The 281,973-nt window shown below is 42.4% G+C and overlaps 5 protein-coding genes and 1 long non-coding RNA gene across 23 annotated transcripts; 4 read left to right on the forward strand and 2 right to left on the reverse strand.

The window, feature by feature from the left end:
- Positions 1-77,374: 77,374 nt before the first annotated feature.
- On the reverse strand, positions 77,375-80,463 carry LOC112650798 (uncharacterized). Its single transcript, XR_003130451.3, has 2 exons — positions 79,213-80,463; positions 77,375-77,646 (listed from the first exon to the last, which is right to left on the reverse strand). It is a non-coding gene; the product is annotated as an uncharacterized LOC112650798 (long non-coding RNA).
- A 1,731-nt stretch (positions 80,464-82,194) lies between these two features.
- On the forward strand, positions 82,195-110,317 carry CIBAR1 (CBY1 interacting BAR domain containing 1). Its single transcript, XM_049103966.1, has 9 exons — positions 82,195-82,351; positions 82,822-83,056; positions 85,386-85,454; positions 86,356-86,457; positions 88,575-88,580; positions 90,512-90,616; positions 101,647-101,760; positions 107,460-107,579; positions 109,217-110,317. The coding sequence occupies exons 1-9, from the start codon at positions 82,326-82,328 to the stop codon at positions 109,301-109,303; spliced, it is 864 nt and encodes a 287-aa protein (XP_048959923.1). The 5' UTR covers positions 82,195-82,325; the 3' UTR covers positions 109,304-110,317.
- RBM12B (RNA binding motif protein 12B) lies at positions 96,658-121,145 on the reverse strand. Of its 5 annotated transcripts, none has more exons than XR_007407173.1 (4): positions 120,641-120,742; positions 117,549-117,596; positions 100,183-116,898; positions 96,658-99,563 (listed from the first exon to the last, which is right to left on the reverse strand). XR_007407173.1 is itself a non-coding variant. In XM_025433630.3 (4 exons), the coding sequence occupies exon 4, from the start codon at positions 116,868-116,870 to the stop codon at positions 113,886-113,888; it is 2,985 nt and encodes a 994-aa protein (XP_025289415.1). In that variant the 5' UTR covers positions 116,871-116,898; positions 117,549-117,596; positions 120,641-120,734; positions 121,007-121,053; the 3' UTR covers positions 96,658-113,885. The 5 variants fall into 5 exon arrangements, 4 of the variants coding, with proteins under 4 accessions (XP_025289415.1, XP_025289414.1, XP_025289413.1 ...); XM_025433630.3 differs by adding an exon at positions 121,007-121,053 and having other exon boundaries at positions 96,658-116,898; positions 120,641-120,734; XM_025433629.3 differs by lacking the exon at positions 120,641-120,742 and adding an exon at positions 121,007-121,145 and having other exon boundaries at positions 96,658-116,898.
- LOC118352789 (translation initiation factor IF-2-like) lies at positions 120,339-123,164 on the forward strand. Its single transcript, XM_049103965.1, has 2 exons — positions 120,339-121,574; positions 121,694-123,164. The coding sequence occupies exon 1, from the start codon at positions 120,536-120,538 to the stop codon at positions 121,298-121,300; it is 765 nt and encodes a 254-aa protein (XP_048959922.1). The 5' UTR covers positions 120,339-120,535; the 3' UTR covers positions 121,301-121,574; positions 121,694-123,164.
- An 11,454-nt stretch (positions 123,165-134,618) lies between these two features.
- TMEM67 (transmembrane protein 67) lies at positions 134,619-209,644 on the forward strand. 11 transcript variants are annotated; one of them, XR_007407062.1, is made up of 30 exons: positions 134,619-134,854; positions 136,639-136,727; positions 139,069-139,162; positions 145,978-146,077; positions 147,983-148,052; positions 148,146-148,220; positions 154,208-154,270; positions 155,618-155,772; positions 155,868-155,976; positions 156,723-156,809; positions 157,712-157,777; positions 159,463-159,619; positions 160,185-160,308; positions 161,807-161,912; positions 170,768-170,824; positions 171,881-171,979; positions 173,162-173,260; positions 173,524-173,610; positions 174,300-174,399; positions 174,489-174,628; positions 176,391-176,531; positions 180,405-180,485; positions 180,958-181,074; positions 183,941-184,057; positions 184,164-184,268; positions 184,819-184,921; positions 188,728-188,870; positions 191,127-191,225; positions 206,700-207,312; positions 207,852-209,644. XR_007407062.1 is itself a non-coding variant. In XM_049103862.1 (28 exons), exons 1-28 carry the CDS (start codon positions 134,644-134,646, stop codon positions 191,130-191,132), a joined length of 2,901 nt encoding a protein of 966 aa, XP_048959819.1. In that variant the 5' UTR covers positions 134,619-134,643; the 3' UTR covers positions 191,133-192,296. The 11 variants fall into 11 exon arrangements, 5 of the variants coding, with proteins under 5 accessions (XP_048959819.1, XP_025289354.3, XP_048959818.1 ...); XR_007407061.1 differs by lacking the exons at positions 206,700-207,312; positions 207,852-209,644 and adding exons at positions 192,851-193,087; positions 194,375-195,301; XR_007407064.1 differs by lacking the exons at positions 206,700-207,312; positions 207,852-209,644 and adding an exon at positions 194,375-195,301.
- A 52,507-nt stretch (positions 209,645-262,151) lies between these two features.
- PDP1 (pyruvate dehydrogenase phosphatase catalytic subunit 1) lies at positions 262,152-272,054 on the forward strand. Of its 4 annotated transcripts, XM_025433573.3 has the most exons (3): positions 262,193-262,315; positions 263,864-263,898; positions 267,959-272,054. In XM_025433573.3, the coding sequence occupies exons 2-3, from the start codon at positions 263,868-263,870 to the stop codon at positions 269,614-269,616; spliced, it is 1,689 nt and encodes a 562-aa protein (XP_025289358.1). In that variant the 5' UTR covers positions 262,193-262,315; positions 263,864-263,867; the 3' UTR covers positions 269,617-272,054. The 4 variants fall into 4 exon arrangements, with proteins under 4 accessions (XP_025289359.1, XP_025289358.1, XP_035564309.1 ...); XM_025433574.3 differs by lacking the exon at positions 263,864-263,898 and having other exon boundaries at positions 262,152-262,315; XM_035708416.2 differs by lacking the exons at positions 262,193-262,315; positions 263,864-263,898 and adding an exon at positions 262,555-262,593.
- Positions 272,055-281,973: the final 9,919 nt, after the last annotated feature.

The raw sequence follows: 281,973 nt of genomic DNA on the forward strand, positions 1-281,973 counted from the left end.
AAAAATGCATGCCTATCAGCCGGTTGGAACGCAAAGACTTAGGATGGGATAATAGCGATGCTCTCTGCAATTTATCAGGGTCTGGAGTGGGGTCTGGGATCCTGCATGTGCATCACTCCTGGGTTGCTGATGCCGCTGGTCTGAGGCCACACTGAGTAGAAAGGCGTTAAGCCACACCTGAAATACATGCCGGTGACTGTCAGAGGATTTAAGGAAGCACGTCTAAACGTATCTCGGCAAATCTGTCGCCCATGCTGAGGTCGCCCCCATGTTTGCCCCTTCTTGTGCCTGGTGGTCTATCTCCACTGTCCAGTCCACCACCGACATGAAAACTCTGTCTCTCATTGTCTTCCTCTCATTCCCAAGCCGGACGTGAGCTCTTTAAGAGCAGAAACCCATCATTTATTCTAAAAACTGATCACAAGGTCTGAATGAAGATTTATGTTCAAAAATGTTGATTTCAGAACTCTCTGGAACATCAGAAAGTAGGGAAATCCTGTTTTATATAAAATATTTGATAATGTGGGAGATGTTCATGATACGGCATCAAGTTAAAGAGCAGGCTACACAACTATGTGCGGCGTCATCTAAATTTAAATGTAGGGAGAGAGAAAGAAAGGAACAGGTGTAATTAATAAATTGTCTTCTTGTCTTTTTTTTTTTTTCCTACTGAGTAATCATTAGCAAGAGGATGGCAATGTGATTTCCCCATCCCCTCTCACTGAAGAATAGCAAGGCCTGTGAGGTTGGACACTCTTTTGTTCCAAAAAGGAGTTAACATCCTAGCTACTTCAGTCGCATAGCAAGAGTGAGCAAGGTGGACCTTTGTGGGAAGGGATGACTACCGGGTGCTAGAGACCCAGGGGAAGAGTTAGATGTTTTAATACTGGGACCGGGGAAGTCAAGCCCTGGGTTGCTGCTCCCTGGCTCTCTTCAATGTGCCCTACAGGAGGGCACGGGTCCTGGAGATCTGGGGTCTCCACAGTTCCCTGGGGGCTCTGACACCAGGAGGCCTCCACCACTGAATGGTCTATGCAGGCTGGGACCACAGGGGACTGAAGACCAGAAGCCTTCCCAATTTTCCCAGACTGTGCAAGCCCTTGGGGTCTTTTATAACCTCAAGGGAACTGATCAGGCAAGTTGGAGGCTAAGACTTTTTAATGGGATGAGGAAAAAAACTTTTAATATCATTTTTTAAAGATTTAATTTATTTATTCATGAGAGACACACAGAGAGACGCAGAGACACAGGCAGAGGGAGAAGCAGGCTCCTAGTGGGGAGCCGGATGCTGGACTCGATCCCAGGACCCTGGGATCATGACCTGAGCCACAGGCTCAACCACTGACCCACCCAGGTGCCCTTTAATGTGATTTTTAACGTGATTTTTTCTTGCATTAAAATATTATAGGAAAGTGCATATTAACATATATATGTACATGTACCTATGCATCTAAGCGAAACACTGGAAGGAAATACTCTAAAATGTTCATGATAGTTAACATTTGACTGGTTTATGGGAGATTTTTTTTCTTCCTTACACATTTCTATATTTTTCAAAAATTATGAAAAACACCTAAGTTTCTTTTAGAATTAGGAAAAGAAAATACCAGAAAAAAATGTCATTTTTAAAAATCGAGGCCCATAGGGACGCCTGAGTGGCTCAGCAGTCGGGAGTCTGCCTTTGGCTCAGGGCGTGATCCCAGTTTGGGGATCGAGTCCCACATCAGGCTCCCTGCATGGAACCTGCTTTTCCCTCTGCCTGTGTCTCTGCCTCTCTCTGTCTCGTCTCTCATGAATAAATAAATAAGATCTTTTAAAAAATCAAGGCATATATTTTATTCACCTTTTTTATATGCAGCACCTAGCACAGTTCTGGTATACACCCAGGCACTCAAATAAATGATAACTAAATTAAATTAAATAAACGATTCAAAGCCCATGCCATAATGGTAAGTAGATAATCACCTTGGTGTATAAGAAACAGTCCATGCACATAGAAAGAAAGTACTCCAAGATAGCTATCCTGAGAACATCATTTTATAAAAGACTATTAAAAATCATCACGAGAAAAGGATCATGTAGGCATTAAACAAATGCAATCTGGACTCAGGGACAAGCGTCCTTGATTTGGAGATAGAGGCTTTGTTTATGTCCCCGTGTTACCCACTAAGTACATCCCTGTGGTAAGTCTGACCTCTCCAAACCTCCAATACTTCATCAGTCAGTATAAGTTCCCCCAACTTAAACACGGCATTAAGATCAAATGAAGGGTAGGATGTGAAAGCAATTTTTAAATTGTGACGTACTATACCAGACTATTTTTATTACTGAAATATGTATTTGACAGAATGAAGGACTAAGAATATAGTTAATTCTTTTACATCATTTAGCAAGTAAAAAAAAAAAAAAAAACAAAAAATAAAACAAAACACTAGACATCTGTATCAAGCTCCTGCCTCTGTCCAGTCAGTGATCTAAATCATTCTTAACATGATCACAAACTAATGTGATAAAAACAAATTTAGACAAAGGGTTGCTGGAGGGGAGGTGGGGGGGTGTCAGGGTAACTGGGTGATGGGCACTGAGGAGGGCACTTGATGGGATGAGCACTGGGCATTATACTATATGTTGGCAAATTGAATTTAAATTTAAAGATGTAAAATAAAATAAAATAAACAAATTTAGACAGAGGAAATGAAGGTTGGTTAGTGACTTTCTATACTTTACCATGTGTTTCATACACATATTCATTCTTTGAACAATATTTTTGTGTCAGACACTCTTCTAGGGGCTGCAAACCCAAAAGTGAGCCAGGTAAGTGTCCCTGCCTTAGTACAACTTTGATTCTAGTGGGGAAGAGATGACAAGTAACAGTAAACAGAAGAGAATCCAAGATTGGGATAAGTGCTATGAAGAAAATAAGCAGGATTGTGGTCACCAGCTTCCAAGATGGCCCTCAGTGATGCCTCCTCTTGAGATTTACATCCTGCGTAGTCGCCTCTCACAGAGTTAGTCTCACTGACCAACAGAATATCACTAGCAACGATCTATCACTTTCACGATTGGGTTACAATAGATAGTGTGGCTTCTGTTTGGTCACCTTCTCATGCTCTCACTGGGGGAGAAGCCAACTGCCGTATACTGCGGACACTCAGAAAGCCCACGGCAAGTTCCATGTGGCCAACAGCCGGCAAGGAACTGAGACCTGCCAACAACAGTGTGAATAGTCTTAGAAGTGGATCTTCCAGCTCTTCCGATGACTGCGGCCCTAGTCAACAATTTGGCTGCAACTTCTTGAAAGACCCTGAACCAGACCGCCAGCTCCCAGATTCTTGACACACAGAAAATGTAAGACAGACAAAAAGCCTTATTGTTTTAAGCTGTTGAATTTGGGGAAAATTTGTTACACGGCAATAGATAAGAATACAGGGATGTTGAAATAAACTGGGAAGTGGTTTGCAAAGACCTACTTGAGGAGGTTACATTTCCTCTGAGACTTAAAGAACAAGAATGAGCTCTGCAAAAACAATCAAAGAAAACCCAGCTAAGTCTAAGGACCACCCAGCAGAAACGGGAAAGGGCTTGGAACATTTAAGAAGCAAACAAACTTTTCTCCTCAGTCTCAGTCTGTGCATTGACTAGACAAGTCTCCACTGGACCCCTCTGTGTCCCCGACGGCCAACAATTCCCACTTCCCATTGTCTTATCCACCACATTTATGCTTTTTCCCTCTAACATTTCATAATGGAACTCTCAGCATGGCGGCAACTTTCCATAGCGCAGGACTATCCACATATTGCAAAATGTTTTGCAACACAGGCCCTTCCACTAAATTCTCAGAGAATCTCCAGTGACTATATCACATGACAACCCTAAACTCTCCCCCTCCTCACTTTTCAAAATAGCCTCCAGGAGGCCAGTATTGTCCCCAGATTAAAACTATACAGTCTAACCTCAGGAAACACAGAGTGCAGTGACTGAGAACATTCTTAGTCATTAAAGGTTCTTAGATATGAAACTTAGCTCCATCACTTATCAGAAACAAACTTCATCTCTCTAAACATCATTTGTTTAAATAAGCTGTCCAAAGATCAAATGAAGTAACATTTGTAAAATGCACGAGCCTGGCACATGGTAGCTAATATTAAATTCTTTCTCCTCTTTGCCCAGCCAAATCCCTCCCACTCTTTCAAATCAAACCAAAGCCAGATCTCGTCCAAGAAGTTCTGGTGGCTCCACTTACCCTCTTCTTTGAATTTATATGGGATGGGTTACCTTTCTTTGGGGGTAGATGGCACCCGAGGGCGAATGCTTTCTGTGGAAACCATGGGATATCCAGGACAAAGTCTTAAGCCAAATGGCGGTCTTCCTTTTCTTCACTGCAGACCACAGTGATGGGAGGTCTGCTTACCTTTCTGCTCTTCTATACCAACCTTTTGAGGTTTTATTTCCCCCATCAGTGTTGATTGTAGAACTGGACAGTCTCTACAGTACCCACTCCTTCCTCATTGCCACAAAATAAAACACAGGGGCCTTTACAACCCAAATGTAAGCTACCTAGACATCCCCATAAAACCTTCTGGCACTGATGGTGCAAAGCAAAGATGGTGCAGCAGTCTTAGCATCAATTTAAAAAATGCTCAAGCCTGAATTACCATCACCTCAGGATCTCAGGACTCTGGAAAGAAATTCTATTTCCCGAGTCTCCCTTTGCTTGGATCTCCTGCTTGCGGTGATGTCTCTCTCTCGACCTCTGTTGTCCTGCCTCTTCCAGTTACTCTCTTCTCTCCCACCCATTTCCATACCAATGTGGATGCGGCTCCCCCTTCTTCTTCTCTCCCTCACGAATAAGGCATAAGGCAGAGTTCTGAGAGTGACAGGGGAACTTTGGTACAACCAGCACAGCAAGCAGCTGAATGCCTACTATCACAATTCCTGTTATGAACAGTCCACCAGCTCCAATCTCCTAAAATCTGTTTTCCTCACCCAAACACACTAATAATCACCATGGAGGAGGTAAAAAAAAAAAAAAAGGCTTAAAAAAATGGAAAATTTATATGGTAAGAAATGTTCTAAATTTCTTAGTACAGACCTTGTACCTATCATTCAGATTCTCTCAAAGAGCATCCAAAGTGTGAATCCAAGATTCACCTTCTTTTTCTTGCTACTGTTGTTGTTTTTCTCAAGGATTGCCTCTTTCCATAATCACCTTGCTTACGTTGGATTGAGCCCTTAATTTTTTTAAAGAACTCTCCCCTCCTTAAGGTGAAGATGTAAATCCTGGGTGTGAACTATTGTCGTTGTGCATGCCTACCTTCTTCCAGCATATGGTTGACATTTCCAAGCACCTCCACTCCAGGAGGTCCCACCTCCCAGGGTTCCCAAATTCTCAGCCACCCTAACCGACTCCTACGGCATAGCCTTCCTTTACCTGCTAGCTGAGAAATCCTTCAGGGCACATGCTCAGGGTTTTTACTTTTTTGTCCTTGTGCCCCCAATGCCTGGTTGGAGTCATACAAGGTCTTGATGTCTTTATTGACTGATTAATTCTTGAAACCACACCCACTTATCAATCAGCTTTTGCTTTCTTCATAATTGACCTCATCCACATGTACTCATGGCAAAGGCACCATATGTTAGTTCTTATGTTGGACTGAATAAAGAAAAGAAATTTGGAAAGAGCTTCACACATCATCTGGGTAATTATCCTGTATTTATAATAGAGCAGCTTAATGTCCCTGCATTAATAAATGACTCAAATGCTGCTACAAGGGCTGAGCATGATTATCTGAGCTTATTACTTAACCCACTCAATCAAAAAAAAAAGAATCTTGTGATCTGATGCGATAGTATAGAACCTAAATGTTCTTTCACTCCAGCAAGGAACAAAGCTATTTACTGATATGGGGGTGGGACATGGTCAGCTGGTGGATTCTAGATTCTACAGGCCTAAGAGACCTACAGAGAAGGTGGTTTTGTGGTCTGCTTAGCTCCCTGCCTGGCTTCCTCCCTAACATTTAAACTAAATCCACTTAAACCTTTACTTTAAAATCTGTCCCTACTCCAGCCTTGGGCACCAAACTTGTCCACTTGCCCTAACCTGAGGAAAGACAAGAAGCCTTAAGCTACTAGCCTGGACAGTTGATAGGACTTTATTCTGGTTTCCAAGTTCACTCTGGCATTGGCACCCTAGTTCCCAGATAAATAAGTTTCTGCTTTGTAAGTGGCAGTAATTTGGCCCCAAGCCCATGGGCAGAAGTAGAATTTACACCTTCAAACCCCAGGGTTCTTGGAACCTGACAGCGGGATCCTCCTACAGGATCTATTGCATTACACAACTCTGCATTGGCCATTCCGTATGAGCAACTCCATGGCAAATAATTTGCCTTTTTGAAATCCTAGAGTTCACTTATCCTTCCCTGATTTAGGTTTCATAAATCTTAAATTCAGTTTGAGCTTTTTAAGGATACTTTCCTTATCACTTCCTACCTCTGCAATCATCCCCAGTGTGGACCTAAAGTTCTCAATCCTTCAATCAGTGCTTCCCCACCAATTACACATCGTGGCACACATAGACTATAAGACTTGCTCCTTTTTTTTTTTTTGAGGTACAATTGACATTTAACAGTGTCAGATGTACAACATAATGAATCAATGTTTATATATATAGTGAAATGATCACCACAATAAGTCTAATTACCACTCATCAGTACATATAGTTAACAATTTTTTTCCTTATGATGAGAAACTTCAAGATCTACTTACTCTCTTAGAAACATTCAAATATACAATACAGTGATATTAGCTACAGTCACCATGCTGTACATACAGGATTTATTCGTATGTTGTACAGACGTTCGCAGAGGCCACTGGACCAGAGAAGGGCCTCTGGCCACCTCAGACCCCCTTTAGGTACATTCCAGCTGAAAGTACCACTATTTGGGTGCACTGGTGGTAACCCATTGCATGGCCTGCTTGCATGGCCTTTAGCCTCGGTCCACTATTTTAAGAGTTTGTTTTTTGGGTCAGCCTGGATTTTTCAGGTCTTCTTATCTTCAACCCTGATTGTCTCTGCAAAGCATTAATGTTTCCATATTTTTAAAAAGATTTTATTTTATTCATGAGAGACACAGAGAGAGAGAGGCAGAGACACAGGCAGAGGGAGAAGCAGGCTCCATGCAGTGAGCCCGATGTGGGACTCAATCCCGAGACCCCAGGATCACGCCCTGGGCCGAAGGCAGACGCTCAACCACTGAGCCACCCAGGGGTCCCCAATGTTTCCATATTTTATACCAACTCGAAGATATGAGAGACACAAGTATAGAAAACCTGAATTTCTTCAAAGTCAAGCTGCCCAGTCACAAAGCCTCCCAATTCAAAAGAATGAGAACCTCAGAGCTAAGACAAAAGACACGAAAAACAAGCCTTCTCTCTTTTCCTACCTCCGATGACCCGTTTGCCACAACGTTTAGTGTTATGCATTATACGCCTTAAATCGTGGCTCCCAGACGATGGGCTAAGCTCTCTCCAGGCATCATCACATTGATTTCTCATGTCATCTTCAAGGCAGAAATTGTTGATTCTAATTCAAAGGTGAGCAAACTGAGGCTGAGGGCCAAGTGACCTCCCCACGAAGGACTAACCAGAGTTTGAACTCAGATCTTTCTGACTCCAAAAGCCACGCTCTTGAGATACATCACCTAAGGCATTAGCATTGTGCTTAGTAGTACAAGTAGTACAACAGGCATAAAACGTATTCCACACACTAATTTTAAGAAATGTCATATTCCTTATTTTCTTTTAACCAAACAAATTTGGTTTCAAGGCTTCATGACAAAGCAGAAATTTAATCTCAGTCATTATGGAATGTCCTTTTTTTTTGGAGACAATTCTCCGTGGATCTTTGATGCTCCTGCACATCTGGTGAGCAGAGGTCCTGACCTGACTGACCTTCGTTCTAGATCATCTTTTCAAAGTCATCTTCTGTAGCAAACAACGTTGGAAGATAGAGACAGTGTCTCTCTCCAGAGTGAAGGGCTCGCATGCTTCCTGCCCGTTATACAAGACTGGCATTCCCTAAGCTCAGAGTTCCTCTTCCCATACTGCAAGCAACTGCATGTGCAGGTGTCATCTGGCTCCCCTCTCACCACCTGTGAGCGCTGCGGCCCAGAGAGACAATACAAAAATGCTGGTGCTCTGGCAACACGAAGAAAATGCTGCGTCCTCTCTGACCCAGAAGTGCATCTTCTGCTGGCATCCACGAAACAGCCAGAAGTCATCGCCTCGCAAGTAGGATACGCTCTCAGACTTTTCACTGCTCTTGACATCCACCCCTCTCTAGAATCTCACAGAAACCTGAGAGGCTCCCACGTACCCAGAAAACAAAGTCAGACCTCCCATCTCCCATCCATACGGTCACAGCTACAGCTTTCCGGCCCAGGTTCACTTTGTCCAGAGACAATGACCCCAAAGGTTCTGGGTGGAAGCAGACATGGAATCCTTGGCTTGATTAGCAAGCCCTGTGCCTAGGGCCCAGTCTTCCATACTGTCTCATTCCGCCCCAGGCCACTGTGAGAGAACAGGGTACAGGTATCTACTCTGCCAAGATCCTGGCAGTCCTAAAGGATCTCTTCCCTCTCCTGCTCTTCCTTCTTTCACCTCTCTACTGTCCCCCGATCTCCGGGACACTGTAGTATAATCAGCTTCACAAGTTTAGGCTTTCCCAAGTGAAGTCCCCTCCTGGGCCAAACTTCCCCTGAGGCAAGTGACCCAAGGAGTGGCCACCTCCTCGTCAGGCACAGGAAAGGCAAAACACAGGCCACATCTCAATAAATGATCCTGCCACAACAGCAAGCACTCAGCACGGTAAAAATCTGGCTCTGTTTCCTTCTTCTGGCTGCGGCATCTATTTACCCCTTTCTTGTATCTTTGGCTTTAGGTATAGGTAGAAAATATCTCTCTTGGTTTCCCTCTCTCAGTTATATCAAACTACTGAAAAAGAAACTATGTTAGCTTTCTTTCTTCTGGTCCATCAAGTTAAGAAAAACATTATCTGAAGTACCACCACCACCACCACCACCACCACACACATAAAATAATCATGATGACAATGATGACAACAATAGCACCCTCTTTCTATCCTACATATATTTCTTCTTCCTGCGTGGCTGGCCCCAACAAAGAGGTCTGGGGAAAAGGAGCTGAAACAAAGTACAACCAATTCAGCTTTAAAAGGATTCTTGGCAGTCTCTGGGTTTTGCCTTATTTGCAACCAATTAGGTCAACATTGATATCCTTTTAACCACTGATTATACTGAAATATTTATGATATTAACACAACGGCACTGGCAAGATTTCCTACAGGTGCCAACTCTTCTGTTCTCCCAATTTTAAATAAATCCTCAATTCTCTTAGTCCCCAAACAGCCCTGGGTATGTGGTAGCAATTGGCTTTAATGACACAGTCTACATCTACCACTCTTGCAAGGCACGGACAGTGCATACACCCTGGGGGTTATAAGCTTGTCTAGTTATGAAGAAATGTGGCCCTAGTTATATTTTCAGAGATCCCACATAAATAATTCTTGCTGCAAAAGAAGCAATTGAATCCTCCCTCACATGGTTTATCCCCCCTTGCAATTTTAGGGTTGTAAACTCCCTCTTGCACGAGGACTGGGTCTTTGCCTGTCTTGTTCGTGCTGTGTCTCCTAAGCCTAGAAGAGTGCTTTGCCTATAAAGAGTTTAATAAATATTTCTTGATTAAATGAATGATCATGTGAACAGATGAATAGATTTTGTTAAGAGCTAGAAGATTAAAATATCCTTAGATCCATATCCAAAAGTTAAAATGCTGCTGTTTTTAGGTTTCTGTGGAATCAGCTCTTAAATAAAATGGCTCCCTGTAAGTTTGGCACGTCAAGAGGGTCCACAGAAAATATTTCCTCTCCTTACCAATAAAATAGAATTATTCACTACTTGGCCTCTGTAAATATTGGGGGTAAGGGGGCTTCCAAGCTTTTAGTTAGTGTTGTATGTAGTGTTTCTTAACTGGGGGGGCTACCTGTGTTTTTTATGGGATTGTTCTGTGCATTGCAGGAAGCACACTATCATTTCTGGCTCCCATCAAGCGTCAGAAGGAAGGCTAGTGCAGGATGAGTAGGTGCCAGCTGGGCAAGGAAAGCCAACAAGAGTGTCCCAGGTAGAGGCAATAGGTGGAGAGGTAAAGAGTGACAGGCTCTGTTCATTCTCTCTTACAGCTTTGTTAATGGGGTCAGAGGCAAGTTCGAAGTCTAGCTGCCTAGCCCAGAATGCAGGGATCACCGGTTCCAATCTGCATGGCTTGGGGCGAGTCACAAGTCTGCCTCGGTTCTCACCTCTGTAACCTGGGGATAAAGATCTTATTCCATGATAGATTTGTTATTAGGACAGAATAGGATAATCTACTTCAAGTGCCTAGCACAAAGTCTGGCGCATAGGGAGTGCCCCGCAAATACTGCCTCCTACCATTTATTATCAGCATTATTATTTATTATTCAAGAAACATTTGTGGGCCTGCCCACCATGTGTGAGGGACACACAATCGCAGGATACAGAGGAGCAAGATGCAGTGCTGGCAGTGGAAGGGCAGGAGACGCATGAGCCAATGAGAGCATTGCACACAAAGGAACCACTCAATACAAAGATGGCATGGGCTGCTGTCGTTGTTGTTAGAAGTAATAGTTATCTACAAGTGCAATCGAGGATCCCTGGCACTGTGCTGGAACCTGGAAACTCATCCACTGCGCACCTTCCCTCTTGCTTCCATCCTCCACCCGTGATACCTTCCTTCTCCTCCAAGCCATGTCCAATGCTGTCAGCAGCAAAGACCTCATTGCGGACCCCTCCCTCCATAAGCCTCCCTCCTATGCCAAGCCTCATTTTCCTCCCTCTTGCTGCTCTGATTTACTACAGAACGAGAGGGTCTTGTCTCCTTCACTGCTTTTCCACAATTGGGACTAGAAAAATAGGTAGGCATGTAAGGGGTGTGTTCTATAGTCTTAAAATAAAGAAAACTATGGGCCTGTGAGCCCATTCCAGGTAATCCAAGATATACGTTTGTCATGAAAAAATCATATATCAAAGTTGACCTACAAATCATGCAGCATCTTGGAGTCATTTTATCACGGTTAACTGTCCAGGCTACTTGGGGTTTTTTTGTTTGTTTGTTTGTTTGTTTTTGTTTTGTTGTTGTTGTTTCCAGGCTACTTGTTAAAACAGCTTTCTCCACCCCACTCCCAGCCATGCCAGTTAGGTCAGAACGCCCACAAGTGAAACATGGGAATCTGTTTTTAACTTGCCTCCCCAAGTGGCCATCATTAAGGGTACTTTTGGGCAATACTGGCTTGCCCCAGTCCCTGCTGCTGTGAACCAAACACCCCCCAAAACTAAGCCGTGTGCAATAATTTTATCATTCCCAGGGATTCCCTGGACCAGGGACTGGGAGAAGGAAAAGGGAGCACGGCTTGTCCCTGCTCCTCAGGCCTGGCAGGACCCCAAGGTGCAGCCACCTGTAGGCCCAACTGCCTGTCGCCCTGGGCACCCGGAAGGGGCCTCCCGGGCGTGGAAGTCTCCGAGTGGTGGGGTTTCTTCACGGTGTGGCTGGCTTTTTCCAGAGGGAGCATTCCAAAGGGAACTGGGTGCATCCTGCTTGGCCTCTCCCCACCAAGCTTTGGAATCACTTGGCATTTCTTTTGCTGCATTCTGTGGGTCCATGCAGCCCGGGACCTGCCTAAGTCCAAAGGGAACAGACGTGACTAGCAAATTTCAAAGTGCCCCATGTCTTGTGCCAGTCTTTAATGCACACCCACAAATGTTTCCTTTTCTCCAGACATCCTTCCCTTGTGTAAGGTTTGGGCAAACCCCAGAGCTAGGCTGTGGGTTACCGGTTCCTTGGAACTCCTCAACCGTCCCAGATGATGCTCAAATCTGCTTATGAGAATACTCTGCTTTGTAAAGTGGGTTCTTAATACCTTCAATTCGGAAGGAACCCTTGTTAATCCTGTCTTTAAATTCACTGCCACTGACCCATATTCTCTTCAGACCTCTTCAGAGAGGTTTAGAAACAATAAAATGTTTTACTCATCTTTTTTTTGGCACATATAAGACTAAGGATTAAAATCCTTGTGATACATATGTTATAAATTATGCCCTCCTCTTTGCAAATACTTCCTCTAAAGTATTCAGTCTTATATAAAATACTGTGATCCAAAGTCTAGAAGAGATTAAAGGATGAATTTTCATCCTACTCATCATGCACACATACAATTCCTTTGGCTGGTGTCTGCGTTGTTTATACATTTGACCATGTTTTATTCATGTTCCTGTATATAATTGTCCACGCTTGTGTCACACAACCCATTCAAATGCCTGAACATTACAAACACACATACAATTTTATTCTACTTGGGGTTACACAGAAATTAGATGTGTCAGGTTTTTGTATATTTTGATGACACTAAAGTAGTTGAGTCCATAAGTTCAAAATTTAAAGCATATTAACCACTTTGTTACAGTAAAATGCACAGATATAGTAGGATAACAGCAGCCTGTGTATTGCTCTAGCAAGTTCTATTAGAAATGTGTGTATTTTTCCTCCCACAGCCATCTTCTTTTTTTTTTTTCTTCCACGTAAAATTGGTTTTGGGGAGGAAGAAAAAAGACTTCAAATCCACATTAGCATTTTTGAAGGAATAACACTATCTAACATGAGATATTTTATCACATAAGTAATCCTATTTGGAGACAAAGATTTTTTGGACATGTGAAATTTTCAATTCATCTCAATGGCTGTAGGACTAAATCAGTGCAGTGTCACTAATATAACCACACAGGCCCAATCACACAGTAATAAGCCTTCCATACAGCTCCTATAATTTGATATTGCTGCCTGTTCTAAATTACCACGGAGTTTTAAAGAATACTGTCTATTTGTTTTTGAATACGCAGTGTATTTTCTTCTAATTGCATTCTGATCACATTTCACAGAGAAAAATACATCTGGCCTATCAGTGGCATAAAATGGGTATTTCCTCAGGGGTGTGTAAAGTGTATATAAATCTCAGCTCCAGCCTGAGATTTGCAGAGATGCTAATACACAGGTCACTCGTGCGCTGATTTTTCTTTGTGATTGGGGAGCAATGCTTGCAAGCTCTCTGTGGTGTAATGAGATCATGGGCAGTTTGGCTTTACATGCATAAAGATTTAACTCTTTTGCAAGTAGTCCCTCTGCCCCAGTACATTAGGTTCCTACATTGCCTTAATGTACCAGCCTCCCATCTACATTTATTTGGGAAAAAAATAAAAGCAGTATTTCCTTTAGTTTGCTCAGACTAAAAAATAATAATAATAATTAATATATATATGCATGCAAGTTGTGTGCTACATAGATGATATTAAATAAATACATTATAGCGGCTTTCATTTTTAATGGCTTGATTTTTTTTTCCTGTGATTGCCTTTGCCAATAAAAGTGTAGTCTGTAGAAAAGCACCCTTCTGGATAATCCATTGTCTCATTTTAACTCATTTTTATCAAGGAATTCCCCCTGCAGCAATCTCCACTGCCAGCCATTAGCTGTGCACATCTGCCCACAGTAATGACCGCTCCTGTGTACATACATACCTGACTGCCATCTAATTTAGACCTCACCCACAGGACACTAATGCAACGTCTCCAGGGTCAGCTAAATTCTAGACTATTGATGTGTTACAGTTATCACTTCATTTGGTCTTTGGTGGTGAATCAGAAGTGCCTGAAGTCGAAAATAGGTCAAATGCTTCTGCTAGGGGCCCTCATCTTACCTGGGTCCAGTCTCATGTATGTTCTAACAGAATGCGTGTCACATCACAGCCCTCAGAACTTTATTGGAGCTGTGGCCAAAATAAAAGATGTTTCAATCCAGCCCCTTCCTCTGCACAAGTACAAAACATGGGTATGTTATTGTGATCGCAAAAAAAACATGTTTATCAGTAAATAGGCCATATATCAAAATTTGTTCTACCTGGATTTTATTTCTCTTTGATCTGTTTTCTTCTGTGAACATGTCCTCATTTAAAGGGATCATTTAGTTAAAGCAACCGAAATTAAGAAATAATTTTAAAGTTCTTATAAAACACACCCACATCCTTGTCTCCTCTACTGAATGTTTGGTCTTCTCTACTACATTGTAAGGGACCAGAGGGGAGCGGCTTTAGGAGGACACTGCAACCTGTACCAGGTGGATGGGCCACTAGAAGACGTTAGTAAGGACAGTCCCAAGATGAGACTTGAAGGGTCTACGAAATGCGTGCATTACTGGTGATACAGAGAATGGTCAGGACACTAGTGCAATGACCCAGACAAGAAATCATGAGGTCTTGACTAAAGCTGAGAATATTTCAAAAGATATTTTGGAAATAGAAGTAAGAGGTCTAGGATGTAAATGAGAGACTTGGAGTGAGGCAGACTTTGATCTCAGCTCTCACATGTAAAGACCTTGGAAATCATCGTTCCCATCCTTATAAGAAGAAAAAACTGGAAGTGAAAATCAATTAATTTTGCTTGGACCTATCATATAATTGAGGTAGTAGAACAAATTGCCCCCCTGAAATCTGGAGAGACAGGTACATCCCAAGAAATACAACAACTGAGATCTGTTTACCTGGAGCAGCCATAAACTGGCAGGAACTAGTAATTTTGACAAATTGCTGGAGACTCAGTGTAGACTAGAGTAAGCGTGAGAAATTCCTGGGGTCCACAGTCTTGAGACAAGGGGACTTACCTGAGCTTTCCCTCCAGGAAAACCACCAGGCTGACATATAAAGATCCCCTTCTAGCCAAGTGACAATTGTGAAACCCATCCAGAGCCATCGCCATAACAAAGCTTTATTCTCTAGGGAAAGTGACTTCATATGTGCACAATTTCGAAATCTTATCTTACGTGACAGAAAGGAATGCCTCCCTACTCCAGTACCTTATGGCCTTCCCATAGGAAAGTTACAGTGGGAGGGCGGGGGGGGGGGCGGCCTGGAGATCCATCAAGGTGCTGGACTTCAAGGAAATAATTTGGGAAAACTGTAGCCTCAGTATGAAGTAAAGGGCAAGGGAGAAAGAGCTATACCACTGAAAGAGGAACAAAAATCCTCATGAAGGTTATAGTCCAACATATAGGCTCCCTGTAAGCCTAGGACTGAGACTTAATCAAAAGATCATAGAACATTTCCACACACAAGCCCCCCCCCACCAACCTCCCCACCAAGAGACTCCAATGTAATAACAGTGAATTACAGCTAAAGAAAGTGTAAGATGTGGACTCTCTCCAAGAAGTAACACATAAGGAAGCCTCAAAGCCAAGAGAGAGAAAAACAAGGATGAGAAAAAACCTAAAGCCTATCTAGCCCCTACAGCTAAAATAAACATTAAACACAGCCCAATTCCTAGCCAAATTAATATAAACCCCCCCAACGACATATTTCCTTCAGTTCTTACTCTGCACTATAACATGCCCAGCTTTCAACAAAAAATATGTGCAAGGTAGGACAAAAGGCAAGAAAAAAATACAGTAGGAAGAGGAAAAACCATCATCAGAATCAGACTCAGATAATGACACAGAAGTTGCAATTATCATATGGGGAGTTGAAAATAACTATGATTAATATATAAAGGATCCTAATGGGAACAGTAGGTGGATAGGCAAAGTCAGTGCAAGGCAAGAGCACACAGGTAATGTAAGAAAAGAGATGGAAACTCTAAGAAAGAGTCTAAAGAAAATGCTGGAAATCATAAATGCAATAATAAAAACCTTTGCTTCATCGGTGGAGGGAGCTGAGACCCACTCTCAGGTAATAGAGCCGATGGTGCTGCCATTCAACAAGACAGGGAAATACAGGTGGGCACGAGTTTAGAGCAAAGACGATGACCTGAGAGAGGTGATTTCTAAGGTAGGTGTTCATAAGTGTTAACCATAGAGGTAGGCTGGAAGAAGACATTCGAAAAAGAAGAAATGGTTAAAATGCCAAAAAAAAGGTCGACTAAGGTGAGCAGTAGAAGTGCACCCTGGGGGGGGGCGGTAGGCGATTATAGGTGCTCATGGCCGGAGCCCAGGCAGCTTTCATGGGAGGCGGAGAAGGAGAGAAGTCCAAGGAGGGGAGACCGTGTATACAGGGAGAACGGGCAAAAACTTGCAAAAAGTTGGCAGGAATGAGGAGAAAGGACCACAGGTTTGGGCTGGAGAGTTGCGGAGTTTTTCTTCAGATGAAAGGGCTGTGAAACTATTCACAAGTTGAGCAGGAAGAAAGGTTAATTATGTGAGTAAGGGAGGAGAGAACAGATTTACGGAGTAAAGAGTCAAAATTAACCCACTGGACTGAGACCTTGGATGCAGGAAGAAGAACTACACGGGCAGAAAGATGCAAAGAAGGCCCTCCTTTCCACCGAAAGATACCTTTTCCGTGGCAAAAGGAGTAAAGTGGGGGGGGGGGATATGAGGCTAGGGACACAGATAAGTGTGCAGATGAACTGGGGCAGGAAATTAAAAGAATTCACACGGACTGCTTGATCGAGCTATATTATTCCATATGCTGTTCATTTCCAAACGTTTTGTATTTCGTCCCTGACTTGAGGACACCCCCACATGCATGTGTGTGAGTGTACACAGGGCACAAATCCCCCTGTCAATCTTTCTTTCACTAAAAATCGATTTCTTTCTGTCTTTTGATAAAAAGGCATCGTACACTTTGTGGATCACATGCCCTGACACCATCATGCTTCCTTCCTCCAGTGGGCTTTCTCCATTCTGAATGTTCCAATCTGCCGCGTAATTTTTCAATACCTATGTAAAAGCAAGTCGGCCATGAAAAACCTAAACTCCCCTCATTTAGTTTCAGAATGAGCCTAACTGCCCACGTGGACCTCGGCGCACCGCCCTCTGTCAACGCTCTTGCCAACCTACCTTGGAAACTACCTCTTGGTCCTTCAGCACCTGGCTTAAGCCAAGCAACATTTGCCCGGTTTCCTATTCCAGCTTCCTCCTCAAGCAAAGCTCTTTGACTTGGCAAACTTATGAACAACTTTGAGAGATTCACATCCCCTTAGTTGAAGCTTTTCCCGCCAACGTCTCCTTCCTGGGTGTCACTCCTGAAGGCAATCCCCACTGTGTCCGTCTTGGACTTGCAGACCAAACCCAACAATTCCAAGCTAGTCTAAGCAGTCCCGCATTGCTGGTTAAGTTTCCCTGTCACCTCCCTGGCTGTCAGCTGTCATTTCTCTCTTCCATTAGTATGACTTTGACCTGAAACCTCCTCTGCCCTCGTCCAGTCTGCTGCTCCTCAACTGCTCTGGGCTGGGGAGAAAGACAATGGAAAACGTTGAGACTAGAATACTAAACAGAAGTCGGGAACAGAAAGCGTTCAGGGGCCTGGCTTTCATGCAGGGACGTGAGTCTTCTGCTTCATAGTCCTTTTCCACTTAATTTTCCAGATCAAAGTTGCATTCCAGACTGACCTCTACATCCATGTGATATGCCACCGTATATATCTTTAGTTTTCTTAAAGTAAAATAAACACCAGGCTTCCCTAAGGCACTAGCCTCATAAGCAACCTACAGGAATATAAAGATCCCATCGTCCCCCAAGAACAGCATAGAGGGAAACTGGCCTAATGTAACGTATTTTTCATCCTGTTTAAGCATTCCTAAATATTATTCCTAAATAATATTCCTAAAATTAGTGTACTCACAACTACACTAAAATTATTAAAATTCCTAAAATTAGTGTAGTCACAACTTAGACACTTATGTCCTCCTTTAAGTTTTTATGTTGGGGGATGGCCCGAATTCTTTCATCTGCTTTCACGCTGCACAATATGAACCATCTACAGAATTGATCACCACCCTCGGGGCAACCCTGACTTGGTGAAACCCAGAGAAGAGTTGAGGAACAAACACCCATTCCGCTGATTCCCCAGGAGTGCTCCAGCTACAAGACAGAGAGAAGCGTCTAAGAACTGCTCCCCCCGCAGCAGCTATCCTCATTTCCATTATAAGCTGCAAATGACAAAATCAATGGGTAGAGATGAAACTGGAAATAGAAAGAGGCCTAATACTGCTACAAATTGCGGCTTTACCTGGCAGGCCTGCACAGAAACTCCTTGGAGAGGGTCCCTGAGAACGGCTCTGCTGTTCAGCCAAAGTAGTGAGCCTCTCCTTAAGGACCCTTACTCCCAAGTGGATAAATAGGCTCTTGGCACCTCCCAAACCATCCAGGGAGGGAATAACATCCTCCAAGCTTCCGTAAGCCCACTCCCAGAGAGACCCCAAACACAGAAGCCGAGAGAAAAGCACAGCTGCTCTGCTTGGTAATGGCCAATCAGGCGCTCTTCTCTAGGCCTCCAACCAGCAGGATGGGGCCCCACGGGCAGGCAACAGGTGTATAAAACAGAGTGGGGGGAGGACTACCTCCACGCAGGCTCATATAGTCCCTGAGTAGGTACATTCCCTTTTGCTGTCAAGGGGAGGGAATCACCCCTAGATAGATTGCCTTCTACCTCCTTTGCAGCTCTCAGAAGAAATCTTTTGGAAATATCCAATTCCTTCTTCTACTATATTCATTTTTGATTCCTCAGTAACTCACTCACCCATTTTTCCAAATATTTAATAAACTCATAATATGTGCCAATTATTTTTCCAGGTGTTGAATCCCTATATGTCCTAGACAGAGAACGGAAGAGTAAATGTGTAGTTTAAAAAAAAAAAAAGTCAGATGCTACGAAGGAAAATAAACAGGGTTAGGGGAGAGAGAGCAATGAACACTGAAATAGCCTTTCTGAGGAAATAACGTTGAACAGAGACATGAGGAATAAGAAGCAGCAGCCAAGGGCAGTTCTGGGGAAGAGTCTTCCAGAAGGGAACAGCAGGTGAGCATGGAGTGCCCAAGGTGGGAGGCCAATTGGAGTGCTCCTGGGGCAGAAGGAAGGAGGCCAGTGGGCTGAGAGGCTGAGAGCTGCAAGCAGGGGAAAGAGATGATGGAAACGAAGACAAAGGGACAGTTAGGGGCAAGGTCACGAGGGACCTCACGGGCCGTGGTTAGATACTGGATTGTGTTCTGAATGTCAGAAGGTCAGCAGAGGTGAGCACAGAGGAGGAGCGGCCTACGGAGAGTATGCTGAGGGCGCGGGAGGGGAAGCAAGGCCCAAGGAGGTTCCTGCGGTCATCCCAGCAAGAGGGGAGAGCGCCTGGGATTAGTCTGGTAGTGGAGGAAGAGGAGACAAAGTGATTAGGGTCGGAAGAGTTCTCGAAGGCCAAGCTAACAGGATCCAGTGAGGGATGGGAGCAGAGAGGAGTCAAGGGCAAGCCAGGGTGTTGGCCTGAAGACGGGTACACCGAGGGCCTCCCAACGCAGTGCCTGGATGCACAGGGATGCTCCCAAAACAAGCGAGGGAAAGAGAATGCAAGGGTGAACAGCGGTGCCCCCAACAGGGTGGGGAAGACTCAGGGAAGCACAGACGTGACGGACGGGAGTACAAGTCATGCAGGCCTTTTGATTAAGTTTCCTCGATTTCCCCCAAGGGAATCGTGGCTATGGGAACTGTGGAGGAACCCTTTCAGTACACTCATAATGTCCTGTTACTACCACTGGGAGCTAACCACTGAGCGAGGAGCAGAGAAGCACGGATTCCAGCCCCGGCCTCCTTGTTCAAGGGCGCAAAGAGGACCACAAAGACGCCGTGTGGCCAAAGCTGTGCTGCGGGTCCTCTCTCCTGTGTTGTGACGTCTACTGGGCTCCCGAGCCCCTCGGAATGGGGTGCAGGCCGGTTCAACAAAGACTTGTGAAGCACCTGTTATAGTCTGTGCCCAAGACATCAGGCTTTATGCCCCTTGCTTCACTTAATCCTCGCAAGAGCCTTATCCGGTGGGTACTGTCCGTTGACGTTGATGAGATGAGCAAACCATGGTTCGGGAAGTTCAGTCTCCCCAAGGCCAGAAAGCTCTTAGTGCCAAGACCACCCCCCTCCCACCTGTGAGGCAACGCTGGTGGCCCCACTCTTGGCTCTCCTATTCTGGTCCCATACTCAAAGTCCTTGCAGAGGGGAGGCGGCCCTGGTGATTCCTGGTGAGTTAGAGATTTAAGAACTGCTTATGCTTGAAGGAGTCAGAAGAGTCGTCCTAAGCCTGCTTCGCCACCTCATATCATGAAGAAGCAGCAGAGCACAGTGCGGAAGGGCCGAGACGCTCCGTTTGGATCCCAGCCGGGACACTAGAAGCTCTGTGTCTCGGGGCAGGTTATGCAACCTCTCTGTGCTTTGCTTCACCTCCTTGCAGTAAGGGTGTGATACCAGTACCCAACCAATACGGTTATTGCGAGCATTAAATGAGTTTTTTAAATGGACGCTGTAAATGATGTAACTAATGAAGTTTCCTTTTCTGACTTTCTGTGAGAACGCATAGAGCCAAATTTGTGGTCCACTCAGAGTAAATGAGTAGGATTGTATAAGCATTTTTACTCAAGCTTAATTTCTGATTCTTTTGTTAGTTATTTCTTGGTGTATGTTATGGATCCTTTTAAGCTACTTTAAATGCTTTTTAGATCAAGGGTGTGTATAAATAGATAAATAAACTTTAAATATGTTGATTTAAAAAAAAAAAAGTACGGAAGGCACTTAGGATGACGTCAGGAGCACAGTAGGCACTCCATACACGTAGCTACATCATTCTGACAGTTGTGTTGGATGCCGCTAGAAACAGGCCACTGTACTGCCAGCCCCCTCGCGATCCTGTGGTCTAATGAAAGCAGTCACTTATAGGGAAGAGTTATTTCTTTCTTAAATAAGAGATGTATCGCTGTGATCTATGCTGTTAATGCTTCTTTTTAACCTCAATGCTTTTATTTTACCATTTTATGTCTACCCATTCATTCCGAGAGATCTTATCCTGTATCTGGTGCAAAGTACCAGATTAGAGGTTTGGAAAGATTTTTTTTTAAAGATTTATTTATTTATTTATTTATTTATTTATTTATTTATGATAGAGAGAGAGAGAGAGAGGCAGAGACGCAGGAGGAGGGAGAAGCAGGCTCCATGCAGGGAGCCTGACGTGGGATTCGATCCTGGGACTCCAGGGTTGTGCCCTGGGCCAAAGGCAGGCACTAAACTGCTGAGCCACCCAGGGATCCCTGGAAAGATTTTTTTTAATGAATCAGAAAAATACCGGCTCTGGGGCGCCCAGGTGGCTCAGTCGGTTAAGCATCTGTCTTCAGCTCAGGCCATGTTCCTGGGGTCCTGGGATAGAGCCCCACGTCGGGCTCCCCGCTCAACAGGTAGCCTGCTTCGAACTCTCCTCCCCACTTGTGTGCTCTCTTGCTATCTCTGTCTCTCTGTCAAAGAAATAAATAAAATCAGAAAGAAAGAAAGAAAGAAAGAAAGAAAGAAAGAAAGAAAGAAAGAAAGAAAGAAAGAGAAAGAAAGAAAGAAAAGAAAGAAAGAAGAAAGAAAGAAAGAAAGAAAGAAAGAAGAGAGAGAAAGAAAGAAAGAAAGAAAGAAAGAAAGAAAGAAAGAAAGAAAGAAAGAAAGAAAGAAAGAAAGAAAGAACCTGCTCAGAGCGGCTCACTGTATTAAACCAATTCGGTCAAACATAACGACCAGTTAGTCCAAACGACCGTCCATCTCAGTAAAACCTGTGGTGTTTTTTGTTTTGGGTTTTTTCTTCGGTCTAAGGTTCTCTCTTCCTCTCTCAATCAGAACAAAGACGTGGTTCGGAGAGGATCTGGGCGTCAGTGCAGCTGTCCATGCTGTCACAGAAAGCTCGAGGAGCGTCCCGGATGCCTAACCCAGGTTCCGTGAAGAAATGTAAGCCAGAGGTTAAGTGGAGCAGCCAAAGCCACTGGCTGATGCTCTTCATAGGTGAAAATAAAATTGGCAGCTCTAACTCCAAATACGTGGGCTTTCCACGGGCGCAGGCGGCCTCCACCTTCTGCCGTCCACTGGGTTACGGGTCAGCAGGACAGGCAACCTATCAGGCAATCTTTTGGATCCTGCTCCCCTGTCAGTAAGAAACAACCGAGCAGTCAACACCTACGTGAGCCCCCAATACTCTCTGCCATTCCTACACAGTAACTAGAGTCCAACGCCTTTGCACCACCCCAAGTTTAAAAGCTGCGCTTCCTGTCTTGAGCGGATCTGATGAACGTCCCACCCTCGGAGACCACAGTGCTGGGGGCTGACCTGGGCAACCAGTGGCCACAGCAGGGGCCTGGGAATCCCCCGAGTCACCACTCAACCACTCTCCTGGCTGTGTTTGTAGTCTATGGCTACCGCCATAGATGGCCATAGACATAATTTGGCAGATTACCCCAAAGCTGGCAGCATAAAACAAACGAATTTCTGACCTGCTGACTCCCCTGGGTCGGGAGTCCAGGCATAGCAGCGCTCGGCGCATCCTTTGCTGAGGGTTGCACGTGGCAGGGTCAAGGTGTCACAGGGCCGCATTCCTTGCTGGAGGTGCGAGGCGAGAACACATTTCCAGGCTCGCTGGGCCATCAGCAGAACTTGGGTCTGTGGGGTGATGGGACTCAGGTCCCCGTTTCCCTGCCAGCTGTTTGCCACAGCTGTTCTCAGCTTCTCAAGGCTGCGACCGCCTTCATCTCTGAAGCCAGCGACGGTGGGCCGAGTCCTTCTCACCCTTCGGGCCCTACAGCTCCCCTTCTCATCTCTCCAGTCTCCTCTCGTGCTCAACTTTTTAACAGCAAAATGGGAAGACTGTAGCATCCACCTCAGATGGTTTGAAGATTAAATGGGGTAAAGGATATGAAATTACTCTGAACGTTGTAAAGCAGCAGATGAGGGGAGAGGTGGGGGATGGGGGACGTTAAAACGGGAACAGGAAATACCGGGAGGATTCTCTTCGCATTTAAAATGATCAGTGTCTCTTTCCTACTAAGCGGAATAGGGCGAGTGTCCACAGAACACAATGAAATTAAGGGAGAAATCATTTGTAAAAGCATTTTTTAAATGCTCCAGCGGTATGTAAAGGTTGGGAATTTTCATAAAATTTCACATACTACATGAAACATAAATTAACCTCAGAGCTTACTGAGATACAGCCTACACTCTCCAAATGATCATAGTTTAAAATATATATAAGGAGAAGCTGAACAGAAGCCCACACAATATCACAGAGGCTATCGATAGGCAAGTACCATTTGTCGTAATAAGTATAGCCCGGGCTCTACAGAGACTCATGGGGCCAATTACTTAGCTTCATTCCTCATCTGTAAAATGGGAATAATAATAATAATAATAATAATAATAATAATAATAGCATAATAATAGATGTATGGTGTTGGGTTGCTATAGGAATTAAAGAATGCATGTACAATACACAGCGTGATGCCAGGCTATAAATATTAGCTGTCATTTTATCATTGAATTCAAAAGAATGAGCCCATAAACAATGGGTCATAAAAACAAGACTACAGAACCCATAATCTATTACTTCCTCACAGCCCTTATGGAGACGATAAAAAGACTCACATATCCTTCAAAATAATAATAATAATAATGTGCCAAAGATTTAAAATATCTTCTAGGTTCCAAGATATACACTAACCTGATCTTTCTTTTTTCTTTTTTGAATCTTGCAGGACTTGGAGCAGTAATTTAGCTAAAAGCAAAGGGTCATGTGAACTTGCAGTTTCAGCAACTAACACTTCTGGAAAATGCTTCCAGCACATGCACGTCCATCCTGAGAAAATTCAGTCAGGGCATGGGCACCGGCATCGTTGACGCCGCTGGTGGTTTTTATAGCAGGTGCTCAAGTAGGAGTCATGGCCTAAGAGGGGACCGAGTTTAGGCAGATGCCCTACGCTCTGGGCGTGGGCAAACCCGGCGTTCCCCCGCTGCACTTCACACATTCAAGTATTGCACACTACGCGACGACCGTGCCATGTTACTGGAAGATTTTCAAGACACCCTGACCTTGTATCCCCCCACGAGAGAACTGTCGAGGAACCAGAGAAAGTCACAAGAGCGATTTAAAATATCAAATGCCTTTCTACCTGATGTGTTATTGTTTAACAGATGTAATTTAAAATGAAAATCTGGGGGGAGGAGCAAGATGGCGGAAGAGTAGGGTCTCCAAATCACCTGTCTCCACCAAACCACCTAGAAAACCTTCAAATTATCCTGAAAATCTATGAATTCGGCCTGAGATTTAAAGAGAGACCAGCTGGAATGCAACAGTGAGAAGAGTTCGCGCTTCTATCAAGGTAGGAAGACGGGGAAAAAGAAATAAAGGAACAAAGGCCTCCAAGGGGGAGGGGCCCCGCGAGGAGCCGGGCTGAGGCCGGGGCGAGTGTCCCCAGGACAGGAGAGCCCCGTCCCGGAGGAGCAGGAGCTGCACCGACCTTCCCGGGGGAAAGGGGCTCGCGGGGAGTGGGAGCAGGAACCAGGAGGGCGGGGATGCCCTCGGGCTCCCCGGGACAGTAACAGAGCAGGAGAGTGCGCCGAGCTCCCTAAGGGCTGCAGCGCGCACCGCGGGACCCGGAGCAGCTGGAGGGGCTCGGGCGGCGGCTCCGCGGAGGGGGCTGCGCGGCCCCAGGAGCAGCTCGGAGGGGCTCGGGCAGAGGAAGAGGCTCCGTGCGGAGGGGGCTGCGCGGTTCCAGGAGCAGCTGGAGGGGCTCGGGGGCGGCTCCGCGGAGGGGGTTGCACGGCCCGGGAGCGCGAATCCAACAGCGCAGGCCCCGGAGCACAGGGCGCCGGGACACAGCCCAGGATCCCGCCTCCCCCGGGACAGGCAGAGGCCGGGAGGGCCCAGGACAGCGAGGACGCTCCTGCCCCAGCTGAGCAGATCAGCGGCCCCGCCCGGAGCCTCCAGGCCCTGCAGACGGAGTTCCTGCCGGAGCTGAATCCAGGTTTCCAGAGCTGCCCCGCCACTGGGGCTGTTCCTCCTGCGGCCTCACGGGGTAAACAACCCCCACCGAGCCCTGCACCAGGCAGGGGCACAGCAGCTCCCCCAACTGCTAACACCTGAAAATCAGCACAGCAGGCCCCTCCCCCAGAACACCAGCTAGACGGACAACTTCCAGGAGAAGCCAAGGGACTTAAAGAACACAGAATCAGAAGATACTCCCCTGTGGTTCTTTTTTTTTTTTTTTTTTTTTTGTTTTGTTTTGTTTTGTTTTGCTTTTTGATTTGTTTCCTTCCCCCACCCCCTTTTTTTCTCCTTTCTTTTTCGTTCTCTTTTTCTTCTTTTTTTTTTCTTTTTTCTCGTTTTTTTTTCTTTTCTTCCCTTTTTTTTTTCTCTTTCTCTTTTCTTTCCTTCTTTCTCTCCTCTCTTTTTCTCTTTTTCCCAATACAACTTGCTTTTGGCCACTCTGCACTGAGCAAAATGACTAGAAGGAAAACCTCACCTCAAAAGAAAGAATCAGAAACAGTCCTCTCTCCCACAGAGTTACAAAATCTGGATTACAATTCAATGTCAGAAAGCCAATTCAGAAGCACTATTATACAGCTACTGGTGGCTCTAGAAAAAAGTATAAAGGACTCAAGAGACTTCATGACTACAGAATTTAGAGCTAATCAGGCAGAAATTAAAAATCAATTGAATGAGATGCAATCCAAACTAGAAGTCCTAACGACGAGGGTTAACGAGGTGGAAGAACGAGTGAGTGACATAGAAGACAAGTTGATAGCAAAGAGGGAAACTGAGGAAAAAAGAGACAAACAATTAAAAGACCATGAAGATAGATTAAGGGAAATAAACGACAGCCTGAGGAAGAAAAACCTACGTTTAATCGGGGTTCCCAAGGGCGCCGAAAGGGACAGAGGGCCAGAATATGTATTTGAACAAATTCTAGCTGAAAACTTTCCTAATCTGGGAAGGGAAACAGGCATTCAGATCCAGGAAATAGAGAGATCCCCCCCTAAAATCAATAAAAACCGTTCAACACCTTGACATTTAATTGTGAAGCTTGCAAATTCCAAAGATAAGGAGAAGATCCTTAAAGCAGCAAGAGACAAGAAATCCCTGACTTTTATGGGGAGGAGTATTAGGGTAACAGCAGATCTCTCCACAGAGACCTGGCAGGCCAGAAAGGGCTGGCAGGATATATTCAGGGTCCTAAATGAGAAGAACATGCAACCAAGAATACTTTATCCAGCAAGGCTCTCATTCAAAATGGAAGGAGAGATAAAGAGCTTCCAAGACAGGCAGCAACTAAAAGAATATGTGACCTCCAAACCAGCTCTGCAAGAAATTTTAAGGGGGACTCTTAAAATTCCCCTTTAAGAAGAAGTTCAGTGGAACAGTCCACAAAAACAAAGACTGAATAGATATCATGATGACACTAAACTCATATCTCTCAATAGTAACTCTGAATGTGAACGGGCTTAATGACCCCATCAAAAGGCGCAGGGTTTCAGACTGGATAAAAAAGCAGGACCCATCTATTTGCTGTCTACAAGAGACTCATTTTAGACAGAAGGACACCTACAGCCTGAAAATAAAAGGTTGGAGAACCATTTACCACTCGAATGGTCCTCAAAAGAAAGCAGGGGTAGCCATCCTTATATCAGATAAACTAAAATTTACCCCAAAGACTGTAGTGAGAGATGAAGAGGGACACTATATCATACTTAAAGGATCTATTCAACAAGAGGACTTAACAATCCTGAATATATATGCCCCTAATGTGGGAGCTGCCAAATATATAAATCAATTATTAACCAAAGTGAAGAAATACTTAGATAATAATACACTTATACTTGGTGACTTCAATCTAGCTCTTTCTATACTCGATAGGTCTTCTAAGCACAACATCTCCAAAGAAACGAGAGCTTTAAATGATACACTGGACCAGATGGATTTCACAGATATCTACAGAACTTTACATCCAAACTCAACTGAATACACATTCTTCTCAAGCGCACATGGAACTTTCTCCAGAATAGACCACATATTGGGACACAAATCGGGTCTGAACCGATACCAAAAGATTGGGATTGTCCCCTGCATATTCTCGGACCATAATGCCTTGAAATTAGAACTAAATCACAACAAGAAGTTTGGAAGGACCTCAAACACGTGGAGGTTAAGGACTATCCTGCTAAAAGATAAAAGGGTCAACCAGGAAATTAAGGAAGAATTAAAAAGATTCATGGAAACTAATGAGAATGAAGATACAACCGTTCAAAATCTTTGGGATGCAGCAAAAGCAGTCCTAAGGGGGAAATACATCGCAATACAAGCATCCATTCAAAAACTGGAAAGAACTCAAATACAAAAGCTAACCTTACACATAAAGGAGCTAGAGAAAAAACAGCAAATAGATCCTACACCCAAGAGAAGAAGGGAGTTAATAAAGATTCGAGCAGAACTCAACGAAATCGAGACCAGAAGAACTGTGGAACAGATCAACAGAACCAGGAGTTGGTTCTTTGAAAGAATTAATAAGATAGATAAACCATTAGCCAGCCTTATTAAAAAGAAGAGAGAGAAGACTCAAATTAATAAAATCATGAATGAGAAAGGAGAGATCACTACCAACACCAAGGAAATACAAACGATTTTAAAAACATATTATGAACAGCTATACGCCAATAAATTAGGCAATCTAGAAGAAATGGACGCATTCCTGGAAAGCCACAAACTACCAAAACTGGAACAGGAAGAAATAGAAAACCTGAACAGGCCAATAACCAGGGAGGAAATTGAAGCAGTCATCAAAAACCTCCCAAGACACAAGAGTCCAGGGCCAGATGGCTTCCCAGGGGAATTTTATCAAACGTTTAAAGAAGAAATCATACCTATTCTCCTAAAGCTGTTTGGAAAGATAGAAAGAGATGGAGTACTTCCAAATTCGTTCTATGAAGCCAGCATCACCTTAATTCCAAAGCCAGACAAAGACCCCACCAAAAAGGAGAATTACAGACCAATATCCCTGATGAACATGGATGCAAAAATTCTCAACAAGATACTGGCCAATAGGATCCAACAGTACATTAAGAAAATTATTCACCATGACCAAGTAGGATTTATCCCTGGGACACAAGGCTGGTTCAACACCCGTAAAACAATCAATGTGATTCATCATATCAGCAAGAGAAAAACCAAGAACCATATGATCCTCTCATTAGATGCAGAGAAAGCATTTGACAAAATACAGCATCCATTCCTGATCAAAACTCTTCAGAGTGTAGGGATAGAGGGAACATTCCTCGACATCTTAAAAGCCATCTATGAAAAGCCCACAGCAAATATCATTCTCAATGGGGAAGCACTGGGAGCCTTTCCCCTAAGATCAGGAACAAGACAGGGATGTCCACTCTCACCACTGCTATTCAACATAGTACTGGAAGTCCTAGCCTCAGCAATCAGACAACAAAAAGACATTAAAGGCATTCAAATTGGCAAAGAAGAAGTCAAACTCTCTCTCTTCGCCGATGACATGATACTCTACATAGAAAACCCAAAAGTCTCCACCCCAAGATTGCTAGAACTCATACAGCAATTCGGTAGCGTGGCAGGATACAAAATCAATGCCCAGAAGTCAGTGGCATTTCTATACACTAACAATGAGACTGAAGAAAGAGAAATTAAGGAGTCAATCCCATTTACAATTGCACCCAAAAGCATAAGATACCTAGGAATAAACCTCACCAAAGATGTAAAGGATCTATACCCTCAAAACTATAGAACACTTCTGAAAGAAATTGAGGAAGACACAAAGAGATGGAAAAATATTCCATGCTCATGGATTGGCAGAATTAATATTGTGAAAATGTCAATGTTACCCAGGGCAATATACACGTTTAATGCAATCCCTATCAAAATACCATGGACTTTCTTCAGAGAGTTAGAACAAATTATTTTAAGATTTGTGTGGAATCAGAAAAGACCCCGAATAGCCAGGGGAATTTTAAAAAAGAAAACCATATCTGGGGGCATCACAATGCCAGATTTCAGGTTGTACTACAAAGCTGTGGTCATCAAGACAGTGTGGTACTGGCACAAAAACAGACACATAGATCAGTGGAACAGAATAGAGAATCCAGAAGTGGACCCTGAACTTTATGGGCAACTAATATTCGATAAAGGAGGAAAGACTATCCATTGGAAGAAAGACAGTCTCTTCAATAAATGGTGCTGGGAAAATGGACATCCACATGCAGAAGAATGAAACTAGACCACTCTCTTTCACCATACACAAAGATAAACTCAAAATGGATGAAAGATCTAAATGTGAGACAAGATTCCATCAAAATCCTAGAGAAGAACACAGGCAACACCCTTTTTGAACTCGGCCATAGTAACTTCTTGCAAGATACATCCACAAAGGCAAAAGAAACAAAAGCAAAAATGAACTATTGGGACTTCATCAAGATAAGAAGCTTTTGCACAGCAAAGGATACAGTCAACAAAACTCAAAGACAACCTACAGAATGGGAGAAGATATTTGCAAATGACATATCAGATAAAGGGCTAGTTTCCAAGATCTATAAAGAACTTATTAAACTCAACACCAAAGAAACAAACAATCCAATCATGAAATGGGCAAAAGACATGAACAGAAATCTCACAGAGGAAGACATAGACATGGCCAACATGCATATGAGAAAATGTTCTGCATCACTTGCCATCAGGGAAATACAAATCAAAACTACAATGAGATACCACCTCACACCAGTGAGAATGGGGAAAATTAACAAGGCAGGAAACAACAAATGTTGGAGAGGATGCGGAGAAAAGGGAACCCTCTTACACTGTTGGTGGGACTGTGAACTGGTGCAGCCACTCTGGAAAACTGTGTGGAGGTTCCTCAAACAGTTAAAAATATACCTGCCCTACGACCCAGCAATTGCACTGTTGGGGATTTACCCCAAAGATACAAATGCAATGAAACGCCGGGACACCTGCACCCCGATGTTTATAGCAGCAATGGCCACGATAGCCAAACTGTGGAAGGAGCCTCAGTGTCCAACGAAAGATGAATGGATAAAGAAGATGTGGTTTATGTATACAATGGAATATTACTCAGCTATTAGAAATGACAAATACCCACCATTTGCTTCAACGTGGATGGAACTGGAGGGTATTATGCTGAGTGAAGTAAGTCAGTCGGAGAAGGACAAACATTATATGTTCTCATTCATTTGGGGAATATAAATAATAGTGAAAGGGAATATAAGGGAATGGAGAAGAAATGTGTGGGAAATATCAGAAAGGCAGACAGAACGTAAAGACTGCTAACTCTGGGAAACGAACTAGGGGTGGTAGAAGGGGAGGAGGGCGGGGGGTGGGAGTGAATGGGTGACGGGCACTGGGTGTTATTCTGTATGTTAGTAAATTGAACACCAATAAAAAATAAATTAAAAAAAAAAAAAAGAAAATCTAAGGGCTTTTCCCTTCAAAGTGACAGGCTCTAGGGAGACTCTCAAAATAGAAAACAAAGCAAATCCAAATAGAGATTCTATAAGGAAAAAAAATAATAAAGAAAATATGTAAGGGAAAGTCAGTGAGAGAAAAAAAAATTAAAAGAACAGGATTTTATCTCCTTTTCTGATGTTTCCCACTCATTTTTTCTCCTTTCCCCTTTATTCCCTTTCACTATTTTTTATATTCCCCAAATGAATGAGACCATATAATGTTTGTCTTTCTCCGGAGACAGAACATGAGAGACTCCTAACTCTGGGAAACGAACTAGGGGTGGTAGATGGGGAGGTGGGCGGGGGTGGGGGTGAATGGGTGATGGGCACTGAGGGGGACACTTGACAGGATGAGCACCGGGTGTTATTCTGTATGTTGGCAAATTGAACACCAATAAAAAAATAAATTAAAAAAAAAGAACAGGATTTTAGAATGGCTGTAAATTAGGAGAAGGACCATTTGAAAAACTTTGCATCCTCATACAGCATTAACAAAGCACCTACTGTGTGTGGGACACCTACCCTAGGAGGCCTCGCGGGGCCTAGTGGAGGCAGATACAGTAAGCGGGCAGTTGCAAAACAGAGAGGACAATCTCGTGGCGGGGTAGGCAAACACAGGAGACCTGAGAAGGAGCAGAGGGGCCCCCAGCATATGGTCAGGGGGGCAGGAAGCTTAGCCCAAGAAGATAAACAAGAGGATAGAGAAGACGGATAGAGCTGTGCCCCTCCAGACGGAGAGCAGCCCCTTGCTGGCTGTTGGGCACCTGGACAAGTCGCTCCTCTTCATATCTCACTTCATTCGTCTACAAAAGAAAGTGGGAGCCCCGTGATCAGCCCAGGAATCCTATAAATACCATAAGCAGGGGGTCGTCCTTAACTCCTCTCGTTCTTCATGTGCCACCTTCAATCCCTGCAGACGCCTGTTGAGGCTGCCGTCAAACTATGTACCCCGGGTCTGCCCCCCCCCTTCATCCACCCGCCCCCAGTACTCTGGCCGCAGTCAGCGTCACCTCCTGTGGGGATCCATGCCACAGCCTCTGCTTCCAGCACCTCCTTCCCAAGAGCAATGGGGGGGAGCTTGCTCTTGGGAGCAAGGCACGCCTCTGTTCAGAAGGCTGCAGTGGCTCCCTGCCACAGACAGCGCCCCTCATGCACCCCCACCTCGTTCTGGAACATGCCCCCACACTCTCCCGCCAGGCCACAGTGGCCACCTGCATCCTCCCCACGCTCCCGCCACAGCCTGCGGTCTCTGCTCCAGCAGTTCCCTCTGCCCGGGACGCTGCTGCTCTGGCTTTGCTCCCCCAAGGCTCTCGTCCCCTTCCAGGCTTTGCTCGAATCTCCCCTCCTTGGTGAGCCCTGCTCTGACCACCCAAGGGACCCCCCCCCACCTGCTCCTCTACCCGCGGCCCTCCTGATCATCTCTGAGCTTTTATTTATTTTGTGTATCTTTTGCTCTCCCCCCACACCCTCACCCCGGGGACGGAAGCTCGGAGAGAGCAGGGATCTCTGCTTTGCTAACCAGTAGCCACGTGTCTCAGAAGAGCCCCAGTACCCAGGGGCACCTGGCATGAGCAAATACGCCATAAAGACGGACACAAAAGCCAACAAGTCACAGGAGCTACTGGTGGGACGCTGGGTCACCCCACTGTCACCCAACTGGCTGTGCAGTTTGATAAAAGACCAGAAGGGAAAAGACTGGGCCCTCACAAAGCCAGGACACCAGAGAGCACAGTAAAAAGGAAAAGTACAGCCAGGACGTCGGGCATGGTGGTCTGGTCTGGATTTTGCCACTAGTGTGTGAGCTGGGCCTCAAAGTTCATGAAAGGGGGGCTTAGGTTAGAACAGGGGGAGCAGACCTCTGCCCACACGCCAAAGACAGCCCACTTCTTGGTTTTGTAAATAAAGTTTTATTAGAACACGGCCGTGCCCGCTCATTCACATACCCTCCGTCCCTGCTTCGGGGCTACTAGGGCGAGGTTAGGCCCTGACGACGGAGACTGTCGGGCCCTTCACAGAAACGCCTGCCAAGCCAACCCTAGGCTAGAACAACAGACTGGAAGAGCCAGAAAGGCAGACTTCGTTATGTGGCCCACCATCTCCCCAGCTCTTGGACCCGTGCCTGGCACGTGGGAGGTACACAGTGAGCACCTGAATAACCCGGGCTGTTCCAGCTGCCTCCCTGAGCGGGTTGTAGGTTCAATCACACGAGGGCCAGCTGATAGGAGGTATCGCGTCCAGACTGTTCTAAGCGCTTCACCCATAGCCACTCACTTCTTTAATTCTCACAGCAACCCCAGGAGGCAGCTTTTATTCTTCTCACCCCCATTTCATAGCTGGAGAAACTGAGGTACTAGGAGGCTAAGTAACTTGCCCATATCAGTAAGTGGGAAAACCTGGCACCTGAATCCAAGCCGTCTGCCCCCACCGTTCCTGCTTTGACCACTGCACCTCGGGAGGTGGAAGCTGACAGATAAAACAGGTACGAGAGTAGCTTCCACGCATTCTCCTCTTTAAAAAAGAGATCCATGGGGCAGCCCGGGGGGGGCCCAGCGGTTCAGCGCCTGCCTTCAGCCCAGGGCCTGACCCTGGAGACCCGGGATCGAATCCCACATCGGGCTCCCTGCATGGAGCCTGCTTCTCCCTCTGCCTGTGTCCCTGCCTCTCTCTGTGTCTCTCAGAAATAAATAAATAAAATCTTAAAAAAAGAGAGAGAGAGAGAGAGAGAGAGATCCATGGATTTTTAAAAGCTTGAAAACCACTGATGACCTCAGTCTAAGTCACCTTAATACCCTAAAATCTAGTTTCAGCAAGAGCTGCTCTAAACAAAAAAATGAATAAAATTGCAATTTGCTTTTCTGTCTTTCCCTCTGCTCTGCACACGTGGAACCCCAAAAGGCAGGCTTGCGTGGGTTCCCCTGCAGGACTCCCTCCCAACTACAGGAAATGGAGAAGACTCACTGCTTCTCAAAGAAAGAACAATCCAAAAAAAAAAAAAAATCAATTGTAACTTCTCATGTCCATTGCCCTCTCCAAAAAATACACGAAAGTAATTGATTCAGAGGGACTCAGAATCTAATTTAACTTTTAATTGCTTCACTTATTGCAAAAGCTTAGAGGCTGAGCTGGAAAGGTGCACAATACATGCAGATTCCCGGACACTGAATCTGCAAGTGGCATGAAATTTCAGTCCAAACTCCAAGGCCACTGCTCTTGGCCCTGATCCGCTCTTATTTTTCAGCGTGGAAGCACATGTTTTCCAACACACAGACATCAATAAGTCAGGCCAAGGATAATCTCTAGGTCATTAATTAAACCCTGTGTACAGGCATGCACACGATATCATCACACATAGCATACGGAGCCATAAACACTACGTGGAACCAGCAACTATAAATTACGAGCATATAATTCCCTTGAGCTTCATAAACCATAAAAATGAAGCTCAAGTGGTTTGTGTAGTCATTTGAATCCCAGAAGGAAATACAGCATCGCGATTCAAAAGTTGCTTATTGTTTATTTTTATATAATGGATGGATCCTACTTCTCAATTCACGCGTGCCCTCCTCCCACTGGGGCCATCCATCCTCACGCTGACTCTCCCTGTCAGCCATCCCCTCCCAGTCTGGCTCCCCCCAAGCTCTCCCCTATTCACAGAAAAGGCCCCGCCGTGGCAGGAGCAGAAAGAGCAGTCTGATGGGAGTTTGGGGCTGCTTCTCATCTCATTAGCAAATTTTAATAATTCACGAGAGTAGTGTAACTCTTGTGAATAATCAATGTTTTCCCCCCCATGGGATCCAGCATGTGTAACACTGCATTCCATATTATGACATACTTATAGATTACAGAAATACAAAAGAAAAACAATGGTTATTGAGCACTAATTTCTTTGTGAAACTATTGTTTTAAATGATTTCTTCCCATTCCCTTGTCCTCAAATTCCTCAAGTCTCAACTCAAAACTGTTGTGTCCTTTCCTTGAATCTTATACGTTTATCCGCTTATTAGCCTAACACTGAGAAAGTAAATATGTAGCCATCACTGACTATGTACTTGGAAAAGAATCAGAGGGATGTTTTTGTCTCTCATGAATGTGCAATCTGATTAAAAATAAAATGATGGGACAGGATAGGATAGAATAGAATAGAATAGAATAGAATAGAATAGAATAGAATAGAAAAATAAAATACACTGCAGTGGAAAGAGCATGGGAGTTGGAGTCCAGTAAACAAGGTGTTTGAACTCTGTAGCTTCATAACTGTATGCTATTAGGAATGCCATGTTATTGCTCAGGATAATGATTGTCTCATCTGGATAAATGAAAATGACAAAATCTGCCGCTCTGAGTTGCTGTGAGGGTCACTACTACACACCTCTTATCTGCTATATGTCAATAAGTATACATAACTGCTCAGTGCCTCCATTTCCTCCTCTGCCAAATAGGGATAGGAAGTGTTCTCATGCACTTATTCTGAGGATCAAACGGGTTACTGGATGTAAAGCCCCCAGAAGACTGCTTGGCACAAAGTAAGCACTCAATAGTGTTAGTGGCTATGATTGTTGCCATACATGAAGCACCTATTCCATACCATTTAGTAGGTGCTCAAAAGTATGATACAATAATATCACTGATAAAGGAGACAATAAATGATGCTAGGCCAAACCACGTGACATAGACTAAAAGAACCTTTTAAAAGCAGAGGAACACCGGGGTGCCTGGGTGGCTCAGTTGGTTAAGCATCGGAGTCTTGATTTCAGCTCTGGTCATGGTCTCAGGGTCATGAGATGGAGCCCCAGGTCACCCTCCGCACTGGGTGTGGAGCCTGCTTGAGATTCTCTCTCTCTCTGCCCCTCCAGCTTCCCTCTCTAAAATAAATAAATAAATAAATGTAGAGGAACACCCCCAAGGAAGTGAACTCAGAGGCTCAAACGGATTATCTGCACACTCACATTCACAGCAGTATTATTCACGATAGTCAAAAGGTGGGGAAACACCGGTGTCCGCCAACAGATGAATGGATAAATGAAAGGTGGCATATACGTACAATGGGATATTATCTTGCCTTAAAAAGTTAAGAAATCCTGATACAGTTTGCATCATGAATGAAACTTGAAGGTATTATGCTAAGTGAAAGAAGCCAGTCATGAAAGGGCAAATACCCATGATTCCAGTTCCTCAAGTAATCAAAGTCACAGACAGAAGGTAGAATGGTGGTTGCCAGGGCTGGGGTAAATGGGTATAAAGGCGAGCTGGTTTTTAAGGGCACAGAGTTTCAGTTTGGGAAGATGAATAAGTTCTGGAGATGGACGGTGGTGATGGTGCACGATAACGTGAAGGCACTTAATGCCACAGCGCTGTACACTTAGAAATGGCTAAAATGGGGCACCTGGGTGGCTCAGTCGGTTAAGGGTCTGCCTTAGGCTTAGGTCATAATCCCAGGGTCCTGGGACTGAGCCCAGTGTTGTGGGGGGGGGGGGGTCCCTGCTCAGCAGGGAGTCTGCTTCTCCTTCTCCGTCTGCTGTTCCCCGCTGCTTGTGCTCTCCCACTTGCTCTCTTCTCTGCGTCAAATAAATAAATAAAATCTAAAAGAAAGAAAAAAAGAAAGAGAAAGAGAGAGAGAGAAGAAAGAGAGAGAAAAGAAAGAAAGAAAAAGGAAAGAAGAAAGAAAGAAAGAAAGAAGAAGAAGAAGAAGAAGAAGAAGAAGAAGAAGAAGAAGAAGAAGAAGAAAGAAAGAAAGAAAGAAAGAAAGAAAGAAAGAAAGAAAGAAAGAAAGAAAGAAAGAAAGAAAGAAAGAAAGGGCTAAAATGGTAAATTTTATATTCTGTAAATTCTACTGCAACAAAAAAAAAAGTTTAGAAACAGAAGGCATTGCACAGAAGGCCCAAGAAGTCTCCGAAGTCTCTTTAGAGCAAGTGGCATGAGAACTGTGCCTTAAAAGATAGGAAGATCCGGGGAAATGGCACATCCCGGGGGAGAGAAGAAGGTGAGTGAGGGGCCCACGGTGGCACAGGGCAGGGGTGGTCGGTGCTGGGGCTCTGTGCTGGGAAGAGTGGGAACCATCGTGAGGGGCCTGGCTCCAGCCACCGCTTCTCCCCTACCTGTCACGCCGCCCTGCAGCCACCCCAAGTCACCCTGAGCTAACTTCTGAATTGATGCCACCTCTCTCAAGTCAGTGCCCTTTCCTGCCTCTCGACACGATTCCTTCTCCTTGGAAACCCCTTTTGTCCAACAAAGTCCACTACCTCGGGATGGGGTTCACCTCCTTTGCAAAGCCTTCCCAGACTCCAGAACGTCCCCCTGACACTATGCATCTCACTCCTGCACAAGAATCCGTGTTAATCAAAGGTGGGGCTTATATCTTTTTCTTACATCCAGGCCCTATCTCCTCCATGCTGGATGCATTGTTGGTGCTCAGCAAATACCTGTGGAGCAGAGGAATCATGGAGAAGCTCAAAGAGCAGAGTTGAGACTTGCGCCGCGACTGGTCAAGACCGGGAGGACGACGCTATGAATGGCGCCGAGGAAAGGTAAGGCCAAAATCAAGAACACGGAACAGAGTGGCGGGCTAAGAGACGGAGTCCAGGAAGCAGCTGAACAAACTCACTCACACGTCATCTTCTAGGCTGCTGCCTTTTCAATGTATCATGGGCCTCTTTCCATTGTTTTCCCATCTTTAAAGAGCCCTGTCCTCACCAAAAGAAGAATAAAATAGACAGTAAATTCAATTACGACATTCAGTGGGAGCGGAGTACAAGAAAATTTTCACTTGATGAACTTAACATCCCTCATTGAGGGAAAGAGTAACCTGGTATAGACATCAGAGGGATGCCTTTTAAGGTTCTTGTGTGACTTGAAACAAGGGGAGACATGTTTTCCCTCGCCCCCTCCCACCATCGTGCGCCTTTAGGCCAAGACTAACTTTGGCCTCCTGCCTGCCAAATAGCCTGAGCAGACAAAGGCCAAAGCTTAGAGGACACGCACGTGCTAACAGAAATCATCCCAGGTGGGGACCCCGGGTGGCTCGGTCGGTTAAGTGTCTGCCTTCGCACAGGTCATGATCTTGGGGTCCAGGGATCAAGCCCCGCATCGGGCTTTCTGGTCAGCAGCGAGTCTGCTTCTCCCTCTCCCTCTGTGATCTCTCTCCCTCTTGGTCTCTCTCAAATAAATAAATAAAATCTTAAAAAGAAAAGGAAGAATCCGAGGTGCTTTCTAGCTTCTTCTTAAGGGACGTTGATTATTATGCCACTCTACATACTACAACTTTACAACAAGAAATCATGACTTCTGCTAACAGGAAGCTCCCGTTCTCGATCAACATGGGTCATGTATGATTAGAGAATCCTAATAGGGCAGAAGGTTGCTCTTGTCTCTGCCTCCAGGAGATGGCTGTCTGGTTGCTATCACCCCCGCCCCCGACACAAAGGGGAGGCTGAGTCCTCTGAAAGCCTTCCCACTCAAGTGTAGCCTGATTCACATAGATGGTGCTACCACAATGCTAGGGACCCCCCCACCCAACACCAAAAGGCTACATGTGGCCAAAAAAAACAATGGAAAAATAGGCAGACTTGTTTAACAATTAAATCAGTGCTATGTCAATGCTGGACTTCCTTGGGGAGAAATTATTTCTCAGGCACTCAACAAATAACTTTAGATGGGTGGGCTACCCGCCGACTGATAATGGGAGATTTTCACAAAATTCAAGTCATAAAGCTCCAGGAAATGAAATTAAAAAAGCAAGGTAAATCACCATCAGTTTATTTATGTTATTCATACCCTTCTAATTGTAAAACTGGATCTGAAGATGATAATCCCAGCAGGGTTGCAAAGGTTCCATCTCAGTGCCCCCCACTGCTTCCAAAGGCACATGCGCTCATGCACGCGTTCCCTCCGCACACACACAGCAGCTCGCCTGGTGTCCCAAGAAGGCAACAAGCAAGGAGCTGTTCTTCCCCTCCAGTCCCTGCATTATTAGCACCACTAAACATTAGACTCTCGGGATTTCACATAAGCCTAGGAGAACACTCACAGAATAGTTCTCTCTCAGAAAATACACTCACTCGTTTCTAAATGCCAACTGTAGGACCTGTGACCATGCATTTTTACCAACCCAAGAAAAAAACTGGAAAAATAAGGACAATGGGATGAATTTCTCAAAAGATATATTTGTTGAATTTAAAGAACTCTCTCTCTCTCTCTCTCTCTCTCTTTTTTTTTTGGTAATATATGCTTCCCGTATTTTATATGTTCGAACGCCATTTTGTTTATAAAAAGAAGGTAATGCATCATGCTAAATTTTTAACATCCTTACTAAATATGATTTATCAGTTCCCAAACATTGCTTTTTTAAATATTGCTAGCTGACGTGAGTATGTAGATTGGAGCTGCTCACTTGGTCCAAATCTCTCTTTTTTGCTTTAATTTTTTGAGCCATGGGCACAGAGAGTTGTGCTAATAACACCCTCAGTTCATGGTACGCTACTGTGTGAGTTCACACAATGCTCCCTCTCCTGGATTACCTGTCCCCTCACCTGTGCTCCACCTTCCTATTCCACCACTCCCAGTAAGGAGTCCCTTCATAATGATGAGTGAGAAAGATAAGCAGTGGTCTAGACACATTAAAAACAGGGCAGCCCGGGTGGCTCAGTGGTTTAGCAGCACCTTCAGCCCAGGGCGTGATCCTAGAGTCCTGGGATCGAGTCCCACGTCAGGCTCCCTGCATGGAGCCTGCTTCTCCCTCTGCCTGTGTCTCTGCCTCTCTCTCTCTCTCTCTCTCTCTCTGTGTGTGTCTCTCATGAATAAATGAATAAAATCTTTAAAAAAAAACATGTTTACACACAAGTAACATCAGTTATTTTACAAATATCCATACAAACCCAAGGACCTACACCAGTTCTCCCATTTTATGATTGAAATAACTGAGGATGGGAGAAGCAAAGTGACTTTCGCATGGCCACAAGATCTGAGTCAGAGCTAAGCTAAAACCCAAGCCCCCAAGCCGTCATGGGCTCTCTCTGTTTTTCAACAAGGTCTTTGGTCATTTCCACAAATGAAAACACACAGATACACACTGAAGGAAAAAAAAAAAAAAAAAAAAAAACCACTGTAAAACGCCTGCCTGGGGGGTTTGGTCGCTTAAGCATCTGACTCTTGACCTCAACTAGGGTCTTGATCGCAGGGTCATGAGTTAAGCCCTGCATTGGGCTCCACGCTGGGCATGGAGCCTACTTAAAAAAAAAAAAAAAACCTATGAAAAAAATGAAATTAATCATACATATTCATAAAAATATTAATTAAATCTCAAAAAAAATTCCCTATGAATCCAGCTATTTCTTTAAGGTCATACTGATCACTTAAAACATTTTGTGGACTTGACCCATCTACGGTATTACAAGTTGGGAGATAATTTATCAGGCATATTTTTCCAGATGTAATAGACACATAACACTGTCTTACTTTTAGGTGTACAACATAATGATTTCATATATGTACATATAGCACAATATCATTACCACAATAAATTTGATTATCCGTCACTACACAGAGCTACATTTTGTTCCTTATGATGAGAACGTTTAAGATCTACCCTTTAGCAACTTTCAAATACTCAGTACGGTATTGCTAACTATAGTCACCACACTGTATATTAGGCATATTTTTTTAAAATCCCATGTGATCTACATAAATTCCCTTAGGGATCTTCAGAAGTGTTTTTGTAAGACAGTGGGAAGCATACTAATCACCACAATCTAGACACTTATCTAGGATGCCTCCAAACTCACCCCCTCCCTTCCAAGCCTCAGGTCCTATCCTTCCCGGCATCTCCTTTCCAGATCCCAATTTCCCCAAGTCCTGCCACCACCTGCAGCCTATGTTGCCCGCAAGGTTGACATTAGAACACATCTCCTTCAGGTATAGCAGTGCCTGTCAGACTTCCCCCATGGTCATGTCCTAGAGAAGCCGTAGGCGGGGGCATGGTACAAATCTTTTTTTTCTTTTCCACACTTGCATTAGAATTCATGAAGTGCCTGATTCTAATATACCTCCTCAAAATATTTAATGTGTTACTTCCAAGTATAAACCATAGGGTAATCTCCTCTGACTGTTTAAAAATAATAATAATAAGTGTAATGTAGCATCCTATGGTCACATGCTCTTCATCCACAAGAAACAACACTTTCAGTGATGTTTGGTGATGGGCTCCCTGCCCCATAGGTTCTGACAAAGAGATAGCTTCACTGAAGACCTGTTTATTTATCATGAACAGCCAAATAAAGTTCCCACTCCTGTCTTGGAGATTCCAAATTTAAACTGATATCCCTCCAAAAGCCAACTAAATCTATTCCATAATGGAGCCCAGCGAGAGATCAGTGTAAGTCTATAAAGCCAAGGACAACCTTGACGCCCATACTCTCTTACTACTCCTTGGTTCAGAAGTGTCCCAAGAATGAGGTTCTCTGATCACCGACCTGAGACTGACCCTGTATGGTGTATTCCAGTAGAAGCAATGACATTTACACAAGGATGGCTTTCTCAGCTCTAGGAAATAAGGCCTCCTTGTTTTAAGCATCCAACACTAATTACAACCATCCTGTTTCTCTCCACTAACCATTCTCTGATCTCAGTGGAACTGTCCATCTATTAGCATGCTTACTCATTGGGATTCCTTCTCTGGCTTTACTTAGACCTCACTCCAATGGAGGATGCTTCCACTGTATTTGCGCAAGATAAATATTCAGGTACACTACTCTGTTTTAAAAGATAAAACGATGTTAAAGTGAACGCTTTTTCACAAATTTATCATAGAATTTGACTAGTTTACTCTAGTCACGTAATCACTAATCTGGTCTTTAGACCAATTAGAAAAGACTGGCCTTTGTGTCTGCCTACTTTGACTATTTCTAGGAATGAAAGAAGGAAGGAAGAAAAGAAGGAAGGAAGGAAGGAAGGAAGGAAGGAAGGAAGGAAGGAAGGAAGGAAGGAAGAAACTTGCTTGAATAAAGCTATTTCCCAAGATGAAAATGCATCACAAAAGAGAGAAATTATACTTAAATAATAGAAAAAAATTAAATCCATTCCCTGATAGAACCAAGATTAAATTAGGAAGGAGGAAAAGGTGCTGGCAGGAGCTTCACAATTATTATCTCATTTAATCCTCATTATCTCATTTAATCCTCACAGCAACACTGAGAGGATGATATGATTATCCACATTTTACATACGCAGACACCGAAAAGCAGAGATCTAATGGAACCTGCCTACAGAGACACTGGAGTTGTGATTCGGGGCTACGGTTGTCACCCCAGCCTACACCTAGGAAGTCAACACCTCGAGCAAATTGCACTAGTGCTTAATTATGAAAATTACAGTTTCCACAAGAGTTCTATTTCCTTTCTAAAAATTTTTACTTGTCTTTTGAAAAGTTAAGCAAGCAATGACCATCATGACTAAAACTATCAAAAGAATACATGGAGTAAATGTTATAAAAGACCATAGAGAAAGATTGATTCCCTTCCCCAGAAAATACTAGACAATTGGGAAATAGTAATGCTTGATGCGCCTTGAGGTACTCTCCCTAGAATCAGCCTGCCTCCACCCGTGGGGGGACCGGACATGAGTGGAGTACTATCACCTGAGCTGCCTGCCACCTTTGCCGACCATGTCATCCACCCCGACACTCAACATCAGGAAACTTGCCAGTGAAGGAAACCAGAGGTCTGATGACCATCCGGCCTTGAAGACAGGATGTGTGTCCCCTAACTGTGTGCCTTGACTTACATTTCCCCTCTGGGTAGGAGACCAGAGTTGTGCACACAAATTGCTGATCTTTCTTCCAATCCAATTTCCCCCCATTCTGAACAATCTTAAACTAGGATGCTCGCAGAACAACAAACAGAGGCACCTGGAAGGCCAGAGAAGTCCACGGTGTCATGACTCTTGCCTGACTTGACCTCTCCATCCACTGCTTTTCCAACAGTCACCAACCATGTGGGTCAAGAGATACATTACCAACCACAGGCAAAGCTGCAGTATTACAGCAGCTGTCTCCCTCTTCCAGGCTGCTGGCAAGCTTAAGAGTCTGCAAGGGGATGGAAGAAATGGAATAAAATGGAATGGAAGAGAAGGGAATGGCATGGAATGGATGGAATAGAATAGAATAGAATAGAATAGAATAGAATAGAATAGAATAGAATAGAATAGAATAGAATAGAATAAGGTCCATCCTTCCATGGGATATAGGCTCCTTTCACTAAGTAGGAATAAAATCTATTAAGACAGTGCCTCATAATACCACCTAGTCTCATTTTTTTCCCTCTGTCATCCACATCACAAACAGCATGGATACACCTTTAGCCTAAAATGACAGGTGGCTCGAGAGTAGGTAAAACGGCTCACAATTCTAAGAAAAGACAAATGACTGTGAAAAATAGATAGGCTTGGATACAGAGGAAATGTAATTTTCATCCTTTTTGAAAAGAGAGAGAAAGAGAGACAGAGAGAAACAAAGAAACATCGCCAGAGTCCTCAGTGACCCACACATATCAAATTATACAGGATGGGGTAATATGATTGCCCATTCTCAAATCAGCCAGCAGATGTGCCGCTGCATTCTGCATGAGCAGCAAGTGACAGAAAAGCCCTGCTGGAAGTCCTACTAAAAGAGAATTACAATAATCAAGCCTGCGCTCCATCAGGACATGTGTTACTGCAGCAAAATTAAATACAGAAGCACAACCTGCCTACAGCCTGAAAAGCAAAACACCATTGTCTTCGTCTCCCAAACACGATTCGTTGAAAGAAGGGTAGATAGTTTTTAAAAATGGAGATCAAGCCCCAAAACGTGACTTAGTTGATTGTGTGTGTGTGTGTGTGTGTGTGTGCCATTAAATCACTGATTCAATTGATCTTGGCTCTTTGTTTCCCCGGATGGGGCTTCTCCCTGGTTTACGCCATCCCCTTGATCTCCCCTTGATCCTGACTTCCAATCACGAGATTTCAATCCAGAAACTGAAAGTCAAGGATTTGGAAATTATTTCCTCCAAAGAACACTTTAAATAAAACATGTGTGGTCAACAGCTTTTGTATACCTCAATAAACATACTTCCACCATCTAAAATTGTCTCATAACCTCCAAATATGACAAACGAGGAACTTAGCTCCAGAAGAACTACAGACCCCACCACCAGGTCATCTGGTCACTTGAGTCAAATAACGGATTCAAATATGGATTCAAATATTCATTAACGGAGTCAGATATGGATTCGTGATTTTCAAACTGTTTCCCAGGGCCGCAGGGCTCCACAGAGGTGGGCATTAGGACGAGCAGAGAATGACTCCCACAGCTGGGCCCGCCCCACACCCGTGTGTCACCTCCGCCGCCGCCACCGCCACCACCGCCGCCACCGCTGCCGTCAGATACCAGGCACAGCCCTTTCACCTAGACCGCTTCAGGAGCCTTTCTCTGGCTCTCCTCCTACATCTGTTCTCCACACAGCAGGCCTGGCATTCTTTTTAAAACCTAAGCTAGTTCATATTTCATCCCTGACTAAGCCCTTTTAAATGACTTCACATTTCATTTCAAAGAAAATCCAAGCTCCTTGCCTGGCCTTAAAAGACCCTGCACAAGCAGGCATGCTCCCCCCCCGCCCTCCTGGTTTGGGCCACCCTCTCCCTTACTCAGAGCTCCAGCTGTGGAAGAAAATCGTCATCTCTCTGTGCCTTGAAATAACCGCGCTCCTTCACACCTCAAGGAGGCCCAACGTCCAGGCCTTCGCACATGCCATTATCCCCTCTGCTTGGAATGTTCTTTCCCCTTCCTTACAGGGCTGGCTCATCTTTACTCTCATGTCCCCTCCTCAAAAGCATTGCTGTCTACCATGATAACCTGTTCATTTCTTTCACAGTAGCCATCACGATGTGCGGCAATCGAGTTATTTGTCCGACTCGGGAATTTACTGAGTCTCTCCCCAACTAGACCAAATTCCAAGAGCAGTGGATGTTGACACCTGTTCAGAGATCTTGCAGGCTGCGTCCCTGCCTTCTCTCACCATCAGCTCCTAGCAAAATGATCATGCGATTAATGTTTAATACCTAAATGAAGGAAGAAATGAAGAGATAAATGAAACAATTGGCCCTTATAGAATAGGACAATATATATAATTGATAGGCCTACCCATGGTAGTCATATTATTATGGCCTGAAATTTAAATTGAAGTGAATTCTTCATAATCTGAACTGCCTCCTTACATGCCCTTTTGTCCCACATCCTAGGGGGAGAGGATGAGGAAGGAGATCATGAGGGTGTTTGGGATCTGGTTCTCCCCACTTCATGTGGTCTTGCCTCCTGTCTGATGGGGGTCAACCAAGCACGCACTGGACAGTCGTGAGCCTCTTCTGACAGCATCTTGATTTATGCAGCATTCTTTCCTTATTGGGCCACGGTCCTCCTTGTGTGTGGTTCAGGCAGCATGTTCCAAAGTTTCTACCCAATTCTGTGAGGTCTCCTGGAGCACATATAACATCTGGCAGCGTCCTGAAATCACACGTCTGGATGCTGCAAAGGTATCTCCATATATTACCTTCCTGCTCTGTAGGGAGAAACGTTATTTTTGGTTGAAATCACTTTTTCATTTATCCCCGGTCAGAGGAAGTTCATTCTCTCCATTGTTCAATTCTCCTCCGAGTCAAATTTTTAGATTTCGTCTCATTTTAAAATAAACTACTTTCAAATGTACTATTTTACATAGATATGTAGCTCAAAGCAAGGGCATGTGATTGAGTCCAATTTACAGGAATGAATACATATATATAGATAGATGAAAATTAAGCCTTATTTTAAATTGTAATTCACTATGCAATGTCTATCAATGGTTCTACGCAACCGTTTAGCCCACAGTTTATCAATACCCTTGCTGTTTTTTTTAACGTCTAAAAAGATTGTTAACTCAAATCTGCCTTTATACTGAGAAGAAGCTCACCTACAAGAAAGTCTTAACTCAGTACCAAAAAGACAGGAGAAATTGATTTACTGTAAAAATTCTAGAGGTAAGTGATGTAACAACTTCCACAAATGATATTCCTTTTATTTTTTTTTTTTTTTTTTTTTTTTTATATTTTATTTATTTATTTAGGATAGTCACAGAGAGAGAGAGAGAGAGGCAGAGACACAGGCAGAGGGAGAAGCAGGCTCCATGCACCGGGAGCCTGATGTGGGATTCGATCCCGGGTCTCCAGGATCGCGCCCTGGGCCAAAGGCAGGCGCCAAACCGCTGCGCCACCCAGGGATCCCTGATATTCCTTTTAAAACAGAACATCCGCACACAGGGTTTACAAACAAAGCGAAATAACATTCTATCACAACTACATGCTAACCAAATCACAAAGCAATGCTCACACCATCTGGGAGAAATTCATGTTTTTCCATCTCTGTTTTAATAATTTGGTCAAATCTTGAGAAATAGAACCTCAAAAAGTCATAAAGTGTAAAAAAAAAAAAAAAAAAAAAAAAAAAAAAAAAAACAAGGACGATGATTGCAGGTCTTTTAATACTAAGCCAAATAGATTTTCTTGAAAAATAATTTGTGGCATATATAATTTTGGCTTTCGAAATATTTTGGAAAGGAAGAATTTCTCTGAAGATTTCATGTTTGTGCATAAAACTGCCTGGTGACCCACCCCAGCTCTGTTATAATTATTTCTCTTCCTTTTCTCTTTATTTCTTGACCAATCTATATATACTCTTTTTTTCCTCCCCTTTTACTGTGATTTCTCTCATTGTTCTCTTTTTCTTTGCTTTCTAAGAAAAAAATAAAGCAAAACTTAAGGGCAGAGAAGGGATTCCCCCATCCATAGCTTCTCCTCACTCATGTGATAAGCAAACAAGCTACCAAAATATTTCCCGTCGGAGCCAGTCACTTGCAAAATTGGGGTTTGGGGACACTGTGTCCTTGGCAGGCTCTCACTTCCTTCCCAGAGTCTTTTACAGCTGGAAGAGGCCTGCCTTTCTCCCACCAGGAACACCCAAACTGTCACCCCAACCTTGGTCGTGACCTATTACTTCACTGCTTACCCCTCCCTGCAAGTAGTCAGACTATTGTCTGCTCTCTACCTCGTTATCACAGTTTACCTACTCCGCGGCTCGTTCCTACAGAAATGAGCTCTTCCTTTCATGAAGGCACTAAGTGAAAAGAATATGGGCTTTGGATTTCCACACCTCAGAGTTTAAATCCTAGCTGTGCAATCTCTAGCTGTGTGACTTTTGGCAAGTTACTTAACCTCTCTGAGATGCAGTCTCCCCTGGATATAAATGGGAATACTAATTTCTTCTGTATTTATTGATAGGAGGTTTAAATATAATAAACGTGAAGGGTTTTTATAGAGGCTGGTATATTGTTAAGTACTCAATAAATGAAGAAATGGTAGTAGCTACGATAATACTTAAGATTTTAATCTAACTCTCAGTTTGGAAAATGTCTGATCAACAAAACAATGGAAACATATAAGGGTTAATATCCACTTGACACTAAAGCTATCGAAGAGCACTTTTGGCCTAGGGTTATCACACTTCAAGAAATACCACACAGATCTTTATCTTCAATTGTTTGTCCTAAGATCAGGCTTGACCTACTCCCCTAGAAATCAGGAAAGGTGTTTTCATACCCACAAAGTTCTAAAAAACACCGGCTATAAATCAGAATGAGGTAAACACGCATTCAGAAAGATGGCACAAAAAAGGCAAAAGTGAGCCATGAACCAAGAAATTTAGTTACTTATTCAACAAAATGCTTCTCCCTCCCCCCACTGCTCACTATCTCACTATCTCGCTCTTTCAAATAAATAGATAAAATCTTTTTTTAAATGAATCCCAATTATCTATGTGAAGAAGGATAGAAGGGCAACCACTGCATGCAGAATGAACTGCTTGAAGAGAAGCATGTGTGCAGAGACGCACTGAGCAGTGAAGTGTTAATAGAACATCAAATGTGCAGGGGAATGGCAGCAAAGGAGGTCTGAGCAGAGCATGAGACACAGGGGTCTTACCAACTGTGCTAAGAAGCCTGCCCTTCGTTCTCTGTGGTGGAAGCACACTGGAGGGAGCTGTCTTTCCTGGATTGGGTCTTAAGGGTCAGGATCACTCTGGCTGCCTTGGGAAGGGATTAGAGGCAAGGGCTGTGAGAGCAAAAGCAGGAACCCAAGTCAGGCTCGAGCTGCAGAAACCCAAGAGTGAGCACAAGGGCTGTGCTGGAAAATGCTGGAAGAGAAGAGATCCAAGAAATATTTAGAAGGTAAAATCAACAGGTTACACATAAAACCACAAAGAAGTAAATGAGCATCAAAATGTCAGCCTTTGACTAATGGTTTCCCAATACTGGAAGGAGTCACAGTGCATAAGGTCCCTACGTTGACTGCAGCTTCTGATTTGTCATCTACGGATCCAGGTCTTTACTCATTAAACCAGGCCCATTTGTTTAATGAAATGTTTTAAATTACTATTGTCAATTTTCAAGAAGTACATGGAGCTTTTCAGTGAGACAAATAGCTAGACCCCAAAGGAATGTTTCCTTGAATTTTTTTCTTGTATCAGGTCCTATTTCTTTGCTCTGTGTTTTAAATTAATTAATGCAGATGCAAGGCTATGTCCACACACTCAAATTAGTTGACAATCTTGAATAAAATGGCAAATGTTCTTGGTCAAACAATCATTTTTAACGGTGTTGTAAATGCTAAATTGACTCATCAATTCAATCAAGATAGCTGAATTAGCTGTCCTGTTGACACAATTTCTTGTTAAAAAACAAAAATAATCTGCCATTGCACAAGAGTCAAATGTTCTTATGCATCAAAAAACAAACAATTTTTAAATGAGAGTGCCTAACCAAATAGCTTTAAGCACTGATGAGTGATGGGAAAACTTTTAATAGATTTAAAAACCCATTAAAATTGGATTTAATAGCTTTCCCTCAACAATAGCCATACTACTGAATGGAGATATTCCAATGCATTCATTATTTTAAAATTTTGGTGTGTTAAATGCCAACAAATAGAGGAATGACAGAAAATGGGTATGAGGTTTCTTTTGGAGGTGATGAAAATAATCTAAAATTAGATTGCAGTGGAGGTTACACAATTCTGTAGATATACTAAAATTCATTGATTTAAACACTTAAAATGGGTGCTCTTTAGAGTGTGTAAATGATATCTCAATAAAGTTTTCTTAAAAAGCCCAAAGAGGAAGCATTTGCAATCACACAGCAATCGTCTCTCGCTGCAGAGGAGAAGGATTTCCAAGTGGACAACAAACATGGTTTCCTGTGTAAAGATTACTTGGAGGAGTAGACAACAGGATCCAGAGGGAGACAACAAATGTCATCACTACCAACCACCAACAAAACATGGTGGGAAATTTGAAAAAGATCACCGATATTCTCAATCTCAAGAGTCTGAAATATTCTTGGAGACATAGCCATGATCACATGAGGCCAGAGAAAGAATACAAAGACGGTCACAGAATGTACGTTATGAGATGCCAGCAAAGAACTTCCAGGGGTGAAAGGCTGTGTGGGTGCCCTTTGGGGAAACAACAGAGCATCTGGGACTTACTCTGGGACTTCAGTGAAAAATATGAGCAAATTGAGGAGGCAAAGCAAAGCTGGGGCAGAGATGGCATGGAACAAAGGCCAAGAAGTGGAATGATCACGAAAAGGGGCGGAAATGATCATGAGAGCTAGGAAAGAGGTATCTGAGACAAGGTGCCATCAATTTGGGGAGGTTAGTAAGGATCACATCAGTTGGATCAGGTTTTTGAAAACTCTACCAGCAAAGCCTCTATTTGCTCTTACCTGCAATAGAGTCTGAACTCTAAGTTCTGGGGAAGACGAAGGCGAAAACGTAGAAAGTAAGGTTGTACCTAAAACTCATTTGAATTTTGACCTGTCAAACCAGATGTGAAAGGAAGAGAATGAAAATTTTTACTTTATGTTCAAAAAGAGGCGGCATTTCAGAGGAGGAATTTAGTGACCACAAGGATTTAAAGAAGGAACAAAAGATTCCAAATGGCCATAGGTTTTTAAACCCAAAGGAAGAGCTAAGAGAATAAAAAAAAAAAAAAAATACTGGAGTTTGGAAGAGAGAAAAGTTGGCTTATGTCTGAGACACTGAACTTGAAGACAGAACCCTTAAGTGAAATTGTTTTATCCAATCATAACCCGTTAAGAGAGACATGAAGGAGAGAATATGCACGCAGTCCCTGCATCCTTTCCCTTCCTCGTCTAATTCTCAGGTATAAAGAACGGGGCCATGTCCCAGAAAATATTCTGAGTCCTCAGAACTTCAGCTTTTAAAGATATTTATTTGGTTTCCTCAAGTACGTTATGAAACAAAGTATGAATTAACAAGAATTCCAATGTCTCGAACATATAATTCCACAATTATACATCATTGCTGGTTAAAGCCATTTCCAAGGCATCTACGTATTCATTCCTCAGGAACATTTGCTTTACGTGTTTTTCTTCTAGAAAATTAATAATTTTGGCAATGTGTCTGTGATGTTCTTTCTAGCATGTGCTGTAGAAGGATATTGTTGCAACTGCTGCTTTGTGTATTCTGGCTCTCAAAGACGGTTTCTCACTTACTAAGTTTGAAATTTAAATCATAGGTTTGGCCATAGCTGTTGCCAGACAGCAATATCACGGAGTCAGGACAAAGTTAAGAAATTTTTGTTGTCATTTTGGATTTCTGACTTTATTCAGAAAAAAAAACTACCTAATCTCAGAATTACAAGCATATGAAGGATAGACTAATATTTTGCTTCCAATGAAGGATTTTTACTAGGTCTGAGAGATCTGCAGGGCATGTGCTATTGAAACAGCTCATTCCCAAACTAAGCAATAAATCTAGAATTGACAGCTACACAAATCCATCATCAAGTCAGGGAGGTACCGTGTTCAGTGTGTAGACATTTGGGTAATTGGAGAACAGGAGGGCAACAGTGAAATGACAGGACCTCACTGTTGAAATCATTTTTACATTTCAATCTGTTCAAAATCACCAGATTTGAGAGTACCAGGGAGATCTTTAAGTGTTTTAAATTCTAATCACAGAGCTCATCAAAAGTGTAACTTATCTCCCTAAAATATACTTAGATTACTGGCTTAAATTCCAGCACCAAGAATTGATTAATGTCTTAACATCAAATAGACATTTTGCAAAAATGTCGGTATGATTTAGGGTTTTGTGGAAAGCTATGAGTTTTTTAAAGACCTTTTTAAGGAAAGTTAAAACCCTCTTTATTTTAGTTTATGTGTTTAGAGTTTGGGTTTTAAGTAGCATTTGGCTATATGACAAGCGGGACAAAAAGAAAGAATTTTTTTTTTTAAGTTTTCTTTTTAAGATTTTATTTATTTATTCATGAAAGACACAGAGGGAGAGGCAGAGACAGGGACAGAGGGAGAAGCAGGGGCCCTGCAGGGAGCCCGATGGGGGACTCGATCCCGGGACTCCTGGATCACGCCCTGGGCTGAAGGCAGACACTCAACCCCTGAGCCCCCCAGGGATCCCGAATTTCTATTTCAAAAAGTACACTCAGTGAAATAAACGAAATTGTACACTGGGAAAATCAATCACTAGAGTTACAAGAATTATAAACTTATTAATGATAAGATACATTTTCTTCAGAGCCTCCATAATTTTGTTTCCCATGAAAATTCTTTTTTTTTTTTTAATATTTTATTTATTTATTCATGAGAGACACAGAGAGAGAGGCAGAGACACAGGCAGAGGGAGAAGCAGGCTCCATGCAGGGAGCCCCATGCGGGACTCGACCCGGGCCTCCAGTGTCACACCCTGGGCCAATGGCAGCTGCTCAATCGCTGGGCCACCCAGGTGTCCCTGTTTCCCATGAAAATTCTTAAGACACCCCCCAAGAAGGCATCTTTGAGGTGTTTAATAAGCAGGCATGTCCTCCTGGGGGCAGTGTATTTTGTTTTTCCGTCATGGTGATGCGTGTGTCTCTGCTCTGTCATGCTCCCCTTGGCTTATTGGCACAGCATTAGGGAGAAAATGGCAAACTCTTTCCAGAAAACGGATTCTCATTGCATCCTTTAAGACACTGTCTTGCAGCTTAACGAAAAAGGGGAATATACAAAGGAATAAAAATCAGGTGGGTTACGCAATCTGAAAAGTTTCTTTAAAGTATGAGAACTAGAACTTCAAAGGTTTAGCTGGAAGATACTGTCAGTGATACAAGTTGGTTTGTTTTAAAAAATCCCCTTTCCAAAGGGCAGCATCTCAACCCCTCATGGAAGATGGCATGATTTAATGAAGACCTCTAAGGTGGGGAGCGCGTCTTCCCCACACGCTGGCATCACAACCAGAAAATAACTCTTGTACAGAGATTTCTAAAATGGGCAAATCTGTGAAACTACTGCCTAGAAGGTACGATTATAAACAAGTCAAAATCCAACATTTCTGACTCTCAGGTGGCTCAACACCGAAGTTGATACAGGGAGCCGGGGACAGGAGGACAACCAGCAGGAAGCCAGTGACATCTACTGCCGGAAGATGGAAATGGTGGCGGGAGCCCTGTCCCTGTCCTCCCCCAGCCAGCTGAGGGGCCTGGGGGGCGGCCTTCCAGGGGAGCCAGTTCTGGAAGCCAGCATGAGCCTGGGATCATGACCTGAGCTGAAGGCAGGCACGTAACCGACGGGGCAGCCACCCGGGCGCCCGAGTGTGGAGTATTCCATGGAGACAGAGGAGGAGGAAGCCAAGAAAACCAGAAGACGGAGCTGCTGTGGCCTACGTGGTAACCAAGATGGGGGGCCTGGATGGGCCTCTGTGGGAGGGAAGGAGGGGCGCAGGGCCCCGAGGAAAGTGTCACCCGCAGGAACTTAGCTCTCCCGGGAGACAACCTCTCTCCTGTGTTGTTCACTTTATACTTCCTTCCTTTTTTCTCCTTTTTCCCCCCGCCCCTTAGCCCAACAGCACCCTCTACAAGCCGTCTAGGGCTGGAAAGCTGTGGGCGACCCAAGGTTTTAAAAATCGCTCCATAAATTAGGGAATTTCTGGCTTTAAGACAAGACACAAACTTCTGGGACCCCTGGGTGGCTCAGTGGTTGAGTGTCTGCCTTCAGCCCAGGGTGTGATCCTCGGGTCCCGGGATCGAGTCCCACATCGGGCTCCCAGCATGGGGCCTGGGTCTCTGCCTCTCCCTGTGTGTGTGAATAAATAAATAAGTAAAATCTTAAAAAAAAAAAAAAAAGACAAGACAAGACATAAACTTCTGAAACTAGGCGGATTCTTATAGACCGTTTTCCTCTGCCTGTAACAGTCAAAGAAACTGGAACTGGGACAATGTGGGTGACCTCGGGGTCACCCCCCGCTGGCGAGTGACAACACAAACTGGACCTGACTTTCCTGGCCCGTGGGGCCCCAGAAGAACACATTTTCCTGCAAGGAGGCCACACCTACACAATGTTCCTCAAAAGTTTCCCCACCTCCAGCCCCTTTTTATTTGTTTTGCGTATGTCTGGAATTTCAGAGGCTTGCTAAAATTATGTATTTTCCTCATGCATATTTTCCTCACTTTCTCTGAGCTATTTTGAGGGAAATCAAGAGTTTAATATAAATACGTGGCTGCAAGAGAAAATAAAACGGGCATTTATCTCTAAGTTGATGTATCCAATACAATGTGTGTCTGAAAAGAATAAACTGATTTAAACCTAGTTTTGTGGGTTTATGGTCCTTTTTAACAAAATAAAACACCTCGCTCTTTATCTTTGATTCCCTCTGTCTTCGTGCAACTTCCTGGCATAACAAAGTCATTCAAGGTAGAATGAAACTTCCTAGGGGGTCGGGCAAGAGTCTAATTCTTTTCATAAAGCAAGTACTTCGGAGTGACCTGGGTGTTTGCCTTTTTGGTAAAGTTGTAAGTGTTAATTTTGATTCATCGGTGTTTTGAAGATTTCTTTTTTTTTTTTTTAAGATTTTATGTATTCACTAGAGACCCAGAGAGAGAGGCAGAGACACAGGCAGAGGGAGAAGCAGGCTCCATAAGGGGAGCCCCATGCGGGACTTGATCCCAGGACCCAGGGTCATGCCCTGAGCTGAAGGCAGATGCTCAACCGCTGAGCCCCCCAGACGTCGCTCAAAAAAGATTTCTTTTCTCCTACAATTCTCTTTTGTAACGATTAAATATGCCATCCTCTGCAAGTCGGCTACGGTGTTAAGCCAGAAAACCACATCCTTTAATACGCACTTTATCTGCAAGAATAAAGCTCCTAACATACCTTTTTGTTTTAATGAGATATTTCATATATTCACCTTTACTTTTTCTAGGAGAAAAAAAATTTTCAAATTTCAAAAATTAGCAACCATCAGACTGTTGTCACTGTAATCCTTTTATAAAGCAGACAGGACAAGGCCAGAGTATTTTTTCCAAATTCATCCTTAGGTGGAGAGGCCAGTGTTGAATTTTCCCGGAGCCCCGTGCTCCCGGATAACAGCACAGGTTAAAGGAACCCTCCCCCCGATTTTGTGCTCTGGACAATGGTTTACTGCAAGGAACCACCCTTCCCATGCGACTCTGATACAATTCACGGGGGCCCCACTTGTTCACCCTATGACAAGGCCAGCCTTTGCCTCAGAAGTGATTAGCTGAGACCCTTGGCCCCATCGATTAACTGAAATAATGCATTTGTTAACCAAACCTTGGTTAGGTTTCTGTCCTTGCTTTGGGGTCCTGAACTTGAGCCCACGCTCAGCGTGAGATGGCATGCAACACCTACGCGTGGGTGCCTCCTGGAAACCGGGCTGGTGTCAGGGAAGGCGCCCTCGGGCCTCTGGGCCTGTAGGCCCTGCTCCCACCCCACTTCTCCACACCCAGCTCTTGCTAGCCCTGTTCCCTCCTCTTGGAAAAGAAGCCCCTTTGCCTAACTCTGGAGCCACTTGCGGGTCACAGGGTCACAGGGCTCTCCCTACTGAGCTCCGCAAGAGCTCCCAGCTCCCCCTGCAGTAACCTTTTCAAATAAAGTCCCTCCTTACCAAGCCCGCATTTGCTTTTTGTTTGACAAAACCAAGGACTCTAAAGCTGAGGGAAGCTGACTAAATACATAGGAACCATAAGTTCCTGCTCTAGAAGCAAAATCACATAATGTTCATAACGATATTCATAATTCTCCTATGTCTTCCTTACCCCAAGATAAAATTTCAGAACTTTTCAAGGGCAGTGTTTCCTGGAAAATACTCGCATTCAAATGAATAGTGAAATGAGTTTTGGTTTTTGTTTGGTTTGGGTGGGTTTTTATGGTTTTGTTTTGGTGGTGGTGGTATGTGTGTGTGTTTTTTTTTTTTTTTTTTTTTTTACAAATTCTACTAAAGTCCCAGTATTTTCCAAGTTTCATCCTGACATATTAAGTTCCCCCAGTATGCCCAGATCCATGCTTACCTCTCAATGAGCTACTTTCTTTTTTATTGGAGTTCAATTTGCCAACACATAGCGTAACACCCCAAAGAGCTACTTATTTGGTATTAGCTCCCCAAATCTTGCAACTCAACTATTTTGCAGTGTGGCAAGCAATCTAAATATCTTTATTTAAAATTCCTGTTACTCAATTTTTTACCAGAATAGAAATCTAATTTTTCCACGACAAAAACCACACATTGCAAGCCCCAGTGCTACCACAAATCCTCAGGACATTTCTATGGTCAGAACTGACCGATACCATATGCCATATTATATAAACAAATATGTACCAATGGGCTCAACTGTATAAACCACAGGAGGAAATGAAAATGATGAGCTGAACAGATGTCTTAGAAGCATAATCGTTTCTCTGACAATCCAGGAAACAAAGACCTGTGTATCCCTTTGGTCTGTGAAAATAGGTTGGAAATATTCAAATGCCCACCCTTTGTCTCAAAAAATATGTATTTGGAAACAGTAATGAGACAATTAGTTGGCTTCTCATAAACTTCACAGACTCAGGTAAATGTGAATTAATTTAGCTAGTGCCTTTCTACGCATGTTGGAAAGAATCATTCATTTCCCTTGACATCAGTTCTAGGCTCAGATCCAATCCCCATATACTCCGATTCGTTTCTACTGTATTTACTTAATGCTTCTATTTATTTATCCCTTTATTTGTTAAATATTTATTGGATACCTACTGTGTCGTAAGCACTAGGGATACAGTTCTGAACAAAATGCATTAAAATCTCTGTCCTCACGGAACTTGTAACTTAGAAAATGAATCAGATAAATGAGTAAAATACGGAAAACGCTAGATGTGAAATGTACTAAGGAGGAAAAAAACTAAAGCAAGAAAGTGAGCTACAAAATGTTAAGGGGCGGGAGGGTTTCAGGCAGTGACAAGGTGATCCTTGAGTGAAGATCTCAAGGAAGTGAAGGACCCAGCCACGCAGGAGAACCCTCCTGAGGAAGGGAAGAGCAGGTGCAAAGGCCCAGGGGTGGGGACCCTGCTAGGCACAGTGCTAAGCACCACAGAGGATATAGAGACCAATAAGCTCAAAGAGCTTAAAATCTAGTAAGGAAGCTTAGGATCCACATGTCCTAAAACTAGTATCAATAGGCTGTCGGAAGAGACACAAACACGATTCCACAGTAATTCAGACCCGGCAGCAAAGCAGGCTTGGGGGAGTTCAGCGGGCAGGGGGAGGCCAGGGCCTGGGCCCAACTAGACTTGGGAGCAAAACAGGGGAAAAGGGGAAATATCAAACCCCCTGGAGACACATAAACATCGCGAAGCTACGTCACCCAAGTCGATAAATTTAAGTATTACTCGGTCTATCATAGGCAAACTCTGCTTGGACACGGACCACAGACTAAATGGATCCTATTCCCACCCCCCACCCCCACCCCCAGAACCTGCCCTGGTCCCGCAAATGTAGACGTGGACCCGGTGGCTTCTTACAGTCATTTCAGGAAAAGAAGTGGACACATTCTTTGTCACACAGAAAGCCTCGGAAATGGAGAGGGCAGGACGGGCAGGACGCAGGGAGGGCATCGGCTGCGGCCAGAGGGTCCGGGTGATGATCAGGGGGAGGCCGGGAGCGGGAAGGGGGGAGGTGGGGGGAGGGACCCCCGCTGAGGGTCCAGACCTGCAGGGGTGGTCAGTCCTCGGCCTACAGCTGGAGGGCAGGGGGCGGGAGGAAAGGGAGCTTCAGATACTGGTATCGCCTCTCCCTCTCCCCCCTTCCTCCCTCCTCCCCTCCCCTTCCCTTTGTCCCTCCCTCCTCTTCCCCTCCCCTTCCTGACTCCCCTCCTCCTTCCCCTCCCCTTGTCTTCCTCCCCCTCCTCCCCTCCCCTTCCCTCCCTCCCCCCTCCTCTTCCCTTCTCTCCCCTTCTCTCCCCTCCCTCCTCCCTCCCCTCTCCTTCCTCCCTCTCCTTCCCCTCCCTCCTCCCTCCCTTCCCTCCTCCCTCCCCTCCCTCCTCCCTCACCTCCCCTCCCTCCCTCCTTCCTCCCCTCCCTCCTCCCTCCCCTCCCCTCCCTCCCTCCCTCCTCCCTCCCCTCTCCTTCCTCCCTCCTCCCCTCCCCTTCTCCCTCCTTCCCTCTCCTCTCCTTCCCTCCCTCCTCCCCTCCCCTTCCCTCCCTCCCCCCTCCTCTTCCCCTTCTCTCCCCTCCCCTTCCTGACTCCCCTCCTCCCTCCTCTCCCCTCCTCTCTCCCCTCCTTCCCTCTCCTTCCTCCCTCCCTCCCCTTTCCTTCCTCCCACCCTTTCCCTTCCTCCCTCCCTCCTCCTCCCCTTCCCTCCCTTCCCCTTCCTGACTCTCCTCCTCCTTCCCCTCCCCTTCTCTTCCTCCTTTCCTCCTCCTCCCCTTCCGCTCCCCTTCCCTTCTTCCTTCCCCTCCTCCCCTCCTCCTCCCACCTCCTTCCCCTTCCCCCTCCCCCTCCCCTCGCCCCCGGGCCACGGGCCAGGGTGCACCTGCTGCCTCGCCCTGCCCTGGCCCTCCCCCTGGCCGCCCGCCCCCCCTTGCTGTGCCGCTGCCCGCCCGCGTGAAGGGTCCACCCCAAACCCCCGTCCCTCAGTGTCAGGGACCCGAGCCCTGCCGTGGCTTTGCTCCACGTGGCCAGCAAGCTCCAGGGCTCTTCACCATTAGGTCACCTAAAGGATCCTCGAGGTGCACTTCATTATGCTCCCAGATACCAGATGCCCCCATCTGCTACTCTGTGTGTCACCCCTTAAGGAGCACTGAAAGTCCCCCCAAACCTTCCTCTACAACGTGGGTTCCAACTGTGCTCCTCCACTTATGCCTGGATTTTTTTGATAAATATTATACAGTACTGCAAATTTATTTTCTCTTCCTTATGATTTTCTAAATGACTTTTTCTTTTCCCTAGCCTACTTTCCCATAAGAATACAGCATAGAATACATACATATACAAGAATATCTGTTACTTGACTATGTTATTGATCACCAGTAAGCTATTAGTAGTTAGGTTTGCAGAGTCCAAAGTAACTGGATTTTTGACTGCACAAGGTCAGGGCTTAACCCCCGGGCTGGTCAAGGGTCAGCTACCTCTTACAACTCAGGAAACCTAAACTGTGATTTAAGTTGGTCATCTTCCCATCGCACTGTCTCCTTTTTGAATCTTCAAAAAATATTTTAAATACATGGGTTTTAAATTCCATTTCTACGAAGAACAAAAAAGAAACTCCATTTCTAAAGAAAACTGAGCACAAATACCCGTTGTATCCCATGCTTTAGTTGTGAAAACAACGGTTCAGCTTACTTGTAAAGAATACACACATTCTGGCATCCTAAAATATTGTAAAGCCAAAGTGGAAATATATTAGGAAACTGATAATTTAGATCAAGATTCAGATCAACATGATGCTCCTTCTGTAAATTTATCATTTTAAAGAAGTATTTTTAAATGTTATTTTTTATTATGAAAGTCATTTTATTCTAAAGATTAAAGAAAAGTGCAAGCAAGCTTCCACTTACTAATCTGGAGGCTTATTTACTACAATTAAACAGTTCAAAAAGCTAGCTGCATTTTTTTCAGCCGCTCTACGCAGAGTTCAAAAGCAATCCTTTGCTGCCCCCTGGCTGTAAAGAAATTCCTTATCTCCATAAAACTACCATCATTAAAAGAAAAAATTACTGTAACTGAGAAAGTGTAGTGGAGAATTTAGGAAAGGTATCACCTCCCATAGATACCAGGGCACTAATTAATACTGATTGATGACCTGAACTTTTAGATCAAACCAACTGGATTCAAATCCCGTTCTGCTGTGTGTGGGCTGTGGGACCGGAGTCAAATGAACCTCTCTCTTCGGTTCCTAATCGGTATTGAAGCAGGAGAGCGAGGTTCTTGTCTCACCGAGGAAAAGAATGAACCTCTTGGACAAGGGGAAGTGAGTAGAGCAATAGTTTTATTAGACAAGGATGCAGAAGAGGCTCTCAGGGGTGAGAGGGGCCCCCCAACAGGGTTGCCACCAAGGGCTTGTAGGCTTGGTCTTTCATTGAAGGCCAACCAGGGAACTTCAATCCTCTCGACATCTCAACTGACAGCACCGCTGGGGAAGGACTAGTGAGAGGTCAAGTAACTCTTTGTTGGTCACAAGTGACTATTACAACAAGACCCCCCGGCCCCGGCCCCCCACCAAGGCAGGTGCTCTGGTTTGTTCTCTCACCTCTCTGGTTTCCTTACAGCTCTGCATTCTGGGGATTTCTGTGAGCCTGAGGCCGCAGCCCCCACCTACCTCTCCCTGCCCAACCCCACCTGTCTCTTACGCAGTATTTATGAAGATAATAAGAAAAATAATACTTAGCTATATGGCTAGTGTGAGAAGGCCGCGAGCTCGTCGGCTGCGTGGACTGCGTGGCAGGCCTGTCGGGTATCAGTAGGCGCCCTGCTAAAGCAACGATGAGGAACTAGAACCGTCCACGGCCACACCGGCCCTGCTCATCTCTGTGACCCTGCTTGGCTTTTTCCTTTGGTTACCGCACTCACTGCCTTCTAACATCCTAGAGAATTGGATAATTTATGACGTCCGCTCGTTGCTGCACCTCATCACTGTGTAAACTCCAAGGGAACCTCTGCATGTTCTCTGGAGCGTGCCCAGTGCCAAGCCGTGGTCTGGCACACGATGGGGTACGTCATGAACATTTGCTATTGAACACATTTGCTGCTGTAGTTTTGTCAATACTCACAGAGCCCTAGGCTCTTAAGGTTGCAAGGAGTTTGCAAGAGCAGCACCTTCATTCATCTGTCTTCTGTGACAGACGGACTCTGTGACGGATACAGTTAGAGGGGCACATGGCACACAAAGTGTCCGTTGCACAATTCATGATCGAGGAGCAAACAAGCACAAAAGCAAATACTTTCAACACAATCTCAATAGTGTAGTAAAGAATAAAATGTTGATCTGGGGGTGGGGGTGACTGGGTGACGGGCACTGAGGGGGGCACTTGACGGGATGAGCACTGGGTATTATTCTATATGCTGGCAAATTGAACACCAATAAAAAAATTAATTTATAAAAAATATGTTGATCTGGTAAACAAACTAGGGGTGGTAGAAAGGGAGGTGGGCAGGGGGTGGGGGTGACTGGGTGACGGGCACTGAGGGGGCACTTGACGGGATGAGCACTGGGTGTTATTCTATATGTTGGCAAATTGAACACCAATAAAAAATAAATTTATAAAAGAAATAAAAATTAAAAAAATGAAATGTTGAGGACTGAAAACACGAGAGTGTACATCTCTCCAGGGGAGCTAGAAACCACTGAGCTAGGATGCGACGTGCTCTCTGGGCTGAGAGCACAGGGCATGTCCCAGCACAAGGGCAGCTGGCAAGAGAACCATGGAAGAGGACTGTGTATCTGGGGGACGGAGAGGATCACAGGCAGCTTGGGATGGGGTGAGGGGAGTCGTTTCTGTAGACACGCCCTCAGGTGCACAAGGCCGCTTGTGATTATGGGCGTTAACAGAGTTTGCAGTTTGGTCTGGCCTGGTTTGGACCAGGCAAAGCTACAAATTGAGAGGGAGGGTACCAGTGAGGGGTGGAGACCAGGCTAGCCCAGGCCAAGTTGCCAGAGGCACACAATCCAGGTTGTTAAAGGTGGACAGTCCAACATCAGAGCAAGCAAAGAACCAGGAACTACAAAGAAACGAGAGTCGGAGGAAGTCATGGAAAGATGTCAAGGAGCTAACCGCGGCTTCTTCTCTGGATGCATCTGTGTGTCCGAACAAGCAGCACCAGCTATGGAGGGTGGCTGGCCAGAGCTGCGAAGGCAAAAGAAAAGTGCTTCATCCTTGGGCCACACAACCTTTGATGTTAGCTATACCGAGAGCCAGTAACCCACCACCCTGCCAGCTTGCCTCCAGGTGAGGCAGTCATTGCAGTGAGTTCAGGAAGGAAAGAAAGAGCCTTTAGGTCACTTATATATGGAATCTTTTTATTAAAGATTTATTTATTCATGAAAGACACAGAAAGAGGCAGAGAGAGACACAGGCAAAGGGAGAAGCACAGGGAGCCTGATGCGGGACTCGATCCCAGGACTCTGGCCAGGATCACAACCTGAGCCAAAGGCAGACGCTAAACCACTGAGCCACCCAGGTGCCCACCATATGTGGAATCTTAAAACAAACAAAACAAACAGGCTCTTAAGTACAGAGAACAAATTGATGGTTGCCAGAGGGGATTGGGTTGGGGAAATGGGCAAAATATATGAAGGGGATTGAGAGGTCCCCCCCAAAATGCTAAAACTTTGCTACATTCATTAAATAAAACATATTATGAGAATTGGCTTCATTCTTCCTTTGTACGTTTTCAATGTACTGACTACAAGTTACAAACTAGTTAGAACGTGGCTCATGTTGTATTTCTATTAGATGGTGATGTTAGTTCATGCCGACAGAGCTTATAACTTCAGAATATGACTTGAAGGATTAGCTGTGACTCTTGGAGACCACAGATAGAAACTTGTGACCATAAGGATTCCTAAAAGTTCAGTGTGAATTGTGGAAAACACAATGTACTTGGAAAGAAGAACATCATTCACTCTGCAAATGTGGATTAAGTGCCAGTTATTGCTACGAACATGGCTGGAATTGGACCAGAGTCACAGAATCCTTGATAACCATATAACTCTGACCTTATCGAGTCATTAAACTACTCTGAGCCTCATGGCTTCATCTGCAAAATTGGCCTCGCCTGAAGAGAAGAGATCGGAATGGATGCACTCTTGAAATCCTTTTCTGCATCAGCATCTATGATTCTGTACATATTTCAATTTTGTAATCAGTCTCTGGGTATAAGAAAAGCTTATCTCATAAATTTATAAACCACATTTTTGCACCTAATTTACTATAAGCATTTTCTCTCAGCACGTAAATATATTTCCTTAGTGTCTAAAACATTCAATTCTGTAATCGATGGTGAACTGAAAAGAGAGATAAAGTCAACTATATTTATGTACTATATTTCAACAGCTTTATTTTGAGGTATGTAGATTTTTTTCATTTATTTACTTAATACTTATTTAATGAGTAAAAGGCAAGATGCTATAGCGGAAGCAAACATCCATAAGCATAGTCCTTGTTCCCAAGTGACTTATCTCTGTGAAGCTTTCCCAACTTCCCTGGCCAGAGTTGCTCCTGAAGTAGATTTAATTACTCCGCTATTACAGCATACTGTCCTTTTTCTGTTTACATTTCTGTTTCCTTCCTAGACTGTAATCTACTTGACAGAGGAATTATCTTATTCATCTTTGAACCCAGTACTTCACATAAGAGATGCATATTGAAGACTTGGCAAATGACCATTACCATAACCAACAAGAAAGAGATGAACGTGTGCCCCAGATGTGATACTCTGAGAAGAACACACCATCTACAATGCAATCTTTTTGCCAAGAATGCATAACCTCAGTCTTTTATGAGAAAACATCAGACAAGCACAAAATAATGAACGTTCTACCAAAAATGTGGGACATGGGGGGATTACACCCTCACAAAATGTCAATGTCATAAAAGACAAAGAAAGGCTATGGAAATGTTCCATATTAAAGAAGGCTAAAGAGACATGGCCATTAAATGCAATACCTTACCCTAGATGGATCTTTTTTTTTTTTTTTTTAAAGATTTTATTTATTTATTCATGAGAGACACAGAGAGAGAGAGAGAGGCAGAGACACAGGCAGAGGGAGAAGCAGGCTCCATGCAGGGAGCCCGACATGGGACTCGATCCTGGGTCTCCAGGATCACACCCTGGGCCGAAGGCAGTGCTAAACCACTGAGCCACCCGGGCTGCCCACCCTAGATGGATCTTTTATTGGAAAGGAAAAAATGCTATCAAGGACATTATTAGGTCAATGAACAAAACTGGAATATGAATGATAAAGTATATCGATGTTAATATGAATTTGATAGCTGCATGTGGTTCCATAAAAAAGTATCCCTATTGTTAAGAAGATAAATATATGATAGTCCTTTATTCTTAAATATCTCTATGCATATTTCTTAAGAATCTTACACACATAGAGACACACACATACATGCAAACATGCACAAAGAGAGCACATGACAAAGCATATGGAATCAAATGTTAGCAATAGATGAACCTGGATAAAGAGTATATTTATGTTCCTTGTACTGCTTTTCTATTTCCGGCTTTGAAATTATTTCCAAATGAAACATTTTTTAAAAGATTTAAAAATATATATATTTAAAAAGATGCTCAACTTCACTACTATCTAAAGGAATAAACAAAACAATAAGAAGGCATTATTCACTATTGGCAAAAATTTTAAGGCAAGGGTGTAAAAAAAAACTAATACTGTCTCTCACATTTTTAATTAAAAAAATAAATGTATGTCATTGTATGTTTTTATACTAATAGAAAAGCAATATGTATTTCTTTTCTGTTGGCTAGAGTTTTAGATGAGATAATTACTACACTACATATATTTATAAATAGGGATATGTGGGACTTTTAAAAAGCTCCTTAAAAGAGGAACAAAGGGACAGCCCTGAGTGGCTCAGCAGTTTAGCCCCACCAGGGTGTGATCCTGGAGTCTCTGGATGGAGGGTGCTTCTCCCTCTGCCTGTGTCTCTGCCTCTCATGAATAAATAAATAAAATCTTTTTAAAAGGGGGGGGGGGAACAAACCCTTAGGGAAAGACTTTTTGCCCTTCAATATCTCCATAAATTGTTGGAAGCCAAAAATCTGTATATAATGACTGGACTGCTGTCCTGTTGCAAAGAAAGAAAGAAGTGTGCATTCCAGATAACTTTATTTATCCTCCAGACAAGCCATGGACTGTCTACTTGGTACTTCTTTTATGTGAGAGAAAAATTAATTTCTATCTTGTCTGAGTCACTCTCACCCCTGTTGCCTGCTGCTTAATGCAATTCCCAGAGCAAATCACCAGGATTTTTTATTTTTGTTTTTAATTGAAACTGTTTTCATAGGGCAGACTTGGCAACACACAGATAGCTGGGAGTTCAAACATGGCCCAAAGCTCAGTGATTGCTCTCACTGTTCTGGGCAAATTCAACATTTCTGGAGCAAAATGTGCACTAGTAAAAAGCAGGTATAGGGTCAAGAACACTTTTGTGATTTAGAATTCTGGTTCCATTCCTAGACACATATTTTAGAGAGGCGTCCTTGAGACCAATAAGAGAAAAAGAAAAACATGGAGCCCCAAATCATCAGAGAAGGCATGTATTAAATCAATGGTACTGGGGAAAATGGCTAACTAGACATACTGGCCACACTGGCATTTAACACTGTTCCCTCCCAACTTAGAATTAAAGAAATTTTTAGTTTTAGGTTTTTTAAAGATTTTTTATTTATTTATTTGACAGAGAGAGCACAAGCAGGGGAGCAGCAGAGGGAGAGGGACAAGCAGACTCCCTGCTGAGCAGAGAGCCGATGTAGGGCTCCATCCCAGGACTCCGGGATCACAACCTGAGCAGACACTTAACCAACTGAGTCACCCAGGTGCCCCGAATTAAATAAATTTGTAAATGATTCAAGAGTTAAAGACATAAACTGAAACCTTATAAAAGCTATGAGGAAGAAAAGGTGAATATTTAATTGATCTCAAATTGGAAAAGGGCTTTGAAAATATGAAAGTAAATTACAGTGATAAATACTGCTAAAATGGACCACATAAATGTAATTACCTGCTCTAAAGCATACATTTAAGAGGCAAGTTACAAATTAGAGAAAAATATTTTTAGCAAATATAATTTGTTCAACAAAAATTTATTGACCGTCTATTACATGTAAGGCAACATTCTAGCTCCTGGGCATGCAGTGGTGAATGACGTAGCATGGTGTTTGCACACATGTAGTCTATATACTAGCAGGACAGACAGACACAATAGTACTCATTGCCCAATCAAGTGTTTACTTATAATTGTGATCAGTGCTACAGAGAAGTATGGGGTATCAAATAGAGAATGATTAACAGTCATTTTGCATCTTACAGGCTATCTAAAATATATATAAATATATATATGTATATAGTAGCTTTTATAATAATAACAAGGCAATAAATATGTAAGAATTTTTAAATAAAATAAAAGCTTGGGGTACATTCTTTTTTAATATTAAAATATACATTTTTCTATAATATTATCTAGATAAAAAGAAAATGTGTCTGAAAATTATTTCAGTGCTTCAGTTACTTCCTGAATATAGATCTGGACATATTCTCATAAATGACTGAACTTTTCACTCCGCGGTATTTGTCATAGTGCATAGAAACACTGCATTTATTAGATTCTGCTATCAAAATAAGAAGTATTTCCAAACACTGGTGTTCTGAAGAAACATTACTCTTTCTTCCCATTAGGCTAAGCCTGTTAAACTGCACAAAATTGTCTCTAATATAAATACAGTCTCAAACAGACTATTTTAAAATTTTGCTTCTTTAGGTTGAAAGTATAAGAGCACAATGAGTTATGATTGAATCTATATTTTGACTATGATATTCTTTGTTAAAAAGAGAAACGTATTGTTTCAGTGACCATTATAGTTAATAGTCAAAATAGATACTCTCAATTCTTCACTCAGCAGGTGAGCTATTCCCAAAACAATCTTAAGAAAATGCTTCAGTAAGAAATTTGGAGTTTTCAGGGGTTTTTTGTTTTGTTTTGTTTTTTGTTTTTTAAAGATTTTATCTATTTATTCATGAGAGACAGAAAGAGAGAAAGAGAGAGGCAGAGACATGGGCAGAGGGAGAAGCAGGCTCCATGTAGGGAGCCTGACATGGGACTCGACGGCGGGTCTCCAGGATCACGCCCTGGGCTGAAGGCAGCACTGCTGAGCCACCTGGGCAAGGCAGCCCTGGAGTTTCAGTTTAAAGGGATGTCTAGCTGTTTTGTGGAGAACTGGCTGATTCCATGTCTGGAGAAGAGTAGGCACAAGGTGGGTCTGGGACATCTTGTGCCAGAACCCAACACATTTAAGAAGAGTGGGGACATGTCAAACATAGGAGCCAACTAAAAGGGCTCCCATTGACCAACTCTTGGGTAACTGGAAAATCAAAAAGAATAATGGCTGCAATCACTTATAATCTTGACTAAGTAAAATCCAACTGCTCATTAAAAATATCTGTGAAGACTCAGAAAAAAACAATATCAACACTAAAAACCAATAAAGAAAAAAATTCATATGGACAGAAGTATGAAGCTAATATGTGAAATACAACTGGTTACTAACATATGCTTTTATGGAAGATAATCTTCCAGTCTAAAGGACAAAAAAATAGTTATAAAGTATGCCCAAAATATAGTAGTTTGAAAATGTTTAAATTTATGTCAGAAAAAAAAGTAATTTATATTTAATTTAACCTTTTAAAAAGTTAATAGGGCCAAGACATGAAATTAATGGGCCATGAGTAGAATATAGCTACTATCTTCATATTGATGAGTGATACTTAATATAGAGCAATTATTATTAGCTAACAGTCATTGAACACTTACTTTCTAGGCATTGTGCAAAATGTCTTACATACATTCTTTCATTTAATCTCCACAGCAACATATGAGGTAGATACCAGTATTGTCTCCTTTGTGTGGCTGAAGAAGCCTAAGAATCTATAAAATAAGGAAATCTACTACTACAGTAGTAATAGTAGTAGTTGTTGCAACAACTACTTCATAAGGTCATTGTGAAAATTAGAGAAAATAGTATAATACAATAAAAAATGTAAGGACTTCCAGGAAAAGATGATAGAATAAAGTTGAATCTCAGAATCCTTTTCCTCCAATATCTGACTAAATAAACATAAACAAACAAACAAAGGTTGAAAAACCTAGCCAAAAAATTACAAGCAAAATGTAAAACACAGTAAAGGATACTAAATCATGTAATAAACCTTTAAAAGCTTCAGCCATGCCTGGATCATAATCCCACATCTTCTTCCAGGAATAGTTATAAGGGGAAATACTGAGGTCAACTAAGTCCTAGGAATTCTCCCTTTTATCCACAAATTTTTAGAGAAGTGAGAAAAGAGAGAAGGGGCAGCTCAGAGAAGCATCAAGGAAAATCAATGAGTAGAATTTGCTACTTTTCACTCAAGATTTCCCAGAGATTGCAACCTAATTCACATTAGAATCACCTGGGAAGCTTTTAAAATTATCAAATCCAGGCTGCATTCCAGTTAAGTTAAATTACTATTTTTATTGGTAGGACACAGGCATTGGAATATTTGATAGCCACTCAGGTATTTCTAACATGCATCCAGAGTTGAGCACCACTACACTAGAGAAATCTCTTACAGTAACTGCATTTCATGGCCATATGATGAACTGGATTTCCCCCACCACAGGCATAGGATCTACAATTACATGGAGAAAGCCCTGATACAGGATATTAACAAAGACATCAAAAAATAACAGGATCTAGGTCTTCCAACAAAGGAGATATGGAATATATAAAAAACAACTAACAAATGGTAGATTTTGATATGACTATATCAATTATTACATTAAATGTAAATGGTCTAAATAAATCAAAGGCAGAAATTATTAAGTGGATAAATTAAAACCTAACTATAGAAGAAACTCATTTTAAATAAAAAGATATAGATAAGTTAAAAGTGAAAGGAAGGGAAAAGTTATACCATGATAATACTAATGAAAAGTATATTAATATCAGACAAAATAATCTTCAGATTAAGGAATAGTACCAGGGTTAAAGAACGATATTATACAATCATTAAAGGGTCATTTAATCAAGAAGATATATCAATATGTTACATATCTAAATATATATGAAACTAACAACACAGATGCAAAATGAATGAACAAAAGCTGATAAAACTGAAAGGAGAAAAAGACAAATCTATAATTACAGTTAAAGACTTCAACATTCTTATTTCAATAAAGGGCAGAACAAGTAGAAAGAAATTCAGGAAAGTTATAGAAAATCTATAATACAATGCTACTAATTACTTGACCTAATCGACATTTATATAACATTCAACTCAAGAGCAGAGTACAAATTCTTTTCAAAAGCATATGAAACATTCATCAATATAGATAATATTCTGAGCCATTAAAAAATCCTTCAGGTGTGCTTGCCTAGCTTAGTCAGTAAAGCATGTGACTCAATTTCAGGGTCATGAGTTCAAGCCCCACGTTGGACATAGAGATAGAAATTACATTAAAAAAAATCCTTCAACAAATTTGAAAGAACCAAGATCATAAGATGTATATACTCTGATTATAACAGAATTAAACTAAAAATCAAAAACTGAAATAGAACTGGGAAATGTGAAAATTATGCAACATACCTCTAAATAATCCGTGAGTCAAAGAGGGATCCACAAGGAAAATTAGAAAATATATCTAATAGGATGAAAAGAAAAACACAACATATTAAAATTTGTGGATATAGCAAAAGCAATGCTTGAGAAAACTGCATACCATTTATATAGCATTAAATTCATATATTAAAAAAGAAGAAAGGTCTAAATACCATGATCTAAGCTTTTATCTTAAGAAACTGCGGGGGGCGGGAAGCAAAACAAATTAACCCTATAACAAGCAGAAGGTAGAAAATAAAAAACGAAAGGGAGAACAGAAAGATAGAGAGAGAAAAGAAACCAAATGGGACCAAAAGCTAGTTTGAAAAGATCATTATAATTTATATACCTCTAGCCAGATTAATCAAGGAAAAAAAAAAGAGAAGACACAAATTACAAATCTCATACCTGAAACAAGGACCAACATTACCTGCCCCACAGACATTAAAAAACTGATAGTAAAATATGACATCAACTTTGAGCTTATAAAGTCAGTAGCTTAGATGAAATGGACTGATAGGGAGCATTGAGTCAATGTAAATGTACAACCCAGACTAAGCCATTGTATGGGTTATAATTTCAAACATATTATTAGTAACATTGATAACATAAAATAATAGTATTATTAATAAAAACAGGATGTGGGGAAAAGGGAAGTGATGGAAAGTATAAAGATGCTAATTGTGGGGATCCCTGGGTGGCTCAGCGATTTGGTGCCTGCCTTTGGCCCAGGGCACGATCCTGGAGTCCCCGGATCAAGTCCCACGACGATCCTGGAGTCCCCGGATCAAGTCCCACGTTGGGCTCCCGGCATGGAGCTTGCTTCTCCCTCCTCCTGTGTCTCTATCTCTCTCTCTCTTTCTCTATATCTATTAAAAATAAATAAATAAATAAATAAATAAATAAATAAATAAATAAATAAATAAATAAATCTTTTTTAAAAAGATGCTAATTGCTTTATTTTTTATAGCAGAGTTAATCATAGAATCTGAAAATGAACCACATGTTTACAAAATATAAAAACTTCAGTTCTTAATGACATCTGTAATATTCCCTTTTCAAATCTTAGATCTTTTAAGAGCTAGCATCTTGTGGGATGGGAAAGTTATTTTCTAAATCAAGACATCCTTATGCTCTATTTTTTTCCTCTCTCATTAAATTCAATAAAATTAAAGTTATTTAAAACTTAATTAAAGTTAATTAAAAACCATATTTTAAAAATATCCTATTTTCCCCCAATTTCAAAACTTACAACCACAAAACTTACTACATAATTGTAGTAATCAACACAGCACAGTAATGGCATAGGGATCAAGATATATATCATGTAAGTCAACATAAAAATAAATGGAAGAGAACTAAGATCCAGAAATAACCCTTATACTAATGGCCTGTTGATTTTCAACAGGGTGCCAAAATAGTGCAGTAGGGAAAAAAATAGTCCCTTCAATGATGTTCTCAGACAACTCAATATTCATATGCAAAAGAATAAAATTCAACCCCTTCCCTACACTGTACTAAAAATTAACTCAAAATTGACCATAGACAGAAATGTAGGTGCCAAAACTATAAAACTCTTAAAAGAAAATATAGGAGTGATTCTTTATGACCTTAGGTTAAACAAAGTTGTCTATGTTAAAAAACAAAGGCAACAAAATAAAAATTAGGTGAATTGGGTTTCATCAAAATTAAAACCTCTTGTACTTCAAAAGACACCATCAAGAAAGTGAAAACACAATCCATATAGTGGAAGAAAATATTTGTAAATCATTTACCTGATAAGGGACTTGTGTCTAGAATATAAAAAGAACATTCGTAATCCAGTAATAAAAAGAATAACCAATTTTAAAAATGGAAAAAGGATCTACAGAGATATTTCTCCAAAGAAGATAAACAAATGGCCAATAACATCCAAAATATATTAAGAACTTACACAACTCAATACCAAAAACAACAACAAAAAACTGCCCCAATAATCCAATTAAAAAATGGGCAGAGGACCTGAATAGACATTTTTCCAAAGAAGACATACAGAAGATCAACAGACACATGAAAAATGCTCAACAGCACTAAAGATCAGGGAAATGCAAATCAAATCAAAACCACAATGATATATCACCATATACCTGTCAGAAAGGCTAGTCTCAAAAAGACAAGAAATAACAAGGATGCAGAGAAAAAGGCACCCTTGTACACTATTGGTGGGAATGCAAATTGGTGCAACCACTATGGAGAATAGTAGGGAGATTCTCCCAAATATTAACAATAGAATTACCATATGATCCAGTAATTCCACTACTGGGTATCCACCCTCTCAAAAATGAACACATTAATTCAAAAAGATATACACACTCCTATGTTTATTGCAGCATATTTTATAACATCCAAGATATGGAAACAGCCCAACGTCCATTCATAAATAAATGAATAAGGATGTGAGATAGATGATAGATAGATAGATAGATAGATAGATAGATAGATAGAGATAAGGATGTGAGATATATATGATATGTTTAAAGATATGAGATATATATGGAGATATAAACTATATATGGTATCATGTTATTCAGCCATAAAAAAGAATTGGGACCTTGTCATTTCTAACAACATAGATAGACCCAGAGGGTATAATGCTAAGTGAAGTAAGTCAGACAGACAAAGACAAATACCATATGATTTCACTCATATGTGGAATTTAAGAGACAAAACAAATGAACAAAGGAAAAAGAGAGAGAAGCAGACAAACAAACAAACAAACAAAAAACCAGACTCAAACACAGAGAACAAATTGGTGGTTGCCAGGAGGAAGTAGGTGGAGAGATGAGTGAGATAGAGAGGAATAAGAGTACACTTCTTGTGATGAGCACTGAGTACATTGCATTGCTCTATACTGAGTAATGTATAGAATTGTTGAATCATCATTATCACCTGAACCTAATACAACACTATGTTAATTTTACCTCAATTTAAAAACTCCAAAAAAAAAGAGAGACAAATGGCTAATAAGGACATGAAAAGATGCTTATTATTAGCCATCAGGCAAATGGTAATCCAAACCATTATGAGCTATCATTTTTTCCCGCTAAGATGGCTAAAATCAATAAAGTCAGAAAATAACAAATGTTGCAGGGCTTCTGGGTGGCTCAGTTGGTTTAGCATCTGCCTTTGGCTCAGGTCATGATCCCAGGGTCCTGGGACTGCCTCAGCGGAGAACCTGCTTCTCCTTCTGCCCCTCTCCACCCCACCCTCTCTCTCAAATAAATAAAATCTTAAAAGGAAAATAACATATATTGCAAATCATGTGGAGAAATTGGAGTCCCAATGCACCATTAGTGGGAATGTAAAATGGTGCAGCCACTTTGCAAAACAGTCTGGCAGTTCATCAAAAGGTTAAATGTACTGTTATCATATGATCCAGCAATTCAACTCCTGGGTATATACTCAAGAAATACAAACCTATGTCTACACAAAAAACTTGTACAGAAATGTTTACAGCAGCACTATTCATAATAGACAGAAAGTGGAAATAACCCAACACCTATCAATCAATGAATGGGTAAATCAAATTGGTATATCCATACAATAGATTATTACTCAGCAATAAAAATAATAAAATACTAATACAGGTTACAGCATGAATGAACCTTGAAAACATTATGCTACGTGAAAGGTCAACCACAAAAGACCACACATTGTATAACTCCATTCATATGACAGGTCAAAAAGAGTCAAGTCTCTAGAAACAGAAAGTAGATTACTGATTGCCTAGGGCTGGGAGGATTGAGAAGAAATGGAGAGTGATTGCTCATGTGTATGGAGTTTCTTTTTGAGGTGATAAAAATGCTCCAGGATGAACTGTGGTAATGATTGCACAAATCTGTGAATATACTCAAAGTGATTGAATTGCACACTTAATTTTTTTTTTTACGATTCTATTTATTTATTTGACACAGAGATAGAGACCATAAGCAGAGGAGCCCCGGAAGGAGAGGGGGAAAGCAGTCTCTCTGCTGAGCAGGGAGTCCAAAGCAGGAGTCGAACCTAGGACCCTGGGATCATGACCTGAGCTGAACACAGACGCTTGACCGACTAAGCCACCGGAGGCCCCTGAATTGCACACTTTAAATCAGTGAATTATATGCTATGTAAATTATATGTCAATGAAGCTATCTAAAAAAGGAGGATTAGGAAAATAAATTGTAGTCACATCCATTAGAAAAAAAATTTTGTGGGATCCCTGGGTGGCGCAGCAGTTTGGCGCCTGCCTTTGGCCCAGGGCGCGATCCTGGAGACCCGGGATTGAATCCCACGTCGGGCTCCCGGTGCATGGAGCCTGCTTCTCCCTCTGCCTGTGTCTCTGCCTCTCTCTCTCTCTCTCTCTCTATCATTAATAAAAAATTTTAAAAATCTTTAAAAAAAAAAAGAAAAAAAATTTTGTCACATTAAGGCCAATTTAATCTGTCTTACAGATCTATAGGCAAGTTTCTCTTGGTTTCAAGTAATTTGATCCATTTAGAATTGGCCTGGCTATGACCAAATAGGTCAATGAATAGAATGTCTATTAAAAAAAAAAAAAAAAAAAAAAAAGAATGTCCTTTAAAGGCCAAAATATGTACGGGAACTTGGCATGTGACACAAGTAGTAATAAAAATCAGTTGGGGGGGGGTAGGGGATAAATAATTCAATAAATTAATCTGGTATGAGCAGTTATCTATTTGGAAGAAAATAAAATTAGATCCTCCCCTCTAGAACATACAAAAATAGATTCCAACTAGGAATCTAAAGGCCTAATATTCAAAATTTCTGTTCTGCAAAAGTTATTGCAAACAACATGAAAAGGTAAGCCATCTCTGCATAGATACTCTAGGGAAAATAAAATACATATACAGTGCAGCGTGAAAAACTGGAAACAGCCAATATTCACCAGAAGAATACAAACACTGTGGTTTATTCATACAATAGAAACCTACACAGCACTAAATGTAACAATATGGATAAACCTCTGAAACATAATGTTGTGTTAAAAGGTAAATTTCAAAAAGGTATGTAAATATTATACTAATTACAAAAAATTTAAAAACATAAAAAATACCGTATCATTGATGAATACATATATAAAGTAGAAGTATATAAACAGACATGGAAAGAATATGCACCACTTTGAAGATAGTGATTATCTTGAGAAAAAGGAAAAGAGAGGACAAGATGAAGGAGTAGGGCTTTAACTTATCTGGAACTTCTGTTTATTACAAAAATTTTGAAGCAAATATGGTAAAATCTGCCTTATAAACATGTAGAGGTCAGTTAATTATTTTCTGTGTGTTTGATATGTTTCATAATGTAAAAAAAATTAAATAATGCCTGAAATAAAAATCTGAGACACACAAAGATTCTATTTCTATACGATTATTTGCCTTCATGTCTACTCTATATACGTAAATGTATATATGTATGTGTATGCTCGACCTCTACCTATCAATAGCTAAATAGATTAATCAATTTAGAAAAATAGATCCGGAAAAATGTTCACCTAATATTAATATAATATTTTATCATAGAACACTGGCATTTTTATTATATTTCTCAAGTTTTGATGGAACTTTTAATAATGGATATGTATTATTTTTTTTCTAAAAGTCAAAGACCTTTGCTTAACTTATTTCCATGTTTTATTCAGACTTCCTCAGTTTTTACTTTTTTACCATTTCCTGTCCCAGGATCCCATACAGGATACCACATTACACAGCTTTTGGCTGTGGCAGCTTCTCAGACTTTCCTATTTTTAATGACTTGACAGTTTTCAGGATATTTTGTAAAATGTCCCTGTACTTGAATTCCTCTGCTGTGTTTCTCACAATCACCCTGAGGTTATGGATTTTGAGGAAGAAGGCCACAAGTGTAAGCTGCCAGTAACATTACACCACGTAACAGGTGCACACTTGTAACAGGACTTATCACCGTCGGTACTGACCTCAGTCACCCGGCTGGAGTGGTGGTTATTCACTACTACTTTAAAGTTACTCTTTTTCCGCTTTCTTTAGAAAGAAGTCACTCCGGGCTGCCTACATTTAAGGAGTGGGCAGGTAGGCTTCACCTCTTTGAGGACATACCTTGCTGTCCTCCACATGGGGGATCTGTCTCTTCTTCCCCATGTACTTACGCACTCCTTCCTTCCTTCTTTCAATCGTTGATCTCAGCATGGACTCGGGGATGTTGGTTTTTCACCTGGGGTTATAATCTATCTGTATTTCATTGCTCAAATTTTTCCAGCTTTGGCCATTGGGAGCTCTTTCAATTGGCCCCTGTATTCATCTGACATGCCCCCCTTCGGTGTGTGGTTTTTGTTTCATTTTATCAATTTTTCAAGGCAATCAGAAACTCAGGCGGGGGGCCTAGAAAGCTGTGTCTTAACGTGCCCTCTAGGTGACTCTGATGCATGCCAGTCCTCAAGAGAGTGATCAAGCCAGCCTTTAAATCTAAGTGTGAGGCCTCAGAGCCTACCAAAGCCCATGTGCTTCATCACTTAATGATATTCACTCCTCAAGATACCAGTTATAGGAGAGTTCTACTCAAAAACTGATCATATTAACTAACATATTAATAATGAGAGAGATATTAATCGACCTATTAATAGTGCTTAGTACAGTGTCAAGCACAAAGACCTTAATCATAAGCAAAATCACGGATATAACTTAGTGACAATATTAGCTCAACAATATTATTAAAAAGTTCTACCTATTGTTCAAATTCGAAATCATTGACGGATCTCTGATATCCATAGGAGCTAACCTTTGTGGAGCACTCACTCAGGTACCCTGCTAAGCACTTACCATCTCCTGCCCCATTAATCCTCACAACAACCCTGCGGTTGTTAACCTTGAGGTTAACCTTGAGGGACGTAAGGCTTAGTTTCATCACTCAGGGAGTCAAGGACCATGCTTCTCAGAGTGTGGGGTTTGAAAGAGGACTTGACTTCGTTTTTTCCCTTAGTCTGTGCTTTCTAACTAGTTCAGTTCTTCCCAACTTAAGTTTTAACTCAGGCAAAAGACCCGGTGGGCAAAGCACCCCGTGACGGGAACCAAAACTACCCCCTCAAGCAATAAGGCCTGCCCTGGTGCCAGCAAGACCCCCACGGTCAACCCCAAGACAACGACTGACCTGACCTGCACTGCCCACCTGCACGTACCCACCGACCTCTGTCCCACATTTCCCTACATAAACCTAGCAGTCTTTTCAGCACTTTGGAGACAGTCTTTGGGATATTAGTCTGCTGTCTTCCCGGTGTCGGCCTCAGTGATAAATCATTTCTTATTTCACCACATCTCATTTCTGTGCCTCTGGATTTTGTCAGCTGGGAGTGGTGACCCCTGGAACCAGGTGTTCTAGGACCCTTGGGCCCTGTCTACAGTCCCTGGATCAGCAGCATCACTCCTGAGAATTTGTTATAAGTGTACATTCTTGGATCTCACCCTAGACTTCCTAAAATAGAAATTCAGGCAGGGGGCCTAGAAAGCTGTGTCTTAACGTGCCCTCTAGGTGACTCTGATGCATGCCAGTCCCCAAGAGAGTGATCAAGCCAGCCTTTAAATCTAGGTGTGAGGCCTCAGAGCCTACCAAAGCCCATGTGCTTCATCACTTAATGATATTCACTCCTCAAGATACTGGGAAGGCCAGTTATAGGAGAGTTCTACTCAAAAACTGATCATAAAGAGTTAGGAGTCTGGGACCGTTTCATCCTATCCCCTTGGCTTTTAGGGCTTGATCAAATGATTTTAACTACTACATTTACCACTAGAGGGAGTCCTTATATCCCCTCAAATACTGAATCGCCCAGGAGTAAAAAAAATAAAATAAAATCAAACAAATAATAAACAAAATCATTTGCTAGAAAGAAGTTTGTTTTTTAAAAAAATCAGCATTAAAATAATTTGCTAAAGCTATCTAACATGAAACAGCTACATCTGAAGTTATATTGCTTAGGCATTAACAACGGCAAATACAATAGATCACGGTTGTTCACTTAACATCTTTATTTCTGAAATGGGACAAAGGTGGAGGGGAGGGGAAAGCTAAGATTAAGAAAAGAATAACATAACTTAAATAAATTAAATAAACATATCAAGCAATCTAAACTATATCATCCATCACCTCGAAAGTTCCAAAGAAATATGATTGGAAAAAAAAATAAAAAACTGATCCAGTTATGTGTATAACAGTTTTCTGTCTCCTTCCACCTCATGCAGGGCATTTGGGTTAAAAAATGGTAACTCCAGGGGTACCTGGGGGGCTCAGTTGAGCATCTGCCTTCAGCTCAGATCATGATCCCAGGGACCTGGGATCTAGCCTTGCATCGGGCTCCCTGCTCAGCAAGGAGTCTGCTTCTCCCTCCCCCTACTCGTGAATGTTCTCTCTCTCTCTCTCTCTCTCTGTCCTCTCAAATAAATAAAATCTTAAAAAAAAAAAATCCTACCTGGTAGATTTACCAGGTAAATCTAGCACCTGGTACAGGACAAGTTCTCAGTAAATAGGGCTGAATAAACGAGTGAATGAGGTTAATGTAACTCTTTGCCTCCACTGGACTTTTCTTAAACCAACCTAAGTAAGTTGGAATTCATTCAATGTTAACGAAAAATAAAATTGTGCCGGTTTCACCATAAATATACAAATATGTAGTAGTTTAAGAAAAGCCACTGAAAAGTCAGGTTACACTGGAACGATAATTCCCAAAGATTTTGGAATGCTACACCCATGATGGACTGACCATGGGCACATATGCTCCTTATTCCAAATATGGAATGACATACTTAAAGTAATTTATTTAATTTTTACATTTGTTTAAGAACTTTGCAAAAAAATCGTAACTTGTGTTGTGTGTGTGAGAGACAGAGAGAGATGTATCTATCTAAAGATAGTGGAAAGAGCACTGGAAGGAGCAGACAGAGGTAATCCCAACTCCTCTACTATTTCGTCATGTGTTAAGGGCCAAAGCACTTGGCCTTCTCAGGCCCCCGGCTCCTCTTGTATGAGATCATAGGTACCAGGAGAAAGTATAGCCTTTTATATAAAAGTTCCTCCAAGTGTTGACAAGGTTTAAGAACAATTATGTTGATACATGTTTTGAAATATCTGTTGACAAGAGTAAGACCGAAGAAGAGCCCAGAGCTCAGGAGAATGGTTCCTAGAACATATTCATTCCGTATGTTCAGTGGAGGCTGGAAGAGTACAATACATATTCGTTCAAAATTTTTACATGAGGCCTTTGCTTAAAGATTTAAAAGTCTGAGGCACTTGAGTGGCTCAGCGGTTGAGCGTCTGACTTTGGCTCAGGGTGTGACCCTGGGGTCCCGGGATCGAGTCCCACATTGGGCTCCTCGTAGGGAGCCTGCTTCTCCCTCTGCCTGTGTCTCTGCCTCTCTCTGCATCTCTCATGAATAAATAAAATCTTAAAAAAAGAAAAGATTTAAAAGTTACATGATGAATAAGGTAGTTGCTGCTGTAACATATAAATACCTTCACATCAATACTAAGATAAAGACTGTGATCCTTAATATGTGTCAACTTGACTGTGGCCACAGGAGGCCCAGACTTTTGGCCAAACATTACGCTGGGTGTGTCTGTGAGGATGTTTCAGAATGAGATGACCCCTTGAACCAGTAGACTGCGTAAAGCAGATTGTCCTCCCTAATGTAGGTAAGCCTCATCCAATCAATTAAGACCTGACCAGAACAAAAAAATCTGAGGGAGAAGGAACGCTTTCCACCTGACTGCTTAAACTAGTATATTGCTTTTTTTTTTTGTTTTCTCCAGCCTTCAGACTCAGCCAGACGTACCAGGTCTTGAGTCTGCCAGTTTTGAGACTGGAATTCATCCCATCAGCTCTCCTGGGTCTCCAGCTTGCTGACCTCCCATCTTGGGACTTAGCCCCCATTGTCACATGAGCCAATTCTTTATAATAAAGTGCACGGATGGATGGATAGATGGTAAGAACGTGTACGCACCCCCTATCTGGTATGTATACGTATACACTATCGGCTCTGTTTCTCTGAAGCCTCTGATGCAAGGACCACATCCTTACTTAGCAGGGCTGAAATGCCTTCTATGACCTGACCCCTTCCCGCCACTCCAACTACGTCACCTTCATGATGCCCGCCGCCTCCACTCCAGCTTCATGGATTTTCTCCTATTTCCTCAAACACCCCTTGCTTTCGCTCTCATGGGGTTTTCACTCATCCATTTTTCCTTTGGTAAGTTCAACTAATTACTGAGTTCCCACTACAAATCAAGGACTTTGGTGGTGCAGAGAATACGACGTGAACAAGATAGCAAAGTGCCTAGTTGTGTGCAGAACACAAGTTGTGTGTATTCTAGTCATGGGAGCCAGAAACGGCCTATACACAAATAGGTCAACGTCGAGAGTGGCACGTCCTTCGGAGGAAACAATACGGGGTGATATGGTAATAATTTGGTGGTCAGAGAGCACCTGACTCTGTGCCTAGGGAACTCTACGGGACCAGAAGGGGGCAGCCATGTGGAGATCTAAGTGGAAAGTGCTCTAAGCAGAGAAAATAGCAAACACAAAACTGATTCTACAATGAGCTTGCTGCATGCTAGGAACAGAAAGCTACCGTAGCTCTAACATAGTGGGGCAGTGAGAGCGGATGGGTAAGCAAGCCTCATGGCCAGGGTCAAGATTTAAAATTTGATTTTACGCATAGTGGGTGTCTGTCTTAGCCATGTAAGCTGCTATTGCAAGCAAGCAAAGAAACCAAAACCAATAACAAAAAACAAAAACAAAACCCCATAAACTGGGTAGCTTATAAAAAGCAGACATTTGCTTCTCACAGTTCTGGAGGCACTAGCCGTGGGCCCGTGAGGGCCTCTTGCTCCTCCTCCCAGTGTAACAAGGCAGGAGGAGCCCCAGAGCTCTCTGGAGCCGCCTTTACAAAGAGCACTAACCAAGTGCCCCCTGCGGCCCCCACCCCAGGGCCCCACTTCCTAATACCATCACCTTTGGGCTTAGGCATTCAGCATCTGAATTTGGGGGAGACATAAACATTCAGATGATGGGGCAGAGGCTTTGAAAGGCTGGCAGGATCTGCTCTCCATGTTCTGCATGGCAATGTTCAACTGTGGGTGCGGAGACGCCAATAAGGGGGGCTGCCGTGAAGGTGAAGGACGGCAGTGGCTGGGATTAGGGATGCAGGAGAGATGGAGGGAATGGAGGCAGGAGATGTGGAGGTTAGGGGAAACTGAACGGGCAGGGGTGGGAGGGAGGGAATCTGCCTCTACCGTCCCTCCTCCCACACCCAGTCAACCCCTCCCCAGTCCTGAGGCCTCAGCTCAAATGTCACTTTCTCAATGAAATACTTTCCCCCAAGTAGTTCAAAGCAGACTTCTGTATCAAGAAGGGGCGACCCTGGCACCATGCACTTTGCTTACTGCCCGTGTGGTAGTGTGCAAGAGCTCACTGGCATGTTGACAGCCTTCCCACCCCGACACTTGCCAGCGAGGCCATTCTACCACCCAGCCACCGGCTGACCCCCAGATGGCCGGGAGGCTGTAGGAGAGCCCTTCGGAGCAGAGCAGAGCCCCCTCGTGGTGCCGAGTCAGCCGAAGGGCCGGTTCAGGCCACCGCGTTAGGCCGCAGGTTGTCACCTACAGTGGCACGCAGGTCGCGGTGACCTCATGTGCGTTGGTCTGATTGGTGTCCATCCGTCCGAGGAGACTGAGCTCTGCGACCGTAGAGACTGTTCTGATTTTGCTTTACCGTCGGTGTTCGGAGCTCAGCCCAGCACCTGGAACCCAAGGGGCGCCTGGGGAACCAGTGCAACGGGGAGCGGAGGGGAAGCCGCAGCCACGGGAGGGCCGCCGGGGCCCCGCGCAGGAGCAGAGGGCAGGGGAGACCGCAGGAAAGGGAGGGGCCGCCAGGGCCCAGCGCAGGAGCGGAGGGCAGGGGAGGCCGCAGGAACGTGAGGGCCGTGGGGCCCAGTGCAGGAGCAGAGGGGAGGCCGCAGGAACGGGAGGGCCGCGGGGGCCCAGCGCAGGAGCGGAGGGCAGGGGAGGCCGCAGGAACGGGAGGGCTGCGGGGCCCAGTGCAGGAGCAGAGGGGAGGCCGCAGGAACGGGAGGGCCGCGGGGCCCAGCGCAGGAGCAGAGGGGAGGCCGCAGGAACGGGAGGGCCGCCGGGGCCCAGCACAGGAGCGGAGGGCAGGGGAGGCCGCAGGAACGGGATGGCCGCGGGGCCCAGCGCAGGAGCGGAGGGCAGGGGAGGCCGCAGGAACGGGAGGGCCGCCGGGGCCCAGTGCAGGAGCAGAGGGGAGGCCGCAGCCACGGGAGGGCCGCGGGGCCCAGTGCAGGAGCAGAGGGCAGGGGAGGCCGCAGGAACGGGAGGGCCGCCGGGGCCCAGTGCAGGAGCAGAGGGGAGGCCGCAGCCACGGAAGGGCCGCGGGGCCCAGCGCAGGAGCGGAGGGCAGGGGAGGCCACAGGAACGGGAGGGCCGCCGGGGCCCAGTGCAGGAGCAGAGGGGAGGCCGCAGCCACGGAAGGGCCGCGGGGCCCAGCGCAGGAGCAGAGGGCAGGGGAGGCCGCAGGAACGGGAGGGCCGCGGGGCCCAGCGCAGGAGCGCAGGGGAGGCCGCAGGAACGGGAGGGCCAACGGGGTTCAGCAGAGGAGCCGACGGGAGGCCGCAGGAACCGGAGGGCCGCCGGGTCCAGCGCAGGTGCAGAGGGCAGGGGAGGCCGCAGGAACAGGAGGGCCAACGGGGCCCAGTGCAGGAGCAGAGGGGAGGCCGCAGGAACGGGACGGCCGCCGCGTCCAGGGCAGGCGGTGGAGGGTCCAAGACGAACGTCGGTCATGGTAAAGCCTCGGGAATCCAAGGCCCAAAGTAGGCGGCCTCTCCCCAGGAGCTCAGGGTAGACGAGGGGCGACAGCGCACAGTCCAGACGAGACACCACGGAGGGGCAGCCCCGGCGCCGCCGTCAGGGAGGCAGAGCCTGAGCGCAGGGCTGGCGGCCAGGCCCGGGAGGCTCAAGGCCAACCTGCGAGCTCCTGCCTCGGGCTCGCTGCGCAGCAGCCTGGTGGCCGTCACCTCACGAACTCTCGGGGCCCTCGGGATGGGCTCCGTCCTTCCTGTCCTTGTAGGAGCCCGGTGTCGCACCCAATCTCGTCCAGAAAACGGGACTCAACAAGCCCCCGCAGGAAGAAGCCGAGTTCAGCAGGAGCCGGGGCGCCCTGAGCGGAGGGAAGGCAGCCCCAGGGCCCGGGTTCCAGGTTCCTCGCGGGGTCCGCCCCGGCCTCTAGGCAGGGTCCCCGCTGGAGGGGGGTGGGGAGTGGGTGGGGGGGGGGCGGGGAGGGGGGGGCGGCGTCCGGGGACAGAGGGCGCCAGGCGAGCGGCCACTGCGGCTCGGGGCTCAGCGTGGCCCTGGCCCCCGCCCCCGCCCCCCGCGCGCCTCCTCTCCTCTCCTCTCCTCTCCTCTCCTCTCCTCTCCTCTCCTCTCCTCTCCTCCCCTCCCCTCCCGTCCCCTCCCCTCCTCTCCGCCCCTCTCCTCTCCTCTCCTCTCCTCTCCTCTCCTCTCCTCTCCTCTCCTCCCCTCCCCTCCCGTCCCCTCCCCTCCTCTCCGCCCCTCTCCTCTCCTCTGCTCTCCTCTCCTCCCCTCCCCTCCTCTCCTCTCCTCTCCTCTCCTCCCCTCCCGTCCCCTCCCCTCCTCTCCGCCCCTCTCCTCTCCTCTCCTCCCTCCTCTCCTCTCCTCTCCTCTCCTCTCCTCTCCTCTCCTCTCCTCTCCTCTCCTCTCCTCCCCTCTCCTCCCTCCTCTCCTCTCCGCCCCTCTCCTGTCCTCTCCTCTCCCCTCCGCCCCTCTCCTCTCCTCTCCGCCCTCCTCTCCTCTCCTCCTCCCCCCGCCCCCCTCCGCCCCCCTCCTCGCCCGTCCTCGCCCCTGCCGCCGCCGCCGCGGGCCCTGAGCGCGGGGACGCGCCGCGTTGCCGTGGAAACGCCGGGGCCGGCGCGGCGGCGCGCGGGGCGGGCTCTGGGCTGCAGGAGGCGGCGGCTCGCGGCGCGGCGCTCGCTCGGGCGCCGCGGAGCCCGGGTCGTTGGGCCCAGGCCAGGGTCCCCGCGGGCGCAAGGCGAGATGTTGAGGCGCGGCTTGGAAAACCGGTAACGGCCCCGGGGCCTCGGCTGGCCGGGGGCCCACACGCGGGGGCTCGGGCGGGGGCAGGGCGGCCCGTCTGCGGGGGCCTCCGGGGGGCCTCGGTGGGGCCTCCGCGCCGCCCCCGCCGCGCCCTGGGGCCTACCTACCCCGGCGGCAGCGAGCGCGGAGGCCGGGAGGCGCGGAGGCCGGGAGGCGCGGAGGCCCGGAGGCCCGGAGGCGCGGAGGCCGGGGCTGGGACGGGCCCTCCCGGGGCCGCGGGCACCGCGCGGAGCAGCCCCAGCAGCGCCCCCCGCCGCCCGTGCGCCTAGGCTGTGGGGCACCGAGGCCAGGCCCCGAGAGGCCACCCGGAGGGCCACCGTGGGCCCCGCAGATGGTTCGCGCCCCGAAGCTGCGGCATGCCCACGGGACCGTGGAGGTGAAGCCACCTCCTCTCTAATGAGAATGACCCGCGCTTTGTGTCCCCCTTTTTCCCCAGGGACACTCAAACCAGACAACTGCAAGATGCTGTCACAAATGTGGAGAAGCACTTCGGGGAGCTGTGCCAAATCTTTGCTGCTTATGTGCGGAAAACGGCCAGGCTGCGAGACAAAGCGGACCTCCTGGTGAATGAGATCAACGTGTACGCCTCCACAGAGACCCCAAATTTAAAGCAGGGCCTGAAAAACTTTGCTGATGAGTTTGCCAGACTTCAGGATTACCGACAGGCAGAGGTATGGAGGTCACAGCGTCATTGTTAGGAATGAGCCCTGAACTGGTGGATGAAGGACCCGTGAAGACTGTCACTTGCAATCCACCTAACTGCAGTGGCGAACACACACTTGATGATAAGCCTACATTTCCATGTAACATTGTGTGAGTCTATTAAAGGGAAGCTTCCTGTGATTTGTTGATTTTACCGTTTTCAAACTAAACTGTTAGGGTGTCCTGAAGTCCTGAAATTTCCCCACTTCATTTGCCAGCTTTTGGCCAAGGGGTGGCTATTTACAGGGGGTAGTAAACGTAGTGCCCGTGGGGAAGAAAAGGAGCGTGACTGGTGTCTTGTATGCACGTAAGTATATTTCAAAGTATGTCTGCAGATGGAACATGGGGAGAGTGGTAATGTCAGTGATTAAGTAGTAAACGGACAAGAGATCTCTGCTGCTTCAATGCTCGGGGAAGTGACCAATATTTCATTGACAAAAAGAAAAGCAGCATTGATTTCCTGATTTATATCATAGATACTGGTAATGAGGCTTCCTGGAGTGGTTTTGGGGTTTGTTGTTGTTGTTGTTTGCTTTGGAAGGGAGGGAAGAAGGTGGTGTTGTAACTGTTTTCTTTCTAAAAGCTCATTTTCACTTCTAGTATCTCATAAGCACTTTCACTAATAGATATTTTAGGTTTCAAGGTACAGGTTAAGTGTTAGAAGTTGCCCAGTTAGAAGCAGCAGCACTGCTTCTCTTATACTCCTCTCATCAGTGCTTTTGGTTGCTTTTGGTACTTTTAAAAAGCCTCGTATAGAAATTTCAGTCATTTAAAAAAAAAATAGAAAGAAAAACCTCACAAAACAAAGTGAAGATAATGATCTTTGAACCTCTACTTGCTATTCATACAGAAATTTGAGTAGTAATTACATTTTGGGGGTACTTTTGGGAAAAGTTGAGTTCTTGTCATGTGATAGTTTACAACAAACAAGCAACTCTCAGTTACACGTAACTGGGGACTTCAAAAATAATTTATACTCACTGATATAACCTTAAAAACCCATAAGACAGTAACTTCAATGCCCCCTTCTAGAAAACCTTTATGCTATTAAATAGCAAAGTGAATTTGATTTACATTTGTTCTCCTTTTTTATTTCCCTTGCTTACCAAATGGTGGAGGTGCTAATGAACAATGAACAAAAGGTAGGCAACAAAAAGGAGAACAGGAAAAAAAGACTTGGATAATCCTTGCACTGAATGGTCAGCGTATGGATTATCTGAAATGGTACAGACTGAACTATTCTGATTATTCGTGGTTTTGATTTTAGGATTCCTAATATTTAAATGCTCAATGAGAACTTGATTTTTTCATTTTCCTAAAATCTTTTAAAGTGAAACATTTATCTATATTTGTTTATATAAAAACCAATATGAAATGAAACATACTATTAAACATGTATCATCAAAAAAAGCCTTCTTCCTGCTGCTAAAATAATAATGTTCATTTTAAACAATTAGATAATGTCATCTTGTATTACCTGTCCTGATAAGGAAAATTTGAACATCCATGAGTTATTTTTCTTATGCTGTATCTGCCTTTAAAAACCCCGTTTCTTCAGTGTCTTCCACTAGCACTATTAATTGAAGGTGTAATTACTCAAAATATGATAAAAATGATAATGTTTAAGAAAAGCAGTTTAATTCTAAATAAAAGATCAACCATGCAGTTTCACAGCTCAGCAACACTGAGACCATTTATCTTGTTCTCCAAACTTTGGTAATTTACAAATGGCTTCCCAGAAAAGAATTGCACCTAATACTATGGTCTTTAAGCTTCTTTTGCTTTTAAGGATTGTCACTAAATTTTTCCAACATGCTGCATCTTTCAACTTCAATTTTCTTATCTGGAAAGTTGGACTATTACATTTTGGAGATAATATAATGTAAAATATCCAACACTGGGCCAAACACACTGAAAGTGGTAGCTGTAAAATTTGAGATGGCTTAAAACTTACCCAAAATCTACTATAAAAGAAAAATAATAAAGAGATGATCTTGTGGCAGAGATAAGCTTCTTAGAAACCCGAGAGGTTTTCTTGTCATATTGCACACTAGGTACTTTTCTGCTTTGTTACTCTACGACTTAGCAGGTTTTATTTTGTTTAAGATTCTGAGTTTTATCAATTTCTAGTGATTATTCTTTTACTTACAAAGATAAATTCTAACATTTTAAACATTTTAAAACATTACTCTGTGTATTAATTATGTTTGGGTTAAATAGCCCAGGTTTTATTTCAGAATTTAAGTTTTGATATATCTATGTTTCTTTTCAGTTATATTTTATAATAATTTTTAATAGGTTGAAAGACTTGAAGCCAAAGTAGTTGAACCTTTGAAAGCTTATGGAACCATTGTAAAAATGAAACGAGTAAGTAAATTCATTTTTCCTACTATTATTAACTCTGGTGGCAAAGAGTAATTGTCCTCTTAATAAAAAGTACAATGTAGTGTTACACTAAGTAATAACATGAAGCAGTATTTTATTATAGAAACTTTAAGATATTTAATATTTGTAGTCATGAAGAATATATGGACGGAACTTATTTTACTAAATGAATGTTTATATTTTCATTTTAAAGTAGGCAGTAACATGTAGATTAAAAGTGTGACAAAGTTGTTTTTTTTTTTTTTACTGAGGTGTAACTGACTAGTTTCAAGTGTACAACATAATGATTGAATATCTATAAATATTGTGAAATGATCACAAGTCTATTTAACATCCAACACCATACATAGTTAGAAATTTTTTTTCTTTTAAGACTTTTAAGATAAACTTTTAGCAACTTTCAAATATGCAGTAGTGTTAGTAACAATAGCCACCATACTGTATGTTACAACCCCTAGTTCTGTTTTTTCAACCAACTTTGAGGTATAATTTACAGGCAATAAAATTCTCCTGTTTTAAGTGTTCATTGAATTTTACCAACTTTGAGGTATAATTTACAGGCATAAAATTCTCCTGTTTTAAGTGTTCATTGAATTTTGACAAATGTGTATACACATATAACCACCACCACAATCAAAATTATACATATATATATTTGGTTATAGGTTTACATTGAAATTATCTGTATCATCATTTGAGAAGGTATTAAACACACACACATGCACACTCTCACACAAGACACACACTGATCCTGCAATAGTAATAATTCCTCTGGTAATGATGCCTGGACCAAACAGGAGTGTTCTCTCATTCTTAAAACAGAGTGTATGTATTTTATTTCTTAAATCAGAGATTTTTGTTAATCAACAATGCTTATTTTCAGGATGACCTCAAAGCAACATTAACAGCAAGGAATCGAGAAGCTAAGCAGTTAAATCAGTTAGAACGAACACGTCAGCGAAACCCATCTGATCGACATGTTATTGTATCCTTTGACTTTTGATCTTTAAAAAAATGTTTTGTAAGGTATGCTGTACAAAAGTAAATATATATGGAAAATATGCATTTTACTTTTAAATGTGCTGAAAATTTGAATATAAAGGTTGAAAAGAAACACATTTACAAATTATCATTACAGAGATAAACTGATTTTAAACAAACTGTACCACTAATTCATTCCCCTATTGTTTTCCATAATAGATATTCAAAAAATAAAACACTTAAAAATGTTGATGTTTTTATAGAAAGTTCAAAATTCTGAGTTGTTTTTCCACATGATGACTGAATATTAATTATAAAATCAATTTAAACATCTGTCATGAATCCTAATATATCAATGCCCTGTCTGCCCTGCTTTTGAACAAAGGAAGGAAAAGTCATTTTTCCCCAGTATAATTCCCTTCACCTTTCAAAACAATAATGTGAAACCACAATTGTGACTAGCAGCCAAAGACCTTCAGAGTCTTCTAGAGTAACACTGAGGTCTGTAGCTGGACACAAAAGAATCTAGATAGGGCTGTCTCCTGTAACAAGGCTCTTCTGTTAAGGTTGACTCTTAAACTAGAATGTGCCTTGTTGATGATTAAAGAAAAGAATAGAAAATAGTGCCTGGCTAATTCCCAGCAACTGGGATAGGTGCAGCTGTAGAGAAAGTACTAATCTATCCCACTGCCTCTCTTTCCCATTCCTTCTTATGTCTCCTTCCTACTTCCTGAAGGTTTTAACTGCCCAGCTCAGCCAGAAACCACATGAGGAATGGCTCAATGGGGGCATTTGAGGTTCCAGAACACCTCCATCCCTGAGGGGAATCCCTCGAGCAGTGATTTGGGGTTGCACCAAATGCCTGGTCCTCCTTCCTTTGGACCAAAGGTACATATGCCCAAGCACGCAATAAAGAAAAATGGGCAGCCATAGGGCTTGGGAGTGCCCACTGGAGGCTGGGACAGGAACATCTCACTGAGGCTTAACATCTACAACTAGATTACAGAACCTGGCTTTTAAGCAAGTCAGGTAAACCAGAGAATGCTGGAAAATTTATGACTGACAACTAGGGTTGTCACCAGTTTTTAAGAAGTAAACCAGAGGTCAAAATTTTATTGTTTTATTTGGAGGAAAATACTTAAAGGCAGAAAAAAATGTCATGTCTGGAATCCTGAGCAGTTGGTAGGATTGAATCAGGGGTATTAGTATGGAGACTCAACACAGAGATGAATATTCCTAAGGTAAAGATGTTTCTGACTGAGATGGTCTGTTGTGAACACTGCTATGGAAGAGGTAGTCTTAAACTGTAGATGAAATCGGTCTTTGGGTTCACATGGGGGGAAATAAAATGCAGCAACAGGATAGATCATTGCTATAGGTGAACTGCTGTGCTCAATGGGAAAGTGAGTGGGTTTTGACAACTTAAGACTAGAAGATAAAGGATATAAATGTATTTAATATAAATATAAGAATATTCACTCATAGCATTACAGAACATTTACCAGGATGGACACTTAAAATTCATCTGACAATTCAAAAGAAGGATGTTAAAGTCCAGTAAGTAACATAACTTGGAGTAGCCCTGATACAAGAGGATGGGGTAAAAAAGAATCTCAGGGCTCTGTGCTCATCCTGGAAGGCTCTGGGGGGCCCCTGAAAAAGCTTCCTGTAACACGGTTTGAAAAACACCAGTCTGGCTCACTGTATTACAAGGCATTTTGCATTCAGGACTCATTAAATATACTGATACCTCCCCTCATAAAGTCATATCATAGTATTTTAATCAAAAGCATTTCCTACTCGAATGGATCCACTATAGAATTTTGAAGAATTTTCAGGGAAAAAAAAAAAAAAAAGAATAGAAACCTATATCCTCTTTGCTAAAAATAGCTGTGTAACTTTGGGTGAGTTGCTATGCCTCAGTAAAAGGATTTGAGACTTTCAGAAATGAATAGTAGTTGCTGGAGGGCAGTGGAAGATTAAGATGTCCCAGCTGTAGCTTTTGCTTCCCCCTCCCGTGGTTTAGGCAATTCTATCTACTTATCTAAATTAAAAAAAAAAAAAATTGAAACTACCAATAAAATGGGGAGGGCAAAGACATAATAAGTCAAAAGGAAGTAGTCACAAGTAAAGAATCGTATGAGTCAAGTGTAATAGTATTAGTCTACTTGGGTATTCTCAGTAGTGGAAAGTTAACACGCCATCAAATAGCTGTTAGACATGTTTTCATACAAATCTATAAAGGAGCTCTATTTTATTTTTGAATTTCTGTGATAGTTATATTTTTAAAAATCTCAAGCCCAGTAATATAGAAAGTTACTTTTGATCACTGGGTATGATTAAAAGTTAAAAGTTTATATGGTTTTTAAAAATTTTAGACCCTATATGGCAAATGTACACACACACACACAAATATTTTTTTATACTCAGTATCTTAAAATCATGTATTTGAATTAACCTAAATGTAAGAATACATAATCACTATAAAGTTATAATTAATGTATAATCTAATTGCAAGATCATATAATTTCATGAGTATATGATTTTAATTTATTTTAAAAAAATATTCTCTTTGAAATGTATTTTTTCCTTTATGAAAAATTTCAGTCACAGGTGGGTAATAAAGTGGTGTGTCAAGAAATGGATCCTTATAGTAAACTCTTTTACTTATTTCAATTTATACATTTTCTTGAAAAAAGGAAGCAAAGGCTAAATATCAGATTAGTATGTGTCACTAGGCTTTGATGAGAAATGTACATTTTTCCCATGGATTAATTATTAAATGATGATATGTGATACTTTTGAGCAAATATACTACTAGGATAGGAAACAAAACTATTAGAACTTAATCAAAATTAGGCTATGCTTTTTAAACTTGTTTAATAAAATATTTTAAATATTTTAAACATAATTTATAATAAATATTTTAAATATTTATTAAATATTTGTGGGCAACTACTATTCTAAAGTTAGAGATTTTTTTTAGAGGAATACATAAGTAGATTGGAAGTGTTTTGCACTTTACAGTAACCACTACCAATATATGGCTGTTGAGCTCTTGAAATGCAACTAGAGTAAATGACGATACAGTTTTTAAATTTTCATTTAATCTTAATACAAATAGACACATGTGGCTACTGTCCACCATATTGATCATACAACACAGATCCAGGTAGTACAAGTACTTGTCATTACAATATATGAAGCTAAGCACTAGATTTGTCATCTAATTTATTACCTGTATATATATTTTTTTGTACTAAGCCTTAACTAAATGGTGACAGTGTAATATTATTTAATATTATTAGCCTCTAAGAAGAATATACAAATATATATTATATCATACTGAAATAAATATTTGTAGTGTATATTCTACTATATCTGATTAGGATATTACAAGATTAGAAACATTTAATGCGGGGATCCCTGGGTGGCTCAGCGGTTTGGTGCCTGCCTTTGGCCCAGGGCACGATCCTGGGGTCTCGGGATCAAGTCCCGTGTTGGGCTCCTGGCATGGAGCCTGCTTCTCCCTCTGCCTGTGTCTCTGCCTCTCTCTCTCTTTCTCTGTCTATCATAAATAAATAAATAAAATCTTAAAAAAAAAAAAACATTTAATGCATTTGAAGAAATAGAAAACTGAAAACACTTCAGTCACAGATCTTTTTTTGAAGAGAAGGTGTTAAAGGGGAAAGAATGAGAAGAAAAAGAATAGAACGATAAGTGGAACAGACAGTGAAATAGGTGAAAGCAGTAGAAAATATAGAAAATTGTTTTACAGAAAACAATCCAAGGACGATATAGGGAAAAAAATTGTTTTGTAGAAAGAGAGGGTTTTCTTTGGTTTGAGGTCAGGAATCGTATCACTTAATAGATTTAAAGCTCTATTTCTGCACATGCTTATTATATAGATCATCTTATTTAATGTGATAAAATGTATTACTGAACAGTTTACAGTGGCCAAAAAGCCAGTAGTGCAATGGTAACATTTGCAAATAGGCTCAGTTGAATGGATTCTAACTTGAACTTTTTATATCTTTGGTTGGGGAATACTTTTGCAGGCAGAAACTGAATTGCAGAGAGCTACGATGGATGCTACCCGGACAACTCGTCATCTGGAGGAGACTATTGACAATTTTGAAAAGCAGAAAATAAAGGATATAAAGGTAATAAAGTAATTGTTAAATTTTGATACATGTTCCCTAATCTTATTTTTTGTTTTATTTAAATGTATGAAAACTTGGGGTGCCTGGGTAGTTCAGTTGATTAAGCAGCTGCCTTTGGCTTAGGTTGTGGGATTGACCCTGCATTGGGCTCCCTGCTCAGCGGGCAGCCTGCTTCTCTCTCTCCTCCCCACTCCTGCTCGCTGTTGCTACCTCTCTCCCTCCCTCCCTCTCTCTCTCTCTCTCTCTCTCTCTCTCTTCCCCTCTCAAATAAATAAATAAATACAATCTTTTAAAAAATAAATAAATGTATGAAATAATTCCTGATTTTTTTAGCCCACGGTCTATAAGAAAAAGATACTATAAATAAAAAGCATCAAGTGTTATTTTCCTCTTTCCCCAGATATTCAGCTTATTATCACAAGTACTATTTAATCAAAGGAAACTAACATTTACTATGTTTTTGTGCACCCAGGCTGTTACAGGCACTATATATGTATTATCTTTTAATCTTTACAGCAACCTCATAAGAGGTGGTGCTATCCATATATTATATGAAATTTAAGCAGATATATAATTTACCTAAAGTATCATAGCCAATAATCTGAACTATAAACCAATTCTATGTTTAAAAAAATCTAAAAAAAAAATCTGTGTTTTCCATTATGATGTATTCTCATTAAATGCTCTCTAGTAACTCCATATTATAAATGAATAGGCAAGAGTAGCCAACCACATAAACTTGCACCCACCATGATAGGATCTCACAAGAATTGCCTTATTATCCCTGGGTGGCGCAGTGGTTTGGCGCCTGCCTTTGGCCCAGGGCGCGATCCTGGAGTCCCGGGATCGAATCCCACGTCGGGCTCCCGGTGCATGGAGCCTGCTTCGCCCTCTGCCTGTGTCTCTGCCTCTCTCTCTCTCTCTGTGTGACTATCATAAATAAATAAAGAAAAAAAATATAAAAAAAAAAAAAAAAAAAAAAAAAAAAAAAAAAAAAAAAAAAAAAAAAAAAAATGCTTCAGAAGGTGTTCAGTGACTTTTTCATAGGCACCTGGAAAGATTTGGAGGATTGCTTATGACCATATTAAGTCCTTTAAAACAAATCATCTAGGAGGTGTTTTGGCTCACTGCAAATTTTCCAGGAACAAGTTTCAAAGAAAAATATTCTTGTCATTTTACAACCATTAACAAAGAAAACATCCTGCTTTCAAAAGTTATGTTCCTTTTTTTTTTTTTTAAGATTTTATTTATTTGAAAGAGTGAGCCTGAGTGGGAGTGCTCAGAGAGAGGGAGAAGCAGACTCCCTGCTGAGCTGGGAGCCCATCACGGGGGCTCGATCCCAGGACCTGGGTTCATGACCTCAGCTGAAGGCAGACGCTTAACAGACTGAGCCACCCAGGGGCCCCTAAGTTACATTCTTATCAATAAAATAAGCACTATCTGATACAATATTATCATCATTCCTCTTTATAATCCACAAAACAATATTCATTTGCACCCCACCCCCATCACAGGTTCAAAGGATCTCAGAAATTTGATTTTTCTGATAGCCATGCTCAGAAGTCTCTGGTTTGGTCCTGAAGACCAAAAACCTTTTTTTTAAAGGCCTCTCAATTCACTTTGTCCTCTAGTATGTAATATAGTAGATTGCTACTCATGAAGGGCATCTCAGAAAGCTGCCCTGAGACAGACTCCGTTTACTGAGTTGGGAGTGTGGGCAGGATATAACGTTTTACACCTGCTGACATCATCTCTTCAACTGAGGGAGAAAGGAAGGAAGGTTATTAAAATAATTAGCTTTGGGGATCCCTGGGTGGCGCAGCGGTTTAGCGCCTGCCTTTGGCCCAGGGCATGATCCTGGAGACCCGGGATCGAATCCCACTTCGGGCTCCTGGTGTATGGAGCCTGCTTCTCCCTCTGCCTCTCTCTCTCTCTCTCTCTCTCTCTCTCTCTGTGACTATCATAAATAAATTTTTTAAAAAATTAAATTAAAAAAAAATAATAATTAGCTTTAACCTGAATGATGAAAATGGAGACTTGTGAGGTATGCTTGATTCCATTGCCACCTGAAGGCTACATCAGTGATGGCAGCCTGATTCCTTGCACCGCTCCAGCTCCTCATGCCTGCAAAATTTTCTTTTATATGTGATAATCTGGGTCTCTCATCTGTGGGTTCAGTTCAGCAGCAGACTACCTCTACAGAGGTTTTTAATGCCCCAAGCAACCACCCGTTACAAAATGGACAGAGAGAGTGGAGAATTCCCAACTGCAATTCCTACTACCTGGGATTTCCTGAAGCATTAGGACAGAGAGAGAGGGACCGCAGACGGGAGGGTGCGCAGAGAGGGAAAGGGCTTCCAAGCTTTTCTCTTTACCTACTTCATCATGCCCCTGGAAGGAAGTCTCTTGGTAGTCACCAAAAGTGTAAGACATGAAGAAAACCTTTTTTAATAAATTGAGATAGAATTCATACACCAATACAATGCACCCATTTAAAATGTACAACTCAGTGATTTTTAGTGCCTTCCAGTAGGTGCAACCATCACCACTCAATTTTAGAACATTATCATCAGCCACAGGAAGACCTACTACTTTGCTGCCTCCCACACCCCTACCTCCCCTACCCCAGCCCTAAGCAGCCACCACTAATCTGAAATCTCTGGATTTGGCTCTTCTGGCCATTTCACGTGAATAGAATCATAACATGGTTTTTGTGACTGGCTTCTTTGTCTTAGCATGCTTTCATTATTAGCTGTATATATGTGTGTGCTATATGTTAGCTATAATATGCTTTAATGTCATAGTATGTGTTCTATCAGTGTAATTCATTCTTTTTTATGGCCAAATATCCCATTGTATGGATATAACTTCATTTTGTTTATCCATTCATCAATTGATGGACATTTGGGTTGTTTTCTACCTTCTGGTTATTATGATTCATGTGCAAGTTTTTGTATGGACATAGATTTTCATTTTTCTTAGGTATATATCTAATTAAATTGCTGGGCCAGGGCCAGCAATTGAGCGTCTGCCTTTGGCTCAGGTTGTGATCCCGGTGTCCTGGGATCGAGTCCCGTATCAGGCTCCCTGCAGGGAACCTGCTTCTCCCTCTGCCTCTCTCTCTGTGTCTCTCATGAATAAATAAAATCTTTTAAAATGCTGGATCATATGCTATCCCTATATTTAATCATTTGAGAAACTTCCTGCACCATTCTGCATTCCCACCAGTAAAAAACAAGGGTTCAAAGTTTTCTGCATCCTCACCAGTACTTGTTCATCACTTTTGCAGTACAGCCATCCTAGTGGGTGTGAAATGGCAGCTTCTTGTGGTTTCGAGTTGCATTTCCCTGCTAATGCTTATTGGCCATTTGCGTATCTTCCTTGAAGAAAGGTCTATTCAGATCCTTTGCCCATATTTTAGTTGGATTGTCTTTTTATTATTGAATGGCAAAAATTCTTTATTCTGGATACAAGTCCCTTTTCAGATCTATGATTTGATATTATTTTCTCCCATTCTTAGGGTTCTTTTCAATATCTTGATGGTGCTCCTTGAAGCAGAACAGTTTGTAATTCTGATGAAGTCCAATGTTTCTTTTGTTGCATGTGTTTCCAGCGTAATATCTAACAATCCACTGCCAAATCTGAGATCTTGAAGATTTATCCCTATTTTCTTCTAATAGTTGTATAGTTTTAATGTTTCTTATAATAAGCCTTTGATCCATTTGAGTTAATTTTTATGTATGGTGTGAGCTGAAGAATAAACTTCATCTCTTTGCATGGGACTGTCCTGTTGCCCAAGCACCATTTATTAAAGATGCTATTCTTTGCCATTGAATAGTCTTGGAACTATTGTTGAAGATCAGTTGACATAGTTTTGTTTCTGGACTTTCACTGATCTATAGGTAGGTCTATCCTTATGCCAGTACTACACTATCTTGATGAGCATTGCTTTATAATGCATTTTAAAATCACGGTGTGTGAGTGCTTCTACTTTGTTCTTTTTATTTTTTTTTAAGATTTTATTTATTCATGAGAAACACACAGAGAGAGAAAGAGAAAGAGGGGCAGAGACACAGGCAGAGGGAGAAGCAGGCTCCATGCAGGGAGCCCGACGTGAGACTTGATCCCGGGTCTGCAGGATCACACCCTGGGCTGAAGGCAGCGCTAAACCACTGAGCTACCCAGGCTGCCCCTACTTTGTTCTTTTTAAAGATTGTTTTGACTATTCTGGATCTGTTGTAATTCCATATGAATTTTAGAATCAGCTTGTCAGTTTTTTTTTTTTTTTAAGGTTTTATTTACTCATGAGAGACACACACACAGAGAGAGGCAGAGGCAGAGGCACAGGCAGAGGGAGAAGCAGGCTCCATGCAGGGAGCCCAATGTGGGACTCCATCCTCGGACCCCGGGATCACGACCTGAGCTAAAGGCAGACGCTCAATGGCTGAGCTGCCCGGGTTCCCCAGCTTGTTAGTTTCTATAAAGAAGTCAGGTGGGATTCTGGTAGGGATTGCCTACAATCTGTAAATCCACTTGGGGGAGTACTGCCATCTTACCATTAATTTTTCTATTCCATGAACATGGGCTATTTTTCCATTTATTTAAATATTCCTTAATTTATTTTAACCACATTGGTAGTTTTCAGAGTATAAGTTTTGTTCTTCTTAAACTTTTTCCTAAGTATTTTATCATTCTTGATGCTATTATAAATGGAATTGTTTAATTTCATTTTCAGATTGTTCGTTGCAAGTGCACACAAATATAACTGACTTTTGCACAATGATCTTACGTTCTGCAACATGGCAGAACTCCTTTATAAGCAATGACAATTTTTTAGTAGATTCCTTAGGATTTTCTACATACAAGATGATGTCATGTGTGACAACCTATACTCTAAATTTAGACTCCTCTAACAAACTTCCAGAAATGGGTTCCAGAGGTCAATATCAAACAAGGCTCTGAAACCTCATTTTCTACATCTTTCCTCCTTACTATCAAATTGTTTCTTTTCCAAGTCAGGCCTCATTTGAGATCTTTTATGATAAAGAGGGATGCACAAATCTCATACTAGAAGCCTTCTGACAAGTTAAAAAAGAGTTGAATTACTGTCACCCTATGTTGAGGTTAGCATGTCTCACATTTCTGTTTATGAGAAAATTTCTTGGAAAAGTAATCATTGATGCCATTCAATTTTGAGAGAAACAAACATAGGACCTGTTATCAGGCTACTGCTTCAGATGGGGACAGAGCTTCTGTCTCCTTCCTTAACCTCTGTGGGGGCAGAAATGAGTGAGCACTACTGATAACTGTACTACTGTGTTGAGTTGGGTTTAACTTACAAGTCCATCTGAGTTTTGGTAGCAGCATTAATGAGCAAGGTAGCACAATTTTTAGATAAAAGACTTCACAGGAACCTTGCAAAAAATTTGAGCAAAGTTGGTATGGAACTTACTGTACACAATGTGAATGAAAAATCATGACCCCTGGGGCGCCTGGGTGGCTCGGTTGGTTAAGCAGTTAAAAATTCCGACTCTTAATTTCGGCTCAGGTCATGATCTCAGGATCATGAGATAGGGTCCCATATCAGGCTCCATGCTGTGCTTAGAGCCTGCTTAAGATACTCTCTCTCTCCCTCTCCACCTCTCCTCCCTCTGTCCTGCTCATTCTTGTTCTTTCTCTTTAAAAAAAAAAAAAAATTGTGGGGTTCCTGGATGGCTCAGTCGGTTAAGCATCTGGCTGCAGCTCAGGTCATGATCCCAGGGTCCTGGGATGGAGCCCTGCATTGGGGTCCCTGGTCAGTGAGGAGTTTGCTTCTCCCTCTCCCTCTCCACCCCAATCATGCTCTCTTGCTCTCTCAAATAATTTTTTTTTTTAAATCTCATTCGTTTCCCATGTTAATAGGAAAAGTCATCATTTAAATGGTGGGTGTCAAGGGAATTTCAGACCTACAGAAAGGATCTTGACCAGGGGTCACTCCTAGAACAGAGGGACAGGAATGTAGTATGTGGCAAAGTAGCTGACATGAGCAAGAAACATTTAAATTAATTTTTAAAAGCTTTATTTTTCTTATAGCTAAATATAATGTCACCATAGTTTTTTTTTTTAATACAACCATTGAGAAAAATGTAATCCTACTATTCAGAAATAATCAGCACTCTGGTTTATATCATTCTGATGTTCTTCTATGCACATATACACAAGAGACATGATAATAACAAGTATTTCTTAGGTGTTATGTCACATATCCTGTGTACTTTATATGGATAAACTCATACTCCTCACAACATCCTTATGAGGAACATAGTATCATTACCCCATGTAGTTATATTGAAGTGGACCACACTATATATAGCATCTCTTTTTAAAATTTAATATATCATGGACATATGTGCCAAGAAACGGAGATGGAGATCATCCTTTTTGGTATCCTCATAGTATTTCGCTATGGCTATATCTAACCAGTCCTTATGGTCCTTAGTGGTTATCTAGGTTATTTTTTGCAATTATAAATCTCACTGCATCACTAAACATTGGCCTTTGTTGATCCAGCTATTCTTCTGAGATAAATTACCAGAGTGGTATTTCTGATTCAAAGAGCATACACCCTTTAAAGTTTGATACTTTCTATCCACAGATCTTTAAACTTCAGTCCACAAAATTTTAACAAGTTTATATTTCTACAAAACTTTGCATGGGCTCCCCAGTGTACCAATGAAGAGTAGTAGTATTTTTAATAACTAATCTGATAGGTGAAAAAATCAGTGTCATCTTAACTTGCAGTTACTGCAGTTAAGACAGAATATTTTCATATATTTAAGGACAAATTTCTTTAGTAAATGACCCATACTTGTTAGCCTATATTTTTATTGAATAGTGGCAGTTTTCTTATTAATGTGTAAAAACTATATTGAGAAAATTAACCCACATGTTGCAAAATGTATTTTCCCATTTTGTTGTACATGGTGTGTTTTTGCCCTAAAGTTTTATTTTTGTTGCCAGGTCTATTAATGGTTTTCCCCTTTTTGGTTTCTGACTTTGTGTCATGCTTAGAAAGGTTGTTTTCATCCTGAAGATTGTATAATACTTGGTTATATTTTCTTCTAGTAAATGTGATATTTAAAATTTTTTTAAGTATTTAAACATTTTATCTAGTAGTTGTGTTCTGATATGGTATATTTTTTTAAGTATTTAAACATTTTATCTAGTAGTTGTGTTCTGATATGGTATGAGGTAGGTATTAACTTCATTCTTTTCAAGTAGATAAATTTCTCCTGACATCATTTATAGGAGAGACTCTATTCTGGAGAACATAATTTCCCCTTTATTTGCCAAAATGTTAGTATGACCTTTTATGACTTGTTAAAAGTCTTGCTTGCTAATTAAATCAGATGGAGGCTTTAATATTAGGAAAAGGAACATTTTCTAACTTAGCAAGTTTACTTCTTGAGTAATAAAAATAGGTAACGTGTGTTGAGCACTTACTCCAAACCAGTTTCCATACTATACCTTTTCTTGGATCATCTCATTTAATCCTTGAGGATTAATCCTGTGAGGTTGACACTGTTGTCATCCCCATTGTACAGATGAAAGAAATTAGGAGAAAGAATAGATGAACTGCTCAATGTTCTATAGCTCTTAGGTTTCAGTCATGATTGGAACCCAGATTTATCTTAATCCAGAGCCCATGTTCTTAACTACTAAATTAAGAACTCTCCTGCTTTAGAGAATACTTGCCAACAGGTAGAGGACTTCAGATTAGCTCCCTTAGCCCTCAGATTAAAAATTAAGCATGTGCCCAAATTGCCTTCTAGTCACACAAAATAAAAATTGAAAAGGGGGGGGGGAAGTAACTCATTAATGCTTCTGTCCTTGATTATACTGACCCATTCCAGATAAGGTTACATGAGATCCCTGAAAGTTAGTTGTATTTATTTGAGGAAAATTATTTCTAAATATGACTGGTTCCTAGAAAGTTCCGCCACCCTTCTAGTCATTCACTGAAAATATTTTATTTCAAAAACATGCATTTTATATTCTTTCTTATATTAGTCATCACCTAGCTTTTATGTTCCTTGCTATTATTCTCCTTCCTTCTGCCTATTTTCACATATTTTATGATATTCTAACTAGGAAGAGCATAATTGGCAGTATTCTCTCCTGACTCTACTCAAGGATACAACTCTCCCCTGTGATAATCTTTAGGCCTCATGACTCTTGGGTCAGAGATTGCAAGTCTGGGATACTAGGTTACCAGCACTACTGATTTCCCATTTCCCATTCTGATAGAAAAACAGTATAAAAAAACAGTAGGGCCATTCTTATCTTAGTGAGTGTGATAGGTTTTGTCAAGAAATAAAAATTCAAACCATAGACGACTAAACCAAAGTATCACAAAACTTAAGACTGATTTCCCCATCTTCCAAGTAGTAAATAACAGACGTTGATACAGATAATTTGTAAAGTATTGATACAGATAATTTGTAAAGTATTTATCACTAATTGAAACTAAATTTTGAGATTGGGAAATGGTAACAGACTAAAAACTGATCAGTGTCTTAAAATGAGGATGCAGTAGTTTCTCTTAACAGACGATATGAATAAATAAAAATAATGTATCTTTCTTCATTGACAGACATATCTACATATTTTTCAGGGCTTATGAGCTAAGGGGAATGTAAATCCTATAAAATGTTGGCATTAAATAAATGTTAGTTCAGAGATGACACATTCAGAGATCTTTAACCATCAGAAATTTAATAACTGGGCAGCCTGGATGGCTCAGTGATTTAGTGCCTGCCTTCGGCCCAGGGCCTGATCCTGGAGTCCTGGGATCGAGTCCCACGTCGGGCTCCCTGCACGGAGCCTGCTTCTCCCTCTGCCTGTGTCTCTGCCTCTCTCTCTCTCTCTCTCTGTGTGTATGTGTCTCTCATGAATTAATAAATAAAATCTTAAAAAAAAAGAAATTTAATAACTATATTCAAATATTTGAAAAATATTTAAAGAGGTTTGCATATTCCATAAAGTTACCACAGTGAAATAGACTTGAATTAAGCCTAAATCTACAGATTTAGGTGTAATACCATTATAAATGTCTGGACTCCACTAGTTATTAAATAGTGTGCCAGTCTTAAAGACTTAGAATATCCATCTGTGGAAATATTTAAAAACAGGAATAACACCTAACTCGAGTGTTGAAACTTAATTCCTTATTTGAGACTCTTTTATTTCTTAGGTACTTTCATAGCATACCTTCTCTTCTCTCTCCACATAAGTAAACAGATGGTCTGGAAATATCCAAGAAAAACTAAAACAGAGCTGACTATGTAACATTGTAAAATACGATTCTCTACCTCCCTCTGTACTTAACCTGAAACAAGTTTAAGGGTTTACTGTATAATTCTAAGCCTAAGTAAATGAAAAACTTTTCTGTTTCAGCCTTGAATAAACATAAAGTCAAACTATGTCTGTATTTTTTAACATAGTTCCTTACTTACTAAATGTAGAAAAATCCCTAAATTTAAGATTCAGAAGAAAAGATGTAAGCCTGTGCTTGACTGTCCCATTACCTAAAACGAGCTGCAGACCAAGAAGCAAGTAGGAGTCTTCAGTGCTCTGCTGCTCTCCTAATGAGCACTCCTTTCTAGCTCGCCAGCTCTCTAAGGAAGACTGAGAACTAAGTAAGTCCCAGTCCTAATCAAAAACCAGTTCACCTCTAAGATATTTCCTGGGTATCTGGAGATCCTTGGGCATAATACTGCATATTAGTCAGGTGCTGTTCCAGTAGACCAGAATCCTCTGTGACCTATATGAACTGACAGTAAGGGTCACTGTTGAGTCATAGCTGCCTCTCATCCCAGAGCCCAATATTTGCAGGCCAGAAGGGATCCTTTTCAACTACAGATCTGCTTACATGAGTAGTGATCAGAAGCCTATTAATATTCCCATAAATATTCTTGTAATTCTGAAGAAAGAATGGAGATGGGGGCAGGAGGAACCATGGAACAATAGGGATACCTGTAACACTGTCTTCCAAAGTGTAGGGTCACTCCTATCTGGGAGGTTAACACAGGAGAACAGGAAGGAGGAGAAAGGGACATCTGACTCTTGTCGTCTATAACCCATCTCTTCTCTCTTGCCCCTTGAAGGACAGTGAATGAGTATTTTCTACCTTGTTCTTATTCTGCCTACTTCTCTCCACTTTAATGCTCTGATTTATTTTGATGAGGAACAAGATAACAAAAGGAGAAGATCCTATTTTATGAAACACTTGTCTGGTTTGTATCTTATACCAATTATCTCACCCCTGCTTAGATCAACATGTCTATCCTCATTCTCTTAACCCATGATTTTCCTTGTCATACGTTGTCATCATGCTCAGAGTCTACATGCAGTTTATTTGTGAAAGAAATTATTGATTCCAGCAAGAATAGCACAGTACAAGAGCTATAGCCTTTGAAGAATCAGACCCAAGTTTCAACATTCTAGCTGTGAGCGACACTTGCCAAGTCCTATGCAAATGCACGATGCTATTATCAGTGGTAACAATATAATTACTAAGTAATTCCTTTGTGGTTAGAGAATACAAGTAACACATAGAAATAGGACTGAATATAATTCCTGTCTAAAAGACATTGTTGTTTAAACATCAGTTTGAATTACTAAAACACTAGGTTTAGAACTGACCTGTTTTACCTAATAATTATAGGCATATGGCAACAGGGTACATAATGGTATACATTTTAATCGGATCTTTTCTTTTTAAATCACAAATGTCAATTCCAAGGTGTACAAAGAACTAAATAAGAGGAAGTAAATGGTAAGATAGGAAATACTGTGTGTAATTTCAAGGTTGTGCTGCCAAAGGTCTTTGCAACTATTTTTATACCCGTTATCTTTTTGTACTTCATTTGCCCTGTGGAAAAAGAGATACCTCTATATTTCATAAAATGCCAAGACTATAGTAAGCAATAAATTTACTAAATCCACAGGTTCATATGATTGTTTAAATTCCAATCTCTTTTTTTTTTTAGACTATATTTTCAGAATTTATCACTATTGAAATGTTATTTCATGGCAAAGCTTTAGAGGTCTACACTGCTGCCTACCAAAACATACAAAAGATTGACGAAGAAGAAGATTTGGAGGTAGGACTATGTCTATCTAAATTCAGTTCTTCTGTTAAGATGGAAACGTTTAAAAGAAAGCACTGGTTGTGTGGGCAAAAATATCTTGACTTTGAGCATTACAGTGGTTTATATTACTGTATGCAGTCCCAAATAGTTTAACTTTCATGATTTTCTAAGTAAGCATTTTTGACTTTTCAAATTAACCATAGTAAAGTTTCAAGGATTAATTTATTAATAGCTAGTTAACAGGGCCATTACATGAAATAATGTGTCATTTTGACTAGTGATGTAAGCCAGTGTGCTAACCATAATACTGATTTGTGCTATGCAAAATACTCAGAGCTTCACATGCATTTTCTCATTCACTTCTCACACAATCCTATAAGGTGTACAAGCTGCTGTTACTCTCATCTTTACAACTACAAAAACAGGTTTAGAGGCTTTCAGTAACTTGGCGTGACCATGGACACTTAGCTGTAAGTAGCAGAATCAGGATTCTAACCAGTTTTGTGTGACTTAATCAGGCTTGTTTTGTACTGAGAATTCAATGCAAGTCCAGCTGGCCAACTAATGTTAGAGCACCTAAATCAAAACCTGGCTTCAACAAGCATTATCTGAAGAGTGAATAATGTCATACACCCCTACCTTCTAAAAGGGAGGAAAAAAGGCAGAAAAGTATTTTTGCTGAAACAGCTAGAATATTGAGACATACTTTGTCCATATTATCTTTATAGTAGAAGTGAGAAAGGCCAGGTCATCTCAAGATAGAACCAGAATTCTATATTGATAGAATTTGAAAGTGTCTGCCATTTGACAATTGTGAAGAATCCCCAAGTTGTTTATTTATTAAACTGTCCATTATAAAGTGACCCCTGGGGCCTTCTCTTCTCACTACCCCATTGATTCCAGGAAACTTAATTGAGTAAAATCAGATTACAGTTTGACAAAAATGAAGAAAGGTATGTGTGTGTGTGTGTGTGTGTACATATATTTTCCAATGCCAAGAATCTCACAGTTTTCTATCAATTATGCATACATGATATTTCTGCTTTTTGTTTATCAATAAATGGCTTCCTAAGGGACCATTCCTTCCAAATACTAAAGCTAAGATTTCTTAATTTTCACTGTTTTCATGTACTCTTTAAAAAAAAATAGATCGAGCTTTTGTCATCTGTAAAATGAAAAAATAACAAATGTTTATATAGTGATTACTCTGGGCAGCTACTGACCTATGCATTTTAATTATATTTTCATTCCTCCATCTACTTTGATAGAGGTACTTAATTGTCTTCATTTCTATGGAAGAGAAAAACTGAGGCAGAATGAGGTTAAGAAACGTCCCAGAGGGGCCCATAAATAATAAGTAATATAGCTGGGAGCCAAACCCAGAAGTCTGACTACTGACACGGTGTTTGTATCCTCTCTATCCTGTGAAAAATGATGTTCAGATTCCCTCCAAGAAACATCACAGCATTCAGTGGCAGGTTCAGAATTGGTCCCCCACTTTTCGTACAAGACTGGAGTCCTCATTACAAGCATTTTCATTCTCCTTTTTCTGATGCCCTTGACATGCCATTTATTAACAGTCACCAAAGTCCCTTCACTTCCTCTGGACCCCAAGATTTTCCTTCTCATCCCAGTGGTCCCAGCTAGGTGTTTGGTCACACCACTTCTCTTACTGCTATTCTTAGGCAACACACTAGGTAGGTCATGAGAAGAGAGATTCATAAAAAAACTAAAGATCTCAGGGCTGTGTGGTAGATATGTTTTTTGACAAGGTATCAACTTCCCCCACTTTGTCGTGGGGCAATATTAAGCAAGTTCTTCATAATTCAGCTTCCTTGTCTCTAAAATAGAGATACAGTATTTACCTCATAAAATGTTCATTCAACAACTTTTTATTGAGCGCCTGTTATATGCCAGGCACCATTCTAAGTTCTGAGGATTAAACATTGTAAGTCAGAAATGGTCTGACTTAGGCAAAAACTTAAGAAATCTAGTTCAGATATTAAAAATATACAGGCATACCTCAGAGAGATTGCAGTATTCCAGACCTCTGCAACAAAAGGAATATCACAATAAAGCAAGTCAAATGAATATTTTAGTTTCCCAGTGCATAAAAAAGTTATGTTTACACTATACTATAGTCTATTTTTTGTTTATTTTAATTCCAGTATAATTAATATACAGCATTACATACTATAGTTTAAGTGTGCAATAGCATTTTAGATCTTTAAAAAAGTGTACATATCTAAATTAAATATTTTATTGCTAAAAGATGCTAACCATCATCTGAGCTATCAGTCATAATCACTAATCGCAGGTCACCATAACACATGTAGTGATAATAATAATGAAAACGTTTAAACTATTACAATAATTACCAAAATGTGACACAGAGACACGAAGTGAGCAAATGCTATTGGAAAAAATGGCACCAAGACTTGCTTAAAGCAGTATTGCCACAAACCTTCAATTCATAAAAATACAGAGTATGTGTGAAGCACGATACAGTGGAATACAATGAGACCAGGTATGCCTACACTGTGTAACTATTTTAAGTTTTATAATACAACCAGTCTCATAAAGTATATAGTGTGCTATGAATGTATGTTTTGGAGAATTCAAAATAGTCTGGAGAATCAAAGAATGGTTTCTTGATTAGAAGTTTGAGGGATGTGTTGGAGGACCCCTGGCAACACCCTTTAGGCAAAGGATACAGATAGATACACAAAGGTCCTGAGGCATGAGGAACTACTGACATAAACTGTTACTATTATGCCATATAGAGATTGTGGAGAGGAAGGTAGTCCAGGGACAGTTGTGGGACCAGGGGACATAAAATAATAAACAGGTATCAAGAAGGAAAAGGATCCTTTAAATACAGGGTTTCTTGGAAACAAGTAGAGAAAATATGAAGAGAGGAACAGAAATAGAACTTGTTGCTCTTAGGTAGTCTATGCTTTACGAGAGCTGCTGACACTTATTCTGGCAGCAGCTAATTTTTTTGCAGTTAGGTATCTATAATCACAAACCATCTTACCTTATTTGTTCTTCATTTAAAAAAGCATTGTCAGGCTCATTTCCCCTTCAAAAGATCACCTCTGCGCAATCACTTCAGAACATCTCGAGACTCACTCCTAGAAGAGATCTTGGACCATACTGGGAAATGGATTATTGCCAATAAATATTCCTCTAAATCTGTTGCCCTGCATTGAGATTAATTTTAATATTTAACTGGTTTAGGCTTTTATCTCATTGGTGTATACTGTCTTCCATTTTCCTATTTTAACCTCATCTTTGCTGGAACAGTTAAAAAAAGAAATGTTCTACCAAAAATATATCCTTTCCAAGTACCAGCTAATTAATGAGTCATCTAGTTTTTATATCATACTAGGATGCCAGTGTTCCATGTCTGGCACCAGAACATAACTGAGTCCTCAGTAACATGTTAAATAACCTAACATGTTAAGCATGCCTGAATTGCCCTACAACACAAGTCTCACCTGTGGGGTGAAGTTTCATCTCTCAATTTCTTTTATGTCTTGCACTTACTTCTCTAAGGTTTAAAGGAACGTATAAAGACATCCCTTAGTGGAGTCTTTTTTTCCCCTAGAACATAGGGATTAAGATCATGTTAACATCACTTATCATGTTACTGTCTTAAGGTGGAGGAGTTGCAAAGATGAAACAGGGCTCCTTACTCTATAGGAACTTAAAACTAGGAGGAGAGATAGATGTGTAATTACAGAACAATGAAATGAAAGCTGTATTGAGGGTATGGACAACAGGAGCTACTGTTGACATTTGACTTGGCTCTTGGAATTTTGCTAGAATTCCAGGCTGAGGAATCAGCACTGCAAAGGGAGAGTAGTACATGTTCTACATACAGGAACATTGGCTAGAAGTGAAGAGTGGTGGGCAGGTTTGAGTGATTAAGATCATTTGATGACATGGAGGTCACCTAAGGAATTTGGACCATGGGTAGTCAGGAGCCACTAAGTTTTTTAATAACATATTTTGGTCTTCAGTAAGATAATTCTAAGTAAGCTACAGAGAAAGACGCGTGGAGTCAAAAAACTAAGACGTACCTCAGATGAGAAGTTTAGGGGACAATGGCCAGGGTTTTAGCTTTTGGTCTACTAAATTGTATGGTAACATCATTCATTGGTAAGGTGAATGCAGAGCTACACTGTCCAATACAGTAGCTAGCCACTGTGGTTAAATAAAAAATTTGAAGTTCCTTATTCACATGAACCACATGTGAGCAAGGGCAACCACATGTTGCCTTTTTGAACAGCACAAGATAGCAAGCATTTCCCTCATCTTAGAAAGTTCTACTAGACAGTATTGGTCTAAGAAAACAGAAGGTAGTTGGGCACGTAAGTATGGCTATCAAGAGAGAGCCTATAGAGAATTGGTTGAAAGGTAGCCATTAAACACTGTATTTATCTTAATCTTTCAGAGAAAGGTATAAATAAAACCACCACCCATGGCCTAAGGGAAACCCTTTATAAGAATATTTAAGGTATAAGCAGTAGAAAAGGAGATGTGAAGAAATAGGGCAGCTAGCACATGAAAGGTTTAGAAATGGCATGCGTGAAAAAGAAGTTTCCTAACAAGGTCAGTAAAGACCAAGACAGAAAGATGACCTTGGTGACTTTTGGCAAGAGCAATCTCAATGGAAGGTGAAAGACTACTTGTGTGTTTTTGACAAATGGAGATGAAGTAGAATATTTGAGAAGTTTTTTAAGGAATAAAGTTATACCTTGAAGTAATTAAAAAAATAAAAAAGATTGATCTTGGCTTGTTTGCTGGGGGAAGGAACTGTGGAGAAAGCAAGCTTTTTGTTTTTTAAGTTTTGGTTATAGGATATATGTACCTTGGAAAATATCAGAATGACATTTGACCCTGACCATGACAGGGTGAAGAGCTGAGGGGAAAAAAAGAGTGAAGTTATTACATCTGATAATCTTACCTGTTACTAGTCTGCGTGTTAGAGAAATGGGGGAAGACAAAGATGCAGACAGGCTTAAGAGAGTGGTATTTGGAACTGTTGCTTTAAGGCAAAAAACTGACAAAGGGATTCTAGATTCTAGTGAAACTGGAGTGCAACTTACTCTTACATGATGTACTATCACAGTACCGCAATGAAGTTAAATTACTAATTGTTGAGAATGGCAGAAAACAAAGAATCTAAGGTATATGAGTGACTTGTAGGCTCCCTCCTGGTCGGCATCCTCTTTGAGGGTGGTAGCAACTTACACATTTCGTCAGCAAAACTCTCATCATCGCCTCACTTGGTGCAAATAAACTTTTTAGCTTTCATCTTTACAACTTAAAATATTTTTTGTACGGGGGTGCCTGGGTGGCTCAGTTAAACATCTGACTCTTCATTTCAGCTCAGGTCATGATCTCAGGGTTGTGAGATTTAGCCCTGAGTAGGCTCTGCCCTGGGCATGAAACCTGAGCTCTGGATTCTTTCTCTCCCTCTGCCCTTCCCTTGCTTGAGCATATGCTCTTTCTCAGATAAATAAAATGTTTAAAAATATGTATTTTAAATTTACGGTAATAGAAATTTTGTTCTGGGAGGTGGAGGTGGGTGAGTGGATGTGGTTGCTTTAGAAAAATCTTAACCAAGAGAAACTTAATATGGCTTTCTAGATTATTCTAGTGTTTGATATCTACTTTATAATATTGCTTTATCATTGCAACAGGCTTTCCGAAATTCTCTGTATCCACCAGATTATTCATCTCGTCTAGACATTGTAAGAGCAAATTCAAAGTCGCCTCTTCAAAGATCACTGTCAGCTAAGTGTCTATCTGGAACAGGACAGGTAAGCTAGAAATCATACATATTTTAAAGGAACTTGAGCAGCTGCCTTTGGTGTCATTCAGTACTAAAAATGTTTCCTGTAAGTCCTGACTTCATATAACATACCCTCTTACATAAAATGATGAAGATCATACTGGATGCAGCTCTGTTATTTCCTGTCTTATATACTATGGCACATAATACTCTCTAAAGCAGAACATTTGAGAGCAGAGGTGGAAAGGGCAAGGGAATGCTTATCTAGGTTTGTTCTGCAGTATAACATGAAGAGCATATTCTGAAGTCAAACCGCTTAGGGTTTAAATTCCACTACCATGACTTGCTGATTATACCTAAAAAAGATCTTTTGCTGAGCATTATCGTAGATCCAGATGCACATTATCTTTAGGGTAGGAGTCAATTTTCTCACTTCTTCAGTATCCAGAAAGCCTGAGTTACTGGTATCTAGAACTGGGAGGGTGAACAACCTTGTTTTCTAAGAGGCCATAGAGAAAAGAGGCCATATAGTCTATGTCCCAAGTTAAGGGCAGCCATAAACAATACATTAACAAGTCAATTTGGCTGTTATAATTAAACTTTATTTACAAAAACAGGAGGCAGACTGGGGTATAGCTTGCCAACTTCTGATCTAGAGATCTATACCCCTTTTTTCATATCTGGCATTCAGAATTTAAAATTGAGCAAAATATTTTCAAAATTTTAACTTTTAGGTAAATGGGACCCAATACCACCTATTTTCATTTGGTTCTCCTCTAGGTATTTATTTACTGCTTTATATGTATGCCTCTCCCCCAACCAGCTTACAATTTTATTATTCCAGCATGAAGTGCTTTGCACATAAATTCCATATATCTAGTATCATAGTACAAAGTTTGTTTCTATTTTAGACTTAATGTTACCAAAATTAGCTAACATCTGTGTAGTACTTTAAAATTACATCATCCTAGGGTTTCTTGACCTCCACACTATTGACTTTGAGCTAGGGAATGGGGAGTAATATCCTATGCATTCTGAAGATGTTCAGCAGCATCACTAGCCTCTACCCACAAGATGCCAGTAACACACACAAACTCACCCCTCCCTTGGTGTGACAACATCTCCAGACATTACCAAATCACCCTCAGAAAGGTCTGAAGCAAGATGACCCAGGTGGCAATGATAAGGACTTAAACCCCAGTAGTGAATTCAGATTCTCAACTCATTCCATTTAAATCACAGTATTAAATTTAATTATATCATCTGACTAGTAGAAATGTTCTTGGGAATTTTTGCTATGCATTTGATGATTCTCATTCAAATGCCTATTTTTATGGTCAAAGAATCACTTAACCTAAAATATACTTGACATAATATCCTGAATCTGTATTTCTCTTTTAAGTATTTTATGTTATGGAAGTCCTAGTATATCCAACTGGAATCGAATGGTTAATTTCATATTTTTGCTCAAAAATAACATAAATGAATGAAAACCCTCTATTTTCAACCTTAAAATACAGTGATTCATAGGGAAATTTCATTACTAGAAATAATCTTCCTGAAATATATGTTCTATGTGCTCCTCTTTGTAAGGACATATTAAGAAGATACCAAGCACATAAAAATATTAAGTTAGTATTTTTTTAATGTGCTAATTTTTAACAGGTATCCACCTGTCAACTAAGAAAGGATCAACAAGCAGAGGATGATGATGAAGAGGATGAAGACTTGGATGTTACAGAAGAAAATTAATTTTCTTAAGTAAACTTCACATTTCAATTTTCATCTTAAATGACTTGGAATCCAGAATTACTACATTGTAAAACTTTATACTGGCTTCAAACATGTTAAACCTCAAAATGAAATCCTACTGGAAATGAAAATTAAAGAAAATGTATGCTGACCAAAATTGAAAGTTTTAAAAAATATTACACAGCAGTCATTTCAACATCCTATCTAACAGCATGTGATTTTTCTATAGGTTCCATTTTAAAAAAATTATGTATTTCAAAAGTATTTCATATTACTGCACTATACCTAGTTGAGGTTGCAATATAAGTAGATGACAAAAACAGATCTAACAATTCTACTTGCTTCTTTTGCTTTCATTGCCAAAAAAGGGTCTTTAGTCATTCTAATTAAACAGAAATTCTATTCCATAAAGCCTTAATCAAAAAGACAAGGGTTTTTTTTTTTCCCTTACTTTTTTCACTTTTACTACAACCTTAAGTTTCATGACTTTACACATGACTTGACACATAATTTACTATTCAACAAGTGTTACTACTTTTGATTAAAGGTAATGGGACACTAGGGACACTGTCTTAAATTTTAGATTCAAATTTAGCATAAATTTTAGATTCAAAAAGAAAGCCACATTCAGCCTGAATCTGGTTTAAAAATGAAAAGTGCTATCATACTAAAGCATTATACACAGTACTACAACTTTTGGAAAGCTGTAACTTGGTGGAATGTTGCCTAAGAAATTATCATGAAAAACCCTAAATCATTAAAAGTATAAAAATTGTACCAAACCACCATCTAATTAATGAAAGAGGATATAGTTACTTTTATTCCTTAAAATAATCAATTTAATCGGAGCCTTTCAGTATGTCCAGTTCTTTTGTTTCTTCGGATGAGGATTGTACTTTTGACATTTCATCGATACCAGTTAGGCATATAAAAATTATGAAATTTATAAAATCATTTGGGATAACCACAAGAAAATTATTCATAACAGAAAAATAAAGGCTTTCTAGAAAGCTTTTTGACTTTGTTATTCATGATTCTGTTCTTAACAAAATACTGCTTCCTGAGAATAGTCCTAAGTGATAAAATTACTTCAGTACTTTTTAAATAAAATATGCAAAATGTTTTAAAACCCTAAATGAATTAAGACACTGAAGGTATCATTGCATTTTTATTTTCTCAGTATTTAACTGCAGTGTTGTAGCTGGGAGGAAAAAAATAAAACAGGGTTAAAGTACTTCTCTTGTTTACAATAGCAGCTCACTTGAGATTAATTGCCCTATCTATAGAGTGAAAACAGTGCCTGATACATAAAGCAGTCAGCAAATAGTGTTGATATAAAATGTATGCTCTGGGGCACCTGGGTGGCTCAGCTGGTTAGACATCTGCCTTCAGCTCAGGTCATGATCTCCAGGTCCTGGGATTCAGGCCGTGTCGGGCACCCTGTTCAGTGCAGAGTCTGCTTCTCTTTTTCTCTCCCTCTGCTCCTTCTCCCTGCTCATTCTCTGCCTCTCTCAAATGAATGAACTCTTAAGACAAAAGGATTACTACATATAATACTTTCAGCAATGTAAACTTTCTTTTAGACCAGACTTAGGTTGGCAAACTTTTCCTTAAATGGCTAAAAAGTAAATATTTTTATAATTTGTGTGCTGAGAAAATCAAGGCTATTACATAGGTACTTATGTAATCATTTAAAATGTGACCACCTTTAAAAATGTAAAAACCTCTTTCAGCTTCCTTGTAAAAAAAAAAACAAAAAACAAACAAACAAAAAAAACCAAAAACCCAGGCAACTCGACTAGTTACTTAGCCTATAGGTCTCCATTTCTTACCTCCAAAATAGATTTATTAGGGTTTTGAAAATAAATGATATAGTTAATTCATAATTATAAATCATAAAAATATAGTATCTAATGCAGCTCATGAATAACTAGCATTTAATGTAAAGATGGAGGTGACAGTCACTGCTTAATAGATGATCTGTGAAACAACAGCTAGACAATATTATCAGTAAGTGATAAAGGTACACTCCCAAAGATTGTTAACCATCTCTTGGTTTGTGGGATTATTTTCACTTCCTAGACATGAACTATTATTTTTCAGATACATTCTGACAAAACTGTTTGGCTATAAGACAATTAAAATGCTGCTGGGTATTAAACTAAAGAACCAGTAAGTATTGCTCCTAGTAGATCTGGGAATAGGAGAGAGGAGGCAAAACTGGCTGATACAGCTGACCCTTGAACTATGCCAGGGTCAGGGGCGCTGACTGCTGTGCACTTGAAATCTGTGTTAACTTTTGATTACCTCAAAACCTAATAAATAGCATACTGTTGATCAAAAGCCTTACCAATAAGTTAATCAACATACATTTGTATTGATAAAATCATAAAATATTTAATGTTGTCTTTATTGAAAAAATTCTATGTTTAAGTGGACACCTGCAGTGCAAACCCAGGTGGTTCATGGTCAACTATGTTGATGGGTGTAGGAGAATTTAGTATTCTGTGTGTTTGAAATTGGTGATATGCTTGGTTAACTGGCTCTCCAACATGGAAAATGCCGATTTATTGCATTTGCCTACTTCCACAGCGTAAGTAATCCTATCATGGCCATTTTAAGTTATTAACATGCCACCGAAAGCGGAGCTGGGAAAAGCTGTGCAAAAATATGGTCTTTTTCAAACCAAATTACCAGTTTATTTATTCTACTAGCAATTATATTCACTGTAATTAAACACACAGAAACTTGAGTTGGTTTCTCTTAAATCACTGAAGATTCATCCAAAATGATAACAAATGGCTAAGTACTGACAAAGTATTCTACTTCCGCAATATCCTATTAAATGACTAAACTACCACATATAGATGCGAATTCTATTCTTATTTGCTCAAAATGGTAAACTTCTGGATCACAGAACTGAGGAAAATTTTAAAATTACCTGGTTTTAGGTAAACTATAAAAGGCCAACCAAAGTCAAATCATATTTGATAAAATAAATAATTTTTAATTAGAAGTCTATTTATAATGTTATTGTCCAAGAGAAGCCCTGGATATATAAAAACTTTTAAAGTCACTTTTTTGTCTTTTATGAACAATGAGCATACTAATTTTGTTTTTTAATGGTACTTTTAAAGCAACAATGGAGGTGAAGAAAATACTGATTTACTCTTCAAAATATTTTTAGCATGATCTTACTAAGATTAGAGGTACGACTTAACAAAGTTAATAAGCAAAAGCGTTAAGAGCATGAACTGGAGTCAGTGGTCTGTCTGGCTGGAAATTGCCTCTATGATTTCCTAGCTTATCAGGCAAGTTACTTAACCTCCAAACTTCATTATCTCACTTGTGAAATAGACATAAATAATATTCCATACTTCTTAGGGAATATTTAAATTGAGATTATGCATGTAAAAGCACTTTTACTGCACAGCACACAGTAAGTGCCCAATAGATGTTAGCCATTAGTATTATTACGGGTATTAAAAAAATAAAATCTAGTACTTGTAAAATGCCCACACTAAATATCAAATAAGTCAAAATTCATCTCATAAAAGTCTGATTATATCTAGTTATTGAGCCTCTGGATACAAAGTCTTCAAATTTAAATTTGAAAACCTAATAAAAAATACAAGTTAAATGAATTATCACTAAATTCTACCTAAAAACAAACTATATCCATTTATCAGATTATTCCCAGCATAAGCCCGAATGTCTCTGGTACCTGTAATTTACTTTTTGTCTTTTAAGTATTTTGAGTTAATCTTATCAGTTTGGTTGATGAAATGTGGAAGAAACCACAGAACTACACGTAGCACTCTATGCTATTATAGTAGGCTGTTTGGCCGATGCAGTCATAAATACTGTCTAAGGTAGCTGTTGAAAACTTCACAGAAGAAGCTATAATTCTTTTTTCTTCTCACACAAATACAAGTAAAGTTAACTGGTTGGTCTATCCAGTTGCATTTTTTTTTATTATTATTTTTATGAAACTTTCCAAAGTTATGAGCATGGAAACTTCAAGAATCTCCTAAGCTTTTTTACATAAGTAAACTTGAAATTCACAGTCTGTCCATTTTGAGCTATGTATAATTAATGGGAGGCTTAACACAGTAATATCTCAGACAAAGAAGAGGGCATTAGTTCCGCAGGCAGCTAGCAATAAAAATGCTAAACCTGAACAATGAGTCACTGACCATTTCCTTATACAGTAGAAGATGTAGACTACAGACTGGAAACAAAGGGAATATAAAACTCCTCTTCCCCCAGTACAGCTCTGCTATACAAGTCTGGAGGTTTACCCATGACATCCACAAAAATGAACACGCTCGGGGAATTTTCTCCCCCACTGTCCAGGAAAGGGGCATATATAATTTTAAGTTAGAAAAAAGCGAATGGCAATTTGCAAGCAAAAGAAAACCAGATTCACATTCTAATATTTACATTTGTTCTATTCACAAGTCGTAATTAAAATGCTTTTCATCAGATCATTAAAAATAAACACTTAAAAAAAAAAAAAAACCAACAAATGCATTTTACTGCATCAACACTGCGGGGAGGGACGTGAACTCAGCAATGCTCCCTAGAGCAGCGTTAGCTTAACCTTGCGAGGGCCCACCGGCCGGTCGTTGAGATCTTTGATAGCAGCCATGGCTTCGTTATAGTTTATCATGGCGACAATGGCCTCCCCTGTAGGTAATCCTTGCTCGTTATACTGTATCGAAACGGAATCCGGCAGGATTCTGTAACCATGAAAAAAGTCTAGGATTTCATTAACATTAGCTTTAAATGGGAGATTCATTATCTTAATAGGTGTCACTCTGCCTGAACTACAATTTAATTTGGGGTCAGGCATAAATCTCCCCTCGGGGAAACTTCCCAAACTGCGCTTTCCAAAATCAAACTTGCCACCTTCTGGGCGACCAAAATTCACAAAAGGGCGATGGCTTCTGAAGTCATCGGGTGGACTCCGGAACTCCTCACCGGGAGGCCGGAACGGGTCGGGAAGTCTCGGGTCCTCCTCCGGGGGTTCCCTGGGGTCTTCTTCCGGGAGCCGCCTGAAGTCCTCGTCAGAGGGGCCCCGGAAGTCTTCCTCCTGCGGGCTCCGGAAGTCCTCCTCGGCAGGCTGCCGAAAGTCTTCGTCAGGAGGGCCTCGGAAATCTTCATCCGGCGGGCGCCTGAACTCCTCCTCGCGGGGACGCCGGAAATGCTCCTGCGGCGGCCGCCGGAAGTGTTCCTGGGGCGGCCGGCGGAAGTGCTCCTGGGGCGGCCGGCGGAAGTGCTCCGGGGGCGGCCGCCTGAAATGCTCCGGGGGCGGCCGCCTGAAATGCTCCGGGGGCGGCCGCCTAAGGTGCTCCGGGGGCGGCCGCCTGAAGTGTTCCGGGGGTGGTCTCCTGAAGTCCTCCTCGGGAGAACGCCGGAAATCCTCCTCGGGAGAACGCCGGAAGTCCTCCTCGGGAGGTCGCCGGAAGTCCTCCTCGGGGAGTCGCCGGAAGTCCTCCTCGGGGAGTCGCCGGAAGTCCTCCTCGGGAGGCCGCCGGAAGTCCTCCTCGGGTGGTCGTCTCCATTCCCCCTGGGGAAGCCGCCTGAAGTCGTCCTCAGGAGGCCGCCTCCAGTCCTCCTCAGGTGGCCGCCTAAAGTCTCCCTCGGGGAGCCGCCTCCAGTCCTCCTCGGGGGGTCGCCTGAAGTCGTCCTTGGGAGGCCGTCTGAAATCCTCCTCGGGGGGCCGCCTCCAGTCCTCCTCTCTAGGGTACCGGAAGTCCTCCTCTCTAGGGTACCGGAAGCCCTCCTCCCAAGGGCGCCTGAAATCCTCCTCGAGCGGCCGCCGGAAGTGCTCCTCCCGAGGGCGCCTGAAGTCTTCGGGAGAGCGCCTGAAGTCCTCTGGGGAATGCCTGAAGTCTTCCGGAAGGCTCCGGTCAAGCTGCCGGAAGTCCGCCTGGGTTTGCTTGAAACTGTCCAGCTGCCTCAAGTCCTCTTGCTGGTGCCTGAAGTTCTCGGAGGGGCCGGCGGAGTATAGAGGCGGGTCACTGGAGTCAAATGAATGGGCATGGTCGTCTCTGTCACAGGACTGCGAATGGCCTTGCATTCTCTCCGTGGACATCAAGGAAAAGCTTACGCCAAACTCCTGCATCTGTGCCTCAGATATCAGTCTTAACAATACCTCTGTCCCCAAGAATCTCCGCCGGTTTAAACGCTCAGCTTTCACGGCCTGTTCTTCGGTTTTGAATTTCACCAATGCTTCTCCCAGACCGACTCCTTTGTCATCATAAAGTAAGTAAATATCATCCTCTCCAAGAGAAAAGTCTGCAAAGAACTTTTGCACTTCAACTTTTGTAACATCAAAAGGAAAATTTCTTATGTATATACACAGTTTCTGGCCGGGATAGCCTTCTTGAGAGTATTTCTGTGAAACATGTCCAAGCCTCTCTTTCTCTACAGACACTGGTCTTTTCTTTTCGTAACATTCAATGAACTTCAGCATCTGTTTTCTAGAAACAGGATCAATATGAACTGGACGATATTGTAAAACAGTCTTATGTAAACCCAAAGCGCTGTTATAATCTTTCAGAGTTTTGAACATCACAAAGGCGTATCTCGTTCTTCTCTCATCCTTATATAAAAACCTAATCTGTTCATTAGTCAGATCAGTATCTCTAAAGAAATTTCTTAAATCTCTCTTGTTAATACTTAGGGACAGATTTTTTAAGTGAACATAAAATCCAAGAGGAGAACGAGAACGTGTTCTTCTGGGAGATTTTGAATGAGATCGTTTTCGAAAATGCCGATCATTAATTCCTCTTGGCGGAGAATGTTCTTCAGTTCTCATAGGAATGTCAACCTCCTTAACTGCATTACCACCAAACTCAATCCACTGTTGTTCTGAGCCTTGCATTACTTCTATGAATCTTGAACCCATAAAACTTCTATGACATTTAAGACCACCTGAAGCATCAATACATGAAGCAAATTTTACTATGGCATCACCATTATTTCGGCCATCATGATGTTTTAAGAAAATTACGCCATCCACACACAAACCAGAGAAAAAGACACGTACATCATCTTCATTTACTAAGTAAGGCAAACCTCGCAGAAACAGGTAAGGATTCTCTGCCTTCAATGGCCGTGTCTTTCTTGGCCTTAAATCACCATGTCCTGTACCGTTAGTATGAAACCCAGCATCTTGATTAATTGGAGAGCCATATCCAGAATTACTTGCTTCTTCTTTAATAGCCTCGACAAAGTTAGATAAGCTGCCAGCCCCTGACGCCCCGGATCCCGGTCGCTCTCTTCCTATGCGATCGGTTCTTCTCATTTCTATAGTCTTCTGCATTTCTGCCTTACTACTAAGAAAGAGCTCTACAGATGAATCCTTGATAAACCCTCCTGAACGACTTATGGCACGTCTTGCATCTTCATCTGTTGCAAAAATAATAAAAGCCTCCCCAATTTCCCCTCCAATTATATGCACTCCTCCATCAGGAATAGTCAATCCCGTGAAGAAGTGACGAATATCCACAGGCCCCGCAATAAAAGGAAGCCCCAGTAAACGGATGACTACAGCCATGCTGAGCTCAAACCACAGCAATAATGACCTGCAGACAAAAAGGTACACATAATAGCAAGTCTTATTTTTGAAGTACCTTATCCCCAACTAAACTTAATAATTACTTGGTTCCTACCTTCTTCAGCATTTATAAATGAAAATAAGGTATGATACATAATACCTTATTATGTAAAAATATGTAAAATTTTTTGTATTATAAATACAAAAAAATATGTAAAATTATGTATATGTAAAAATACAGTATCTAATCTCTTAAAGAATAAACCTCCCATCTAAACATACAAATAAACCAACTGTTTCAAAGAAATATTTCATATCACCTATCCTATACAATATAAGCATCAAAAATATCAAATAATCTTTGTAAGTCTGCCAAGCACTGCTTCACAACAAGACCAAACTATTTTCAGACTCACTTAGAAACCTACCTTCTCCTAAAACATGAGAGAGAGCTTTGTGGGTTAAAGAATTTTACTAACCAACGATGAGTTTTACATATTCAAAAAGCCATCTATGGTCAGTACATAATTTTTGCTTATGATAATAAACTGTCTACCATTAGTATACATCACTGGCCACACATAAAGTACAGAAGCCATGTGTACCTACATGTCCTATTCTACTTTACATTTCTTTTGTCAAGCTTCTGTGAAAAGCCTTAAGCTCTGGATATCTTACCTTTTTATAATTTCTTGGAGACCTGTTAATTCTGTAAAAGCAACTTAACTGTGGAAAGAAAATGAAATATAATTAATCCTTGGACCCTGTAATTGATCTTAAACGACACCAGATTAGGATATTCCCTTCAGAATTACCTACTAAGAAGCAATATAAGGAACCACAACTATGGGGATTACAAAATGGTCTTCTTTGTTTCAAGGGAAATTAATCATCCTTCAGCAAAAATGAAGTTCAAATTCCAAGTAGGCATCTGCAAATTATTTAAAAACAAAAAAACTTCTGGAAATTGAATGGCTCCTTGATTGGAAGTGGCACGAGGAAAAAGGTGTATAAAGGTTATACATTTTTATTAGTGTTGGTTACATGGGTGTATAAACTTATCAAGATTAAATGAATACTATCCTTAAGTTTTGTGCATTTCACTGTATATAAATTTTACATGCACTTGCACTGTTCTACAAGTAAAATGACAACTTAGAAACACCAAAAATTCCCAAAAGCCTTCTATCACTTCCACTTGTGAAAAGGCCAAACACTTAGCTCATTAAGTCCAACTCTCTTGCAATTTTCCACCCTTTTAAAACATAAGGCCAAATCAAACTAATAAGGCAACCATTCAAAATGATACAACAAAAAAGACACTAACGCTTTGAATTCAAAAACCGATTTCTAAAGCAATAGACTCAAACCAATGGCTACAGCTCACACTTCCAAACATGGAACCAAGTTTCCTGATTCTAATATAATCAAGGCAAATACTAAAATACCCCTAAAAACAGGAGTACCTGGGTGGCTTGTTGGTTAAGTATCCAACTCTTGGTTTTGGCTCAGGTTACAATCTCAAGGTTGTGAGATCAAGCCCTGCAATGGGCTCAGTGCACAGCACAGAGTCTGCTTGGAATCTAACAAAATCTTTAAAAAGTAAAATAAAAATAAAATACCCCTAAAATAAAATAAAAACTCAACTACTACTACTCCTTGTCCCAAACTTCTAAAACCATTACTATTAAAATTCATCTGAAGCCAAATAGGAAGTATTCAAATATAGAATCTTATTACACTAACAAGCTTATTCCATTTCAAACTGTCCTGCATTGAGAAAACCCAAAAGACAATGTAGAAAATAGAATAAAAACACATTTATTTAGAATGTTTAGGGATTATCAGTATTTACTGCTGAACAATCTTAACTTAGTCTTTCGTTAAGGAAATTTACATCTATTATTTTCAGAGATACCAAAGTAACAATATTTAATACAGTCTTCCTGAATACGTTTTTAAGAGCTGCTAAATTAATAATTATAAATTTATGTTTTTAATGTGCCAATAAATGTTGTTTTAATTCAGTATTTACACTTATGTAAGACATATTCTTTCAGGTCTGCAAGGTTTATTTTCCTTTGAAAATGGTCCACTGATTATAAACTTTTTAAACTACAAGCCAAACTAAAATATCAAGAAATTACTTGGCATATTTTATACCTGAATTATCAATGCCAAATTGATACAGAAAATATTAATGACATTTACTGTTATAATATTTACATGGTACATTGTGGGGGTATATGGGAAATCTGCTTCATCTGCTCCATATTGCTGTAAACCTAAAAAACTGCTCTAAAAAAATGGTCTATTAAAAAAAATCCGCACAGTACCAAAAATAACAACTAAGTACAAGCCTGGTTCTTTCAACAAACCAATATCCACACCAATATTTAGAGAACTACAAATGGCTTTGGAATAGTTGTCCCCACTAAAATTCCAAGATTCCTTCCTATGCAAACTGACTTGGCTCCTTTACTGTTAAAATATTTTAGAAAGTAAGATACAGTAAGATTTGTCTCTCCCTAAACTTTTTTAAAAATATAAGAGATTTACCCCGAGAACATAAATATATCTACTGATACTCAAGGATATTTAAAGGAATAACCTGTCAAACTAAAAAAATTTCTAATTTATTCTCCCTCGCTTACAAACAGTATTTTAACTAAATGGTTCCATGAGTACAAATGTTATGAATTCCAATTCAAGTAATTTAAAATATTTTTTTCTAATTTGCCACATATTAACACTTCTCTGTCCTTCAAAGGGTAGGGAAAATGTATCGTTTTATCCCTCAACATTGACACACCTGAGAGACCACCAATAAGAGACTAGTTCTCAAAATGAGAACTTTTCCTGTGGTTCCCATGTTATTTCCTTAAGTAAATTCCCTAGAAATTCTACTCTTAGCACATGACACAACAACTAAAATACACAAAATATACTAAAGTACACTGCACTTAAATTTCTTTCCACTTATGAATGCAACACAAGTATTTTTGCTACTGTGTTGATATGAAGACAGGGATGTTAGAACTTCTAACCTGTGAAAAGATGGGGGTGAGTCCTTAAAAACTCCTATAAGGGCAAGTCACTGAAATTAATAAGCTCAATTTTAAATCATTTTGATTTTATCCAGGATTCATCCCACTTGGTCACCATTATCACTAAACACGAAATCTGCATCTTCTAATCAAGCCTGATCCGGAAAGAGATTAAACTGAAAAAGGTATTATCTCAGATCCGTTTGATTTTAACTAGCAAATAACAAGTCATTTTCCAGATATGGTAGGGGAAAGAAAATGACTATCCCTTAAAACCCAGAGTTATGGTGAAATTCTAAATGCAGGAGTCTCCCCTGCAGAAAATAATCTAGCCCAGTCCACGATTATGTGTTTATGAAGATCTGCCTTTTATCCTTTTAATAATGTAGGTGGTTAAAATAAAAACCAAAGGCATGATGACGACACCGAGCCATAGTCCTTAACGGGAACTGTAAACGAAGACGAATCCACACGGCACCGGATTTCCCAGAACATCCATCATCGTCAAGCGGGGATCATCCGCAGGCATCGCTTCTAGAGCCCAAAGCCTTTGTCCGTACTCCCAGGGGTCAGGGCTTCCTTCCTTCGCGCCAGGCCGAAGTTGCTACGTGGGATCCGATGCCGTCGCCAGACCTTCGGCCAACATCAGCCTTCCAAGTAACCTGGACCGCCCAACCTCCGTGCCCTTCCGCCACGCCGGCCCAAGGGCGCACTGCACCCTACCTCGCCCGGCGTGGACCGCCCCGCTCCTCGCTCCAGCACTGGCCGCTCTCACGCCAACGGCGCCGGGCCTCCAGCGCTCCTCCGCCACCACTGACTACGATGACACAGCAAAGAATAAAAAATTACCTAGGACATCCTTCGGCGAGCTTCGCTCGCAGTTACGCTGGGAAGCGCGCCCTCCCCGCCACACGGAGGCTGCCGGGAGCCGGGGTTCGGCAGGGAACGAGGTGCCCTAACGGCAGAGGCTACGCCAGCTCCTGGCGCGGCGCCGGCCCCGCCTTTCCCGGAGCTTCCGTCCCGGCGCCAGCCCCTCCCCAGCCCGACGCCCCGAGGGGAACTGCTCCGCGCTCGGCAGTAAACACACACCGCGGCTGCCGGGTCGGACGCACGCGGCCGGGCGCGGGGAGCGCTCCTCGTCGCAGCAGCCTGCCCGGCACAGGTGGAGCCCTCAGAGAGCCTAGAAGAAGATGGCGCCCACTCTCCCCTCCGCTCCGGACAAACGGACGTACAGTCTGTCTGCCCATGCGCTCTCCAGGCGTCCCCCACCGCCCCGGCGCCCCGGCCGCGTCTGCGCACGCGCCCTGCCGTTGGCTCGCTTCCCGGCGTCAGGGCGAGGGAGGCGGGGCCCGGGGGCGCCCCGGCCCGCCCCGCGGCGGCTGAGCTTCTGCGCATGCTCAGGCTCCGCCAATCCGGCGCCTCCACCGGGGAGAGGCGAGGCCCTCTCGGCGGACGCGGGAGCCCGCTGAGGCGGCGGGCGGCGGGAGGACGCTCGCGGGCCGCGGGGCTTCCGGCAGGAGCCGCGAAGGCGGAGGGGGCGGGCGCGTCCTTCCTGCCCTCACCTTTGCCGTTACTGTGCGACGTGAGCATCTTCTGAGAGGCCCTCACGAGACCTTGCAGGGCACGGAAACGTCAGTCGGCCTTCCGTGGGGGGCAGGTACAGGCCCAGCACCCAGGGGGCTGGGGACGCGCGTGCGCTCCAACGCGACTCAGGATTTTATGCACTCGAGTAACTTTATGAGGCGCTCTTTTACGTTTGTTGTTCCCACTTTGCAGTTTTTTGCAACATGAGGACACACCACCCTTGAAGAACTGCTAAGCGGAGAGCACAAGTACAGGCGCGCTCTCTGGTGCTGACGTGAGAGGAGGTGAACTTCGGCTTGATTTGATGCGACTCGATTGTTTTCGCAAATAACAAAGCACCCCGCCGGTTTTGTGACTACGTGGTGTATTTTTGGGTGGAGTCAAAGCTCACTAAGAAAGCAGAAACTAGGTCTTGAAAATATTTTCGGGAGATGGAAAAAAAAATGAGTCTTTAATCCCTCTGATACGAGTGTGAGAAAGAGGGAAAAAGGTTCACAAGTGAGTAAAAGGTAGCTCCTGGAACGAGAGCCAGCATTTACTCACTCGGGCAAATTATTAAGCGCCTCTCCATGCCTCAGTTTCCTCATCTGTAAAATGGGGATGATAGTAGCATCTACCCCATGGAGTTGCCATAAATATTGAATGAGTTGATATATCTAGAACCCGAGACTAGGTATTAGTGGCTTGTTTCAAACGTCAAGGCGATCCATACACAAGCAGAGGATGGCACTTTGGGAACCTGGGCTGATTGAGTAGATAGCACTTACCTTGATTTTTCCCCACAGTTCATGGTTTGGCCCTAGGGGAACCTCACCTCAAAAGCTAAAATTTATGGAAGGCCTGCTCTGTGGCAACGCCTATGCATTATCTCATTGTCTTCTTACAACTACTTTCAGAAGTAGGTGCTATTATTTTTCCTGTTTTACAGATAAGGGAAACTGAGGCATAAAGGATTGCATAGCTTGCTCAAAGCTATGGAGATAGTGCAAGGTACAGCCAGGAATTGAACCCTGGTCATTTGCTGCGAGAGGCCATGGAGAGAGGATTCTGTCCTTTGAGGCAGGCCTCCTTTAAATAAGTACACAGGGCCAGCACTCCAGAATGTCAATATTGTCAGTATTAATTCACAAGAAGAATGGTAATTCAGTGGTAAAGTTAACCTGAGATCAACTCTGGCTGACGAGCCACTTTCCTGACCTGTGTATGTATGCACTCTCTCTGAAGTCAGATGTTCAGAGTTGTTTGCTAATCATGGAAATAGAACAAGGAGGTACCTAATCTCAAAAAGTGGTTCTCAGCTAAAGGGCACCTGGAAGCATCCTCACCTACGTTAACAAAAATAATAGCTGTCATTTAATGAGCTCTTACTGTAAGGCTAGTCTGAACAAGTGTGCTCAGATCAGACTCCCTCTTTTGGACAAGCTTAGGTATTGCCAGTCTCTTTTACTGTTTGGGATGACCATCCTCTTCCTTTTTTTTTTATCTGCATGTCTATTTTCCATTAGAAAAATACTATCTATTAAAATTGTGGTACACTTTATTCTCCTTTACCTCTACCATTCAAGTTTCAGGTACTTTAATTTTATTCAAGTAAAAGCAGAATTATATAGCTGAGGTGAGGACTAATTATTTCACATCATTAAATTAATAGGATTTAACTGAATTATGTGTGCGCTTAATTATTTATTAGGAATGGTAATTCCTCTCTCCCATGATTTATTTCCCTCTACTTCCATTTATTTGTGTATGTAATGAGCGTCTCTTTCCCCACATCCAGTACCATGAGTGTGTGTGTGATTTATGGCACCAGTAACTGGAGTTGTCATCTGATCTCCAATTCATGCTTAATTCCCCTTATTATATGGTTATTTCCAAAATGACCTCAAATGTTTTAGCCAATCATACACTTTCCAACGTCAACGGAAAAATTAAGATGTAAACTTAAAAACATTGTTACGATTCCAGATAAAATAACACTGGGCCCACTTATAGCGATGCTGTGGTGAGAGGTCCTAGGACAGCCACTGCTTCAATCTCCACACGGCCTCCTTTGGACAAAGCAGCAACCTGGTAAGCAGCTCTTGCAGGAAAACTACTCTTGAAATACTGTTTGTAGACTTCATTGACAGTGTTGAAGTCATTTATGTCACCCAGCAAAACAGTTGTTTTTTACCACATTAGTGAAGACACAGGCAATTACAATTACAAGGCACAATACCATTACAATCAAAAACAGAAAACTCCAGCTAAGATAATTGGGTTTAATTACTTAGTATTCTGGTTATTGAATAGTTTCTTGAACCTTTAGTATGTCAACATGGAAACCTAATCATTTTAGAGAACAGAAAGAAAAGTAAATTTCTGGAACAGAAAAACAGAAGACTATATCCTAAAACATAGTAACCACACTTATCCATGAGCATTCTATGGCTCTCCTGGGCATTTAACCTCTCCAAGCTTTTTACCACATCTATCTCACTCCCTACCCTTCTGAATGATTTTGGTATCAGTTTTTAGCTGCCCTTTCCAGCTCCTCAATACCCACAAGAACAGCCTTTCATCACTTGGACTTAAGAGTTCCTTGATCTTCTCACCTCCCAAGGACCCTTATTCCTTTTGCATCCCTTGAGTTCCATTCAGTTCAACTGGCATATGAGCACAGGCTATGTGTCAAGCACCTTGCCAAGGCTCCTAAAAGACAGGTAAAGAATTTACAGTCCCTTTTCCTCAAGAAGCGTGTACTATAGGAGAAGAGAGCGGCCCAAGCCATCATACACAGGAGGACGTGTAGAACATGGAGATTAAGACTGGGCTCTTAAATCAGGCAAATTCAAGTTTAAATCCCAGCTCTGCCTTCATGACTGTGAACAAATTCCTTATCCTAAACTTCTCAGTTGGTAGGGTGATGATAACAGTATCCACCTTTCGGGGCCATTTTTGAAGACTAAATTATACAGTGCTTGTAGAGCACATAGCACAGTCCCTAACACACAATAAACTCCAATATAACTTGGAAATCAAGAAGGCTGGCTCAGAGATCAGAATGCCATAGTTCTGAACCTTGCTAACTGTCTCACATTAGTCACTGAATCATTTTGCCTTAAATTCTTCACCTATCAAATGAAGAGGACAATGACAGAGTAGGGTTGTTGTGTAGGTAAAGCACACACACACACACACACACACACACACACGGACCACTATATATTATATATAGCACATGGTAAAACACCAAGGAAATCACATAACATGAACTCTTACCTGTTGCTCTGGTGGCCCATATGCTCCTTTCTGATTTATCCCTTGCAGTGCTCCTTGGAGGCATACCTACAAAACCCCTAGGGATTGTTGGGGCTCTGTACACAACTGATTGAATAAGTTGGGACAAATAAATGGGAGTCTTATCTCTGTGGCAGAAAGATGGAAGAGACTGAGATCATGAATGTTCTAATTGATGTTATACGTTAACAAAGGAGGCATGCAGAAAAAGTACTGGATAAAATCTCTGTATTTTACTGCTGAAGCTTTGACACCCCCCCCCCCCCAAATCTCGGTGTAGAACCCATTGTAGAACAGGTAGGACCACATATGAAGCATGTTATCTCATGCTTAGGCTTTGTTTCTCTGGGTTCCATCCAATGCCAGGTACATAAAACGAAAGAAGATAAGAGAAGTTCCAAAGACCGAATGTAAGGAGAAAGCCAAAAAAAATAAATTAATTAAAGAATCTAGAAGACTTTGTGTTGGAAGAGGGAGGCAGTCTCCTGCAGGCAGTCTTTCAGCCCCCACTCAGCTGCATAAGAATGAGCCTTGAGTCTGGAACCCTTCCTTACCAAGAATTAAAGAGGCCACACACACTGCCTGGCCTATCACCCAATGTGGGAATATCTCCTTATTGTGGGCTCACTAACTACACTTGTTTCTGTTTAAAGTATGTATATTATATATCACTTGGTCAACCCGCTGTTACATCCATCCTCTGAGGAGAAAGGCCAGGTTGCTTCCACTGCAGAATGAGAGGGGTGTGGCACATAGGCCGATTGCCTTGTGTCAGTGGCCAGGAGAGACCCATTGGCCAGAACTGACACCACTTTTGAAACTGCTCCTGCTCTGTCTCTTCTCTAAGTAAAATCTTGTCTGTCCAGTGAATTCAATGTCTGTCCAGCATTGAATTTCCCTTAGTGACTCTAAAACCAAGATGCAATGGGCAGGAACGTTTGGAGTCCTCCCCTGAAACTGGTTACTAGTGCATGGTACTTTGCTTGTGCAAAGTACACAAAAAATTTTGTGGACACACACAAAAAAATCTGTCTCTTTTGACTGGCTAAAGCCTACTCCAGGCTCAACCCACATTGGTCCTCTCGCCTTTCCCAGGGATGAAATGAGGGGAGATAGCATTGAGATCTCCTTAGAGTTTGGAAGATGATAATAAACTAGAGAATGAAGCAAGTTTTGATTTAATCTTTTCCGTTGCGATGTGTGTTTTAAATGACAATGTATTATGCATAACTCAAGGTACTAAGACAATGGTGAACAAAATTGGACATGGTCCTTGCTCTCATAATCTCATAAATCATAAAATACAGGAGAGGACAGGAAAACTAGCAAAAGAATTCAACTAATGTTAGTTTACAGCAGGGACAAGAGCTATAAAAGGGAAATACATGATAGTGTGAGAGTATTTCATAGGAGACTGGCCTGATTACAAAAGGCAAGAGGAATTTGTTAAAGAAGTGACAGATGAGCTGGAAGTAAAGGGGGAGTTAGTGAAGTAAATGTGAATTTTCAGAGAGGGAGTGGGAACAGGGGTGGTCTGCACAGAGAGGTGCACAGGCTTAGCACAGGAGTGCACAGGACAATGAAAGGGTGCAGGAAGAAGTCAGACCCTGCTGGGAGTTGCGGTTCATGCTCAGGACTTTGAGCTTCCCACTGAAAAAAACCAACGAACTATTTTAAGCAGAGGTGACATGTTAGACTTGCATTTCAAGACATTACTCCAGCTGAGGTATGGAGAATGGATTGCAGGCTGGCAAGAGTGTCTGTATGAGGACAGGTTAACAGGTTTTTTGACTTCCAGTTTAAGATAACAGTTTGAACACAGATATTTACTTCCACCCTTTCCAGAAATCCTAATAAAATAATAGAAAAGGAACTTGGGAAAGAAGCAAGAACGGACACAAATGAAGATAATAGAGGAGGCAACAGCTATAAAAGTTTGCAAGCATGAAACAACAGATGGATAGGTGATAATTTCTTTTGTGAAAACAGGAAGGCTGGATCCCAAATGGACAGTGGGAAAAGCTAAGAAGCAACCTGATATGCACCAAATTAAGTCCTTAAAAACCTTAGAAATCCTCAGTATCCTCTGTGGGGGAAGGAGGTGAAAACAGTTGGTTGAACATCAATTTGTAAAGCACTAAAGACATGCACTTAAGACTCCTTTCCAGTACCAAGAAACCTATCTCTCCCCCACTAGAGCAGAAGGTTGAAAGTTTATTCTCTGGAGAGAGTATGACTAGGGGACAATGGGTACAGATGAGATTAGGGGTTCTATTAAATAAAAAAAAAAGGCAGTATGTAATGATGAAGCTGAATGATGAAACTCCCATCTTCTTTCCCCACTAAACCTGGCATCCAGGCTTACATTCTCTGAGGAATCCGATCAGTACAACAAGAGAGAAGAAAGAAAAAATACTAACATGGGAGAATGCCCTAAGAAACAGCCCAGTTAAATCACCCCACACATTGTCACCCAGTCTAGAAGACCCACCTGTTCTTGTCGAACTTTCTAGTAGCTTTTCTGGGTGCCCCTCTAGTATCCATACATTACATAGATATACACAGATACAATACATGTATACAGAAATAACAAAGGGGCACCAGATTTATGAGTAAATGCTCTCACACAAAACAGAACTTTGAAAAAACAAATTGCATTGGCAGAAGAAAACTTTAAAACACAATCAGTAATGTCCTCAGATAAAATATTGCATTCATGAAAGAATACCAGGATATTATAAATGATACAGTCAGAAAATGAAAAAGAGCTCTTAGAAATTGAATTAATGATAGTGGAAATGAAAATCTCAAGGTAGCGTATCCCTGGGTGGCTCAGTGGTTCAGTGCCTGCCTTTGGCCCAGGGCATGATCCTGGAGACCTGGGATCGAGTCCCATGTCAGGCTCCCTGCATGGAGCCTGCTTCTCCCTCTGCCTGTGTGTGTCTCTGCTCTCTTTCTCTCTCTCTATATATATATATGTAAATCATGAATAAATAAAATTTTTTTTAAAAAAAAGAAAGAAAAACTCAAGGTAATGTTTGATAGAGAAAGCTTAGAAAATTTTCCAGAAAGTACAGCAAAACAAAATAAAATGGAAAAAAATATAAGAAAATTATAAAAACAGTCCAGGAAGTCCAATATCTGAAAATAGAGTATCCAGGAAGAGAGAATAGGAAAAAATAAGAGCTATTCAGAGGAACAATTAAAATCCAACAAGTGTTCAACATAAAAGAAGACAATGAGATACCCCTGGTGGCTAAGTCATGTCTGACTCTTGGTTTCTGCTAAGGTCAGGACCTCAGGGTCATGATCTCAGGGTTGTGAGATGGAGCCACACTGGAGTCTGCAGGGATTCTCCCCTTCTGCCCCCCACCCCCTCTTGCTCATGCACATGCTTTCTCTCTTTCTCTCCCTCTCTCCAATAAATAAAATCTTAAAAAAAAAAAAGATAGTGAAATACCCCAAGACACATCACTGTAAAATTTAGAAAAAAATGAACATTCTCAAGATTTCTAGAAAGTAAAAAACAAATTCAAACCCAAAAGATTAAGAATCAAAATGGCAGATTTTTTTCAACAGCAACATTAGAAACCAAAAGAAAAAGCAGTGCCTTCAAAATTCTGAGGGAATATTTCCAAAGTAGAACTTCATACCCAAGTAAACTATTATGTAACTGTGAGGGAAGAATAAAGATATTTGCAGATATGCAGGTCTCAAAAACTTACATCTTATGATATTTTCTCAGGAAGCTAATATTTACCCAAAGGAGGTAAACCAAGAAAGAGAATATGCTATACACGTAATTTGAGATCCAATAATAGATTGCGTAGTCTTTTCATTATTGGCTTATGTACTTTAGAGGCCACATAACAGTGCTTGACAACATAGATGCCTGGGGGGCACCTGGGTGGCTAAGTGTTAAGTGTTAGCCTTTTGCTCAAGTAATGATCTCAGGGTCCTGGGATAGAGCCCCACATCAGGCTTCCCGCTCAGCAGAGGAATTGTTTGCTTCTCCCTCTCTCACCCCCCCCCAACTCCTGTGTGCCCACTCTCCCTTTCTCGAATGAACACATCTTAAGTAAACAAACATAGATGCCTGAGGCAACTGAAGCAAAAATAAGTGGGGCTACATCAAACTAAAAACCCTCTGCACAGCAAAGCAAACCATCAACAAAATGAAAAGGCAAACTACTGAATGGGAGAAAACACATGCAAATCGTGTATCTGATAAAGGGTTAACATCCAAAATATATAAACAGCTAATACAACTCAATAGCAAAGAAACAATTTGATTAAATAATGGGCAGAAGGTTCCAAAGAAAACATACAAATGGTCAACAGGTACAAGGAAAGGTACTCAACATCACTCATCATCAGTGAAATGCAAACCAAAAACCACAGTGAGATATTACCTCACACCTGTTAGACTGGTTATTATCAAAAAGAAAACAAGTTTTGAGAAGAATATGGAGAAATGGAGGAAAGGAAACCTTTGATGGATGTTGTTGGTGAGAATTTAAATTGGTGCAGCCATTATGGAAACCTCTATGGAGGTCCCCTTAAAAATTCAAAAGAGGACTATGATATGATCCAAGAATTCTACTGGAATTTCTATTTATCTGAAGAAAATGAAAACAGTAACTCAAAAAGATACATGCACCCTACACTCATTGTAACATTATTTACAATAACCAAGATATGGAAACAGCATAAGGGCCCATTGATGGATGAATGGATAAAGAAAATGTGATTATAAACACTTACAGGAATAGTATTCAGTCATAAAGAATGCAATCTTGCCACTTGCAACAACATGGATGGACCTTGAGGCATTACATTAAGTGAAATAAGTCTGACAGAAAAAGACAAATACCTTATGGTCTCACTCGTGGAACCTTTAAATAAAATGTCAAAAAATCCCCAAACAGATACAGAGAACAGATTGGTGGTTTTTTGGGGGGTGGGAGGGGGTGAAATGGGTGAGTGAAATGGGTGAAGAGGGTCAAGAAGTATAAACTTAACAGCTGTAGAATAAATAAGTCATGGTATGTAATATACAGCCTGTGGACTATAGTTAATGACTATTGCATATTTGAAAGTTGCTAAGACTAAATCTTAAAAGTTCTCATTACAAGAAAAAAATTTGTGACTATATGGTGATGGATGTTAACTACACTTACTGTTATGATCATTTCTCAATATATACAAATACTGAATCATGCTGTATACCTGAAACTAATATATCTCAGTTATACCTCAATAAAAAAATAAAATAATTGATAATGCCTAAAAATTTAAGGCTTTTTTTTTTTTAGGATTTTATTTATTTATTCATGAGAGACCCAGAGCATGAGAGAGAGGGGCAGAGACATAGGCAGAGGGAGAAGCAGGCTCCATGCAGGGAGCCTGACGTGGGACTTATCCCAGGTCTCCAGGATCACAACCTGGGCTGAAGGTGATACTAAACCGCTGAGCCACCCGAGCTGCCCAAATTAAGGTTTAAAATAGGTTATTGCAATAATTCACATGGGAGTAGGTAGCATTTTAGGGTGACAGTGATGTAGAAGTTAAGAAAAGTGGGGACGCCTGGGTGGCTCAACAGTTGAGCATTTGCCTTTGGCTCAGGGCATGATCCTGGAGTCCAGGGATCGAGTTCCACATTGGGCTTTCTGCATGGAGCCTGCTTCTCCCTCTGCCTGTGTCTCTGCCTCTCTGTGTGTCTTTCATGAATAAATAAATAATAAAATCTTTATTAAAAAAAGTAAAGTAAAAGTATTCAAGAGATATGTGGGCAATTAAATAAAGAGATATTAGAATATAAAAAAATCAAGAAGTCTAGACTGAAATGGGAAGATGAAGGAAAGGAAAGCATCAAAAGCGACTCTTAGATTTTTGGTCTATATTACAGGTGGGTTAATGTTGCCATTAACTGAGATATAAGACACTGGAAGAAGAAAAGGTGGGAGGTAGAGAAGTGATGGAATTCATGGGTTGTTTTTGGAACCTTGAATTAAAGATGCTTTATTCCATCCAAATGAAGTTTTCAAGCCAGCAGTGGAAATACTCTTCAGAGCTCAGAAAAGATACTTGGCCTGGATAAATATAAATACGTGAGTGATCTGCAAAAGTGGTCACTGATGTCAAGGACACGGTTGATATCATCCACAGAGAAACCAAAGTATGAGAAGAGACATGAGCCTCAGGGATCCTCCATATAATAGGTAAAGGAAGTTCAGCCAACAAAGAGCAAAGAGCAGGAATAAGCAGAAAGTTTGCTCTAGGAATAACCTGGAGAAAACTGGGAAAGTGTTCCATCATGGAAGCCAAGTTCAGTTTAGAACATATGGAATTTGATGCAGCAGTTCTAGTAGGAACTAGAGTAACACCAAGAATCTGAAGATTGGGTTAGAGAACAGGGCTTCCCACACAAAATAGCCCTGCCTGTAAGATCTTGACCTAATTCCCCTTTCTGACCATAATCTCCATTTCTGCATTTTGCATTTGTTCATCACATTCTTTGTAATAGTTTAATTCATTAATCCCCCTGATGGGCTGACTTACCTTTCCCTTTTCTTTATTCATGGCTAGGAAAGCACAGCCAGGGATTCAAGAGCAGCAGTAAAGAATCAGGGTCAAGTCAAATTACCAGAGTTAGAATCGTGCTCTGATTATGACCTTAGGAAGTTAAATATTGCTTTCTAACTCCTGGTTTTCTCATCTGTAAAGTAGAAGTGATAATAGCCCCAATATTGTTAAATGAGATATTGCAGTACCTGACACACTGAAAACAAGCAATTAATATTAAGTATTTACATTGTTATTCATGGTCCAAGCCCCCACAAACATATTAGATAATTCCTATAACTTTAATTTCTACCTTTAATTTTTTTCTGTATTTGGTAACAAGCTTTTTTTTTTTTTTAAAGATTTTATTTATTTATTCATGATAGACACAGAGAGAGAGGCAGAGACATAGGCAGAGGGAGAAGCAGGTTCCTGGTGGGGAGCCTGACGGGGACTCGATCCCAATACCCAGGGATCACGCCCTGAGGCAGATGCTCAAACACTGAGCCACCTGGGCCTCCCCAGTAAGAAGCTTTTATCTGTGGATAATTCCTTCACGTTAGCTGGGTGATACTCAGTAGGTCTTTAAGCCTGATAAATGCACTGTCTACTCATAGGGTTTATTAAAAAGATTAAAATAATGCATGTAAGAAGTTTAGCATAATACATGACACAGACAAAGCGTTTGCTTTGATTGTGTTTTTAGGAGATGGGATATATCTCTGGCTCAGCTCATTTTCTTTCTCGTATCTTAAATCAGAATGTTGATATCTGGCATAAGGCAAGCACACTACAACTAAGAGAGAAAGGCTGAGAAGACTACAGAGCAGACTATCTGACATCATTGAATGAAGACCAGCGGCCACCTATCTCCAGACTCCTCGTGTTTGTTTTTGTTTAAGCCACTGTGAACTGGCTTTCACCACCTGATCCATTTACCTGCAGCACAAATATCCCTGATGATACGGTCCCAATTTATGCGTAACAGTTTCCGCTCACATTCTTTCTGCTATCCTTGTAAGCAGTTTATACAAATGAGCCTACAGTATCTATAGTTAGGGCAAACCTGTTTCTATTTTGAATCCTTCCACTACAACTAAGCTCTTTATTTAGCTTTCTTGGAACAGTCTTCCCAGGTGCAGAGCCCAAAGGTCTTATACCACCAAAGTTCCATTGTCTGTGGTATACAGTGGCAGTATCACCTTGTCTGTGTGCAGTATACAGTGGCAGTATCACCTCCTTAACTAAAGGCAATAGGTTTGTCCTACATGTAGAAAGTGCCAAAATTTTTCTCTGTCTATTCAACAAAAAAAGCCACTTCATAAATTGAAATGATAGGTTGTGGAGTTGACCAGATGGAGACAAATTCTCTGTTCCACCTCTTCCTAAAATGTAACTGTCTTGATACTCAGTTCCTTTTTTGTTGTTCTTAAAGGTTACAAAAAGAGACAATATTTCATCAAAGGATTATTATGAGAGTTAAGATTAATGCTGTCAAGAGCCTAGTATAGTGCACAGTGTAGGACACAAGGAAAGCCATCATGAATGGGAGCTCTTTTATTGCTTTACTCACATAGTATGCAATGAGAAAATACTATTGCACCAATCCCTCTCACAGACCATTTAACCCTATGCACTTCATTAAGGAAGACTAGAATTAAAAATCAGCATATGAAGCTTTTGCAGATTAATCGCAACTATTCTGACCATACCTTCTCTGAGTCCCCATTAACATTTGTATAGTCACATGTTTTTAAAATTATTTTAAAGATTGTATTTATTTATTCATGTGAGACACAGAGAGGCAGAGACACAGGCAGAGGAAGGACTCGATCCCAGGACCCCAGGATCACGATGTGAGCCAAAAGCGGATGCTCAACCACTGAGCGCCCCCCAGGTGCCCCTAGTCACATGCTTTTAAAAAAAAAAAAATCTTATTCGGATGAGTGATTTTCACTACCAACCAGACACTCCAACAATGCATAATCACTCAAAAACTTTTTTTAGAATTCCTCTTTAAGGAAGTTTTCAGAACGTACTTCTCCTGTGTCCTGTATCATAGATATTAGTGACTGAATGTTGGTCTTTTGGAAAAGGCCACATGAGAAATACTAGGCCTGATGGTAGTTAATGGTTAAAGTCATCTAACTTAACTTAGATGCATTTTCCACATGCATTAAGAATTGTGTGTATGTGTATTTTCTTTAATAGTGTCAGATCCTCATTTTTATTACAAAATAAAAAAGAGTTTTTTGAGAAAGCCCAAAGTTGTTCCAAGCTGCGACTGATGAATAAGATGGCTAAAAATTATGCCGGATGATTGTACTGGGAGAGCGGGGGGATGTGAGAACAAAATAAAACAAACACAGTCCAACAAAAACGGAAGTGAGATTTAGATATAAGAAAAAAAATGCAATTTTCTATGATCTGTAAACTGCCTCTAAAGCTAATTCTAAAATGTTTTGGTGAACATTTTATGGGCCTCCCGGGGTGCTTGCTTTTGAAAGGCAACATTCACGTGTGCGTACGTTTGGTTAAAAATTAGGTTTCTTCTTTATTCACGAACGGGGTAAAGATGATCTCATTTTATATACAGGATTTCCTTTATCCAAAACGAGGAAACTGGAAACACAATGAAACGTCTGCCCGGAAAAGACCTTTTTGAAATGCTCAAGCCAATCTTCCAGCATTGCCCATTTCAAATCAACGGGGGTGTTTTTTGTTTTGTTTTTCTACCCTTTTATTTCTATTTTTTGTTTTTCTACCTTTTAAAAATTATTTATTTTTAAAATTTTTGATTTTTAAAAAAAAATTTAAAAGTTTTTTTAAACTTAATTTTTATTTTTAAAATTTATTTGTTTTTTATTTAACTTTATTTTTATTTTTTTAACGGACACACTTCTCAGGACACATGCACTGCTGCAATGTCTCCTTTAACGCGAAATCGCCCGGTCTGAATAAATTCTGGTGTAAACGTCATTCAACAGCTCCACGAAAAAAATACTTCCTCTCAATCTGCGTGATACCATTAGAGACTGCCGCGGGGTCCCGTTCACCGACCCCCGGAACCGGTGTCGCGTCCCGGGAACAGGTGGCGGCCCAGGGCGGGCAACACGCCTCCCATCGCCCGCCCAGCCTCCGGGTCCAGCCCGCCTCCCGCGGCGGCGCGGTTCCCCTGGCAACGGGGCAGCGGCCGCAGGCACTTCCGGAAGCCCGACGGAGCTGTCCAATCAGCTCTGCAGACTCGCCGCGGGGGCCGATGGGGCGCCGGGGCGTGCGCAGACGCCGGCGTCCGCACCATGGCAACGGGCAGCGGAGGGGTCGGGGCGGCCATGGCGGCTCGCTGGGTCCTGAGCTTGTGCCTCCTGGCGGTCCTCCCTCGGGCCCCGCACGCCCAGACCTTCTCCTTTCCCTTCGTGCAGCCGGAGTCGTGCGGCCACAGCCAGCGCTTCGACATCTCCGCGCTGTCCTGTGTCCCGTGCGGGGCCAACCAGCGGCGGGATGCCCGAGGTGAGCCGGCCCGGCGGGGCCCAGGCGGGGCCCTGACGCCCCGGCCTCGGGGAGAAACGTCTGGGGGAAAGGGAACCGCCAGCGCGGGAGGGAGGGGTGTCCTCGGAGCACCGCAGCTTGTGCGGGGGCGGGGGGGGGGGGTGAGCCCAGGCCTCGGGCGCGGATCCCCTGCTTCCCGGCGGACGGGTCTGTCTGCAGGCGCCCTGCAGGGCGAGAGGGACGGCGGGGGGCGGGGAGGGGGCGGGGCGGGGGAGGGAGGGGCGCGGGAGGTTACGTGTCTGCAAACGGGACTCCAAGTAAAACATATACAATAATAAATAATAATAATTAATAATAAAATCTGTTAGCGCTTTTATTTTATTTTTTAAAGATTTTACTCATTTATTCATGAGAGACACAGAGAGAGAGGCAGAGACCCAGGCCGAGGGAGAAGCAGGCTCCACGCAGGGAGCCCGACGCGGGACTCGAACCCGGGACCACGGGGTCATGACCTGAGCCCGAGGCAGATGCTCAACACCCAGGCGGCCCTTTGCTAGCGCTTTGATCTTGCATTTCAAAGGCCACAAACCTAGAGCTAGAAGGACCCTAACCAGGATGAGGTCCAGTCTTCTCCTTTTACAGGCGAGGAAATTGAAGCCCAGCCGGTGTTGTAATGACCCTGTCTGTCACCCACACCGCAGCTCGGGAGGACCGGAGTCTCTCTGCCCTCAGCGTAATTTCCCCTACATCGTGTGTCCTTAACGTAGATTTCCTTAGGAGTCGTCCCTTTTGTTACTGAATATTACTGATTGCTCTTGAAGTCTCTTGAGAGTAAGCTTATTTCTTTTTCTTGAAACATGTGTCATTTGGTCCTAGTTCTCCCCCTAGAGAGGGGGAGAAGCTGCACAGAACAAGACTTTTCCCATATTACTAAGGAACAGAATTGGCATAGAGTAGAATAGACCGTATTCTGAGGTCCAGGATGTCTTCAATCTCGATTTGGTCACCCACGATGTCAACCCTCTGCCATCTCCAAATCTGATATATCTTCCTGTAAGTCATGATGTCAGGCTCCCCAGGTGAGGAAATACGAACGAGAAAGCGTTGCACAGGCTCCTAAAGTGTAGGGTGTTGGCTTCATACTTAGGAACCCAGATAGCGTATGCATCTGCTGCATAGATTTCGGTGGGTGCTGTTTCCACCTGATGTCTCCTTAGGGACTGTGGTCCTCACCCATCCAGCAGGTTGAGCAGTGATCATCTTAGTCTACCATCTATCCAGAGGAAAACAATAATTTATTTGAATCAAGATAACTTAGTTCATAAAGTTTTGTTTTGGCAAAGTAACTTGGAAATCATCGAATATATGTATGTGGTCAGATGAAATAGAACCGTACAGTTTCCCATAACGGTTAACGAAAACTCTGATTATTAAAATTAAAGTCCAGTACTCCAGTAGTTCAGTGATGCTTGCACTTAAGTAGCAAGCACAATACCTACTGTGTGCCATACATAGTCTAAGACCTTTCCATATAATAACTCATTTACTACTCATACCAACCCTACGAGGTAAGTACTGTTATCGTCCCCATTTTGGTGAAATGGAAACCTAGGCACAGAGTTCAGTAACTTGCTCAAGGTCACACAGCTAAGTAGCAGAGTTAAGATTAGAGCCCACATAGTACGTTTCCAGATGTGCTCCTAACAGCTGCCCTGGTTTCCAGGATCTTGAGAATATTGAAAATTTCCCCATCTTGGAGTTTTATTTTTATTTACCAAGGTCAAAATTGGCTCTTTTCTTTTTAGGAACTTCATGTGTGTGTCTGCCGGGATTTCAGATGATCTCTAATAATGGAGGACCTGATATTATTTGTAAAAAGTGCCCAGAAAACATGGTATCAAGTATTTATTTTGAAATAATTTTACTGTAAAACGTAGTAGATTGAATGTCTTTATTTTAAAATTTGTATTTGTTTATTTTAGAGAGTGGGGGAATGTGCAGAGGGAGAGAGAATCCTTGAGCAGACTCCCTGCTGAGCACTGGGCCCAGTCCCAGGACCCTGAGGTCTTGACCTGAGCTGAAATCAAGAGCCAGTGGCTTAACTGACTGAGCCACCGAGGCGCCACTTGAATATCTTTATTTTTTAAACTATGTTTTAATGCTGTACTCTAATATGTTCTCAAATTCTAAAATTACTAAATTAACTTTGTTTTAACTAGAATAAATTTTAGGAGATCAGTGAAATTTTATACAAGCTTGGAATAAACAAATGTATTGCCTGAGTTTTTAAAATCTGAAATTTAAAAAGCCACAAAGCTGTGAAAATGTGTCTTTATGTTCTTTATATTTTCTCACAGAGTAGCTCTGTCTTAAAAAAATAGATAAATGATACAAAGAGCAAGTTGGGATATGTGTATTTTTAGACTAGTACAGATTGAGTTATGTGTCTTGGAACTACTGTGTCAATAGTTTTATAACAATATATGTTCATAATGATACATAAGGTGTGATCAGTTCATGAGTTGCCAATTGTATCATTAAATAGGTTAAATAGTATCTGTTGCTGCTCTGTTAGTCATATAACTTTTTGAAAATTAGTAAATTAGTACTATATATAATGATTCTTATATAATTAACAGAAATATATTTTCCAATCATTTTCAATAATTACAAGTCTTTGTGGGCCAGTTCTTTTATAGTAATGTTTCTTCTCATTATCTGGATAAAAAAATTTGAATCTAGGAATTTAATAATTACCATTAAATTAATTACTATCAATAGTATAATTTACCAATTATACTAATTTATGGCAATTTGATTCAACTTGTAAGTTTATCACTTTAATACTTACTTTATATGTTTAGAAATAGTGACCATCCCTGAATTATCAATGATAAAAAGCTGCTAGTATGAAATGGCTGCAAAGCAAATTTATTTTTCAGTGAAATTACAAAATAATCCTAATTTTAAAATAGTTCTATATAATGTAGTACCAAATATAGGACCATTTCTTGATATATGCAGTCTTTTCAACTAAAAATAAAAATAACTTGTGGTATTGTTTTGTTACTGCCATTTGGTTTTTATTCATTTTGGTTACTATATAATCCCAATTTTTTTTTTTTTTAAAGCTTTTATTTGGGGGCAGCCCTGATGGCTCAGCGGTTTAGCACCGCCTTCCGCCCGGGGTGTGATCCTGGAGACCCGGGATGGAGTCCCACATCAGGCTTCCTGCATGGAGCCTGCTTCTCCCTCTGCCTGTGTCTCTGCCTCTCTCTCTCTCCCTCTCTCTCTCCCTCTCTCTGTGTGAGTGTGTGTGTCTGTCATGAATAAATAAATAAAATCTTAAAAAAAAAAAAAAAAGCTTTTATTTGGGCAGCCTGGGTGGCTCAGTGGTTGAGTGTCTACCTTCAGCTTGGGGTGTGATCCTGGAGACCCAGGATCGAGTCCCACGTTGGGCTCCCTACATGGAGCCTGCTTCCCTCTGCCTGTGTCTCTGCCTCTCTCTCTCTCTCTCTGTGTCTCTCATGAATAAATTTTTATTTATTTATTATAATAATTTTTATTTATTTTTATACTATTTATAAAATTTATTTATTATTTTATTTATTTATTTATCCTGAGCCACTGAGGAGTCCCGATAATCCCAATTTGAATGTCATATTTTATCAAAAACCTTTGTTAGTACAATTAATAGAAATATCTTTATAATTTAACCACTTTATTTACATAGTCATAGACCATAAAATTCACCCATTTGAAATCATAGCTTAATTTTTAAAAGTTAATGGATGTATTTGGGTTATAAAAATTAGAATATGTTATAATAGGTAAAACTAAACTATTAATTGGCTAATCTGTTGATTAAATCCTGTTGAATTTTGTTTTATCTTTTAAATTGGAAAGCTGAATGAAAGTATTACTTTGAAAGTAAGGACTCATTTGAACTGAAAATCATAAAGAAGCAGCACTGTTGCCCAGAGTTAACAGTAGTTAGTACATAGTGATATTGTATAACTTCATTTTGGAATGTAAGCATAGTTTGGCTATCCAGGAAATTTTTTTTATGTGGCTCCTATGTGCATGATTTATTTGAGTATTGACTATTAATTATATACTATTGTGGTGATGTTGTGTGTGTGATGTAATACTTTTTGAATTTACATCACCAATTAAGGAGAAAATTAAAAAAGGATAGATTTTATTCTATTTCATTTCATTTCATTTCATTTCAGAGAGGTATTACTGAAGATGGCTGGAATTGCATTTCTTGCCCAGGTGGTTTAACTGCAGAAGGAAAATGTCACTGTCCCACTGGCCATGTTTTAGGTAAGAAGTAGATTCTTTATGAAAAAGTAGTAATGAATCTTCACTTAGGCTGTTTTTGATAAGAAGATTAATTGAAATTGCTTGGTGAAGAGTATTTTGTTGTCCAAAATTTAATGATATTTAAGACAACAGCAGGCATTAGGAAGAGAATAAAAAGCCCTAATTGGTTAAAAAAAAGTCTTTTTTTTTTTAATTTTTTTTAAAAAAAAGTCTTTATATGATTAGATGGATACTTCCTTAAAATAATGTGATAAAGTATATATGTTTCAACTCAAAAGCCTACATGATGCCAAATAGGGAGAAATGATAAGCATTTCTATTAATGTCAGGATCCAGATAAAGATGTAAACTGTGCACTTAGATAAGTGAAAGAAATAGGAGGTAGAGTAATTAAAAAAGAGGTAAAAATCATTTAAAAATTAATTTTTAATGACTGGATTATATGTTTAGAAACCCAAGGGAATTACTGAAAATTATTATAAACAATTAAGGTTTTTGATACAAAATTATTTTCCAAAAATTAGCCTTCTTCTATCTAAACAACAATTCTTCAGAATATATGAAGAAAAGATCTCATCTAGAGTAGCAACAAAAAAAAGTGCCTAACATGTATAAAATAAATCAATTGAAGAAACCTTTAGAATGCTCCTGTAGGATACAAAAGTTGGCTTTAATAAGTGAAATACAGGGCAGCCCGGGTGGCTCAGCGGTTTAACGCCACCTTCAGCCCAGGGCGTCATCCTGGAGTCCTGGGATCGAGTCCCACATCGGGCTCCTTATATGGAGCCTGTTTCTCCCTCTGCCTGTGTCTCTGCCTCTCTCTCTCTCTCAGTCTATCTGTGTCTTTCATGAATACATACCATGTTCTAGGAGGGGAAAATGAAATTACTATAAAGATGTCTGCTCCCCAATGCCAGTCTGTCCATTTAACGGAACTCTAATAAATTCTACTAGGATATTGTTTGTCTGTTTTAGAGACTACACAACTAATTCCACAATTTATCTGGAAAAAGTGTGAAAAACCAAGACAATTATGAAAAAGCTTAAAGTAGAGAATCAAATAGATCCAATCTCAATTGGAATGTGATATGTGATAAATGTGGTATTTTATGTCAGTGGAGAAAAAACTGATTAGTAATGATACTGGGGAACCTTGGAAAATGCTAAGTTGGGTTTCTAACTTATTCCTTAAAGACAAATGAATTTCAGGTCAATCAATTATTTAATTATTAAATATGAATCTATAAAGGATCAGTAAAAAATAGGAAAAATTTTTTTAGTCTTAATGTGGAATAGGCCTACGTATGAGGAGAAACCTAGAATTTATACAAGGAAACATTGGTTAATTTTACTAAATACGAATTCTAATATCACATAAAGAAATTATAAACAATACTAGGAAAACACCAAACTAGAGAAAAATTTATAGTGCATACAATCAACAGAGGTCTAAGTTCTGCAATATACATAAAACTTCTTTTTTTAAAAAATATTTTATTTATTCATGAGAGACACAGAGAAAGACAGAGGCAGAAGGGAGCCCAATGTGGCACTCAATCCCAGGACCACGGGATCACGCCCTGAGCTGAAGGCAGATGCTCAACCACTGAGCCACCCAGGCATCCCTATATAAAACTGTTATGAATAAATAAGAGCAAGAGGAAAAGCTGAATTTAAGAAAATGGCCCAAAATTATGAATAAGCTTCAGAAAGAAAAAAATGCTAAATGTGAGAAACAAGCTGAACCTTAGAGTAAGAATAATATTAATTAAAATGTTATTTTTAACCTACCAGATTTTATTATCAACATTTTTGAACTTTGATAATGTTTGCACCCAACTTAAGGTTGCATGAAAGGGAAATAGTTATTGTATATTGCTGGGGAATTATAAATTGGTGCAATCTCTGTGGAGAGCAGCTTTACAGTTATTTATCAAATGCAGATCATCACCCAAGTAGCCCTCATATAGGAATTTCCGTTCTAGTGTAGGGAAATACATGTCTGAAGAAGTATATGCATGGCTTCTTATTGCAACATTAGTCCCAAGACAAAATATTGTAAAGAATGTCAAAGTCCGGTAAGATATTAGTCAAACTGTCATACATCCATGCAATGGTGTAGGATACAGAAAAATATAATTATTATACAGAAAAATAATGCAGTTCTCTAAGTATTACTATAGAAACAAATACATTAAATAAAAAAACAAGCTATAGAAAAGTTCATATTTACTCACCCACAAATATTTGAATACCTCCTATTTGTACTGTTTTCTTTTTCTGGTGAGCTACCATTTATGCTTTCTAAAAATAATAAATTCATAGGTGCTTACGCAGCTTTATTCTGGAAGAATTCACAAGGAGCTAAGAGCAGTATTGCCTCCAGTGTGGAGAACTGGCTATCTGGGGGAAAAGGGTGGGAAAGAGACTGAATTCTCACTTTAAATTTTTCTGTGCCTTTTATTTTCATATTCTACGTATATATTATTTATTCAAAAATTGAATTTTTAAAGAAAAATCCCTGCCATCAAGTTATTTAAAATCTAGTTAGAAGGCAGGATATGCAAATGGAAAAGTAATTTGCAGAATAAGATAGCAACAAAATATTTTCACAGGAACACATATATTAAATCATGAAATGAACATTCTAGACAATAAATGGAAGGAAGAACTCACTTCAGCCAGGGTTATTTGGGAAAGTTAGCATGGCAGTATAATAGTGGGGCCTTGAATGATTAATGGGATTTCAAAAGGAAGCAAGAAAGAGAACATTCTAGGCAGAAGGAAGAGTGAACAGAGGTATTATTATAAGTATAAACATCTAGGTGGAATATAAAGGGATTATGGGAATAACAGTGTAGTGAGTTTAAAGGTTCGTTGGTCGAGATTATGGGAGTCTTGAATGGTAGCATGTTCTATGGGCATAGGCCTTTTGTTGAGCTCCTACTGTGGCCTGGCCATTGTCCAGGAGCATGGAGGGTAAGACAGTGAAAAAAAGACCGTGAACAGGAATGCAGTCCCTGCCCTCATGAAGTTGATGGTTAAGGAGTGGAGGCCGGAAGTAGGGAGAGTGTGAAGAGGCTGCTGCAGTACTGTAGACAGGCAGCGACAAGGGCCTGAACCAGAGTTAGAACACATTATACCCACAGGAGTAGACGCCAGAAACATCGAAAGGATGATAATAGATGAGATGAGTGAAGGAATATGGGGATGAGGAAAAAGGAAAGTCAAAAATATCTTTGGGATTTCTAAGTGGAGATGAAGATGATGAGGTTCATAGATTCAAATGCTGTGACCGAGTTCTGAAATGACTCGTGACAGTCAGAGGTTGCAGTTTTAATGAATTGCTAAGAACGGAGGCTAGATGCCAGGGGGATCAGGCAAGGGCTCTGACACTGAGTGACCCCTTAAGGTTGGGTGACCGCTGTGAAAACAGTATTTCACTATTTTATTTTTTAAAAAGATTTTATTTATTTACTTGAGAGACAGAGTGAGCAAGGGTGAGATCGACAGAGCACGAGCTGGAGGAGGGGCAGAGGGAGAGGGAGAAGCAGACTCCCTGCTGAGCAGGGGATCCTGCTATGGGGCTCCGTCTTGGAACTCCAGGATCATTGCCTGAACTGAAGGCAGATGCTTAACCCACTGAGCCACCCAGGCGCCCCAGTGTTTCACTATTTTAGAGGCTACTATTACATACTCAAAATTCTCTGTGTGAGCTCCTTAGAGCCATCTTGAACTTTTGCTGTTAATTTGTTCTGTGGATTTGCAAGAAGGCCTACTAGGGGAGAGTGGACAGAAAGAAGGTACATCTTCTGGCATAAGCTCTTTCAACTCTTGCCATTTCTGGCATAGGAAGAAAAGCTCAGATAATCAGGTAAATAGTTTTTTAAAAATAAATGCAGTAAGTATATATCATTAAAAATATCAAATCATGAGGCTACAAAATGAGAAATGAAAGTCTACACTTCTCATCTGTTTCATTTCCCAGAAGCTACCCTAAGGTAGTTAATTATTTATTTTCTATCCTTTCCAAGTTTTTAAAAATATTACAAAAAAAAAAATAAAAAAAAAATAAAAATATTACAAATATTTTGGAGTGTTTATTTGCAGTGTACTTTGGAGAGAGTACTCTAAGAGCACACATAGGTTTATTGCTTAAAAAGGCATGTATTTTTCAACTTTAAAATTTTACTTTTTAAAATTAATGTGTTTATATGGCTAGAAATATATATAGTATAGAAAAATATAAAAACTAAGCCCTTTCCCTTCTGCCCTTATTTTCATTCCTAGTTCTCTAATGTAAGCACTATTAAGTTTCTTTTGTGTTCTTCAAGAATGCTTTATGTATGTGTGTCTTTATACGTTCTTGAAAATATTTATATGTTGTCATGCTCACTTATTCATAAATATTTGTTGATAAAAAGTTAAAATAATTTTTAAAATAAATTTTTAAAACTTCACTAAACAGAAGGGCAGTTAAGCTAAGAGGCATTAGCTAGTCAATGCCAGCAGATTGTTGTCATCATGTAAGAACGTGGGTCCCATGAAATCAGATTTTCCTATTTTTTTAAATAGGAAAAAATTTTTAAAAGATGCCAAAAATATACAATTTTTATATGAAACCTTTCGATTTAAATTTTTTCCAATTAAAATATGTTTATTGGGTACTGCCTTTGATTGAGCAGTGAATCAAACTTAGGTTCTAGTGGCAAGAGGAAGACAATAATGAATCTCAAAAATGAACAGTATATGCCAGGTGATGCTAAGTGCTATGAAGACAAATGAAGCAGGACAAGGGAGAGAGAACAAGTGTTATTTTACATGGATGATTGTGGAAGACCTCTTTTGAAAGGTAATATCTGAGGGAAGATTTGAAGGAAGTGAGGGACAGAGCTATAGAGATGACTAGGGTACTCATGCTAGGCAGAGGGAAGAGCAAGTACAAAGATCCTGAGGTGGGAGCGTACCGAGCATGTTCAAGGAGCAGCAGATACACCGATATGGCTGAAGCAAAGAAGGAGGAAAACAAGCAGATGGGTCTGGAAAGTTGAGGTGATTGTGTGCAGACCACAGAAGGCCTTGTAGGCTATGATAGTGACCTTAGAAATTACCCCAAGTGAGATGCAAGGCCACCGGAAGGTTTTCAGGGGATTAAAATTATCACACATGGTTTCTGCCTAAAGCATAGAGCCAGGGCTCCAATTAGGAAGCTGTTGTTAAAGTCCAGGTGATAGATGATGGCCCTTGGCCTGGGGTAGAGTTGTGGAGGTAGAGAGAATAACTCAGTTTCTGGATATATTTTGAAGAAAGAGCTAACAAGATTTGCAGATTTATTTTTTAATTTTAATTTCATTGTTTTTAATGTGCAATGTAAAAAGAAACGATACTCTTAAGGCTTGGGGCCTGAGTAAATGGTCCAATGGAATTGCCATTTACTAAGACAGGAATGACTGTAGGAGAAACAAGTCATTCACCTTTACTTCAGTTAAAATCATTTTTAACATCTTGTAAAAAAACATTATGGATAAAACATTATTGATAATATTATGATTGGGACTAATGGTCTTTGACCAATTTTCCCAATGCTGGTTCTCTGTTAATTCCCGTAGCCTCAGAGTAATTGTTATCATTTTGATGTGCGTGCACATACATGTTTGCATGTGTGTTCTAGATATGTTCTAGAACCTTTTTTTCTTGTTTTTAAAATATACACTATACCCACAGGAAATATAGCTGGTATTTTTATATAAATGTTTCATACCAAAAATATTGTTCTACAGCATACTTTCTCCAGTTACCAGTATGATCTGTTGGATTACCTCATTCTTCTTAATCTACTCCATAGTATTTCATAGTATTTCATAGGTTGAATATACCATCATTTTGCTATTGTAAATTTTTTTTTATTTTTTATTTTATTTTTTTTTTGAATTTTTATTTATTTATGATAGTAACAGAGAGAGAGAGAGAGAGGCAGAGCACAGGCAGAGGGAGAAGCAGGCTCCATGCACCGGGAGCCCAACGTGGGATTCGATCCCGGGTCTCCAGGATCACGCCCTGGGCCAAAGGCAGGCGCCAAACCGCTGCGCTACCCAGGGATCCCTGCTATTGTAAATTTTTAGGTTGTTTTCTAACAAGGAATGCTTCAGTAAATATCCGTATATACATGTACCAATATTTCTGTAAGTTAGGTATCTAAAAATGAAATTGTAGTGTTGAAAAGTATGTGAATTTAAAATTTTAATAGGAGCTACCAAAAACCGTCTAAGTTGTAGAAATATGTCAGCTGTCTATGAAATTACTTGTCTCTATATACTCGCTGTAACAGAAACAGACAGGTAAGAAGTAAAAAAAAAAAAAAAAAAACCAAAAACAAAAACTTGAAGAAAATACTTATGATTTGGAAAATTAGTTGCTTTTTTTTTTATTCTTCCTTTATTTTTTTATTCTTTATTTTTTTTTTTTAGGATTTTATTTATTTATTCATGAGAGAGAGAGAGAGGGAGACTCCATGCAGGGAACCCAAAGTGGGACTCGATCCCAGGACTCCAGGATCACACCCTGGGCCAAAGGCAGGGTCTAAACTGCTGAGCCACCAAGGGATCCCAGAAAATCAGTTTTTGTATTTTTTTTATGTGGGAATGAGGAAGTCTTCACTTTTCAATACTTTTTTATGGTGATGTTTAACATGCTTCTTCTGCAAATCGGATATTTTGAAAATTATTAGGATAATAATTACAAGTGGGCTTCACAAAGTATATAGAAGATTAATGTTGACTTTGAGTTACATCTTAATTTTGTTTCTGATTGTTTAGTGGAAAGAGATGTTAATGGAACGTTGTTGTCTCAAGCAACTTGTAAGCTCTGTGATGAAAATGAAAACTCTTTCACAGTAGCAAATACTTTAGGAAACAGGTAAGCAGTGTGCCGAGTGCTGACTTTAAATACCATCTTACATTTGTATGGAATTTGTACCCTTTTATTTGAAGATTTTATTTATTAGAGAGAGCAAGAGAGAGAGAACACCAGCAGGGTGAGGGGCAGAGGGAGAACCAGACTCCCCACTGAGCAGGGAGCCTGATACAGGGCTCGATCCAGGGACTCCAAGATTATGACGTGAGCCGAAGGCAGGTGCTTAACTGACTGAGCCACCCAGGTGCCCCTCAAATCTGCGTTTTTAAATACTTCCTGTGATATCACTTCTCCTCACAATAACCTTAAGGATAGAAGTAGACATTAACATATAAAGAAACTGAAGCTCAGAGAATGAGACTGATTAGAGTGCGTTGGCCCATTCTCTTATCAGTTGTTTGACCTTGGCAAGCTTAGTAAGTCAGTCTTGTCTTTAAAATGGAGATTCTCCACCCACTTCATAGGCTTTTATCACAGCTTAGAAATCAATATGTGAATTCTTAGCCTAGTACTTTAGAGTAAAGGCTCCGTAAAAGGTAGCTGTTTTTGTTTGTTGTTGTCATGTAATTTGTATGATCTAGAATATATATAGTATATAAATATTAACATCTATTCACAGCATACTATGTGCTAGGAACTGTGCTTTGTAATAAAGTTCTATAAAAAATTAATAAATGATAATTATAGTAACCCAAAAGAAGCCTGATTTATAGCCCTATTCTCTATCACTACTTGTCTCCCCTTCTTGCATGCTTGCATGCACACCACGTACACACACACACCCCTGCCTCTCTAACTCAAGCATAATATCCCTATTTCAACTTCTTCAAATTTTTTTTAAAGGGCTACATGATGACTTCCCTCTAAGCACAGTTTTCTCTTCAGTTCCCAAGTTTAAAATAGAAAATCCTTGAGTAGGGATCCCTGGGTGGTGCAGCGGTTTAGCGCCTGCCTTTGGCTCAGGGCGCGATCCTGGAAACCCGGGATCGAATCCCACATCGGGCTCCCGGTGCATGGAGCCTGCTTCTCCCTCTGCCTCTCTCTCTCTCTGTGTCTCTGCCTCTTTCTCTCTCTCTCTCTCTGTGTGTGTGACTATCATAAATAAATAAAAATTAAAAAAAAAAATCCTTGAGTAGTTTCTGAGGATATTTAGTATTGGGTCACTACTTCTCTTAGGCTGACTACATCCCCAGGCCTTCCCTTCCAGTTCTGCTTCACGCCTAGGACTATGTCCCTAGTCCTCACACTAGGACTATGGGACTAGGACTATGGGACTAAGACTATGCCATGTCCCATCCCCTTTCACCTGCTCTATCTTAAGAGTAATGAATACTACAAACCCATCAGTGTCCCCACTACTCTGGCGGATGCTCTCCCTCCCTGTATATCATGCATTAATGAAAGCTATATTTTCCTAAAATAAATAAGGAAAATGAATAGACTTTAAAAGTGTTTATTATAAGTTTAATGAAGGGATAGATACACATATCTTCTTTTTGCTTTGTGACAGTCAAAGGAGACTGTGTGACAGAGCCAAGGAAAGTAGATTTGATATAACTGCATATGAACAGATTGGATTTCATTTCTATGAGTTTGTTGGGCTCTTAATTGAGTGGCTTACCATATCTGCTATTCAATATTACTTGTTATGTACATTTCATATAGTTTCTAAAGAATACTCTCCTATTATTGGTTAATTTTATTTATTTATACCTTGTAATACAAGGAATGGTAGAAAACCAATCAATGTTAGTATTTTTAGTGTGTTTACTTTATTGCAAGTAATTACTTAGCTAAATGAATCTATTCTAATCTAATCTATTCAGCATTTAGAAAGACAGCTGTTTGATGGAATTAAGTCTAGCATAATTCATTAACATTTAAAATTTTTTTTTGTTATGTTGACAGATGTGTCCGATGTGAACCAACATTCATCAATACCAGCAGGACTTGTGCATGTTCAACACCGAACATTTTAGTAAGGCTCATCAAATTAATGAAGTATATATTTTAAAATTAAGTTGCTTATACCTTTCCATAAACTTTTTTTTTTTTTTTTTAATTTATGAAGACAGGGGGATTATGTTTCAGCAGCACAGGGAATTTTCCTTCACGTGTAATTTCATCTGCCCGTTATGGAGATCTTGTGAGTATGTTTCAGTTTTTTTTGTTGCATTTTTATTGCGTTACTGCCTTTGGTCATCAATCTGGGACTAAAATGAGAAACAGTTTTGTGTAAGTCATTTTATTTTTTTTTTTTTATTTTTTATTTTTTTGTGTAAGTCATTTTAAAACAAATTATCAATCTAAGAAATTTTAACCACTTAGCATTATTATTTATAAGTACAGTTATTCTCTACCTTGGCTCATCCTTTTTGAGTGAACCACCAAATGCTTAAGCTGGGAAGTTCTTTTACAGATCCTAGAAAGAAGGCAGCATTATGTGTTAAGAGCACCAGAGAGTCTAGTCTTGAACCCTGGATTTGCCAGTTACTAGTTTTATATCCTTGGACTTACTTAATATATCTAAACTTTAGTTTTATTGTCTGTATATTGAACATAGTAATAATACTTAACCTCACAGTGCCTGCACATGGTAATCACTGGAGAAATGAGGGTTATTCATATCTGGCCAGATTCCTTCTTTTGTAGATGACAGCACGGAGGCCTAGGGTTAGAGCCTCTGCAACACATGCTGGTCTGACAGTGTCTTCTATGTCAAATGGGAAGAAAGAGGTTGAATTGGAACTGAAGAGATCACAAATCCAAGAGAATAGGAGTTAGATGACTAGGAATTAGTTAATGAGCATTGAAAATACTCAGTAGGCCAGTAGAGCTTGGGGTGGACTGGCTGGGATCTGATTGCTCAAATTGTCCTTAGATCAGTGAGAATGATTAGGAGGGGTTGGAGGATAGCCATGATGAACATAGAATCTAGGCTCTCGATGAATAAAGCAAGAATTCTCCAGTATTGTCTTGTGGGTGTGATAGTAGGCAAGTACCAAATATTTGCAAAACAACAAAATAAATACTAAGAGGTATAAATAGGGAGCTCTGAGATCACCCAAAAATTGGTTCCTTAGCAATAAGATGCATATCATTTGGAGTGTTCCTCCCCAGGTGATAGTGACCTTCTGTATACCAGTGTCAAACTTGTAGGCCTTTATTTTCATTTTTTTCGTGTGTTTTCCTTTTTAAAAAAATTTTGCCAAAAGGACCAGCAGATCTCTTCTCCCTCTTTGGTGTCAGATCAGTCATTTAGAGCTCCCATCTCTTTCAGTCTCATCTGGAATAAGTCCTTAGTCTTTTCCTGCCTTTCATGAACTCCACAACTTTGAAGGTTACAGGTCTTACTTACAGTCTATCGGATGACTCTTGACCTGGGTCCATCCAGTTTTTCCTCATAATCAGGACATGCTTGGCAGGAAACCACAAAAACGATGTCCTGCTTTTCTCAGTGCATTGTACCAAAACAGAAGGCATGCAACATCCGTATGTCCTATCACTGGTGATGTTAACGTAGATCACCTGCTGTAAAGTCACCGTGTCTGCTACAAGGGTACCATTTTTCCCTTTGTAATTGGTTAGTATTTAGTGAGGACAATTTGCAAGATTATGCTTCATCTTCACAAAACATTAACAATAAGTTCAATAACAGTAAGCTTTACTCTCCATCAGTTATGCTTGCCTTTATCAACCACTACTATGATGGTTGCCAAATGTTTCCATCATTCGTTCTACATTTATTAATTAACCTTCTACTGTAAGGAAGAATTTTCCCTTCTCCCCATATATATATTTATTTGTTTCTGTCAGTATAGATTAGTGGGTTCCTATTTTATTCAATTGGTTATAATCCAGTATATGCATTATTTGTTTTGGTGCTCAAATTGTCCTAGATTTAGCCATTGAAGCCCCTTCAAGTTAGCTCCTTTTCTTTTTTTTTTTTTTTTTCCCCAAGTTATCTCCTATATCTTTTTTATATGTCTCCATCATTCTTTGAGGATTTCTTACCTTTCTGACACAGCAAGATTTCCAGGCTTATCTTATACTTTTCCTACCCCAGTCCTGGAATCAGACATTTTTTTTAGTTTTATTTTATTTTATTTATTTTCTTTTTTTAAATTTTACTTATTTAATTTTATTTATTTTATTTTAATTTTATTTGACAGAGTGAGTGAGTGTGAGAGATAGCACAAACAGTAAGGAGGAGTAGAGGGAAGAAGCAGGATTGAGGGAGAAGCAGACTCCCCACTCAGGTTATGATCTGAAGGTAGACACTCAACCAGCTGAGCCACTCTGGCACCCCATCAGCTATTTTTCTAAGATTTTCTGGAGTACAGTATTTAGAAACCAAGGTTACCATACTTAGAATGCCCTCTTAGGAGACAGAGCCAAAAAATATATACACACACAGTTAAATACATAAACACATCTATAACTATTTTTATATTTTGTATATATATTGAAGTAAATGAGTTCATACTGATACTTTCAACTCCAAAGCAATACTTCAGCATTCATTCTAACATTTCCTTTTGACAGATTTTAAGTGCCTTCTCCAGTAGTGAGAAATCTTGGTCTCATCCTCACTTAACTTGTTTACCTGGTATAACAGTCTTTCAACCAAGCTACTCTTTTCCACACCACCTGCACGTCCTCCCTTCTTCACACCCCTGTGCAGTAGATCCATTGTAGACTTCTCTGTTAAGAAAAGGTGGGCAGGGAAAGGCAATTCCATTCTTAAAGTTCATCTGATTCAGTGAACGCATTTCATTTAAACATATGAATCTTGAACACTAACTGATGCTTTCCTAAGGACAAATTTAGAAACCTTGATTTTAAGTCGACTATTTTATAATTAGTGTTGAGACAGGTTCTGTGTAGTTATATGAGACATGTAAACAAATGTAGTCAAAATTCTGTGACTATCCTGGCCCAGTCCTCAGCCGGGCACCCTTGGCAGTTCACCTGTAGGTTGGTCAGGGCCTAAGGGACCAGTTCAAAATAAATCCACAAGATACTGGATGGATTGATAAACCAGAATGCATACTTATTAGTTTATGTTGTTCCTGTAATTGGCAGCTAGACTAAAGTACTTGTATTAACTTGATAATTTACACTCTTCCTAACTGGAAAAGTATACTTAGAACATGACAGATCAGATGTTTTTTGGATAATACAAAATTGAAACATAATTAGTTTTGTATAATTTTATGAGAGGCATTTAATCCCACTGTAGGAATGTACCTGCCAATCAGTAATAAAGAATTTCTATATACTTGAGTCAGTGTCTTCCCATTGTCTTTCGCTGAAGATAGTAATAGTGATTAGTGATCTAGCATCTTGGTTGTATGTTTTTCTCACTTTCATTTTGAAAATTTCAAAATCACAGAAGAGTTCAAAATACAAAACCATGACTATATATATATTTCACCAAGGTTAACCAGTTATTAATGTGATGCTGCATTTGCTTTATCTTTCCATGTGTATATAAAATGCATACATATACACACACACACTTTTTTTTCTGAGCAACTTGAAAATAAGTCATGGATGTATGACACTTCACTCCTAGGTATTTTATTATGTAGCTTCTAAGAACAAGGGGGCTTTTGTTGGCATCACAGCAAAGAAATTTAAAATTAATGTAATAGAATTACCTGATACATCGTTCATATTCAAATTTCCCCTCTTGTTCCAAGAATGTCCTTTATGCCTGCCCTCTCCCCTTTTTGCAGGCACATAGTGGGGAGGTGAGAATCCAAGAATCCATTTAAGGATCCCACACTGCAATTAATCTTTTAATTTTCTTTAATCTAGACCCTATTCTGTTTTGCTTTTATGGGTTTTTGTCATTGTTTTTGCTGTTGTTTTATGCCATTGCATAAAGAGTCAAGGCCAGCTGTCATGTAGAGTATCCCGCATGTAGACATTTCTGATTGTTTTCTCATGATTAAGATTCAATGAAACATCTTTTTTGCAAGAATATGATATAGGTGTTGTATACTGCCATTGCATCATAACAAAGAGCACAACATGTTAAGTGCTCCATTTCCTGGTGAAGCTAAATTCAGTGGCCAGGTCACCATGGTATCTTCCACTTCTCTTCATTGTAAAGGTACTGTGATTAATAAGTTAGTCTGAAATTTTAATTTGGCACTGTGTAAATACCCATTTTAATGGCCATTGATAAGCCAGCCCGTGCCTGAGTCAAGTTTTAAATTGGTCATTTCACAATGATTTCACAGTTCTCTTATTCCCTCTACACTTACTAGTTAGCAATCTTCTGTAAAGAGTGCTTTCCTTTCTCTCTGCTTTTTTTTTTTGTTTTTACTTTATTGTGAACTCATGAAATCTTTGTTTATTCAATGTGTTATAATTGTTTACTATTATTTTTTTTTCAAAGCTCAAATTGTCCTAAATTTTGAGAGATTTCCTGTGTTATTTGGACATGTCTCCATCAGTCTTTTTGTACTTTGTTGGTTTCTCTATACCATGTTCCAGGCTCAACCAATATAATTTTTTTTAATTTTTATTTATTTATGATAGTCACAGAGAAAGAGAGAGAGAGAGAGAGAGAGGCAGAGAAACAGGCAGAGGGAGAAGCAGGCTCCATGCACCGGGAGCCCGACGTGGGATTCGATCCTGGGTCTCCAGGATGGCGCCCCAGGCCAAAGGCAGGCGCTAAACTGCTGCGCCACCCAGGGATCCCCCAATATAATTTTTAATAGTTACCGAACACTCTCATTAATGTACTGAAATTTATATAATAGTAGTACCTTTGAATATTTAGGTTTTCTGTTATTAATAATATTGCTATCAACCATTTTATGCACATAGATATGTTTTTCCTTTTGGAGAGATTATTTCCTTAAGCTAAGTTTCCTAAGTGTTTCTAAACTCCTGGGTTAAAATGTGTAGATATAACTTTGTGAAAAGATCATACATCTTTAACATTGCCACTAGAATAGTCCATGGGTTTATTTTATACAAATTTCCAAGCACCATTGTAACTGCTTTCCATTTTTACTAATTTTTTAATGTGATCTGCGGTCTTATACATACATGTGAGTTTTTTCATAAAAAGGGAGAATTTTTGCTTCTTGAGAGATGAAAATAATGACTTATAATTTTATTTTTGATAGCTTTGGTACCATGTTCCATATAATTTGGTGTTATCTCCTCTGTACATGCATGTCCAGAAGATATACTCTGAATGGTGTTTCTCAGTGTGTCATTTTTTAGCAAGATGTTCAGATAAGCTTTAAACCAGTGGTTCTTAGCCAGAGATTTGTATCTGCAGCTTTCAGAGCACATGCATGCTTTGGTCTCGTCTTGGAGATTGATTTGGAATACAGCCAGGCATTTTCTGTTCTTAGGAAATTCCACAGGTGATTCTGATGTTCATCATTGTTTGAGAATCACCACTTTGGAGATTTTAAATATTGGTTATTCTGTATATCCCCGATTTCCTGTTGCTTAAAAATCATTCATAAATATTTGTCTTTTATTACTTGCCAATTTAATGCAGTATAATAATCCTAAATCAGCAATGTTAACAATGAAATACTGAATCAGTATCTAGGTTTTCTTCTATATTTTGCCATTTTGTTGTTTCTCGTATTACTAAAATGGGCGTTTATTTTTTTTGGATTATAGACACTCTTTGTTTCCTTATATCTTTTGCTGAAGTGACATGATTTTGCAGTGCAGTCCTTATTTGTGATAACTGAATTTGGTTAGAATTAATTCTTATAGTCCCATTAAAACTATTTTCTGGTAACACTGAGAAAGTAATAGTAGATATTTTCCATTGGAAAATATGCACATTAATGTTTTTCTAGCAATGTAGGTAAGAAATCTTCATTTGCATTTAAAACTAAAACTTATCTTGTGGTGCATGGGTGGCTCAGCCAGTTAAGCTTCTACCTTCAGCTCAGGTCATGATCAGGGTCCTGGGATCAAGCCCTGCATTGGGTTCCCTGCTCAGCGGAGAGTCTGCTTCTCCTTCTCCCTCTGTCCCTCCCCCTGATTGTGCTCTCTCTTTCTCTCAAATAAATGCATTTTTTTAAAAAAAATCTTAAAGTAAAAATAAAATTAAGAAACTGAAACTTCTCTTTTTGTGAACAGGGCATGTCTTTGACTTCAGAATGGTTTGCAAAGTATTTGCAGTCATCAGCAGCTGCTTGTTGGGTGAGTTTGAATTTTTTAAAAATAATTTTATTTCATTTTGAAGAATTGTGCCACCGTTTTTTTCTTCAGATAATAAAAGTCTTCTAAGTAGATATATCTCCATGGTCATATTCTATAAGAAGAATAGGCCATTTCTAGTGGAAAGAAAATATACAAAATTGAATGTCTTCAAGGTTGTTCAGCTGGAATTGAGTGTTAGGGGAAGGTGATTCATACTGTCACTTAGTACATATTTATTAATAATCTGCTGTGTTCCAGGCCCTATTCTCAAATCAGGTAATATATTTCAGAAAAAGACAGGAAAAAAATCCCTCATGGAATTATATTCTAGGTAAATGCAGGCAGTTCTAAGTGCTATGAAGACAAATTAACCAGGATAAAGAGCATAGAGAGTGACAGGGGTACTATTTTATATAGGGTGGTCAGGATAGGTATCTCTGTGTGTGATACCTGAACAAAGTTCTGAGGAAGTGAGAGCCACAGCAAATGCAGAGGTTCCAAAGCAGGAGTTCTCTGGTATGTTCATGCTTAATAAACAGGAAGGGGGCTAGAGCGGCCAAAGCCGAGTGAGTGATGAAAAGTGGAGAGATGAATTTGGGGATGCAGGGGGTGGCCATGGTGAGAATGTGGAGTTTACTGCAAGGGGGATATATGTGCTGCCAAAGCAAGTGCTGCAATGAGGATAGAAGGATTTTGTGCAAAGGAAAATATGATTGAACTTCAGGTTTTGAAAGGATCACGAGCATGGAGAAGAGATTTTGCAGAAGCAGGGAGACCAGGCAGGAGAGTATTACAGTAATCTGAATGAGAGGTGGTGGACCCACGGACAAGAGTGGTAGCGTGGAAATGAGAGAAGTTCAGTTTCTGGATATACTGTGAAGATTGAGCCAACAGGATCTACTGAGGAGTTGGGTTTGGGAAGGGAAAGAAGATCATTGTAATGTTTAACTTGAATAACTCGTAAAAATGGCATTGCCTCTTCCTGATACGGAAAACTGAGAAGTTTAAGGGGTGAACTCAACAATTAGTATTCTTTTAAATAGAGTTATTTTACTTCATAGTTTTTTTAAATGTCACGCTATGTTTTTAGTTCTTTTTTTTTTTTAGTTCTTTATTCAGTTGCTTATCTTTATAGTTTCACCTATAACTTACAATTAAAATGCCCACATTATTCATGTAGAGAGTTCTTTTTTACTTAAATTAGAGGAAAGGTATTAAAGAGCAAAAGAATATTGCCAAAAAGAATTTGTAGACTAGGTACAATTAAAACCAAGCATAATTTTTATATGAGTTTTTGCTAGAGTATTAAAGTCCATGTTACATCTCTTTGCCATGGTTCCCTCCTAGGTGTATGCCAACCTAACATCCTGCCAAGCTCTCGGAAACATGTGTGTGATGAACATGAATTCTTACGACTCTACCACTTTTGATGCATGCCGACTGTTTCAGGTTATCTTTGAAAATACTGCTGGACTGCGCACTGTTCACTCTGTTTCATTTTGGTAAAGATACCCTGATTGTTGAATTGTCATTTTAACCAGATTGAGTGCAGTTCCTTTTGGTACCCCATTACTAAAACAACTCTAATTGTTTACAGGAGACAGAATCTTCCATGGCTGTTCTATGGAGACCAGCTGGGATTAGCACCTCAAGTACTTAGTACCACACCTCTTCCTACAAATTTCAGTTTTAAAGGGGAAAACCAGGTATAAGTCACTAGATTTTTAAAGAACAACTGTATTTTGATTTCTCATTTTAAAAGGTCATAAGAATGTTATTAGTCATAATTCTTGATTCTTTAGGTTGTTTTTTAAAAATGTGATTATTAAACCTAAAAATCAGGTGCTTATAGGAATTAAACAGTATAGCATTTTGCAGTCTTACCAGTATATGGATACCTCTGGATTATGTGGTTGTGGCGGCAAGTAGCGCTCGTGGGACTGAGAAGGTAGTTTACGTCACCAAATGCCAGATAAACTCAGGCCTTCTGTATCTCTGCATGTTTAAGAAGTGCTTCTAAAGATTGATTGGGACTCTGTGCCATTTCCTGAGCATTTCACAGGTCCAAATTTTTACTTTCAGCTTTTTGAGCTTCTAGAAAGATGGACTAGATTATTCTCCCCCGCAGTCACTCCCTCACTCTTCTATACAAGTGCATGCACTTGCGCATGCACATACACACATAACAGGTTTCAGAGGAGGTTATCTGTCACTAGCGTTGCCATCAATTCTGGAATAATAGTTTTAATGCAAAAATATAGTTCATTTATTTTTAGGTGTGTTTAATCATAAAGATACTTAGATTAATTTTGCTTAAAAGTAAAGATAGTTGTATTTGATATTTGATCTCTGGGAAAAGAAAGGATTAGTCAACAATGAATATTTCTTTATAAAATACTGTATTGCTTCTTGCATATGTGACATTATTTTATTCTTATTTTCATTTAATTAGAATAGAAAACTGAAGTTCGTTGCTGCTTCCTATGATGTAAGAGGAAATTTTCTTAAGTGGCAAACTTTAGAAGGAGGTGTTTTACAGGTAAGCATACTTCTAGCTAAAGAATTAGGGATCCCTGGGTGGCGCAGTGGTTTGGCGCCTGCCTTTGGCCCAGGGCGCGATCCTGGAGACCCGGGATCGAATCCCACATCGGGCTCCCGGTGCATGGAGCCTGCTTCTCCCTCTGCCTATGTCTCTGCCTCTCTCTCTGTCTGTGTGTGACTATCATAAATAAATAAAAAAATTAAAAAAAAAAAAAAGAATTACTAATGTGCCTTACTTTTGCCTCAGGCAAAGATGAGGAAAACTAGGTATGTACTAGATTAGAGCATCACTTGCATGCTCTAGTTGATTCTTTTCTAGTGCTTTAAATAAGAATTTCTTCAAAGTAGAGGATCACTGGGGAAGAGGGGGGAAAAGTAAAACAAGATGAAATCAGAGAGGGAGACAAACCATAAGAGATTCTTATTCCCAAGAAACAAACTGAGGGTTGCTGGTGGGGAGTGGGAGGATGGGGTAACTGGGGGATGGACATTAAGGAGCGCATGTGATGTAATGAGCACTGAGTGTGCTCTCTATCTCTGAAACCAATACATTATGTTAATTAATTGAATTTAAATTAACATTTTTTAATTTTAAAAAATAAATAGGTAAATGAATAGTAGCAATAAATAATCAAAAAAAAAGCAGAACATGAGATGTGAATACTGCCGTGTTTATGTGCATCTTTCTTTCCTAATGACATTCGAGTATAAGATAGGCTGCTCTTAAAAGATGACTTGCTTTCCAAAAAAAAAAAAAAAAAAGGAATTTCTTAAAACTACTTTAAATAGTATTATATAAAGCATATGTTATGTCGGGGTTTAAGAACTCTTGACTAAACCCCAATCAAGCAAAAAAAACATTATTCTGAAATATTAATCAGTTGTGGTTTTTTTCTATAGCTTTGTCCAGACACAGAGACAAGACTGAATGCTGCTTATTCTTTCGGAACAACCTATCAACAAAATGTAAGTTTGAACTATACTAGTCTATATTTTAGCTTCATTTTTCACATCAACAGTAATTGGAATCATCTTTGAATTTTCAAAATGTTTCTTAATAATAATGAATAATTTCACTTATAAAATTTTTTAATAATTTGGGTGCACAAAGTCTTACCTTGTTTTCTGTAGAGTTTAAATACCATCTACTGTAAGATTTTCATAATTTTTGTTCATTTACTTCTAGCCATATAGGTTTTAAAAATATATTCTAAGCATTTTAAAATAAAGTGAAAACATTTTTAGTGACTAATAAAAATGTTACTCTCACCTCCCTCTACCCCCGCCCCAGTTAACAAGTACAAAGGCTACTTTTTCTCTCCTTCCATACTTTTTCTTCCTCTATCCTCCCTGACTTTCCTTCCTTTGGAAACCCAGTTTTGAAATTACAGTATGATACAAAGGAATATTATGAGTCCTTAAACTTTTGAAAGACATTGACTTGTCTACAAAAATACTTCTTGAAAAAATGCATATACACACACCATAGAACAGAACTGTGATGAAAATGTCATCATGGAAACTAGATTGGAAGACAATAAACACTTTCTTTTTGACAATAAACATTTTTAACAGTGGTTATCTCTGCATGGTGGGATTACAAGTGACTGGTTTATTTTATATTTTCCAAGTCCTCTATCATGAACATGCGTTTACTTTTATTATCATATATGAGTTATGTATTATTTAAAAAAAAAAAAAAAGAACCGTTATGTGTTTACCGTGAGTCAGGAGAATCAATCCTGGTTAATGCGTGCTGCTGGATGCTCAGCATTTTACCCTTGTTATCTCATTTCATCTGTAAAATAGCTATGAGATACATATCATTCATTATCTGTGCTTTGGAGTTGAGGAAATGGTGCTCAGGGAGATTGGGTAATTGACTTAAGGTCTTGCATCAGGTAAATTGTGGAGCCAGTGTTCTATTATGCTTGAAATCCCTGGGTTTTCCATTCACCCTGGCTGCCTCTGAAGTAGTTTACAGCCTAGTAGAGAAAAGAGTTACCTAGACAAAGAATTGCAAAGAATGGGGAATGTGGTGTGTACAAGGTACCATATTGACACAAAGGAGGAGTCATCAGCAGTTCCTGGGGAAGTACTAAAAGACTTCTCAGAATGAGTGATGTTTGGGCTTATAGAACGAATATGAGTTTACCAGTGAAACACAGTGGGGAAGGGAATGTCAGGCAGGAACGTTTGCAATGTCAGAGAGACGTAGAATAGCATTGTGTATTTAGGAACTGCAAGTAGATTAGTTTGAATGGACCTTAACACTGTAGGGAGCAGTGGGAGATAAGCCTGACTCTTTTAAGGGAATCACAGACAACATTGTACATCAGGAGAAAGAATTAAGACCTCATCCTATAGGACAGTAGTTTTTAAACTTTTTCCCTAATGTACGCTTCAAGTTGAGAATTAAGGCATACCCTCTCCAGCTGTGTTGTAGGACAAGAACTAGGCAGTTCTTTACTCTTACTTTTTTGGCCCTTAAAAGAGTCATTTATGGTATCCGTGTTTTAGAAGGTGCATTGAAATGCATATAAACAAGATAGTTTAAAGATACTTTATTTTACAAAATTAAAAAACACTTTAAAAGATACTAAATATGCTTTCTAATTGTCAGTGCTTTTATTTTTAATTTTATTTTCCAGTGTGAGATTCCTATCTCTAAGATCTTAACGGACTTTCCCTCTCCTGTATTTTATGATGTGTACCTTGAATATACTGATGAAAATCAGGACCAATATATTTGGGCCGTGCCTGTGTTAAACCTAAATCTTCAATACAATAAAATATTTGTGAACCAAGGTAAGACATCTGAGCTAAAAACCAATAAATAAGTCCAACAACGTGATAATTTAATAAATCATGGGTTATAAAAAAGGTTATGGATTTTCTCTTGTTATATGGTCTTATACAGTCTACCAAAAAGTAAAACAATAGGAGGGGCTGGTTTATTTAGACATTTGTACCAAATGTGTCAGGGTATTGTTTAAAAATTAATACTATCACCTAAGTATAAGCTGAGAAAAATTAGTAGAACTGAAAATTGGGGCTGCACTTCTTCAAGCTGTTCTAAAGCTGCTTTCCTGATAATTCATTTATTTTGTTCTCGTATCATTAAAATCTTTATTAGGTAATTTGCAGGGAAAATATCTTCTAAACAATCAGACCGTAGTCAGGTGAGGTAGGAAAAGCTATTACCAGGAATTTCTTACAGCAATAACTGCCTGTGCAGCCATCTTATCTAAAACAGAATGTACTGATTTTGTGTTTTAAATTTATTCAGTAAACTTCTCCTTGAGAGCCATCTTGAACAATTTGAAGGTATTTTTTTAATGCCACCTTTTTTTCTTTCTTTTTATGATAAAAGATAGTAGCTCTGGCAAGTGGCTTCTGACTCGGCGCGTTTTCTTGGTGGATGCACTAAGTGGACGAGAAAATGACTTAGGAAGTCAGCCAAGACTAATTCGAATTGCTACCCAGATATCACTGAGGTGAACAAACATGTTTTTCTTTTTTTTTTTTTTTAAGATTTTATTTATTCATGAAAGACACAGAGAGGCAAAGCAGGCAAAGGGAGAAGCAGGCTCCATACGGGGAGCCCAATGTGGGACTTGATCCCAGGACCCCAGGATCACTGCCCTGAGCCAAAGGCAGATGCTCCAATGCTGAGCCACCCAGGCATCCCAAACATCTGTTTTTCTAAATTAAGCTTGGAGTGTACAGGAAAATGTTATAATGAAAGTATTTACTAGTAATTATCAAGAGGAAAACTATAAGGACAAGTGAATTGGAATAATATGTAAGTTTTTTTTTTTTTAATCTGTGTAGATTGGTATGCACCAGTAGAAGTGAGGAGCTCCAAGGGAAGAATTATATCAGAAGAACCTGAGTTTTGTCAGAATTCATTCTCTGGCCCTGCTGAATTAGAATGGGTTGAAAGGTGGAGGGGAATTAAATAGCAGTGGGCTGAAATGGGAATGTTAGAAAGAGCCCACCCAGTGTTTGCAATGAGTAGGCCTCCTGTGTGTTTTCACCTCCTTTCATAGCTACTGGTCTGGGTTGGCCCAGATTAACTATCGACACCTCCCTCTTCTTAGGATGTCTTAATGATGACCCTACTGTAAGAGTAGTGCCATGCAGCTCTTCTTTCTGTTTTCAGTGTGAAATTGCTGCCTCTAGATCGTAACCGACTTTCCCACCCCCATATTTTTTGGTGTACTTTGAACGCTGGTGAGGATCAACACCATCATCTTATGTACTTCAAAGTGCACTTTGAAGCACTTTAATAAACCTTTTTTCATTGTTATTTCATTCTGATTTTCATCTCAGTCTTATGAGGTATAAGTGGTACAGAAGAAGCCTTTATATCTTGATGAAGTCCAAATGTACTGTGTTTTTATTTAGCATTCCCTTAATCTACTAATGTAGTATCACTTGTAAAAATGAAATTGGATCTAGTCAGGTCTGTGATTGTGGTGAAACCATGCCAGCCCCTAGTGTTTGGCACTTTCCTTTTTGAATTTACAAATTATACCATGCATTGAATTCAGCAAAATGCACTCCACTATGTGCCATAAATTGTACTAGATATGACACACATTATTTTGTGAAGAATTCACCTCTCTTTTTTTTATTGAATTTAGATTTGCCAACATATAGTATAACACCCAGTGCTCATCCCATCAAGTGCCCCTCCTCAGTGCCCATCACCCACATCTTTCTCTTTTGAAAATCAAAACCTCAGAGGTGGTTCACAATACTTCAGTGATTTCATTTGTAAAACTTAAGATAGCTTGTGTTGTTATCATTAGTTTATGTTTGACCTTCCCTAGTCCTTATTAACTGGTTAGTTCTGAGATCACAAGATCACCAAGACTATCCATATTAAAAAAAAGACAAAAACAAAAAAAGAAAACCAACCAGTAAGTTAACTGAATGCTTAAAGACTTAGATATCTTTATAACTAGAAATGTATTTTCTCATAAACAGCATCCACCTTGTACCTAATACAAAAAATGGAAATATATACCCTCCTTTAATTACCATTGTGTACAGTGACATTGATGTCAAAGATCCCAACAGCCAGTCTGTGAAGGTGAGTCCCGTGCTGTTCAGTGCCTCTATGTCTGTTAATGGAATATTGATGCAGTTTACATTATGGGCAAAGGCTTTTAGTCCTTTTTCAACTTTTAAATAAATGCTGTATGTAATATAGTCAAGTCTTAATTACTTTACATTTTTAGGTTTTATTTAAATTCAATTAATTAATGTATAATGTATCATTAGTTTCAGAGGTAGAGGTCAGTGATTCATCAGTCTTACATAACACCCAGTGCTCATTACATCACATGCCCTCCTTAATGTCCACCACTCAATTACCCCATCCCCCCATCTCCCATTCCCACTAACAGTGTATGAGGGTTCCCCTTTCCCTGCATCCTTGCCAACATCTAATTCTAGCCATTCTAACTGGTATGAGGTGGTATTTCATTGTGGTTTTGATTTGTATTTCCCTGATGCCGAGTGATGTGGAGCATTTTTGTGTGTGTCTGTTTGCAATCTGGATGTCTTCTTTGGAGAAATATCTATTCATCTCTTCTGCCCATTTCTTGATTGGATTGTTCTTTGGTTGTTGAGTTTGATAAGTTCTTTATAGATCTTGGAAACTAGCCCTTTATGTGATACGTCATTTGCAAATATCTTCTCCCATCTGTAGATTGTCTTTTGGTTTTGTCACCTGTTTCCTTTGCTGTGCAAAAGCTTTTTGTCTTGACGAAGTCCCTATAGTTCATTTTTGCCTTTGTTTCCCTTGCCTTTGGAGACCTGTCTAGGAAGGAGTTGCCGTGGCCAAGGTCACCAAGGTTGCTGCCTGTGTTCTCCTCTAGGGTTTTGATGGGTTCTTGCCTCACTTTTAGATCTTTCATCATTTTGAGTCTGTTTTTGTGTGTGTTGTGAGGAGATGGTCCTGTTTCATTCTTCTGCATGTGGCTGTCCAATTTTCCTAACATCATTTGTTAAAGAGACTGACTTTTTTCCACTGGATATTCTTTCCTGCTTTGTCGAAGATGAGTTGACCGTAGAGTTGGGAGTCCATTTCTGGGTTGTCTATTCTGTTCCATTGGTCTATGTGTGTGTTTTTATGCCAGGGCCATACTGTCTTGATGACTACAGCTTTGTAATAATCATGAAGTCTGCAGTTTTGATGCCACCAGTTTTTGTTTTCCTTTTCAACATTCCTTTGGCTATCCAGGGTCTTTTTGGTTCCATACAAATTTTAGAATTATTTGTTCCAACTCTGTGAAATAACTTGATGGTATTTTGGTAGGGATTGCATTGAATGTATAGATTGCTCTAGGTAGCATAGACATTTTAGCAATATTTGTTCTTCCAATCCATGAGCATGGAATGTTTTTCCATTTCTTTGTTGTCTTCCTCAATTTCTTTCATGAGTGTTCTATAGTTTTCTGAGTATAGATCCTTTGCCTCTTTGGTAGATTTATTCCTAGGTATCTTACGGTTTTTGGTGCAATTGTAAAGGGAATTGACTCCTTCCTTTCTCTTACTTATGTCTCATTGTTAGTGTATAGAAATGCAACTGGTTTCTGTGCATTTACTTTATATCCGCCACTTTGCTGAATTCCTGTATGAGTCTACCAATTTTGAGGTGGAGTCTTTTGGGTTTTCCACAGAGAGTATCATATCATCTACAGAGTGAGGGTTTGACCTCTTAATGATTTGGATCCCTTTTATTTCTTTTTGTTGTCTGGTTGCTGAGGCTAGGACTTCTAGTACAGTGTTGAACAGCAGTGATGATAGTGGACATCCCTGCTGTGTTCCTGACCTTAGGGGAGAAGTTCCCAGTTTTACCCCATTGAGAATGATATTAGCTATGGGCCTTTGTATATGGCTTTTATGATATCAAGGTATGTTCCCTCTGTCCTTACGCTGTGAAGAGTTTTAGTCAAAAAAATATGCTGTAGTTTGTCAAATGCTTTTTCTGCATCTATTGAGAGGATCACATGGTTCTTGTCCTTTCTTTTATTAATGTGATTGTGTCACATTGAGTGATTTGTGGATGTTGGACCACCCTTGCAGCCCAGGAATAAATCCCGCTTGGTGGTGGTGAATAATCCTTTTAATGTACTGTTGGATGCTGTTGGCTAGTATTTTGGTGAGAATTTTGGCATCTATGTTCATCATGGATATTGGTCTGTAATTCTCCTTTTGGGTGGGGTCCTTGGTTTTGGGACCCGGGTAATGCTGGCCTCATAGAACAAGTTTGGAAGTTTTCCTTCCATTTCTACTTTTTAAAACAGCTTCAGAAAAATAGGTATTAATTCTTCCTTTAATGTTTGGTGGAAGTTCCCTGGGAAGCCATCAGCCCTGGATTCTTGTTTGTTGGGAGAATTTTGATTACTGCTTCATTTCCCTGCTAGTTATGGGTCATTCAGATTTTCTGTTTCTTCCTGTTTCAGTTTTGGTAGTTTATACATCTGTAGGAATGCATCCATCTCTTCCAGATTGCCTAATTTGTTGGCATATAGTTGCTCATAACACGTTCTTATAATTGTATTTCTTTGGTGTTGGTTGTGATCTCTTTCATTCATGATTTTATTTATTTGGGTCCTTTCTCTTTTCTTTTTGATAAATCTGGACAGGAGGGGTTTATCAATCTTACTAATTCTTTCGGAGAACTAGCTCCTAGTTTCATTGATCTGTTCTACTGTTCTTTTCGTTTCTATTTCATTGATTTCTGCTCTAATCATTATTATTCTTTTCTCCTGCTGGGATTAGGCTTTATTTGCTCTTCTTTTTCCAGCTCCTTTAGGTGTAAGGTTAGGCTGTGTATTTGAGATCTTTCTTGTTTCTTGAAGGCTTGTATTGCTATATACCTCCCTCTTAGAACTGCCTTTGCCACATCGCAAAGATTTTGAATAGTTGTGTTTTCATTTTCATTTGTTCCCATGATTTTTTAATTCTTCTTTAATTTCCTGGTTGACCCACTCATTCCATAGTAGGCTACTCTTTAACGTCCTTATATTTAAGTTCTTTCCAAATTTCCTCTTGTAATTGAGTTCCAGTTTTAAAGCAGTGTGGTCTGAAAATATGCAGGCAGTGATCCCAGTCTTTTGGTACTGGTTGAGACCTGATTTGTGACCCAGTATGTGATCTGTTCTGGAGAATGTTGCATCTGCATTTGAGGAAAATGTGTATTTTTTGCTTTTAGGATGGAATGTTTAATATATCTGTCGAGTTCATCTGGTCCAGTGTGTCATCCAAAGCCCTGTTTCCTTGTTGATCTTCTGCTTAGATGATCTTTCCATTACTATGAGGGGTGTTAAAGTCCCCTACTATTATTGTGTTATTGATGTGTTTCTTTATTTTTGTTATTGTCTTATATAATTGACTGCTCCCATGTTAGGGGCATAAATATTTACAATTGTTAAGAGTTTCTTGTTGAAGAGACCCTTTAATTATGATATAGTGTCCTTCCTCATCTCTTATTATGGGTCTTTGGCTTAAAATCTAATTAGTCTGTTATAAAGATTCCCACCACAGCTTTTTTTTTTTTTTTTAATGTCCATTAGCATGATAAATGGTTTTTCAACCTCTCACTTTAAATTTGGAGGTGGGCAACCACTGTGGCTCAGTGGTTTAGCGCCGCCTTTGGCCCAGGGTGTGATCAAGTCCCATGTCATGTTCCCTGCATGGAGCCTGCTTCTCCCTCTGCCTAAGTCTCTGCCTCTCTCTCTCTCTCTCTCTCTCTCTCTCTCTCGAATAAATAAATAAAATCTTAAAAAAAAAAAAAAAACAGTTTAAAAAAATACATAAATCTGGAAGGAGGTATGTTTGGGCCTAAAATGAATCTTTTGCAGACAGTATCAATGGGTCTTGCTTTTTTACCCTGTGTCTCCTGATTGGGGCATTTAACCCATTTACATTCAGAGTAACTATTGAAAGATATGGATTTAGTGCTGTTGTATTACCTGTAAAGTCATGGTTTCTGTATACGATCTCTGTTCCTTTCTGGTCTATGTTACTTTTGGGCTCTCTTTTCACTTAAAGGATCCCTTTTATTATTTCTCGTAGGGCTGGTTTGGTGACCACAAGTTCTTTTAGTTTCTGTTTATCCTGGAAGCTTTATATTTCTCCTTCTATTTTGAATGACATCCTACCTAGGTAAAGTGTTCTTGTCTATGTATTTTTCCCATTTAGCACCCTGAATATATCATGCCAGTCTTTTCTGGCATGCCAGGTGTCTGTGGATAGGTCTGTTGCCAGTTTAATGTTTCTAGTCTTGTAAGTTATGGGCCTCTTGTCCTGAGCTGCTTTCAGGACTTTTTCTTTGTCTCTGAGATTTGCTAGTTTCATTATATGTCAGGGTGTTGGCCTATTTTTATTGATTTTGATGTGGGTTCTCTGTGCCTTCTGGACTTGGATACCTGTTTCCTTCCCCAAAGTAGGGAAGTTCTCCCCTATAATTTGTTCCAATACACCTCTGCCTCGCCCTCTTTTTCCTCTTTTTCTATGATCCCATTTATTCTAATATTGTTTCATTTTATGGTATCACTTATCTCTTGAGTTCTCCCCTCGTGTTTCAGTAGTTGTTTATCTTTCTTTTTCTCAGCTTCTTTATTCTCCATCATTTGGTCTTCCATATTACTAATTCTCTTTTTAGCTTCATTTATCCTAGCAGTTAGAGCCTTCATTTTTTTATTGCATATCATTAATAGCCTCTTTTATTTCAACTTGATTAGATTTAGTTCTTTAATTTCTCCAGAAGGGGATGCTCTAATGTCTTCTATGCTTTTTTAAACCCAGCTATTATCTTTATAATCAGTATTTTGAACTCTAGTTCTGACTTCTCACTTGTGTCAATACTGATTAGGTCCCTGGCAGTCAGTACTGCCTCTTGTTCTCTTTTTTGAGGTGAATTTTTCCATTTTGTTATTCTGCCCAGAGAAGAATAGATGAACGAGAGAACAAACTACTAAAACGGTAACAACGACCCTAGAGAAATATACGCTAAACAAATCAGAAGAGACCCAAAACTGAAAAAAAAAAGAGAGAGAATATAATCAGACAGGTGAATAGAATAGAGCAATAGGCTAAATCCTGTGTGTATTTTATTCCATCTGCTAGAATATTAGATCCCAAAATTGTAATGAAAGAACATATATGAAAAAAATTAAATACAATGAAAGGTTAGAATGTAGTTATAAAAATGAATATTAGAAGGAAAAAAAGGAAGGAATGTAAACAGGTGAACAGAACAGAGCAATACACTATATCCTGAGTGTATTTTGATCAGTTTATTAGAAGAAGCTACATCTCAAAATTGTAAAGGAAGAAAAACATATATATACAAAAATAAAATTAAATACATTAAAAGGATAGAATGTAAAGATGAAAATTTAAAAAGACTTTAACAAAACAGAAAAAAAAAGAAGAAAGAAAAAAAACCTGAATATGATCATACAGGTAAAGAAAACAGCCATACACTAGATTCTGGGTGTATTATGTATGATTTGTTAGAAGAAACTCCATCCCAAAATTGTAAAGAAAGAAAAACTTACATATATAAAAAAAATTAAGTACAATGAAAGGATAGAATATAACTGTAAAAATGAAAATTAAAACAGATTTTTAAACAGCATTGATAAAATAAGAAATTGGTTGAAAAGGAAAGAGAAAAAAATTAAAATTAAAAGACTCAAGTATCATGAGAAAAAAGAACTCCATGAATTCTATAGGCTCTATTACCCGGTCAGCGCTGGCATTTTGCAGTTCTCAGTGATCTGAAAGTGGTGGCCTCCCAGTCTCCAGTCCTGGAGCCAAGAGCTCGGGCCACCCTCCTCAGTGCACCCGCAGGGAAAAGCAGTCAACCACGCCTGTGTCTGGGGCCTCTGGCTGCACCGTGTGCTCGCCCAGCCTGTGAGCGAGCATTTCTGCCTCAGGGATGCAACCCCCTTTTGAGTCTCAGAGCCCTGCAGACTCCTGCAGCTCGCTCTCCCCTCGCTCTCCCAGGGGAGCCGGGGGCTTGATGGTTCTGCGGTTTGCTGAGCCCCTGCTTAGAGAGCAGTGGTGTGGACTGTGCCTCCGTTCTCTGTTCATGGCAACCCGAGCTGCAAGGCCCCTCCTGGGCTCACTGGTTGCAGCTGGCTTCCCTGCCCCATGCCTGGGGACACTGCCGCACCCAGGCAGGCCGGGCTTCCTGTGACTTCCAGGATCCTGAGATCACACTGCTCTGCTTAGGATTCCGCTCCTACTTCACTGCCTGAGCATCTTGCAGGCAGGGCCGTTCCTCTCTGGAGCTGACTTTTAAAAGATCTGATTTTGCGTCTGGATGCTATATCACTTTCCAGTAACCGGCTGCCAGCCCGCTGTTTCTCTTCCCATATATCGCCTCGGATTCACCTCTCCGTACCTCCTACCTTTTAGAAAGTGGTTGCTTTTCTATTTGTAGAGTTGCAGCTGTTCTTTTCTTAGATCTTCAGTTGAGTCTGCAGGTGTTCAGAATGATTTAATAGCTATCTAGCTGAATTCCTGGGACCTGTCAGACAAAACTAAGGTCTCCTACTCCTCCATCATCTTGGACTCCCTCCAGGTCTTAATTACTTTTTACTAATAATGAGAAAGGTGAGTTCTTGTGGATCCTTCAGGTGAAAAAGCAAGAATTAAGTTTTTCTCTAGACACCATCACTAGCAGTTTTTGGGCATCCCTGTTTGGGATCTTGGGGTATGCAGAGATGTGCAGCATCTGCCCCTGTCCTCTTTGGCCAACTTGCTTGCACTAAGATTTTGCTTCCTTGGTGAATGAAACCAGAAACTCAAATGTTCAGCAGGCACATGTGTTCTCTTCTCACCAGGCTTGCTCCCTGGATGGAAATACACTTCAGCAGGTAGAAAGAGTTTCATATTGTCTGTAGTTGGTAACTAGTAGTACTGAAGTGAAGTAGAGGATACAGTTTGGTCCTGCAGCCACGTAGTCTTCCGACTACTTCCTCAACTCAAAGTTAATACAGAACTAAAGGCCTCTGTTGCATGGGACGGCCTGTATGAAGGAGAGACCTCGTACACCCTGAAGATGGCCTATGCCAAAGGTAGCGAGCCTGGAACAGGCGGAGCACGCACGCTCAGTTCCTCCTCCCAACCTCTTGGGTCAGTGAAAGCCTCCCTGCTCTCAGGAGGGGTGTGTGACAGAGGGCTAGACATTGACACCAGAGGTAATCCTCCTATACTTTTTCCTCAGATTCCCTCTCTGGAAATGCGAGAGATGTTTAAACATTCCCTACCTACAAACTTCACTAATAGCTTTTAATTTCCACTATTTTGCTTTTCTGAATTTTCATGTTCTAGTTCTTACAGCCAGTACTTTTGGCTTCTCTATTGTGCTTATACTCAGCTGCTACTGGTTTCAGGCTTTCATTAAGCAGAAGGTAGGCACATAGCATTAACTTTCCTCTGAAAGATTTCACATCTTCATTTGTATGACCTAATTGGGTGTTAAAATTCATTTCCATTGCCTGAGCTTGTATGCACCATAATAGGAGGAGAGGAAAATCCGGAAACACGCTGAATAGCAAAAGGCTGCCTGGTTTAAAATTTCTTGGGTAACCAGGAGTACCTTTATTTTAAGATAAAATACTTCCAGTTAAAAACTTTTAACTATTTTTGTTGTTTAAAGTATTCCAAAGATGGTCTTGATAAAGTGGAAAATAATAGAAAAAGAATTGGGAGAATCATGAAACAATACTGATGACATCCACCCCAGGTTCGTTCTAAGTGTAGAATGTACAGTTCTTTCATCATTGCTTAATTTTTCATGAGAGCTTTTGCAAAAAATTTCCATTAGTTAATCATTCAGCTACATCTCTGTGCTCTTATCAATAGCAAATAACTTCCCCTCATCTTTTCTGAGCAGATCAGGACCATCCCTCAGATTTCCCCTCAGTTGAGTTTCCTCAGATTCCCCCTTTAATGCTTCAGAATCTCTGTTTCATTATCCTTCCTGTCTCCTGTTCCGGTTTTTAAGAACAAAGGGCCCTTCCTCCTTTCTTAAATTAATCTTCTACTGTGCTTGTTTGCAGTACTTTCTCCAATATCCTGTTTCAGCCCTAATCCCTTATTCAGCCAGCCCCTCTGCTGGGTCCTTTTCTCTGTTTTTCACAACTGTCACTTCTTCCCATGTTAAAAACAAAGGAAAACAACCAAACAATAAAACTTCCCTTAATTCCGCCAGCATTTCACCTTGCTATCCTGTATCTTTCCTTGATTTCCCAACCATTTATCTTTTCATTATTTGCAGCCTGGCTCCAGCCATTTTGCTTCTTTATAAACCTCTTTCTTAAAGGTCAACAATGAATTCCACATGCGGTGGTTTTATTTCAACTTGACATTCATACAACATTTGACATTGTATTTCAAGACTTTTGAATCTCTGTTCTGTGATCTTGGCAAGACTTCAGTTATCTCGCCTCTCCTTCCTCTCACAGTCCTGTTTCTCTGCCCTTTACTGGTTGTTCTTTCCCTTCTTGTCTCTTAATATAGTGGTATCCCTAAGATTTTTGATCAGCCCGTTGAATAATCTAATCTGCCTTCTTAGAGTGCAGTTGTTGAGCCAGTTGCTAAATACAAGATTAGTCACATTCCTCAGTTATACAAACCTATCAGAAAATGAAATACCATTAGTTTGGCTTGATTGATATTAATGAACCTAACCGAGTTCCTAATGAACCCCTCTTTCTTTAATATGTGTTCAAAAGGGATATTCAAAGCATCATGAATAATTCCTCAAAGTATTTCCATTTATGTATAAATAAGGGTCAACTCTAATAATATTGATAGATTAAAAATAATGGCATTTATATACAAATACATCTTTATAGTAAAAGTAGGTTTGTGTTATATAATTTCAGTATGGTTAATTTACTGTCTTTTAAATGACAGATTTCTTTCTCAGTCAAATATGAAATGAATCAAGGAGAAGCACAAGTCCAGACAGATGTAAGTTTATTTTAACTTGTTAAAATATCTATGGTATATTTCTTAATTTAAAAACGTTTAGATATACAGGGGAGTTGTCAAAATAGTTTTGCCATATATCCTTCAGCCAGTCTCCTCTAATGTTAACATCTTACATAAGCAGAGTGCAATCATCCCAATAAGGAAATTAATACTGATGTAATCCTATTAGCTGGTCTACATACTCTGAATTTCACAAGTTTTTTCACTATCCATTTTAGGACCCAGCCCAGGGTTGCATATTGCTTCCAGTGGTCATGTCTCCTTAATCTCCCTTAAATCTGTGACAGTTCCTCAATCTTTGTCTTTCGTAACCCCATCCACTTTTGAAGAGTACTGGTCAGGTATTTTGGCCTTCAGTTGGGTTTATCTGATATTTTCCCTTGATTAAATCAAGTTCATGTAGTTTTAACATAGATACCACAGATACGATGTTGTGCTCTTCTCAGTACATCATATCAGAGGGTACATGGTGTCAGGATGTCTTATTATTAATGATGTTAACTTGGGTCATATGCCTAAGGTAGTGTCTGTGGAGTTCTCCACTGTGTTTTTCCATTTGTAATTAAGTATCTTGTGGAGAAATACTTGAGAGGATGCAAATACTCTGCTTCTCATTAATCCTTTTGTTCTCTAATTTTAGTATCCAGTGATGATTCTCATCTATAAAAAGTATTACTGTATCATCTGCCTGATAATGATTTTTCTATTTCCTTCATCTATATTTGTTAAATGGAATTCTACTATAAGGAGAAGTTGTCCCTTTGCCCACATGGATTTATTTATTCAATTATTTCTTTAACTCAGTATGGACTCCTGGATATTTATTTTATTCTAGTGATTATAATTCATTACTATATATCTATCTTGCTCCAATTTTCCTAGATTTAACTGTTGAGAGTTCCTTCAATTTGGCCCCTATGCCCTCTCACCATGCCTGCCACAATTTCTTTTCTTGAGCACTTCTTTATGCTCTATTTGCATATTTGAACATTGATGAGGAAAATTGCATATATCCCAAAATGTTCTTTTTTTTAGATTGCTTTGGGTGTTTTGGGTGGACTGGCTGTTTTATCATCTCTTCTGAAGACAGCAGGGTGGAAGAGGCGCATTGGGAGTCCCATGATTGATTTACAGGTATGGTCTCAGGAGTTTTTAAAGTATATTTTCATCTTTTGACTACTTTGTATCCTTCTTTTAAGATACAGCTTCTCTGGGGTTTATAATTAGCAGAGGTATATGCACACCTCATTTCCCTCCCATGTTGCTATATCCCAGTCTGCACACCCACCAGCAGTGGGAAACCATTTTTCTGGTTTCCACACATCCTCATCAGCATTTGCTATTTTTCTAGCCTTTCCATTTCTTGCCAATGTGGCACTATAAATAGCATGTCATTTTTAGTTTCATTTTGATTTATCTGCTTTTCATATACCTCATTAATCATTTGGGCTTCCTATTCTGTGAACTGCCTGTTTATATCCCTTGCAAATTTTTCTGTTAGGTTTCCAGTTTCTTTTGTTACTTAAAGTAGCTTTTTGTGTTTTCTAAATATGAATCCCCTTTTGGTTTTTGATGTTGAAATATCTCCTCCAAATATGACCCATCTGATTTATTTATTTATTTGAGAGGAGAGAGAGCATACAGTGAGAGGAACAGAGAGGGAGAGTCTTCAAGCAGACTCCCTGCTGAGCATGGAGCCTGACTCGGGGGCAAAGACCGTTCTGGTCTCTACTCTCAGAGTTCAAGAGAATTTGCCACACAGAAGAAGAAAAGAATATTTGATGAAACAATAACCAATGTCCATTTCATTCTACAGAATAATTGCAATGCAAGTTAATCATGGAGTAAGTGGTTGAAACTGGCAGATGAGGCTAAAAAGTCCATTTTGGTTTAGGTTGTGAAGGACCTTTTGGGCTGGAATTTATTTTCTAGTGGAGAGTCTCTGTACATTTTTAGAATGTGCAATTTACATTTACAGTCCAATTTACATTTTAGAAAACTAAGTCTGGTGGTAGTATAAAGGATTGATTGGGGTGGGGGCTCCAAACTGTGAAAGAATTAAGAAGCAATATAACTTTCTTAGATGGTGAAAGATGAGAAGGGTTTTGTAAGACAAGTGCTTTTGGGAATGGACTGAAAGGCACAGATCCAAAGGAATCCAGGAGGTGGCCACCGTTGGGCTTTATAACTGAGTGATCCATGGACATGTGAAACAAGGCCTCAAGCTTGAGAAACTGGGTACAGAATATGTTACTGAAAGTGATAGTATAAATAGACCGAGTCGATAACAGCTATAATTCTCTTTTTAAATTGCAGACAGTTATGAAATTCTTGGTGTACTATGCTGGTGATCTGGCCAATGTTTTCTTTATCATCACTGTGGGAACAGGTCTTTATTGGCTTATTTTCTTCAAAGTAAGTGAGTTTCTGAATTTAACCTAAATGTTGATACTTGAATAGATGGTAAGCTGTCATTATGAAGGAACTACTTTTATTTGGGTGTATTTCTGATCCAGAGTACGGCGGTACATGCTACACCACCATTCCTTGAATGTGCTGTTTATTAAGTATCACCACTTTCCTTTTCTATGCTTTTTTTTTTTTTTGGTTTGTAAAGTGTGCGTATTAAAAACCTTGAATGGTCATATTTACCATTACCAGGGTAATTTTTATCACAGGCACAGAAATCTATCTCTGTTTTGCTGCCAGTCCCGTCTCAAGAAGAACGTCTTGTTACTTATGTGGGATGTGCTTTTGCTCTGAAGGTAAGTTTTAAAGGACAGGTTCCTGATAAACTTATAAGTCTTTAAAATGCTTTCAAAATCTTCGGTGTAAAATTTAGCTGATTTTAAAAGAAAGCATGAATTATTTTATTTTACCAAGGGTATCTACTTTTATCTATACTAGGTGGTTCATTCTGAAAATCCAGCCTAAATAATTGTTCTAAGAAGCCATGATAAGTAGTTTTAGATTAATATAAGTTATAGCTAATTTAATAAAGTGATATTTCATTATATGACTTTCTTTTCCCCTATTTTAAAGAAGGGAAGACAAATTAATGTGTATGAAAATTTTGTGAATTTGGCGATTCCATGTTATTTAAGGAGCGTTTAGTGATCCCTAATGATATTATAACTTCATTTGTCATTTGTGAAAATTGTATATTCTTGTGATAACAGTATATTTGCTTCTTAAAAAATATTTTTTTTTAAGATTTTATTTATTAGAGAGAGCGCACAAACGGTGGTGAAGGGTGGGCATGGGAGGAGAAGCAGACTCCCCACTGAGCAGGGAGCCCTACACAAGGCCAGATCCCGGGACCCTGAGATCATGACCTGAGCTAAAGGCAGACACTTAACCAACTGAGCCATCCAGGCGCCCCCAAAAATCAGTATTGTTTTCATAAACAGGCTTAGTGTGGATACTTTTAAAGTGTTTTGTTTGTCATTTTCAGGCTCTGCAATTTTTGCATAAGCTTATGTCCCAGATTACCATAGATATATTCTTTATTGATTGGGAGCGACCTAAAGGAAAGGTTCTTAAAGCTGTTGAAGGTAACTGAATAACCATTGTACCAAAATTCTTTCGCTACTTTTTCAGAACAAAGATGAAACCCTTTTACTTATTTTATCTCTCTGACCAGGTGAGGGTGGTGTTCGGAGTGCCACAGTTCCTGTGAGCATATGGAGAACATACTTTGTAGCAAATGAATGGAATGAAATTCAGACTGTGAGAAAAATTAATCCACTCTTTCAAATACTTACTGTCCTCTTTTTTTTGGAGGTATAAACTTTTGTAATTTTATGTGACTTTTGTATACCTCATAAATACTAATTTTGTATAATTCCAGATACATTTTCACCTTAGTGGAAGAGTTTTCTAAAGAGTTTTCTGAAGTTATCAAGCCATTATGAAGAGTGGCTTTTAAAAATTGTGTTAAAATACACGATATGAAATTTATCATCTTAATCATTTTTAAGTATGAAGTTCAATCCTATTAGGTACATTCACATTGTTGTGCCATCAACCCCTAGACTAGCTCTTTTCTTTTCTTTCTATCTATCTATCATCTATCTATTATCATGAGCAGGGGGGAAGGGCAGAAGGAGAAGCAGACTCCTCACTGAGCAGGGAGCCCAGTGTAGGATTTGATCCTAGGACCTTTGGATCATGACCTGAGTTGAAGGCAGACACTAACTGAGCCATCCAAGCACCCAAACTCTTCATCTTACACAACTAAAACTTTGTACCCATTAAACAGTAATTGCCCATTTCTTCTCCTGGCAGTTACCATTCTACTCTGTCTCTTTCAGTTTGACTATACTAGATAAGGAATGGCTTGTAAACTACTGGTTTGTATCCAAATAAATCCCTAGGGAAGCTTTTGTGAAAAGCTTCACCACTAGAGATTGTGTTTGATTGAGTAGCTCTGAGGTGAGCCTAGCTATCTATATTTTGAAAAAAACTTCCTCTCTAATTTACGTTCTTACTAGAATTAGAATCTGCATTAGAACTAGTATTAAAGGTGAAAGTTTTCAGCACATTCTCACTGAACGCCCTATGGATCCTATACTGCGGACCTTACTCAGTGCCAAGAGCTGGGGCTCAGCTGTACTATGCACAGAGAATGGGTACATGTTATGATACCTTTACAGTTATTTCACAGATCTGGCTGGTATTACTGAAAAGAAGTATTCTGTACTGAGTATGAGACTAAGCTATGAAAAATGTTTATATAGGTAATAACTTTTCTCGGGAATTTGCTGCTTATATAAAGTTAGATATGAATCATTAACTCTTCTGTCTGCCTTCGTTTTTCCTTCCTTTCTTCCTTTTTCCCTCCTTTCCCTTTCTTTCCTTTTTTTTAAAGCCAAGAGAAGAATATATATGCCACCAAGGCATTTGAACGATTTTTCAAAAATTCATTTATAGTATTGTCTGTTAAGTGTTTTATAAAGAGCTTTAAAATATGTGAAAAAGATTTTTTTAGTTAAGCACATTTAGAAAACCGCGGATTCAATAAAATCATGTCGCTTTCTTACTGTAAAACTTCCCAGAGCCTTTATTCTAAGAGAGTGGAAGGCATGGACATGAGTATATTGTACAGACCACATTTACTTAACCATGGCTTCCTTTTTTCAAAGAAGTTCCCTTCCTCAAAAGACATTTTGGAAAATACTGTTTAAAAGTATAAAGTATTTTACATAGTACCTGGCATATGTTAAAAGTACGTGAAATACTTTTTGTTCATTGGTAGTTTATTGAAGAAAGTTTTATTCTTTTGATGAATTTTTTGCTTTTGTCAGTGTATATAATAATACAATTATATTTGGCCCTTAGTCATATTGAAGAGAATTCCAAATGAACTAAATTTTGCTTTGTAATTAAAAAATACTGAATAATTATTTTTACCTAGGTTTTCTACTGTTTGTATAATCTTTTGTAAATATTTTAGTTTTTAAGGTTAGAAATAGGAACATATCATTTTCAGAGTAAAGCTATTTTCTTCATCCATATCTGTTTAAATTTTTCCTTTTTACTCCAGGTCGTGGGATTCAAGAACTTAGCATTAATGGACTCATCTTCTAGTCTTTCCAGAAGCCCACCTAGCTACATAGCTCCTTACAGTCGTATTTTGAGATATGCGGTATCTACTGCTCTTTGGCTAGTCATTGGAATTATACAGGTAACAACAGATTATACTTTTTGGCAACATTGCCCTTCTGTATTTATAACTATTGCATACTAATTATCTTTAAATATTGACCACACCCTGGTTTCTACAACAGAAGGAAGGTGATGGTGAGAACAACAATAATAGCTAATAGCTAATTCTTACCTGGTGTTATTATCCAGGCACTGTGTTAATTAATTGCATTGTACAACTTAATTTTTATAGAAGCCCTCGAGGATAGAGTCTATTAGTATCCTCATTTTATAGATGAGGATACTGGTGCACAGAAAGGCTAAATAGTTTGCTAAAGTCATGTAATTAGAGATTGGGAGAACTGGAATATGAACCCAGGCAATCTGATGTCAGAATTCACATTCTTATCAATAGTGGGCTCTGAAGGATCTTTCAGAGCCTACATTTTTCTAGTCAGAGGATGGCTTAGTTTAAACAAGCTGTAGGGATGGCTGAGCTACCCTTAATATTTCCCCCCCGCCCCTTTTCTAAAATACAATTTATTGTCTACATTTATATATCATAACCAGTAGCCCTTGTGAGAGTTTTATTGAAATACTTATTGAGAAAACTGAAAATAAAAGTAAACCTCAGCTTCAAGTCCTGTGATTTTTTTTTTTTTTTTTTTTTTTTTTTATTTATTCATGATAGGCACACAGTGAGAGAGAGAGAGAGGCAGAGACACAGGCAGAGGGAGAAGCAGGCTCCATGCACCGGGAGCCTGACGTGGGATTCGATCCCGGATCTCCAGGATCGCGCCCTGGGCCAAAGGCAGGCGCCAAACCGCTGCGCCACCCAGGGATCCCAAGTCCTGTGATTCTAAACAGAGGATCATTTCCTTTTTTTTTTTTTTTTTAAGATTTATTTGTTTATTTGAGAGAGGAAGAGTGTTTGCGTGTACCAGTTGGGCAGAGGGGAGGGACAGAGAGTGAGGGGGGAGAGAATCCCAAGCAGGTTCCACGCCCTGGAACTCCCCAGCATGGGAGCCTGATGCAGGACCCTGCATGGAGCTCATTCTCTGAACCCTGAGATCATGACCTGAGCCAAAATCAAGAGTCAGATCCATAACTGACTGAGCCATCCAGCACCCCATCTTTTCTATGATCATTTCCTTTATTGTCTTAGACATTTAAAAAAAGAAGAAAGGAAGAACAGAAGCATCAGCTAAAGCACTTAACTCTTATATCTATACTTCTTTATCTTACTTCCAGACATTCCCATGAATGGAAAGAGTCTTTTTGTTGGATTAAAAATTCCTTTATGTTTTAAGTCAGCAAATGAACATGGGACCTGTAGAAAGATCAGATTGAGGGGCAGCCGGGGTGGCTCAGTGGTTTAGCACTGCCTTCAGCCCAGGGCCTGATCCTGGAGACCTGGGATCGAGTCCCACGTCGGGCTCCCTGCATGGAGCCTGCTTCTCCCTCTGCCTGTGTCTCTGCCTCTCTCTCTCTCTCTCTCTCTCTCTCTCTGTGTCTCTCATGAATAAATAAATAAAATCTTAAAAAAAAAGATCGGATTGAGCTACCTCTAACCAGACAAATACCTGCCTAAAACAGCCTATTTTTAAACATGGTTTGGGATTAAAATCCAGAAATTCCTATAGAATTGGTTCCAGGTGGCATTCTGTAACCTGAGGATAGACTTTTAAAATTTACATTTATTTTAAATTGGTGAGACTTGTTTCAACTTGAAACTACAGAGACAGATCCAGTGAGGGATAGCTTAACAATCAGAAAAGAAAACCAAACAAATTAGAATTTGAAATGAGATAGGATCAAGAGAGTATAGGGTTTGATGTTTATCTTCAATATAATAGTGAGAAAATAATTCATTTTAAAGATATACCAGTACACATTTTTCTGAGTAGATTGGATTCATTTGGATGTAGAGAATTTAGAAGAATACCATCTGTTGCTTTTCATATTTGGTTGAGTACAGCAACAACAACAACAACAACAACAAAATAGCAGTGGCTGAAGTTAAAATGACCCTTATCTCTCCCATGAGAAAAAAGAGTGGAGATGTGCAGTGCAGGGTGGCTCTGTGGCTGCCACCCAGGACATCCATCTCTCAGGTCACCTGGTGGTCCATAATGGCTGGTGGAGTTGAAGGAGAGAGTTGGGGAGAACAGGGCACACTCTCTTTAAGAGCCTTCTCAGAAGTGCTGTTGAGCATCTCCTTGCCCAGTACTTAGGCACATGGCCACACCTCGCCACGCTGGTACCTTCTAATTGGGCAACAGTGTGCGCCCCCTCCAAGGAGGGGTCTGTCACTAAGGAGAAAGGGGAGAGGATTGTTGGGGCAGAAACTAGTCATCTCAGGCACCACCGTCTCACCTCATTCTCTCACTCTGCTATCATTCTGGTTATATTTCTCTCCACGGTAATATTCTAGGGTTCCCAGGGTTTGTTCCTCAAGTATCTTTAAGAAAAAATGTGTTATAGCTCCATGAATTTGTCCATAAAAAGTCTTGTTGTAGCACCTGGGTGGCTCAGTTGGTTAAGTGTCATAGTGACTCTTAGTTTCAGCTCAGGTGGTGATCTTGGTCCTGGGGTAGAGCCTGGCATTAGGCTCTGTGCTCAGCTTGCAGTCCACTGTCCCTCCTCCTCCCCCTTTGTCCTGCCCCCTCCCTACACATGCATGCACTTGCTCCCTCTCTCTCTCTAATAAAAAAATAAATAAAATCTTTTAAAAAAGTGGTTGAGCGTCTCAGTTACACATCTGCCTTCAGCTCAGGTTGTGATCCCAGGGTTCTGGGACGGAGTCCTGCATCGGGCTCCCTGCTCAGAAGGGAATCTGCTTCTCCTACCCCTCCCCGCTGCTTGTGCTCTGTCTCACACGCTTTCTCTTAAATGAATTTTTTAAAAATCTTTTTTTTTAAGTCCTGTTGATTCTCATAATGTTAGTCTTTATTGCTTGCTTCTTTTATTTCCCTAAACCCAGCTTCTTCAACTTTTAAGTGGTATTTTTTATTTTTAAAATTTTTAAGTTGCTGTTTTTCAGGTCCTTTACACGGATTTAAAACAAGACATATATAGAATGTTAGGGAAGTGTGTCCAGTAAATCAGCTGATGTAGATTATTTATTCATTCACACATTGGAGTACATTTTGTGTTCTAGGCACCGTGCTGGGCTCAAGGATATGCTTAACAAGAGCAAGCTACAGATTGTGGCAAGTGCTGTGAAGGGCATCAGTAGGGAGATGAGATACAGAGTAAATGAGGAGAGGCGGGTTGGAGTTACGAATGGGGGACACCTTTCAACTGGATGGTTAGGAAATGTTATCTTTCTCTCAAATATGTCTAAGTAGGTCTAAAATGTTAAAACTTTTCTCTTTTGATTTATAAAATAATTTCCTTTTCTGGTATTATTAAAGCTAAGAAAATACTTGAAACCATTCCATTTCAATATTTAATGTATTATCTGCAGTTGAAGTAGAATATTTGATATATGCTTTTTATGTGCTACTCTGTCAGAATGTTAATTAGAAAAGCAGCAAGTTTTCTAATAGCTTTGAAATTTAGGAGATGGGTAGGACTGCAGAACTATACATAAATCTGGCCATTAATATATTGTTTATGCTAAATTTTTTAAAGCCCCTCTCTCCCTCCAAGTTTGTCCTGTTGTGTTTTAATGATACAGAAAAGTTCTTAAAATTCAAAATAGGCTCCCTCAATAAATTTTAACACAATCCCAAAACCTTATTTCTTTGGCAGAGGAATCAGAAATGATAAATAGGATTTTATCCCACAGGAACCATTTAAAGGCCACTGTGTTCTTGGGTGGACTTTCTTTTTAAGATACTACATTGTGGCTATAAAAGAAAATTAAATTTTAAAAGCTAATAACCATGAAGTTGGCTTACTGTTTCAGATCATGTTCTTTGCTGTCTTTTATGAGAGATTTATAGAAGATAAAATTCGACAGTTTGTGGATTTATGCTGTATGAGCAATGTAAGTACTTTCTGACTTTATCTTGCAACTGTTATTTTTCCCTTTTTAAAGGTCATGAGTACATTAAGAGAGGCTTTAAAAGTGATTTGGTATGATTGAATTTTTTTAGTCCAATTTCCCACTGATTGCTAATTCCAGAGATAGTTGTAATGAGCTACAAGTTAATGTTTACTGCCTTAGTTTCTTCTTCATTTGCAATTTCTTAATTATGAATTCCTTCTCCACCAAATGATTCACTCAGCAGAGTCCCTGAAAAGTTTTCATATATCAATCTTAACACTTCCTTTCTTAGAAAATATCTTTAATCTCTTTTCAACTTTTTAATAATAACATAATTACCCTTTATTACCTTATTGTCCTATTTATATATTTTCCAAGAATTCAACCCTCTTTGAGAGAAAAGCAATTTTTTAAAAAACTTAATTTTTATTGTTTTCTACATGAGTTGCTGTTTGTTTTTCTCTTTTTATAGATATCAGTGTTTCTGTTATCCCACAAATGCTTTGGATATTACATTCATGGTAGATCCGTACACGGGCATGCAGATACTAATATGGAAGAAATGAATATGAACCTTAAAAGAGAAGCGGTATGAATATATTTAACATCTTTCAGTTTTTAATTGAAAAATGGGTTTGCTTTTCTTAATCTAGGATTTGTAGTAATATTTTTAAAAATTCCCCATTGGTTACTTTTGAAAGTTGCTAGAGTACCCAACCAACTCATTACACTGAACGTTGATAAAGGGAAAGAATCAAATTTCATCCTATGGTTCCTATATGGACTGTATTTTAAAATAACCAGAATATTTTGGTTAAATAATTTTTAAGCACATAAATAAGAAACAGAGACTAATAAACCCCTAAGAAATGTGTAGTCATAAATAAATACAGGTAAAAAATCATATTTTTTACCCTCTTCAAAATACTTTATTTTGAAATATAGTTCATGAGGGGAAGTTCTTTCCATGAGGGGAAATTCTTTCTTATAAAAGAAAATAAAACGAACTCTTACTTGGTAAGTCACCATTTTGTAGTGACTAATGGATTATTGCAGATAGGCTACAATGCAGTGGATGCTAAAACAATTAAGTGAAGGCTGACAGGAGCTTTATAATGAAGAATCAGATTGACATAGTCTGAACACACTGGCTCCATCTTACTACAAGTAAGAATTAGGAGAACCAACATTAATCACTGCTAGTTATAATGCAGTAGGAAGTACATAACATCACCTATGAAATATTCTTGCCTAAGAAAGTGGAACCTGAATATAATCAAGCCTCTAGATCTAACCACCAATTTATAGGAAATAGAAGAGATAGAGGGATAAATTAAATAGTATCATAGGAAGCAATTAGCCATACTCAGAATGCAGGATGTCTCACAGGACAGATGACCCAGTGTCTCCAGCAAATCTAAGGTGTGTAAAGAAGAAGAGGAGTGGTGGTGGAGGTGGGGGTGGAAGAACTGTTAGATAGGAAGAGAAATTTAGAAACAAAACAGTACAATGTGTAGGCTTTGGATCCTGATTCAAACCAATAATTTAAAAAAAAAAATCCTTGGGAATAATCTGAGAGACTTAATTTAAGGACTAAATATTAAATTATATTAAGGAATGATTAGTTTTATTAGGTGTGAAAATGGCATGGTGGGCTTTTTTGTTGTTGCTAAGACCTTATTAGTTAGAGATATATACGAAAGTATTTACAGATTTGGGGTTGAGTGATGGATGGTTTACTGTTCTTTAGAAATTAGAAATTTAGAAATTTAGAAATTACACCTGGTTTTGAAAAGTTAAATGTAAAAAAAGAATATTTGAGATCGAGAGATGACTTTTTAAGCATAAGAATATAAAGGGACTATTAATTGATTTTACTTCATTAATGGAGAACATTTATGTGGCCAACAGTCATATAATAAAAGCAAATTTGGCTAAAATTCTCATAACAAATATGATAAAGATACTGATAACAATATTGAAAATCATAGAAATCATTAAGCAGACAGTTAAAACCTCAATGGAAAAATGATAAAATAATTTTTAAGCACATAAATAAGAAATAGAGACTAGTAACCCCCTAAAAATGTATCGTCATAAATAAATACACGTAAAAAATGATATTTTTTTCCCTCTTCAAATTAGCTTAGTTTTTTTTTTTTTTTTTAAAGCTAATACATATTAGTACCAAGGACATGATGAAATGAGCACCCATAAAACTACTGGTCTCAGGATAAATTTTTACAAATCTTCTGGAAAGCATTTGGAAATGTATATACGAAGAGCTTTTTAAGAGATCATTATCTTTGACTCACTAATTCTGTGAATCTCACTCAAGGAAATAATTAGCAATGTGAATAGCTAATTGGGTTCAGGATCTTCATCACAGTGGTTATTTATAAGGGATTATTTAAAAGAGAATATTAAATCAGTTGGTTTTCTTAGTGAAATTCTTAGGTAGACATAAAAATCATGTTTTATAGAATATTTAATGACATAGAGAGTTGCTAGGATATAATGTTAGGTGAAAAAGAAATCGATGTGATCCCAGTTTTATGCCATCTATATCTGTATGCCTGGACAAAGAACTAGAAATAAAATACCTTAAAATACTTGTATCTCTGGATGTTGAGATCATAGGGGATTTTTTTTTCTTTTCTTTCTTTTCTGTACCTCTCCATATTTTATAAATTCTCTGCAGTAGCATGTAATGTTTTAATCAGGAAAAAAAGCTTTTATTATTTTTTTAATTAGAGAAATTCACTGCATGTAGACTTCCTTTCAGTCTGTAGAAAACCAAGTGTTACATTATGTTTGCAGATTAAATTTAGACAAAGAGATTATTAATATTAAGCTCTGGAATAAGCAAATAAGGCAAGAGAAGGGAGGCAGGAGGACTTGAGCTGACCTTGAAGCATGGATGGGAAGTAGCTAGGGGGTGAGGTAAAGCAAAATTTTGCATGTGGATGGTTGTCGGGATTCAGGTTGTGTCAGGAAGACCTGAAATGGATATCTGGTCCATGACATTAACTGTTTAGTTATATATCATGCTACTTTTTTATTGCATTTAATTAAGGAAGTGTTCTAAAAGTTTTTAGAAAATAAAGGCTATTTATAAAAGTGTTTAAGATTAGACTTTTTGACAGGCACTAAAGAGCAATAAAATGAATCATAAAGGAAGCTACAAATACCAATACACAATGAATTTAGTGTGGATTTTTAAAAGTAGGATACAGGAGATGATACAGAGACCTGAACGGCGTATGACAACATAGAAATTAGTAAAATCCAGAGGGGAGTAGGAACCTTGGGTAATGTCAGAATCTCTATCTCAAATATAGTTTCAGTAAAATTTCAGGTGGTCTTGTAATGTGATACTAACTAAAAGAAAAGTGTTGTATTTTCTTTTTGAAATAGGCAAAATTTTCATGATCTTTAAATTTTTAACTTTTCAGGAAAATCTGTGTAGCCAGAGGGGTTTGGTACCCAACACAGATGGTCAGACTTTTCAGATTGCGATTTCTAGCCAGATGAGACAGCACTATGACAGAATTCATGAGACACTGACAAGGGTTTGTATAAAGTACAATTCAGGTATATTTTGCCAATATTTCATCTTATTTAAAAACCAAGAATGTAAGACATGTTGCATTTATTCTTACCTCTTTTTCACATTAGAAAAATGGCCCTGCCAGACTATTGAGTTCATCAGCAAGCACTTTTGAGCAGAGTATAAAAGCATATCATACTATGAACAAATTTCTTGGCTCTTTCATCGATCATGTATGTATGTTAGCATTTATATTTCGACTAGAAGCAAAATATAATTTTTAAAAATTTAACCAGTAATGTCAGTTATTTTAGTTAACCAGTCAGTGAACTTAGAACCCTTCTTTTTTTCGCCTATCAAAATTAATACTGTGACTTAAGGATAGAGTTTAGGTTATATAAAAATAAGGTGACATTTTATGCATCTATTAGCATAATGATGATTCCCTTAAAGTATGCCTATGCTGGAATTTTGTTAGCTAATTAGTAAAATATTATTATATTTTTTATTATAGAAATATGCTATGCTGTGGTTGTATTCCTGAAAAGCTTGTTAAAAGTTGATTTTAAATATAGCCCTAAATACGACTAAAGACATTTAAAATTTAAAACATTTCTGAAGAAAATCTTGTTATAAAGCCCATTGTAGTAAGACCAGTCTTTTTAAAGAACAGATTTTCTTCATGTACTATTCATTTTTCATTTTCTCTCTTTCTGATTTACATTAGTTGGGAAACATTTATTTCATGCTATTTTTGAAATAATGTTTATCTTTTTATATTAGGTTCATAAGGAAATGGACTACTTTATAAAAGATAAATTGCTTCTTGAAAGAATTCTTGGAATAGAATTCATGGAACCAATGGAAAAAAGCATCTTTTACAATGGTATCCTTCAAATGCCTTTGCGGAACTTGATTACTATTTTCAAAGTTTGAAAAAAAAAGAAAGAGTACTTGTAGTTATTTTTTTAAATTTTATAATTTTATATAAAAACAAAGGAAACGTAATGAACTTAGTTAACTTCATGGTATGATAGTAGTTTTCCGTGTTCCATTTTATTATGTCATGTAGCAGGAAACAAAAATGTAAAAGATAATTATTCTGAAGAAAGTGCAAAAATTTCAAAATCAGTGATAGACCTAGAAGAGAGAGAGTAAAACACAAAAAATTCAGATTTTTTAAAAATTTGAGTATAATTGACAGATGATGTTGCATTAGTTTCAGGTATACAGCCTAGTGATTCAGCAACTCTTGTGTTATGCTCTGCTCATCACAAGTATAGCGACCGTATCATCATGAAATGACTATTGCAATACCACTGACTGTATTCCCTGTGCTGTACCTTTTATTCATTCCGTAGCGGGCAGCCTGTGTCCCACTCCCCTTAACCCATTTGTCCTTCCTCCTACCCCCTCTCCTCTGCCAACCATCAGTTTTCTGTATTTATAGGTATGATTTGCTTTTTGTTTGTTTGTTTATTCATTTGTTTTGTGTTTTAGATTCCAATGTTAAGTGAAACCATGTGATATTTATCTTTTTCTGTCTGACTTATTTTACTTAGAATAACACTTTCTAGATCCATCCATGTTATTGCAGATGGCAAGATCTCACTCTTTTATGGCTGAGTAATATTCCTGTGTGTGTGTGTGTGTGTGTGTGAGAGAGAGAGAGAGAGAGAGAGACTATATATATCTGTATATCTCACTCTTCTTTATCCCTTCGTCTGTGAATGAATACTTGGGCTTCCTTTGGTATCTTGGCTACCGTAAATAATGCTACAATAAACATAGGGGAGACTATATCTTTTTGAATTAGTGTTTCGGTTTTCTTTGGGAAAATGCCCAGTAGTGGAATTACTGCATCATATGGTATTTCTACTTTTTAATTTTTTTAAGGAACTTCCATACTGGTTTCCGCAGTAGCTGTACCAATTTACATTCCCACCAGCAATGCACAAAAGTTCCCTTTTCACCACATCCTCATAAGTATTTGTTATTTGTTATCTTTTTTTATTTTAGCCAATCAGGTATAAAGTTTTCATTGTGGTTTTGATTTGCATTCCCTGGTGATGTTGAACATCTTTTCATGTGTCTGTTGGCCCTCTGTATGTCTTTTTTGAGAAAATGTCTCTCAGATCCTCTACCCATTTTTAAATGGGATCGTTTGGTTTTTGGTGTTAAGTTGTGTAAGTTCTTTATGCATTTTGAATATTAACCTCTTTTCAGGTAGGTCATTTGCAAATATCTTCTCCCATTCAATAGGTTGCCTTTTTTGTTTTGTTGATGGTTTCCTTTACTATGGAAAGCTTTTTATTTTGATGTAATCCCAATAGCTTATTTTTATTTTTGTTTCCCTTGCCTTAGAAGACATACCTAGGAAAAATGTTAATGTGGCCAGTATCATAGAAATTATTGCATATGTCTAGGAGTTTTATGATTTCAGGTCTCACATTTAGGTCTTTGATACATTTTGAGTTTATTTTTTGTGTTTGGTGTAAGAAAGTGATCCGTTCCATTCTTTGCATATAGCTGTCCAGTTTTCCCAACACCATTTATTGAAGAGATTGTCTTTTCCCCATTGTATATTCTTGCCTTCTTTGTCATAGGTTAATTGACCATGTAAGTGTAGGCTTATTTCTGGACTCTTTGTTCTGTTCTGTTGATCTATGTGTCTGTTTTTGTATTATATCTTGAAATCTAGAACTGGGATACCTCCAGTTTTTCTTTTGTTTTTTCTTATCAAGATTGCTTTAGCTATTTGTCGTTCTATACAGATTTTAGTATTATTTGTTCCAGTTCTGTAAAAAGTGCTGTTAGTGTTTTTAATAGGGATTACATTGAATCTGTAGATTACTTTGGATGGTATGAACATTTTAATAATATTAATTCTCCCAATCCATGAGCATGAAATATCTCGCTATTTGTGTGTAGCACCTTCAATTTCTTTCATCAGTGTTTTATAGTTTTCAGAGCACAGATCTTACACCTTCTTGGTTATTTATACCGAGGTATTTTATTATTTTGGATATAATTGTAAATAGAATTGTTTTCCTGATTTCTCTTTCTGCTACTTCATTATTAATATAGAAACGCTGCTGATTTCTGGGTATTAAGTTTGTGTCTTAAACTGTACTGAATTCATTTATTACTTCTGATAGTTTTTTGGTGGAATCTTTAGGGTTTTCTATGTATGATATCATGTCATCCTCAAATAGTGACCATTTAACTCTTCCTTATCAATTTAGATGCCTTTTATTTCTTGTCTGTTTGCTGTGGCAAGGATGTCTAGTACTATGCTGAATAAAAGTGACGAGGGTGAAGATAAAATTCAGATTTTATGGGAATGTGCAGTCAGTGGAAAACTAATAAAACACTTAAGAATAATATTTGTGATTAATCTTTAACATTTAACTTTTCATTTTATCCAAATTCTTAAAAATTGTAGGTACTCTGTGATAGGAATAGTGCCTACATCTGGTTTCCTATCATTAAAAGGGTAGTATATATGTCACTTTTAATGTGGCTGGATGACCTCCTATATGGGTTGGTAAGAATGACCTATGTCCTGGCTTGGGTATCACTTATTCATGCATTATTGAGTGTCATGTGTCATGCCAGTCCCAGGATACATAGCACAGACAAGTGAGCATCTTGAATATATGAGTGGGGTGATGCTGGGATGGAAGTCTCTGCAGACACAGGTTACACCAGGTACGAATAGTGAGTGGGAAATCTAACCAGACATACAAACGAGAAGAGACCACATGGAAAAGTTTGAATTGCATCCTAAAAAAAGTTGTCAAGTGGGAGGATCAAGGGAAAAGAGGCAAAGATATTTGTACAGAAGGGGGAAAGGGCATTCTATATTTATGAATTTTATGATTGAAGCCTGATATGAAGTGGGACATAGTAAGAGTGCATGAAAGATAAAGAGGCTGGAGAGCAAATCCCAGAATCCTTGTCTGACACTCTGAGGCATACCGGCCGTCCCCTTATTTTAAAACAGGAGTTCCTAACTGGGTATCCATGAACAGCTTCATTGGTTCCTTGGATCTCCCTGAAATTACATGCCAGATTTGTATATATGGACTCCCTCCGCCCCCTGACTATGGTGAAAGGGTCTGTAGCTTTCATCAGAATCTTAAAAGAGGGTTTACATCCCAAGAAGAACAAACCCCTCCTTGTGGAATGAAAAGAAAAGAGGTCTTGGAGCAGAACCTCAGAGGACTAACCGTTAAGACACAAATTATAACTCACTATGCACTACTCCGTCCTTGCTGGTTTTGTTTTTGTGTTTTTAACTTTGTCTATCTTAGAGAATCTAAGATTCTTTGACCTTTAGTTACATAAACAAATAAGGGATATTCATTACCTGGTCTTTGGAAGGTATTGACTATATATACTCACACTACTAGCAATTACCAACCCTTGGTACAAGTGCTAAAAATTATTTATTTATTTATTTATTTTTAATTATTTTTTATGAGCAGAGTTCCGTTACTGACTTTTGAGATTAGCAAATTTTAATACCCTTTAATTGTTTTGAAAGCCATAAAGTATTATAAGTAGTAGCTTCTGTTATGTTTTTTAAGTACCCAAATTTTAACACCAGAAATTTATCAGAAGCTTATTCTATTTTAAAGTTTCTAATTTATATCTTATACATTGCTTTTTTTTTTTTTTTCTTAATAGATGAAGGATATTCTTTCAGCAGTGTTCTATATTATGGAAATGAAGCCACTCTTCTTATTTTTGATCTGCTGTTCTTCTGTGTTGTGGATTTGGCTTGCCAAAATTTTGTTCTAGCGGCCTTCCTTACATACCTGCAACAAGAGGTAAGTTTAAAAATCTTTTCTGGATTTCTTTTCAAACAGATACTTTGGAAGTAGATATTTTATAGCAGAGAATAACAATGTCTGCTTTTATCAGGAATTTGTAAAGATTTAGAATAATTATCCCCACCAAAAAAAGAAGAAACATTTCAATCAACTATACTCTCCTCAGGGTCAGTGAAATACTGGGATCTTGTGGAAGGCATAAGTTGCTTGAACAACTGTGAAAAGAAAGGAAGATACTTAAATTGCTGATCTCCTATATGCCAGAAGTAGCAGTAATTAGAACCTGAAACTAATTTTACCATATATGTTAACTAAAATTTAAATAAAAAGTTGAAATTTAAAAAAAAAAAAAGTAGCAATAATGAGAGTTCCCTTCACCCTCTGCACCAGCTGTTATTGTAACAAAAAGGCAAGCTCCGGAGGGCAGGGGATAGGAGAGGGCAGGGGATGGGAGATCGGGCTCAGGACTCAACCACAGAGAAGCCCCTTTGTTGTGACAGTCACACAGTTTCTACCTGTGTGGTTAAAACAATAGTTGCTGGATGGGTATGGAGCCTGAAGTGGAGATTTTAAAAAATGACAAATTTCTCTGGAAATGTTGTTATTAATATCACTCAAATTTTCCCCCATTATGTCAAGGAAGTATGAGTTAGTAACATATAATTAGTCTTTGACAGAGATCTAAAATTACAAGCAAATTTTATCCCTAACAGTGCTTTTGATGTTTCCATAGCTTTTAAAGCTAGAGGTAAGTTGCCTTCAAAATATTTGATAGTATATTCCGTGAACATGAGAGGACTTGTATTAATTCATTAAGATCTATTCTAAATAGGAATATGCACTTGTTTGGTATTATGAAAGATGATAAATACTCTTGAAATAATTTTGTGCATCACCATGGAATACAGATGCCTGATACATGAAAATAAATAGTTAGATATTTTAATTGATGTACATATGTTTCTTTATATATTTTTCCATTCTGAATTGTTTTAATTTTTTTTTCCAGATTTTTAGATTTATACGTAATACAGTAGGACAGAAGAATTTGGCATCCAAAACATTGGTGGATCAAAGATTTTTGATTTAATTTTTTGAATAGATCAAGACAATATAGTTATGGCAAAAACAGTCATAATTATCAGATTAGTTTGCCATAGTTTTTTAAAACCTTGAATTCAAATTTTTCTATTTTTATTTGTTTTCTAAGCTAAAGAAAGATTTATTTTTGTAATCTGTGGATTCATAACTTCTTTATGCATATATACAGTGGTATAATGAAAAATGTTGTTTTCCCGTTTGTGACGGTATTTAATTCAAGAACTCATAAATTAGATACACTGACAGTGGGGCAAAAGAAATCTAAATGTTGCTGTCAGCATAACACTTTTTAATGATAAAACAATCCCATCATTTGTCTCTGTAGATAATTTTATAAACTGGGATTTGCCTACATTTTCTCACTTTGACAAGATTATTCCAAGTTCAAGCAGTTTTCAGTTCAGTGTTTTCTAGTTTTTACATATGTTATGGTAATAAATGTTGGAAAATGCTTTCAAGTACTTAGAAATTTGAAATTGTATATTGCTGACTCAATTTGCCTCATTTTAATTGCTCACACTGGCAGTGGACTGATTCACCACTGGATTAATAGGCATCTCATGAAATAGTACATATTCATTATTTTTTATACCTATATCATTGTGTCAATATGTCCTTCCCATCAAGAGTGTATATTTCTTAATTATCATTTACATTTTTTAAACAAGCCATAATGTGTGACATTTCTCCCAATATAGTTTTTTATACATTTTGAATTACTTAGCATTTTAAGAGCACTCACAAGGTTTTGTTCTTTAGTTATGTTTAAAGATTATAAATAACCATAAATTTATCATGTTATATTGACAAGGTGACTTATTGAAAACACACTTAGGCTTCATAAGTCAGTAGGCTTGTATTTATTTGGATCCAAAACGCCACTCAATGTAAATTCTGAGCCATGTAGTTAATAATTTTCCATGATATGATTTTCATTGCATACCATTTGAAAGGCATCCTTGTATTCCAGGTATAATGATCATTGACCCCCAACCATCATTTCTTACTGCCTTTTCTGTTAATGCTGTGTAAATACTGAAATATAATGCTATGTAAATATTGTTTATGTTTTTGAGTTGAAAATATGGAATAAATCCTTAGATGTTTTCATTTCCTGTTTGATTAATGTGTATTTCATGAAATAACATCTAGGAATGAACAACACTATTGCAGCAGGCGTCCACAGTCTTTGCCAAAGTTGAATCTTTTACATGTCTTTGAATCTTAAGGATGACAGAGGAGAAAAAAGGGGTAAGAAGCTAAGCATTTGAAACTACAGTTTCTGAAGGGTCAAAGTACAGGAATGCCTTTATACAAGCTACAAAGAGAAATAAATAGTATAGATTTTTAAAACCACTTGCTCAGAAGCATATGAGAGAAATCAAATTCTTATTCATACATGAGAAATTAATATTAATGTGAATGTTTAAAAATGGGAATTTCAAAAAACAGGATCAGTCAGCTCACCTAATTAACACAGAAAAGGCATTTTGAAGAATAATTTCACACTGGTTTTATACAATATTACTTTTTATTTTGGTTGGATACATAAAATGTGTTCAGATTTTCACACACTGTTGATTCCCCTGTTCACAGTGCTACAATTTAAATTCTGTGATCAGGTTCCTAATGTTCCATTAGATCCATAATCTTTTGTCTATTTCTGTAGCACTGATTTACTGTACTTTCTATCTTCTGCCCCCAATTTTACTGACTGCCTAGAAACAGTTGGTAAGTCTCCTCATCATCTGGTAAGGAAGCAAAATCTAGGTTCACCCAGAGGTTCTTCATAAGCTGCTGTGTGTTTAGTGTCCCCCACAGAAATGCCCAGGCCCCTAGCATGGTTCTGTGGATCAGTCTCTGTGTTATGAGATGTTTATATTTTCCTATTTCTCTGGCACTGCTGTCCTAACACTCCCTTTTGAGAAGGCTCCGCTGGTTACCTAGATTGAGAAGGATTCAAAATGATCACTAATCCAGTGGTTGCAGGCACGAAATCGGTCTTCCTTTTGTTGTCTGAAAATATTGATGAAAGCTGAAGGGAAATGAATATAAGTCAAGGAGCCATGTGGCTTAATGGAAAATGCTCCAGATTTAGTAACAGAAGCCCTGGATTCAAATTAGAATTTTTGCCCCCGTCACTTACCAGCTTTGGGACCTTAAAACAAATCATTTGAAATCTTTGAGCTTTAGTCTGCATCTCTGCCATGGAAATAATACCCTTGGTTTACCACTTGTGGTAAGGATTAGCTCATGAAGATAAACTTATGGCAGTGAGTAAACTAAACACTAGAAGTTTTAGAATTTTTAGTTTAAAACGTCTGCCTTGGGGTAGCCCAGGTGGCTCAGCAGCTTAGCGCCGCCTTCAGCCCAGGGTGTGGTCCTGGAGACCTGGGATCAAGTCCCACATGGGGCTCCCTGCATGGAGCCTGCTTCTCCCTCTGCCTGTATCTCTGCCTCTTTCTCTCTCTCTCTCTCTGTGTGTCTCTCATGAGTAAATAAATAAAATCTTAAAAAAAAAAAAAGGAAAGTCTGCAACAGTTTAAAAAAATAAAACATCTGCCTCCAAGTATATTTTCTATCTTGCGAGTAAATTAATTCCATAATACTGAAACCCAGATTACTGACCAAAAAAAAAATTCCGAGCCTTCCTTCCGCTTCAGCCTTCCAGCCTCACCAGGAAGAGGTCCCCCCCTCTCCCCAGTAGATGTCACAGCGGTCGATGACGGGAGCCAAGATGGAGCTGTCCTCACACCATGTTGTAGGCATGGTTCATGGTACAGATTAGGAAAAAGGGAAGAGAGGGAAATATTGTGTTTGGGAGAGAGTTACGTATTTATTCATTCAAACAATATTTCCACCTGTTCCCACTCCAGAGCCTCTCAGAAGGGTCTTAGAATTGGTAGAGGAAGCCGATGTATTAACCAATAATTTCAGTGATCTGAAAAGTGCTACAGCCACCAGGGTGTTATGGGAAAGCTCCAAACTGTGCACCCGTGGTCATTAGGACTTCTACCTGAGAAAGGCGGCATTTGACCTGAACAGGACAAGGGCAGTCAGAGCCAGAACAGTCCGTATCTGAGAGGAAACGCGCAGCAGACGGGCACTTACAGGTAGTTTGTATTATAGAGCACGTGTTCTTTATGTTTTTAAAGTTTGCTGTATGTTATGATGTTTTGACATCTTAATTTCCTCTGGCTATAGGGAGACTTAAACATGTTTTCTAGGATTGGAATCTCAGCAAAGGGTGTAGCCAGGCGCATGCTTTTGACATGCAGACTAACCCTCTGCGCCCGCCCTGTACACCCCAGGAAGCAATATTCCTCTGCTTTAACCATCCCAGACAGGCAGCTTAGGACCAGCCCTTAGAGCCCATTGTAGCTTAGTGCCCCCTGTAATGATGCCAGCTAGCTCATCCTGCTTACCCGGCCTGCCTTGCCTGTCCTGCAGAAATGCAGAAACTAATAAAGGCTGGGACCTAGGTTCCCCCTTGCCCCTGTTCTGCCTCCCAGCCAGCAGTGGTGCTTCCCCGGGGGCCCATGTGACGTGGGTGCCTGCTTGGCATGGCGAGCCTCTTGTTTCTAGCACCTGTGAGTATGATCAGCTTTGTTTTCCCGAGCCCCTCCTGTGTTTCCTTGTGTGGCCCCACCCGACTGACCATCACACGACAGAACCTGGAACAGTACATTTGGAGGTTTGGGAGGGAGATGAGGTTGGAAAGGAAGGTAAGAGCTGCATCATGAAAGAGTTTTGCATCGAGCCACAGGGTATGAAGACTTCAAGCCAAGTTTACCAGCTGAATATTTTAACACTCCAAAGAGTGAGTGAATGCACAGAGGGCGTGAGAAGGGATCCTCCACAGTCAAATCACCCTGCAAGAATTGGTGGTCCAGGGGCTGGGCGGCTGGCGTGTTGCCTGGCTGCCTTCCTGGTTCGTAAAGATAAATGCGTTGCCTGTAAGGCAGCAAAGGATAGTGGTTGACGACGCAGAGTCTGGAGCCAGACCTACTGTATTCAAGTCTTATCTCTTAGCAGCTGAGTGATTTGGAGCAAGTGACTTCTCTCTGTGACTAAATTCCACCCCCCCACCCCCCCATAAAGGGGGGGTAATCGTACCTGCCTTAGAGTTTTGGGGAGGAGTGAATGAGTTTGCGAGCATGCAGTGCTTAGAAGAATGCCTGGCACAGGGCTGGTACTCTGCAAGTGTCGCCGCATGCTAGTAGAAGTAGCAGAAAGAAGTCCTATTAATATTTGATTCTGAAAGAAAGACCCAGATTAGCGTCTCTGGGGCTGAGCGTAGGACAATGTATTGTTAGGAGGGCTAGAAGTAGAGTGGACAAACTGCCCAACACAAAGCAATCTGTGGGCCTAAAATAACTTTGCATCTATTTCTTTTTAAGATTTTATTTATCAATTCATGAGAGACACACAGAGGCAGCGACACAGGCAGAGGGAGAAGCAGGCTCCATGCAGGGAGCCCGACGTGGGACTCGATCCCGGGTCTCTAGGATCACGCCCTGGGCTGAAGGTGGCGCTAAACCACTGAGCCACCGGGGCTGCCCCCTTTGCATCTATTATTATTGTAAAAAAAAAGGACACGGCTGCAGACAGGATAAACAGATGACCTCTGGAGTAAGGTCTAGAAACAGACCCACAGACCCACAGTCACCTGATCTGTGATTCGCAGTGCACTGAGGAGAGGGTGGCTTTTCAATGGTCAGTCGAATGCCACAGCAGAGAAAAATAGAATCCTTATCCCTTTGTCCCACGCAAAAATGAATTTCAGGCTGATGGCAGATGTAAAAGTAAAGGTTAAATGCTGAAGCCTCTGGAAGGTACCACAGGAAAACACATTCATGACTTTGACGTAGGCCAAGATTCCTCAAGACCCAAAAAAGACTGGCCTTAAAGGAAAACATCGGCAAGTTGGACTTTACAATTTCCATTCAATTTACACTCGTGTGTATTTGCATTACTCAGCAGCACGTGGACAAAGGTCCGAAGCCTGCCTCTCTCGCAAGAGGACTTCGAATGATCAATAAGCTCGCGTGGGGAGTGTTCGCGGGGCGGTCGCGCGGTGCTGCAGATTCCATCCCCGGACGGGCCAAAGGGGGCATCGGCTCTTGCAGATAATAAAAATCATTTCTAAACAGCGCTCCACCGTCACCATGAGACTGCAAAATAAAAATCAATGAGCTCTCCCTCAGCGCGGAACCACCGAAATGGCTAAAATTAAAACGTTCAAAATCCCAGTTGTTGCTAAGGATGTGCAGCAAATGAGCCTCCCTCGTGCGTTCATTATATAAAGCGGAAGGGATGAGTGTCGATCTGTAACTTTCCACTGCGTGTCTTTTGTCCCTTAAACCGGGAAAACATCTCTTTGTTCTGTTTGAAGCCGGGAGTGACGGCAGGTGGCAGCAGAGGGCACAGGAAAGCCACCCAGGGGTGCTCCCGGGTGCCAGGGCTGCAGAGCCCGGGGTGGGGGGGTGCCGGGCTCCCTGGGGGCCCTGCCCTCCCCGCAGGTGTCTGGGCTCCCTCCCGGGGTATCAGGTACTGGTCCCCGCCGGCTCTCAGCTTTAGGGAGCGAATGGTCCAGACGGAAACAGGCCCTGCCCTGGCTCAGAGGGAGGCCCACAAACAGCTCTTGCCTAAAGGGGAAAAGAAAAGCTCACCAGTGATTATGGGCTCCTCCTCTCCTTTTAATAAAATGCACATTTCTATTAAAATCCTTTTTAGGGTCACCTGGGGGGCTCGGCGGGTGAGCATCTGCCTGCGGCCCAGGGCGTGACCCCGGGGTCCTGGGATCAGTCCCTCATCGGGCTCCCCGCAGGGGGCCTGCTTCTCCCTCTGCCTGCCTCTCTGCTTCTCTCTGTGTCTCTCCTGGAAAAATAAAATCTTAAAAAAAAAATACATCCTTTTTACGAGTCAAACCATTATCCCAAGTATGTAATGCTTCCTTTACAAACCTCCCCAAATGGTTACTCTGTGGCACATTTTTTTTTCTTAAAGATTTTATTATTTGACAGAGAAAGAGCATGTGTGGGAGGGAGCACAGGCAGGGGCAGAGGCGGGGAGAGGGAGAAGCAGGCCCCCCCCCATCCCCAGCAGGTGCCGGGACCTGAGGCCCCCCCCCCCCCCCCCCCCCCCCCCCGCCGTGGGACATCTTCCTCCCGTACCTGCCTCTCCGTCATTTCAAGGACTACCCTCCGTCACTCTCCCAAGTACCTTTGGAGCAGGTTTGAACGTGCAGGTGCGGTTGGGGGCCCCGAGCCCGCGGCCAAGAAAGAGTTCGTGGGGCGGCTGCGGGGTGGTGGTTCTCTTACGGGGCTGGGGGGGCTGCGGACGGGCAGGTCCCCAAGGATCCTCCTGTGTAAGGCCCTGCTCCTGGCCCACCCAGGCGGCCTTTCTAGCAAGGAGGGGTTTTGTTTTTTTAATGTAGAAGTTTTATTTTATTTTATTTTATTTTATTTTATTTTATTTTATATTTTATTTTATTTTATTTATTTTATTTTATTTTATTTTATTTTATATTTTATTTTATTTTATTTATTTTATTTTATTTATTTTATTTTATTTTATTTATTTTATTTTATTTTATATTTTATTTTATTTTATTTATTTTATTTTATTTTATTTATTTTATTTTATTTTATTTATTTATTTTATTTTATTTTATTTTATTTTATTTTATTTTATTTATTTTTATTTTATTTTATTTATTTTATTTTATTATTTTATTTTATTTTATTATTTTATTTTATTTTATTTATTTTATTTTTTATTTTATTTTATTTTATTATTTTATTTTATGTTATTTTATTTTATATTTTATTTTTGTATATTTTTTACTGGAGTTGGACCAAGGGATCCACACGACGACGGAGCCTCCCGCGGGAACGCTGGCTCCTGCCCCCAAGCATCTGCCCTGTGCCCGGTCATCCCCGCCCCCTCCCCGTCAGCCTGTGAGGAATAGAGAAGGTCGGGGGGCTGGGATGGGGCGCCTTTCGGGGTGTCCCCGGCCGGGAAGGGGCACGCGCGGGCACAGGAGCATAAGGCCTAAAAGGGCCGAGGGCGCTGCAGTGCGGGCAGGCGGGGGGCGGCGAGCAGGCGGCGCGGGGGCGGCCGGGAGGGGCCCACGCGCAGGCCGCCGCGCATGCAAAGGCCCTGGGGTGGGAGGCGGCGGGAGTGAAGAGGGCCGTTTCCCGGAAAGCGAAGCAAAAGGCTCGGTGCCGCTCGCGTCAGGGCCCCGCTCCCCGACCCCCCTCACCCCCCGACCCTCCCCACCCCACCCCAGCCCCCAGGCGACCCCGCGCTGCGCTCTGCTCCGCGCCACGGCCGCCCCCACTTCCCGCAGGGTCTGTCCCCGTCGTCGGCGGGTGGGTCCGGGCAGGGCCCTTCCCGGGTGGGGGGAACGAGCGAGCTGCCGGGGGCCCTCGGGCGCGGAACCCAGCCTGCAGCTCCCCCGCCACACCCCTGCCCGGCCACCTGCCCGGCCACCTGCACGGCCACCTGCACGGCCGCCCTCCCGCTCGCTCCGGGCAGCCTCTGTCCCTAGGGGGTCGGGGCGGCCGAGGAGGTAATCGGGCCAGACCCTGGGAGACAGGAGTGCCCTGAATCCCGACTCTGACAACCACAGAACAGGTTGGCGTGGGCAGGACAACCCGGAGGGGCCTGACCCGACCGCAGGGGCCCAGCGCAAGGGGAATAGTTTCAAGCGGCCCCGAAGCTTAATGCGGAGCAACCTCGGGAGGAGGTTTCTAATGCGATTTCCGACTCCGGGAGTCGCGTGTCCAAAGTAAGGGAGGAAATGCTCCTGTGCTGTGCGGCTCCCATCTCGGCCTGGCATCCTGTCTAGTTCCCAACACGCTGGATTTTTTGGAGGGTGGTGATCGGGAGGTCAAGGGCCTAGAGATGCTCCAGAAGCACAGTAGAAGGACCTTGGGAAAAGATAAACCAGAGCCACGACAGCTTTCTTCAAATATTTGTCCCGTAAAAGATGGAGCTAACGTCCATCAGCTCTCAAGTACAAATTAGGACCAATAAACAGAAGCCAAGAAACAGTGGATTTCAGCTTAAGAGAGGGTGGCTTTATTTTCAAGCCACCTAAATAATAGTGGCTCCTCGTCACCCAGGCCCGCAGGGATACAGGGGGGGTCACCTGCCTGGGGGGACGGACCACACGACCCATGGTCCTTTCCCTGTCTGCCTCTTGGGTGCGCGCAAAACCTTCCCAGACGAAATCGTGCCGTCAACGGAAGGTGTTTCTGGACCTCCAGAGGGTGAACCTCAAGAACTCAACGGCCCAACATGCTTACAGCGAACCGCCTCGCACACGGCCCGGACTCAAGCATCAGAGGCAAAGCGGGGCCCACCAGGCTCCTGAGTGATAGAGCTCTCCCCTCTGGGCAAATAGAATTTATCCCAGGACGCATGTGTCTAAGTCCATAAAGTGACAAACCTGTTACTGGGTTCGTCCAGAAGGGGTCCCGGAAATAAGACGTGGCCTAGGAAAGACTCCGAAACAGACGCAGGACGAGTGAGTGAAACCTCTGTGACTCTTCTTCCTCGTGACATAAACGAGTTCCAACTTTAGACAGACATTCACTGGGCAGATTTGAGCAAGGAGTGGAAAGTATACTGGACTGGAAGCCAAAAGGGTTGGGTTTTCGCCCCGTCTCTGTCGGTCAGGAGACCTTGGCCCAAGCAGGTGTGCTTCCCGGGCGCCTGCCCCACCAGCTGCCGGCCCGGTGATCCCTGAGGCCTCTTATCTCTGAGCCCAAGATGCACAGTTGATAACTTTGTACATGTGAAATCCTGGATGAAGACACTTAATGTTCACATTGAGTCCGCATGTCCTTGGACAAGTCATTTCACCTAAAGCGTAGGCGTATGTATTTTTAAATGATAGAAAATAATCTTGAGAGGACGGGTGGGCCGGCTTGGTAAGAAGTACAGTAATTTACACTCAGACAATCTGGGTGAAAACAATGTTGGTGACCCTGACGGGTGAACACGACCTGTAATGTGGAGTTCGCCACCACAGAGCTCCAAATTACTACCCTAAGATAAGTCAACTTGCAAAACAACGTTGCTAGCTCCTTATGGATGATTCATTCTCCCCTTCTGTCCTACGGAACCCCGGTTTCCCTTGGAATGAAACATGTTCAACTTCCATTGCACACACGGCCCTGTTCCGTGGTGCTCAGCGGGAGCCAGCAGAGGTCCACTAGTCGGGGCTTCGGAAAAGACTAGAGATTTCCTCGTAAAAACTTACCGGTCACATGCTTTGGGCCCTTCCCCCTCTTCCGGCCTGAAATGTGGTCGTGACCCCTGGACGTGCAAAAGCATCCTCATGAGCTCAGGCAGGCCAGCATGGAAGACTGGGTTTGGGGTGTTTTTTGTTGTTGTTGTTGTTTTTAAGATTTAATTTGTAAGTAATCTCTGTGCTCACCGCGAGGCTCCAACTTACAACCCAGCCAAGATCAAGAGTCGCACACTCTACCCACTGAGCCCCAAAAGACTGGGTCCTTGGCGACGCTCTTGAGCGGCTCCCTCAGCGCAGGGCTGCTTCTACGTCTCATTCCTGGAAACCATACACCCCTACTTGTAGACACGCGCCCCTTACATGCAGCCTAATGCAGTCCTGACTCGTCAAATACTCGTAAGCAACTGCTTCCCGGTAAATCCCCGTTATTTACACCAAACTGTGAATTTTGCCCCATGGCCTCCAGAGCATCCTACGTCCTGAGAGGTGGTGGCCTATGTAACCACCGCAGCTCACTGGCACCGTAGAGGACCCTCCTCTGGTATCTTCCTCTCTGCTTCTTTCTCGCAAACGCGTGGCTTAGTGTCGGAATCATCATCAACGCCCCCAACAACGGCAAGACCAACAGGCGGGGAGCATCAGCCCCACTCCTTAAGCAACTTGGGATTGACGGACTGACTTCCAGCAGCGCTGCTTGATGTAGACACATTTTCCCGGACGACGGGCACGAGGGAGGGCACAGGACGACATATAACACTGGGTGTTACTCTATGTGTTGGCAAATTGAGTCCAAAATTTTAAAAGTTTATTAATAAAAAAAATTTAAAAATAAAATCTTTCAATATTGTTGAACATGAAAAAAAAAAAGAGAAAACAGAGCATTAATTCAAAGTTTCTTGGATAACCCTTTAAGAGTCACACTTACCCCGTAAGACGACATTTAGTGCTAAGAAGGCAAAGAAGATACTGCAAAGTGTTTAATGAATCGCCTTATAGCTCACATAGTTCATGTTAATTTTATTGCTCTGGTTTGTGCGACTGTTTACGTCGTAGCATATCGGCTGGAGCCTCTTGGGAAACCCTGAGTTATTCCATTTGTGCCTGTTTTATGGAACTCGAGAGCAATTTTATCGTCTTGAGTGATCACATGGGGGTACACGCGCTCTGCTCTGATGACACGTGGCCGCTTGTATTTGCGGCCTGTGTGAGGCTGAGTCCTTGGTCTGGGGGCTCTTCAGTTCGTTTTTTTTTTTTTTTTTTTTTTTTAAGATTTTATTTATTTACTTGAGAGAGAGAGAGAGAGAGAGAGGGCAGGAGCCGGGAGGGGCAGAGGGAGCCGCAGACGCCCCGCAAACAGGTGCCGGGCCCGGGGCTCCCGCAGGCCCCGACCAGCCCCCCGCCCGGGCGCCCCGCAGGGGCTGCTGCTTGAGGCTCATTTTCCCAGGGGATCACGGGGCCTGTCGGGGGGCCGGCGGCCGGTGGCCCGCTTCCAGGCACGCCTTCGCTCCGTTTAAGAACAGGCGACAGGCTTACTTTACTTTCCCCTACAAGGATCCGGCTGCCTCATCCCTGCTGGAGGCTCCCGCTCAAGCCCGCCTGCAGGACCCAGAGCTCCCTTGGTGGCTCTCCGGCCGCTGCTCCCCCGCCGTCCCCGGTCCCCAGGCCTCAGGCCTGCTGCGGGGCTGCGGCTTCTGCTCCCAGGGCCCTCGCTGTCCCTCCCGGCCTGCGGGCCATGTCCCGGCGGGGAGCCCTCGCTGTCCCCTCGCTGTCCCCTTGCTGTCCCTCCTGGGAGCCCTCGCTGTCCCCTTGCTGTCCCTCCCAGGGCCCTCACTGTCCCCTTGCTGTCCCTCCTGGGAGCCCTCACTGTCCCCTTGCTGTCCCTCCCAGGGCCCTCACTGTCCCCTTGCTGTCCCTCCTGGGAGCCCTCGCTGTCCCTCCGGCCTGTGGGCCACGTCTCTCCCAGGAGCCCTCACTGTCCCTCACCCCCTCGGGCTACGTCTCTTCTGGGAGCCCTCACTGTCCCTCCCGGCCTGCGGGCCACGTCCCTCCTGGGAACCCTCGCTGTCCCCTTGCTGTCCCTCCTGGGAGCCCTCACTGTCCTTCCGGCCTGTGGGCCACGTCCCTCCCGGGAGCCTTTGCTGTTCCCTTGCTCTCCCTCCCAGGAGCCTTCGCTGTCCCTCCTACCCTTGGGCCACGTCCCTCCCAGGAACCGCACTGTCCCTTCTCTGTCCCTCCCAGGAGCCCTCGCTGTCCCTCCCCCCTTGGGCCACATCCCTCCCAGGAACCCTCGCTGTCCCCTCGCTGTCCCTCCCCCCCTTGGGCCATGTCCCTCCCAGGGCCCTCGCTGTCCCTCCCTCTGTGACCACACAGGGGCTGCTGGCTGCTTGGCTCCTCCAAGCGTCTCCGGGCTTCCACAAGAAGCACAGTCACACCGAACGTTCTGTGATTTTATTATTACTCTTTTTTGACTGCGAAGCTTCCGTGGGCGCCCGTCATGCTCAGCACCCGCCTCCGCGGTCACGGGCGCTGTCTCTCTCCCTGTCTCCTCCGTCCTCGTCCGCGGTCCACCGGGAGCTCCTGCCCAGGCACGCGGGGTGTGTCCCCGAAGCCAGGCTCTCCCCGACCACTTCTTAGCCCCGCTGTGAACCGAGTACCTTCCCGCCACCCTGTTGCCCTCACAGTCAGCACACCCCAAGAGCATTTGCTCGCATGTTCTCATGAATAGCTGGGACAAGCTCTGGCTCACGGGACCGTTCCATGGCCTCGTACTGTAATCTTCGTTTGTGTAAGTGGCGGTGCGGGAAGGCCACACACGACGGCTCGGGCCTGCCTTCAACTTGCGGTCCTAGAAGTTAACAGTAAATCAGGATAAAAACAGATCCTTGAAACCCAAGCCCCACCTGGAACGTTGACTTCTGTTACAGTCACATGTTAAGTGTTCCTAGTTTTACACCCTCCAAACGGGGGAGCATCCGTGTCAGATACACGCATCTGATCCCAAAACTCAGTAGTTAAAAAAAAAAAAAAAAAAAAAACACCAACGACAATAGAAGACGGCCCGAGTGGGTGGTTCAGGTGCTTCTTTGGGCCCCTTACGGGCAGGGATCTCAGGAAGGACGCAGGAGGGATGGGGCCTTGGAGGCCGAAGGCTTGGCCAGGCAAAGCAGCCTTCGTGCGTGCAAGATGTGAGTTGAGCTCGGCTGACTAAGCAAGACGTTGAACAGAAACCAGATGCTGAAAATGTTCCAACAATTGGAGAAGTGACTTCTACTACAATGGGGGTTGTTACTGTCTTTTAAAGAAAAGAATTGAGCCAGCTGAGGCTACTTTTTACTAATATTATAAAAATGTGTTCTCCATTAAGAATTACACCTTCAGGGGGCTCAGTCAGTTGTGTCCACATCTTTTTTTTTTTTAAGGTTTTATTTTTTCACGAGAGACACACAGAGGCAGAGACACAGGCCGAGGGAGAAGCAGGCTCCCTGCAGGGAGCCCAATGCGGGACTCGATCCCAGGACCCCGGGGTCATGCCCTGGGCCGAAGGCAGATGCTCAACCACTGAGCCACCCGGGCGTCCCAAGTGTCCACGTCTTGATTTCAGCTCAGGTCGTGATCTCAGCATCCTGGGATGGAGCCCCACGTGGGGCTTGGCACTCAGCATGGAATCTGCTTGGGATTCTCTCCCCTTTCCTCCTCCTACTCTGTTCCTTCCTGCTGCATGAGTGTGTGCTCTTGCTCGTGCTCTCTCAAATAAACAAAATCTTAAAAAAAAAAAAAAAAGAATTTCACATTCAAGTGAAAGCCATTCTCGAATGTTCCAGCCTTCTGAGGATACCCTGTTCCTACACTGTTCAGATGGAACGATGAGCTTCCAGCCCTCAACCCCTGTATTAGGAGAAGTCCTGTCTCTTTCCAGTATTTCTGCAGATTCCCGGTGGGGGGTGCCTGCATGTGTGCGTGCACACGAGCATGCGTGTGAGTGTGCTCACGTGTCACCACAGAGGATCAGAGTGTGTGGCAGGTGGGGCGGCTCATGCCTTCACGTCCCCTCGCACTCTGACAGATTCAGCTGAATTCCAGTTTCGCATCTTGCCTGCTAGAGCTCCAGCTCTTGCTCTTGCCTTCGTGCCCCTATAAGGACCCCGTCACTCCCCCAAAGAACTTATTAGCACCCCACAATTATGTGTCAATGGGATGGGGGTCGCACGGACGGTAGAGGAAACGGCTAAAGCCACTTCTACCGATGTAGCCACCCCTCATTTAACCCCAGCAGACCCACCATCCCTCTATCTTATCTACGGGACATTCCAACCTCTGTCAAAGTACCTCCTTCTGGAACATGCCTTGCAGAAATCGCCTTTTAAGAACCCAAACCCCCCTCAGGTAATTCTCCGACAAAAGACCAGCCTGGTCTGTTCCACCTTCCCGAGTGCATAAGCAGCCTCAGACATTTCTCTTTAAAACAGCCGTGGTTCCTTTTCAGCAAAAACATGCAGAATAAAGATTATTAGTATTCAAAGAACGTGCAGTCTTCATTATGTTTTTAAGAAGTTGTCAAGTGTTACCGTGAGGAAAAAGAAATCCCCGAATCCTAGACTTCACTGGGCCCGAGCAAGAGTAGCTCACCTCCCTCGTTGGGAATCACAAAACCGAGGCCGAGAGAAGCTCTCGGTAGGCCTCAAGTCACTGGGGGGCCCTTCAGTGAAGAGCTGGGATTAAAGCCTCCTCAGGACAGTCACGGCTGCTCTGATAATAGTTCAACAGACACAGGATATAATTTGCTCACCTTGCTTGCTGAGTGCAATGAGTGAGGCTCAGGATTCGAATAAACATGACTTATGAGTTGAAATTATATGCAAATGACATGATTAGACATGCAGAATATGCACATATCTATTAGCAATACAGGGGAATCTTATCTGCCAATAGGGAAATTTCTGTTGAATTATCAAAAGATAAACAGAGCTTTCTTTACTGCTATGCAGATTACAATTTAAATTGCTACAGAAAAATAGCAGTAAAATTTCGTGGGCCCTTGAGTCCCATCCAGGCCTCAGATGAATCTGGGTTTTTTTCCCACCGAACAGCTGCTTATATCTCTTTCACATTATAGGATGCGTGGTGACTTCTGACCCTTAGGGCGCTGCTCTTCGTCTCTACTGCACACTTCTTACACACTTAAACCCTTTTTTTCTGATCATAAAAATATTTATTCCTTGTAGAAATTTTTGGACAATACAAAAGAAAACGAAGAAAATAAAATAAATGCTGCCTGTAATTCCATCGCTGGAAATAACCACAGATTCTATCTTGGTGTTCACTTGTTACCCCAGACATTTTTCTTTGTATCTTAGATAATATACCATACTTACACTTTTTTTTCCATATTGGGACATGCATTGCTTTGTTTTGTAGCCTGCTTAAAAAAAAAAAAAAAACCTACACAGAATAAGCATATTCCCATGTGATTAAATATTCTTCAGAAATTGACTTTAAGCTTGAGTTCTAAGCCATGTCAGGGAGTTACTCATTGTTTCCTGGGTACCTACCATGCATATAGGAGGTATACATGTTAATAAAATTCTGCTTTTCTTTTGTTAATCTGTCTTTTTATCACAGAGGACTCAGCTAAGAACTTAGAAGGGAGAGGGAAAATTATTTTTCTTCCCCTGCAGTAATCTTCTATAGACACTTTTCAACCCATCTCCTATCATTAGACTTTTTGGTGATTATCTGTCATAAACCCTCAGCTATGTTCTCGCCATTTAGAAGGGCAACAAGCAGAGTTTATGAGCAGAAGGAAAGGTCTACCTGGTGCACAAACATGTGGATACCAGAAGGTGGCAAAGGAGAGTGCTGTCCTCATTCATCCTCCATTGTCACCTTGTGTTTCAGACCCCACCCTGCACCCACTCCTGCAGCTCCCTAGGGCCTCCTCTCACCTCCTCCCTTCTAGATTTTCCCTCTCCTCTGCTCCTTGGCCCCATCCAGCTACTTCTTCCTCAGATCTCTGGCTCTGACTTTGTGATCCTCAGTTCACTCTTGTTTGTCCCATAATGAACCCGGTGAGGGGATAAAGGAAGGTGTCTGCACCTGCTCTAATCCTGGAATGATTCAACTGCAAGGCCTGAGCCCCAGAAATAAATGAAAGAAGTGATTAGATGTTTCTTCCCTGTTGCATGCCCTGTCCACAGTTCATACAGAGCCGTGGCCTTAAAGCACTGTGCCACCTGTTTGGGAAATGACACTCCTAAAATCCACAAACATTTCATTAGTTTCTTTTCTTTTTGGATCTAAATGCTGAGAACCACTGCTTAGCTAAAACTTTGCATCTATCTTTATTTCTTTAGGAGAAGCTTCTGGAAGAATAATTCCTGGTTCAAATGCATTTTTAAAATATGCATTTTTAAGTCTGGTGATAAATGTCAAATTGCCCTTTTGGTATAAAGGTTATACAAAATTACATTTCTACCAGTGCTGTCCAGTTATGCCCCAGAACTGGGATAATTAAATCTCTTTGGTATGCAATTTGTGGTATCTCACTGTTGCCTTAATTTGCATTTCCCTAAGGTATAGGTTTCAAATTTTTAATAATTTCAAAGTGTGTTTTTCTTTTCGATATAACAATAGATTTTTAGGATTTTTTTGTCTATTAATTCTGAGATCATTTGAGACCAGGAGATACCAGGGTTTTTAATTGTATTTCGGAACTCCGCACTACATATGGTTGGAAGTGAAAAGAACAGCGATCACCTAGACAATCTTGTTGTTTTATAGATAAATCAAAGCTAAGGCCCTGTGGTTAAAGAAAGATGTATTCAATGAAAGCCATGATAGTGGAGTCAAACACAAAATGAGATTATTTTTCAGCAGCAAAACCTGAAAAGCAGCAGTGTATTTAAATGTAAGCAATATTTTGTGGTATGCACTTTGCATAAGGTTGTTCAAGAAGGTACCACCAAAAAAAAAACAAACTACACAAAGACTTCTTTCAAGAAATTTATGTATTTATAATCATAAGGGATTAACATCAACAAAGTATGTAGCAAAAAACAGTTAACCTTGAAAATGAATACAATGAAGCTAAATAGATTGTTGATGACATAGTCAAATTTGCTGTCAGCAAGCAATGGCAAAAAAATTGGAAAAAGGCACTTTGTAGGTGAAATACTTTTATATTCTGGTGTGAGAAAAAAACACTATTATCGTCGTTATGTGTACTTTTCATTGATTTGAAACTGGCTGTATAAGAGGCATTTCAGAAGATTGAGTGCACTATCAGGTGCCTCTAAGTGGTCTTAAGAACTTAGACACCAGGAGCCCCCAAGACTCACAGCCACTTGTTTGGGGAACAAAACAGTCAATTTGCTCAACAAGCAATTATTAGTTTTTAAATCCTTTTTAAAAATTTAAATTCAATTAATTAACATATAATTTTTAATTATTCATGTCCGAGGCAGACGTCAGTGATTCATCAGTCTAATCCCCCGTGCTCACGGCATCACGTGCAATCAACAGGCAATTATTAAGGATCTATTCTCAACCAGATGCTACCGAGGATCTACTGAGATCGCAGACAAGACGCCTCTGTCTTGGAAGAGAGTTCAGTCTGATGGACGAGAAAGACAACACAGAACAGGGTAGTAAGCTCTGTGATCATCCTATCTGAACTGTCGCCGCTCAGCCCCTGGGGCTTGTCAGCTTCAGAAAAGCTAGAAACAGGAGACAGAGTGCAGTCAGATGCCAGAGAGAGACAGACAAGTTGCCAAAGCCTGGCCCTTGAGTGGAGCGCAGCGCTGGCACGGAGCTGAGGTCAGATGCCTTCAGCAGGGCTGCTAAGTTAGAGCAAGGGCAGGCCTGGAGGACAAATGTGACATCAGGAACGGCAGGGCTTATGGGAGTGGCAGAGCAAGGGACCGAGAGATCCAGGGCAGAGGGCCAGGGAGAGCCTGGGGAAGAGCATCCTGTAGTGGGAACGTTCTCCGAGACCTGCTCACCCCTCCCAGGAGACGCACCTTCCACCGCTGGCCTTAAGGGCTGCAAATACCCAACCCAGGATGGAGCTAGAGAGGGGTGAGCACAGTGGGGGTGGAATCGCCCACTGGGACTTCACCGTCTCATAGGGGGGGAACAGAGAGTGCGGGCCGCCTAAAGGGTGCAACATGCCGCAGGATGAGGCTGGGGAATCAGTGCCCACATCATGCGCGCCGGGAGTCCTCGGGTCCAAACAGCAGCCCCTACTGTTAGCCTCAGTGGGCACACTGGGAAACTGAGGCTTAGAGAGATTATATGACTTATCCATGGGTTTAGACTAGAATGTGGGTTCTAACTCCAGAGCTGCGCTGTTACCTATTACTCTTAACCACTAAAGTTCCCTGGGGTGCAGTTTCAGTCAGCCTTTCCTTTCCTTTTCTTTTTTAAGATTTTATTTATTTATTTATTCATGAGAGACACAGAGAGAAGCAGAGACACAGGCTGAGGGAGAAGCAGGCTCCCTGCGGGGAGCCCGATCCCAGGACCCCAGGATCACAACCTGGGCCGAAGGCAGATGCTCAGCCACTGAGCCACCCGGGCGCCCCTTTGCTGAGCCTTTTCTGGTCTTTCTCTTGTAGCCAGTGGTGAGGAGCCAGAGGAGTTAAAACTGAGGACTGACACGTGTTTGGCAGTGTGGCCCAACGTTATCAGCATAAACTCCAGAGTCCTCGGGTTCGAACAACAGCCTTTGACTTTTGGCGGATCCTTGGTCAAGACTCCTGGGGCCTCACGTTCCCGTGCTAAAGGAGAATAGGCGTGTCGTCTTGCTGGAATGCTGTGATACTTAAATGAAAATGTACAGGAGAGCAGCTTGCTAACTGCCAAGCTAAAAATAAGTATTAACTTTTCACGATTCCTACTGCACTTCAGAAGAAGCAGGCAGCCAGGGACAGGCGTACTGGAGCGCCCCCGGGGACGACTGCAAGGGTCCGGATGAAGGAGGGTGACCGGGGCATAGGCTAGAGCAGCGGCCATGGGGATGGAGGGGGGGGGCGCATTTAATAGAGAATTAGAACACTTTACAGACTGGCCTCAGTGACTGATTGGAGTTGGGGACGGAAGGGAAAGGGGGTCAGGATGATTCAGAGCTCCCTGTGAATCAGCAGGTGGATGGTGATGTCATCGATGCAGGAGGGAAGGTGGGCAGGAGACTGCGGTCTATTTCGGGAGCACCGTGAAGAGGTGGCTGTGAGGCATCCAGCGAGTGGAGGTGGGGAAGTACGGGTGGGGCTCGGGGCGGGGGCGGCAAAGAGGCGTGCTGTGGACTCAGAAGTGTGGCACCGACACCGGTGGCGTAGGTGCGATGACCGGGGAGGGGGGGGGACTTACAAAGTGATGGCTCGGAACCCTGTAATCGAGGGAAACTTCCCAACTCACACCCCAAGAGAAATGCTTCTGCAGAAGCCCGACGGGAAAAGTGGATGCAAATAAAGCTTCTCCTGTCCAGCTGGAGCGGGGTGCCCGGAGCCCGCTTCCTGAGACAGGTCTGCAGGGGCTCCAGAACCGCCCACCTGTGGCCAGAAGAGGAGGAGGAGGCCGGATGGCCCTGCCGAGCTGGAAGGAGAGCCGCTGACACAAAACCAGATTGGAATGTCCCTTTTGGACTTTCAAAAGAGCCACGTTGAAACTCTAATTCTTTGGGGGGGCCTCAGCCAGTGGGCTGCAGCCCCGCCGTTTCTCCCGCCCGCTCCCACCGCGCAAGGCCCAGGCCGGCCTGCCCAGGAAGGCGGCAGGCTGAGCGCCGGGGCCTATCTCTATTATGGGGCCGTGCACCCCGGCTCTCCTCATCCGAGGGTGGCTGTGGTGTCCACGGCGGCTGGGCCTCCGGCCCCGAGGGCATCACACGCGTCACGGTTACCGTGAGGATCCCCTGTGCGCCCCCAACTTGGTACCTGGGATCCTTTACGCAAATAGTGGCTTCATAAAACTTATCCCGGCGTGGAAGCTTCCTGGAGAAGTTGGGTCCGTTGCACTGTTCCCCGTAATTAAATTCACTGGGTCTCATTGTTTCGACACGGTTAAGGCCTTCACCCCAAGTCCAATAAAAGCAGCTTGGTCTGGTGATTAACTCAGAAGGAGCGATTCCCGTGATGGATGGAGACACTAAGAGGAAGGAAAGGAGGTGAAGGAAGGCGCAGGAGGGAGGAAAGGAGGATGAGGGGTGTGTTTAGTGGCTCCCACGACAACCAGCAACAACACACAATGAAAACGCTCTCCGAAGTCCCAGTATTCAGGGCACCGGGGGACTCAGCGGTTGAGCATCTGCCCTCGGCTCACGGCGTGACCCCGGCGTCCCGGGATCGAGTCCCGCATCGGGCTCCCTGCTTCTCCCTCTGCCTGTGTCTCTGCCTCTCTTTCTGTGTCCCCCATGAATAAGTAAATAAATAAAATATTTTAAAAAGTATAAATAGTTTTCAATATGATGAAAGTTTATTTCTTACTTATTCAAAGTTCAACGTGGTGGGTGTTTGCAATGGGCGCGTGGCCTCAGCATCCTTGCCTGGATCCTTTGCCATCCGGGGACCGGAGTCAGTGGAGACCCGGTGGGCCAGGCCTGCAGGTGAGCGCACCGCTGCCGTGCACAGTGTGGACACGTGCCCCGACCAGAGCCGGCCCCCAGCCTTGTGCATCCACGCGAGGGTCCGGGAGATGCAGTGGAGCCGTGTGCCCCGCCAGCCTCTGCTACGGATGACGCGGCAAGGGCCAAGGCTCAGGTGATGTGAAAATTACGAAAAGTGAATTCCTTACGTAAAATAGTCCAGTTTGTTTCTTCTTCTGAGAGTCTTACTTCAAAAGACTGAGACAGGTGACTACTGGAGCCCCTCAACCTGCCAGAAATATCAGCTAATCCCTAAGCAGAGGGACCCCTAGGGTGTCTGCCTTCGGCTCAGGGCGTGACCCTGGGGTCCCGGGATCAAGTCTGCATCGGGGTCCCCGCAGGGAGCCTGCTTCTCCCTCTGCCTGTGTCTCTGCCTCTCTCTCTGGGTCTCTCTAAATAAATGACATCTCTAAAAAAAAAAAAAAATCCCTAAGCAAAAGTTAATTACCACATTTTCAAAGGCACCAGAGAACATGTTCAGCACTTTTGCAGGGAAGGCTCAAGTCTGCAAACATCATTTGCAAAACACTGTATTTCGAATAATGAGGCAAAACGTATTTGTATTTGAGGCAGCTCCGCGTTATTATATAAACCTTTCCTTTACAAACTTCTCCTAAAAACTTCTTCACATTCTCCCCCGAAAAAAAGAATCTTCAAAAAGCTAGACATATACCCACTGAGTCATAGAATAATTGGAATTCTGACAGGAAGATATCTGTAAAGCAGTTTTAAAAAGGAACGCCATCCTGCTTTATTTAAACTCCAAAGTAGGTAAGTGCTTTATGGGTCGAGATTTTCCTCATGCGGGGTGTTATGCAAGACCCAGCTCAGCTCCTTTGTTCCTCTCGCACACCACGCACATGCCATCTGGTGACATCCTGAGGTCTGCGAGGCTAGTGGATTAGGCGCTCCGAAAAGAAAAAGTTATGCTACATCATGTATAGAAAAAAATTTTAAAAAAAAGCTTTGATGATTCATAAAATTAAAGCCTTTCAGTTCCTGGCAGGGGCGATCTCCTAGTCAATGTGTTGAAAGGGACGTGGCTGCATTGTGACTTGGCCCCCGACGGAAGCAAAGCTCCCAGCTGGCTTTTCTGCAGGAAAGACGCGAGCATTAGGCCAACCCCGGCGAGGCGACTTTGAACGGCAGCGCAGTAGACAAAGAGCATCTCAGCCTCCGAGAAAGACCCGGAGGGAGTGCCCGTGAGGCCGCGGGTTAGGGAGGGTGTCAGGGTGGTTCCAGCAAACATTTTCTCGTTCTGGAACATTCTAGAGCAAACACACATCAGGCCCATGTCCACCCCCCCCCCCCCAGATGTGTCCTGGGCCTCTGGGCTGCGCCCTCTGATACCTTCAGCCTCCGAAGGTACGAATTCGTATTGTGAAAGGTGGTCTCAGCAGACGGGATTGGCCGGCGTCCAGCAGGGTCCCCATCCCCGTCCCATCTTCCCTCCCCTCTGCAGCCGCTGTCAGAGCCTTTGCGGCCTGCAGAGCGCTCTGGCCAGACGGGCATTTGGCGGCGCAACCCAGGGACCTCAGAATTCGTAAAGAGCCTGAAACCCAGGAAGGGAAGCCCTGGTGAGCTTTCCCTCGGGTCCATCAGAGAAAGTTCTGCGTTCTTCTTTCCCTCCCTGTTCTTCCGATGGCAGATTTGCACCCGACAGGTGCCTTGGTGTCGAGCCCGGGCCAGGCCGCGAGGGGCATGGGCGCAGAGGCTGCCTGCTGGGCTCCAGGCGGACACGGGCGGAGGCAATGAAAGTATTACTTAATTCCTCCAGAATTTATCATTTGACCCAGGTAGGGAAACGGCCCCGCAGCCTTCATCCTTTTTCAGACCCTCTGGCGGAGGACAAAGGCTCGACCTAACACCGGCTCCCGTGGGCTCCTCTGGGTCACTTCCTGTTCCTTCCCGGCAGAGAACGGGTCCTAAGCTGGGGACCTCCAGCAGGCGATTTTGTCTAAAGCTAAGTCTAATTATCTAATTTTATCTCAGCTAAAGCAAAGTCATGTTTTCCTCTCACTGCGGTTAGTTTTAGTTCTTGTTCTCGGATAGCAAGTGAAACAGCTTCCAGTTATCAACTAATGAACAGTTTCCTTTTCTTTTTTTCAAAAATTTTATTTATTTAAATTCGATTTTCCAGCACAGAGCGTAACACCCAGTGTTCACCTGTCATGTACCCTCCTTCATGCCCGTCACCCAGTTACCCCATCCCTCCCCACTTACCACCCGAAAATTTTCTTTTAAAATAAATAATTAAAATTCTATGGGGCGCCTGGCTGGCTGGGAGGTTGAGTGCCTGCCTCGGGCCCAGGGCATGATCCTGGCGTCCTAAGATCGAGTCCCACATTGGGCTCCCTTCATGGAGCCTGCTTCTCCCTCTGCCTGTGTCTCTGCCTCTCTCTCTCTGTGTCTCTCATGAATAAATAAATAACACCTTAAAAAATAAAAAATAAAAGAAATGCTAAAAAGTGGGTCACTTTAAAGGACAATATTGAATGATGTGGCAAATCATTTGTGAATGAGTCAAAATGGAAAAACACAGGGGCACCTGGGGGACTCAGTCAGTTAAGTGTCCACCTTTGGCTCAGGTTATGATCCAGGGTCTTGGGATCCAGTTCTGCCTGGGGATTCCTGCTCAGCGGGGAGCCTGCTTCCAGCTCTGAAATAAATAAATAAATCTTAAAAAAAAAAAAAAAGATCGAAAACCACTGGTCTGAGAGCCAGACTCCTGAGTTTCAACGCTCTGCCGCTAACCAGCTGTATGACTAGCTGTAAGGCACGTGAGCCCTCCAGGGGTCAAGTTCCTCCTGTGTAACAGGCCGCGATCCCTCGGTGCTTCTCAGCGTTGGCTACACGACAGCAGCACCTGAGGACACTGTAGGGCTCCTGGCGCGGCCACCGCCCAGACCCAGGGTGTCACGATCCCCGGGAGGGGGCCCAGGCCTCAGTATTTTGCAAAGCTCCCAGATGATTCCAATGCACTCCTTTTTTTTTCTTTTTTCTTTTTTTTATTGGTGTTCAATTTACCAACATACAGAATAACCCCCAGTGCCCGTCACCCAATTACTCCCACCCCCCACCCTCCTCCCCTTCCACCACCCCTAGTTCGTTTCCCAGAGTTAGGAGTCTTTATGTTCTGTCTCCCTTTCTGATATTTCCCACACATTTCTTCTCCCTTCCCCTCTATTCCCTTTCACTATTATTTATATTCCCCACATGAATGAGAACATATAATGTTTGTCCTCCGACTGACTTACTTCACTCAGCATAATACCCTCCAGTCCCCCAATGCACTTCTCGAGTTGAAAACTGCCGCAGTAAAGGGACCTCTGCCAAGTTTCTGACTCTAAGGTAAAAATGATAGGTTACGTAAAAGATGGTGTTAAAATAATCCAGCAACGGATGGGCGTTGCGGGTAATCAGCTGAATGAACCAAGTTGTCCCCGGCGTTCAGGCATTCCGATACTCAGCTATGCTCTGCGTTCGCACCGCGATGTGACACGGGGCCTACACTGGGGATCCACGGGTGAACAAGGCACACGTGCTCTCTCCCTCGTAGAGCTGACAATTTAGGGCCCCTGGGTGGCTCGGGCTAGGGTCATTAACCCCCGGGGGCGGGGATCGAGGCCTTGCTGAGCAGGGAGCCTGCTCCTCTGCCACTTCCGCTGCGTGTGCCCTCTTGCTCTATCTCCCTGTCAGATAAATAAGTAAAATCTTAAAAAAAAAAAAGAAAAAAAAAAGAACTGACAGTTTCGTGGAAGAGGAGCTAAATAGGCACAGCGTTTCTGTGTTAAACACTGTTGAAGAGAAGCGGGAGCTGGCTGGAGGGCGCCGTCGGTGGATCCTAATTATTCCAAGTCTATCAACGAAGAGCGAAACATCCGGGCGGGGCCTGGTGTCCCGCTTTACCTGGTTCACCTGGGCCACCCGCTGCGACAGGTGGCCCATCCCCAGCGGAGCGGCTGCAGCTGGTTTGCACGTGGCCACTCTGCAGCTGCCACCGGAGGAGCCAGCCACAAAGGCGAGGACGCCGTGTCCTGCCCCGTCCTTCCTACCCCAAGAGTGCTCTGAGTCGTGGGCGGATACCTTAGAGACTCTCTTAGAATCCGCTGGAACTCAGGGTGGCAACGGGTGGAGCCCAGATCCAGGACTCACCCCGACCCTGTGGGCCCTTTCCTCCCCAAAGCAAAGTGCTGGGCCCCCGGGGGCTCAGTGTGGAGCCCGGTGTGACCCCGGGTCCCGGGATGGAGCCCCCAGTCGGTCCCGCAGGGAGCCTGCCTCTCCCTCTGCCTGGGTCTCTGCCCCCCTCTCTGTGTCTCAGGAATAAATACATAAAATCTTTAAAAAGAAAACGATTAAAAAAGCTAAGAAGGATAAGACCCTGTGACCACTGCTAGGTCACCTTAATTCCATTCCAGTTTCTAGGGATAATGGGCCACAGGGAGAGCTTTGGGGAGCCACGCTGACCCCCTAAGGAGCACGGGCCAGGCCCCACAGGATGACCCCGCCGGCAGGGCCAGGGACCCCTGCCCCGAGTCCCGCTCTCCCCATCCCCCTCCCTCTCCCCTCACCCCTCCCTACTCCTCCTCCCTCCTCCCCATCCCCTTCCCTCCCTCCTCCCCCTCCCCTCCCCTTTCCCTCCCCCTCCTACTCCCCCTCCCTCTTTCCATCCCCCTCCCTCCTCCCCCTCCCTCCTTCCCCCTCCCCCTCCCCTCCCTCCTCCTCCTCCCCCTCCCCTCCCTCCTCCTCCTCCCCCTCCCCTCCCTCCTCCCCATCCCCCTCCCTCTCCACTCCCCCCTCCCTCCTCCCCCTCCTACCCTCTGCTTCCCCTCCTCCTCCTCCTCCCTCTCACTACACAGCTGGCTGTCAGTGTTTCTTGCTGGAGCCTCTGCAGGGTGTGCGGACCCGCCTTCAGGGTGCCTCCTGCTTATTCCTCTCCCTCCGTTTCAGGACCCCCGCCCTGCCCTTCGCCCTGGTGTCACAGGCCAGGAGCCCTGGGGCCCCGGACAGTCAGCGGCCGCCAGCATCGCCCCTGGAGTCCAGGCTGCATGCTGTTGCAGGACAAGTCGTCCCAGGACAGCACCCACAGGAGCAGCACAGCCCCCGAGCGTGGGGCCCTGCCGCCCAGTGCACTGATGGGGACGGCTGTGGTGGCCTCCGCGGTGACCAGGGCGTGCACGGGCCGGGGCAAACCCTGGACAGCTCGTACCACTAATTCCTCACGAGGGGCCGACCTGAGCGCACACTACCCTCCCCATTGTGTAAGAAGGGAAACAGGAGGGATCCCTGGGTGGCTCAGTGGTTTGGTGCCTGCCTTCGGCCTAGGGCATGATCCTGGAGACCAGGGTTCGAGTCCCACGTCGGGCTTCCTGCATGGAGCCTGCTTCTCCCTCTGCCTTGTCTCTGCCTCTCTCTCTTTCTCTCTCTCATGAATGAATAAATAAAATAAAAAAAAAAAAGAAGGGAAACAGGATCAGCGTGTGTTGACGACTTAAATGGCCCAAGTTAGGACCAGGTGGAAGTTGGAGGCCACGCGTGAGCCCGCGCTGCACCTGCTAGGCCACCCGCCTTCGGGAAGCTCCGTGCGTTTCTGGGTCTGCTGCGACGTGCAGGCCCCTGCGGATCTAACCTTCCGGCCTGCTGCTCTGCATCGGACCCCTCACTCGGTTGGGAGAGGCTCGCCTCTGTCCCTCGCAGGTTCCGCACCGACTCCCTCCTCCCCACTTTGTCCAACAGCGTCCTCACCCCAGGAACGCCCGGCCTCTAACTTCCGTCTGCCTACCTCTTACCCGTTCTTCAAGGTCCTGGCCATGCTCAGTCTTCAACCTAGACTGCCCTGAAGTCCCTGGAGCCCGAAGGCCTGTTTCCCTTTCCTGAGATTTGACATAGGATCGGGGCTCGTAACTTACTCATCCAAGCTTTGTCTGTGGGGTTAGAGGTGAACCTAGAGGCTACAGAGGTCATGGAAGGGCCTAGCAGACCAGCAGGCCTGTGTTTGGGTTCTGGTGGCCATGGGACACCAGACCAGACCCGCTAACTGCCTTCCTGAAGTGAGCTTCCTCATCTGAAGAGAAGATGAGAACCTCGTTTGGCAGGGCAGTTGCACAAATGAAGCAGCACCCAAACAACGGGGAGCCCTATGTGAGGCCCAGCACTCTGTGCTCTCTACATACTTGGGCGCTTTCTCTTCTCTTTGAGGGTTGGGCTATGACTCATATTTAAAGAATTCTTGCAAGAGATTAGCAACAGCTCGTGTGTCTTCCGTTGTACAATGGAAGGTTGAGTTGTACATTTTAACTGAGACTTTGAGATAAAAGAGAAAACACTCCAATTCTCTGAAACCAACTCCCGGACACTGGAATCCCCTCATTCCAAAGGGACAGAGAGGAGAGTAAGAGAGGATGATGTGTGAAGTGGATTTGTGATAAGAATTTCTTGGAAGTGAAGCCAGAGACTTCACAGGTATTTGTACCCACCCCCCCCGCACCCCGCCGCCCGGGTTTGTGCAGCATTCCCCACAATAGTCTAGAGGTGGAAGCAACCCAAGCGTCTGTTGACCAATGAACAGACGGATGAAACGTGACCTATGCATACAGCGGACTATCATTCCACCTTGTAGAGGAAGTTAAAGTTCTAACAGGTGCAACCACACGGGTGAGACTTTATCGTGCTAAGGGAGCTAAGCCAGTCAATAAATGTTGTATGATTTTTTTATACAAGGTTCCTGGAGTAGTCGGATTCAGAGACAGAAAGTAAAATGATGGTTGCCGGGGGCGGAGGGTACACAGAAGGGGCAGTTGGTGTTTAAAGAGCATGTGCTTTCAGGAGGGGAAAATGTTCAAGTTCCGGAGGTGGATGGTGACGATGGTTGCCTAACCATGTGAATGTACTTAATCCCACAGAGTCCTATACTTAAAAATCGTTAAGATGGTGTATTTTGTTGTGCGTATTTTACAATATATATATAAAAAAAAAAATCAGGGGGAAAAGAAGGGCTGGAAAAGTCCTGGGGCCTGTCCAGATATTCCCCAGCTGGCAAAAGGACTGCCCGCAGCTGAGCAGGTTTACAAGGCCATGAGGGCCACAGAGGAAGTCCTTACGCCACCGGAGTCCTACTGTTCAAAGTGCGGGCGACCCCAGTAACAGGAACACTAGGAAGCAGATTTATTGCCTAAGTGACTTCTCTAGGTCGTTGGTTCTCACATTTTAATAACCATCAGAATCACCTGCCGGGCCTGGTAAAGCACAGACTGCTGGCCCCCACCCCGCAGTTTCTGATTCAGGGAGTCTCAGGTGATAACGGAGACATTGCGTTTCTAGCCCATTACCGGGCAGTGCTTCGAGAATGTAGGTGAGACGGCTTCACCCGTGTATGTGGGCTCGTGTGTCATCTGTGTCACCGGGGCTGTGGCTCTGGATCTCCGCAAGCCTCTTTCTCATCTTCAGGCCGACTTTCCCCACAAGAGCTAAGACGTCTACCCCACCTCCAGGTCTGGCGTCTGTGTACCACGTGGCCCAGAGCAGGAGGATGCCTCGTGTCCCAGCATTCTAGACAAAGAGCCAAACTGGATCAATTAGCACTTGTTAAAATGAAAAACCAAAAACCAAAGCAGAAATGTCTCTAGTGGGTGGTTTCCTCCGTACAGATCCTCACCCCTGATAACGACAAACAGAAAAATGACTCTCGCCTGGGTTCTACTTGCCCTTTGTCTCTTGGGCTCATAGTCATGGGCAACCCTGACCGTTAATGACAAGGCCTCGCTCCAGAAACTGCCATGTGAGCGTGTGCCACAGGCGCTGAGCTCTTGGGTTTAGCCGCTGAGATGGACGTGACCAAAGTACAAAACCAAATTGCTTCTCTTTGTGGCCACAGCTACTGCGGAGAGCCAGGCTGAGTCAACCGGGACAAGTGCCGAGCGGCTCCAGCAGGACCCCGTGCTGGGCACAGCCAGGGCCCCGCCAGGGCTGCGGGCTCCTCAGGCTGCTCCGCGGCTCAGAGGGTGAGGGTGGATCTTTAGTCTCCCCCCACCCCCGCCCCTTTGTTTCCTCTACAAGCTTTGTCTCTTCAGGCTCTACCCAGACCCACCATCTGGAAAGGCCAAGTTCCTTGGATCTGGATCTTGGATTTCTTTCAGGAAATTCTCTTTTCTCATAAAATTACAGATTTTTTTTTTTAATAACTAGAAGAAATGTTTGACATTGGGTCACCCACAATTCACCACATTTATAGGTAAATACACCAAGTCAGGGGCTTTTTCATGGCAGGAGACAAAGGCTATGGTCGATGACTCTATGACAAAGAAGTTTTCGGACTTGTGGCTCCAGTCTCACCCAGAAAGCAAATATTGGATGGATCCCAAAGAGAGGGCCGGCCCCTGACGTGGGATGCCTTCCACAGGTACCAAAGTGGTCGATGCCTGCAGAGTCCCGCTCAAGCCATTCTCCCCCAAGAAGCCTTGGCCAGTCACTTCAGCCTACAGGGACCTTCTTGCCCCTGGAGCCCTAGAACATTCGGTTGGAAACAGTTTATAATGTTGTAATATCTAGGTATGATGTAATCTCATAGATTATCCATCCTGGTAGTTCTTAATCAAATTACCGTATTTCATAAACTATATGTAAGACTAAACATATGTCACTTCGTGATCTTTTTTGAATTTAAATTCAATTTGCCAACGTATCATGTCACACCCAGTGCTTATCCTATCACCTGCCCCGCTTCATGCCGGTCACCCAATTTTACCCCATCCCCCCAACCGACCTCCCCTCCAGACCCTCAGTTTGTTTCCTATGATGAAGCATCTTTCATGGTTTCTCTCCCTCGCGAGTGGCTTCCCATCCAGTTTTCCCTCCCTTCCCCTATGATCCTCTGCACGGTTTCTTATATTCTGCATATAAGTGAAACTCTATGATAATTCTCTTTTTCTCTTTCTCTGATTGACTTATTTCGCTCAGCATAACACCGTCCAGTTCCATCCATGTCGATGTAAATGTTAAGTATTCATCCTTTCCGATGGCTGAGTAATATTCCATTGTGTGTGTGTATATTTATATATATATATATACCATCTTTTTTAAAGGACATTGTTTTACTAAGATGTGATGCATTCAATACTGAAAATCATCTGCATTCAATATCAGAAAAGATCTGACTCCTCTGAATAACCTCCACTGCTTTCTTCAGTATTTGATTTATCTTATTCCCCCAACAGTCAGATAATACTTTTTGCTTTACTAAGATAATAACATTTTACCATTTAAACTAACAAGCATTTATTGAATGCCTCCAATGTACAAAATGTGGTTCCAAGTGATTTGGGGACCAAATACACAATAATCTCTGCCCTCGGGGAATTTAATCTACTGGAAGAGATAAAACATATAAATTAATATAGTAAAAAGCAGAATGAGATAAAATCCGTGGAAGCAGTTGAATCAAAATACATCGGAAACAGAAGAATCAATCGACTATAGAATTCAGACTTAGAAGGTTTTTAAAAAAATCATCTAGTTTGGGGCAGCCCAGGTGGCTCAGCGGTTTAGGGCCGTCTTCAGCCTGGGGTGTGACCCTGGGATAGAGTCCCGCATCGGGCTCCCTGCATGGAGCCTGCTTCTCCCTCTGCTTGTGTCTCTGCCTCTCTCTCTCTCTCTCTCTCTCATGAATAAATAAATAAAATCTTAAAAAAAAAAACCCATCTAGTTTAATTCTGCAAATGTTCCTTGAATCCCCTCTGGTATAATCAAATAACCAACCAGCTGGCCTACATCTGAAGACTCCAGTGACAGGAACTCATTATCTCATGGACTCCTAGTTTTGAGCCTAGTTATCTGGTTTTTGTTCCCCTCCCATCATGGATACATCTGAGATCGCATGTCTGGTCCCCGGGGTGGTTCCTGGGGTGCAGGCCTCTGTCCTGTCCCGCATAGCACGGGGCACACCTACCGGGATGTTGGATGTTTCCATTCAGGGACACTTCCGCACACGTCTGCTATTAAAACGGGTATAAAAGCAGGAATAAAAATGATGAGATAAAGACGAAATACAGAATGCTTCTGAAGTGCTCTCACGTTTTACCTTCTTAATGTGGTCTATCCCCTTTGTTCTCATCATAATGAAACTAGTATCAATAATATCATAAGTGCTTAGTTTTAAAATGTCCCGATAACCATGCTGGCTTCCTACTCTCCTAGGCTGATATCACAGGGCATGATATTCCCTACTGCTCCATTTATTATGTATCATGATGGATGTAAATCCATATTTCAGAAAGGGTTTTTTTTTTTTTAATTTTTTGATGATTTCAGCTGTGTTTGACCAACTTCTAGCCAGAGTTGTTTCTATTTTTACCTTATACTGTGGCTGATCAAAACCTTCTTCTCAGTGTTGGCGAAGTGCCAGCGCTGCCATTTCTTTGAAGTTCTCTCATTCTTATATTTCTTGGTCACAGGAGTCATTTTAAGCCACTTATCTGTTTTGTTGGGATTACCTTATATATATATATATTTTAAAGATTTATTTATTCATGAGGGACACAGAGAGAGAGAGAGAGAGAGAGGCAGAGACACAGGCAGAGGGAGAAGCAGGCTCCATGCGGGGAGTCCGACGTGGGCCTCAATCCTGGGACTCCAGGATCATGACCTGGGCTGAAGGCAGGTGCTAAACCACTGAGCCACCCAGGGATCCCTGGGATTACTTTAGTTATGACACCCCATGTTATGGAACCCCTGCTCTGGCCTCAGGACATTTCAGGTGTGGGACACACAAGATCTACTTGGGATCTGTGCCCCAGTGGATCATCAAGGGCCTCTGGCCCTTTTTGCACATTACTGTTTATAGTGATCTCCATCTGGTTTCCAGCAGGCTCTGAGGGGGAGAAAGTTGTTCCTTCTACTGAGTTAAAAACCTCGCCGTATGTAGAGAGCCGGTCTGCTCGCTCTCCCACCTGAAGTCCAGGGCCATGGATTCTTGCTGCCTTAGCTGATTTCCCCAAACGGCTCCCATGGGCCCAGCCCTGGTGTCAGCCTACTGCTTGCAGCCCTCTTGTCTTCGGGCATCTCCTTCTGCTAGATATGTATTGCCTCTCGGGACTCCTAGCCCTACCTCCTACCAATCACTCCCGATTCCACTCATACTCCAGCCCGCCAAGGGAAAGAGATCTATATAGAAAGAAAAGCAGACATTTGATTGTAAACATAAATCTTGTTTCCTTATTAAAAAGAAAAAACCTGAAACATGGAGAATAACAAAATTAAACACTGAAATCATCCATAATTTCATATCTCAGCAATAAACACTGTAATATTTTAACGTTTGCCCTTCCAGATTTTTCTAAGCATATAAACTCTCACACATGCATATTTCATTCCATTCTTTTTTCCTTTATTAATCACTAGGCTCTTCAAAGGCATAAACACATCAGTATCTGACTGGATAAATCTAGAAATTAAAAGTGATCTGGACAATGAGGCACCTGGGGAGGTGGGGAGGGCCCAGCCGGTTAAGCATCCAGCTCTTGATTGCACCTCAGGTCTTCCTCTTTTGGGCTTGTGAGTTGGAGCCCACATTGTTGTTCCACGCTGGGTGTGGAGGCTACTTAAAGCAAAGATAAAAGCCAACGTGGCCTGGTCAACCCCAACAAGCTGAAGTTGTAAGGTCATATGATACAGACTTTTCCTAACCTAGACACTCCTCTCTTCTGCAAAATGGTTTTGGAGTCTTGGAGTCCATGTGTGTGAAGGCCTAAGGGAACCAGTATCTTTGTTTTGAGACGAATATTGCAGGTCATGTAATCGAAACTCCACTCATGATTAGAATTCCTGCCCCACTCTCTCCTAACAGCTATTCAGCTTTTGTAGTATCTTCCTCCTGGGAAGCTCAAAACTCGAAGTAGCTTCGGACCATTACAAGGTGTCACTTAGTACCGTGATAGTAGGTGTAGCGTTGGCTTGGGGTTTGCTCTGTGAAAAAAATGTTGATATTCAAAGTGTCTAACAGCTCTTGGGGTCAGGTGGAGAGCTGTCGGGTGGAGGGTCATCTAGAAAGCCAACTGGCCTCTCAGACAGACTCTCACAGATGAAATCATCACCTCTCGGAAGGCGCCCCTCTCAGGGTTTTATGTCCCGACACCCAGTCTGTCCCGCGCCGTCCTGGTGGCCTGGGCTTGGGTACGCTGACTGCCCTTAACAAAACTCAGGATTAGCACACACATCTGAATGCCAAGTATAAGGGCAATACCAATTTTTAAAGAATCATTTCCCTGGCACCAAAGGGGAGACCTCCTCCCCCTCCCCCTTTCCTTCCAGCATTTGCTTTAGAAAACTTGTAATTCTCAGTTCTTTCTCTGTCCCTGTGAGATGTATGCGAACCATTAAAACAAATCCAAAAACGATTCCATTTACTTCCTTGGCGGGGAGAGTGGGAGAGCCCAAGCAGGGGGGGCGGCAGAGGGAGACAGAGAAGCAGCCTGGATCCCAGGACCCCGGGATCGAGACCCGAGCCTGACCCCCAGAGCCACGCAGGTGCCCCTTATGTGAACCATTCTAAAAGCTAAACCAGCCTCCTGCCAGCTTTAAGTCCCAGGAATCCTTTTCTCGAGGACGTGGGAATCGCCTCTGGGGTGCAGGCCTCGGGGAGCCCAGGGAGCACGGGCAGGAGCCTGACTCCGGGACCCCCCGGCTCCAGCCTGCAGACCCAGCTCCTGGCCAGAGGAAATCCCGGTTTTCCTTTGGATGAAGCCAGCTGGCCGGCACAGGTGATCGGCCCACGTGCCAGGTGAGCCCGTGACGGTGGCACTGCCTGGTCTTGTCACTGCTGCCTTGAGCGCACGGCGGTGGCCGCTCCCCTGCAGGGAAGGGCGAGCTGCGGACGAGGGGGCATCAGGGACCATGAAATGCACTTCGCCTCCGGAGCGGCGACCTCACTGCCGCAAGGACACCTGCACAGGGAGTTGAGACACCGCAGGCGGCCTGGACACCGCTGTCCCCGAGCAGGATCATCTGGTCTGTTGGTCTGCGAACAAGCAGCAAATCCATGACAGTAGTACATGACACGCCTGAGTGCACTTGGAGAAGGTGCTTTCTTAGGCTTCATTTCAGGGTTTTGTAGGTGAAACGGAGTGCTGACCCGCCGCACCCCGGGACCCAGGCAGCAGGTGCCTGTCTCGGTGAATGGGTGTCTCACCGGGCCGGAGGCGGGGTCTGGGCTCAGGGTGCCCTGGGAGTGGCACCCGGCGACACCTGCCTCCGTGAGTCCCAGACGCTGCTGCTTCCTTGTGTCCCGGCGCGAACCTTCTTGGGACACTTTGGGTACAAGGGAGGGGGCCGTTAAGCAAGCTCTGCAGGGGCTTTTTTTTTTTTTTTTTTTTTTAAGATTTTTAAAATTTATTTATCCATGAGAGACATAGAGAGAGAGAGAGAGGCAGAGACCCAGGCAGAGGGAGAAGCAGGCTCCGTGCAGGGGCCCGATGCGGGACTTGATCCTGGGACCCTGGGGTCATGCCCTGGGCCGAGGGCAGATGCTCCACCGCTGAGCCCCCCGGGCGTCCCATGTGGGGTCTCTTCTTATAGGGCGCTAATCCCATCAGGAGCACCCACCTTCATGTCCTCATCTAAATGTAATTACCTCCCACGGGTGGTGGTTAGGGCTTCGACATATGAATTTGGGGGGTCGGGGACCCCCTTGAGCCCCCAGAATGGCCTTTGAGCAGCGAAGGGGCCTCCTGTCGCCTCAGGGCCGCTGGTGAGCTCAGCTCCCCTTCCAGCTCTGGGATGCGTTGTCCCCCGACACTGCGCCCCCCGTCGGGGCGCCCCCGCTGCAGGGAGCTGGGATCCGAGAGCAAGGCCGCTGGGCCACAGCGCATCTCGCTTTCGGCGGAGGATGGCGGGCCTGGAGCGGCCAAGGCGGGTCAGCGTTTACTTTGAGGTTTCCCTGCACTGCCAGGTGGCTTATAAGCCGGTTCCTCCTCCGTCCTCCGGGGCCGCTGGCTCCCCAAGGAGGTTCCCAGAACCGCCTCCTTCACGAACCTTCGCAGGTTGCTGTTCTCCATCTCCTTGTGCTTTGGTTTGGTTCCGCTTCAAGTCCCAGCTCCAGGTGGCTGACCCCTTCACTTGTCCTCTCTCTGGGACCCCTAAACCTGCCACAGGTTCTTGCCCCCGCCCTGGATTTGGGGCCTGCGGCTTTCTCCAGGATACCAGGGCATGACCCAGGAGCCAGGACTAGAACATTCCAGTCCCAGTCTCAGCTTCCATAATCCGCACCCGTCTCCAGGCGCCCCCGCCAGCAGCCAGCCCAGCGCCTAGCGACTCCCCCTTCTCTTCTCTTCCCTCCGGGGTGGGAGACGCCTGCAGACAGTCTCTGAGAGAGCCCGAGAGGTGCGGGACTCCTAGGACCCTGCCTCGTGGCCTGCAGACGGGAGATGGGGCCGCGCGGTGGGTGGAGGCTGTCCAGGCTGCGGACCAGGCCGCACGCGAGAGGCCCTTCTATTTTTAAGGCCCTCTTTCTGCGAGCTCTAGCACAACTGCTATTGTGTTTAATTTTATCTTTGACATCAAATGGTTTGATATCTGCTCACTGCCTAGGAGTCTTATAACCGGGATGTTCTTAGAAAATTGAAAGCCCTTTCACACTTTTTAAAATTTAATTCCCATAAGATCTTCGGAAGGCAGGTATTAGTCTTCCAATTGATAGGGAAGGAACAGATGCTGGGGGAGGGGTTCCTACCTCCTACCCCACCTGAGCCGCTTGCGGCGATCCTCAGCTGCCCCGCCGTTTTGACCTAAAATGCTGGGCTAACGCCAGCTGGTCTAACAACAACAAGAAAAATCACTGGCGATGTAGCCTGCGGCATTCATGCTAGTGGAAAATATGTTTCATGTCTTACCTCCTGAAAAACAAAAGTGATGTTTATGGAGGACCTCCTTCAGCTTAGAAAATGCAGTGTCCAAAGCAATTTCAGGTGTTCCTTCTTTCTTTTTTTAAAAAAAAATTTTTTTAAGTTTGAGGTATAATTGACATGACATTATGCCTGTTTATTCCAGGTGTACAGTGTAATGATTCAATATTTGTTTAAATTGCAAAATAATCACTGCGGTAAGTCCAGTTAGCATCCTTTACCACACAGTTACAAAATGTTTTTCTTCTTCTTTTTTTTTTTTTTTTAAAGATTTTATTTATTTATTTGACAGAGAGAGACCACAAGCAGGGGAGCGGCAGAGGGAGAGGGAGAAGCAGGCTCCCTGTTGACCAGGGAGCCCAATGTGGGGCTGGATCCCAGGACCTGGGGACCATGACCTGAGCCAAAGGCAGACACTTAACCGACTGAGCCCCCCAGGCACCCCCAACATGGTTTTCTTCTAATGAGACTTTCTAGATCCACTCTGCTCGCTGCTTTAGAGCCGCTGCAAATGTGTTTCGAACAGGTTACGGAGATTGATAGGATTTTATTTCCCTCATTTGTGCAATCATAACAAACGCTTTTTTAATTTTTATTTTAGAAGGAGAGAGAGAGAGAGCAGGAGGAAGGGGCAGAGGGGGGGAGAGAGAGAGAGAGAGAGAGAGTCCCACGCAGTCTCTGCACTAAGCATGGAGCCCCATGGGCTGGGTCTCATGACCCTGAGATCATGACCTGAGCTGAAACCAATAGTCAGTCCCTTAACCAACCGAGTCACCCAAACACCCCCATTCGTAACAAATACTTTTAACATTTTCTAAACATAAGGCTCCAGGAGATACATCCTTTGAGAAATATTACGAGGCAAAAATTGGAGCTGAGAATGCACATGTGCTCCCCAGGAGCTAACTCACATTATTCAAGCTCCTGGTGGATGTCATCGCCTCGTGAGCTCTGGGAGGGTGCGCTTTCTCTTCAATGTCTTCCGTCTTTCCATTTTCTTTCTTTTTTTTTAATATTTATTTATTTATTGGAGAGAGAGAAGAACAAGTGAGAGAGCATGAGCGGGGGGCAGGTGCAGAAGGAGAGGGAGAATGAGACTCCTCTCTGAGCAGGGAGCCCGATGGAGGACTCAATCCCAGGACTCTGGGATCATGACGAGCTGAAGGCAAATGCTTAAATTTGAGCCACTCTGGCACCCGGGTTTTCTATTTTCACTGGCTCCTCTTCTTCAGCCTAGAAGTGATTAAGTCCATTCCATCTACACACACACACACACACACACACACTCCTCTCAGTTTTGTGTATCCCTGTCGCTATCACCCTACTGGTTCTTTTTTTTCCACCCTACTGGTTCATTTTCTCTTTCTTCCTACTGAGCCATAGTTCATGAAGGAGTACTCTGCAATCACTGCCCAATTTCATACCTCCTTGCTCCTTGTCTCCACCATGCATTCATTCATTTGCATTCATTCAACAAACTTTTCTTCCCTGGATGCCAGGCATTGCGCGAGGTCCTACAGAAACAAAGAGAAAGGGCGTTTCTCTCCTTAAAATGCACGTGGTTTAGGGCAAAGAAATTCAAGTTGTAAAGCACAGTGGTTAAGAACACAGATTTAGGAGTTTGACTACCTGGCTTTGAATTGTCTCTCCTACTTATGAGCTGCAGCGCTGGGCAAGTGACTCTACCTCTCTGAGCTTTGGTTTTCTTAGTATCATGAGGTTCATTATAATTCCTACCACCAAAGGTTGGTACAAGGATTATACAAGGTAAAGTATATAAAACATTTAGCTCAGAGCCTGACAAATGGACTATTCAGTAATAGCGAGCGGTTTCTGTTCCCATCGCATTACAGTGGGACAAGAGCCAAATAGGGGTAGGCAAATGGGTGCTGTGCAACAGATGCGTGTTTTTCTGAACCTAGACTGGGGAGGAAGGTGAAGTCAGGGGAGACCTTCTAGAACAGAAGAATGACCTAAAATGATCCTTGAAGATCAAGTAGGAGTTAGCCCAGAGAGGGGAATGGAAGAGGAAAGCAAGGCTAACCGGGCTCAGGTAGAGGGCACTGCCAATGGAAACCAGGAGAGAGCATATAGGCCCTTCTGGAGAAATGGAGGTAGTGTGGCTGGGATGTAGGGTGAAGGGGAAATGGGCCTGTGGACACTGGAAAGGCAGGGTCTTCTCCAGCAAGGGCCTGTCCCGGCCCAAGGGCTTACCTTATACCCTGAAGGCAGTGGGGGCCTGTGGTGCACTTCACACAAGGCAGCGGCAGACCCATATTGGCTCTGGGGGAAGATCATTCTGGAAGGTGACAAAGTTCCAGGTTGTGGAGGGGCCAGGAAACCAGGCCGGGAGTATCAGTGGCTGAATGAAATGGTTAATTGTATGTGTCAACTTATCTGGGCCACGGGGTGCCCAGATATTTATTAAATATTATATCTGAGTATATCTGTGGGCATGTTGCTGCATGTGACTAGCATTTGAGTTGGTGGACGGAGTAAAGGAGATTGCCCTTCCTGATGTGAGGGGGCCTCATCCCATCTGCTGAAGGCCCGAACAGAATAAAGAGCCTGAGTAAGAAAGAATTCTCTGAGTGTCTTTTGAATTGGGACATTGGTCTTCTCCTGCCTTTGGACTGGGACTTGGACTTGGACAGGAACTTACACCATTGGCCCTACCAGTCCTCAAGACTTCAGACCAGAATGGAGCTCTACTATTGACTCTCCTGAGTCTAGACTTTTCAGTCTCCATAATCACACGAACCGATTCCTTATAGTAAGTCTCTTTACACACACACACACGCACACACACCCTACTGGTTCTGTTTCTCTGGAGAACTGTGACTATGCTGGCGGAGCCCTATAGCCCTTCAATCTTCATCCATGTCTGCTTCCGAGCTTCCCTCCTTCCCACCTACCCTTGATATTTCGAGCCAAGTTATCTTTCTAATATATATGCAAGCAGGGCAGCCCTCCCTTGATGTTCTCTCTAATTCTCAGTTATCTATGATGCCCAATTCCTAACCTGCAATAAGAGGTCCTTCAAAATCCAGGCCCGACCTCTTGGTTCAGCCTTCCTCTGTTTCCTCGTGCCAGTAACACCAGTATCACCATTCTAAACTCACTACAGTGTTTCATGCATTTGTGCCTCTCGTACCCACTCTTCCCATTGTCTGGAATGCCCCCCCTTTTTTTTCTCTCTCTAGCTGGCTAACCACTAGTTAGCAACTGAGGTTCAGGCAACTCCATCCCTGACTCCTCAGACGTACACAGCCTGAACTCCACTCCATTGTGTACGTTCCTGCCCTGTAGCAGGTATTACATCTTTTCATAGGAATCCGTGTATAGTCTATTTCTATCAATTGAGAGAGGGCTTCTCAAGGGCATAGAGTGTGACAGCTTAAGTGTTGGATCCTAAGGGCCTGCAGGTAGTAAGGACTCAAGCCCCTAAGCACTGAAATACTGGGTGCAGACAGATTTACAAATATATGCAAAAATGGATAAAAGAGACAAAAAAAGTAAAAGTGATGGCATAGACCCCACTAATCACAGCTCATTCTCCTCTTTAAATATCCTGTTAAATGAGCGTCACAATCCTCTTTCCCATCCACATTTTACTACCAGCCAATAAGCAAATACGGGATTGTTTTCATAAGATTATTTTTCTTTTCTTCTTGTCAAGTTTCATCCTGTTTCTATTTGGGCTTAAAGAGTCTGGACTAGATTTCAGAGATTGTTGCTCTCCCTCTCTTTTTTTTTTTGCTTTTATTTTATAATGGAGAAATTCCAGGAACTTATTTTGGGGCTTTTAGGACATTTGCTCATAGCACTATTTAATGTACAGTTACCTTTTTAGGAAAGGCAGATTTTTTTGAAAAATATCCTTTAATCTTTTGAGTTATAACTAAATACGTATTCAGAGTTTTAAAAATCCAGCTCCGCAAGTTGTGCCAGAGTGCGGGAAGACTTTATAGAGGAGTTACGCTTTTTAACAAACATTAGGAGCATATGATGCCGAGATGCAGGGGCAGGCAAACCGACTGTGGCAAGTGACGATTGTGGACCTGAGAAGTTTCTCATCACGACTCCCACGAAGCAAGAGGAGAAAAAGCCAGAGTGTAGGATCTTTAGAATGAAACCACAGCAGGGGCCACAGAGGTTGGTTCAATTATTTTAAAAGCAACGTGAAGACTGAAAGATGTTTTTAACATTCTGAGTACATAAAAATAGTTGGCCTCGGTGTTTTGATGTGCTGAACAATTGGGGAAATGAGTATTTCCACCATGGCCAAAAGCCTGCACATTTTTCTTATGACTCATCTTGTATCTGAATTCTGAAAGCTTGGTTTGTGGAAGAAGTGGAGCCTCCACACTCTCATTTCCAGTTAATCTCTGTCGATATAAAGTCGGGCTGCACTTCGGGGTGAGTTTTGTGTGACAGTTCTATTCAGAGTATATTTTTGAGGGTCCTTGATATTTGGGGTCAAAAGTGGTTTTTCATCTCTAAATTTTCTAAGAATGTAGACACAATATGGTGTGTAGGAAACAGCAACAACCACAGCACTATACTCCCTCTTGTTCTCTGTACTGTGAACTGTATACACCAATATCCAGATCTCTGGCAAGTAATTAGTATTTCTGAGTTTCATGTTCTTCATCTGTAAAGTGGGGAATATACCACCTCACTGGTTTGTTGCAGGAGTTACATGAGTGAATATACGTAAATAGCTTATCACGATGTCTAACACATACTCGTTGTTCAATAAACAGTAGCTGTAAAAAAATAATAAAAATAAAAATAAATAAATAAACAGTAGCTGTTACCGTGGTGGTTGCTCATATTATTAATAGTTTAATACAAGGAACATTGACCTGGAAATGGGAAAAACTAAGTTTTCAAAAAATAAGCAAAATCACTAAGCCGATTTTGCTTATTTTAGCAATTTTGAGCCATAATTTTTTCATCTTAAAATGAGGAGTTTTGCCCAGATAACTTTCCCACTTGATGACTTATGTCTCCACAAATAAATTGGTCAGTGTAGTGAAGTCCTTCATCCTCACCCCCTGGAGTCCCTGCACCTTTCCTGACATAGTCTTCAACCACAAGCAAGTCTTGTGTCCAGTGTCACATGGAGCTCCTGTGTCCGACTCCACACTGGCCAACTCCATGTAGGTGAAGGATAGCTCTGAAGATTATCAGAGGAAAATACTTTTTCAGGTAATAATTTTTAAATCCAAGGACATAATATCTAGAAACACATTTTAATACTAGTGGGTAGCACAAATAGCGTTCAGACTTGTCTCCAAGGGATACTGTTCCATTGTCAGTGAGAGCAGAAGATTGATGCCTTTGCCCCATAGTCCTTGACAGAATTTAACCATTTTTATGGAAATAAAGGAGTTATCACCCGGGGAAATAAAATTCTCCGGACTGACTCTAGTTAAGGGCAGGCATCCGTAACAGTACAATAATTACCCCTTGCATCTGTATGGCTTGTTGCCTCTACAAAGCCTTTTGTCACACATTTATGCCATTTCACTCCCCAGAGCAGCCATACAAGGCAGGTGGGGCAGCTGAAATAAGGAAGCTGAGATCCAGAGAGGTTGTGTGACCTGCCTGAGATGACACTGTGTATAAAGACGTGTGTTACGCCAGACGGAGCCATGGCTCTCTGGCTCCATGGGACACCGAGGAGCCCGCTGACACTGCGACTGAGCAGCAGCAACTCTCTCTCCTCACTAGTTTCCTTGGAAACTGGCAAAACACTCAGCATCTCTGTCAGATAAAACTAAGCAAAGAAAAGTTTTCCAAGAAGGATCTATGTATGGGTCAGCTTCCCAAGAGGGCCCGCCAAGATACATGTATGGGGTAAGGGGAGCAGAGACTGTCCTCCGTCTCTGTTGAGACAGACCCTTATCATCCTTCTTAATGGACATTTTTAAAAGAGCTGTTGAGCTGTTCACATTCCAATGTGCACAAAAATCACCCGCAGGGCGTCATACTCCATTCAAAAGCACAGTCACTCATGACATTTTATGGAGCAATCTTTCTGCTTATTATAGAGGAAAACTGGAGCATGTAAGCATTTTATTAATTGAATGAATCAAATACAAAAACAAAATTCAGGTCCATGAATCAGGAGTTAGATCGTCTTGGCCTGTTCCTAACTTGGCTTCGTCAGTTCTGCAGCTAGAAGACAATGACAGACGACTTGCCTCTCTCTGACTGTCCTTGCTCTGGTCTGAATCATAAAGGATCTTTCTATGGCTTCTCTCCAGATATGCCCTGCTCACCCAGAACATCGGAGTGGGGAGCCCTGGTTGAGGGTATTGGGTGGGTTTGCCCATCGGTCACTCTGACAGGGAACTACAGACTAGCACTGTTGGCTCTTGAGCCCTTGAGTCTAGACTGAACAGGCCCAGGGGGCCTTCACAGCTGGAAGGCCAGGGATGCCCTTGTCCCCCTCCTGGGAATCAGCCAGCTGAGAGGGCCCAGAACTGCTCTTGTGCTGCTGGCAGGCACTGAATACATTCCCCAAGTGAAGAGGGAGAAAAAGGAAACCCTCAGAGGCCCTCACTCCATCTCCTCCTCACCCTGTTGCAGGCAGGCCCGCAGCCCGGATGTGTAAGCTACATCGTGTTTGAACAGTGCTCTCGAGCCTTAGATGGTGCGGCCAGCAGTGAGGTTTGGGGACGACACATCACTACAGAGCTTCAGCTCCCAAATATCCAAGCATGAGGGCCCTCTTGATGGGGCGAGGCCCACAATGCCCCAGGAGTCCATAAAAATATGGCTCTAAAGCCTGGACCCATTTCACCAACTTTCCAAAGATTGGGATCCCTTATTCCAGCTCTAGCCTAAAGTCCTCAGACTAGCCTTGTTTTCTGTTTTGCACTATGAGTTTCCATCTGCTAATCTGTGCAAAGCCTGGCATTTCAAAATCCAAAGTCATCTGAATGAGAAGGCTACAGGCAAACTGTGAATACGCTCCCCCATTAACCTCCAGGGAGATTTAAAGAGAACATCAGTGTCCATTTACCAACGATCAACACAAGCCCCTTTGCCTTTACCCTTGTCTGCAACCCCATGAGGTAGGCGCTGTTATTATTCCCACTTCACAGATGAGGAAGCAGACTCATCAGTACGGAATAATTAAGTGTATGTAGGGAGTGAAAGGTGGTGAGTACAAGGTGGTGCCACATGGAACCCAGGATCCTGCTTCCAGCTAAAGCAGAGCCTCCAGAACTCTTATCCAGCTGCTCACCTGCTGCCTCCCCACTGCTATGGGCTGTACCCCGTGTTCTATAAATGCAACAGCCCCACAGCTTCTCTCCGCAGCAATGGGAAACACAGGCAAACCCAGAAAAGAAGAAAGTCAGTAAGATTCACGGGGTGTGATGGGGCTCAGTCTTAGTGTGCAAGGGGTGAGAGATGAGGCTGCGAGTGAGTGAGTGCACACACACACACACACGCACACACACGCGCACACACACATACTTGCTGAGTCTAGAAACACGAAGATGAGACGACCTGTCTGGGCCTTCACACCTCCACCGGGTGCTGCCCAGGAGAGCCCGGCCTTGCTCTTACCTCGTCCCACTACTCAGCAGCCCCCGTCACTGTCCGCCAGCCCTCCTAGTACTTTCCACCTTCCCAGCTCTCCTTTCTCTCGGGGCCCCTCCGCCCTCGGGGTGGATTAGCTCCCCTCTCCTGCTCTGCACCAGCTCCTCTGGACTCCTGCTTTGGTTTCCTCCTCTGGTCGCTGCGGCACCCACTGTATCTGCTCTTTGCCAAGTTACTAAGAACAGGAGTTCAGTGAGGGCAGCCTAGACCAGATCGGCTTGATGCATCCCTTGAGCCAGCAACCAGCTCACCCCTGAGGTGGGCACCAAAATGCCAACGTGAGCCTCTGCAACATGCTCTGAATCCCTGCCCCACCTGGTTACTACTTTACCTCCCCAGTCTCAGTTTCGTTATCTGTATCATGAGTACGGTAACCCCTTCCTCAAAGAGCTAGAAGTAGTTAGTGAGAAAATGCCATAAAGACTCAGTATGCGACACCTGAAACAGTCCAAGCTGTTACGAATATTGTCATAATGACTTGACATGCTCCTCACCCAGGTAGCAGGGCTCCAGAGCCCCCAGTTTCCCATAACCACTGAGCTAAACATAACATAAGCCAGACTGTGTCCTGCTCTCCTGCACTGAACATACCCTGGAGGAGAGAGAAAGAGAGAATCTTAACGCAGAAGAGAGGGAGGGGGCACCCGGGTGGCTCAGTCAGTGAAGCGTTGGCCTTTGGCTCAGATCATGATCTCAGGGTCCTGGGATCGAGCCCCCCGTGGGACTCCCTGCTCAAGGGAACCTGCTTCTCCTTCTCCCTCTGACCCTCCTCGCCGCTGGTGCTCTCTCTCTCTCTCTCTCTCTGTCTCAAAGAAATAAGTCAAATATTTAAAAAAGTAAAAAATAAAATAAAAGAAGAGAGGGAGCAATCAGGGAGACCCTGCCAGAGTAGGTAGTTTTAATAGAGACAGCTTTCAGAGGAAGAAACTACCATGAGCAAAGACAAAGGCCTGAAGGACAGAAGATTCCTGGTGGGAGGAACACTGATGATGAGGGTGGAGCTGGATCATGAGGAGCCGAAAACACCAAGCCAAGGAACCTATTTTGAGATCAAAAGGGAGCTACCTAAGGTGTAGGTCAACCCTGGAGCTATTCTGGGTGGCTGCATGTGCGTGGAGGTTGCTCAGGAGAGAGGAAAGCTCTAGGCAGGAAGATCAAGAAGGTCTATCATTTGGGTTTTCCATATACAGGATCATATCATCTGCAAAGAGGGAGAGTTTGACTTCTTCTTTGCCGATTCGGATCCCTTTTATTTCTTTGTGTTGTCTGGTTGCTGAGGCTAGGACTTCTAGTACAATGTTGAACAGCAGTGATGATAGTGGACATCCCTGCTGTGTTTCTGACCTTAGGGGAGAAGTTCCCAGTTTTACCTCATTGAGAATGATATTAGCTATGGGCTTTTGTATATGGCTTTTATGATATCAAGGTATGTTCCCTCTGTCCTTACACTGTGAAGAGTTTTAGTCAAGAAAGGATGCTGTCGTTTGTCAGATGGTTTTTCTGCATCTATTGAGAAGATCACATGGTTCTTGTCCTTTCTTTTATTAATATGATTGTGTCACATTGAGTGACTTGTGGATGTTGGACCACCCTTGCAGCCCAGGAATAAATCCCACTTGGTCGTGGTGAATAATCCTTTAATGTACTATTGGATGCTGTTGGCTAGTATTTTGGTGAGAATTTTGGCATCTATGTTCATCAGGGATATTGGTCTGTAATTTTCCTTTTGGGTGGGGTCTTTGTCTGGTTTTGGGATCAAGGTAATGCTGGCCTCCTAGAAAGAGTTTGGAAGTTTTCCTTCCATTGCTATTTTTTGAAACCGCTTCAGAAAAATAGGTATTAATTCTTCCTTAAATGTTTGGTGGAATTACCCTGGGAAGCCATCTGGCCCTGGACTCTTGTTTGGAAAACCCAAAAGACTCGACACCCAAATATCTAGACCTCATACAGGAATTCAGCAAAGTGGCAGGATATACAGTCAATGCACAGAAATCAACTGTATTTCTATACACTAACAATGGGACAGAAGAAAGAGAAAGGAAGGAGTCAATCCCATTTACAATTGCACCAAAAATCATAAGATACCTAGGAATAAACCTAACCAAGGAGACAAAGGGTCTGTACTCAGAAAACTATGGAACACTCATGCAAGAAATCAAAGAAGACACAAAGAAATGGAAAAACATTCCACACTCATGGATTGGAAGAACAAATATTGTTAAAATGTCTATGTTACCTAGAGCAATCTATACATTCCATGCAATCCCTACCAAGATACCATCAAATTATTTCACAGAGTTGGAACAAATAATCCTAAAATTTGTATGGAACCAGAAAAGACCTTGAATAGCCAAAAGAATGTTGAAAAGAAAACAAAAACTGGTGTCATCACAATTCCGCACTTCAAGCTGCATTACAAAGCTGTGATCATCAAGACAGTATGGTCCTGGCACAAAAACAGATTCATAAATCAATGGAAAGGAATAGACAACCCAGAAATGGACCCACAACAATATGTTCAACTAATCTTTGACAAGGTAGGAAAGAATATCCAATGGAAAAAAGTCGGTCCCTTTAACAGATGGTGTTGGGAAAATTAGATAGCCAAGTGCAGAAGAATGAAATGGGACCACTTCCTCACAACACACACAAAAACAGACTCAAAATGATGAAAGATCTAAAAGTGAGGCAGAACCCATCAAAATCCTAGAGGAGAACACAGGCAGCAACCTTTGTGACCTCGGCCACGGCAACTCTTTCCTAGACAGGTCTCCAAAGGCAAGGGAAACAAAGGCAAAGTGAACTATAGGGACTTCGTCAAGATAAAAAGCTTCTGCACAGCAAAGGAAACAGTTGACAAAACCAAAAGACAATCTACAGAATGGGAGAAGAGATTTGCAAATGACGTATCAGATAAAGGGCTAGTATCCAGGATCTATAAAGAACCTATCAAACTCAACACCCAAGAAACAAATAATCCAGTCAAGAAATGGGCAGAAGACATGAACAGAAATTTCCCAAAAGAAGACCTAGACATGGCCAACAAGCACATGAGAAAATGCTCCACGTCACTCGGCATCAGGGAAATACAGATCAAAACCACAATGAGATCCCACCTCACCCTAGTGAGAACGGCTACATTAAGAGTCAGGAAATGACAGATGTTGGCGAGGATGCAGAGAAAGGGGAACCCTCTGCACTGCTGGTGGGAATGCAAGCTGGGGCAGCCACTCTGGAGAATGGTATGGAGGTTCCTCAAAAAGTTGAAAATGGAGCTACCCTGTGACCAGCAAGTGCACTACTGGGGATTTACCCCAAAGATACAGATGCAGTGATCCCAAGGGGCGACCCACACCCCAGAGTTTATAGCAGCATTGTTCACAATAGCCACACTGTAGAAAGAGCCCAGATGTCTGTCAACAGATAAGTGGATAAAGAAGGTGTGGTCTATATATACAATGGAATATTCCTCAGCCACCAAAAAAGAAAACGAAATCTCGGCATCTGCAACAACGTGGGTAGAACTAGAAGATATTATGCTAAGTGAAATAAGTCAATCAGGGGAAGACAATTATCATATGATCTCACTCATATGTGGAATTTAAGAAATGAAACCAGATCACAGGGAAAAAGAAGGGGGAAAAGATGAAATCAGAGAAGGAGACAAACCATAAGAGATTCTTAATCATAGGAAACAAACTGAGGGTCACTGGAGAGGAGCAGGGTTGGGGGATGGGGATAACTGGGTGATGGGCATGCAGGAGGGCACGCGATGTGCTGAGCCCTGGGTGCCATGTAACCGACGAATCACTGAACTCGACCTCTGAAACCAATAATACATGTTAATTAACTGAATTCAAATAAAAAAATTTTTTTAATAAAATAATTTTTTATTGGTGTTCAATTTACCAAGATACAGAATAACACCCAGTGCTCATCCCGTCAAGTGTCCCCCTCAGTGAAAAAAAAAATTTTTTTTAAAGATCTATCATTTTAAGCCAGGCTTGTCTCAGTTGCTGTGACAGAGATGGTAGGAGTGGCGTAGAAATCTCAGGTCCCAGATTTGAACTGCGAAGGGAAGGGAGGGTGGAGCGCGGTCGGTCAGAACCCTGTTGCTTTGACTAATCAAGCCAACGGCCAGTGAAGGAATGCAGTAAATCAGTCAACTTAAACACAAAATATTTCCTAGACTCAAAACAGGAAGAGCAAGAACATAACTGCAGGTATTATGCTGTCAAAAGTAGGACTGAATCAATGAAAGGGGAACTGCCATTCTAGAAACAGTGAAAAAGAAAATAAACAGAAGCATGGAGAGGCCGAAGTTGGCAGCATCCGGAGGCCGGGATTCGATGACCCCACAAATTCAATTTCCCATCACTGCACTGGGGATATTTGACCCTACTGGGGGTCTTCATGTCATTAGCCTCTCACTTTGTCTCCGACTCTCCTTGCTCTGACTTGATGCTCACAGAGACCCTTTCCGGGTGTAATTGTGCTTTGCGTGTGCATCCTCCTACAGAGGAACTAACCACTGAGCCGCCAACACTCAGGTCTGGGACCTTTGGCAAGAGAGGACGGAGCGTGGTGGTTAAAGGGTACAGTTCCTGAGCTTAGGACCTTCCCAGTTGCGTGACTTGGGGCAAATTATTTCAAAGCGCTACAACTCAATCCCTTATCTGTAAAATGGAGGTGACCAGGGCACCATCTCAGAGGGCGATCCCGAGGAGTAAATGGCATAATGCGAGGAGATATCTAGGGCAGTGTCTGTATACAGTAGGTGCTTAATAAGCCATAACTATGATTATGACAGATCTCCTGGAAAACTGATAACTGATGGTACCGTGATTTATGCATCAGTGTCTCATGAGGGTGGGGACTGCGAGCCAGTTCCTTTTTCTGTGGAACTGATAAGATTGTTTCTAGCTACGTGAAGCTGAGAACCAAATCCTCCACCGCGGTGGATTCGTTTGCGTGTCTGTTTCCTGCAAAATCTTTGTGACTCTTTGACAAGAGTTTGTGCCTCACTGTCTCAGGGTCCCTAGTGCCCAGAACGGTCCCTGGCACGTTGTATGTGCTCAATACATTTTTATAGCATTGAAAGCTATGACCCTGACATCACCGCTGGTCTACTTTAGCGCTGCCCGGTAAACAAGGAATTGGTAGCCACATTTTATTTATTTTTAAAATATTTTTAGCTGAGTGAAATAAGTCAATCGGAGAAGGACAAACATTATATGTTCTCATTCATTTGGGGAATATAAATAATAGTGAAAGGAATATAAGGGAAGGGAGAAGAAATGTGTGGGAAATATCAGAAAGGGAGACAGAACGTAAAGACTGCTAACTCTGGGAAACGAACTAGGGGTGGTAGAAGGGGAGGAGGGCGGGGGGTGGGAGTGAATGGGTGACGGGCACTGGGTGTTATTCTCTATGTTAGTAAATTGAACACCAATAAAAAATAAATTAAAAAAATAAAAAATAAAAATAAAATAAAATAAAATAAATTAAAAAAAAAAGTAGCAGTGAAAGAGGAAGAATGGGAGGGCCACAGTGTTGGTCTTAGGAAAAGAAGGCCATGTGGCATTTATAGCCTTATATGTCAAGATATGGATGGCAATTTCATGACAACATATATAAAATATAGTCTTTAATTTCCTGGGGGTCAATCTTACTCAACTTGAGCTATCCATCATATAATTAACTTCCTCTATGAAAAAAGCCTCCAATTCACGATACTTTTTAGCCATGTTATAGAGACTGATGCTCTCTTCAAATGGAATAAATTTTAATTAAAGACTCAAGAAATGAACACATTGTAAAGGGTTAATAGACCTCATAGAAAAAACCTTTCATGTTTCCAGAAGTCAATGTTTTGCTTCTTGACTTAAATTAATCCTCCTGCATTTCTACTATTTACTGAATTCAAATGGTTTTGCTGAGGGACTGTGGTATTCTCAGAATTGTGTTTTAATATGTATACCAGGAAGTCATTCCCAAAAAAGCCACTTAGTTATTATACATTCATGTGTTGTATCAGTTTGTTTGTTTTTTTCTAATTAACAATCAGCTGCAATCAAAAGAAAGGATGAGAAACAAAAGACAATCTAAGATAACAAGACTCACTTTCGAGGCTCTTGAAAAGAACTCAGGGAAGCATTAGTCTTTACTGTTAATTAAAAATAATCTTACTTCCCCAAGGAAAAAGAATTCATAAATGTTTACCATTGAATAACTGATAAAAACTAAGGATAACTTCTTCTGAAGTTCTAACAAAATCCTTTTTTTCCTTTTTATTATCAGGCATGGTTGTGCAAAGCTCTGAGGAAATGTAAATCTAATCATTGACGAACTAGGATTGGGGTACTTCACTGACGTTCTTCGCATATTCTAGTTTCAGAAACAGAAAAACCTCCAAAAGTTCTTTGTGTCTGTGTAATTCTTCTTCCTCCCTTCTTTATTCCCAAAATATTTAGAAAATGAATTACTGTAATTTACTGTAAAACCCAGGAAATTTTTGAAAACAAAAGAGGGTGTTGTTAAGAATTATTCTAGGACAACTGATATGACTGGGATATAGTATTACCCTATTTACAGAGTACTTTGAATTCATCTTTCTCTTATTATAACTGTAGAAAATGATTTATAAACTCCTTCTGGTAGCACTTTCAAAAAAATAAATTAAATATTTTTAAAAATTATTTTTAAAGAGATCATATTTATTTATTTGAGAGAGAGAGAGAACATGAGGAGGAGGATGGTCAGAGGGAGAAGAAGACTCCCTGCTGAGTGGAGAGCCTGATGTGGGGCTCAATCGTGACCTGAGCCGAACGTCGACGCTTAGCAGATGGAGCCACCCAAATGCCCTGGTAGCCACATTTTAGAAAGCAAAAAGATTAAGTGAAATTGACCATGAGGATTTATTTTTTTTAAAGATTTATTTATTTTTATTTTATTTTATTTTATTTTGTTTATTTTATTTTATTTATTTATTTTAAAGAGAAAAATGAGGAGGGCAGCGGGAGAGGAGAGAATCTCAAGCCGACTCCCCACTGAGCGTAGAGCCTGGTGCAGGGCTTGATCGCACAACCACGAGATCACGGCCTGAGCCAAAATCAAGAAAGACACGTAACTGGCTGAGCCACCCAGACACTTCTGTTGCTCATACCTTTTTTTTTTTAATCTTTTTTCCCTCCAGTCTTATTGAGAAATGACTGACATACATCATTGTGTTCAGCGTGGAAGTTTGATTTACATATATTCTGAAGTGATTGCCACAGTAGGTTTAGTTAACATCTGTCTTCTCATACAAATACAATAAAAAGGAAAGAAAAATTTCTCCTCGTGGTGAGAGCTCTTAGGATTTACTCTCTTGCCTGCTCCCTATATCCCACACGGCAGCCTCAGCCCCAGTCACCACGCTGGGCCGCACACCCCTACTCCTTATCTTCTTCAACGGGAAGGTTGTACCTTTTCACCACCTACTTCCACATCAGCCCATTTAGCTGTTTGGCTGTTGGTCGCTCCCACTGGATTCCCTAACAACCTACCAACAGGGTAAGTACCAGAACCTCTAATTAGGGCCAGAGAGGTGAAGGGACCTTTGCAAGGCTGCCATAGCAAGTTCCAGGCTTCCTGGCTGCAGCCTTCTCACTAAGGATAGTGTGATGAGCAAGAGAGTCTGAGAATGACCCTGGTGACCTGGACAGGAGCCAGCGATGAGACTCCTGGTGACGGCCGAAGAGCTGCATCTAAGCTCCGCTTCCCCTGGGAAGGCTAGTGTCCTTCTCCTGGTAGGAGGACCGCAACATCCTACAAACCCTAGTTCCTCAGCTGCTGGGCAGCTGGCTTTTCCAGCAACTTCTGTAAACACCTGGGCCTCCAAGTCCAGACTGCCTGGATGGGCTGCCCGAGTCTGCCTCCAGCCACAGGGCAGCTTTCTTATACTTGTTTTCTAGAAAAAAAGTGGAATCAGGGTGTTGGAGGGGGGATTGTTCCTTATTGGAATACCAACCCTGACTACAAGTCTTGCAAGGCCCCCTCGCCTGTCTCTCTGAGGGCCCATGGGAGGCAGTGAATCCATGTCTTCTCTTTCTTTGTGACCTGCCTCAGATGTTTCCCCTTTCCTCAATAAAGAGTATCCCTTAACCTAAACCGAGCAAGGTTGTGGCACTCATTCCAAACCTGACTCACAGCGGGCGGTGACCCAGAAAGGATCCAGCTTGCACAACAGTCAGACAGCCCACTTTTTAAATGTAGGTCGAAGGATGTAAGCGCCATTCGATCGTCCCCACAAGTGCAAAGCTATTAGTACAGTGATGCAGGAGAAAACGCACGTAACAATGACTCGCCCATATTTAAAATTTTTGCCTTCAAGTTGTGCGTATCCATTCCAGTCATCCTTTCTTCTGCAACAAAATAGCATATAAATAAACACACATCAATAAGTGTGTCATATACATGTTGTTTTATCCAAGACTTCTGTGTTCTTTCTGCTGCCTCTGGCCTCTGCTTTAGATACACACACACACACACACACTCACTCACCCCACTCACTTTCTCTCTGGCAATAGTTCACCAACGCCATTGCCAAAGAAGCTCGATTTCTGTAGTGATTCTGAATATTGAAATTCTAGGGGGCATCAGGAACATTCTTCCTCCCTAATTCCCCTGACCCTACAGTTTCTCTCAGGGGATCAAGGACATGTGAGCTCTCACAGTGACCAAAGACAAAGTATCTTTTAATAAAGAAGCAGGTTTCTCAGTAAGGTGTTACTCTACCTTCATGAGTATTCCTTTGATTGGTCTTTGGAATATTCTCCATCTTAACCCTCCCCTGATCGCCCCATATTTGCAGATCCACTTTCAGTATCATCCCTCCCCTGAAGTCTCTCTCTGGCCAAGGGCTCCCAGGAGCCCCTTCTCCAGCACTTGCTGATTGCATAGCAGTTATTGCTCATACAGCATCACGGAACAACACATGCAGACTTGCATGCGAGCTGGAGAACAGAAACCACGACAAATGCTTCGGTGTATCCTCCCACCTAGAGCAATAGTTGATCGGCTTTGATGTCAAGCAATAGCTAATGAAAGAAGAGGAAAGAAATTCTTTTTTTATTTTTTATTTTATTTTATTTATTTATTTATTTTTAATTTATGATAGTCACACAGAGAGAGAGAGAGAGAGAGGCAGAGACACAGGCAGAGGGAGAAGCAGGCTCCATGCACCGGGAGCCCGACATGGGACTCGATCCCGGGTCTCCAGGATCGCGCCCTGGGCCAAAGGCAGGAGCTAAACCGCTGCGCCACCCAGGGATCCCGAAATTCTTAAGAACAATAGTTTTGTTTGTTTTCTATGACTTCGAGCCCAGTGGCTCATATTTCTGGAAATATAAATTTCTACTTACTTACTCAATTCATTCTGGTTCCTCAACAGCCACCGGTAATCATGCTTCTCTTGTCTTCATGACAGTGTTATGTGTAGACGAGAAAACCTTCACGTATTTTTTCAGGAGCTAAAAGGAGCTACTCTACCTCCAATATCATTAACTTTTATGGTATCCAGAATACCCCCTGAGATTAAATAGAAAACTAGAAAAATAAAAATACAAAACTCATAATGATTTCTTTCATTGCCCTATCAAATATTTTCACCTCATTTTACATGTTCATTACTTTCTCTCATTACTCCCCGACCAGGATGGCTAAAATTAAGCAAGAATGACAATATATAACATGCTAATGAGAATATAGAGCAACCGATTAGTGGTGGGGTTGTAAAATGATACAGCACTTCAGAAAAATGTCACAGTTTTTTGTAAGACGAAACACATGCTGATCTTATGATCCAGGATCTTGGCTCCTCAGTCTTTATCCAACAAAAATGAAAATACACTTCCACCAAAAGACATACAAGAATGCTCATGGAGCCTTATTCCAGGTATTGATCTTAGAGAGTGGATACACATACCGTGGTAAATTTAACAAATGGAAAGCTGCTCGACAACCAAAAGGGATGAACTAATGACACAGCAACCACTTGGATGAATAGTGACTGGGATAATAGTAATGTCATTTTGATTGGAGTCTCCATTAAACAGTTGTGTACATTTGTCAAAACTTAGGGAATGTTTGCTTAAAATGTGCTTGTATCATTGTGCACCTAAAAAACAGCGGTAAATAAAATGAAACTCTAGTTAATGAAATGCACATTGAAGTATTTAGGGGGAACTGATGTTTGCAATTTACTTTGAAATGTAGCCAAAAATTTGATGGATTGATGGCTAGGGATGGACAGGATAGAGTATATTAACACACTATGATACAATCTGGGTGGTGAGCACATGGATGTTGAGTATAAATTCCTCTGAATTTTCTTACGTTTGAAAATTTGCATAATAAAATATTGACTAAGGGCTCATTAGCTTCTCTTATCTTCCAAAATCAGTACATTGTCCTTTTCAAGTTTCCTTTGGTCCTCACGGTTCCTGGAAGCACAAACACAGCCTTGAGCCTAGAGCTACCCATGAGATGTGATTTCAGAGACTCCAGGAAGCTTTCTTTGCTCGGTGTCTCCCCTGCCACAACTGAATTTTCTATTAATGATTTTTTTTTCCTTTAGATCTTGATAATTTTACTTATTAGAGTGAATGTCTTTTTGTGGATCGTTTTGGAATATATGAAAATATGAAAGCCAGTTTCTCTTCTTATTAAAAAAAAAAAAAAGATTTATTCCTTTAGACCCAGAGGGCATTTGGAGCATCAGAAATCTCCTATGAAAATGAAAAGATCTCCAGGTCAGAGAAGTAATTTCAGCCTAGAGGGAATTGCTTGTCAAATAACAGAAAGCAGAACTTTTCGTTACAGTAAATAAAATATAGAGGAGATGAGGACAAGAAAGGAGAAAGAGAATCTGTACAGGAGGTTAAGACGAGTCAAGAGCAAACCATAATCTACAGTTTTTCCTGGGCCATGCATGGCTCATCAGTAGAGGACAGGCCTCATTCCTGCTCCTCAGGCCACGACAGCCAGAAACTAGAAATGAGGTCAAGATAAGGGTCATCAGAAAAGGTTTCTCTGACTCCAGTCGTCCTTGCTCTATGGAATGCTCAGTTCTCTGGGTGTCTCCTAGTTTGTCTGGGAGTCCCGAGAGGGAGTCTCATGTGTGCTTGAGAATGAGTCCTCTCTCCTGCCTTGACTTGCTGAGGCTGTTGAGCTCCTCCTGGACATTCCGTCGAAGCCTGTGTCAAAGGCCTGGATGCCTGACCCAGGTGATTTCCTCTCCCATATCAATTCTGGTCCAGAAGCTAGCTGGGTTCAGCACCCCCAGCACCACCCCCCATACACCCTTCACCCTCTAAACCTCCACGTCTTCCCTGGAGCCTTCACTAAAACTCTGTTTTGTTCTTTTTATTGCAGCCTCTTCTCAGGCCTTGGGTATGATCATGGGCACAGGGCTGGGGCCATCTGAGGGACAGACAGGGACTGTACTGAGGTGTCCCCACCTGTCTCACAGACTCACTGTCCTTGGGCAATCGTATCACTGTCCTCTCTCTCTTATGATGAATTATCACTTCGCTTAGGAAGCTTTTTGGTTTTGGCACATTGGCCCCTAACCATCTCTTGTTTAGTTTTTTTCAGGCAAAACAGAATACTCTGGACATCCCAGCTGAATTTGACAGATGGGACCTCAGCTTCCAAATAAAAACAAATGGATGCATACTTCCATTTATGCCCCTTCCACCAAGAGATAGAGTCGTATCACTTCACCTCCTTGCATGTGAGTTGGGCCATGTAATTTGCTTTGGCCAATGACACACTAGCAAATGGTACACAAACAGAGGCCTGAAAAGAGTTTGTGCAGCCACGTGGGTGAGTCCAGGTGGGGCCAGCGGTAGAACCACCTAGCTGAGCTCAGTTCAAACTGCCAACACCCAGAATCATGAGTTACTTGATGATTGCTTTTTTTTAAGTCACTAAGTTGTGGAGTTATTTGTTACACAGCCATAGGTGACTGATACACTGTTGGAAAAGAGGAAGATGGAATGTGGAATTGAAGGAATGAGTATCCATAATTGATGGATAAGATCAAATCTAAGTTCTTCTTCAGATACTGAAATTCTATGATTTGATAAGAAATCCCCAATATCTGTAGCAAGTATGATACCAAGTATACTACAAGTATAATACTTAAATTATAATTTAAGACCATATCTTCTTTTCTTCTCTGTTTTATATTGCAAATTCCAGAGATACACAATGTGTGACCAGAAAGAACTAGGGCTGATTACCGCCACATAGATCTCATTACTTCTTGACCACACCTTGCTCTGCTGCTGCTAGGGCAGTACCTTTCTTGAATTGTGCGCCGCTAGTAAATGTTTCCTTTGTGTGATTCACACTCCAATCTTGAATAAGAGCTAGACGCATAAAGAGTTGAGATTTATGTGCAAATTAATCTTTTAATAAAAAGAAATCACTTGCAAAGTCACACACGACCATAAAGGAATGTCGCTGCTATAACCCTAAAGGAAATTGTCCCCAGGCTTCCATCCAGTACAATGCAATTTTCAGCAATGAAGACAGAGCCTTGGCAATAAGAGGTAATAATGGAAATGCTGACAAACCCATAACTCCCACTGCTGAAGGAATGACAGAGATAGACACGAATAATAACAACACAGTGTGGATTCCCAATGTTTTCATCTTGTATTGGCAGCCGGTGACATAACGGGCTTTCATAAAGGCAATGCTATAATAAAATGACCAACTGCTTACCTATATAATTTCTGGAAGTCAGGAAAAATAAACACTATTTAATCTCCGGTAAGATTTCATTTCCCTGAGGCTTTTGCTTCCTGCCACAAGTTGGAGATTTCTCAGATGGGACACCACCTTGTCCTGGTTTACAGACGCCTGGTGTGTCTGCATTAGGTCACTTGGAGGGAGATGCAGGGGTTGCAGATGCATCTTTGTATACAACGTGTCACACTGAGAACCGTGGGCCCAGAGTTCTGGGGACACGTCCTCTTTCAACTTGGTATTCGGTGCTTTGACACAGTTTTCTCTTTGAAGCACGGGGACATCAGGAAAAAGCATGGACAGTTCTCATCTCCATTTATGCTGCCCCCCTGCCTGCTCTGCTTGCAAAGGGAAGGGCGAAGGCCTCAAAGGGTCTCCTCCTCCGGGCGCCCAGAGCGGGCCCAGCAGGAGGGACTGAGCCGGTTTGAAGGTGCAGCTGCCCTTACTCATTACAGAACGTCCTCTCTTCTTATTTTGCCTTTTTTTAGCCTGAAGGACAAAGACAGAGAGAGGAGTCTTGATTTTCCTCATTAATCTGCTCCAGCTGGTGGCCTACCCAACATCTGAGATCACTTGCGATGTGACAGTTATTTATTTAAACGCTAGCATCTCATTTTACGTAATTTCATGGGTAACGGGATGGGAATTCAACTTGGAAAACTTTGGGCCAACAACCACCGAGGCAAATCAAAACGAAGACAAAGAGGATGACTGTGACGGCGAGCTAAAGCGGCCTGCTATGCCAGGAATGTGCAAGAATCGTGTTTTCCAAAGGCCGCGTTTCTTATCTGTTCAGTAATGACCTGGAACCTCCTCCTCACCAAGTCTCCCTTGGGCTCCTTAGTTACCCAAGGCCGGCTGATGTCACAACTTGGAAGAGTGGACGCACAGAGCCTTGTGCTCTGGGAGCCGAAGGGGCCTTGGACTTCATTTTGGTTCAGGCATGTTTGGGGGGTTGGAGAACCAAGAATGGAGGGTCTTGTAAGTTGAACTGTGCCCTCTTCCCCAAGGACATGTCAAAGCCCTGACCCCCTGGACCTGTGAATGCAACCTTATTTGGAAATAGGGTTTTTGCAGACATAAGCAAGCTTAAGACGAGGTCATTAGGGTCATGGGAGCCCTAGTTCAATATATCGGCTGTACTTAGGAGACGAGGTCCCGGGACACACACACGACGGGAGAACACCGTGTACCGCACAGAGGGAGCTGAATGTGCCGTGACTGCAAGGCGAGGAGCACTGCCCAGGATCGCTGGCAAGCCACCAGGAGCGACGAAGAGGCAAGGGAGGAGGCTCCCTCCAGCTTTCAGAGGCTGCAGGGCCCTGCCGACACCTCGACGCCTGGCTCCTGGCCTCCAGAGCCGTGAAAAACCACGTTTCTGTTGTTCGAAGCCACATAGTTTGCGGTTCTTTGTCCCGGCAGTCCTAGGAAACGGATACAGGGAGTGTGGGCCGACTGCCCACAGTCCCACGGCGGGTGATGACAGAGGACCGGGAACATCAGCTCTGTGATTCCCTCTGCGCAGTTCCGCCCATTGTCCTGGGCCGTGTGCCTAAGCTGTAGGCATATGTGCTTTCCCACATCTTTTGGGTTTGTTCCAGGTTTCTATTATAATTTCTCTCAAGTAGACTTTCCTTGTCTCCCCACGCTCCCTTTTATTTAAAAAAAAAAATCTGGAGCCTGCAGGTAAGTTGGAAGAATAATCCAATGAACACACACATTCCCTTCACCTCGACACACCGCTTACCGTTTTGCCATGGTTGCTTCTCTTATTTTTGTCTTAGACCCTGGGAAAGTCACAGCCATTATGACATTTCACACTCAAAGATTTCAGCACGTATTTCCAAAGAACAACAACGATCTCTTTGATAATGATCGGTTTTAAGGAACTTAACACCGGTGCAAAGGATTATGTAATAAAAAGACTATAGACTATAGTCAATGTTCTCCAGCTTGGTCCCAAATAACCTTGACATGTTTTCTTCCTTCCCCCTTCCCATCCCCTCACTTCTTCTCTCCTCCAGTTTGGGATCCAGCACTCACCCCGTCACCCAGCTGCCATGTCTCTTTAGTGTCTTCTAATTTGCAGCAATCCTTCCCTGCCTTTGTCATCATCCCATCACAGCACTGAGGTGTTCGAAGAGGCCGAGCCAGTTGCCTTGCAGAATGCCCCACAGTCTAGATGTGTCTGCCTGTCTCCTCATGGGCAAGTCACACATTCTTCGGTGAGAATACTTATTTCTGAGGTGATGCCGGGTACTTGCCATTTCATCTCATCGGGAGGCCCTGCCAGTCAACAATCACCAGCACTGATGATGGTAGAGGCATCTGCCAGATTTCCCCATTACAAACATCCCATTCCCCCCATTGTAATTCATGAATAATCTGGGGGGGGAATGTTTGAGAGAAGATGCGTTCTAACTACCTGATACAGTACATCCAGAGTTAAAAACAAATGCTGACCCGTATTAGATATCACTCCATAGCTGAAATATAAAACCTAACATGTTCTGCTTGATTTACCACATGTTTTTCCCTAGGGTTGTGGGGGGGTTAAGGTTAGAACGAACTCTCCTCCTTTACAAACCACCAGCCTACAGGAATCTGAGGGTCATTCTTGTGGCTTTACCAGCACATATAATATGATCCAGACTTTGGTCTCAGCTGGGATTTCTTGTTAAAATTGACGATGAAACTTAAGAAAGCATGCCAAAAAAGTCAAGTATATCCGAGAGTAAAAGCCCTAGGTAGGTAACCCCAGCGCTTAAAGTACAAAATTGCATTTGATAAAAATCAAAGTTTTGCTTCTCGGCATGTGCGTATCGTGGGTAACATAGAGCATATTCTATGACGCTTGTGGCTGGGCAGCATTTTCCTAGTTGGCTACCACAAAGGGTGTAAACCCGAGAAAGCAGAACAAAAATAGATCTGTGTGCAAAGCCATGCCAACCATTTTTGAGAGGTCAAAAATTCTCACCGCTTGAGCTCGAAGTCGGTGTTTTGGTAATTAGCATAACAACATAAAAACACACACCCAAGTTTCTGAGTGGATATGAAACTTGGTGAGCACGGTACTCATGCTGCCAGGCCCACCCTCAGGGTGCTCCTGTGCCACAGGCGGGTCCGTTCTGCGGAACTGCTGTGTTCTTTCTATACGGTTTTCCCCACTAGACTGCAAGTTCCATGAGAACACGGAGATCTCCAGTGTCCAGAGCAGTGTCTGGTACCCTTGGGGTGACCGTTAACTATCGATTGAACTAATGACGGAAAAGTCATGCTCTTTAAGGTTAGGTCAATTCAACATTTTTCAAAAAGATTTATTTGTTTATGTGAGGTGGGGAAGGGCAGAGGGAGAGGAAGAGAGAATCCTAAGCAGACTCTGAGCTGAGCATGGAGCTTGACTCCGGGCTCGAGCCCATGACCCCGAGATCCCAACCTGAGCCAGAACTAAGTCAGGCCCCTAACCAATGGTGCCACCCAGGCACCATTCTTCAACCTTTCTAATCAAGAGATATGATTTCATGATCCCTGCCCCCCTTTTGATTTAATTACAAAATTTTCTCAGGCGTATCTGAGTGAAGACAGGCTTCTTAGCTTCTCTATCTCATCCTCCCAACAGCTCAGCCAGTCATCTCAGGCGGGCAGACACTCCTCTGAGCATCAGATTAGGTCATGATTCCACTCCCTTGAGACCACATATCTCTTTGTCTCCCTTCTGCATCCCCACCCCTGTCTTTTTTTCAAAGCAGGAACCAGGAAGGACACATAATATTGCATTATTCCATCATCACCGGTATGTTTACCTCCTTCTAGTATTTCCATTGCTGATTTGCTACAGGTCATGGAGAGAGAAAAGTTGGAGGATGGTTAATAGAAGATATAGTTTTCTATTAAATATTTGACATTAAATATATGACATTCTTTTCTCTACATGATTTTGTCCAGAAGTACTGTGATATAAATGCTTGATTACTTTGCTTAAATACATGAAAGTTAACCAAAATAAATGACCTGCCCTATGGACATTAGAGTATTTTTCTTTTGTTCATATGCAGATGCTCTAGTTTGAAGGAAGCTGAAAGAATCAGCTTGAATCAGGACCTTCCACAATCAAAGATGATCGACAGTGCCCAGTACGGACGAGAGTGGGGAGGAGAGAGGGTCTCCTTTCAGAAGGAAATAGCAGCAACAAAAATAGGAAGAGTGGTAGTTTGTGCTTGTTGCATGTTATTGCTTCTGTTTTCAACAACCCTCTGGAGCAAAAACTATTATTTCCCTCGTGAAGAGGAGGAAACTGAGGTTTAGCAATGTTGTGACCTGCCAGGAGGAGGAGGATGGAGCAACGAGCTTGTCTGACCTCAGCACGCCCTAACCCTACTATCCACAGGGATTGCTTCCAAGTGCATAGTACGACGAGAGCTTGGTGTGTACAAGTGTTGTCTGGCAAGTTTTCAAGGAAATCTTTGATCGTGTCTTAAAGTGCTTTTGCTGGGAGGCACTCGGGGCAGGTAAGCTCTTGTCCAAGTTCAGACAGGGGAGTCCCTATCCCTTTCTTAAACATCTCTGTGAAATTATTCAGTCCTTTTTATCATTTTTGTCATTCTCTTTGAATCTCTCTTCAAAGATGACATATTCCTTAAAATTATGGCAACAGCTCAATTCTTCAGAGGCATCTATTTGCAAAGAGATGAAACGCCTTGCTACCAGAGGTGAGATGAGCGAGTGGCAGTGGGCACAGCTGGCCTTGGCCTTCGGCGTGGCTGCCTGAAAGGTCCGGTTGCTGCTGACCCGCTCCGACAGGGCCCATGGCCCGCTCTTTCTCCGGCCTCCTTGCAAACAGTTAGGGGGATCAAGGCTCATATATACAAAAGTTCTGCTTTTTTAACAGAACGCCCAGAAAAAAGTAGGTTTATAATCATCAAGATTCACTTGATTTAAACTTCAGAAGACTTCATGGGGGTAAAAATCCTTCTAAAACCTGTATTCACATTGGTAACGGCAGCTTTCCAAAGCTGTAAGTTCAAATTCTGTAGCACTGCGGACACAGGTTTTCCATCTTCCTCCCACACGCCCCCAGACACATACAAGAAAAACATTCAAAATCAGTCTCAAAAAAGCAAGCATGCATATTTTTTTCTTTCTCATAAATTAATTTACCCCTGACGCAGATGTGGTTAAACCACTTGCAGGCAAATAGCAGGAATTCCTTCATGCAGGACTGTGTTTCTCTTCCAACTCCAGCTCCAAAAGTGTACTTCTGTCCCAAACTCTGTCCATATTAAGGGCTCCTAACCTTTTGGATAGCCGGGGCCAAGAAATGAATGAAGGGGTGAAAATGCAGATTGACATGAGGGCAGCCAAGTTTCATTTTGCAATTAAAGAAAACAAATCATAATAGATATTATCATCATGACTACATAAAGGGCCATATAACAGAAAACAAACACATAAACCCATCATTGTAGGCTGGAGAATTTTTAAAAATCATAAAGTTAGCTTATGCAATTTCATTTATTTGCATTTTAAAATATGACGGCCTCGTTTTGTTTTTCTCACTCTGCCACAAATCGTCAAACTTCTAATAGAGACTAGCCCTGGCCCTGGGGCCACCACCTGGGCACCACTGATCTAGGAAGAGTCTTTCCTGCTATCTCCTTCCTCCACCAGCCAGAACTAAACTCCTTCTCCCTTCTCTTCAAGCATTTTGTGAATACTGCTGCTATATCACATGGTTTCATGATTATTCCTGTTAATGTTTATCCAGCAGCTAGACCATGGGTCTCTTAAAGGCACAAGGATGTGCCTTACCCTTTAATCCATTCACAGATCGTAGCACAAAGCTGAGAACCCGGTAAGCATTATAGGAGAATTTATCTAAATCATTTGTACAGTTAGTCAGATGAGAAGAGGAAGTTCTCCCCCTAGACAAAATTAATGACCTTATTTGTAAACTGGCACATCCACACCAGGCCTTGAAGGTCGATCCCAGAGGGAAAGAAACTTTCAAGAACTCTCGAATACCATTAGCGCAGAGCGATGGCTTACGAACTTAAATTGAAGCTGAAATAATTCATCAACACCATTGTCCTGAAAAATAATCTTGGCTGATAAATTGGTTTGGGGTTGTGTTTAAAGGTTGATACTGACATCGATTTATGCATACTTCAAATGAAAATGGAATTTCCAGATGCGGAATAGAGTAAGAGTCGTCCAAAGGCAGGGTCATAGCCAGCAGCAAATGAAATCCTTTGTGTTCACTTATCCAGGTGGTTTATTGGTAAGTCACGGATCTGTGGTCTGAATGCTAAACACTGAGCCAGCAGTTCCCTGAATCCAGGAAAACAACGTGTCCTAATTTCGTTCCCTGACAAAATTTGGCTACAGTTCAACAATGCAGTAAAAATATGTTCTGTAGAAATATCTTTATGGATTTTCTCATTACATTAGCAAGAGGGGTGGAATCACCAGAAACTTTTATCCTCATTACACATACACCTCCCACAAAGCAAAGAACATAAAAAGTGAAAAGAAAAGTCATAATTAATTGTTTTTTGCATAACCGAAGTCAGAGAATGTAGGCATGAATAGTGTTACGTTAGCTATTGTTAGTGGAACTTCTTAGTGGTACGCAAAGGTTAAATCATTTAGGGTTATCTTAAGACCCAGATTTGGGTTTAGCTTTAGCAGTGATTAAATAAATAGAACTTCGAGGCCATACAATGCTTTATGGATGAAATTGTGGCAGCATTGGCAATGGGAAGCAGCATCAGGGGATGGGAACCCAGACTAGCACTGCTTGCTGCTGCTCATTCACTTAGAGGTCAAGATGCAAGGAATGGAAACGGCTCTGGGGCCCACACTTGTGCATGAATCCAGTGCTTTGGTAAAAGTGGCATCATGGGGCCTCAGCTACATTATTGACTCAGGGCAGTTGGCAGCTTTCAAGATGGCCCCAGTGATCCCCGACCCTGGCATTCATCGTCTTGTGGAATTCCCTCCCAGGCTTTACCAGGGTTTGCTTGTGTGACCAACAGAATGTAAGGACGTGATCGTACATCATTTCTTAGGTTAGATTATAAAATATATTGCAACTTTACCTCAATGTCTCCCTCAGATCACTGGCTTTTGGGAAAGCAAGGCCCTATGTTGTGAACAGCCCTACAGAGGGGCCCATGAAGCAAGAAATGGAAATGTTCTGCTAAGAGCCATGGGCAGGAGCTGGAAGCAGATTGTCCCACCCCAGTCAAGCCTTCAGATGACTGCAACACAGCCGACAGCTCGGCTGCACCCTCATCGGACTCTGAGCTGCAACCACTCAGCTAAGCTGCTCCCAGATTCCTGACTCGCAGACACCAAGTGAGAAAATAAATGCTCATGTGTTCAACTGCTCATTTCGAGGGTGATTTGCTACCTAACAATACTAATATGCCCGCCAGAATCTTGGGTCAGTTAGATACATTAATTGAGCATCTGCTTCCTTATGTATAAAATGGGGACTAATATATATATAAAAATATGTTTAGACTTATTCTCCTTTGTTCTAGAAAGAATGCATAAAATACGAGGCAGCATAAATTAAAAGAGGAAGGAGGATAGAAAAACAAGGGTAGGGATATAAAAAGAAATGGAAGAGAAGCTAAAAAAAGTAATTTATGACACATATAGTATATAACTGGACCATGATCCTGGCTCCAAAACATTGAGTACTTCCTCCAACCTGCTCCCTCACCCTGTCACACACACACACAAGACAGTCGGGTATTTATTCAATTCTGAGTCCAAAAATTTTTAAAAGAAAACACAATTACTTAAGAAACATATAATTATCCTTAGTATTAACACGGATGAGAATTTTCCTTGGGCGTGACCCCAAAGCAGACACCATGTGGAGGACGAGCTGAAAGGCCTTCACATTCACAGGCCATTTAATGACACGGGGTGATTGGTCTCGAGTGTCTGTGCTTGTACCGGCTCCCGACGGGCTGCCCCACACAGCACCTGCTATCACAGCCACCACTCGGGGCCAAGTCTTGCCCGTACCCCAGCTCGTCTCTGAGACGTCTGCCCCTCCCAGACTGACACTCGACGTTTCATCCTCACAGATATTAAGAACAGCCCACGTTCAGCCACGAGCTTCACAGAAAGAGTTGGGAAATCTTGAATATTCTGAATATTTTCCTAAATTCCTTCCATCTGAATAAGAAGCAAACTCAATGGGCATAAATGTCCATCCTCCAGGTCACCCATGCACAAAGCCTCTTTGATACCTTTCCTTTCCTTTCCTCCCTTTCTTATTCACCTTACCACCGAGTCCTGGTGTTTTCAGTTATGTCTCTTCCCACCTGTCCCTCCCTTTTTTTTTTTTTTTTAGAGATTTTATTTATTTATTTATTTATTTATTTATTTATTTATTTATTTGAAAGAGAGAGAGTATGAGCAGAGAGTGGAGGCTGAGGGAGAAGCAGACTCCCCACTGAGCAGGGAACCTGATGCAGGACTGGATCCCAGGACCCCGGGGTCATGGCCTGAGCCAAAGGCACACACATAACCGACTGAGCCCCCCAGGTACCCCCAGTTGTCCCCTCCTTTATAATCCTGCTGCCAATGTCTAGCTCAGAGTTGTAACTTTTTACTCCCATATTTAGGCCATAGCTTGGCTTAGGCTGATTCTTTTCCCTGGTGAGGGTGCCCTCCTGGTTTGTAGACAGCACCCTTCTTTCTCTATGTGTCTTTGCACGGGATGGGGGTGGGGAAGCCAGCTTCCTGGTGTCTCTTTGTATAAGAGCATGAATCCTATCATGAGGGCCCCATCTTCATCCAACATACGAATTGGGGAGGGACATACTTCAGTCCATGCTACGCCCCCAGCCACCCCCATCCAGTCATAGATCGTCACAGTACTTTTCTTTCAGAACGATTTAGGCATGTGTCAGACTACGGGAAAACAGCACCCAACTTTCTGCCCCAACTCTAACGCCTCTTCTTCACCCAATACAGCACCTCCACTCAGACGTGCTCCATCCCCTCTCTAGGCCTTTCCCTACTGTGAAACCTAGGATGTACCACCAGCATCTCCTTTCTGGATTCTCATTCTACTGATTTAACCTAGTTCAAATCCTAGCTCAGAGAACTGAGAGTCTCAGAGTCGGAGACACTCCAAAGGCTGCCCTGTCCAACCTCAATGTCATCCAGGCCACACCCATTCCCCACCCGATATTCAGTGGGTACCTTCCACACCAAGTGAAAATCAATATGATGGGTTCAGCCTAGAAAGAGGTAACAGTTCATGCAGGAAGACTGGAGTGGAAATGATTCCACTGTAAGCACAATGTTTGAGACAGGGACAAAGGGCTTTGGGAACTCCTTCTTTCACACTTTTGTCTGGATTCTATTCAGATACCTTGGGGAACAGGAAACTCATTACCTCAAGGGGCAGCTCATTCCATTTTCGGAAAACTATAATCACATAAAGTTCTAATACAGAGTTTAAATCTGACGCACGTGTGTTCTGGCGTTTTCAAACCTAGGATTTTGAAAGCTCAATCTACCTTTCTTTTCCTGTGACTATCACTTAAGCACCTGAAGGTCACACCACGCATGTCCCTAAACTCTTCATATGTTCCGGTTCTAGGCTCTTCGCCCTGTTGGCTGCCCTCCGATGGCTCCACTGAAGATTTTTTTGCATCCTCCAAAGTTTGGTAAGGAGCCACCAAGGCAGAATGGAAGGAGACTATCACCTCCATTGTTCTCGTCTTAAAGTAGACTAAGACCACGTGTGTCCTTTGGGGAGGGTAGGGGGCACCCTATTACATTCAGTCTTAGAGACAATCAAAGTTTCCAGAGATTCTTCCCTGGGTCTCCTACACCTATGTGATCTTTCCTCCTAAAGTCTGCAGCAGGAAATCGATGGCTCATCCCAGGGCCTGTTGCAGATTGTCTTCCAGTTAATTTTCTAATGAGATTTTTAATAAAACTGTCAACTACATATGATTAGCAGTACAGTTTTAATTTATTTTTTTAAAGATTTTATTTATTTGGGAGAGAGAGAGAGAGAGAGAGCATGAGAGGAGGGACGGACAGAGGGAGAGGGACAACGAACTCCCCACTGGGAGCACAGCCTGACACAGGGTTCCACCCCAGGACTCTGACATCATGACCTGAGCCGAAGTTAGATATTTAACCCATAAGGTGCACCATTACATTTTTTTTTTAGATCTAAGCTCTCTACCTAAACAGATTTTTGGAGGGTAAAAGATACTTTCAGCCATCATATTTTTCTTTAATAAGTGTAGGAACGAATGAACAAATGTTAAGGGGAGGAAAGCACAGTGGTGGGCAGGACAATGCCCTCCTTTCAAGGTGTCCACATCAGAATCCCCAGGGGCAACTCAGGTGATAGATGGAATTACGGTTGCTCATCAGCTGATTTAAAATAATAAATAAATAAAATAAAATAAAATAAAATAAAATAAAATAAAATAAAATAAAAAAGAGACCTTCCTGGATTATCACACTGGCCCGGGGCAATTGCAAGCGTCCCCCAGCAAGGAGGGCAGTGCAGGAGAGCAGAGTTAGGGATCTGAAGATGCCACCGCTGCTCATCCGGAGGCCGGAACAAGGGGCCATCGGCCTGGTGACACAGGCAGCTTCGGCCTACCGGGCAAGGGGAGAAAGCAGTCTCTTCCTTACAGACTGCAGAGGGGATGCACCCTGCTGACGTGTAGACGGCAGCTGAATCCCACGGCACACGTCTGCCTCCAGAACGGTGAGACATGAGACAGGTGCGCTCTTAACCATGGATGTGTGCTCGTTTCTTCGAGCAGCAACAGAGAACTCATTTAAGGTCTGCCACTTGGTACCACTGGCCAGCCATCGTTTGGTATTTTCATTGACGTTATCCTTAATCTTTACGACGTGCCTTAGCTCTTCCTAAATGTCGAAGCCATCGGGTAAACTTTGAAAAATTACCCAGCTGATAAGAAGCGGAGCTAGGATTTGAACCCAGGTCTCTCTGACTCCAACCTACACCTATTTCCTAAAGCCGTGATGCCTTAAGGGATAAAATACCAACCCAGATATTGTACCTGAGTAATTACCTAAATATTCTGATTAGTGATCCAGAGCCCATTGTTCCTGGCAGACACTGAATACATAATCCGATAGCGATTACTAACCTTCCACTTTGTCTGTCTTCTCTCCTTGACCTTCTTCTCCCTCCAGTTGATACTGCTTAAAAATAAAAGTGACAAAAAAATAAAAAATAAATAAAAAATAAAAAATAAAAGTGACATTTTCAACTCAACATAACTGATAGCTTTTTGACAGATTAAACTGTTCACTTTGTATCCTGTAATTACCTATACGTCTATTACTAGGGTATGAATCGACTAGGTTAGGTATTCGTCTACAAATGTTGATATCTGGCTTCTCAGGAAAATACGCTTTTATAGCCACAGTCAGTTCTCCTGAAAAACCATGAGCAAACCCCGCGGCGCTCTGACCAGGGTGGTCACTCGGAGGTGAGACACTCAGCTGTCCGGGATGCACTGCTGGTCACAGACACGACAAGCCTGGGTGACCATTCTGCAAGTATCTAGTCTGACCTCAAATCCACAAAGAAACCGCAAAACTTCAGTTCTTTATCACAATGCATTCATCGGGTGCAGCAAGTGACCTTTTTTTTTTTTTTTTCATTTGAAGTGAGGTCATTCGTTCATTATTGAGCACCTATTGTGTGTGGTGGTCCTTAGAGCGTCTTAGAGCACAGGCTCTGGGATAGATGGCTCCACTGCTACTTCCTACCCATGTAGCCCTGAGCCAGTTACCCTCCTTGAGACTCAGTTTCCTCTCTTGTGAAATGGATATAATGATGACACCTTCCTCGTGTGAGTGTTAGGAGGACATAAGGAGACACTAGGGTAAACTAAGGCACTCACGACCTGCTGGTTCTCACTGTATGCCACGCCGTGGGTTTACATCTGTGCAAAAGAGAGACCTGGTCCCTGCTTTTGGGAGGCTTACACTCTAGTAGTTAAGGTGTACAGGTAGGTCAGCAAAGACGTACAGCTTTCAAGAAGTGTGCACGTCAGCAGCTACTATTTTTGATCGTATGGAGCGGAGGCCTCTCCTGGAGTCTGCAGACTGGCCTGACCCGCTTCAGAGGCACCACGAATCGGCACCTGTGGTATAGTCTTAGTTCCCCTGCAGCCCTTCCTTCACCTTTCACCCTCTGTGTTCTTGGGAACCCATCCATAGACTCACACCGAATGAGCAATCAATTTGGTGGATTGTCTCATGCCTTGATAATACCAAGCCCCCACATGCATGTCATCCTCAGTGTTCCAAGACACCCCGCTAACAGGGACTGTTGAAAGACATGCCATCCAGGTCCCCAGACCTGCAGTCTTCTTACTAAGGCCCCTGAACCTCTAACTAAGCAACCCCATATTCATATTCTTTATCATATTAAATTAATGCACAGAAATTTCCTGCCTACTGATCAGGCGACTTTTGTCTCTAGTTTTGCAAATTGAGAATGAAGCTTTATTTTTCTCTCTCAAACATACTGTTGCCAAATGAATTCTGATGACAGCAGGTCCCTTTTAAAATATTAAATGAGGGGATCCCTCGGTGGCTCAGTGGTTTAGCATCTGCCTTCAGCCCAGGGCGTGATCCTGGAGACCCAGGATCGAGTCCCACATCAGGCTCCCTGCATGGAGCCTGCTTCTCCCTCTGCCTGTGTCTTTTGCTTCTCTCTCTTTGTGTATCTCTCATGAATAAATAAATAAAATCTAAAAAATAAAATAAACAATGATGACTTTATTTTATTATTTTTTTCAATGATGACTTTAAAAGCCATTACACTTTTTAAAAAATAAAAAATAAAATATTAAATGAGATAAATGTGAAAGCTCCTCGTCCACATGCTATGAGCTACAATACACATTCTATGTCTTTCTTACAGGTGATTTGTCCATCTCACTGCATAAAACTCCAAGTGATTTCAAAGAAGCAACTCTCAGCTCTGAGATGGTAATAAAAGAGATGCGATTGCTGAAGGACTTGGTAAATACTTGCTGATTTCCTATTCAAGATCTGGAATGGGGGAGGACATCTGGAGGGAAGTAGGACTTAAAAGAGGAGTGTGGTGGGCTCCACCTCTCTTCTAATTGTTGATTTGGGCAAAGGCAAAGGTAAGTCAGCAGCCAGGGGACCAACAGTATGTCAGACCCACATGTGGATCTATTTTAAACTCCCTGGCTGGGATCACAGAGACTCTGCTGGACCGTCTCCATGCTGTCACAGCTAACCTCCAATACCCCCAAGGGTTTGATCATCCATCCCTAAGAACAACAGGCCAGTCTGCTTCAGCACTTGCTCATCTCTAGGTTTATTCTAGGGCAACAAAATGACTGTCAAGGGTCTCATTCAAGAACTGTCTTTGCAGGGACGCCTGGGTGGCTCAGTTGGCTAAGTGTCTGTCTTTGGCTCAAGTTGTGATCCCAGGGTCCTGGGATCCCGGGGTCCTGTGATCGAGCCCTGTGAGTCCCACGTCGGGCTCCCTGCAGGGAGCCTGCTTTTCCCCCTGCCTGTGTCTCTGCCTCTCTCTGTGTGTCTCTTATGAATAAATAAATAAAATCTTTTTAAAAAAAGAACCTGTCTTTGCATTACTGGTATCACAGAAAGCATGGGTGTTGACAAAGTAGGTCTTCTTGCACAGCCCTGTTTGGGGTACCATACTATTTTTGAAACCCCTTCTTCTCTCTTTGCCAGCCCTTCTTTACAACAGTCCTGGGCTGTCATGGAGCTTCTTTTCTGTGCCTTCCAATGTCCAAGTGTCAACAGGTGTTCTGGTAGCTAAAACAGTCTGTGGGGTCAGAGCAGCACACCCAAGGACCTGTCCTTGCCTGGCCAGATGACCACGTAAAAACAAGCAGCACTTTTGAAGCAAGGCTACAAAGTGGCTAAACGGAGACCTAGAGACAGGAGAGCCACAGGAGAGAGGAGGCAAGGTCGAGATACTAAAGCATCTGCAAGACCATGACTTTATTTATAAGACACATATCGCCGAATCCTCCAACTTTGCAGTGAGAAAACAAAACGTGCCCCTCTAAATGGGTTTATTTCATGGCATTACATTGGGGAGCCTTTATCCTGATTCCAGAAATACCTTGACATTGCCTTCAATAGTCAGGACAAATTCTTGTGACTATACTTAGTGGTGGCAAAGTCTAGTTTTTTGAGAATGTGTGTTATTTTCAGAAATAGTCAGGTCATTTAGAACTAAGAATAGTAAGATGGGGGAAATCAATGCTATTTTGGTATAAAAACCAAGGTGCTAGTTATAATAAGACAGGTTGGGCGTTTCCTGTGCAGACAAAGACAGTTTGAAATGGTCATTTTAAAAGTGCTCTGAACAGTGGCAATGTTGGTGTGGAATAAAAGTATATGCAACCAAGCCAACAACTCGAAGAGGTCATGAATATGGATGTGTACGTCGTGGAATCTCATTACTATCACAGTCCTTGGGAAAGTTTAGAGACAACAGACAAGCCTGGTATTAACTTCACTTCTGAGATCTCAGGCAGAAACTTGTAAAAATCTACTCTTAGCTTCAGTTAACTGGTCACCACGTCTGCAAAGGAGGGGCTGAGAGGCAGGACACCCCTCACACATATTAAACTGATATCCTAAGGTTCTCGGACTTTCCAGTCTATTAATAACTTCTTAGTATCTAATGAAGAACATATTGCACTGAAGGCTCTTAAGGATCTGGATCTCCTACCCTTTAGGAGTCCTAAATCTAAAACAGGCACAAGTTATGTGGACACATGTCAATAAGATTAATAACAGCTAACACCTTTTTAAAAAGATTTTATTTATTTATTTATTTTTAAAGATTGTGCTTATTTATTCATAGAGACACACAGAGAGAGGGGCAGAGACACAGACAGAGGGAGAAGCAGGCTCCATGCAGGGAGCCCAACGTAGCACTCAATCCCGGGTCTCCAGGATCACACCCCAGGCTGCAGGCGGCGCTAAACTGCTAGGCCACCGGGGCTGCCCCAAGATTTTATTTTTAAGTAACCTCTACTCTCAATGTGGAGTTTAATACTTCTACAGACCTTACTACCTGCTATGTAGTTTCTTTAGCACAATATATATTTATATTGACCTAGGTAATACAACCCTGTGAGTTATCACTATTTTTATTCCTGTCTTACATAGCAGAGGGCTGAGCCAGAGAGAGAGGTTGCCCAAGACCACATAGTAAAGCCGCAGAGCTGAGACTGGAACCCGGGCAGCCTGCCTTCACTTTCGCTCTTACCCACTAGGCTAAACCACATTCTACTGTTTCTATGAACCAAGAAAAAAGTGGATAAAGGGATCATATACTAATAGGGAAAAGGACGATGAAGAATACTTAGGAAATTATGGGATGCTCATTTAAGAAGTAACAAGAAAGGGGGAAGTGAGGGCGGTGGACTGCGTAAACGGAGCTGAAGGCCACTTAGAGCAGCTATAAGAGTTTCGTGGGCAGCCTGGCACTGAACAAAAATGCGCGTCTCTAATTTATTTAGAGACTGGAGGAGCAGCTGAGAACACCCGGCAATTACGAAGCATCTGTTCTTGGCACTGTTTTGTGTCTATTTAGTTTCTTCCTTTATTACACACAAACCAAATAATGCAGGATTAATAAAAAGTAAAAACCCTGCAACACTATTAACATGACAGTTTTTATATCCAGCTCACATCGCCCTGTGAATGCTGTTGGCCAGCAAGCAGAGATGCTTAATGAATCAAACTAAGCTTCAGCACGGGGCAGGGATCGGGCCAGGATCCACCTGGTGTCATCTCCAAGGAAGCTTTTATTTTATTTTATTTTAATTTTTTATTGGAGTTCAATTTGCCAACATATAGCATAACACCCAGTGCTCATTCTGCCAAGTGCCCCCCTCAGTGCCCATCACCCAGTCACCCCAACCCCCCCCCCACGCCCACCTCCCCTTCCACCACCCCGTGTTCATTTCCCAGAGTTAGGTGTCTCTCATGTTTTGTCACCCTCACTGACATAAAAATTAGTGAAAGGTAATAAAGGGAAAGGAGATAAAATGAGTGAAAATATCCAAGGAAGCTTTTAGAAGCCGCTGCTCCCAAGGGCTCGTGGATGGAGTGTGGATGGAGGCAATGAAGGAGCCCCAGGAGGTCTTCTGCTCAAGCACAGGAGGCCGAGCCACCCCAAGCCTGACGTCACCTCACTGACCCCGTCTCATGCAGCAGGAGTGACCTGGACCGTGGGCCTGACTGCCGACCCCAGCGCTCTTCCCGCTTGCGCAGGCTGCAACCCTTTAGGGAGGAGGAGACCCTACAGATTCCCAAGCCCTCGAGCACCCGCCCCGCTCTGCAGAGAGCGCGCCCTCCTCGCGACTTCCTCCCGCTGCCCCTGGCGAGGACCCGAAAGGTGTCCCGAAAACGAGGGAACGCAGGCTCCCAGTCCCCCTGTCTAAAATCTGCAAGCGAATGCAAAGGAACCTGGGGCCGCCGCGCCTTAGAGTCCCGGCTGGGGCGAGGCGCCGGCAATTCCGCTCCCTGCGGGGCACGCAGCCGCGCCCCCCGGACCCCAGCGGGAGCCTAAGCCCCGCCCACGGCTCGCGGGTCTCTAGCGCCGCGCAGCCCCGCCCCCGGGGGACCCAGCGGGAGCCTAAGCCCCGCCCACCGCTCGCGGGTCCCTAGCGCCGCGCAGCCCCGCCCCCAGCCGGGCGAGCGGGCGCGGTCACGTGGGGCGGGCCTCACAGCCAATGAGCGGCTGGTTCGGAATGGAAGGGATTGTCTGACCCCCGTGACGTCACAAAGCGGGCCGGGAGCGCGCCGCTCTTCCGCCCCCCGCCGCGCCGTGGGCGGGGCCTGCCGTCCTCCGCCCCGCCCACCCGCCCTCGCGCAGCCAATCGGGAGGCGGGAAGCGCCGGGGGCCCGGACGTTCGGGCGGGGCAGGGTGGCGGCCCGGCGGGGCAGGGAGTGGGCCAGCTGGGGGCCTGGGGCCGCACTCCGGGGAGCCGAGCCGGGCGGCGTGGGAGGAGCGCCGGGTGCCGCCGCGGCCTGCCGGTGCTCAAGAGGCTCGTCCCCTGCGTGCCCGGTTCGTATCCCCTGCTCGCGGCCCCGCGCCGGCGGGATCCTCCCCGACCCGCCCGAAGTTGTGAGGGGTTGCCCGGCGCGCGTGGGGAGCGGCGGCCGCGGGCGTGCGGAGGGCGGGCCCCGGGGCGCTCGGGGGCGCGGGGGCGGCGGGGCTGCGGAGGGCGGGCCGCGGGCGGGGGAGGGGCGGGCCCCGGGGCGGCGGGGCTGCGGGCGGGAGGGGGAGGCGGCGGGCCCCGGGGCGCTCTGGGGCGTCGGGGCTGCAGGCGGGCGGCGGGGGAGGTACGAGTCCCGGGGCGCTGGGGGCTGCGGGCGGGGGAGGGGCGGGCCCCGGGGCGCGCGGGGGCGTCGGGCTGCGGGCGGGCCGCTGTCAGCGCCGGGGGCGCCGGGGGCACCGGGGGGAGGGCCAGCCCAGGTCCCCCGTACGCTCCTCGGCCGCGCCGCCCGAGGCTCCTGCACCGGGGGGAGGGCGAGCCCAGGTCTCCCGTACGCTCCCGGGGCCGCCCCGCCCGAGGCTCCTGCACCGGGGGGAGGGCGAGCCCAGGTCCCCCGTACGCTCCCCGGCCGCGCCGCCCGAGGCTCCTGCACCGGGGGGAGGGCGAGCCCAGGTCTCCCGTACGCTCCCGGGGCCGCCCCGCCCGAGGCTCCTGCACCGGCGGGAGGGCGAGCCCAGGTCCCCCGTACGCTCCCGGGGCCGCCCCGCCCGAGGCTCCTGCACCGGCGGGAGGGCGAGCCCAGGTCTCCCGTACGCTCCCGGGGCCGCCCCGCCCGAGGCTCCTGCACCGGGGGGAGGGCGAGCCCAGGTCCCCCGTACGCTCCCCGGCCGCGCCGCCCGAGGCTCCTGCACCGGGGGGAGGGCGAGCCCAGGTCTCCCGTACGCTCCCGGGGCCGCCCCGCCCGAGGCTCCTGCACCGGCGGGAGGGCGAGCCCAGGTCCCCCGTACGCTCCCGGGGCCGCCCCGCCCGAGGCTCCTGCACCGGCGGGAGGGCGAGCCCAGGTCTCCCGTACGCTCCCGGGGCCGCCCCGCCCGAGGCTCCTGCACCGGCGGGAGGGCGAGCCCAGGTCCCCCGTACGCTCCCGGGGCCGCCCCGCCCGAGGCTCCTGCACCGGCGGGAGGGCGAGCCCAGGTCCCCCGTACGCTCCCGGGGCCGCCCCGCCCGAGGCTCCTGCCCCGAGGCCGGGCGGGGGGTGGGCGGCGGCGGCGGCGGCGGAGGATGCCGGGGGCCGCCGGGCTCCGCGGCCGGGCCGGATGGCGTGGCTGGGCCCGGGGCGCACCCCTGCCGGCTGCGGGGTCCCCGCCGCCTCGGGCCGTGCCCCGGCCGCCCCCGCGGGGTGGGTGGGTGCGTCTGCTCCGGTCCTCCCCACCCCTCCGGGCCCGCCCGGGCCTGCCCCCTCCCGCCTGGAGCGACGGCTCGCCCCTCCTCCGCGCCCGCCCCCCGCCGCCGCCTCCTCTAATGAGCATCTCTGCTTTGCTTTCAATGGGCCGGTGCTGCTGTCGCTGCTGCTGCCCGCGCGGGTTGTGGATGTTGTCGGCTCCGTGTTGTGATGACAGGAGAATGTGTGTGTGTCCCGGGCCCAGACGAATTGGTAGGTATGCGCTTGACCACCTGCGTTGGGTACCCGGGAAGGATGGTGACTGGCTTTGCGTGTGCATGGTTTTCGGTGGGTCGCCGTGGATGAAGGGGGGTGGTAGGTAGAAGCAGGGCGGGGAGGGGGGGTCCTGGACCCGGAGAGCTTCGAGACCTCAGTGCAATTCCCAGGGAGGGACCAAGGAAACTCATCAAACAAGTGCTGGCGTGGGGCTTCGGGGCTTCAGAGGGAAATGGGTGTCTTCACTCACGGAGAGATGGATAACGGGGGCTGGGAAACGGCTAGGCATTTCCAGAAATGCCGAGAAATTCAAGTCTTTATACAGGGTGTTTCATGCAATCGGATTACATAAACTGAGGTTCTGACACATTGACTAGTGTGGCTCTCTTTCCTTCCTTTTTTTCCCTCTTCCATTTACCAAAAGCTTGGAAAGCTAAAGAGCTGCGGAGTCGGAGCAGTATAACAGCATTTTCTAATTAATAGGGTCTGTGGGTTTATTGAATGAAGTGGAATCATTTCCTGGCACAGGCTCTGCCGAGCACATCAGTAAGAAGGGATGGGTCTCGCTCCTGTGTCGGATTGCGGTGCATCTTTTCTTATTAGTCATTGGCAAAATGGGCCAAGTTTGCCCAGCTCTAAGATGCTGCGTGTAAAGGTGCCTGGGTCTGGATCACGGGATGGGAACTTTTCAGTGAAATTGTGCTCAGAGATCGCTTGAAAATCCGACACTCCTCCGGTTTCCTGACGCTGCACCTTGTTGCCCTTCTTAATAGCCTGGTCAAGAGCTCTCTACCTCATTAATTTAGCGAGTTTGTCAGCAGAAGTTTTGATTTTGTGGGGTTTTGTGGTTGAATCACAGGATATTCAGAAAGATGCTCAGTTTTTGAATGCTCCTTTTATGCTTTACACATTTGAAAGTACTCTGATTTCTAAGGATCTCTGGTCTGATGGAGAGAATATATCACGTGCTGGTGATGATAGAACACTCAATAATCACAGAGCAGGGTTTTCATGAATTCCATATTCTCCAAGAATTTGTTTTTTGAAAGAATGTTGGGAGTTGGGGGATTGGGATAGTCTCAGTCCATATGTTAAGCCTCTGAATAACTGAAAGTTGATAAATTCCACTGTTTTTTTTTTTAATCTTGAGGACTTTTGCGGTGAAGGAATATTCTATTACCTGAGTATTTGAGTGCTTGTTGTTTGAATTTATGTATTATTCAGACCATCTGCTGCATGAATCTGTTCTTTTGCCACAATGTTTCATTCATTTTGCAGTGGACTACAAAAGCAGAATTGTCAAAACAAAGTATTTAAGGAAAGTGCAGGTTCCTTGGACTTGTTATTCCTTGATTAGACATCATATAACCAAACTCTGTTATGCATCTACCAAACCCCTGCCTTGCAAACACGTACACACACGCGCATGCACAAAGTAGTAGTTTGATTCAGTTCAACTGAATCACAACTGAATCACGCAGAAGCAAGCATTTCTTCTTCTTGTAAAAGTCTTACATTTTAAAATAGCACAAATACAAACTTTTTTTTTGCACAAATACAAACTTAATCTAAAGTCATGGAGAAAACGTTCCCTTAAGATGGGCATCCGTGTGTATTTTTAATATTAGAAAATCTTTATACAGAACATGAAGTGAGTTACTGTGCTCTCTGTGTGCAAATCTGACAAGAGATATAGTCTATGCCTGGAAGCCAATGTCATGTGGCCCAACATTTGAGCACATCTCCTGGCTCAATCATGTACCCTTAACCTTTGGATGACTTTCAGGTATTCAGTTTAAGTGCGGTTATTTAAGTGGTTAGTCTTGATAGATTCCTGTCCTTCTGGAATTTCTTTTTCATTACTGCATTTTAGAATGCTTGTTTAGTTATTGATCTTATTTCCAAAATTCTAATCATTAGCTTCTATTGCCTATGCTTCAGTTTTTTAAACAAATCCCTTCTTTAATAGTGCATTTAAAATAATGGTACTTTCTGTCATTTGCAAAAGAGGTTCTATATGCCTGGCTTATGCACTGCTTATTACGGAAGCAGACAAGAATCGGTTATTATTCAGTGTTTGATTTTTTCTGCTTTCCTACATCTCACTTATCACTTCTCTAATTGTCAGAAGGGCGTACCTGAAAGTAATGTAACATAGCTAACCATCTCTGTGATATTTGTACATTTTTTTCCTGTAATGGGTTCAAACTTAAGAAGGAAATGCTGATATTATGATTCAAATGGTTTTGTTTTCTGTACTCTGTTTTGTTACTGCATTTATTTCCTTTTTAAAAGTATTTCTGGGGTGCCTGGGTGGCTCAGTTGGTTAGGTGTCTGACTCTTGATCTCAGCTCAGGTCTTGGTCTCAGGTCCTGGGTTCAAGCCCTGTGTTGGGCTCCATGCTAGGCATGGAGTCCACTTAAAAAAGAAATAATAAAGTATTTCTAAAGTCTATTTCTTTACAGGCCAAATGAATTCTTTGAAGCAAGGCCTCAAGAATTCAGGGGAAATAAATGTTAGTGAGAAGGAAGAGTTTTTTTTTTTTTCCCCTTGCCTGAATTATCTGGATTAATGATACACATTCATAAAATTTTCTGTGTAGGGGTGCCTGGGTGGCTCAGCAGTTGAGCGTCTGCCTTTGGCCCAGGGCGTGATACTGGAGACCCGGGATCGAGTCCCACATCGGGCTCCCTGCATGGAGCCTGCTTCTCCCTCTGCCTGTATCTCTGCCTCTCTTTCTGTGTCTCTCATGAATAAATAAGTAAATTCTTTAAAAAAATAAAAATAAAATGAAATAAAATTTTGTAGGTAAATGTTTTGGCCAAATATTTTCAGTGTCATATAGTATTACATTTTTAAATTCTTGATTAATATGTGTACCTTTTTTATACAAACCTTAGACTTTTATTTCACTATTTATTGCTTCCTGATGGCAAGTGGATACTTTCTTTTAATGTAAGAGAAAATATTTTTCTAGGTATTAAACTCTATTCAGGATCCATAATGTTTGAAAATAGTATTTCTATAGCTTCCTCTGATTATCAGGGGAAAATACCAGCAAGTAAATTAAATTCCAGAACTGAGAGCATTTACATTACTAACAGTCTTAGAGCTGCTACTATACCTAAAATTGTTTTTATCACAAAGAGTACAGTAAATTAAACAATGAAAAAATGAAGCTAGTATCCGATTTCAAAGCCTCACTTCAGCTAACACTTAAAAAGGCATAGGATTCCAGGAGAGGCTTTCGATAGCATCTGCTTTGGTGTGTTCACTTACAACCTAGGGAAGTGAGGCCCAGAGAGGTAAACTGACCTTTCTAGGATTATTTGGCAAGTTGCAGGCAGACCTACGTTCCTAAGCTCACCAAATTGGCGCAGTGGTCTAGAGAAGCGTAGTTTGCAAGACCGTCCACTGGGGTGCAGGAAGAGAATACTGGAATTCCTATTTTTATTCATTATGTAAAGTTTTTTCTATATGTTACAATGAACATTATATCAATACAGTGATCTACGTATATTACTTACAAAATAATTCATGAAAACATATATACACACACAATACTAACACCCGATACATGCGATAGCCTTGTGTCATCAAAGGTTGACAATTGGCCACAAGTCTCGAAACAGGATTGTCATTAATGAGAGGAGTCTCTGTGTGATATGGGAGATCCAGGGCCGCCTTGAGGATACAGAGGGAGGAGGGTGATTGGCCAGGTGGACTGCCGCTGCATGATGTTATGTAATCCTCTTCTCCTCAGCTTTTCCCAGCCGCATCTATTGTACGTGCCGCACAGTCTGCGCTGCACAAGGAAATGTGAGGAAAAGAGAAGAGTAAAGCTCGACTGTAGTCGTGGCTCCGTGAGGGAGTGAGAATTGTACTTACTTAGCACAATCCACCCTGTAGAAGGAGCACGTGGTGGGCACGTGAGATGCGGTGCTCGGAGCCCGGGGCCTAGCGCAGGTCCACCTGCCGGCAGTTGCACGAAGCGAGGCGAGGTGGAGTGATCCCAAGTGTAACTCTTGCCTTTGTTGTCTGTGTACCTGCCGTCTAGGAATCCCCGTCGGAAGCTCCGGCCTGCCGCTGTTCTCGGATGCCATGCCAGCGCCAGCTCAGCTGTTTTTCCCTCTCCTCCGTAACTGCGAGCTGAGCAGAATCTATGGCACCGCCTGTTACTGCCACCACAAGCATCTCTGCTGCCCGCCCCCGTACCTTCCTCAGAGTCGCCTGAGATACAGCCCCCACCCGGCGTACGCGACCTTCTGCAGGCCAAAGGAGAGCTGGTGGCAGTACACCCAGGGGAGGAGATATGCTTCCACACCCCAGAAGTTTTACCTCACACCTCCACAAGTCAACAGCATCCTGAAGGCTAACGAGTACAGTTTCAAGGTGCCCGAGTTCGATGGCAAAAACGTCAGCTCTGTCCTTGGATTTGACAGCAATCAGCTGCCTGCAAATGCACCCATCGAGGACCGGAGGAGCGCGGCCACCTGCCTGCAGACCCGAGGGATGCTCTTGGGGGTGTTCGACGGCCATGCGGGCTGTGCCTGTTCGCAGGCGGTCAGCGAGAGACTCTTCTATTATATTGCTGTCTCTCTGTTACCCCATGAGACTTTGCTAGAGATTGAAAATGCAGTGGAGAGTGGTAGGGCGCTGCTGCCCATCCTCCAGTGGCACAAGCACCCCAATGATTACTTCAGTAAGGAGGCATCCAAATTGTATTTCAACAGCTTGAGGACTTACTGGCAGGAACTTATAGACCTCAACACTGGGGAGTCTACTGATATCGATGTTAAGGAGGCTTTAATTAATGCTTTCAAGAGGCTCGACAATGACATCTCCTTGGAGGCTCAAGTTGGTGATCCCAATTCTTTCCTCAACTACCTGGTGCTCCGAGTGGCATTTTCTGGGGCCACCGCCTGTGTGGCCCACGTAGACGGTGTTGACCTTCACGTGGCCAATACTGGCGATAGCAGGGCCATGCTGGGTGTGCAGGAAGAGGATGGCTCTTGGTCAGCAGTCACTCTCTCTAATGATCACAACGCTCAGAATGAAAGAGAACTGGAACGGCTGAAATTGGAACACCCGAAGAATGAGGCCAAGAGTGTGGTGAAACAGGATCGGCTGCTTGGCTTGCTGATGCCTTTTAGGGCTTTTGGAGACGTAAAGTTCAAATGGAGCATTGACCTTCAAAAGAGAGTGATAGAATCGGGCCCAGACCAGTTGAACGACAACGAATACACCAAGTTCATCCCTCCTAATTATTACACGCCTCCTTATCTCACTGCTGAGCCAGAGGTCACTTACCACCGGTTAAGGCCACAGGATAAATTTCTAGTGTTGGCTACTGATGGGTTGTGGGAGACCATGCATAGGCAGGATGTGGTTAGGATTGTGGGTGAGTACCTGACCGGCATGCATCACCAACAGCCAATAGCTGTTGGTGGCTACAAGGTGACTCTAGGACAGATGCATGGCCTTTTAACGGAAAGGAGAGCCAAGATGTCCTCAGTATTCGAGGACCAGAATGCAGCAACCCATCTCATTCGTCACGCAGTGGGCAACAACGAGTTCGGGACTGTTGATCACGAGCGCCTCTCCAAAATGCTTAGTCTTCCTGAGGAGCTTGCCCGGATGTACAGAGACGACATTACCATCATCGTGGTTCAGTTCAATTCTCATGTCGTAGGGGCGTATCAAAACCAGGAATAGCGAGTGGATATTATTACCCTGGCATTTCTCAAAATGAAATAGATTTCAAGGGCAGACAGATTTGTAAAAGATACTAATATAATAAACATTTCCAGTGGGTCATTCTAAGCATTTACCCATTCGATACTCTAGTTGGTCACATACTCCAGATTGACTTTGCAGCAGGGTGGCAGGACCGTGAGCGTCTCGTCCTGCCTGGCTCAGACCTCACAGCGCCTGCACTCGCAGCAAGTCAGTTCCTTGTTGCAAATGTCTTGTGACATTGGCTTCTTTTATCAATCTGAGAAAATCAAGATGACCTGGCAGGTAGGATCTTGAATAGGCCCAAAGCCAGGATCTTGCTGGGCGTATCTCTTGGTAAAAGGGAAGAAACGTTTCCGTTCACACCCGCAGACCCCTTTCATCACTAAGGTTCCAGTGTACATGAGAATGTTTATTTACTGCATGATTTCCTAGATAGACAATCTATGCATTATTCATATAACTTTATTTTAGCCTGAAGTGGTTTTCAAATCCAGTACTTTAAGCCATAAATGACTGAGAACCAATCTGAATTTGTAAGTGTTTGTGATTATTTGACTGGAATGCTTCTTAAGTGGAAAAACAAACTACTCCCTTCCCCACCCCTGGTTACCTAATGTAATCGAGATCTTTTCTGTTTTGCCACACACTAGAAGACGATGCTTTTGGTTTCCTCCACTCTTATGTTGATGTTAAAGAAAACATTTTTTAGTTTGTAGTAATGAAAGGATTTCATTTCATTTAGTTTGAAATAAAATGATCCAGAATAAAAAGAAGAGACTGTTCATTCAATCATTGTCATCTGTAGCCACCAGCACGTCACGCTTATCTTGTAATCCCCAAAGGCTTGGCGTGCGTGCGTGTGCGGTGGATAGACTGCTGCCAGGAAATCATACTGCCCAGTTAGTAGTGATCAGAATCTTCCCCACTTTTGGAGTTTCAAGGGTGACGTATATAAAATAAGTTTTAAGTCTCAAATTGGAGAGTAAGATTTAATATTACTTTTGGGTGTTGACACCGGGGAGGGAGTTTTTGTTTTTCCCCACGTAGACATAGGTCAGTTAAAATATTTGGTTTAAAAATGACTAAATGCTTTAAACCTATTGTAGCTTATAAGTAGAAATCTTAAGATATATACATGAGAAGTTTTAAAAGGCAACTGTTGTGCATGCCTGATGCTTAATAGAACCCTTAGTAGCATCAAGTGTTGTTTGCAGCAGTCTCTGTAATTATATGCAGTCCCTTCTAGTGCTGTATCAAAGTAAATGAAAATAAATATATTCAAATTGGCTTTTTGGGAGCTTATTTGATATGCATCAAACGGCATTTGTCCTGTGTTTAATGGTGATCTGTGTACAGCTGTGCATATATTTTCATCACTTCCTCTGGCATCACCGTTAAGAGAATGGCTACGACTATGTTTGATATTCACATAGATTTTAAGACAACACGTGATTGGCTTTCCCGTGTGTAATTAGTTGAGGGGTTTTAGGAGTCCTTCCAATTTCTGTAAAATATGAACTAGCTGTTCAAGGACTTCCTCTGGACTGTGGACACTAAAGCAATGTAGAAGTGATGGTAAAACTTGTTCCAACTGAAAAACAGACTCAGGCAGATTGTAGCTCAGAGCAGCATATAATGTTTGTTTTCTGAGTTGTTGTTTTTCCCTCACTTTTCCCCTTCATTCGGCTTGGAACTTTTCTTCCAGGCAGCATTTTGGAAGGGGGAAGGCTGTACTATGTATTTATTTCCAAATGTTTTGACGTCTTTTAATTGAAATATATGTAGATTATTAAAACCCATTTTCAGGCTGCTATTTTAATTTCTCTTGAACACCGCCACTGAAGAGTTCCATATCATATACTTCATAGTCTTGTCTCTTTTTAGTACCGTATGTTATAAATTCAGTGTCCAGTGGTCACAATCAAAATAGTAATCATTATTGCACAAGAAACTCGGTCTGCAGTCCAAAAGCTGGTCTACTCTCTAGAAATGAGAACGCTGTGTGGAGTTGACATGATGGAAACAAAAATAATTGGATGTTAGAAATCTGAATGTACTATCATCTAAAAGCAGTTGTGATTTTATTGTAATTGGTTGTCACTGTGATGTGATATTTAAAGTATGCAACATATGTAAACTTTCATAGTATTTAGCTTTTCTTAAACTTTTTTTTATTATGGAAACTTTCTAACGTGTATCAACCTCTGTATTTATATTTAATCAGTGGCTCACGATATTTATAATATGCCCCTAACTAAGTGGAATGGTGGTATATTTCACAGTACTTGGTAAAAAACAAAAACAAAAACCTGTGTCTTATAAAAGATATATCTGTATGAAGACGTGTGAAAAGTTTATAATATTGGTCACAGAAATGCCCACAGTAAATTAAAGCTTCATATCTGCTTTCTGAATGGCTTGTGTTGGTTTTTAATGGTAATGCGATTTATTAGATGCTTTCTACAACAGTAGGTTATACTTCACTTTAGAATCCAGTAGGTAATTAGTACTTTAACAAAAATCCCACATACGATTGACATTCAATAGAATGCACAGATTTTAAATGTGTAGCTTGGAATTTGGTGACCACAACCCCAATAAAGATACACAACTTTTCCATTATGGAAAATTCCCTCCTGCCCTCTCCCAGTTCATCCTTCCCCACGTTAACTATTGTTCTGACTTCTACCACCGTGGCTTAGTGTTGCTCATTCTAGAAATTCACATAAATGAAATACAGTACGTACTACTCTTTTGTTCAGTTTTTTGAGACTCATTTATGTTGTTGAGCGTATTCATAGTCTCTTTATTACCAGGTAACATTCCACCATATGAATATATATCACAATTTATTCACGGTTGATGGCCATTACGAGCCCCTCGCTGTCCCCTACTAAAGCCAACCATTAGATCAGCTGTTGTCGGCAGTACTCTTTTTGAAGTGTGGCTTTAACTTTGCAAATACAATTGCAGGTGAGTTTTATACCTCAAAGGCAGGACTTTTTAAGGAAATGCCCTTTAAAAAAGTAATGATGGTGAAAGTTTGAAGGGATTAAGGAGTGGTCATTTGCTGTTGACCTCTCTGTACCTCTCCCACTGAGAATTTTGTTGAGCTAATTAAGTTCATTAAGTGATTGAGCTAATGACTGTAACAGAAAGGCAAATTATGCCTTGGTGTTTCATGGTCTTGGTTTAGGAGTCAAAGCTCGTGCCTGACTATGAGTTATTAGCTTTGTCCTTGGGTTATAGCAAGAGTGTGAAGATACCTATTCTCCTTGGTCAGTAGTTGACATCCCTTTGTCATAAATAATAACTTCAAAGGTGAGTCCTGGATGAGCTGGTTAAATGACATCTTGAATGGCATCTGAATTGACTACAGTAGGAAGATCTTTTCCTTTCAGACTTTACTTTGCAAGCCACGCTTAATCCGAACTAAATCCTCTCTGCCCAGTTCTTAATGACAAAATGTATGCCTTCGATTGAATCCTGACAGTATACAGCATTGTTTTCGAAAGAGCTCTCAAGTTATAAGTCTTCTAAGTGAGTATATTAAGAATAAAATCCATGTATTTCACATGCCATTAAGAATGATTATCCGACACGTATGTTAAGGATCACACGATTTAGGCTCGATTACTTAGCAATATTTAGGTTCATAAAATGTGCACATATCTGGTTTTAAATTGTAATAGTTTTTTTAATTTTATCCATCAAGATTTTCAGTTTTTTAGAGGCAGGACCCCATACATGGGCTTTGTTTCTCTGAGCTGACACAAAATGAATGTAAAGTGGCTGTTCGGCCTTCACTTTATTTTGCATTAGTGGTACACAAAACATCAACCAGAGTGAAGTTCTATCCTTCTTTTTCAGAACTTCTCAGTCCAGTTGCAGAGAAATAATTTATTCCTAGAGCTGTAGTTCGACTTGATAGTTGAGTCAATGATTTCTAAAACTTGGTGTAGTTTCCTGTTGGAAAGAACTATTTAAAAGAAAGTGCCAAATTACAAATTAGCCCCTTGGCCAGGTTAGCCAGGGGAGATGGCTTCCAGTATTAATCAGGAGAGACATCAAAGTCTCCATTGTCAAGTGAGTCAGTCAATTGGACCCAAAAGGCTAATACCAATCCCCCAGTAAAACTTGCTTAAATGTTCCCCATCCAACCCTCGATCCCTGATGCTCCCTATGCCATATGCACAGAGCAGAAGTGTTCCTGTGAGGGCCAACCACGAACACTAGCTGCTGTTTGAAAGTATTGGGCACTTAGCCCCCAAAGGACTATTTCCTCCTGGTTCACCTTACTACCCCATGGGGTGGAGGGGAGAGAGAGTTTCCCACTTAATGCCTTTCCCTAAGGCTCACGCTTCTCTGCTTTTCTAAGCTATCCTTAACTCGCTGACTGGCCTGCTGCACGCTCTCGACCAAGCTGTACAACCAGATTTCACTATGGTACAAGGAGTTCAGTGATCACGTTCAGCCTTTCAGAAACCTCAGACCTTGGGCACTGAGCACAAACAAGCAGCCAGGAAGAGTCAACCGAAGATGTTATCTCTCCTGCAGTGGTTTACTCAGTTTGCCTCCTTGATGGACAGGAACTGACTGGCTGGCGGCGTTGACGAGGAGGCCAGCCTTCTGGCAGAAAAGCTGGAGAAGCGTGGGAAATCTGACAAGAGACCTGGTTTGGGGGGGGGGGGGCAAGAGAAGGAAGAGAATGGTGGCAGCAATCTCAGTAGTGATTAGAGGCAGTAACGGGATAGGGCGCTTCAGATCCTCTGACACCTTGGACCAGTGACAGGATGAAAGCCCTGCAGAGCAAAGGCAGCAGCGAGCTGATGAGTGGTAGCTAAAGATCTTTTTTTTTTTAATTTTTATTTATTTATGATAGTCACAGAGAGAGAGAGAGAGGCGCAGAGACACGGGCAGAGGGAGAAGCAGGCTCCATGCACCAGGAGCCCGATGTGGGATTCGATCCCAGGTCTACCAGAATCGCGCCCTGGGCCAAAGGCAGGCGCCAAACCGCTGCGCCACCCAGGGATCCCAGTAGCTAAAGATCTTAAACATTTTTGGGCCTTTATGAAACCGTGTATTTTATGCTGGGACAGCAGCAGTTGGAATGCAAAGCAGTTTCCATCAGCATGGCCATTTTGTCTCGGCTCATCAGATAAGATGGAAAAAGAGAAGTCTTTGGAACTGACCCAGTGCAGAGGGATCGGTGGTACCTACATGGACAGTTTTCCCAAAAGGACTTCACTTAGCGATAGTTTTTCTTGCTCCCTATCCGGGCACGGGTTAAATCAGCCTAATTTAGCCTGATGAAAACAGACTGGATCACTGAGTCCTGATGTCAGGAGAGCTAGAGCTGTGGGACCGAGCAGATGAGAGCGAGCACGCCGGTGATCCGGTCAGATCCCTGGGGCTCTTGCTTAGGGACGGCTCACATGGCAGTAGGTGTAACCAGAAAGTCCACTAACCTCGTGGCCATCGTAGCACTGACAGGAACCACAACTACTGTGTCTTGGGCACGTACTACGTGTCAGGTCTTGTAGAAAGAGCGCTACGTACATTTCCTCATTAATTCTTGCGTTGGGTAGTCTGACCCCTTAACCTCTTCTCTAAGCCGTCATGCTGCCTGGCTTCTCCAGGTAATCAGAATTCAGGATTGAGAAGACCTGAGACCTAGCAGGTGGCCATGAGCAAGTGACCCACTGAGAAGCAGAGGCAAAGATCCTCAGAGAAAGCAAAGATTGATGTAGCCCCATAGTTAGTCTAGCACCTAAGGAATGGAACCACCCATAGACCGATGGAGTGTGCCTGGTGAGGGCATCAACAAAGTTGTAGTGTTATAGGTTGGGACCAGAGATGTCTCTCACTTAGCAGGACACTGCGGTGTCCAGATGTGCAGTTTCTCAGTTCCTCAGTTTATTTGTTGAAAGGTCATCGAAATCTATTACAGTCTAGGCACCGAGGGGAGCTGTTGAGGGTAAAAGGTAGAATCTACCTTTGAGGAGCTCACCTTTTGCTTGGAAAGATGCATGTGTAAAACAAAAGAAAAATTACCCTCAAGTAAGAGTGATTCAGGAATTGAAACAAGCAGAAGTTCCAGCAATAATCCAAGAAAAAGAAGGATGAACTCTGTCCTGGTGTGCTAAGGTACAAGGCAGGCCCCGGAGAGTCCAGGAAATTTCATTAGAAGGGAAAACACTAGAGCAGAGATTTGAAAGGCGAAGAGAAGTTTCCTAGGCAGAGAAGGGCCTGGAATGACATTCCTGGAAGAAGGAGAGCATCAGTCAAAGCCCAGAAACCTGAAACTGTACTGTATGTTTGAAGATGTCTGAGGACCTTTTGTATGACCAGAACATTCAGTGTGATGGAGGACCTTGGTCAGAGAAGAGGTAGAGAGGTAGGAACTGCAGAAAGAGCTGTAAGGAGGTATAGGGCGACTGCAGCACCCTTGCAGCCAGCATAGGTTTAAGGACAGAACTACTTGAAAAGGCAAACACTGGCCGGGACCATCATGGGACGCAAGCAAGACTCGGTGGGAGCAGGAGGAAGAGGAAAAAGAACAAAAACAAAGTCAGCCAAGCCATGCCAGGCTGAAATCGGGCTTCTAGCTTCTCGTACGTGGGAGACTTGAGTAATTCTAAATCAGGTAAGATTAGTGGTTAAGCAACAACATCTGTGTGATTTACATGTTGCCATTAGTCATTCGGTGCCTATGGTGACATTTAGTAACCTGCTATGTAAGCTTATTATGTTTGGTTCGAACCATCATGTTTTCATTCCTCTCAATTCCTTGGTTAACACAGTGCAGGATCACTGGGCTCTACTCAGGTTTGGGCCAACTTGACAACTGGCCTTGGGTGACGAAACAGCCACTCTTCAAAGTCTTGGGCCATTACCTATGGATGGAATTGCCAGCCACCAGTTTGTTCAGTCCAGTCTAGCTAAAGTGTTTTCTCGACCATCTTCATTGCTTAGAATACTTGGGATATTTGGTAACTAGCCTCTAAGATGACTCCCACTGCACCCTGCCTCCCTGTGTCATCGGCTCCCAGGTTTGGTCTGTGTGATCGATCGAAGACAGCAGATGCGATGAGATGTCCCTCCTGAAATTCAGTTATAAAAGGCACCACGGCTTCTGCCTTGGTCATTCTCACTCTCTTTCTTTTGGATGACTCACTCCGCAAGGAGCCATGATCAGAGCAGCCTTATAGGGAGGCCCATGTGGGAAGTACTGTACTGGCATAAAAACATAGAGAAACAAATGCAACAGAATAGAGAAGCCAGAAATAAACCCATGCATTTATAGTTCAACTGATCTTCAACAAGAGTGCCAAGAACACACACTATGGAAAGGAGAATCTCTTCAATAAATGATGATGGAAAAATTGGATAGCTGCATGTGGAAATGAGATTGGACCTTTGTCTCACAATATATACAAAAACCAACTAAAAATGGATTAAAAGCTTAAGCATAAGACCTGGAACTGTGAAACTGCTAGAAGAAAACAAGGGGGAAAAGCTTGCCTTGAACATTGGTCTGAGCAATGATTTTTTGCATATCTGGCCCCCAAAGTACAAGCAACAAAAGCAAAAATAGAGAAATGGGATTGCGTCAAGTTGAAAAGCTTCTGCACAGCAAAAGAAACAATCATCAGAGCGAAGAGACAGTCTACAGACTTGCAGACAATATACGCAAACCATGTATCTGGTGAGGGTTAATATCCAAAATATATACGGAACTCAATAGCAAAAGACAAATAACTGGATTTAAAAATGGGCAAAGGAGGGGCGCCTGGGTGTCTCAGTCGGTTAAACATCCAACTCTTGGTTTTGCTCAGATCGTGCTCTCCAGGTCAGGAATCTGTTCCCTCTCTCACTCCCTCTGCCCCTCCCTCCACTAGTGTGCATGCACACACTCACACACACTCTCTCTCTCTCTCAAAAATAAATAAATCTTAAAAAAAAATAAAGTACATAGTATTTTTTTTTAAAATTAGCAAAGGATCCAAATAGACGTTTCTCAAAACATACAAAAGCCAACAGTATATGAAAAAGGTGCTCAACATTACTAATCACCAGAGAAATGCAAATCAAAACTGCAGCGAGATACCACCCTCCTGTTAGAATGGCTGTTATCAAAAAGAGAAGAGGTAACAACTGTTGGCAAGGATTCAGAGAAAGGGGAACTTTGTGAGCTATTGGTGGGAATGTAAGTTGGTGCAGCCACCATGGAAAACAGTATGGAGGCTCCTCAAAGAATTAAAAGTGGAACCGCAGTATGGACTAGCAATCCCAACTGTAGGTGTATATCTAAAGGACGTAGAATGAGTATCCCAAAGAGATATCCACACTCCCGTATCTCTCATGCCATTATTCACAATAGCCAAGATAAAGCTAGATGACCTAGAAAACCTTCAAAAATAAATAAAAATATTTGTCATGTGCAAATTTCATTTTACTTATATATTTAAGGTATACAAAGTGATGATTTAGTATATGCACATATTGGCATATAGCCAAGATACGAGGACCTAAAAATCCATTGACAGATGAATGGATAAAGCAAATGTAATACACGCACACACGCATGCACGCACACATAAACACGCACACAGAAGAATACTATTCAGCCTTGAAAAAGATGGAAACTCTGCCATTTGCAACAACGCAGAAGAACCTGGAGCACGTTATGCTAAGTGAAATAGCCAGACACGGAAAGACAAATACTGCATGATCTCATAGGTGGAATCTACAAAATTCAAACTTGTAATAGCAAAGAGCAGAATGGTGGTTTCCAAGAGCTAAGGGGTGGAGAAAATAGGGAGATATTGGTCAAAGGGTATAGTTTGGATTATGCAGAATGAATAAATTCTGAGAACCTAACATACAGCCTGGTGACTACCATTAATAATACTGTATCGTTTCTTTTTTTTTTTAAGATTTATTTATTTATTTATGATAGACACAGAGGAGAGAGAGAGAGAGAGAGAGAGAGGCAGAGGGAGAAGCAGGCTCCATGCCGGGAGCCCAACGCGGGACTCGATCCCGGGACTCCAGGATCATGCCCTGGGCCAAAGGCAGGCGCCAAACCGCTGAGCCACCCAGGGATCCCCAATAATACTGTATCGTATGCTTGAAATGCCTTGCGAGTAGATCCCAAGTATTCTCACTACAAAAACAACAACAACAACAACAACAACAAAAAACTTAATTATGTGAGGTGAGGGATATGTTAATTAGCTTTATGGTGATTATTTTGCAATATATGCATATACTAAATCATCACTTTGTATACCTTAAATATATAAGTAAAATGAAATTCGCACATGACAAATATTTTTATTTATTTTTGAAGGTTTTCTATTTCATCTAGCTTTATTTTTTTTAAATGCTTTTTCTGCATCTATTGATAAGGTCATGTGGTTCTTATTCTTTCTTTGATTAATGTGGTGTAGCACATTGATTGATTTGTAAATATTGAACCATCCCTCCAGCCCAGGAATAAATCCCACTTGATCGTGGTGAATAATTCTTTTCATAATGTATTATTGATTTTGATTATCTAGTATTTTAAGAATTTTTGCACCCACTTTCATCAGGGATATTGGCCTGTTATTCTTTTCAGTGGGGTCCTTGTCTGGTTTTGGAACCAAGGCAATGCTGGCTTTGTAGAATGAGTTTGGAAGCTTTCCTTCCATTTCTATTTTCTGGAACAATTTGAGAAGAATAGGTATTAACTCTCCTTTAATGACAAATATCTTTTAAAAAATAATCGCATAGTAATCTATTTTTTGGACATGCCAAAATACATATAACCAATATCTTAATTTTTTTCTATTACAAAGAACCTGAGCTCATATTTAGTTGTCTGATTTTTTTTTATTGGATTAATTTCCATGCTAAAAAAATAATAATTTAAGTGGTTAAATTCAGACTTTTTCTCATTCTCTTTACCTTTGACTTAGTAGCAGAGAGAATTTCCATTCTTTATCAGAAGTTTGCAGAATATAACTGTGATACTGCTTTACAGAATCTTTAAATACATGAAAATGGGGGCCCCTGGGGCCTCAGTCAGTTAAGTGTCTGCCTTCGGCTCAGATCATGATCTGGGATCCTAGGATCAGGCCCCACGTTAGTCTCCCTGCTCGGTGGGGAATGTGCTTGCCCCTCTCCCTCTGCTGCTCCCCCTGCTTGTGCTTGCTCTCTCTCTCTCTCTCTCTTTCTCTGTCAAATAAATAAATAAATAAATAAAATCTTAAAAAAAAAAAAAAGAAAAAGAAAGACATGAATATTTTACAAACAAAAACTGCCAGCTTGAGACTGTCCCTGACCCTGCCCACTTCACTTCCTACCTCTCTGCTTCCTGGCCTGCTGAGGCTCCAGCCCCAACCCCACTTTTGCCTTATCTCTCTAACCCACATCCTCTCTGGTCTCTGGTCAGAGGAGCAAGCTGGCGGGAACATCACATGCCTCCCAATGGTGCTAGGCTGTCATACATCACTGCCCACAGCTTTGCCAGTGCAGGCTCAGCCCAGAAGAGGTCTAACTCCAGAGTGAGCTGCACCACAAAATCCCCAGGAGGTAAGTAACCATGACCAAGGGATTCTTTTTGGCTTCCAAGTTCTCATTTCTTTTCTGTCTGGCTCCCAACCAAACTTGAGCTGTATTCTCCCTCTGTGCTCAAATATCAAATGCAAGTACCATATGTGCAATTCCTGAATGATGGCAGGAGGAGCTTCTCAGGCCTGCTCCCCAGTGAAACAACCATAACTGGTGAAAATTATTTTAAAAAAACAAAAAAGTTTGTGGAGATTGTCCTGAGGGCAAATGGAGAAGCACTTATCATTCATTCAAGAAAATCTAATAAATCTCAGTAAGAATGGTGAAAGTCTATTGCACTCTGCTCCCTGCCTCTCCCCAGCCTCTGCTCAGCGCGATGGGAGCTCCACTCCAGTTCGGAGTGACCAAGACTATGGAGTTCCTTCGTGTTGCCCTAGCTACCAGCCCAGGACTGTGTGGTGTCTTCCCTGGAATGCAGGAATCCCCACCAGCTCTACATAGTGGGGGCTAAATTCCAGGTTAAGTTGCAGCCAGATTGGAGGCTTCCTTCCTTCACTCAGTCCCCACTCCTAAGACGCAGGCTCCACCCTGGATGTGGCAGGTCAAGCACTTTGGGTCCCATTTACCCTTGTTCCAGTTTCCTTATACAGTGAAGTCTGCGGGAGACCAGAGTGTACTGCCCTCGCCCATCAGTGACTTCCAGCAAGGGTGCCAAGGCAGTGCAGTGGCTTTTCAACAAATGGGACGGGTACCACCACCAAATTGCACCACATGCAATACAACACGATTGGACACCTTCCAAAGTCGACTCAACACGGAACATCAATCTAATGTTGCAAATATAAGGCATGTTGCAAATCATACATCTGATAAGGGACTTGCATCCGGAACGTACATAGAGAACCCCTACAACTCAATAATAAAGGACAACTAACCCAACTTAAAAACGGGCAGAGGATTTGGATAGGGATCACTCCAAGGCAGTTCCTCGAAAGATCAACACAGACAGTTACCAAATCACCCAGCAGTTCCACACCTAGGGACATACCAGGACAAGTGAAAATACGTAAATACGTGTCCTACAAACCTCGTACATACGTGTTCCCAGCAGCATCGTTTATAACAGCCAAAAAGTGGAAATGACACACGTGTCTGTGAACTGGTGAGTGGGGAAATCAGACGTGGCGCATCCACGCCGCAGCAGCTCACTTGACGATAAAAAAGAACGAAGTGTTGATACGGATAGAACATGGAAGAAACGTGAAAACAGTCATGCGGAGTGAAAGAAGCCAGGGACAAGGGGCCACGTGCTGTGTGGTTCTGTTTCTGTGAAGTGTCCAGACGAGGGAAATCTCTAGATAGACTGTCTTGGTTGGGGTGTGACAGGTGCAACTGCCATGGGTGTGCGGTTTTGGGGGTGGGGGGTAGCGTGGGTGAAGAAAATGTTCTAGGACTGATGGTCACACAACTCTGAATGTACTAAAACACAGAGTTGTCACCTGGTGGCTGAGTTGTAGGGGATGTGAATCCCACCTTCATAAAGGTCGTGTCTCTAACCCGTGCGGGTCCCCTAGGAAGAGGGCGGCCAGCAGGCGCTCTGCGACTGGACCAGCACACAGCTGCCCCGTCGGGCCTCCGGGCCACCTGCCTCTGTTTCCCCGGAGTCCGCAGTGTACACTGGACACTCGGAAAACCGGGTTCTCACAGCTTTCACCCGCCACCCCTCCCCGGGCCAGGTCCCTGGCGCCTCCCTCCCGGCGCTGCCGCTGTCCC

Source organism: Canis lupus, chromosome 29, assembly GCF_003254725.2.
Source record: "Canis lupus dingo isolate Sandy chromosome 29, ASM325472v2, whole genome shotgun sequence".
NCBI classification, from domain to species: domain Eukaryota; kingdom Metazoa; phylum Chordata; class Mammalia; order Carnivora; family Canidae; genus Canis; species Canis lupus.

What these genes read in the sequence shown, in the direction of transcription:
- RBM12B (XM_025433629.3), bottom strand. Translation starts at nt 116,870, where the DNA reads ATGGCTGTAGTCATCCGTTTACTGGGGCTTCCTTTTATTGCGGGGCCT.
- LOC118352789 (XM_049103965.1), top strand. Translation starts at nt 120,536, where the DNA reads ATGCCGTCGCCAGACCTTCGGCCAACATCAGCCTTCCAAGTAACCTGG.
- TMEM67 (XM_025433569.3), top strand. Translation starts at nt 134,644, where the DNA reads ATGGCAACGGGCAGCGGAGGGGTCGGGGCGGCCATGGCGGCTCGCTGG. An exon ending in GATGTGCTTTTGCTCTGAAG is followed by an intron (nt 173,611 to 174,299) that starts GTAAGTTTTAAA and finishes TGTCATTTTCAG; the next exon opens with GCTCTGCAATTTTTGCATAA. An exon ending in CTGTCCTCTTTTTTTTGGAG is followed by an intron (nt 174,629 to 176,390) that starts GTATAAACTTTT and finishes TTTTTACTCCAG; the next exon opens with GTCGTGGGATTCAAGAACTT.
- PDP1 (XM_049103820.1), top strand. Translation starts at nt 263,766, where the DNA reads ATGAGCATCTCTGCTTTGCTTTCAATGGGCCGGTGCTGCTGTCGCTGC. An exon ending in TCCCGGGCCCAGACGAATTG is followed by an intron (nt 263,899 to 267,958) that starts GTAGGTATGCGC and finishes CCTGCCGTCTAG; the next exon opens with GAATCCCCGTCGGAAGCTCC.
- CIBAR1 (XM_049103966.1), top strand. Translation starts at nt 82,326, where the DNA reads ATGTTGAGGCGCGGCTTGGAAAACCG. An exon ending in AGGATTACCGACAGGCAGAG is followed by an intron (nt 83,057 to 85,385) that starts GTATGGAGGTCA and finishes AATTTTTAATAG; the next exon opens with GTTGAAAGACTTGAAGCCAA. An exon ending in AGAAAATAAAGGATATAAAG is followed by an intron (nt 90,617 to 101,646) that starts GTAATAAAGTAA and finishes TTTTTTTTTTAG; the next exon opens with ACTATATTTTCAGAATTTAT.